Source organism: Crocodylus siamensis, chromosome 1, assembly GCF_052110815.1.
Source record: "Crocodylus siamensis isolate JL-2025a chromosome 1, ASM5211081v1, whole genome shotgun sequence".
NCBI lineage: Eukaryota > Metazoa > Chordata > Crocodylia > Crocodylidae > Crocodylus > Crocodylus siamensis.
The window spans coordinates 424,802,244-425,083,996 of NC_143395.1; the positions used below are offsets into that span (position 1 = coordinate 424,802,244).

General features: G+C 53.6%; 5 protein-coding genes across 21 annotated transcripts; 2 read left to right on the forward strand and 3 right to left on the reverse strand.

Moving 5' to 3' along the window:
* Positions 1-10,764: 10,764 nt before the first annotated feature.
* On the reverse strand, positions 10,765-25,791 carry CCDC25 (coiled-coil domain containing 25). Of its 2 annotated transcripts, XR_016439754.1 has the most exons (10): positions 25,596-25,791; positions 23,643-23,690; positions 22,369-22,408; positions 18,371-18,422; positions 17,749-17,824; positions 17,084-17,187; positions 15,102-15,304; positions 13,846-13,891; positions 11,432-11,702; positions 10,765-11,336 (listed from the first exon to the last, which is right to left on the reverse strand). XR_016439754.1 is itself a non-coding variant. In XM_090031167.1 (9 exons), exons 1-9 carry the CDS (start codon positions 25,618-25,620, stop codon positions 11,673-11,675), a joined length of 624 nt encoding a protein of 207 aa, XP_089887293.1. In that variant the 5' UTR covers positions 25,621-25,791; the 3' UTR covers positions 11,348-11,672. The 2 variants fall into 2 exon arrangements, 1 of the variants encoding a protein (XP_089887293.1); XM_090031167.1 differs by lacking the exon at positions 10,765-11,336 and having other exon boundaries at positions 11,348-11,702.
* Positions 25,792-30,144: 4,353 nt separating this feature from the next.
* ESCO2 (establishment of sister chromatid cohesion N-acetyltransferase 2) lies at positions 30,145-61,206 on the forward strand. The gene is made up of 11 exons (XM_090031140.1): positions 30,145-30,164; positions 37,656-37,724; positions 39,439-40,414; positions 45,063-45,156; positions 47,018-47,066; positions 55,128-55,260; positions 56,125-56,256; positions 56,571-56,660; positions 57,736-57,879; positions 58,085-58,266; positions 59,916-61,206. The coding sequence occupies exons 2-11, from the start codon at positions 37,672-37,674 to the stop codon at positions 60,046-60,048; spliced, it is 1,986 nt and encodes a 661-aa protein (XP_089887266.1). The 5' UTR covers positions 30,145-30,164; positions 37,656-37,671; the 3' UTR covers positions 60,049-61,206.
* A 732-nt stretch (positions 61,207-61,938) lies between these two features.
* On the reverse strand, positions 61,939-76,282 carry PBK (PDZ binding kinase). The gene is made up of 7 exons (XM_090031166.1): positions 76,119-76,282; positions 75,145-75,235; positions 74,569-74,711; positions 72,066-72,235; positions 70,673-70,802; positions 67,184-67,366; positions 61,939-63,009 (listed from the first exon to the last, which is right to left on the reverse strand). The coding sequence occupies exons 1-7, from the start codon at positions 76,177-76,179 to the stop codon at positions 62,804-62,806; spliced, it is 984 nt and encodes a 327-aa protein (XP_089887292.1). The 5' UTR covers positions 76,180-76,282; the 3' UTR covers positions 61,939-62,803.
* A 2,955-nt stretch (positions 76,283-79,237) lies between these two features.
* Positions 79,238-169,219, reverse strand: SCARA5 (scavenger receptor class A member 5). Of its 15 annotated transcripts, none has more exons than XM_090031156.1 (9): positions 168,536-168,553; positions 167,802-167,920; positions 161,319-161,450; positions 144,089-144,763; positions 137,934-138,014; positions 137,243-137,341; positions 123,582-123,629; positions 102,826-103,020; positions 79,238-85,412 (listed from the first exon to the last, which is right to left on the reverse strand). In XM_090031156.1, exons 1-9 carry the CDS (start codon positions 168,541-168,543, stop codon positions 85,384-85,386), a joined length of 1,386 nt encoding a protein of 461 aa, XP_089887282.1. In that variant the 5' UTR covers positions 168,544-168,553; the 3' UTR covers positions 79,238-85,383. The 15 variants fall into 15 exon arrangements, with proteins under 15 accessions (XP_089887282.1, XP_089887283.1, XP_089887269.1 ...); XM_090031143.1 differs by lacking the exon at positions 79,238-85,412 and adding an exon at positions 97,105-98,242 and having other exon boundaries at positions 102,826-103,017; positions 168,536-168,552; XM_090031151.1 differs by lacking the exons at positions 79,238-85,412; positions 168,536-168,553 and adding exons at positions 97,107-98,242; positions 169,198-169,219.
* Positions 169,220-178,033: 8,814 nt separating this feature from the next.
* Positions 178,034-245,152, forward strand: LOC149875736 (nuclear GTPase SLIP-GC-like). Of its 2 annotated transcripts, XM_090031135.1 has the most exons (19): positions 178,034-178,114; positions 187,251-187,403; positions 189,912-190,013; positions 190,753-190,852; positions 191,654-191,876; positions 192,748-192,975; positions 197,208-197,423; positions 198,067-198,242; positions 208,675-208,696; positions 209,215-209,304; positions 210,114-210,219; positions 214,558-214,691; positions 217,593-217,757; positions 222,156-222,313; positions 225,953-226,088; positions 227,895-228,003; positions 233,910-234,046; positions 243,490-243,580; positions 244,880-245,152. In XM_090031135.1, the coding sequence occupies exons 2-19, from the start codon at positions 187,376-187,378 to the stop codon at positions 244,939-244,941; spliced, it is 2,283 nt and encodes a 760-aa protein (XP_089887261.1). In that variant the 5' UTR covers positions 178,034-178,114; positions 187,251-187,375; the 3' UTR covers positions 244,942-245,152. The 2 variants fall into 2 exon arrangements, with proteins under 2 accessions (XP_089887261.1, XP_089887262.1); XM_090031136.1 differs by lacking the exon at positions 209,215-209,304.
* Positions 245,153-281,753: the final 36,601 nt, after the last annotated feature.

A 281,753-nucleotide genomic window follows, 5' to 3' on the forward strand; every position in this document is an offset into this window, starting at 1 on the left:
CCCAGGCCCCCCTTAGTCCTGCGGATGGGGAGTCCAGCCCTCCAGGAGGGTGCTGGACACCTGGCTTTCGGTGCCTCAGTTTCCTCTGGGGTAAATGACCCCTGAGGGATCGGGCACGGGGCTGGGTTTGTGCAAAGCAGCGCCGCCAGCCCCGTGTGCCCCGGGCCTGGCGGAGGGGGCCGAGCGTGCCCCGTTGAGCTGCGCTTGTCCCAGCGGGGGCTGCCAGGGGCCCGGGCCAGGCTGCGTGACGCTGGCAGGGTGCAGCCAGAGCCCTTCCCAAAACACAAGGCAGCAGCAGGAAAACATGTTGTTCTGCGCACGGGGGGGAGCTGGACACCTCCTTTCAGGCTGGACATCCTTGCAGGGAGGAGGAAATCAGCCCGTATCCAGCCCAAGGAGAAACCGGGGGCAAGCCAAGGCCGACATAGGTGACATTGTCCAGCCCTGGGGAGGCATCAGCCTAGACCCCTTCCTCCCCCTGCTCGGGAGTGATAGATGTGGTGCAAGCCCCCCGCTCCTCACAGGGCCGGAGAGCCAGCGGCCTGGGGCTGTTGCTGCGTCTCTCCCAGGAGAAGGAGCCATGTCCCTCCCGCTGTCCCGGTCATCCCCCTGCAAACCCGGGGCCCTTGGGGGTAGGTGCTGGGGTCCACGGGGAACGAACTAGCCTGAAAACCCCTCCCAAAGGCCCTGTCCCCAGCAGGGCTGGACGTCTTCGTGGCTTGTCTTACAAGGGTGCATGGCAGATAAAGGAGCTACTACCGCAGCTGGGGGATGGACCCTGTCTCCGGGGCCAGGCATTTGTGGGGTGCAGCATATGGCTGGGCCAAGGCTCCTGCTGGGACCAAACCCGGAGAGTCCTGGCGAGAGGGTCTTGCCCCTGCACTCAAGGTCAGACCCATGCTGCAATGGGGGAAGAAGGGATTTCCCCCCTGGTCAGACCGGTGCAGACTGGGGTGGGGGGAGGCTGGCAAGGACATCCCTGGGCATCACAGCTGCAGCGCCAGGGCTGTCCTGCCCATATGAGAGCAGGGTTTTGCAGGGCTGGCTGCAACTCAGCGTCCCCAAGCTTTCCGTGCGAGGCAGATGTGGCCGTGCCCTAGATGGGGTGTGGGGAGGCATGCTCTCTTCCCTCCCAGCCCCGCTGCATCCCCCATGCCAGGATCTGTGCTCCACCAGACCCTCTCATCTGCACCTCCCAGCCTCACAACCCTCCTCTTCTGCAGGCCCCTTCCCACCATCCCTGCGCTGGACCCTCCCTGCAGAGCGCTGCAAAGCCCAGCTGCCCCCCACCCTCATGTCACAGCTCCCTGCACCCCCTTGGTTTTGCCCCAGTCAAGCCCCCTCCCCTCCCCCAGCATCAAGCAGTGCCAGCAGGTGTGGGGAGAGCCTGCTGGCTCTGCTGGCTGCCAGGGTCCCATGTGCAAGAGCCCACCTCAGCCCTGCTTGGGATTGCACCCGATTTGGGAGGGGAAGGGGTGCAGGACAGGTTTGCAAAGGCTTGAGGCTGAGGGTGGGGGACACTTGGGCTCTCTGCTTGGCTCTGCCATGAGCATCCCCCTGCCAGGTGCTGGGGCCAGGTGGGGCTGAGGGCAGATACCCACTCCGAGGGCACTGAGCAGCTGTTGCAAGTGCTGAAGTCAGTGGGAGCAGAAGGTGCCCAGCCCCCCACTGAATCGGGCCCCAAGGAAGCAACACAGATACAGACTGCCAGCACCAGAGGCCATTTCCATGCGTCCATGCCTCAGTTTCCCCAGGGAGCAGGGAGGCACCGTCCCTTGTCCCTCAGGGCTGGGCAGGCCTAGTTACGTCAATGCCCTTCCTACCGAAGGCAAGGAAGGCCAAGGTCACTGTCCCTGGTTTGGACCGGGCTGCTCCTGCCTCAGGCAAGGGGTTGGACTAGCCATGACCTCTGGAGCTCCCCGCAAGCCCGGCTCCTCCGGGGTTTCTATGATTTCTATGATCAGGGAAGCTACAGTCATTTCAAATGCCATATGCTGTCACATACAACATGCACGTTGCCCCCCACCCCCCGGCAAAAACGGCTGCTGAAAATTGGAGTGCACATTATATGCAAGAAATGTGGTAAAATCTGTTTCTGCCGCTTAGGGGCAAAACCACGTGCAGCTGGAGAGCAGGCCCCTGCTCCTCAGTTACTGCCGGGGAAGACCTTTTTCTTTTCTTCCTTTTTCTTTTCTTCCTTCTGCCTTTCGAAAAGCGAGGGGCAGATTATATCGCAGGGGCGTGTTGTGAGCCAGACGTTACAGCAGCCTGTCCGGGCGAAGGGGGACCCAAGCCAAGGGAGTGCAGAGACCAGCCCTGGTGTGTTGCCAGGCACAGATGGACAGCAGGAGCGTGCAAGGAGCCCCCACTGCTGTGTCTGCAGGGCAAAAGTCCCCGTCTTCCTAAATCTTCCCTCCTGCTGCCCCCCCAGCGCTAGGGAGAGTCGTGCGGGGCCGGCTGGCTCCCAACACCACCCCCTTGCCCGCTCCCAGACCCAGCATTGCTGATTGCAGACATAGGGAAACTGAGGCTCTGGGGCCTTGCAAACACAGCTCTCGCCCCCTGCTCTCCGCACCCAGCCTTGCCGGGGCATCGCGGGCACGGAGAGCTGCAAGAGGCGCCCCATCGAGCTCCCCAGCCCTCCCCCGGCCTTTAAACAGAGGGTGTTTTCACCGCCAGGGTCGTGCCCGGCTTTGCTGGCAGGCGCATGAAAGCGCTTCCCTGCCAAAACAACCAGCAGGGCCCTTCGCGGAGCCGCCAGCCACATCCCTGTGAACTCCCAGCCCGTGGAAAGTCAGCAAACCTCAGCTGGAACAGGGTCCCGGGACAAACGTACTGACAAGGGAGAGGGGTGGCGGGTAGAAACGGGCTGGAAATGGTCTTTGGAAACGGTCTTCTCATACCATGGGGCAAGCTGCGGGTGGACGGGCCCCTTCCCCAGCCGCAAGAAAAGGCAGGGCCAGGGGTTTGCAGGCTCCCGCGAGCCCCTGGAGCGCCGGAGGCAGCCCCATGCGTGGCCGGGATGGACGCGGGTGATGGATAGTTTCACCCGCGGTAGCAAGAAGAGCACAGCTCCAGCCAGGAGCAGCACGGGACGCGGCTGAAGGACCCGTTCCCAGCCCCGCTGGCGGGCGGGCCAGCTCTGGGCAGGGTGGGCGATGCCCGTGGAGCGGGGAAGGCGCTGAGTCCTGGGCAAACCAGCCCAGGCAACCCCAGTGTCGGACGTCGTCGGAGCGTGGCCTGGCCGCGAGCTGCGTGGGCAGAGGAGCTGCACCCTGACACGCCGGAGGCAGACCCTGGCTCCTCGCAGGGCTGCGGGACCCCCTGGGATAGGCTTTCCCCTTGCGTTTGGGGGCAGAGACCACCAGAGCGGCACAGGGCAGCATCTGAACAGCGTAATAGCAGCAGAAGTGCCGGGTCCGAGCCAGACACAGTATCCTCCACCCCAGACTTTTCAGCCTGGGGCTTCAGGTAGTCCCAAATCCATCGACAGGCATCCTATGTGCAGGCCCAGGCCCGGAGGCTGGGGGTTCGGATCCCCCCCGAGTCTCGCTTGCCCTCAGCCAGCGGCCGCAGGAGCAAGCCAGGGAGGACTCCCCCAGACAGAAACGCTGCGACAACGGGAGTTGCAGGAGAGCGCCTGTCTCCTCCCAAGAGCATCGTGCCCTTGGAAGGGCGAACGCCGGGGCAGCCAGCACGCGGGCCAGGCGCTGGGAACGCACAGCCGACTCGCGCCCCCGCGGCCCCGGGAACTCTGCCTCGGTCCTTGCCGCAGCTCGAGTCCGCGACCCCCCGGGTCGGCAATCACAGATATGCAGTAATTAATAACGTGCATCTATCTTCCGCCTGGCTGGGTCTGCCCTGATGCAAGGGGTTGTAAAGAGCCTCTCCGCTGCTGAATGATGATGACGAAGACTTGATAAGGGCTTGACTCGGGTGGCCTCAGAGGTATTGGCGCAGTGCCCTTCCTTACGGTAACAGGCTTCAGGTGCGCAGTTTGTGTGACCGCAATCGAACACCTCATCCGGGGCTGCCTTCGCATCAGCGAAAACATGGAGCTCGACCTTCAAGCCTGCCTCTTTCCAAGGTCACGCGAAATGACTCCCAGCCGTCACAGGATGGGGGAAGTCTACAAGAGGAGGCACGAATGCCCATCCTCCACCGAAGGAAGAGGGACCGGCTTCGGCTTTTCAGCCGGGTGCTCAGCTCGGACGGCGGCGCAGGGTGCAGGGGGAGGGCAAAAAGCTGCGAGGCTTGGGGGAAGGCCGTGCACGGAGGTGGGAGTTTGCAATGCTGCTGCCTCTCACCCTCGGCCCACACCAGGGAGGGCACAGCCCATGCCCTGCAGCCCTCCAGCCTGCACCCAGGGCAGGGGCGGGGGGGTGCAGCTCGGACATCGCCCCCCCGGGAGGTGAGGTGTGGGGAGCGCAGGGCAAAGAGCAGAAGGGGCCAAGCCCCTTTACGCCTGTGCCTTGCAGAGACGGGACAGACACCGGGGAAGCCAGCATCCCCCGCCTCCCGCAGCCACGACGCCAGGTGAGGGGCAGCAGGCTCCCCCCAGCGCCCTGCCACGAGCCACGCAGAGGGTGCCCGCAACCCGGGGGCAGGGACTGAGACGTTGACCCCGGGGGGTCGGGGCTGGGGTGGCTATGGCGGGGGCTGGAGTGGAGGGGGTGACATGAACCCAGCAGGCCCTGACACGCGGGTGTCCGGCCTCGAGCCAGCACCCATGGGAGGATCGGGGTCCGTCCGCGGCTCCCTCCCTCCGCACAAGGGCCTCAGTCACCCAGCACTGCGGGTAGCGCCTTAGCACTCGTGTCCTGACCGGGTGCGGGAGGCAAGGGGTGCGGCAGCGCTCAGATGCAGCCCCTCGCGGGGGTCCCAGGCCCCGCGGAGGGACCCGAGGGGACAGCAGGGTCTCTCTGCAGCCTCGTGGAGCCTCAGCCCTGCCGCGCTGCTCCCTCCTGGCTGCATCTCCTGATGCCGGAGGCTTGCAGACACTGTGCGGATACAAGAGACACCGTGCAGCTAAGCATCTCCAGGCAGCCGTGCTAACCTGAACCCCGTGGCCGGAAGTGCTGTGTCCTGGGTCCCGTACTGCAACCTGCTGGGGGAGATTCTCCTGGAGTTCCCCTCGGCTGGGATTGGGGGTCAAATGCCCCCCTCCCTGCTGCTGATGTGGTCAGGATTGAGCCACCTCGGATACCATGCCTTGCACGCGAGGCTGTCTGGGTGCTTTGCAAGCGTGCCTTAATCTGCAGCGACCACTCTCTGCAAAAGCAGCCCCCAGCCCAATTTACCAAGGGGGAAACCGAGGCACAGCAGACGGATTCCTTTCCAAAATGAGCCGGGAGAGCAATTGGCTCCCGGCCCGCTCTGCTAACCGCTAGGCAAGGCTCCCAGCCCAGGCCGCTCCAGGGTGCGCGAGGTCCCTGCCTGCTGCTAGCTCAGCAGGAAGGTGAGCGAGTGCCCCTGTGCCGGGGCTTGGGTTTCTCCTGCGCCGGCCCGAGCCAACGTCAACACCTCCCCAGCTGCGGGCCTGGCACCGGGCGGGTCTGATGACCACAGCACTTTGCCGCCGGCCCCTGCACAGCGCAGCACTTCGCATGAAAGGCTCCATTGACGCCGCAGGAAGGATTAGCAGAGCAAAACCTGCCTGGCTCAGCTGGGCCGGGCCGCGGGCACAAACAAGGAGGCAGGTGGCAGGAAGTGGGCAGGGGAGGCCGGGCCCCTGGGGGGAACCACGCCGGTTATGGGGTTATTTTAATCCCAAACCACCCCCACTCCTCCCAGGCCTTTTAATCCAGCGTAAAGAGCAGACACACCCAGCATTTCCAGGCAGGCAGCAGTGAGGGCAACAAGGGACTTTGTGGCTGGTTAAAATCTACCCGATTCCTTCGAAACTCTTTGCTCCAGGGGCGTTAACGAACCTCTCTCCTTTTTAATGGTCTTGATGTCCCACCCGGCAAGGGGGTGTCTCTTTTGCTGTCTGTTGAATGCTGCTCCTGTGTCAGCCCTGCAGATTGTTCCCAGCTCGTTCCAGTGAAATGATATTTATTTTTTTGCTCCCAGGGTGAAGTGAATAATGCAGCCCAAGGCCCCCCAGTGTGTTAGTAGACCTTCCAGTTTCTTTCTTAACTGGAGAAAGATAAAAACTGGTTTATATGGGATGATACAACTCACCCTCTGCTTCCCACTTTTCAAAGCTTAAGTCCACCCATGCAAGCAGCTAATCCGGGAGGGATTTCAGGAAGGCAGCGGACACATGGGCACTGCCCTGGGGTAGCTCCTGTCCACACATGGCTGCTCTGGGGCAGCCCAGGAGTGGCTGCCAGCTGAGCACTGGTCCAAGGGAAGCCCAGAGTGCAGTCACATCGATGGCACAAGCTTGCCATGTGCCTGTGGTCAACACAATCTCCTGAGGTTCAGCAGGGACACGTGCAAAGTCCTGCAGTGAGGATGGAGCGATCCCCCGCACCGGTGCAGGCTGGGGGGACGCGCTGGGCAGCAGCTCTGCAGAAAAGGACCTGGGGGGACAATGAGCTGAACAGGAGCCGGCAGCATGCCCTTGTTGCCAGCAAGGCTCGCGGCATCCTGGGCTGCACTGGTAGCTGTGTTGCCAGCAGATTGAGTCAGGTGTCTGGTTGTGGGCCCCCCACTACAGAAAGGATGTGGACAAGTTGGAGAAAGTGCAGTGAAGAGCAATGAAAATCGTTGTGGGGCTGGGGGACAGGACTGGCGAGGAGAGGCTGAGGGAACTGGGCTGATTTAGTCTGGAGGAGAGAAGACCGAGGGGGGTTGAACAGCAGCCGTCACCTCCCTGCCGGGGGGCTGCAAAGAGGATGGAGCTGGGCTGGTCTCAGTGGGGGCAGGTGGTAGGACAAGGAGCAATGGGCTCAAGCTGCAGCAAGGGAAGCTGAGGTTGGATATTAGGAAAAAAGCTCTCACCAGGAGGGTGGTGAAGCACTGGGACAGGCTTCCCAGAGAGGTGGTGGACTCTGTCCTTGGAGGTTTTGAAGCCCCGGGTAGACAAAGCCTTGGCTGAGATGATGTAGTTGGGGCTGGTCCTGCTTGGAGCGGGGGCTGGCCTAGATGTGACCTCCGAGGTCCCTTCCACCCTCGTTTTCTATGATTCTGTGATTCTCCTGTCCCAGCAGTGGGCAGGGGACCTTGATGCCAGGCCTCTGCTGGCTACTTCCACCCTGGCCTGGGAGCAGGAGGGCCCCTGTCCTGTGGGCAAGGCCAGAGCCTTCACAGCAGGCTGCTGCTCATGGAAGCTGATGCATGTCTGACTGGGTTTGGTTTACAAGATGCACGGTCCTGCTCTCTCCCAGGGGCTTTCTTTGAATCACAGGGTCCCAAGCACCCCTTGCTCACCCCTTGCAGTCCCTTATAGCTCTGTGTCTCCTGGCTGGGCATTGCCCAAGGAGATGGGCCCATAACCCCTGGGCTTTCACTGGGCAGTGGACACCAGTGCCTTGCGTTTCCACTGTTTTGGCTGGGGGGACGTATGAGCTGTGTGTGCAGAAATGCGGCGATTCTCTGCTGCCACCTGAGATACAAAAGGGCAGAAGGAAAGAGAAATGCCTGGGTTATAGCAAAACGCATGTCTGTGCAGTGCGTTTCATGGGTCCAAAGCAGGTGGTAAACTCCATCTAAGGCCAAATACTGGCATGAGACCTCAGGGATGCATCAGCTTTCGTGAGCAGCAGCCTGCTGTGAGAGCCAGGAGACGCACAGCTACTCCACAGATGGCACCTGGCAGTAGTATTGGATGCAGGACTCCACGTGGCATCCCCAGTGCCGAATAGAGGGGAAGAATCACTGCCTCGATCTGCTGGCACCGCTCCTGCCAATGCAGCCCAGGATGCCATTACCCTTCTTGGCAACAAGCACACTGCTGGCTCCTATCCATGGCCTTGTCCCCTGTCCCCCCAGGTCCTTTTCTGCAGAGCTGCTGCCCAGCCTGCACCGGTGCATGGGCTTGTTCCCTCCTAAGTGCAGGACCTTGCACTTGTCCTTGTTGCACATCGCCTGGGCTTTGCCCCACAGCCTGGGACCAACACACACCAGCCTGACGGTGCTGAGCACTGCTGTTGAGGGGTTTGGGGGGGGGTCTGATCCAGGGTCCATCCCAGCTGGAAGCCACCAGCCAGGACAGAAACCAGACGCTGCCCTGGAACCGAACCAGCTGGAGAGACATGCAGCCGGCAGGGTGATGCAGTCCAGGGCACCGGTTTACCACTGATTGATTTTAGTGCTTTATCTCTTTTGAGGACTCATGCTTTTGGGGGTGAGCCAGCACCAGCGCAATGCCCGTGCCCTGCTGCCATCCAGCGGCCGCTGCGTGAAACACGCGGGAGCGGGGCACAGGCTATGGTCTGCAGGCTGTGACCCACGCTTCCAGGGCCTGGGGCTTCAGCAGGGTCAGGAGGGGCAATTAGTTTGCCCCAGGCCCCCCCAGAGAGGACCCCAAGGTCTGGGGCTGCTGGGAGACCCTCAGGCAAACAGTGCGGAGACGCTGGGGAAGGCTGGAGGGGAAACCAAGCTGTGCCTAAGGCAGCAGCTGCAGCACGCCCAGGTCTGGGTTATCCCCCCTCCAGCCACAGTCCGGGGGGGGGTTTAAGGCCAGGAGCCAACGCGCTCCTGCAGTCCCATCGCTGAGGCTTCAGATCCAGTCGTGCTGGCACCAAGCTGCAGGGTGGGGGGGTGGAAAACAGGCCAGCCTTGGCCTGGGGAACCACTAAGCAGCTCCCTGGTGCAGAGACAAGCTGGCTGGCCCCAGGCAGGGCAGAGCCCTTCTCTTCCCAGCTCTGGAGAGCAGCAGGGCATCAGGCAAGTCTGCCCTGCCTCCGTGCCTCAGTTTCCCTGGCTGGGCCCATGAGGCTCCCTTCAGAGAGGGGAAGGGAGAGGTGATGCAGTATCCAGAGACTACAGGAGCTTGCAGGGGCCAGGCTCCATCCACTGTTCAGACATTACAACTGATGGGGGGTGATCTGGGCACAGCAGCACCTGTGCTCTGCTCTGGGGATTTCCAGGCTTCATGCTGGGACCCAACCCCGCAGGGTCCTGGCTGGAGGGTCTTGCCCTCCACTCAGGCTCAGACTGATGCTGCATTTGGGGACAGGAAGTGATACCCTCCGGCTTAGTGTAGACTTGGGGGGGGCTGCCTTCCTCTGCTGCAGGGGCACAGCATCTCAAGTGTATATCAACACCCTTTTACAGCAGCACCGGTTGGCAGCCACGGTCCCCCCGCTTTCCCTGGGGCAGGGCGGGTGTGATGCCTAGTGCTGCGACAGGCTGGCTGCTGTTTAGGTCAGATGGGTTGGTGCAGGCTGGTTTGGACAGGGCTGATCCTGCCTCCATTGGCTGAGCATGGCAGTACCCTGGCTTGGCTGCAGGGGGGGCGGCTGCCTCGCTGCTGCAGTCCTGAAGCCCGGGCCCGTCAGGAGTAGGCTAGTTGCTTCTCTCCCATGTGCAATTTGGGCATCGCTCTGCATGCCAGACACAGCTGCCCTTAGGAAGGGAAGGTGCCCAAGGGCAGCTGCCACCAGGGGACAGAGGATGGCCACTGCTCACGTAGGCTCTTACCAAGCCCACTTCCAAAGCACGATGAACTTTGTCAGTGCAGATGTGCAGACCCCACTGGGAATCCATTACTCCCCTGCACGGCAGGGGCTCAGGGATCTTGCCAGGCCCTAGATGTGCTTGGCCTCTTGCTCCTGGAAGAGGCTGGTACAGAGCAGGACTGCAAGAGGCTTCCTGGGGTAAAAGGGCTCCCTCCTGCCCCGCTTGGTTTCCAGACACAAGGGACAGGACTCAGAGGCTGTCCTGAAGCAGTGAAGTCAGGTTTTGCTACAGTGAATGGTTCTCATCTCCTTCGCACCTGACCACGAGAAAGGACCAGCTGCTGCTTTCAAGAGTGCTCCACACCCATGCCCACACCCCAGCCCCCTCAATCACAGGAGCCTGCATCTGCACAGAATTGGAGCTGCTTCACCTACCAGCTCCTCTGCTGTTGCAAGAGCAGGGCAGTAGAAGCGCCTGTAGCATACGGGGCTGTTTTCATTCCCATAAAAGGTGCTTGTGTCTGTGGTGAGCAACAGGGAGATGTGCTGAGTCGTCTCTGGATGAGCAGCTGCCCACAGACGCAGAGGACTGGACACAATGACCCAGGAGACCCATGAGGTCAGGCAGCCCTGGCCAGGAGGGCTTTTGCTTGCCATCATGTTCACTAAGTGCACCCCAAGCCAAAAGGTTTCTAGGAAACTAGAATTAGGGGCATCTGCTGAAGTTGACAGGTTTAAACTAATGAGAAAAAGGACTATTTTTTTTTTTTTTTACATAATTCATAGTTAACTTATGAAACTCACTGCCGCAGGTGCTGGAGGCAGAGAACATAGTTCAAGCAAGGACTGGATAAATTCATGGCCAATAGATCTATTTATGACTACCGAACAGAAGGGTTGGAAATGTTTCTACTGGCATCTCTAAACCTATCATGGTTAGGATGCCAGCGAGTGTACTGAACAGCTACATATCCCTCTAGAGAACACCACTCTAGATACCCCATTTAGTGCTCTCTCTGTACAGCATCCACTTCTGCCACTACACAGGCTCCTGGGCTAGATGGACCATAGGTGACCCAGTTTGGTGCTGCTTATGTTCTCATGCGTCCTACATGCAGGTTACACTTAGAGCCCTCCGAACAGCTCATGATTTTAAGAATCCTCTTAATGAAGGTAACACATACAACCCCAACGCAGCACATTCAACGGCATGGTAGGATTTTAATTCTAATGTACACACAAGCAGTGCAGACCCCAGGATGGCTCTGAAGGTACCGTTACCCATGTAATTGCTCCGTCAAGCATTCTGAATAGGCCTGTAAGCCTGTCCAGACCCAACTCACCTTGTTCGCCAGCTGAATCCTTTAGAAAAAGGTGTCCCAAGTGCAGCCCTATCCCACTCCCTCCCAACACAATCCAAAACACCATGTGCGACTATCCTCTTCCTAGAGAAGGGCCTTGTGTGCTGGGGCATGCTTTGCTGCAGCTCGGACTGAGTGAGCAGGCGGCCAAGGAAGCCCAGACGCTAGTCCTTATAAGCAGCATCTCTTTGTAGCTGCTTTCCTGTTACTACAATCTGCTACCAGCTAAACTGCGTCTCTAGCTCCAGGCGAATTTGCGACACGGCCACCAGCTGTCACAGCCGAGGCACTTGTGGCTGGCAGGGATAACCTGGCTTCGATAGACAGGTGTGCAGCTCAGCTGTTACTCGGCAAGAAAGAAAGCAGTCTTCAGGTCAGCCAGTCCGGTTCCAGGCGTGAATTTATACTAGGGAGAGAGGGAGGGAGGGAGGGGATAACATTTTATGAAGCAGCCTGCTGCCAAGAAAGCATTCAAGGCAGCTCCGAACTCCTATAGCTCACCCGATTAAAAGCCCCTCCTTCCCCCCACAAAATAAATATCATGGTCCTGGGAGCACTGGAATTGATGTTCGCTTATGGACACACACGTGCAGATCCTCTCCCTTCAAGAAGCGGTCTTTAAAATCCATGGCATGACTCTGGTCACGTTGCCAGCAACGAATTAAGTTTGATTTTTGGCGTTCTTCTCAAAGGTGAAAAATTAAAACATTTGAGGACCTCAGGAAGGAACATGCGTCCCAGCTTACATGAAGTCATCTGAATCATTTCCATCCTGGGGACAGAGAGAGAACAAACAGAATTACTGGACACTGAATTGCAAGCCCTTCTTGGAACTGGTGAGACAAAGCAACCAAAGCCTCCTGTCCCTTTAGGAAAGGGCTGAATTTCTTCTGGTTTCAATACAAAAGCTACAGAACCAGACCAGGCTGGGTCAAAAGGTGCGCAATCCCAGTTCTGAAACAGTCAAGGTTTCAAGCCAAGTGCCTCTGATCCTCCAACTCAGTGGCTTTCAACCTGTGGTCCACGGACCCGTGGGAATCCGCAGACTATGCCTAAAGGGTCCGCGAATGATGACTCTGATCAATCAAAAGTATGCAAATAGCGACACTTACAATTCAAAGGGGTGTGCAAATGAAAGAAGATTGAAAACCACTGCTCTAACTCTTCACAGAGGATTTGCACGCAGGATTCTCACCCAGACCTGAACAGCACTTTGTTTCCCAAAGCTCATCTAACATCTCTCCCGGCTATACAGTTGGTCCAATATCCTCCCCCAGAACCTTGCTTCTTGCATATATCCTGCACCATCACAGCTACTCACTCCAACCCTCCTCCTCATGTGGTCACATCCAACAGTCCCTGGCTGATTCACAAGGCGTACCCCAAGGACAAATCCCCCCTCTGTCACAAAGCCAGGTCCTGTCTGCCAACAGTGTGAAGGCAGAGATAGTGTGAAATCTACAGTGCTTGCTACACGCCTGTAAGCAGGCTCTTTAGCTTCCCAGGACAGCAGCTCATCCATTCCCACTTCCCTATCTGCCTGGAAGTCCTAAAGCTGGACCTTTGCTGGTTGCTCCTCCACACCCACTCCGCTATATGTATCAGGGTGTTTTCAAACCTCCCTCAGAGGCGCTGGCTGCAGCCCAGGCTGGGGATGGGGACTGGGCTGTGCCAATGCTCTGGCTGGGACTCAACCGTGGAGGGTCCTGGCTAGAGGGTCTTGCCCCTCTGCTCAGGGTAACACGGTTCACCATGTTTGGGAAGGAATTTTACCCCGTAGTCAGACTGGCATGGACTGGAAGGTGGGGACAGGGTTGCTTCCTCTGTAGCAAGGGGCATGGCCCTCTTGCTTGGTATCACTCCAGCACATTTTAACAACCTCTGTAGCAGCAGGACATTGGCTGCTGCTGTTCCCCAGCTTTCCCTGTGGCAGGTTCGGGTGTGCTGCCTGTTGTTGTTAGGGCTGACGGTGTAGTTTTGCTAAGAGGTTGGACAATGGGTTTGTCTGGGCTGGTTTGGACAGGGCTGATCCTGCCTCAGGAAAGGGCTGGACTAGTAGACATGACCTCTGCAGCTCCCTTCCAGCCCCACTGCTTTAGGATCCTATGAAAAGCTTCACCGATAGCCTGTCTAATGGTATCTGTTAGGGGTCAGCACATGCCATCTCTGCTTCACGACATGCATAGCCCTCACCTGCATTAGGTCAGGAGCAGAGCTTAGCTACTTGCCAGCAAGCTTGTGTATGACCCTATTACACATGACCTCAACTTGACAACTCCAGCACCAGTCTAGCAACACGTGGCTCAGGCACAGAGCAGAGGAACTCCTCCCAGTATGGGAATTTCCGCTATGCTCCCACATGGGGCACACTTGGCATGTGCTGCTAATCAGATGCAGCTTGCTCAAGCATATCAAGAGGCACTTTCATCTAGCACACTTCACCCCTGTGATTCTCAGCTGGGATCAGCAGGCCAGCCAGGAGGAAGGCAAACGTGCACAAAAGCCATTACAGGAGATGGGTCCGTGCCTGAGAGTCTGGGATGTGACAGGCAAATGGATCTCAAAGTTATTGTTAGGAGAGCCGAGCTGCTTGCCTAAGACACCACCCACGCAATACACCATTTTGGATGAGGCATACATCTCATGTAAAGCAAAGGGGCACCAGAGACCTGACGTGCTGCGGGACAGCAGGTCTGCTGAGCCCACCACTGCAAATACCAGCTTCCAGCACTCCTCAGGAAGCCTGCATCCTCTCTGACCCCTACATTTGTCCCCATCCTCCACTTACTGATCTGTCCCCTTCCCACTCTCAGCTGCAAGCCTTTTGTCAAGCAGGTGCTCACACTTGATAGCCCTCTCCCCTTCAAGTTCTCTTGTTGCTCTCCATGACCTTCACAGAGCACAACTGCACATACCTGGTTGGAGGACATGTTCTCAGCCTTCATTAGGGAGGAGTAGCTCCTGCAAGGGAAATGAAATCAACTGGTAAGATGCATTTTTAACCCTCAACCTGAGCATGGCCCCTGTTGCAGCGATAGGGATCCGTCCCAGGAGACACTGGGAGCAGCAGCAGGGGGGTCACTCTCTGGTGTCACTGCTGCAACCCCCCCTTGGAACTCCTGAGTGCTCCCAAAGGTTCAAGGGAGCAGAGATTGTCCAAAGTCCTGCCTCAGGCCCATGTAAACACAGGCTGCTTCCTATTAACTAGCTATTTGATATATATAAAGAGTAAACTTCTCTGGTCTGATACTAGGCACATCCAAGCTTGACACAGTCAGGGTAGCAGGGTTATCATGTCTATCAATCTCCAGGCAGAGGAATATGGCCACATCCATGAGAGAAAGGCCAACACGTCACACCTCAAGAAGCCCAGCATGGCTGTGCCGCCATGCACTGAGGTATTTCGTATTTTCCCTGTGTATTAGGGAATTCATTCTGCAGCCTTTAGTCACTGTTTGCAATGGGCTCTGAGGCTGAAAAGTGCCCCCCAGTTTCAGCCATCTCCCTCAGAGCCCCACATGTTCTACAAGTGTTCTGCTGCACTGCAAGCAACAGCATCCATTGCAAAGGTTGGCAAGAGTATAAGTACCAGGAACTTCCACCACAATTGCAGAAGACTCAGGTCCCACGTCTAGAAACTGTTCCTATCCCCCAGTTTAGAGTTTGATGCGTTTGCCTACTTCACTTAGAGACAAAAAAAGCAATGGAAGTCACTGAGTAATGAAGGCATTGTTTGTCCAGCAGAGCAGCAGTCTAGATCAGTGATGCTCAACCAGGGTGCTGTGGGGTGCCCTGAGATTCTTTCAGGGGTGTCACAGGGTGCCGGGCAATGTTAGCACTGTTAGGTGTGCAAATGAGATTCACCATAAACCCAGAGATTTCAAATAGAAATCCACAGTGTCAAAAGCATTCTACCTTGCTATGGCCTTTCTAAGTTGCTTGCAACAGAAGACTTGCCCTAGTATTTTGCTGTAGTCAAAAAAACAAACACAAGAGAATGAATGAAAGTTAAGAGCTGGCATTTTTCAAGGAGGGCCTCACACCTAAAAAGGGTTAAAAACCACTGGTTTAGATTAAATAAAAGCCACATTCAACATGCCTAGATGGTGCCTCTTGTGACCAGGGTGGAAAACCCTGATACCTGAAGCCAAACCCACAGGACACTACTCACCTAAGTTCTTCCATCTCTTTCTTCTTCTTCATCTCCTCCTTTTCTTTCCGTTTCATCTCTTGGATCTGAGCTTTCTTTTCGTTCCTCTCCTCTCTGTCCCGGGCTTCCTTCTCAGCAGCCAGGTCTGGGAAACGCTCCGCTTTGGTCTTCTCCAGCCGGTTCAGGATCTCATTCACTTTCTTTTCCACCGTCAGCATTTTCACCTTTGGGATGGAAAGACCTATGATCCTTATAAAAATGTCCCAACTTTGGCCTTTGTTTCAAGACAGAGCATCATCATGAGAAAGATGCAAGACCATTTTTTTCCTTTAGTTACTATATCTACAGTTACATGGGATTCCTAAACCTTTAAACCAATGATTCTCAGCCAGGAAGCCCTGGGGTGCCACCACGACTGCTGTAGCATGTGAAAAGATAAGCAGATAAACCAGGCTCAGGCTTATCCCTGCCTGAATGATCCCCCACCCCCCTGTGTAAGAAGATAAACACTGTAATATATAAATTAGTTTTGGAAATTGGATGCCACTCAATTCACAGAAGTTATGGAAGGTGCCTAAAGTCCAATGAGAAGCACCCTGAGTCCAAAAAGGTTGAGAACTGCTGCTCTAAACAGCTGGAAAGCCCCTGTCATTTGGCAGCCCATGTGTAAGGAGCTGGGAAACCAAATACATTACCAATAGGCAAGCATACCTCAAAGCAGACAACCTATTCACTCCCACACTACCACCAATGATTGCAATTAACGTGTTTTGGTAGCAGTTTCAGCAGAGGCTTCAGCCTGAACAGACTATGGAGACCGATCCTTCCAGCCACCGCTGAATGGTGGCTTGGAGGAAGGGACACCTTCATGTTAGAGGCACGTTGGCAAAGGGAAATTCACACTGCTGGCAAGGGTGCTGCAGATCAAACTCCAATTTTCAGCTTAGCAGTGCAGATTGGTGTTTTACCACTGGGCTTTTGTGGAGCCCAGCCTCCTTCAGAGTATAATCCTCTACCCTTCCCACCTCTGAAGTCTGTAAATCTGAAGCACCAATGGCCAAATTCAAACACAGTCTTTCCATTTCTACAGGTTTGGGGCCAGGTCTGAAGGAATTAAAGTGACTTCCAACATCACAAAATGAACTTGCTAAAGAAAGCTTAGATGAGAGTCCTGTGCTTTAAACCATAACAATTTTTCATGCAAGGACCCACAGGACTCTTAAATTCAGTCTCAATTTCACAGTAGAGCACTTCAGTTTCTTGTGGGGGGGGAATCAGGGAAAGCAGGAGTAAGGAGAAACTCATCTGTGACAAGTACTGGTTTTGAGATGGGAGATTCACATTTTAAGTCTGGAGGTTCTTCTGTATCACTGAAAACACCTACATCTAACAGGCAGAGGAGCTGATTTCAAGTTTTCAAGGCCTCTCATTTCTGAAATGGTCACCAGTTTTATTGATGTGCGTTACATCACAGGGATCTGTGGCACACTTCAGATCAAGAAGGGAACAGAAAGCAGAGCAACAGTTTGGGCAGGGAGCACAGCAACAGATCATGCAAGAGAAGGGGATCAGAATGACATCAGGAAGAGCGAGGGGCTTATTTTGGCCCAGGTTGGCCCCCACTGTGCTACCAGAAGGCAAACTAGCTGTTACAATCTTACTGAAGGCAGTTTAAGTGCAGCTGGAAATTAAAGAAGGCTGTGTATTCTGATGCTTGGCATCACTTTATAGAGCTGCTTATTAATCAGCTATGCAGCCCTGGTGCAATGTGTGCCTTCCCTGCGTCATACTGGCTTTATCATGCTATACTCCGACACCCAAAGAGTTTCATAAACAGAAATTCAGATAAGTTCAGGTCATCTCTCTCTCTCATATGGTAGTGTCATTTTAGAAAACTTATGGGAAGGTGACCTGTTCAACTCTTGACATGGCAGCAGTTCACAATAGGAGGACATTGCTCTTTACTGGCAGGTTATTTTCACCAGCATGTAGCAAACACTTACATCCTTTTGCCTGTGAAACCCTATCTGTCCCACATCCATGTCTGTGGTCTTCTTCAGGTTGGCCCATGGCGTATACACCACATTGACATTGTTCATTTTGCAGCCTGCAGAATGGGAAGAAGAGAGGAGAGAATTTCTGGATCAAAAGGAGAGAGAGCTCTATTCTCTCACCCCCATGACCAATGTCTTCATCCTTGCCTTGAGTGAATGAAAATACCCACAGTGATGGGGTGTTACTGGTGCTACAGTCCTAGTCCGAAAGGAGGAAGACAACTTACTTTGCTTTGGAAGTTCCAGCGTTACAAAAACCTGGCTACATAGCTCTCTGTGGTAATGCAAGTCCTACAGCAGTGTTAATGAACTCCAGATGGAACCTGCCTTTGCCAAAAGGGCGATTACTACAAAAGGGGGCCTTTAGAGGGTGTTGGAGAAAAACTGAAAGGCCCCCTTTGGCTCAGATGCCGATATGGGAGGCACAACCAGGAATTTAAGAGATTTTAAGTTCCTGAATATGAAAATATAACAGGCAACGCCAGCTGTTGCAAGAGACATCTGCTTCCCATAAAATCTGCAAGCGATATAGTGTACTTAAACTTGTCATATATTTGATTTAACTCCCCTCCCCACACACACCAAGTTCCTCCAATTTTCATGGCAAGTCTTACCTTGAATACTGTTGGCTTTCACTAAATGGGCACAGTCTATCAGGACTTCTTTAGGAACATCATCCACCGTCTGGCCCTACAACAGACCAGCGCAACATTAATGGCTTTCTGGGAAATTGTGGCAGAACATAGATAACCACCCCAGTGCCCTTTACACAAACATGAAGTGACCCTCATTACAAACATTTGACACGACTTTACACTTCTACCGCACCCACTGTCCAGGCTTCCAAGCAAAGTGCTTTACAGTTTGCTACTACACTCTTCTGAGGTATTCACCCTGTTTTGCTGAGAGGGAAGGAGGCAGAGAGGCTTAAGTGAACATTCCCAGGTGTCGCAAGCCTATAGCAGAACCCAGACCATCTAACTTCCAGTCTTGTGGCACTTTTGGATTGGGCCTCTCCTCCCTTCTGCCTGTGTTACTTATTTACATGGACACTAGCCCTGTTAGTCTTCGCCATCAGGCAGGTACCTTGGAGAGCCCAGGTGGATTCAGTGGAGCTCTATGTAAGTAGATGCGCCCACACACGTGGATCACCACAGAGAAGAACCTTAGAAAAAGGCTTTGCAAGGCACCAGCAATTAGCATGCATGCTTAAATGCACCAGAGCTTTGTGATTACCTTGTGTAATCGGAGATACACATGTGCAGAGGAGAGCTTATCCACATGAAACCTACAGAACACAAAGGCACGTTTAACACAGGGCAACAGAGAGGCCACTTGATCTGAAATTAATCCTTTAATGCAGATTGCCATAATAGATTTGTCATCTCTTGGGCAACAGCATTAAAAAAAAATATATATTGAAAACATGCATGTTTGACAGCACACCAGGGACCTGTAACACCTTATCCTGATTTCAATCTTTGAGCAAATACTCACCCACCTTAATGAGAAGGAAATTGAAAAAACTAAAGGCCACAGTTACAAAAATCTCATGTTTGCTTTAAAACACAATACACGCAGGAAACATTAACATTTTATGCAAAAAGAACTGCAGTTTGCTCTGTCTAGCAATTCCTATGGAAACAGCAGAAACATAATCCTCTCTCTTCGAACAAGCACTAAGTTAATTAACCAATACTGGGCAAAACATGAGACAAAACCAGGCTGGCCCAATATAACTGTAGCAAAGCATTATCAAATCGAAAGCACTAAAACTCTCTCATCCCTCTTTAAAAACTGGAGGGAAATAAGCTCTTTTATAAGTGATCACTGACAACAAGATGTTCCATGGTTAGAAGATCTCAGTCTTTTATCATCAGTCTACAAAAAAGGCCCAGAACACTAATTAACAGAGAACCCAACATAGAATCATAAAAAGTTAGGGTGGGAGGGGACCTCAGGAGGTCAGATCTAGTCCAACCCCTTGCTCAAAGCAGGACCATCCCCACCCACATCATGCCAGCTAATGCTTTGTCTACCTGGGCTATGAAAACATCCAAGGATGGAGACTCCACCACCACTCTGGGTAACCTGCTCAAGTGCTTCACCACCCTCCTAATGAGAAAATTCTTTCTAATATCCAACCTAAACTTCCCTTGCTGCAACTTCAGATCATTGCTTCTTGTTCTGTAATCTGCCACCACTGGAACAGTCCAGCTCCAGCTTCTTTTGAACCCCACTTCAGGTAGCTGAAGGCTGCTATTAAATCCCCACTCAGTCTCCTCTTGTCCAGCCTAAATCAGACCAGTTCCCTCAGCCTTTCCTCACAAGTCATGTACCCCAGCCCCCCAACCATTTTCGTTGCCCTCTGCTGGACTCTCTCCAATTTGTCCACATCCTTTCTGCAGTGGGGGGCCCAAAACTGGACACAGGGCTCCAGATGCAGCCTCATCAGTACCGAATAGAGGGGAAGAATCATTGGCCTCGATCTGCTGGCAATACCTACCGATGCAGCCCAGGATGCCGTTAGCCTCCCTAGCAACAAGGGCACACTGCTGGCTCCTGTTCAGCTTCTTGCCCACTGACACCCCCAGGTCCTTTTTGGCAGAGCTGCTGCTCAGCCAGTCACCCCAGCCTGCCCCAGCACATGGGACTGCTCCCTCCTAAGTGCAGGACTTTGCACTTGTACTTGCTGAACCTCGAGATTTCTTTTGGGCCAATACTGTGATTTGTCAAGGCACTGAATTCTAGCCCCACCCTCCAGCAGATCTATTACTTTCTCCAGCTTGGTGTTATCTGCAAACTTGCTGAGGGTGCACTCTGCCATCTTCCAGGTGGTTGATGAAGACATTGAACAAAACCGGCCCCAGGACTGACCCTGGGGACATTCCACTTGATGTCTAGTTGGCAGCCGGTATCAAGCCATTGATTACTACTCTCTGAGCCTGACGCTCCAGCCAGTTTTCTATCCACCTCACAGTCCATACTTCCTTAGCTTGCCTGTGAGAATGCTGGAGGAGACCAAATCAATAACTTTGCTAAAAATCAAGGTATACCACATTCACAGACCCTGTCACTTCATCACAGAAGGTAATCAGGTTGGTCAGGCATGACTTGCCTCTGGTGAATCCATGGCAACTGTTCCTAATCACCTTTCTCCTCCAAGTGCTTAGAAATGGATTCCTTGAGGATCCAATTCTTCCAGGGACTGAGGTAAGGCTGACTGCTCTGTACTTCCCTGGATCCTCCTCCTTCCCTTTCCTAAATATGGGCACTATGTTTGCCCTTTTCAAATCACCCGGGACCCATGAGTTTTCAAAGATGATGGCCAATGGCTCTGCAATCACATCAGCCAACCCCCTCAGCACCCTAAGGTGCATCCCATCTGGCACCACGGATTTGTACATGTCCAGCTTTTCTAAGCAGTCCTTAACCTGTTCTTTCCCCACTTAAGGCTGCTCACCTCCTCTCCAAACTGTGCTGCCTGGTGCAGTAGTTTGGGAGCTGCCCTTGCCCATGAAGACTGAGGTGAAAAAGGCATTGAGTACTTCAGCTTTTTCGGCATCCTCTGTCACAAGGTTGCCTCCCCCATTCAGTAAGGGACCCACATTTTCCCTGATCCTCCTCTTGCATCAGCATACTTGTAGAAACCCTTCTTGTTACCCTTCACATGCCTCAGACCAATCTCCAAAAAGGCCTGAGCTAGAGATAAGGAAGTAGAATCAGTATAGCACATTCAATGCCAAGTATTTTGGCTGAAACAGCTATTAAAAGAGCAAGTGTCGATTCTGATAAGTTTTGTATGTTCAGCCCTGCCAGGAGGGCTGACCCTTTCTACAGTCATTTAAAGACTATGAAGAGCCCTAGAACTGTTTGACCTTGACCACCACACCTATATGGAAAATGTCCTTAGCACCAGCAGCAATCAGTGTCATTTTTGTGAGATTGTCATCTGGCATGGCTGAGAACAAAATAAGGAGCAATGGTCTCAGGTTGCAGCAAGGGAGGTTAGATATTAGGGGGAAAAAAAAAAATCTCACTAGGAGGGTGGTGAAGCACTGGAACAGGTTCCCCGAGAGGTGGTGGAGTCTCCATCCTTGGAGCTTTTTGAGCTCTGGCTAGACAAAGCTTTGGCTGGGACGATCTAGCTGGGGCTGGTCTTGCTTTGAGCAAGAGTTTAGACTAGATGTAACCTCCTGAGACCCCTCCCAAACTTAGTTTTCTATGATTCTATGACAGCCATATTAACTTCCCTGTGTGACTGGTGCCAGAACTACATACATTAGAGCACTGCTTCTTCCCATGGCATCTGTTCAGTCAGCTATGCCAAGCTTTGGCCTGTCAGGTTTCTGAGCATTCAGGCTCAACTCACTGAATGGGAATGAAGGAAGCTGCTAAGAGAAGACACAATATTTTCCTCTCCTGCCATGTATGTGAATGCTTACAAAGGGAACAAAGTGGTGTTAAACACTGGGACTGGATGGAGGAGAGCACAGGTTGATCTAGACACAGTGCCAACAGAGAGGTCAGGAGATCAGAGCTCCACTCCCAGCTCCACACTGACATGCTGTGCACCTGTTTTATGTCTGTGCCTCCAGTTCTTTAAATGCCCTTTGCTAGGGCCTAGTTATCATTTAATTAAAATGGTTTTCAAAACAGAACTAAGTTACACTAGGACAAAGTACCCATAAACTAAACTAAAAGCTTCCATACCCAGAGTCCTTGAGCAGTAGCTGAACAACTCCATGTATGAACAAGATCACAGGCTGTGAAGTCAATGGGGCAGGGACAGGCTGTTACTATGTGGGTGTGGTATCCAGTGCAACAGGGGCCCAATGTCTTTGTAGTATAATCCAGACATTAGGACACCACCCCATGAGAACGGGCAGGGTGATGGCCTTAGAACAGGGATGGGCAAAGTGCAGCCCGGGGGCCAGATGTGGCCTGCTAGGCCATTCTATCTGGCCTGCAAGGCCCCTAAAATTTTTGAAAATTAATATTAATCTGCCCTGGGCTGCCTGTCACATGGTCCTTGATGGCTTGCTGAAACTCAGTACGCGGCCCTCTGCCCAAAATAATTGCCTGCCCCTGACTTAGAAGAAGGTACTCATTGCATCTGTAGCATTCAGAAGGAGCACTAGCAGTGCCTCCAATCAAGGCTCATTAGGAAAGTAGTTCACTTTACATGCATACGGGATTGAAACTGCACAGGAAACAGCAATTTCAGCACCTACCAAATATCTTCTGGCCAGCCATATTTTATTAGGTCTTCATCTGCAGGAATAAAGAAGAACAAGCACAGTAAGTTACTTCCCCAACCCCCGCAGAACACAGCAATGCCTTTGGGTAGTTAGAGATTCAGGGCAAAACTCTGTCCACTTTGATATTCTCTTTCTTCCTCTCCTATTTCAAGTCTCTTTTTCAGGTGGAGCACAATTTTTTATGTAAATACTCGAGAGAGGGGGATACTGTTTTCACAGAGAGAGTTCTCAAAAACAAGAAGCACCAACTCTCTTCCATATCGACAGCCCAGGCAGGGCTGTCAAATAAAACAAATCTGCAGCCTCAATCTGTTGAAACAAGATGTGATAACAAGAAGCCTATTTTATTTCAACACTAACTCAAGAAGGGGAAAAACTGAAAAGCAAATACTTTTCCTCTGCTCATTTTTGGGAGTTATTTGTATTTAAAGTAAATAAATTCAGATGTGATTTTTTCCAAGTTCCATGTGTCCTTTAAGAGGCGTGCATCTTAAAGAGATCTCAACATGATCTCCTTTATTAAGAAAGATTTACAGAAGAGCCTATGTGCATGATAACTGAAACTACAATAAAAGTTCTGTTATCTGGCATCTTACAAGCTGGCATGCTCCATTAACTGGCATGCTGACTTGTAAGATCAAGTGAAACGGGAAGTGACTGCTGTGGCACTTCCGGTTTCTCCAAGCCCTCACAGCCTGGGGCAAAGCAGCCTGTGCTGCTGAGCCCCCATAGCCCAGGGGCATAACACGTTGTGTGGGGCTGTGCAGGACCCACCTCCCTGTCCCACAGGGCCCCGCAGGAGGGGTGGCGATGCCATGGGAGGGGCAGAGGGACACCCCAGATGCAGGGTGAGAAGCAGCAGCTGGGGCCACTCAATTAACCAGCGTATTTTGTTATCTGGCATCCTCCATTCCCTGGGGATGCCGGATAACAAAGCTTTTACCATATATTGTTTCTTAAAATAAACAGCCCAATATAATCAAGGGGAAAATAAAAGGGCAAATGGGTTTCAAATAAAGCCCTTAGATGGCTCCTCTGGCACCTCCACCTCACCTCAATATAGGATACAACTGACTACATGAGGTGTTAACTTACAGCACAATTTACAGAACAGTTATAAGAAAACTACTGCTTTCAAACAACGCAGCAAGTTGTTCAACACAGACTTGAAAGAACACATGAAAAAAATAGCAAATGAAAACATCTAAACCAATCCATCACCACCTCAAGCATTTTTGCGTACTTACTTTCATATTTATCTTTCCCCATGTAAATGGTGTAAACAGAAGGAACAACTGAGGGACAGAAAAAAAAAACAAGTCAGAAGGAGCTTAGGCGTTTAGGTCAACCTGATCTACGCCTCAGAAATGAGAAAAATAATTATCTAAACAATTCTCCTCCCCTCCCAGTGGCCAGGGCAATGATTGTTCATAGATGCAGGGTAGGAGGGGACCTGAGTAGATCATCAAGTCTGGCCCCCTGCCTTGGACAGGAATGAATACCGGGCTTATATGACCCCTAGTAAGTTTAAGCTCATATGACCCCACCGTAATTATCAAGCCTCCTTTTAAAGACCCCTAAGGTAGGAACCAGCACCACTTCCTTTGGAGTTAAACACTTTCTCCAGACGTGTGTCCAGTATGTTTTGAAATGATTAGAACAATGGAGTTTCCACACTTCCCTTAAAGCAGGGACGGGCAATTATTTCGAGTGGAGGGCCGCTTACTGAGTTGGCAAGCTATCGGGGGCTGCATGACAGGCAGCTGGGGACAGATAAATATTAATTTTCTAAATTTTTTAGGGGCCCTGTGGGTCGGATGGAATAGCCTGGTGGGCCGCATCTAGTCCACAGGCCGCATTTTGCCCACCCCTGCCTTAAAGACTATTCAGCAGTTTAACAGGTCACAGAAGCAAGCCCCTTCTTGGTGCTCTGCCTGTTCTACTTTTATATAATGAAAGAAAGAAGCCATCTCCTCAGCTAAACTCAGAACAAACACAGCCAGGTTTCATTCACGGCCCTGACACTGCCTCTCTCGGTGGCCTCAAACCCCACCCCCCCCCGCAAAAAAAATTACCTAACGTCTTGCTCTTTTCATAGACATTCGGGCTGGAAGGGACCTTGGAAGACCATCAAGTCCAGCCCCCTACCCCAGGGGCAGGAATGTCACAAGACAAGAATACAAACCTACACCACATGAGCAAGTCTTGCAGATCAGTGCCTGCAAGGCATTTTAAAAAGGTGGAAATGGTATGAAGTTCATGCTTGGCACTGATTATAATCGCTCCTATTGCTACCTTCTTGGAGCACCTTCGATAATTCCATTCTCTCATTACGTTTCCACACCCGTCACCACCCACGGCTACTTCGTACTTTATTTTTCCAGGAAAAACTGGACGCCTCTCCTATAAACACTTCAGCCAAGGGAGGGCACATGGCAGACAGACATGGAACCACCACAATCTGGGAGGTCCCCTGTACCGAAAACAGAGATCGAGGCCTACTTGCCACAGAGGCAGAGCTGGACAGCCCTTTTCATAAGTGCACGGCCTAGTTAAAAGCAGGTTGCTGAAAAAGGGTAATGCGTGGCTTGCCTCCAATACAGACTCTGGAGCCAGTAACAAAACTCTGAAGCTACGGCTTAGCTTGACACAAATCAAAAGCATCTTTGTCTCAGGAAAAAAAAACTCCCCAAAACCATTATTCAGGTGTGCTCCATGCTGTTACTTTGCAGCATGGGGAGATCCCAAAAAGACAAAAAACAAAAAACCACCTCATGCCACCCAAAATTGGAGCGATGCTCCAGCTGCAGGAGCACCGTGGCCGGACCCCAGGTTAGGTGGCTGAGGCCGGCGTCGGACTAACCAGACTGATGCTGACGGAAGTTCAGGCCTCTCTGAGCCAGCTGGTCTCTAAGGTGCCACGCTGACCTGCCTGGTGGCAACTCAGCACAGACGCCTGGTTAGAAGCGCTCAGTTTCAAGATGGAAAGAAAGGTAAAGGCAGGTACAGAAAACATGGGGAGGATGCGCATGTACGATTGTTATTTTCTGCAGCTTCCACAGAACTTGCCAAAATGACTAAACCAAATGCAGCAAGGCCCAGATTTGGTCCTAGTGCCCCCCACCCCGCACCTCTGAGGGAGGCTTAACCCCGACACATGAAGTAGCAATAGCGCGGGAGGGAGAAAAGGTGGCGCTCACCGTTGGAGGTGAAGTAAAACACCATAATGGCGGTAGTCCCAGCGCCTCGGCTCAGCTCGACTCAACTTGGCCCACCCGAGCTCCCGTCGCCAGGCACCGCCACTTCCGGCAGATGAGCGGAAGCGCGCGAAGCGCATGCGCGAGCGGCCGTCGGCGCGTGTGTCCTGTTAGTTCTCAAGTGTGTTCGCACAGGCAAGGTGAACACAGAGACGCGCCTCCAGAGCTTTGCACTCTGCGCATGCGCTTAGGGAAGTCCAGGCAGCTCTTCGCGCGGGCCTTAAAGCAGCTTTGCACTCTGCGCGTGCGCGCACGTTGTATGGCGGCCCGATGGGAGTACTCGCGGTGTGTAGTGCGCATGCGTGAGAGCTTGCTGCCTGTATGGGTAGCTTGCTTGCACATTAGGGTGAATTGGTGCAGATGTCTCTTATGGAGGCTGGGCTTTTTTGCATCTGTTTGGGAAAGCATTTAAAGATCCTGGTAATATAGACCTGTAAAATAATGATAAAGCTTGTTTTATGTCATATTTATAATCCAATAATCTACATCTCATTATAATTACACAGGGATGGCAGGCAGACACCGATGGGGGTTTCTGTTTCATTGTTGCTTTGTGCTTGCTCAGAGCAGAGATTCTCAACCAGGAGAGTCCGAGATCTTACCATTGGTGATGCAGGAGTCACAAATTCAGCCCACAGACTTCAAATAGGAATTCACAGCATTAAATAAGTCCTGAAGATTTGCACCCTATATAGAGTAATTAAGTCACAATAGCATGAGCTTTTGTGAGACTCAGGGCCTATCTCCCTTTCTCAAACACATTCCACCCTGCAGTGGTCTCTCTGAATACTTGGCAATGGACCTCCTGTTTTTCTGTAGTCAGAAACCTGGGAAAACAAGATCTGGCATTCTTGTGGAATAAAACAGTTATTCAGAGGTACATACACGGTGAAGGGCAAGGCTGACTGACCAGATTAAAAAGGACTGGCCCTGGATACATTGCAGTTCATAGATAAGCAACTGCATCAGGGCCTAGTAGAGATGGTATCTTTTATTAAACCAACAAGACTTTTTGCATTTCAGGCATCAGAGAAAAGATTGCAAAAGTTCTACTGGGTAGAAATGAACGTTCATATTTCATAGGATTTCACAGATGAGTCAATAGATGGAAAATTCCTCTGGGCAGTAGCTCATAGCTGGTACGGAGCCTCTTGCACGGTCCTGTGATGAATCTGATGATGCGGGGTCTATAAAGCACAGTTACTAATTAAACCAGTCTAAATAGATGAACCCTATTAAAATTAGACTTTATACCTCCCTAGCTCAGTCCCATACCAGCTTCAGATTGCCTGCCTCTTTCCCTCTCCAAGGCAGTAATTATTTCCTGCCCTATCTGTCTCTGTCTCCCAATTTTGTTTGGGGACACTGGATCTACTTTTCATTTGCAAATGAAGTCCATTCACTTCAGGATGTTGTTAATGGGACCACTGAGAGGCTGTGATTCAATCCCTGGATTTGAGGATAATCTCTACTAGGGTTCACTGATGGGTCTAATAAATACAGCCATCTAGGGGGGGGGGCTTGGCTGCACAAAATATTTCTTATGCCTTGGAGAATTGCTCTTAAACCGGCTAATTTATCTCTGGCAAAGTAGCTCCCCCTGCTTGCAGACTCTCTGACTCTAGTAACTCCTAGTTCACCCAACATTGTTTTCTAAGGTTGAGGGGTTCCTAGGCCTCCTTTCCTCACCAGTTTAGCCTGGGAAAGGGGGAAAACATTGCAGCCTGGGTGAAGCCAGCTAGGTAGTTTCTGCTGGCAACCAATTATTTCTTATCTTTTTCCAAGGCCAAATCAGTTTGAAATTCAATTGGGCAAAGCCCAATAGTCAAGTTCCAAAATTCAACTGACAGAGCTCAATTGTCAAATCTGTGTGGCTTTGCCACGGGGCAAGTATGCTCCCTCCCAGACCCACTGGTCCAGGTCTTTGGATACTCCAAACAGGTATCCTTTGTGCAAACCCCAGACCTGGAGGCCTTGGGGTTCAGATGCCCCCAGTTTTGCTTAATCTTAGCTAAAAGGCCAAAAACTGATGGCTCAGCCAGTGTTATTTTAACTGCTTTAAATGTGGATACTTGAAGCTTTCTTCATTTGTTGTTTTTCCTCTACCTACCCCTTTTACAGCCTGCTTTGACTTTTCTTCTCAGGCTCTGTCTGCATGGCTATCACAGCCAGGTCTAGCCTTTCCAGCTCCACCCCTGCACATTCCTTTAAAGTGCTTGTTTTCCAGCATGAAGCTAGCTGATATACATCACCGCATCCAATACAACGGGCAGCTCTTTAAGCTCTGTCCAAGTCTCTCCTGCTAGAGCTTTCTGAGATGTTGAGCTTTTACCGGGACCTAGAAGCTCATTCCAGCAACATCCATTATCACTGCTGAAGTGGAAGTGCTGCCTGCTGCACAATCCACACCTCATTGCACAGGTGGTTGCAGCTCCTTGGTGTGCTAGAGGTGTCTCCAGAGTCTGAGGTTTCCTGGAATTTGGTCCAAGGGACTGAATGATCCCTGTGGTGCTAGTTTGGTGCATGCAGGTGCCCCAGGAGGTGAGAAACACCTAGTCCCATGCTTCATTTGCTTAACTCAAGCTAGCTACGCATCTTCCACAGCTCATCACTGAGCCTTACCCTGTAAAACCCCTCAGGGTAGGGTTGACCTGGGGGGTACACCACCCAGTTTGGCCCCTGCCAGCCAGCTGATCCACCCATCAGTGAGCCATGGTAGAGACCATCCTTGAATTGAGGGTTTGCCAATGACTATGTCTAAACCATGCCTTGTGAATACCGCTGCACCATCTAAACCTTTGCCTTAACCTGCTGCCCTGATAAACAGATGGGAAGCAGACAGAACCATCTGTGGAGCCCTGCTGGACCAGCCTTTATCCTACCCTGGTTCTGTGGTCTGTCTGGGACATAAGCCAGCTATTCGCTGAGCTCATGAGCTTGTCTCTGTTGTAATTGTGTCTCCCAACACCCAAATAGAATATGACACATAGAATCACAGAAAAAGTAGGGCTGAAAGGGACCTCCAGAAGTCATATCTAGTCCAACCTCCAGCCTGAGGCAGGATCATCCCTAACCAGACAAACCACAATCTAAATTCTGCGTAAGACTACCATCAACCCTGACACAATGCAGACCTAACACACCAGCCTGTCACAGGTAAAGCAAGGGAACCATGGCAGCCAACATCCTGCTTCTATGAAATGTCGTTAATGCTCAAGAGTTATGGGTGGAACCCCCCTCCCACCCACAACAGTACCAATCCCAGGGGGGTAAAATTCCTTCCTGACCCCAAATTGGCATCAGTCTGACCCTGAGAAGAGGGGCAAGACCCTTTAACCAGCTTTGGTCCCAGGAGGAGCATTGGCACAGCCCAGTCCCCCTTCCCGGGCTGCAGACAGCACCCAGCGCCTCTGAGGGAGGTTTAAACCCCCCACCCCTCCCCAATGCATGGAGCAGGCAGGAAGGAAGAAGGTGACCAGCAAAGCCCAGAAGCTGGGGACGTCCCCATAGCAGAGCACAGATATCACTGCACTTCTATCATCCCCACCCAGCGGCTGTTTTCCTGAACAGCTCCAGTGATGGGGCGTCCACACCTCCCTGCTCTGATGGTGCAGATCCAACCAAAACCTATTTAGCTGCAACTTGACGCTGTTGGTCTCTCTGCAGCAGGAGAGAAAAGGGGTCTCTCACTTCTTTCTGGCAGCCCTTCAGGTATTTGCAGGCTGCTCTCACGGCTCTTCTTCAGCGCTTTTTTTCTCCTCCTAGGACTTGTTTTCCAAGCCCTCCTAGGACTTGTTAACCCTAACCCTCTTTGCTGTCTGTCTTTGAGCCCTGGAGGAACTAGAGTGTGCATCTGCCTGGAGGGAGGAAGCTTGCAAGTGTGGGGTGCAGGTCCATTGCCTCCTTTTACCCCTCCCTGGACTGTGTTGTGGGGCTGAGAGGGCTCTCCTCCTGGACCCTGGGATCTTTGCTCCCATGCCCTGTCCTGAGTTGATCCCTGGGCCCTTTCCAATCAACCCCCCACTTGCTTTGGAGGCAGCTCAGCCTGGACCACAGAGGCCAGCAAACCTCCCAAGCCTCCACGCTTCTGTCCCCAATGGACTCCCTTAGAACTACAGCTCCCGGCAAGCTTTGCGGCCGCCCCGATGGCCGGCTCCACCACTCGCAATGCAGGCTGGGAGTGGTAGTCTCCTTGTCCGGCATGGCTCGGATTGGCTGCGAGGTAGGGGGGCGGGGCGCCGCTTTTCGCGCGAAAGGGGCGGGCCTTCAGGGGGCAACTGAGCCAATGGCTGGGGAGGGAGCTGGAGTGACGGCAGGACTGTCCAATGGGGGAGGCGGGGCCCAGGGGAGTGTGAGCGGGCACTGACAGTGCGCGCGGACTCGAAGCGGCGGCAGTTGGCGGCGGCAGCGCGCTGAGGTGATCGTGGCTGGTGGCGGGGGGGCGCTCGCAATTAATAAGGAGAAGAAGTGATTAATTGCTTAATATAAATAATTAACGAACGTGGCAATTAAGTGAGTTAATGAAGGTGATGGGATCGACTCAGTATTTACGGTTTGATTAAGCTATTAATGAAGGTGATTAAGGGAATCGAAAAAGGTGATGATTAATCACCATTTCGATCCCTTAACCGATCCCTTAGTGGATCACTTGATCACCTTAATTAATTCCATTAAGCCATCAGTGGGTGGGATCAATGTCACAATTGATGTGACTAAATTATCAATTAAGTGATGAATTAATGTGATTAAGTGATCTCTGGATCATATGGATCAAGCAATTAATGATTGGTATTGATTGATGAATTAAGCAATTAATGTGGGTAAGTGATTGCTGGATCATAGGGATTAAGTAATTAAGGTCTGCTTTTGATCAATTCGGCAATTAATGTGATTAAGTGATCCCTTGGAGTTAAGCAATTAATGAATGTTATTGATTGATCAATTCAGCAATTAATGTGGTTAAGTGACCCACTGATCATATGGATTAAGTAATTAATAACTGCTATTGATTGATCAATTAAGCAATTAATATGATTAAGTGAACCTTAGGGGTTAAGCAATTAATGAATGTTTCTGACCAGTTAAGCAATTAATGAATGCTATCGATTGATTAATTCAGCAATTAATGTGGTTATGCGATACATCACTGGTATGGATTAAGCAATCACCTGGTGGCATCGATTTAAGCAATGAATTAATGTGATTGATTGATTACTGCTATATTTTATTAGGCCGTGGCTGGGCCTGTGGCCTGCTGGGCACTACGACACCACTGCGCTGTGGAGCAGGAAATCGGCCGGGGTCTTCATCTGCCCCCGGCTCATGCGCGCACACCAGCTTGGGAGACTGACTTAGAGGTGCGCCGCGTGTGGGAGAATATGGTAATGGTGCAGGGAAGGTAAAGGGGTCACAATTGGGGACTGAAAGGAATCCCCTCTTGGTCAGATTGGTATGGACTGGGGAGTTTTTCCTTCCTGTGTAGCAGGGGCACAGCCTCTGCAGTGTATATATTAACGCCCGTTTCTAGGAGCAGGATGCTGGTGGCTGCCCTGCTTTCCCTGCAGCAGGGCTGGGGACGATGCCGGGGTGACGGAATTGTTTTGCTAGGAGTTTGGATGGTGGGTTTGCCTGGGCTGGTCTGAGTCGCCTGCTGCAGAACCTGGGCCCATGAGCCCTAGCGAACCTGGCAGGCTGCAGCAGGAGGCTTGATTTTGGGCTGACGCAGCCCCAGTTGCCCTCTGGCAGCTCTGCCCATTGCTACCCCCAGCTCCTTGGCTGCCACGTGCCCCAGGCCAGAGTCGCCATGTGCTCTACGTGGCAGTGGCAGCGGTCCCAGCACTTGGCATGCAGTGGAAGCCGGAGCTGCCGCATGCACCGGGCAGGAGCCAGAGCTGCTGGTGGCATTGGGCTGGAGCTGGCATTCCTGCCACTGCCAGAGCTGCCTCATCTCCTGGGATGGATCCAGTCCGCAAGAAGCTCCACGGTCCAGATCCAACCCAAGACAGGAAGCGAGTTTATTCATATCTCTGCCTTAATGCATTGCTGCTATTTAATTAACCTGCACATGGTGCCAGTGCTAGTGTGTCTGTCCTGCTTCTGGTTCAGGAGGTAGCACCTGAAGAGCTGGGGCGGGGAAGGCGGCATTGTGCTTTGTTGTCCTGCTTGAAGTCCCCACACTGCTTCTGGTTCTGAAGACAGTTAGGATCTCGCTGCAATTGTCCCTGGGGGCTACAGGATCAAAAACTACTTCTGTAACCTGGTTTGCATTTAGTTCAACATCTTCATTAACGATGTGGACATTGGAGTCAGGAGTGGACTGGCCAAGTTCGCCGATGACACCAAACTTTGGGGCAAAGCATCCACGCAGGAAGATAGGCGGGTGATCCAGGCTGACCTGGACAAGCTCAGCAAATGGGCAGACGAGAACCTCATGGTGTTTAACACCGAAAAATGCCAGGTTCTCCACCTTGGGAGGAAAAACCTGCAGCACCCTTATAGGCTCGGCAGTGCTACGTTGGTTAGCACTACAGAAGAAAAAGACTTGGGGGTCATCATTGACCACAAGATGAACATGAGCCTGCAATGCGATGCTGCGGCTAGTAAAGCGACCAAAATGCTGGCGTGCATCCGTAGATGCTTCTCGAGCAAATCCCGGGATGTCATTCTCCCCTTGTACTCGGCCTTGGTGAGGCTGCAGCTGGAGTCCTGCGTCCAGTTTTGGGCTCCACAATTCAAAAAGGATGTGGAGAAGCTTGAGAGAGTCCAGCGGAGAGCCACGCGCATGATCAGAGGTCAGGAAACAGATCTTATGATGATAGGCTGAGAGCCATGGGACTCTTTAGCCTGGAAAAGCGCAGGCTCAGGGGTGATCTGATGGCCACCTAGAAGTTTATCAGGGCTGACCACCAGGATCTGGGGGAACGTCTGTTCACCAGAGCACCCCGAGGGATGACGAGGTCGAACGGTCACAAACTCCTGCAAGACTGTTTCAGGCTGGACATGAGGAAGAATTTCTTTCCTGTCCGAGCCCCCAAGGTCTGGAGCAGTCTGCCAGCGGAGGTGGTTCAAGCACCTACATTGAACACCTTCAAGAGCAAATTGGATGCTTATTTTGCTGGGATCCTATGACCCCAGCTGACTTCCTGCCCTTTGGGCAGGGGGCTGGACTCGATGATCTCCCGAGGTCCCTTCCAGCCCTAATGTCTATGAAATCTAGTTGATCCTGCCATGGGACAGGGTGATGGCATAAGTGCCCTCTCAGGGTTTCTTCTAAGTCTATTTTCTGTGATCACAAGAGGGATACAATGACATTGCAAAGCAATACATAAAGATTGATCAAAGGAAATACTCATTTCCACAGTGAATATTGAATTTGTGGTTGCAGGACAGCACTGCCACAATGATCTTGGAAAATGCAGCCAAGGCTGACTGTTCACGTGGATACTTCAAATATCTGCCATCCTATTAACTAAGATAACAATAACTTTAATGTAGGTTATAAAATTTTATACTTCAAAGCGTAACCGAACCAATAATCTAGAGAGGTTAGGAAGAAACTCCCCCTTCTGGCAGATTATTCAATACTTAAATAAAGCGTTGCTTTATTTAACTTTTGCTTTGAAACTTCTTGTACTGGCCTTTGGGGGAACACCACAATGGCTGTAATACTGGTTTGATCTGGGAGAGCGGTTTGTTTGTTCAGTGACAGGCATCTTACTATGGAAAGGTCTGTATTGAGGAAGGCGAGTCCAGCTGGAAGAGGTGCACAGGAGGATTACTAGAACAAGCTGGACACTTTTAATATGGAAGAGAATAAAAAAGCTTGGCTTGTTAGGCTTTTTGTAAGGGGATATAGTTGCTACCTGTACATCAGTGATTCTCAGTATGGGGGCTTTGAGATCCTTTCATAGTTTCATAGTTTCTAGGGTCAGAAGGGACCTGAACAGATCATCGAGTCCGACCCCTGCCATGGCAGGAAAGAGGACTGGGGTCAAACGACCCCAGCAAGGTGTTCATCTAACCTCCTCTTAAAAACCCCCAGGGTAGGAGCCTGCACCACTTCTCTTGGAAGTTGGTTCCAGACCCTAGCCGCCCTGACCGTGAAGTCGCGCCTCCTGATGCCTAACCTAAACCTGCCCCCTGCCAGCTTGTGACCGTTATTCCTGGTCACTTCTGGCGGTGCTCAGGGAACAGTGATTCCCCCAATACCTACTGATTCCCCCCTGACTAGTTTATAACAGGCCACAAGATCCCCCCTCAGCCTTCTCTTTTGAAGGCTGAACAGGTTCAGGTCCAGTACCCTCTTCTCATAGGGCCTGCCCTGCTGTCTCCTGATCATGCGAGTGGCCTCCTGTGGACCCTCTCGATGCTGTCCATGTCCCTCCTGAAGTGCGGCACCCAGACCTGGATGCAGTACTCCAACTGCGGCCTGACCAGTGCCGCATAGAGGGGGAGGATCACCTCTTTTGACCTGCTTGAAAGGCATCTATGGATCCATGACAAGGTGCGGTTGGCCTTCTTAACTGCCTCCCCACACTGCTGACCCATGTTCATCTTGGAGTCAATGATGACCCCGAGATCCTTTTCCGCCTCCGTGCTGACAAGAGGGGAGTTCCCTAACCTGTAGGTATGGTGCCGGTTGTTCCTCCCCAGGTGCATCACCTTGCACTTGTCTGTGTTGAAACCCATCCTATTCTCATCTGCCCACCCTTGTAACCTGTCTAGATCTGATTGTAGCCTGTTGCTTACTTCTAGTGTACCCACGTCTCCCCACATCTTAGTGTCATCAACAAATTTGAGCAGGTGATTTTTAACCCTTCGTCCAAATCACTGATGAAGATGTTGAACAGTGCGGGCCCGAGGACCGAGCCCTGAGGAGCCCCACTGCCCACGTCCTTCCAGGTTGAGAAGGACCCATCTACTACCACCCTCTGGGTGTGGCCCTTCAGCCAGTTGGCGACCCATTTGATTGTGTGGGTGTCTACACCACAGCCCCCAGTTTCTTAATGAGAACGGGGTGAGAGACAGTGTCAAAAGCCCTCCGGAAGTCCAGGAAGACGATGTCCACTGCTACCCCTGCATCTAATGATCTGGTGATCTGATCGTAAAAGGCCACCAGGTTGGTCTGACAGGACCTGCCACTGATGAACCCGTGCTGGTTGCCCCTAAGCATGCAGTCCCCTGCTGGCCCCTCCTGGATGTGTGCCAGCATAATTTTCTTGAACAGCTTGCCTAGGATTGAGGTAAGACTAACTGGCCTATAGTTTCCCGGGTCATCCCTCCTCTTTTGAAGATGGGAACCACGTTGGCCCTCTTCCAGTCCTCCGGTACCTCTCCAGAGCACCACGAGAGCTCATAAAGCCGTGCCAGGGGACTTGCAATGACCTCGGCCAGTTCCTTTAGAACTCTAGGGTGGAGATCATCCGAACCGGCTGACTTGAAAACATCCAGCCCCTCCAGAAGCTCCCTAACTAAATCCTCGCTAACCCTTGGCCCAGGTGTGCCTCCCCCGGGGCCCGAGGGGGCCCAGCGGGGAGGTGGCTGTCCTGGTCCCTACTTAGGAAGACGGAGGCAAAGAAATCGTTAAACATGTTAGCTTTGTCGTCTGGTGTGACGACCAAGTTTCCCAACGCGTCCTGCAAGGGCCCCACATTACCCGGGACCTTCTTTTTACCTCCTATGTATTTAAAAAAGGACTTCTTGTTGTCCTTAATCTGGGAAGCTAGTCCCAGTTCCATCTCCGCCTTGGCCTTCCTAACTACCCCCCTACATCCCCGAGCGACTGCAGAATAGTCCTCCCTGGTGATGACCCCTTCTTTCCATTGGGTGTACGCCTCCTTTTTAGCAAGGAGACATTCCCAGATGCTTTTGGTGAGCCATGGAGGCTTGTGTGCTCTCCTGCTCCCTTTGATCCTCATTGGGATTACCTTCCTTTGGGCATGGAGGATCATCTCCTTGAGGAGCGACCACTCTCCTTGGACACCCGGCTCTCCTCCCCTCCGGGACCTCAGCGCTTCTCCAACTATCCTCCTTAGCTCGTTGAAGTCTGCCCTCTTAAAATCTAGGGCCACTGCCTTGCTGCATGCCTTTGCCACCTTGCGCTGGATGGTGAATCGCAGCAGGCGATGATCGCTGTCGCCCAGGGGGTCGAGCACCCTCAGCCCCCGCACCAGGTCATCACCCGTGGCCAGCACTAGGTCCAACAAGGCGTCCCCCCCGGTGGGGCTGTGCACCCCCTGGGTTAGATGGAGGTCCTGCACTCTGGCCAAGAACCTACATGAACGATCTGACCTGGCTGACTGCTCTTCCCAGCAGATGTCTGGGAAGTTCAGGTCCTCCATGACTACCACATCCTGAGCCTTCACTACCTCTGTGAGCTGACCCAAGGATTCCTGGTCGAGCTCTTCTCCCTGGTTGGGAGGTCTGTAATAGACTCCCACCGTTAAGTCTCTTTCCCCTTGACTGCCTTGTACCCTAACCCAAAGCACTTCAGAGTGCCCCTCCCCTGGCTCCTTGCTAATTAACGAGGATGTGTATTCCTCCTTTATATAGAGTGCCACGCCCCCACCTCTCCTTCCTATCCTGTCCCTCCTGTACAGCCTATAGCCTTTGACATTCACCGCCCAGTCATGCGTTTCATCCCACCACGTTTCTGTAATCCCCACTATGTCCAGGCTGGTGTCAGACAGCAGGAGGGTGAGCTCCTCCTGCTTGTTACCCATGCTACGAGTGTTTATGTAGAGGCACAAGCACTCATATGCCTCTTTCAGTGGTGCCATGGGCTGCCATACAATGTGAACACAGTAAGATTTTTATAAACATGCTTCACCAGATAAGTCCAGTGATTTGACATAGAAATCCACACATGTGGTCTTTCTGAGTTCTTTGCTACAGAAAAAAACCCACTCTCTTATTTTTCTATAGGCAAAATAAGAGTGAAAACGAAGAGCTGTTGGGTCTTGAGCCTATCCAGGAGTGCCTCAAGTCTAACAAGACTGAGAAAATTTGGTAAATACATCTGATTTGGTAAATGTCAAGAAGGTGGCGCACAAACTAATGGGCATAGAGTGCTCATATACAAATTTCATCTGGAAATCAAGAGGACATCTAAACATAAGAACAGTGTGATGTTCTGGGACAGCTTCCCACATGGAAGTGTTGGGGAGCAGAAAACTCAGCCAGTTTTAAAATGAGCTTGATCAGGTTATGAAAGAAACTGTCTGATGTGTCTTAAGAATGGTAGAGATTTTTTCCTGTCCTCTGCTGCTGTCATTACGACTCCATGTTACATGGGCTTCTCTCCTGTATGCTGCAAAGATGGCAGCTCCCACATGCGTTATCTGCTTTCCACTCATATTCCTTATCTAATCCTGAGTCCTGTTCTCCACTTACCACAGTCTCATACTGCCAAAATCAATAAATCACCTAAAAGTTTTTAAAATACATGGTTGTAACACATAGGCTTGGTGTGAAATGCCAATTTAGAGCAGCACTGATGCATTTGAGCTTGAAGCATTTGACGCATGAGTTTGAAGCATTAGAAATAGCGTTTAATAATCAAATCCAATTATAATTCCTAATTTGACATGGTAATTCACCTTGAAAAGGGATGGGGGGAGTACATTAATTTTCCTTACGTCCAAAAAAATTCCTTAAATCTTTTTCTACTTGAAGTTTCTTATGTATAGCCTCTACCTAGGAAGACACATTTTCCAGGAATGAACTATGTTATTTGAGAGAGAGGAGTTTCACAAATGAGGGCTTGGGATAGTGATTTTTTTTTCCCTTTCATTTAATTTAAAAAAAAATATTTAAACTTTTTTCAAGAAACTCCCGAATGAATATATCCAGTGGACAATGACTTTCTTTAATATTTTACATAAAGCATGCACATACTTTTAAGATATTTCAAATTTTAAAGCCGATTTAGAGATGGAGCATTATGCATTTTTTATTTTCAATGCAATTATATTTATTTAGTTATTTATTTTTTTTAACTTTTAGGTGCTCTAGCAAGGAGATGGCAGCTGTTACTCCAAGGAAGAGGAATCGTAGTTCTACCACTCCTGATGGGTGCGTTAGCTATTGACAACTCCTTTCCACAGACAAATTTCATCCTTCCTGTTTTTCACAGTAGAAAACTGAATGTTTATTGCTTCACTTGATGTACTTTGGATATAACAAATCTTTTAAATCTCTCCTTAATACTTTTATGATATAGTGGAAAAAAGTAGTAGGGTGTTTATGAGAAGCAATAAATTCAGTATTTTTTCATTCTTCATTAATGTGTAATGCTTTATAGTGTACTGAACAGCTTGACAGCTTTTATTTAAAGTATGAAGAGAACCTCAAGCTTTAAACCCTGCTACATTTGTAATATAATGTAGACCTACAAATTAGGATAGAAAATTAGTCACCCAATGTTCTGTTGATCTAAGTTTATGGGTTAATTACACATTGAAAGAATACTTTATTTTGCTTGGAAGTGGTTTGTGTATAGTGTTAACTTTTTTTACATGGCATTTACAAACATTGAGAGGAGGTTACAGTTCTGAAGAGAGCTAATAACATAAACATTGGTTTTAAGCAAGAGCTTAGACACTTGGGAGAGGGGGAACCCAACAATCGTTTTTTTAAGATCCTGATATCCAGAAGGTTTTTTTGCCTATAATTCTTTTTTCATATAATTATACACAAAGAGCTTTGGGAGGGACGGACCTCAGGAGGTCACATCTAGTCCAACCCCCTGCTCAAAGCAGGACCAGCCCCAACTCCATCATCCCAGCCAAGGCTTGGTCTAGCCAGGGCTTCATCACCTCCAAGGATGAAGATCTTACCACCTCTCTGGGTAGCCTGTTCTAGTGCTTTACTACCCTCCTCGTGAGAGGTTTTCCAGATATTGAATCTAAACTTTTTTTGCTGCAACTTGAGCCCATTGCTCCTTGTCTTGTCACCTGCCCCCACTGAGAACAGTCCAGCTCCATCCTCTTTGCAGCCCCCCTGCAGGGAGTTGAAGGCTGCTATTCAATCCCCCTCAGTCTTTCCTTTCGCAGACTCAGTCAGCCCAGTTCCCTCAGCATCTTCTCATGTCATGTGCTCCAGCCTCCCAGCCATTTTCATTGTCTTTTAATATAAGAGACATTGACCATTGGAAAAATGAGTTTGAAAGTAGCTGGGGGTGGCAAACTTCCTGCATACTTGTAACTCGCTGCTGTGTGGATGTCTTGAGGAAGCAGAGGGAAACTGTGTGTCCAACACTGTCGTACAAAAATATTGGAAGTCTTGTGTTCATGACCAAAGTAAGGAAAATAGCAAACACCTAAAATCAGCAAACGTGTAAATACTTTTTACTCTTGATTGACAAAAGGAAATATTAAGTGTTATTCCTGGAAATCTTTTGACAGGATGCATGGTGATAATGATGAACAAGGATATGCAGTGGCAGTTGCCTTGTGCTCTAGGAAACGTAGGGCGTAAAAGAAAATTATAGTTTGCGTGGAGACAAAAAAAATGTAAGGAGAAAAATGCTAAACTATATTGTCCTTTGTTCATATGGGTAACTCTCAGTACAGTTTATGGGAACTACATCGACAGAAGGCAGTTAGATAGCTCTGTGTGGTTGAGAGGCTTGGAGTGAGATTTAATCAAAGAACCAAAATAGGTTGTATAGGTATTTCCCAATAGAGGAAACTATTTTTGAAAGAATTGAAGAACCATGATTGAGAGAAGAATTCTCCAATAAGTAAGACAGAGAAACACTTAACTTAATTTGATTTATTTTTCATAGTGCACTCTTGGCTCTCATGGCTCCAGTGAAAAAACTGATGAGGGACTTCGGTGAGGGTTTGTCGCCAGCAAAGTCATCTACAGATCATAGTTTTGCTTCTCAGAAAAAAAATCCCCGTACATCCAGGGATGAGGATAAAGAAAACCAGACTTTGCCCCTGAAATCATCATCGTCAAGGGACTTGGAGAATTCCCCGCTTCAGACGGCCAGTGTCCCAAAGGCAGCATGTTGGGAGTTCCCAAGTAAAGTGTCCCCAAAATCTGGTTCCATGTACCAGTCTGTTTTGTCTGCTGCATCCTTCTACAGCAAAGAAAAATGGTACCTCACTCCACTGGAGAGAAAGCTGGTTAAAGAAATTCGGCCTTTCAGTCCAAGAAACAATGATGGAAATCTCCCCACTGCCAGCAAGACGGAGAAACTACAGGTAAATGTGAAGCGGGTTAGGAATACAAGCTCAAAAGCATCCAGGCGCCCCACTGCTGTAGCAAAGACCTCTAAGAAAGCCAAGCTGGATACAGTCCCTGTGAAATCTGAGGTGGAAAAGAAGAGTACTAATGGCCTTGTGGAAAAGAAAACGGAGGATCCTTTCAGAGTGTTAAGCATGAAAGTAAAACCGGTGTTGAAACTCCAGATGGGAGCTGCATTCTTTTCCACTGGGAAAAAATCCCACCCTTGTCCTAAAAAGCTTCCTTCAGCCCCTAGATCTCTTCAGCCTCTCTCCAAATCTGCTGCAGAGGATGATCAGGCTGGGTTGTTGGCAAATTCAAAGGTTTGCTCAACTGATGAAAACAAAATTGATGAGGCCAGCAAGGAATTGAAACATGCATCTGGGTTCCAGAAGGATGATCAGAAAAGAGTGACAAGGAGTATAAGCCAAAAGGACGCTGTCTGTGAAGCAGAAGCACCTCTGCAGAAAATCGACTGGACCCGTGCCAGTCCATCTGATTCCTCAAAGCCCCTAACTCCAGGGGACGTGGTAAGTACACACACAGACGCATCCTAGTGACAAGGATGTTTGCTAGCCTTGTTCGGCAGGGGTGCAGTAATGCATATTTAGGTACAGGGAACCGTGTGGTGCTTCACCAAAGCATATTTGAGAACCTTATTGAAGACAGATCCCTTATAGATCTACTCCTGGCTCCTGGGATTTCAGGGATTAATTGGAGAGATCTTTGTCAGTAAGGTTTTGATGTCGCAGGGCAGGGCAGCATTGAAACAAATCCTTGAAATACAGGTTTGGGGTATGCAGATTTGGGTGAGAAAATGTTCTTTTCTGTTTTGTTCTCTGTCACTACTGCTATATCACAATGAATAATTCAATATAGGTTAGCTGGGAGGAAAACTTGCTAGAAAAGATGCTATGTAAAGCTTGATTTTTACCCTGTTTGGTCGTGGCCATGCAATGTGCGGCACTTCAGACACATCTGCAGCACCACATACCACACATAACGTGGGGTCTCTGCAGGACATGCTAGGAAATCTGGTCGTTGCACCAGACAGCAAAGCTAACCTATTTAACAATTTCTTTGCTTCTCTTTTTCTGAGCAGGGACTGGGTCGCCGCCACCACCTCACCGGGACTCCCATAGGTCCCAGGAGAGGCGTACCCAGGCCTAGGGTCAGTGAGGACCTAGTCAGGGAACTTCTGGAGGGACTGGACATATTGACAGTCTCCACCCCAGAGTGCTGAGGGAATTGACTGCGGTCATTGCGGGACCCTGGCACGGCTTTACGAGCACTTGTGGTGCTCTGGCGTGGTGCCAGAGGACTGGAAAAGGGCCAGTGTGGTTCCCATCTTCAAAAAAGGGAGGAAGGAGGACCCAGGAAACTACAGGCCCATTAGTCTTACTTTGGTCCTGGGGAAGCTCTTTGAGAGAATCATCCTGGTGCATATCACGAGGGGCCAGCAGGGGAGATTATGCTTAGGGGCAACCAGCACGGGTTCGTTAGAGGCAGGTCCTGTCAGACCAACCTGGCAGCCTTCTATGACCAGGTCACAAAATCCCTGAAGGCAGGTGTTGCAGTGGACCTAGTCTTTGTGGACTTCAGGAAGGCCTTCAACACTCTCTCACCCCATTCTCGTTAAAAAGCTAGGGGACTGTGGCATCGACACCTACACAGTCAAATGTATCACTAGTTGGCTGGAGGGCCGCACCCAGAGCATGGTGGTGAACAGGTCTTATTCGACCTGGAGGGATGTGGGCAGTGGAGTCCCCCAGGGACTCGAGCCCATACTGTTCAACATCTTCATCAGCGACTTGGACCGGGGTGTAAAAAGCACCCTGTTCAAATTCGCAGATGACACTAAGATGGGGGGAGAAGTGGGCACACTAGAAGGGAGGGATAGGCTACAATCGGACCTAGACAGGTTACAGGGGTGGGCGGATGAGAATAGGATGGGTTTCAACACTGACAAGCACAGAGTACTGCACCTGGAGAGAGAGAACCAGCAGCAGACCTACAGGCTGGGGAACTCCCTTCTCATCAGTGCAGAGGCAGAAAAGGATCTTGGGAGTCATCGACTCCAAAATGAACATGGGCCGACAGTGTGGGGAGGCAGTCAGGAAGGCCAACCGCACCTTGTCCTGCATCCACAGATGCATCTCGAGCAGGTCCAGGGAGGTGATCCTCCCCCTCTATGTGGCACTGGTCAGGCCGCAGCTGGAGTACTGCATCCAGTTCTGGGTGCCAAACTTCAGGAGGGTTGTGGACAGCATGGAGAGGGTCCAGAGGAGGCCACTCGTATGGTCAGGGGGCAGCAGGGCAGGCTGTATTACCTGCCAGAGGTGCAGCTACTAGCAAAAAGAATTTTGTATTTAAAGGACAAGGGTGTTTCAGAGAGTCATGGCAATTTTGAAACCTTTTTATGTGCAATGAGTGGGAAACTATACAGCAATGGGGAACACTGATGACAGCACTGTCAAATGTGCCCATTGTTTAGGGCTCTGTGGATATGGTCCACTGAATGATCACTGCACTTAAAATGGTTTTATTTTAAAATTGTCATGACTTTCTGAAACACCCTTGTAATGTATTCTTTGTCTGTTTAGCTTGTTTCTGACCTTCACAGCATTTATAATTTCAGCACTTCTCCAGTCCCTGCAGAACTTGTTCCAGTGTTTAGTAAAGCACTGAAACAGGCTCCCCAGAGAGGCAGTGGACTCTCCATCCTTGGAGGTTTTTAAGACCTGGCTAGACAAAGCGTTGGCAGGGATGATGTAGTTGGGGCTGGTCCTGCTTGGAGCAGGGGGTTGGACTAGGTGAGACTTCATGAGCTCCCTTCAACCCTCATTTTTTATAATTCTATGACCCCTGGACAAGTGAAACAACATGTATATTGGGAAGACAAGACAGAAGGAGGTTGCAGTAATTATATGGGTTATTAATCAAATGTAATAAAATATTTTGACCCAACCTTTGAAAAGTGTAGTTAGGGTACCTTACCCTCTGGCTGCATGGCTTGAGCTCCTTGAAAGGGGGTTGCTTTCCAGGAAGGACTGAGCACTTACCAGCTAGGTCACTTTTAAGATGTCTCCAGTTGGGTACTCAACTACCAAGGCATTGAATCGCAAGGTGTTGTGACAGTGTCAGCTTCTAGGTCTAGAAGTGAATGGGTCTGACTTGTTTTGGGCATGCATTGGACCTCATACAATGGAAGTTCAATAGCACTCCAATGATTACATTTAAAAATTGCTCCACAGCTCAGCCCTAAACAATTAAGTCCCTGCCAGGTCTTGCTTTTATTTTTATGGTTTGCTAGAGATTTGTTTAGGTTTGGATATGGGCCCCGGGTTCTTATCCAGCATGTAGATGCCAGAGGTAAGGGTGGCTACACAATGAGTGCAGCAATAAAATGTCAAATTCAAAACAGGTTTTCAAACTATTTCATTACATTTAGTGCCATATTTTGGCTGCCATGTTCTGGCATCTAAAATGTAGGCATGCTGGAATACTTTAATAGCTGTATGGGCCTTTCAGAGGAAACAGTGAACAAGGTGGGTAATAGTTTTCATTGAACTAATGTGTTTTATATTCCTGTGTTGGTTCAGTAAAGAGCTATTTATTGCCTTTTTGTTCACTTGTGCTGTAGTACTATATCCAGCACATTCCTGACTTGATTGCCAGCTTGTTTTTACAATATAGTATTAATAAAATACAAATGTTGGCTTGTGTGACAATCTCACACATGCAGTAAAAAAATGTAACTTCAAAGCAGCTGGCTCCGCCTGAGCATAGGTTTTTATGTTGACAAAGGACATTTCTTGAAAGGTAATTGTAGCATTGGGCATATGAAAATGAATTCTGATTTTTGCAATCGGTAGAGGCCAGCCTTGTGCCTTGATCTAGTTTCAAATTGCTCCTGTTTGAGCTAATTGTTGTAGTTGGTGACTTTCCAGAGAATTAAGGCTTCGGTGATGGGGAAGAAAGGATTAATTTGTTTTCACATACAAGGGAAACGGGGAGTTGGGCAGAAGCTTAAGCAGAAATCGATTTGGCACACCACCCGAGTCTTTGCAGGAAGTTCCCTAAACCTTTGCAATTTCATAATTATAAACAAAGGTTGGAACAGCGTATAAGCAATATGAAAATGAAGAAAAAGCACAAGATACTGTAACAAAAGTCCTGGGATTTGCAAAACATGGAAAATTGGAAAGTGGATCAAGTGTATGTGGCTATCCACTTCATGAACCAGGAAACCACAGTCATGACGTCTTGCTAAAATTATTTATTGTGACATTTTGGAGCTGCTTTTGTGACTGCTGAAGAATTGGACATGTGTGGCCAAGTGAGAGACATATTGACAATTTGTTAAAAGCAATAAGGCCCTTGATAGGGTGCTCCATTTTTTCACAAGTTATAATGCTGAGGTGTTAGAATCATAGAAAATGAGGTTGGAAAGGACCTCACATCTCATTTAATCCCTGCTCAAAACCAGACCAGCCCCAACTACATCATCCCAGACAGGGCATTATCTACCCGAGTCTTAAAAACCTCCAAGGATGGAGACTCCACCACATCTTGGAGAGCCTATTCCAGTGCTTCACCACTCTCCTAGTGAAAGCTTTTCCTAATATCCAACCTCAACTTCCCTTTTTTCCACTTGAGCCCATTGCTCCTTGTCCTGTCATCTGTCCTTACTGAGAACAGCCCAGCTCCATCCTCTTTGCATCCCCCCTGCAGAGAGTTGAAGGCTACTATTAAACACCCTGTCAGTCTTCTCTTTTCTTCAGACTAAATCAGCCCAGTTCCCTCAGCCTCTCCTCACCAGTCATGGGCCCCAGCCCCTGAAACACTTTCATTGTACTCCACTGAACTCTTTCCAATTTGCCCACGTCCCTTTTTTAGTGGGCAGCCCCGAACTGAACACAATGCTCTGGATGTGGCCTCCCCAGTGCTGCCCATGAGACTACGTGTTCTGCATGCAGTGACATTACATGGTGATATTCCATCTTCACTTGAACATAATATTGTAGAATCTGTAGCCTTTACCAGTAGCATGTCTGTACTGGAAAGGAAAGAGGATGACATTGCATTGTCTGTGTCATGTGAGGTTCTTGAGCTTGGTGAGATTCTGTAGCTAGCAAGCTGAAAATGAAGCTTTATGAATCTTTGTCTTGATTACAGGACTCAAATGAAACTGGCTCTTCTATAACCTGTGAGTTAGATGATGATGACGAAATTATTCCTTCAAGTCAGTCTCCAAGTGAGAATAAGAAGGGTAAGTAAAGATGGAGTTGTACTGATTTAAGGTACCTAAGCATGATTTCTGTTTCAGGTTCAATAACTCAGAAATCCAAGAAAGAGAACCACCCCCCACTACAGAAAAAAAGCTTTAAAACCTAACTTGAACTTAAAATTTCAGAACAATAAATAAGGGTGAAATCACATGTTAGACTTAGACCAGGGGTGGGCAAAATACAGCCCATGGGCTGGAATTAACCCACTGGCAGGTGGCCATCAACTGATAGGATCTAGTCCATGGGTGGCCAGCAGCTCCAGCTTCAGGTGCCATGTGGTGGTGGGTGGGACAGCTTCCACCCTGCACTGGCTCAGCAGTGTTAGCTGTGGACCCAGGCAGATTCCACAGTCCCCACCCAGAACCTGCCAGGCATGTCCACAGCTGACGTTGGTGCCCACCCGGGGCTGTTTCTGGCATGCTGGGCAGGTGGTAGCGTAAACTGAGAATGGGGCCAGCAGGTTCCAGGTGGGGACTGGGATTGGGATGTGCTACAGCTCCAGAGAGGGAGAGGAGGATCAGGGCATGCTCCATCTCTGGGGAGGAAGACAGAGAAGATCAGGGCATGCTACAGCTCTGGGGAAGGGTGAGTGGGAGGAAGAGAGAGGGGATGGGAATTGGGATGTGTTACAGCTTCAGGGAGGGAGAGAAAGTAGGACAAGGAAACTGAGCCCTTGAAAGGACATCAAAACTGATTAAGTGGCCCTCGAACCAAAATTATTTTACACTCCTGACTTAGACCATAACTTACCTTAAAACATAAGTGTCCACATGTTCAAGTTTGTTAACTTGTGCTAAGTGCTCTCTGGGCATGTCTACATGTTCATTAACATGCCATAATTACGGCGCACTAAGTTTAGCACCTGTAATGACAAGTACTAACTTAATGCACTGTAATTAGTGCTACTGCATATTGGTGCAAACAAATGGTCTTTTTGTGTCCATTAGTAGATTAAAAGTGCTGTGTATTAGCATATTATAATGGGTTTTGCCCACCACATTAATGCGCAGTAGTCTATTGCACTCAAAGCGTCTTGTGTAGAGCTTCTCAAAGCAATGCCACTTCAGGCAAGGGTTAATTCTGGGCCATGCTACCCAGCTTGTATTCGTATAGTCTACTTCAAGGAAATGACACCAGCAATTTGCAATCCTTCAGCATCCCAGGATGCACCACTCCCAACTCCTCTTCCTCACCTCCCCCCAGAGCAGGGATAGAGCCCAGATGTCCTGGCTCCTAGCCCTGCTCCTATTTGCCAGTCCTTTAGTGGCAAGTCAGAGCTGTGCAGGCAAGAAATGGTATTAACCAGTTAGAACTGGTAACAGCACATTCTCGCTTGACTACCACTTACCTAGTGTGGTCAAAGTGTAACGTGTGATTTTCACCCTTACCCACAGACTGGATTGTATTAACTTGGGTCTCAGTGGGGTCTATCCTGTTATGTGAACTACCTGTGTTCCTTCAGTGAGCTACCCGGTTCATCTCAACTGAGCCAATCAATGCACTTACTACCTCCCTCAGCAATGTTCCCTCCCCTTCTATAGAAAAAAAATTTATTTCCGCCAGTCTGTTCCTAGCATCTGACAAAGTAGGTTGTTGCCTATGAAAGCTCCTGTCTCTCTGAACCAGTTAGTCTAAGAAGCCAACCTGCCCTACCTTCTGCCTTTCATGTTTGTCTTGTTTGAAAGTGTCTGGGTTTCCCAGGAGCTCATTTCTACGTAGTCACTTGTACTTCTTTCAATCTTTAGGGAGTCCCAGGAGCTCATTTCTAGGTAGTCACTTGTACTTCTTTCAATCTTTAGGGAGTCTAATACTAGTAATGTCTCTTTCCATTTTTCTTTCCAGCAGGTTTTATCTACCCCATATTCAGTACATTCTCCAGCAGCAAAAAAAGGTATGTTGACCTTATTCTAATGTTCTCCAAGAATGGGATTCTGGAGAGACTGCTCACTCCTAACTATCTCTAGAAATCCAATTAAGAAAATGTATTAATTCAAAGTTTAGCAAACGGATATTCTCCATCGGAACTGTAAGTGAGGAGGTAGAACCATCAGGAGGTGTGAAAGTATTGGCTCTGGTTTTGAGAGGGAGATCAGAACACTAAGTCTTTCTTTGGACTAAAAGCGAGTATAGTATCCAACTGGAAATTAAAGAAATATGGGTTCAGTTCCTGGTGGTACCACATTGTCCTTGTTTGACCACCATCTGTGTTTCATTAATCCCATCTGTATACTGAAAAAAAGAGGTGACCCTAACCTCTTCTGTCTTAGCAGGTTTAGTGATGAAGCTTGCAGGACAGAGACTAACTCCTAAATGTGTTTGTTGCTCCAGCACAAAGAATCATACAAAATTCAGGTTGGAAGGGACCTCAGGAGGTCACATCTAGTCCAACATCCTGCTCAAAGCAGGACCAGCCCCAGATACATCATCCCAGCCAAGGGGTTGTCTACCCTGGGCTTAAAAACCTCCAAGAACAGAGAGTCCACCACCTCCCTGGGGAGCCTGTTCCTGGGCTTCACCACGCTCCTAGTGAGAAAGTTCTTGCTAATATCTAACCTCAACATCCTTTGCTGCACCTTGAATGTAATCTTGCTCTCGTTTGGGACCTGTGGATGCTACTGTAGTTCAACGAATAAAACCTGCCCGTGTTGAAGGACAGGAAACGCATACTCTGCCTTTACAGACTTGACAGTCTAGTTATATATTTTTTTTCTCTCTCATAATCTCGTATTAATTTTCAGATATTTAAGTAATTTTTTGAAATAAAGTGGTGGTTACTGAGCTCACTTGAGCTGCAGTACCCTGTTTAATTTGCCTGTAAAACTGCGATGGGTGGTGTCGAGGAACAGCGGCCCCGAAGTTACAGTGGGCCGAGGGTTCAGTATGGAACAGGCAGGATTAGCGGCGAGGAGTCTGAGCGGTACGGGACACGTGCGGTTTCAAATAGATGTATTTTATTTACTTGCGCTTCTGGAGCGTAGGCAGAAGCCTTGCTTGTTCAGTTACAGTATTAACAAACGTACAAACGACAAAGGGGTCTGTTGGTCCACGGGGTTCTTGAGCCGAGCCCTTGCTTTCTAGCCTGGAGGCTAGGTGCGGCTGCCCAACTCGATAGTCCCAGGACTGGTCAACGGCTCATAAATTGGGAAAACGAACTGTAACATGAGATAAGATGAACGGAGTCCAATGTGGACGAAAAGAGGTAGTCGGTGGTGATGCCAAGGTCGATGCCGAAAGATGTGACAGTGTCGAAACTGGTGGTCAAGATGCAGGTCGGGTCAGTCGGGATTGTGGTCAAGATCAAGGCCAAAGATCAGTTCGGTAGCCAGAGAATCAGTACGAAGATGAAATCGAATAAGTCGCGGAACCGCAGCCGTGAGGAGACCAGTGGGCCTAAAGCCCCCTGAAGAGCAGTTCCTGTAAAGACAGCCTCTGCTCTCAGGTCGGGCTGATCTTTCCCTGCGAGACAGTCTCTGCCAAGGCGGTCTCTACTCTCAGGTCGCATCTCTCCGGTCTCCCGGCTGGGCAGGGGCTCACAAGTCTTTTAAGACAACCAGGTAGCCAATCAGGTTGCTTTCCTCGTGGAATTTTCTGGACTGATGATATCATTTGGTTGGCAGAACTGAGCATGTGCGTTGTTACAATCTAGATCAGGTTTGATTGACAAGCCCTAAGGTCGCACAGGAGGCACATGCTGGGCACCCTGGTGATTTTCCACTAACTTGGCTTGTCTGCGCATGTTCAAACTTAACCCTGTGTTACCCAGCATACACTCAAAATTTGGTCCGGACAGGTAGATGGTAAATCACCCTCTTCCTGGTTCATCGCTTTTCTTGAGTAGCAGCTTTTTAATAGAATGTATAACTAGAACTACAGATACTCATCCTCACATCTCTCTGCTAATCTGGTATTTTGAGAGGTACAATGCAGAATGTCCAAAAACCTTCTGAGCACCTAAAAAGTGCAGAACTCTACTCTAACTCAACTAGTACTTGAACTTTTGAGTTCCTTTTTAAATCTTTAATTGCTTCAGGAGTTTCACATTTTATCTTAGAGAGAGCTATGGTTGGGAACTGTCAGGTGATCGCTCTTCTTTCCATAATATCCAACATCCCTGCGGTTGCAGACCATTCTTTTTTTGAAAAGGGGGTTGCAGGTTGAAGATACAGTGGATGATGTGAACAGAGTCTTTGCTCTATGTTGTCTTATGCCAAGTCAAACTTCGCCCCGTGCAGTGCATCTTTCCTAGGTGTTTTAGAACCATTAGCGGTTAACCATCTTAAGCAGATCTATGTATTTTACGCCTTGTTCTGTTACAGTACCAACTCTTCGTGCTGTTAAGTAGATGATGACTGCTCAGCAAGCCATCTAACCTGTAGAAAATGATCATGCTAATGTATGACTGTGCTCTTGACAGCTTGATTAACCCACTGTCATAGGTCTGTGTTGCTAATGAAAATGCCATGTTTTCCCACACACAAAATAAGAACCTACTAATCCCTCTGTCTTACTTAATCAGCTTTTTAGTACAGATTGTTAGCAAACGGACATTCTGATCTCAGATTGTTGTGAGCTTAAACACACAATTATTCTACATTTGATAGAGCCAAAACAAACCTAAACTTGTCACACTGTAATAATTCTCTGCTTCTTAGGAGTGTGGAAAGAGCAAGATCTGTTTACAATATTTACTTTGTTTCCTTATGTGGCTTTTCAAATACCTTCCATGGTGCAAATGGAATTCTGGAATATGCTGAATTTCTAATGTTTGTGATTAACTGAAAATTGGCCTTGGACTTGCTGTTACCTCCCACACGATGTTGTCTCTTGGGAAGAGATGAGCACAAACTTTTCCTACTTGGACTAGATTTTAATTTTTTGCTTTGGGAACTCCTCAGCATCTAAATCTAGAAAACCGTTCAGTGCTTGTGGCTGTAAATCAATTCCACGTTAAGAGTAATAGCGCAACAGTCAGGGACCCTCACTGAATTTGCTGAAAGAACCCTAACCACTAAAGGTAATGCTATAAAAACACCATGCATTCGTTCACAGTTTTAACATGTGGTTCTCCACATCTCAGACCACACATAATAAACTTAAATGTTTCACATGAAGACTTCATTTGGATCAACAGCCGTGTGAAAAACCCTTCCCTTGTTTTATCCCATTCCTCTCTTAGCGTTGCCTCGTGCCTGGAACAGCAGCAGTTTTTTTTCTCTGCTGATTTGTAAGAGAGAAAAGAGCTTAGAGTGAAGGGTCTTTAAGTGAAGCTGCTGCCAATCGCTGCATCCAGACTGAGCGCTTTAGCTTGACAGTCTTGGATCTCTACTGCTGGAGCAGAGTCACAAGGGGAGGTGGTTCGAGGTGCTTTGGAGCAGGTGCAGCATGGGCTTGGGGCCAGCTCGCAGTTACTGTTAGCCAGCTGGCAGTGAGAGGCCCCTTTGAGTGTCTCAGATTTTTAGCGCTGAAACAACAGCCTTATGAAACAGTTTCTTAACTTTTACTGAATCTCATCTTTCATGGTTGCCTTCCCTTTCTTAAAGGGGGTGCAGGAGGGACACCACTATGTTTGCATGGGGGGAGAGAGTAAGAATTGCCACCTTTCATGCGTCCTCCGTATAGGAGAGCACTTGGATCACTCCACAACCTTGCAGAGCCACCGTCATCCTAGGTGTACGGGAGGGAGAGGGGTCTTGGCAGTGTGGCTGTTTCTTCCTGTCTTCAGTTCCTATTTCCCTCTCTTCAGTGCTTGATTCTTCACTCAAGGGTGCATTTAGTGCCTGAGATGTTGTCCTTGGGAATGGCTGTAGAGCCACAGGCCTGAGCTCACTGTCTGATACAGCAAGAGGCTCTGAAGCATTCGCTTGATTTTGGTGCCTTTTATCGCTGTAAATAAAATGGGTATGTATTCTCATTGAATGCCTGCTCCCAGGGGTATGTTTCTAGGTACTGACATTCAGGTATGCATGTGAAGCAGCTGAGGACGGAGGTGTCCCGCGTACGTGCTGTGCATCAGAATTTATTCCAGTTCATTAATGTTTTAGTCCAGCTTTGGCAAAGCCCCTGTTCCAAGTCTGATTAGAACTGGAGGAATGCAAGGCAGGACTGATACATCCTGTTCCCAGCTCTGACTTGCTGACAGTTTAGGCAAATTTCTTTGCAAATCTGAGCCTCCGGTCACTTAGGCAATGCAATGCCAAGCGTTTCGGCACCTCCTGCGGCTAAAAAGGAAAGCCTACAAAGGATGGAGGACGGGATTCACCTCCAAGGAGGATTACTCCGCGCTGGTCCGGTCCTGCAGGGAGCAAACCAGGAAAGCCAAGGCTGCAACTGAACTCCAACTAGCTTCAAGCATCAAGGACAACAAAAAGTCCCTTTTCAGATATGTGGGGAGCCGGAGGAAAAGCAAGGGCAATGTTGGACCCCTGCTAAATCAGATGGGGCAACTGACAACTGACGCCCAGGAAAAAGCCAACCTATTAAATAGGTACTTTGCATCAGTCTTTCATCAGTCCCATGGGACGCCCATGCCTGTTATGGGACAGGGAGATCCGGGTGATGGGGATCCCCTACCCTCCATCAATGCTGACCCCGTGAAGGAACACCTTGAGAAGCTGGATACTTTCAAGTCAGCCGGCCCTGACAACCTGCACCCCAGGGTACTCAAGGAGCTGGCGGCGTCATAGCCCAGCCCCTGGCACGGGTCCTTGAGAGCTCCTGGCGCTCTGGTGTAGTGCCCGAAGACTGGAAGAAGGCCAATGCGGTGCCGATCTTCAAGAAAGGGAGGAGAGTGGATCTGGCTAACTACAGGCCCATTAGTCTGACTTCTGTCCTGGGGAAGATCTTAGAAAAGTTTATTAAGGAGGCCATCCTTGAGGGACTGGCCCAGGCTAACATCCTAAGGGACAGCCAGCACAGGTTTGTTGCGGGTAGGTCTTGTTTGACCAATCTCATTTCCTTCTACGACCAGGTGACCTATCACCTGGACAAGGGAGATGAGATTGGTGTCATATTATCTTGACTTCAAAAAAGCCTTCGATCTGGTATCCCACGATCACCTCTTGGCCAAACTGGCCAGTTGTGGCCTTGGCTCCACCACGATCCGCTGGCTGGGAAATTGGCTTCGTGGTCGGACCCAGAGGGTTGTGATTGGCAGTCACTCATCGTGGTGCCCCGTGACCAGTGGGGTCCCTCAAGGCTCTGTCCTGGGACCCATCCTGTTCAACATCTTCATTAACGATGTGGACATTGGAGTCAGGAGTGGACGGGCCAGGTTCGCCGATGACACCAAACTTTGGGGCAAAGCATCCACGCCAGAAGATAGGCAGGTGATTCAGGCTGACCTGGACAAGCTCAGCAAATGGGCAGACGAGAACCTGATGGTGTTTAACACCGAAAAATGCAAGGTTCTCCACCTTGGGAGGAAAAACCTGCAGCTTCCTTACAGGCTTGGCAGTGCTACGTTGGATAGCACTACAGAAGAAGGAGACTTGGGGGTCATCATTGACCACAAGATGAACATGAGCCTGCAATGCGATGCTGCGGCTAGTAAAGCGACCAAAATGCTGGCGTGCATCCGTAGATGCTTGTCGAGCAAATCCCGGGACGTCGTTCTCCCCTTGTACTCGGCCTTGGCGAGGCCGCAGCTGGAGTACTGCATCCAGTTTTGGGCTCCACAATTCAAAAAGGATGTGGAGAAGCTTGAGAGAGTCCAGAGGAGAGCCACGCGCATGATCAGAGGTCAGGAAAACAGACCTTACGACGACAGGCTGAGAGACATGGGACTCTTTAGCCTGGAAAAGCGCAGGCTCAGGGGGGATCTGATGGCCACCTATAAGTTTATCAGGGGTGACCACCAGGATCTGGGGGAACGTCTGTTCACCAGAGCGCCCCGAGGGATGACGAGGTCGAACGGTCACAAACTCCTGCAAGACCATTTCAGGCTGGACATAAGGAAGAATTTCTTTACTGTCCGAGTCCCCAAGGGCTGGAACAGTCTGCCAGCAGAGGTGGTTCAAGCACCTACATTGAACACCTTCAAGAGCAAATTGGATGCTTATCTTGCTGGGATCCTATGACCCCAGCTGACTTCCTGCCCTTTGGGCAGGGGGCTGGACTCGATGATCTCCCGAGGTCCCTTCCAGCCCGAATGTCTATGAAATCTATGAAACCTCGCTGCAAGGGCCAGACGGTGGAGAAGAATCCGCTGCTCGGAGTTCGCCGCTAAGAACCTCCAAATGAGCTGCAAGAGTAGGGAGTCACCCAGGCTTTCCAATAGGAGAACCTGCTGACTGGGATCTGCCTTCAGTCTTACTTCAGCTGGTGCTTAATGCCTAACTGCAGGCTGTGTGGAGGTCCTTATGGTGGGTGGAAATTCCCGTCTCCTGGAGTTAGGTGCCTACATTGTAATATTTGAAACAAGCAGAGCTCAGAGAGATGGTGGGGGGGGTGCCTCCTTTGTAGAACTGCCTAATGGCTAGAGCAGTCACCCAGGGCATGGGGTCTGAGTCCACTGGACTCTTCAGCCTGGTGGGAGGTGCTGTCGAACCCCCTTAGACTGGGCAAGTTCTGTAAACAGACAGATGTACAAAAAGTAGCTCCACCTCCTCATCCTTTAGCAATGCATTTTTGAATGAAAGTGGCCGCTGCTGTGTTGTGCCCAGTCTTTTCTGTTAGGTGCATGTTGAGCATGCTGGGAGTATGCCTATGGGATCAAGCTCTTCAGGGGTGGGGTGGGGGACTGCTTCTTTGTGGACTCCTGTCTTAGGCAGAACCAGGTTCAGATACCTTGAGAATTGAATCGGTGAAAGAATGACTGCCTGCTGGGATTTGAGGGCTAACCTAGGGTGACGGTGGACAGGAAGCTGAACAGGAGCCGGCAGCATGCCCTTGTTGCCAAGAAGGCTAATGGCATCCTGAGCTGCATTGGGAGGAGCGCTGCCAGCAGATCGAGGGCAGTGATTCTTCCCCTGTATTCGGCACTGGGGAGGCCACATCTGGAGCCCTGTGTTCAGTTTCGGGCCCCTCACTACAGAAAGGATGTGGACACACTGGAGAGAGTCCAGCGGAGGGCAGTGAAAATGGTTGTGGGGCTGAGGGACAGGACTGGTGAGGAGACGCTGAGGGAACTGGGCTGATTTAGTCTGGAGAAGATAAGACCGAGAGGGGTTGAACAGCAGCCTTCACCTCCCTGCAGGGGGGCTGCAAAGGGGATGGAGCTGGACTGGTCTCGGGGGGGTGGGGGGGCAGATGATGAACAAGGAGCAATGGGCTCAAGTTACAGCAAGGGAAGTTGAGGTTGGATACTAGGAAGAACTTCCTCAATAGGAGGGTGGTGAAGCCCTGGAACAGGCTACCCAGAGAGGTGGTGGACTCTCCATCCTTGGAGGTTTTGAAGCCCCAGGTAGACAAAGCCTTGGCTGGGATGATATAGCTGGGGCTGGTCCTGCGTGGAGCAGGGGGTTGGACTAGATGTGCCCTCCTGAGGTCTCTTCTCACCCTTGTTTTCTGTGGTTCTGGGCACTCTTGGATGGGGGTGCCCATCAATTTTGGTGGGTCTGGCCTTATTACTCAGCGCCCACTTGTAAGAGCCTTGCTGTCTACCTCGGCTGGGAAGTGTTAGCATTCAAGCTCAAATATTCTGAAGTTGGGCTGTCCAAATGACATCTTACAGATTACGTTGCAGGCCCCAGGCTCCCACTCAGCTGGGATCGCACTGATAGAGTATAGACATGAGTACAGTGTTCATTAAGCTCCTGAGGACACTCCATGTACCATCTCCAGAGCATCTCACCTAGTTTGTGGTCTCTTGGAACAGGAAGCCTCAAGCTGCCTGAGTATTTTGAATTCCTTTTTCTCTTCTTTTTCTGGGGATGTGATTTACTTTGGTGTTTCATCTGATGCGGGGTGTGACAACACTCATTGCAAGGTAACTCTGACATGATTTTTTTTTCAGGCCACGGCCTTACCCAGATGACTTGGCATCTTCCTTGGGACTCAACCCACCTGCAACAATGGCTCACACCATGCAAAAAAACAGCAAGAAAACAAAAGACCTGAGCAGGGACTCTAAAGCCCAGATGATTATTGTGAGTATCCCTCTGGGCGATGCTGATCCTTCAGGGAGCTGAGACTTCTGGTAGTGGTAAAATGAGACTGCACCCAACCCACATGCTGGTTATTGCAGGGGACGATGATTTATTTATTTAGTATAGAAATGGTTCCAAATAATGTGTGAATCTCCATCCAAAACATTAAAAGTTAGGATTATAAACAGTATTTGGGAATCTGTTTTTTTTCCCCAAGGTTTCCCTGGGCTAAAAATTTTCTATATCTTGGAATAAATAGGGAGAGGTTTGTGCAATGACAAAGAAAAATCCATACTGAGGCTGTAGGAGTCAGTTGCTTAACACAAAAATACTCAACTTTCCCACGGCTATGTGGTCTGCTGCCTGGGCAAAGGCTACCGTGCTCCAACCACTGACGATGACTAATGCAATAAGGATTAATACCCAGCAGTAGGGACATTTTCTAAACCATCCTGTATGTGTATCTGGTGGGAGGATGGATGCTCACCTCATGACGCCTCTAGTACATAGTCCAGCTCCTCCAAAATTCTGGTAATACCATGGAATGCTCCCCCCATTCAGGACTGCATTCTCTATTATACTGTTTTTTTATTAATTAAAAAACAAAAAACATAAATGTATTCACATAACTAATATAATGGAACTGCTCCTTCCCTCCTCTCCACCCCATGCCCTGTGAAATCAAACACTTGCAGAGCCACATCATCATTTACTCAGATGAACAGGGCTGTCCCACAGGGGAACAACCACAGGACTCTGGATTATTTTAATCCCAGTCCTGCCAAATCTGAATATATCTGAACAGTCTGTCAGGAACCCTTCAGCTCGACTTCTGACTTGTCTGGGCTTCCCTCCTGATTCCAGGATGCTGGTCAGAAACATTTTGGTGCTGTTGTGTGCAAGTCGTGTGGCATGATCTATACAGCTGCCAGCCCAGAGGATGAAGCCCAGCACATCCAGTATCACCAGCGGTTCCTTGAGGGGCTAAAATATGCGGTAAGGAAATGGCTGACTCTTGCATGGCAGCCAGAGAACTTTACAGGAAGTGGCATTTGTGATTGAGCACAGAGTTAAGATTGCATAGGCCAAAGGTTTTCTGTTGCCCAAGTGACATGTTAAAAGGTATGTTACTTTGCCAATTCCCATAATCGCCTTTTGCCACCAGGTTAATGCATATGACTTGACTTTCCCCTTCCCCTTACCACCTTGAAACCAGAGGGTATTCACATTACAGCTACGATGTCTGCTCTACAAATAAAACCTTCATTCCCTTCCTTGCAGTTAATTAACTTTTTTGTTTTCTCTGGCAGAGCTGGAAGAAAGAACGGGTGGTAGCAGAGTTCTGGGATGGGAAGATTGTGCTGGTCCTTCCAGATGACCCCAAATATGCAGTCAGAAAGGTGCAGCTTTTTCTCTAAATGTGTTTGTACAGTGCCTAGCACAAGGAGGCTGACGCTTCTTGGGGCTACTGCCAAACTGACCCGAGTCCCTGTATCACCAGAGCATCTTGCATATTTTTCCTGTTCAGATAAGCTAAAGTAGCCATTTATAGAATCAGAGAAAATTCAGTTTGGAAGGGACCTCGGGAGGTCGCATCTAGTCCAACCCCCTGCTCCAAGCAGGACCAGCCCCAACTACATAATCTCAGCTAAGGCTGTGTCCACCTGGGGCTTCAAAACCTCCAAGGATAGAGGATCTACCACCTCTCTAGGTAACTTGTTCCAGTGCTGTTCTTATCCCTGCACTAGCTGGAGGCATACCCATATCAGGAATAAGAACAGCAGCTTAGACCAACATCTGGGGAAGGATTAGGGATGTAATCATCCGTGACATCCCAGGATGAAGAGGGGAGCTCCCAGCCCTGAGAGTTTATCCAGTGTGAAGGCAGTTTGAGGTACTAGCTCTCTGCTGATGCAGTTATTACTGGGTCTGTTGAAAAGCCAGAGACGTGCCTGCTGATTTGGAAGCCATTCAAACAGCAGCTGATGAGCTGCTGCTCATCCAGCAGAGCTCCAGTGGGGCAAGCGTGGCTTAGGTCCTTCAAGTCAAGCAGGGAAGAAGGAATGCCATACACTGCATTGTCTGTCAGCCTTGTGTCAGGTTGCTGTTTGAGGCTAGGGGGCCGGACTTTGCAAAGGGGTGAAGTGTATATTGCATAGCTGATAAAGGATGGGGAGAGCCTATTGAGTTAGCTGGTCCATCTTTCTGTCTGCAGGAATGTGCATTCAAATATAAACAGATATAATCTAGACCTTTCAATACCTCAGGGGCATGTCCATAACTCCATAGAAGACTATTCCAATGTAATAGATCTCAGGATAGTGCAGCCCACCTACCAAGCTAGATGCAGATTTAGCAGCTGGATAATGAACTTTTCTGTGGGTGATCAGCTGAGCTACGCTCCTGTGTTTGAAATTGATTGCTTCTCTGACCTGTGCTGGGCTCTAGCCTGTGTCTCCTTTTAACTCCTATCAGGCAGAAGAGGTGCGAGAACTCGTGGATAACGAACTGGGGTTTAAACAAGTTGTGCTGAGCTGCCCAGCCAAGATCAAAACCTACTTGTTTGTGTCTAGCGAGAAGAAGATTGTTGGCTGTCTGGTTGCGGAGCAAATCAGACAGGTAGGCAGTGCTCCCAGCATCTAAACTGTTTGCTTGGACTGATGTGTTACTGGCAACTGGCTTTATCAGGGTGACATTTAAGGAACCAATTTAAAAAGAGTCGCTTGCCTTTCTGCCGGACAGTCTTGGAGGTCAGCTCAGCTTGCCACTCTGTTGCTCTCAGGAGAGACACTGACTTAACTCCTCAATGATTTTTCCCCAATAGGCGTTCCGGGTGCTCTCTGAGCCACATGCCCCACAGTCCCCGAACCAGGGGGTCCTGGAGTACCATCGTGCCTGGCGTTGCTCCACAAAGCCGGAACCTGCCATCTGCGGAATCAGCAGGATCTGGGTGTTCAGCCTGATGCGGAGAAAAAGCATCGCGCACCGGATGGTGGATGTGGTCAGGTGGGGAACAGAGATGATTCTCTCCCAAAATGTAACAGCAAGAGCAGCACAGCAATAGTCTCATGGTGATGTGGAAAAGCTGATTACTTAGGGTAACCCCATGGCGTTGGGACAAGTTGTTGGCTTATGGAAGAGTGTAGATGCATGTCCTTCGCAGGTCTGAGAACCCCTATCACACTGCAGAGTTGGCCTATTGATCAGACAGATGGTAAGGAGCATTTGTTACTAGCCTGTGCTCCGGAGCTAGTGCGGCAGTGCAGCAACATTTGCAGAGAGCTGTACAGATCACGTAGATTGGCTTTTCACATGCCTTTGGCTTTGGTCTGACTTTGGGTGTACTGTAGCTCACTGAGCAAAGCTAAGCCCGTGGGAAAGCTTCACCCTGAATGTCCAAGGTTAGACTTGCTTCACAACTAAGCAGCTAGAATGTGGCCTGCAAATGACTTAAGGGTATATGCGTCATGGGTCTCCTATAAAATATCAATGGTAAGCGTCTTAGCCCACCTCTGCAAATGTATTAGATGTCAGCAGGGTTAAATGGAGTGCTAGGAGTCTGCTGACTGACAACGATGGTTGATGAACTAATTGTAATCCAAACACCACAGTTTATTCCTAGGCTTGTGTTCTGTACTTTGAGCTTTGTAGGGAACATGAAAGGCAGGGACCTACTCTTTAATTACCATCATTACCCCCCTGCTTTCACAGCAGTTGCTGTTAGGAACATGCTTTTCTGCTCACTGATTTGTAGGTGCCTCTGAAGAGTTCCCTTCCAGGATCAGTTCAGTGGAAATACCCAGGGAAAGATTATGCGGAGAGACTTAAAAGCCTGATTGTTACTGAGATAGCAGTCACCTAAATCCAGGAAGCTTCCAACTATAACCAAAATTTTGTTAGTGGCTTTCATCTGTTTCAAATCTACTTCCTCTTGAAAAAAATTCTCTACCCAAGAGTCCTTCTCCGCAGTGTGAAATAAAGTTGTAATAAAAATACCAGTGGACTACAGGTCCAGGAGTGATTCTTCCCCTCTGTTCAGCACTGGGGAGGCCACATCTAGAGTCTTGTGTCCAGTTTTGGGCCCCCCCACAACAGAAAGGATGTGGACACATTGGAGAGAGTCCAGTGGAGGGCAGTGAAAATGGTTGTGGGCTGGGGAACAGGACTGGTGAGGAGAAGCTGAGGGAACTGGGCTGATTCAGTTGGCAGAAGAGAAGACCGAGGGGGTTGAACAGCAGCCTTCACCCCCCTGCAGGAGGGCTGCAAAGAGGATGGAGTCAGGCTGGTCTCAGTGGGGCAGATGACAGGACAAGGGGCAATGGGCTCAAGTTGCAGCAAGGGGAGCTGAGGTTGGGTATTGGGAAGAACTTCCTCATAAGAAGGATGGCAAGGCACTGGAACAGGCTCCCCAGGGTGGTGGACTCCCCATCCTTGGAGGTTTTGAAGACCCGGGAAGACAAAGCCTTGGCTGGGATGATGTAGTTGGGCTGGTCCTGCTTGGAGCAGGGGGTTGGACTAGATGTGACCTCCTGAGGTCTCTTCAACCCTCACGTTCTATGACACACAAGTTATGGAACAACACCCAGCTGCTAGCACGTTATGGCAATAGAGCCAAACTGATACCTTCAACAATGAACTTTGCTTCTCTGTTTCAGGAACACGTTCATGTATGGCTGCTACCTAAGCACTGCTGAAATCGCCTTCTCTGACCCCACGCCCGATGGCAAGCTGTTTGCAACCAAATACTGCCAAACCCCCAATTTCCTGGTCTACAACTTCATTAGTTAAAACCAGTTCCAAACTATCTAAAAGAAGTGTGAGTCATGGCAGTTATTTAGCATGGTAAACTGTTCATAGCAGTTTGGACATGTTGAAAACAACCTTTTTAACCTTGTTCCTGGGCTGTGTTTCTATTTTAGATTCCTATTGAAAGCTATGTCTTGCCTCCCCTGCCTCAGTCAAGTTTAAAGGAGCAGAGGGAAACTCGTCACTTTTTGTACATAGCGGTGTTGTGTGTCTTAACATACTTTGTGGGGAATGTATTTTGGAGCTAAACAAACTCGCATTTGTTTGGGTTTTTTAAATAGATTTAAAGGTTTTTATTTCAAAATCAAGAGCGTCTATTGCTGCAATTTGTAAATTGCTTAAATTATTTTAATATAAAGATGTTTTCTCTCCGCTGATTGGGTTTAGATAGATTTGTGGGTTTTAGGTACTTAACTCAATGTATCCTCTCAAAACTCTTAAGTATAGACTTAAGTGTAGCATTGGTGCAGTGGAGACACGAGTGGTGTTCATTTAAGCTCCTGCGTATACTACAAATACTGATTCTTCACATTCTGGGCAGTTGGGGGACAGGGTAAGGATGCTGCATCTGTCTTGTACCCTCCAGATGAAGACCTCAGGTTTTTTTGCCCTTTCTACAGGCTACAGCCCAGGTTGCTGATCACTGCTACTGCCAAATTACCTGAAACGACCCAGCACAAAATGCTTGCAACTGTAGTTGGGATGCTACAGTCCTTGGGCATCCTTTGTAACCACCTGTCAAGGGTGGGGGCAGTATTGGTAATGGGCATAGGCATTCACTTGAGAGGACATTTTAAGTGTTTAGTTGACCCAGGACAGGTTCTCCATCTGAAACCCAAGCCTTGAAGATATTTTGGGAAAGTCAAGTGTCAGCCTTGCTGAATACAGTGACTGGCACTTTGCTTTGGATGCAGTTCCCTGACTAACCTGTTCAATAAAATGCATTTCCAAGTTAACTCCTGGTCTCATTTCTGCAGGGCCCAAGTAGTGGCATTGGCATGCACCTTGTGTCTGCTATAAAACTTCCAATTTACAGTGGTCTGGTGTACAAATGTTCCTGCTTTAAGCACTGAATGTCATGCCACTCAAGTTCCTCCCCTTTCCCTGGGAAAGTGCAGCAAGTGAGCGGGGCTCAGGTGACCTTTTATCTGCCTGCGCCCACTGGCTGGGCAGGCTCCAGGGATGAGAACACGGGGCAGCTCATGCACCCTCCGGCTGCCCCATGTCCAAGCAATGGCTTGGTAACCCTCACCCCCGCCCCCCCTCCCCTTGCAGCTGGACCCCATGCACGCTCTCCCATGGCAGCGCTCTGGCCACGTTTGAGCAGCCACCGGTTGGGGGCTTCGGGTCAGGCTTGCGCTTGCACCAGCCACCTCCTGTGTCCTGACCCCCTTGCCATGAAGCACATGTACTCCAGCCCCAGGCACCCAGCCAGCGTGTGTCACAGCTGCTCTCCCCGTGGGCGCGTGTGGGTTCAAGCTGCGGCTGCACAGGCTCTGGGCCCTGGGGAGGGGCTCAGCCAGGGTGGGACGAGGGTTTGGCCGGAGCTGCCGCATGGCCAGGTGCTGCCTCCCCCTCACCACCAGCGCTCACTCTGGGGCTGACTACCCAAAATGTATCCAGGCTCTTGGCAGGCTGGATACAACCTGTGGGGCATATTTTACCCACTCCTGGATTAGACAAACACTTGTCGAGGGTGGTTTGGACAGGCGCGACAGTGCCTTGAGCAGCGAGTTGGACCAGATGGGTGCCTGAAGTCCCTCCCAGCCTGATCCTTAGGCATTAACAGGCAATGTAAGCACAGACTGCATGAAGCATGGCCGAGATGTCACACCACACTTAGCTGGAGAGTTATTGCACTTGAGTCATGGCTCCAAAATACGATTTACTGTGTTAGAAGACAAGCTACAGGAAAACAAATGACAGAGTTAAACAAACGAAACCAGCTGGGAGAAGGGGAAATATATAAATACTAAACTATTATCCTACATGGAATGAGGGCCCAAAGTGCCAGTCAGAAGCACTAGCTGGGAGAAGGTTTATAGGGAGCCTGGGACGTGCAAGGTTTTCTTCATGGCTGGAAGACTGCTTGGTTCACAAGCCAGGCATTTACTGATCCTCGTTCCTCCAGGACTAGCATTAGCGATTCCCAGCTGCTCAGCATTTGTTTAAAGCAGTGGCTTTCAGTCTCCAGCTCCGGAAGCCACAGCAATAAACACGGCTGCTGCTCCCCCACTGCCAAACTCCCAGAGGCATGGGCAGCCCCGGGGGCCAGACGACGCAGGGTTAGGCACAGCTGTATCCAGGACGTGGGGTTAGTTGGGCTGACACGGAGGGTTGCTTGCAGCTGGATCTGGCGAGCGGGGCCAGCGCAGTGCTGGCTGCACCCACAGATCAACCCTGCCTGTCCACCTTGCCCACAGGATGCGGCCGTGGCTTGCAGGGCCGGGGAAATGGGTCGCCAGCTGGTTTGAAGCTATGGGATACAGAGACGATTGCTAGAGGAATACCCTAAGGACGTGCACTGCTCTAAACACGAGACGTGGGAAGGAGGAGACTTGCTATGGTGCTTGAAGTAATTAGAAGTTCTAGCAATGCTATTTACCTGGCAAGTCTCCACTATCTCAAGAAACCCTGATAGCAAGGACTTAAGGTACACCAGATCCCTGTGCAGGATACACAGGGACCCCAAAACGAATGTGCAGAAGCCTCTGGGCCGCAGGTGAATTTCGGGCAGTCACGGCTGCTGCGCGCCGGCCTCCAAGATGGTGACGATGTGCGCCGCGGAGGGGCGCTTCGCCGGCTCCTCGCTGGTGCAGACAGAGAACAGCTCGATGGCGTGCTGGTAGGACGGGTCCAGTTCCTCCATGTTGAGGGGTGGCCTGGTCCCCAGGACGGCGTAGTACGCATCCTCATCGAAGTTGTCTTCATCGAAAGACTCGTCTGGCCAAGGAAGCGGAGAACTAATCAGTGGTGGGGACAGGGGGAGTCTTGCATCCCCTCCCCAGCCCTTGGCATGTGCCGTTCCTGGGCGCTTTCAAGGGTAGGGACCAGGGTCAGACCCGCTGACTCCGTTTGAGAAGCTACTTGGATCCAGAGCCTTGGCCTGCATAGATGATTTAGTGACCGTGAGCACACCCAATACCTCCAAGTCCGAGAGCCGTGGGGCTGGCGGGGAGCTGCAGAGGTCACATCTAGTCCAACCCCTGCCTGGGACTGAATCAGCCCTGCCCAAACCATCCTGGACAAACCCAGTGTCCGACCTCTTCGCGAAACAAGTCGCTCAACAGCACCAGACATCACCCCTGCCCCAGGGAAAGCAGGGGAACATGGCAGCTGACATCCTGCTGCTGCAAAGGGTGCTAACGTACGCTGGAGAGATCACAGGCAGAGGCTGCGGCCCCCTGCTAGAGGGTCAGACTGATGCTGCATTTGGGGTCAGGAAAGATTTCCCACCCCCATTTATATCAGTCTGACCAGGGGGGAAATCCTTCCTGACCCCTAATGTAGCATCAATCTGACCCTGAGTGCAAGGGCAAGACCCTCCACCCAGGACCCTCTGGGGTTGAGGACATCTTTGCAGCAGCATTGGCACAGCCCAGGCCCCATCCAGCCTGAGCTGCAGCCAATACTCAATGTCTCTGAAGAAGTTAAATAAAACCCCCAACACAGAAAAAACTCCTCCTGGCCCCAAGCAGCAACCAGCAAAGCCCAGAAGCCGGGGAAACCCCTGCAGTAGCAGAGGCATCGCTGCACCTAGATCACCCCCAACCAGTCTCTGTCCTTCCTCCTTGACACCTCCAGTGATGAAGGGTGCGTGTCTTCCCTGGCGTCTCCCACTGCCTCCCTGTTCCGACAGCGCAGACGCGCTCCCGGAGACGCAGTCGAAGCCTACTTTGCTGCAACTTTGAGCCATCAGTCGGCATCCTGACTACAGCGAGAGAGAAAAGGTGCTTCTCTCCTTGTTACGGCAATGCTTCAGGCACGGCCAGGCCTGTGCTCCCGGGGCTGCCTTGCTCGCCTTTGCATTCGCAATCTACTGCTTGACACTGGAATCGAGCATTTGCTTTCAGGCCCCTGGGGAGAAGCGCCGAGGGCTGCCTGTCTGGGCGCACATACAAAAGCCTCCCTAGATACAAGCCATCGGGCTGTTTCCTGTGGGACTCTCACGAGGACCGTAGCCCCTGGGGTCACACAGCTGCATGGCTTAGGGCTTTAGCGATCCTGACATATTTCCAAGGCTTCTTAAATCCCGATCTGTCGCTTCCGTTTCATTTACATCATGAAGGCGATGGCAACGTAACCCCAGACCTTGCTAGGTCCCGGTTCCAGCTGGAGTTTTCCCTATTAATCAAAGGCCGAATTAAAAATAAACCGCACCTTTTCCCCTCGAGCCGGATTATTCCTTCTGGGACCGCATGCTTCGCTGCTTCTGCTAGCGGGGAAAAGGGACTTCCCACCATACATCTGGCCTCAACCAGCTCTCTTCCAGCCTAGAAACCACACTGGGATGTGGGGATTAGCAGTCGCTGCCTGGCCTGCACCGGTCCTCAAGCTGGGGAACAGCAGTCTGAGACTACCAAGATCCGGCTGGCGGGGGGTCTGGGCCACCCTGCACTGCTGCTCTGTCCAGACTGATATTCTTCAGGGTCTATTGCTATTCCCCATGTGTATGAATACTGATAAAAACTATTAATGCTAAATTATTCAGGCTGAACAGGGACAGAAGGCTTGCGCTCTGACTTATCCAGCCAAGAGAGATCGCTGCCTGCAGCCGTCTGAAGCCAGGCAGAGACCTACCCATTCAGCAAGGCGTGAGCTTTCCTAGCTACAGCCTACTTTGCCCCACACTTTGCCTGGACTTACTAAAGAGAAAGGTATATGGTCACTTATATACGAGGGGCAGAAAGAGCAAGGGGAGGAGGGGACACTGCTGAGACAGGCAATGGGCGGGGGGGGGGAATCCAAGAGATCAAAGAGGATGAGCAAATCGGTTAACCCCCTGAGGGGCACAGGGGTTACAAGGGTGACTCTGGGTAGCAGGATAAGAATCCAGCGTCTCTTTTGAGACTCCGTGGAAACCCGCACGGCCAGAAACCACCCGCAGACCGGCCCGTGTTGAGTCTGGTCTCGGTGGGGACCCCAACCCCTGGTGCCATTCAGGGTCTTCCCTACAATGTCCAGGCTTGCTCTGCTGGACGACTGCTTTCTGGTGGAAGGAGACTATGGATAGTGCCCAGGGGCCAGCATAGGCGTAGGGCAGCCAAAGCTGCGTTGGGGCACGGATCAGGAGAGATCACGTGGCCGTTAAGGATAATGCTAGCACAGGGATGCTCAACCACTGACCCACCAGCCGCATCCGGCCTGTGACACCAAACCATTGAGCCCTTGGGGTTCCCCACGGGTGCAGGCATTTGGTGGCTGGACTGTGGTGGCATTGCTCCCCCACCAAACTTGACCTGGACCCCCTGGGCAGCCCTGGATCAAGGCCTGATCCTGGCGTGCAGGGGATAGGTGGGGGTGGCATCAGGTCCTAGGGCTCAGTCCCAGCACACGGCAGACCAGGAGAGGCAGCACTGGAGGACCAGTCAGGACATGCAGGGATGGAGGAACTGGTGCCAGGGGCCTAGGATCTAATCCATTTGGAGGGGAGAGGGCTGCCAGAAACCAATCAGGGCATGCAGGGCAAAGGGATGAGGGGGAAAGCGGGGGACCTGGCCCCAGTGCCTGGGATCCAATCCTAGCCCATTTGGGCAGGTGGGCGGTACTGGGCTCCGAGTATGCAGGGGCAGAAGGGGATGGCTCCAGGCCCCCAGACCTAATCCCAAGGTACTGGGGTGGGAGGGGGCAGTGCTGGGCCTGAGCCCGTGAGGCTCAATCCAGTCTGCAGACTGGCCCTGGGCCAAAAGGTTGAGCACCCCTCGGAGGGGAGACTGGTGCTGCTCGACAGGGCAGGGCTCAAGACACAGCCGAGATTCGTGCGCCGAGTGCGGGTACCCACTGCATTCACGAGCCTGACTTCCACTCCGGCTGCCGGGTCTGCAAGCCCGGGTGCCTCCGCAGCTGGGGCAATGTGGCGTGCTAAGCCAGAGACGGATGCGGTGGCTTTCTTTGGAGGTCCTACCATCGCACTGAACTCGGCACCCTGGGGTGCTATGAGATCCCTCGAAGGGCACCACAGCACCCAGCCCCCATGCAAGGAGTGACATCCTGCCTCCTCCACACACTGGTCACCTCTGTGTCCCGTGACTGATTAACACCCCTGGTGCACCCTTCCCCATGGACCCTTCTGGGAGCCTGGGAGGGGTGGGGGGACAAGCTGACCTGAAGGCTCCCCTCCCCAATGCTCTCAGGGCGCCCTGCCATGCACCAAGACCCTTTTGAGGGAACACCCCACTCTAAGTGGGGGCTGCTAAATCCTGAAAGATGACAGGGGGCCTCGAGTTGAACAGCTGAGCATCGCTTAGCTAGACAGCATTTAGCTCGCAGCTTCGTCGACCACAACCACAGCCTAAGCGCACTTGCACAGTCCACAGCAAGGCACCGTCACGAGCGTGCTTTGATGCCGTCCCCGCTGCAGGACTGCAACGGTGTTGACGGGAATTTGAGGAAAATGCTCTCCAGCTGTTTGACAAGCGGCTGGGCTGCCTGCGGAGGACGTCAGCCCCTGGGATGATTAATTAGGAGCGTTTATCAGCTCCTCGTTTGGATTTCCAAAGCCAAATAAACTTTGAAGCGGCCCAGCCACCTGCAACAACATGGAGGGCCGCAGCCAGGCACATGTTTTGCAGAAAGCCCCGGGGTTGCTCTGAAGGCTGCAGTGCATTTCAAGGGAAGAAAGGCGGTGCTGAGAAAAGGGACTGGCCTCACCCCACTGTTAAAATCAGTGAGCAGATGAGGTCTGGGCTATTTTCCCCTTGGCGACGAGCTGCATTGGGAGAATGGGAAAAGACTGAAGACAGTCTCACAGTGTTTCTAGCTGTAGGGAAAGCAAGGCCCAAATTGCTCCCCACTTCACTGGTTTTGTATTAATGACCCCCGCAGCTACCTGCAGCACAGCAGAGTGCAAGCCCCTGCAAGAAGGACTGGATAAAGAGGGGAGAGAAAGCCAGCCAACCTTCCTCGTCGTCATCATCCTGCATGAGCAGATTCACGTGTGGCACGGAAAGGGTCATCATCTCCCACAGGGTCAGCCCGAAGGCAAAGATGTCGGCCTTGTCAGTGATCACGCCGTCCTCCTCCAGGGCTTCCTTGGGCTTCCACGGCTCCGTGCCGATGTAGTGTGCCTCTGGGTCGCTCACTGAAAGGAAAGGACGCGAGATTAATGCCGTAGCTGCAAGAGGAATGGTGCAAGGCAGGGATAGGCATGGCAGGGGCTTGCACGTGTGGCTGTCACATGGAGCCAACACATGCCAAACAGCCCCCTCTTGCACTTGTCCACACTTCAGCACATCACGGAGCATGTTAGGTGGTTAAAAATACATCTTCGAGCCCAGGCTGGACAAGGCCTAACAATGACTTGCAGGGCAAAGCACCAAGAGTCCAGCCCGGGGCCCGGCCGTGCCCCAACGCCACAACTTCATTAACATCTCAGCCACGTCCTGCCGAAAACTCCTCGTGTTGCAGCGGTGGGGAGAAGCCCGTGTACCACTGCAGAACATCACGCAGGACTAACCCCAACACTACCTACACTGTAATGGGCTCTACACGAGCTATTATCATGCAGGAAACATCTGGGAGTCACTGTGGACAGTTCCCTAAAAACATCAGGTCTGTGCCCAGCAGCTGCCAAAAAGGAAAGCGTGATGTTAGAGGTTATGAAAATGGGGATTGTGAACTAAACTGAAAGCATCTTTGTGCCCCTTTATTAATCCATGGCACAGCCACAGCTTGAATCCTGCGTCCAGCCGTGGTCCCCGCACCTTCAAAAGGAAAGAGAGGTAGAGAAAGTGCAAAAAGGGCAACAAGGATAAGTGGAGAGACTAGAGAGTCCAGGCCTGGGCAGGATAGAAAAAGATGTTTGAAGGGGCATGAGAAGGCTTTACAAAAGTCTAAATAGCAAAGAAAAAGTCACTGGGGATTTATTAATGGATGTCTCTCCCCAGACAAGAACAAGGAAAGGGCTGAGAGGGGACGTGGTAGCAGTGTATCGCTATATCAGGGGCTTGGCGAACAACTGTTCAGCAGGGCACCCTTGGGGAAAACCAGGAGTAATGGTCACAAACTCCTAGACTACTGTTTCAGGCTCAACATTAGGAAAAACTCAAGCAAGGGTTATCCCTGCTCCGACTGTCCCGAGTTTCAATATCCCTTGAAGCTGGAAGGAGGACAGTGTTATGTCAGATTGTTCACAGGGACTTAAAGCGGGGCAAGGGCTTGTAACATCCCAGGATCAAAGTCTTTGTCCTGGGGACCACCTGTTCTTAGCCATTTAAAGTTCAGTGCCTGGTCTTCTCCAACAACATGCGCCACTCAAGCAACGGAAAACCTGCGTGCTCGAGAGGGGCTGGACGCACGTCCAAGGCGAGGGCTGCTCCTCACCAGGGGCACCCTGCGCCTTTCGGGGATGCAGCACCTGCTCTCTACGGCGCTGGTCATCACCCCAACCCCAGATGCTGTTTGTGCCAGGGGACAAAGCCTGGCACCGTTCACAAGGGCTCCCTGAGAGGGGCCAAGGCAGAGGCAGAAATGCATCAGCAGAGACCTGCTCGCTACAGAAAACATGGTTTTGCCTCCCTTAAAGCAGCAATCCGTTACTCGCCCATGCACATTCGTACCGAAGGCCTTGGAGAGTTCCGGATTCACGGGAGTCCCAAATGACACGTAGCAGACTGCACGAGGGAACGCCGGGTGCTGCCCAAATCCTAGCTCCCTCTCCAGGACAGGCTTGGCCAGCCAGCACCCCCTCCCCATAACATGTGGTGGTGACGGTATGCCTTCCCCCCTGGGCCCAGCGATTTACGGAGCCGTCAGGGGCCTTCCAGCTGCGAGGGGAACGTTTCCCTTGCAGCAGGAAGCTGCTCTTCGAAAGCGCGCATTGCTAACGCGGCGTGACTGCCGAAGCCCCCACGTACGCCGTGGCCTGCTTGACTGCTGCGTGGCTCGGGACCCAGCGTGCCGGAGATCATCTCCATGAGATGCGGTGGCACGAGGCCTCGCTTGCAACCAACGCCTCCATTGCGATACCCTTTAATCTGACCCCTTTGACCACGCATCTCATTGGGGTACCGCCCCGGCCTCGCTGCCTCTTCCTGTAATAAGTTACCAATAAAAAAAAAAAAAAAAAAAAAAAAAAAAAAAGAGAAAATCCTGGAGAGCAGGTTTGTGAAACATCGATCCGCTGTGAGCCCAGGTCCCCGGGAATAGAAGTGGCCTGGAAGAGCGAGCTGGTAATTAACCCAAACACATTCCTGCCTTGGCTGCCGAAGCCAACGGGCTGCTAGACATCTGCTTCTTGTTTAAGTGGAATATGTGCCGCTTGCCTCTGGGGCTAGGGAAAGAAGGTCGATGTCCTGAACTCTCGGGAGGGGAGAGGGGGACCACTGCCACGACACGCTAACACGAGTCTCACGGGACTGCTGCAGATGGTAGCGAGCATAAACGTGCAAGGAGGGCTGTCTGGGGTCACCGCGATGTTGCTTGAGATTATGCAGTGCCGTTCCCTGACCCTGGAGAGGACCCAAGGCACTTCATGATTATAACCATGGCAGGGGGTCGGACTAGATGATCTGCTCAGGTCCCTTCTGACCCTACAAACTATGAAACTATGAAACCCCCGCAAGCTGCCAGCTCTGGGGCAAAGGACAGTATTCAGCTGGTGTAAAAGGTGTCCTTCCATGCTGCAGTAAATCCCTACCGTGAGGGAATTGTTGTGTGGCCTTTGAAGTCCACTCACCAAAGCCAAATGCAGGCTTGCAAGCTCCGAGCCGGATGCAGGCTCTCAATGGAGACTGCAAGCTGCCTGGCTTTGGCCAGTCAAAATCCTCTTCCTTAAGAGCATTAAGGATGGTCTTGTATTGGATCAGACCACAAGTCCATCGTGCCCAGTCTCCCGTGTCACGGAGGCTGGAAGGGGGAGTGAACTGGGTCTGAGCAGGGCTTTTCCCCTGTTCCTTCCTCCAGACCTGCCTGGACTTCCACTGCTGGAGGCCGATGCAGAGGCCGTGCCCGTCACTCCTGTGCTCGATAGCGGCTGGTGCCCCTTTCCTCCAAGAACAAGTCCAAGCCCTTTGGGAAACTGGCTGAACTCTCTCAGCTCCCACCGCATCTGGTGGCCATGAGCTCCACTTTAATGACACGCTGTGTGGGGAAGAACTGCCTGGTGTTAGTTTTAAAAACTTACGACCTGCTCGTATAATTTTGCAAGCCCTAGTTGTCTGGTGAGATTCAGCCAATAATAAATCCCTACCGACTTTCCCTTCACCATTTAGTAAATCTTTCTTACGTTCCCCCCACACGTGTCTCTTTTCCAAACAGAGCAGGCCTGGCCTCTTTAGTCTCTCCCTTGAAGGAGAGGACAGACTGCTCTGTGGTCTCGGACCCCATGCTGGCAGCCACGGTGACTTCTAATCGCTCACACGCCCTCCGAGCCGACAGCCCCACGTACCGGTCATGTTCTCATCCAGGGGCAGGGACACCCCCACATCGCAGATCTTGATAGCCTCGAAGTCGCCTTTGATGACAACGTTTGAAGACTTGATGTCTCCATGAAGCAACTTCTTATCATTATGCAGATACTAGGAGGCACAGAGAGAGGAGCAGTGTTCATTCAAGAATGATGATCAGAGACAATGAGCTGGAAGGGACGTCCGGAGGTCACATCTAGTCCAACCCTCTGCCCGAGAAAGGATCACCCCCCATCCCAGACAAATGCATCATTTCGCCCATTCCTAATTGTACCCAGGCAACCTTGTTGCACAACCGCAGCCTGGCACCCTGGCTGAGAGTTGCCGAGCTAGTACAAAGGATGCATTGCAGCTGCCTGACAAATCCTCTGTGCCAAGTCTTGCGATATCTTGCTGCCGTGGCTAGGGGAGCCGCGCATTCAGTTTTTACTGCTGAAGGCACGGCTCTACGAGAGCATTAGGAGAGGCCGGAGGTCCCGTCAAGGTCTCAGCCAACATATTTTTGTGTACGCTGTTGCGAATCGATGCTTTCCCATCCATGCAGGCCGAATTATGGCCGAGGACAGTGTTTGGATAGGGTCTGCTGTAGCGTGAACTGGCCTGGTGAGAGAGACAGCAACATAGGCACCACCCCAGCCTGAGTTTGGCTGGTTTGTCCTTTCGTTACGGCGATTAAACGTGTTTGCCAACGGCAGGGGACCAGTGGGCTAGGAATAGGCTGGGAGAGTAGTGATGATGCCAGTAGGGCTGCTGGAAGAGGCCGATTTGACTTGAGGATCTGGCCAAGCATCTCATGCTAAACTGAGGGACAGATGAGGAACCGCTGCTCCCATTCTGCCTCAGTTGGAAACCTCCCTTCTCCTCTCTAGTCTTGGCCCACCCATCCTGGAAGGAGCCCCTTTCGTGGCAAGCAAACCCTCCCAGGCTGCTGCTACAGCATGCTTGGCACCAGCTCCTTTGGGCTCCATGGTTTTTTGACCACCCACCCGCTAGCTCCACTGCTGCCAGACCTTGAAGCCAAGGAGAGGACGTTGAAGCCAGGGCACACGTCCCAGGCTAGCAGAGGAGAAAAGCGGGAGGCTCCCAAAGGCCCAGAGATGCAGGGAAGCTGGCTGAACGTCATGACCAAAAGTTAAGTCATGTCGCAATCTAGATGGTGAACTCCCCAGGGCAGGGACCGGGTTGTGTCCTGTGGTTCTGCAGGGCTGTGCAACACAGGGCTTGGTCTATTTGGTTACGACAAAAGACATTTGCTACGTTAAGGAGCACGCAACGGGTCTGCTCGTGGGCAGCCAACACCGGGGCAGGGTCCTTTAGGGTCCTGCCGTGCACACAGCCGTGAAGAGGAATGGCTAACAGGGCTATGAAACTTACCTTCAGCCCCCTGGCCATGTTCAGGGCAACCTGGAGAATGGTAGCGGCAGGGAAAGGGCCAAGGTTCTTGTCGTTTCGCTCTTCAATCAAGTCGTTGAGAGATTTCTCTCCCCCATACTCCATCGCCAGACACATGCTCCCGTCACTGGCCTCAGCAAATGCACGGTAGCCTTGAAACAGTCCAAGAGATTTCATTTGGTCAGGACAGCAAAACAGGCAGCGTTGGTAGGAGCGGCATCTACATGTGCACTGAAAAGCCCGACCCGATAGGAGGCTGTTAATGACAAGGAGCATACGTGAATCTGTAACCACGCATCCACGAACCACAAAACGCATCACTGAGCAAGTACAGCCATTACTGTAATGCTTCTAGCTCTTGCCAGGTGATAGTTATCAAAAGGCAGATCTAGGATTTTGAAGGGGGGAAAGGGGTGCCAATGGTGCAATACATCATCCTATAAACACAACACATTTGTCTCCATTTAAAAATAAATTAGATGCTTTAATAATATGATAGGGGCCTAGGGCTATATTATCCCATTTAAATGTTGAAACAAAAGCAAATATAACTGTACTGGAACGTGCATTCATTTGCTATTATGTATAGACACAATAAACTAGGCAAAAAATAAAAAAATAAAACAAAGGATGTCCATTTCATTAGCCTTGTATTAATTAAAGTTAAATGTGCATCTCTCTTTCCGATTCATAAAACAAAATCTAGCCTGGGTGCACTGCCAAGATGCTCAACAACGCGCCACTGAAAGCTACTTCCACACCTGAGTTAATGTTTTTAGCTAGAGTAAAAAAACAAAACAAGTCGCCAGTCTGCAGGGCTACAAAATAGGAGCTAGATAAGCTAGCCTTTCTTCAGTGACTCTCCTAGTTAATTAGTGGATTGTCAAGGCTAGTAAAAGGGCTGGAAGGCCATTAACACCCCTGGAGCAAAGAGTTGAGGAGGAATTGGGTAGATAATAGCGAGCCATGAAGTCAAGCAACTGCATTTCCCAACTAGGAACGCTGCTGGCACTGCCAGGCAGCTGGTTTTAAACTCTGGGTGGAGCAGGAATCAAAGGGGCCTGCACCACCCCGAGAGTAGGGATCTCAGTTTCATGACAAAAGCCAGCCGTAAGGTGTTACAAGGGGTGGGGGGGATCTCCCTATGTCACCCAACCCAACATGAACCCCAGCTGGAGCTGGGATAACAAGCCAGGCTCCTGGCATGTTTTGAAAACTAACTGTGACCCCTGCCCCCGACACGGAGGGTGGGAAGAGCTGGTGCCAGGCCCCCTGGACCCCAACCCCCGTGCAAGGAGGCAGTGCCAGGCCCCCGGGATGCAATCCTGGCACAGGGGGTGGGAGATGGTTGTGCTGGATCCCCAGGGCCCGATCCTGGCTTGCAATGGGGTGGTGCTGGGCTGCCAGGACCCACTCCCAGCGAATGGGGACCGTGCCACACATCTGGCGCATGGGGTCCAATTAGCTTGTAGGTTGCAGGATGAGGATCGGGACCAGCTGATTAACACGTCGGTGCTACGATTCTGCAGTCCCTGCCTCCAAACCAGAAGAGCAACCGATTCACTCGCAGCCGCCCTGTGACACGGATCCTTCCTCCCCATACGAACGAAGCAGGGCCCTGCCCGAGATGCAGGCGCCCACGCCGCGTGCGGGGATCTCATCACCCGAGCCACTGGGAACCTAGCCCAGCCGGAGGCTCTTCCACGGAGCCGCCTCCACGGGTGCGTTTCACAGGCACCCTCCTCCGACATCTGCCCCGGCTGTGAGCAGAGGAGGATCCTGGCACGCGCCCGCCTGGAGCGCGCCGGGATGCGGCCCTGTCACGGCCTCCTCCAGAACCTGCTGCACGTCTCCCCGCACCTTTCTGTTTATACAGCCGCAGCCCACGGCCCCGCCGATATTGGGACCCCCTGGTCCTAGCTAAGCCAGCTATCCCTCCGACCAGGAAGGTCAGCCCCCGGGGAACGCGGGACCGTTTTCTTGTCCCTTCTCCAGTCCCATCTCCGGGCAGAGCCTCACTAGGCAGCACCCGCAGGTTCTCTGGACACATTCAAGGGCCCGTGGGCGCTGGCTGGTGCGCGCCCTGTTCAGTGTCAGGACCCTCGCTCCTGTCCCTGCTTTTACATTAGTTGCCCCGTGAACTCTGCTGGCCCCCTCGAATAACAGAGCAGGGGAGCGCCCATTTCTGCCCGGGCTCACGTGCTTTGCGCATCAAACAGGCCTGTCGGAAATGCAGGCAGAAGGGGAACGAGGCAGCTGGGTACCGCCCCAGCCGGCTAACTGAAAGGGATCACGGGACGGGCAGGAAACCGGTGCTTTCTTCCTATGGGACGCAGGCATCACAGGACCTGCACGTGCCCTCAACCCGCCAACCGCTGTTCGCATGGGGGGAGCATCAGAGGCGAGAACCCCGGTCTCGATAAGCCTGCCGGCTCCGACAGGCACACGCGGCAATCGAGACTGGCTGGCTGCGCACAAGGCTTACCCACGATGTTCGGGTGCTGCAGGTGTTTCAGGATCTTGGCCTCTTCGTTCAGCCTCTCCTGGTATATGTTTTGCTGCTTGGTGTTACACTTGGGATTTATTTTCTTCACGGCCCAGGGGGAACGGGACAAGCCTTTCGGGGATCTGTGCAAGAGGGGAACGCAGAAAATGCAGCATCCGCTGGATGAAACCTTCACAGTTCACCGGAGGCCCGTCGCAAGCAGTAGTCCGGCGCGGGTTATGAGCGTTCATCACTAACCTGATGCTGGAGGTACAGATTAGCAGCGGGAAGAAAGAGCAAACTGCTGCGAAGATGCAACAGCTACAAAACTGGACTCTTTTGAGCAGCTTAGGTTACTTATTCTGATGTTTAATATACTCGGTTTACACCAGATAGAGAATAGCTCATTGCCACTGGGTGTCTAGTACATCTCTCCTGTAGCTAGACCTCGGTGCCCGAGTCACAAGAGTAAACTTACCAGCAGAGGCAGCTTAAAAGAAGAACTTTCTGGAAAAAAACAAAAGACAAAAACCCACGTGGCCCATGTCCCAGCGCGGGGCCTGCCCGTGCCCGTACCGTCTCATGAGGTACACATTCACGCCGGTTCCATATCCGAGCTTCTGCATAAAGGGGGAGGCCGGGATAACGACCGAAGACGGCCCCGCATCTGAAAACCAGAAGCAAACAGCGTGAACCGAGGGACATCCCAGCGCGCCTGCTGCCCTTCCCTTCGGGGGCTCTTGGTGCCCTCATTGCAACAGCAACTTTTTCCCCCAGTGACAAATGAACATGGAGGCCTGTAGGGAAGAGGGGGCAACGGGCTGCAGGGTTTCCCCCGCCCCCAACAGAGCCACAGAAAATGGGGGTGGAAGGGAGCTCGGAGGTCACGTCTAGTCCAGCCCCCGCTCCACGCAGGACCAGCCCCAGCTGCATCCTCCCAGACACGGCTTTGTCTGCCCGGGGCTTCAACACCTCTGAGGATGCAGACTGCACCGCCTCTCTGGGGGCCTGGTCCAGTGCCTCACCACCCGCCTGGTGAGAAAGGTTTTCCTAATACCCAACCTCAGCTTCCCTTGCTGCAGCTTGAGCCCATTGCTCCTTGTCCTGCCACCTGCCCCCACTGAGACCAGCCCGGCTCTGTCCTCTTTGCAGCCCCCCGGCAGGGAGGTGACGGCTGCTGTTCAACCCCCCTCGGTCTTCTCTCCTCCGGACTCAGGCAGCCCATCTCCCCCAGCCTCTCCTCGCCCGTCCCGTCCTCAGACACTTCCCATCTTCCAGGCAAACACCCCAGGGCTCCAGGGCCCGAGGACAAGGCAGTCCCTCGCGCTTCCGCCATTTGTGGCAAGAAACGCGCTCCTCAACCCTTCGGGGCCCATGGCACAGGGGAGGTTTTTGCAAAAAAAAATTACATCTTCTTTTGCAAAAGAAATGTCCTTGCAAGCTTTCATGGGGGTTTTTTTTTTTTTTTTGCAAAAAAATATTTTTCATGGTTTTCGCAAATATTTTTGCGAAGAAACGTCCCCGCAGCAGCGCGGGGCGCAGGAGCTCACCGGCCTTCCTCCTCTGGCCGCGCCCGTCGGGGGACCGCCGGCTCTCCGCGCCCGTGGCCATCTCCGCGGGCGGGCGTGGGCGTGGGCGTGGGCGGGCGCTGCTCCCGGCGGCGCCGTTGCGGTTTGAACTCGCGCGCGCCCAGCGCTACGGCGGCCGCGGCGGTCCAAGCACCCCGCCCTGCGCATGCGCGCGGGGAAGGGGGCGGGGCCCCGGCGCAGGGGAAGCGGCGCCGCAAACCCCCGCCCAAAACCCGCCGGGCCTCAGTTTACCCAGCTGCGAAATGGGCGCAATAAACCCAAGGGAAAAGAAGAAAGCAGCAGCTGCCCTTTCCCCGTCCCTGGGGTCCCGTGAGGGCAGACCCCGGCTGCCCCGAACACTGGCCCCTTCCTTTCCCTTCATCCCTCCTCTGCAGGGCTCTGGATTTGGCCCTCGGTGGCACGATACACGATCCCACTTCAGGGGACGCCTCGCGCTTTCATAGATTTCATAGACATCAGGGCTGGAAGGGACCTCGGGAGATCATCGAGTCCAGCCCCCCGCCCAAAGGGCAGGAAGTCAGCTGGGGTCATAGGATCCCAGCAAGATAAGCATCCAATTTACTCTTGAAGGTGTTCAATGTCGGTGCTTGAACCACCTCCGCTGGCAGACTGTTCCAGACCTTGGGGGCTCGGACAGGAAAGAAATTCTTCCTTATGTCCAGGCTGAAACGGTCTTGCAGGAGTTTGTGACCGTTCGACCTCGTCATCCCTCGGGGCGCTCTGGTGAACAGACGTCCCCCCAGATCCTGGTGGTCACCCCTGATAAACTTATAGGTGGCCATCAGATCACCCCTCTTTAGCTCTTTCCAGGCTAAAGAGCCCCACGGCTCTCAGCCTGTCATCGTAAGGTCTGTTTTCCTGACCTCTGATCATGCGCGTGGCTCTCCTCTGGACTCTCTCCAGCTTCTCCACATCCTTTTTGAATTGTGGAGCCCAAAACTGGACGCAGGACTCCAGCTGCGGCCTCACCAAGGCCAAGTACAAAGGGAGAATGACGTCCCAGGGTTTGCTCAAGAAGCATCTATGGATGCACGCCAGCATTTTGGTCGCTTTACTAGCCGCAGCATCGCATTGCAGGCTCATGTTCATCTTGTGGTCAATGATGACCCCCAAGTCTCCTTCTTCCGTAGTGCTAACCAACGTAGCACTGCCGAGCCTATAAGGGTGCTGCAGGTTTTTCCTCCCAAGGTGGAGAACCTGGCGTTTTTCGGTGTTAAACACCATGAGGTTCTCGTCTGCCCATTTGCTGAGCTTGTCCAGGTCAGCCTGGATCACCCGCGTATCTTCTGGCGTGGATGCTTTGCCCCAAAGTTTGGTGTCATTGGCGAACTTGGCCAGTCCACTCCTGACTCCAATGTCCACATCGTTAATGAAGATGTTGAACAGTATGGGTCCCAGGACAGAGCCTTGAGGGACCCCACTGGTCACAGGGCACCATGATGAGTGACTGCCATCGATCACAACCCTCTGGGTCCGACCACAGAGCCAGTTTCCCAGCCAGCGGATCATGGTGGAGCCAAGGCCACAACTGGGCAGTTTGGCCAAGAGGTGATTATGGGATACCAGATCAAAGGCTTTTTTGAAGTCAAGATATATGACATCAATCTCTTCTCCCTTGTCCAGCACTTGCTCCCACCGTGCTTGTGCCGTGCCCCAATGACCCGGGGTGCAGAGCCATGGAGAGGGGAGGGGGCGAGATGCTGCCCTCCAGCTCCAGAGCAAGCCCTGCAGCCGCAGTGAATCCCCTCCGGGTCCGGCGCGTCCTCTCCCCGTCAGCAGCACGGCCAGGTCCTGCTGCAAGAAAACCAGGTGAGTGTCTTTAAAGCACTGTCATATTTTCTTGCATATAACGCGCTTCTGTATGTTGGTCACCCTGTGACTCCTTTATCTGGAGCCCTTCATCCAGTGTTGCCCCCACCTCGCAAACTGCAGAAAGCATGTGGACACGTTGGAGAGAGTCCGGCAGAGAGCAGTGAAAATGGCTGTGGGGCTGGGGGACAGGACTGGCGAGGAGAGGCGGAGGGAACTGGGCTGACTGAGTCTGCGGAAGAGAAGACCGAGGGGGATTGAACAGCAGCCGTCACCTTCCTGCCGGGGGGCTGCAAAGAGGATGGAGCTGGGCTGGTCTCAGTGGGGGCAGACGGCAGGACAAGGAGCAATGGGCTCAAGCTGCAGCAAGGGAAGTTGAGGTTGGATATTAGGAAAAACTTTCTCCTGGAGTAAAGCACTGGACCAGGCTCCCCAGGGAGGGGGTGCAATCTCCATCCTTGGAGGTTTTGAAGCCCTGGGTGGACAAAGCCCTGGCTGGGATGGTGTAGCTGGGGCTGGTCCTGCTTGGAGCAGGGGGTTGGACTACATGTGATCCCCTGAGGTCCCTGCAGTCCTCACCATCTAGAAGTCTATAAAAGCTGCCGACAGGATGCAACACAGAATGTGTGGTGATCTCTGCATAAAAGAAGAACTGGAAATCAGGGGACCTTTCTAGCAGCCTGGGGCAGCCTGCGTGGTCTTGTGCCGACCACCTTGTCACCGGTACAAATGCCTTAACCCCTGCTGTGATATACTAGTGAACCCGAAGCGTGTTGGGACGCCGCTTGTGGACAACACACCTGGCCTCACACGAAATTAGTGTTGGGACCTCCTGGCTGTGACCTTGTCGACACCGTCCTGAGAATTCGACGCTAATGACGCATCGGTGATCTGAGGACAACAGCAATGATAGCACATGCGAGGAGGGACTAACGAGGCCAGGCCTTGAAGGGGGACATAACAAGGGTTTACAACATAGTAAATGGTGAGACAGTCACTTGGGGTTTATTCTTGACTGTCTGCCCCAGACAAGGATGAGGGGGCTCGTTGCCACCAGATGCAGTTTTCCTCCATGAATCGCATGTAAAAGCAGCTTATCCAAGCCCATCATGCCCTGGCCCGCTTGTCTCAGCATCTTGCAAAGGGGCTGGCACGAGGAAACAAGGACCCTGCTTCCCCTGGCCAAGCCCCCTTCCTTGTCCACGGCACAACCCTCTCCCCCAGCCCTGCAAGCCTGAGAAAATAACCCGTTGTCCCAGAGAGCAAGCAAACGCCGCGTGCCTCTTTCCCACCTCTCTGCAACCTTTGCTCGGGGAGGAAAATAAATTGTTTTCTTTATTTAGCCTCCTCTCACCCTGGGTGTGCGGAAAGCCTAGAAAACCTGCTGTTGTGGGGCTGGGGGTTCCCAAATCAGATGTCTAATAGGTCTCAGGGCAGCCAGAAGGAACATGCATGTCCAGCCCCAGATAGGGAAATTCAGCCTGGCTGGTGTCGGTGTCACAGAACAACCCCCCCAGCCCCTCCTCTAATTACAAACCGCTGCGTCCACCGCCCCCATCACAAGCCAGAGGCTTGTTAAAACTGAGCAAAGCAGTTGCAAGTTTTGTGCAAGCAGAAACTCTGTCAAGGGGAAAAGATGTTGAGAAAGTGTGCTAGGAGAAGTCTGCCAGCCTGCCTGTGCCTGGGCACAGAGGGTTGAGAAAAATACCCAGCCATGGACACTGACTTGTGCAAATACTGCGATAATGGTAAAAAATAATGAATGTGCAAGTAATGTGAGGACAAAGGGTCATTGGATTGCGAGACTGTTGGGCTACGGACCGTGCCCTTGCCGTCCCAGAGAGACACCAGACTGTCTGATCGACAGGCTAGGGAGCAAGATGTGCATGCAAAGTACCTAGTGCAAACCACTGATGTCAGGGGTTTGAAATTAGGAACATTTGCTGTCTGCTGAACACAACTACAGCAGTGGAAGGGAAACTCCTGCCTCTGGAGCGTCCTTTCTCTCAACCACCCCCTGCTTCCCGATCCAAGGGTTTGGGGTTGGCACGATGGCATTGTCGGAGCCCTACGCTGATGCATGGATGCATCAGCCCGTGGATGCAGCAGGTGATGCGGTGCCCTGCAAGCTGGCTCAGCCCCCCGGGAGCTGCCAGCACCTGTAGTCTAGCAGCCTGCCTGGGCAGATCGGCCTGGGGACGCTGGCACAGCTCGGGCATCGCTGCAGGCCCCGTGCCTGCGGGAGAGGGCAGGGATGCTCTGGGGGCATCGTACTAGAGCTGTGCCAGAGCCAGGGAACGACCGCAACGCCGACCGCAAGGCCCCGACTCCCATCCACACGTGGCACGTGGTCTTTTGCTGGGGCAGTTTCAGTGGCCAGCACGTTGTTTCCCACTCGCAAACCTCGGCTGGCTCCGGCTGCCTGGGGCTGGGATCTCCCACGCCTCTCATGTTCTCGCCTTCCTGGCTGCGCCGCAACCGGCATCTCAGTTGTTCCTTGCCTTGGAGGAGGACGGACGAGCCTGGCCGACAGCCTGGCCGGAGGGTCGGCGCCCTGGGGGCCCCCTGGTTCTCATGCAAGAAGCGCCCTCCACCGTTACTGGGTTTTGGAGGGAAAGGGGCTTGCACGGAGGCTGCAGCTGAGGCTGGGGGGGTTGTCACGGGCACACTCGGATGAACGGCCAGGCCACGTTATAAGTCGGCAGTGTGCTAGCCTAACTGGTTGTAATTATCTTGAAATCGATGAGCCGTTGACCAGGTCTGAGACTAGGGCCTTGGCCAGCCGCACCAAGACCACACGTGGTTTCGAACGCAAGGGGCCTTGGCCTGAACCTCGCGACCCAACAGACACGATTCCCTTGTTTGTAATTGTTTTAATTGTTAGATATGTAAGTCGTTGAGATTAGCATGGGAAGTAGCAGCAGCAAAGCATTTTGTACATTTTGTTAAGTGGAAATAAAAAGTTTGGTATAACTCAAGCCGCGTCCTTGTCGGTGCCCGCTCCACCGGCCCAGCCACACCTGGGCATCTCTAACCTAGTGCGACAGGGGTTTGAGGGTATCTGGGGAGATCAGTGCGTTCACGCTCGGCTGCTCCATAGGATAACCAATAATGCTTTAGTAGCCATCCACAGAAAGTCCTCCAGGGCTGGAAGGTACCACGGGGAGGAGGAATATAGTCATTATGAGGCTGCAATAACTGTTATTGCAATAATTGTTATTGCAATAACTGCAATAATCATTATTATCCAGCTTTCCCCATCAGCAGCACCTGACTTGAGCACCCGTGCCTGGAGACCGCAGCTGTTCCTGGCTGGGTGAATGCAGCCCTGCCATCTTGCTGACACGTGTCCTTCTTCCTGGCCTTGAGTTTCCCCACCATCTCATCCCTCACTCCCTGTCGCAGTCAGCCTGAGGACACAGGCACCTCTCTGATGCCTCCGATTCAGAAAGAGCCATAACTTGCTTTATACCATTACCAAGGTCGTTCCAGGTAGGATGTCCCAAAGCAGTTAGGATGGGATATGAAAGTCAGGACGGAAGGGGCCGGAGAGATTTAGTGCATCGCCGGGCACTGATTGTGCCTCCGGGGCCCTGCTGGGATACTGGTTTAGGGTCTGGACATGTTAACACCAAGGTAACCTGGGTTAGTTTTCGACTCTGTGTGTGTTACGCGGGTAACGGGTGGACGAGGTCTGGGATAGAAGCAGACACAGGATCCCTACACTGGGATAACTTGTGCCAGTGGGGTTTTGCCCCGATCTTTCCAGGGTAGCTCAGATTCGGATTGCAGGAAGTGTCCCCGGCATAAGCCCGCTCGCTGTGTGCCTGCTCCTAGCTCACATCAAAGGAAAGGTCAGCCACGGTAAGTGTGTTGGGTGTCCATGTCAAGGGATGGGACAGCAAGAAGACGTCACCATTCCCCTCCATGCACTGAGGCAGACCGAACCTGCCTAGACGATGAAATCTGATTTTTTTTTTTTTTTTGCACCGGTCCTGGAAACACTGCAATACCAGGTCACTGCATGGAGTGGATGGAGCACGCTCCAGGTCCACCACCCAACACCAGAAAGAATCTGCTCAATATAAACCTCCTGTGGAGGACATATCAGCGGGCCAAAAGCCCCACATGAGTGGAAGGCAGGGAGAGGCTGCAGGGCCTCCAGTCACAGCCCCGGGAGCGCTGGGTGTAACAGGCAGCACTCGCAGAACCCTCCACGGGCTTGTGGTGATGACGGCATTTGTCATCCTCTTCCCAGAAACACCGCGATGTTGGGTAATATCCTTTTTGGCCCCACCAAGTAGCTGGGAGGACATCCTCTCAGGTCAGCATCTTCCCACAACAGTAATCCTGCCCCCGAGACAGCCACAAATGTTGATTTAATGAAGTGACAAAGCACATGAAACCCACGTAGCAGCTGTTCAGCAATGGGACGGTTTGGTAAATCCTCCCACGCAGGCAGGCTGGGGGCTCCCAGCTCTCTCAGGCAGGGAAGAGCCCAGCTGTACCACAAAGCGTGCAGCCAGGTCGGGCTCCCGGAGAGAAGCAGGTCGGACCCCAGCACCCCTGGTTTCTGTAGGAGCAGGAGCTGCCCCAAGCCTGGTGGAGAGGGAGCCGGGCCCATCCCACAGCTCAGAGCCAAATAACCCCCATCCCCTGCCCTCTTGGTGACAAGCACGCCTGAGCCGAACCCTCCAGGTCCCGTCGGTCAAACCTCCCTCCCACGCCCTGGTGAAAAGGATGCACTCCCTCAACCCACAGTGCACGGTCAAAGTCAACACCCCCACAGCCATCCCTGCCCCTTTCTCCCCGCTGTCAGAGCAGGTGAATATGCAGACAGCAAACCAAGGAGCTGAGCACTGTCAGCAACCGCGTGCAGCCCCTCTCCAGGTCCGCAAGGGACACTTGGGCCCAAGAAATGCTTCTTTGATGAAAATGGTTCATAGATAAAGAAAGGATCTCTGCTGGACTGGAAGAGAGGCTTCTTAGAAGGGTCTGTAAACCCCCCTCAGTGTTGACAATACTTGCAGTTTGTTAGAAGGCAGGGTTAGGGTTAGGGTTAGGGATAGAGATAGGGTCGAGTTAGAGTTAGGGATAGGGTCAGGGTTTCATAGTTTCATAGTAGTTTGGGGTCAGAAGGGACCTGAATAGATCATCAAGTCTAACCCCCCGCCACTGGCTGGAGCATGGGCTGGGATCACATGACCCTAGGCAGGTGATCATCCAACCTCTTTTTGAATTCACCCAAAAGTAGGAGCGAGGACCACTTCCCTAGGAAGTTGGATCCAAATCCTAGCCACCCTAACAGTGTCTCGTAATCTCTAACCAGGACCTGTTCTCCAGCAGCTTCTGGCCACTGTGCCTCATCACCCCGGGTGCTGCTGGGGGGAATAGGATGCTTCCTATTCGCTGCTGATCCCCGCAACGAGTTTGTAGCAGCCACCAAATCCCCCCTCAGCCTCCACTTGCTGAGGCTGAACAGGTTCAGGTCCCTCAGCCTCTCCTCATAGGGCCTGCCCTGTTGCCCTCCAACCAAGCCGGTGGCCTCCCCGAACCCTCTCAAGGCAGGCCACGTCCTTCTTAAAGTGCGGCGCCCAGAACTGGATGCAGTACTGCAATTGAGGCCGGACCAGTGCCGCACAGAGGGGGAGGATCACCTCTCTGGACCGGCTTGAGATGCATCTTTGGAGGCACAACAAGGTGCGGTTGGCTCTGCTGGCTGCAGTCTGGCATTGGCGGCTCATGTTCATGTTGGAGTCAGTAGTGACTCCAGGATCCCCTTCCGCCTCTGTGCGCGCACGGGGGGAGCTCCCCAGCCTGTCCGTGTGCTGTGCACTCCTCCTCCCCGGGTGCAGCACCCTGCATTTACCCACATTGAACCCCATCCTGTTCTCAGCCACCCACTTCTGTAGTCTGTCTAAATCTAATTGCAGCCTCTCTCTCCCTCTGAGCGCGCCTACCTCTCCCCACATCTTAGTGTCATCAGCAAACTTGGACAACGTGTTTTCCACCCCCTCGTCCAAGTCACTGATGAAGATGTTGAAGAGTGTAGGCCCCAGGTCCAAGCCCTGGGGGATCCTACTGTTCATGACCCATCCACCACCACTCTCTGGGTGAGCCCCGTCAGCCAATTTCTGACCCATCCAACTGTGCAGGCATCCGTGCCACAGTTGCTCAATTTATTAATGAGGATGGGGTGAGAGACAGAGTCAAAGGCCTTCTTAAAGTCCAGAAAGACTACCTCCACGGCGACACCGTCATCCAGAGATTTAGTTACCTGGTCATAAAAGGCCACCAGGTTGGTCAGGCAGGACCCGCCCTTGATGAACCCATGCTGTTGCCCCTGGGCATGATCTCCCCTGCAGGCCCCTCACAGATGTGATCTTTGATAATTTTTTCAAGTATTTTCCCCAAGACCGACGTGAGGCTTATGGGCCTATAGTTTCCTGGGTCCTCCTTTCTCCATTTCATATAAACGGGGACCACATTAGCTAGTTTCCAATCTCTGGGCACCTGGCCCATGGACCACGACCGTTCATACAGCCGGGCCAAGGGCACAGCAATGACCCCGGCCAGCTCCCTCAGCACCCGTGGGTGGAGGGCATCAGGGCCCACAGATTTAAAAACAGCCAGCCCCTCCAGAAGATCCCTGACTACATCTGCGCAGACCCGAGGCCTGGCAGTGCTACCCCAAGACTGCCCCTACCTGTGGTGGGAGAGCTGTCCTGGTCCTCGTCCAAGAAAACAGAGGCAAAGAACTTGTTAAAAATTTCAGCTTTTTCGTCTGGCGTAGCCACAAGATTACCATTTGAGTCTAGCAGGGGCCCTACATTACCCAGTGCCCTCTTCTTACTCCCAGCGTATTTGAAGAAGGACTTTTTGTTGTCCTTAATCCTGGTCACTAGCCTGGGTCAGGGTCAGGGTCAGGCATCTGAGGACGAACTGCTTCCGAGCGGCAGGAGCTTTCATCGGAGACAGCCTACTTCGTCAGGTGCTGCAAAGCAGGTTGTTGCCTGTGGAAGTGCCTACCTCTTTCAGCCTATTTCTAACACTAAAAAAACAGACCCCTTTCATTGACTCCCATTAAAACAACAGCTCACACATACCACTTCATTGGGAATTACCTTGAATTGGATGAAGGGGGAAGAGTCCTCTCCAGGCACTGTCATACAGGTGAGGTGGAGCTGCCCTCCATGCTCCTGGGAGAACTGTTGCACAGTAGCTGGCTTGTGGATTCATCCGAAATTTTCCTTCTCGGGCTGTTTCCCAAGCGTCCAGCTCTGGATTACTGCAGATTTCTATTCATCCATCTCAGCTCAGCATCCATCAGTGTGAGTGCTGGAGCCTGGAAGTGGGCAAGGGAGCGTGGACAGGGAGAACACCGCAGGTATTCACCCTGGAAAAGTAATCTGCTGTGCTAGAAGGCATCTATGAGGATTTTTATACCTATAAGAGGAAAACAAAAAAACCCTCACGGTTACAGTGCAATATGGAGCTAAGGATATCCAAAACTGAGAAGCCAGCATGAAACACAGTCCTGTCTTTCTTCTGAGCGAAACCTACTGGAAGGTAGTCAAGGAAAGTCACGGACCATCACAGTTTGTGCCCCCACAAGGGGTTTTTATTACATCGATCTTCACATATATGTTTTTATTCTGGTTATGTGGGTGTGTTAATAATAGATCTATTAGATTATTTCCCCCCTAAAATAAATGCTGTATTCCTTTTTTTACCTTCTGCTTTCTGAGTTTACAGGCCACATTTTTAAGCTTTTCTTTTGTTTTTTTTCCTCCTGCAACCACAAGAGCCGGAAACTAGACTTTAGGAGTGGGGAGTGGGAATCCCTTTTTTTTCTCCTAAGGCAAGCTGAGATTCTCACATCATCACAGGAGTCCAGGAGCTGGAGCTTTGCAGAAAACCCTACTAGGAGGCTCACCATGACATTGCACGGAGGCGGTTTGCTGTAGCCTGCAGTCTGGCAGAAGGCAGGACAGGGCAACACCGTTTTAGGCTAAAATCAGGATTTCCTCCCAGACAAAGCCTGCTATTCTGGGATCCTGCAGACCTGGGAGCCTGTTGTCCCACCTTAAGAAGTATCTTTTTCTACTTTCCCTGCTACTCCCAACCATACTTAATTCCAGTCATTGCATTTCTTGTAAGAGCACAGGAGAAGGACTGTACTCCATTTATTAGCCCATTTTACTTTAAAGCTGGTAGTATCTTTTGCTAAAGGAGGTGCTCCTTGTAACAAGAGTATGTCTATATCGTGATCTCTTAGTCAATTTAGCATACTTTTTCTTTTCAAAGGAGCAGTCATACCTTTAAGGCAGCTATTCTCAACCAGGGTGCCTTCAAGGGGCTGCACTGCTGGCCCTGTGAGATGTGCAACCACGAGTGATTCTTCCCCTCTATTTGTTACTGGTGGTGAGGCCACATCTGGAGTCCTGTGTCCAGCTGTGGCCCCCACTACGGAAAGGATGTGGACACACTGGAGAGAGTCCAGTGAAGGGCAGTGAAAATGGCTGTGGGGCTGAGGGACAGGACTGGTGAGGAGAGGCTGAGGGAAATGGGCTGATTGACTCTGCAGAAGAGAAGACCGAGGGGGATTGAACAGCAGCCGTCACCTCCTTGCCGGATGGTGCAAAGAGGATGGAGCTGGGCTGGTCTCAGTGGGGGCAGATGACAGGACAAGGAGCAATGGGCTCAGGCTGCAGCAGGGGAAGTTGAGGTTGGATATTAGGAAAATCTTTCTCACTAGGATGGTGGTGAAGCACTGGACCCGGCTCCCCAGAGAGGTGGTGGAGTCTCCATCCTTGGAGGTGTTGAAGGCCCGGCTAGACCAAGCCTTGGCTGGGATGATGTAGCTGGGGCTTGCCCTGCTTGGGGCAGGGGGTTGGACTAGACGTGACCTCCTGAGGTCTCTCCCTATCCTCATTTTCTATTAAACTGAGTCACAAAAGAAACCCAAAAATTTCAAATAGGAATCCTGAGTCTTAAAAACATGTTAATTCTGCCCTGTTGTGGAGTTGCTGAGCTGAGGTCCTTGCCACAGAAGAATGGCTCAAAAAGAAGTGAAAACTAAGAGCTGGTCTTTTTGGGAGGGGAGGTGATGGGGGGTGGAGGGAGGAGGGGGCTGCATATATCCAGGAGTGCCTCCAGTCTAGAAAGGATGAGAGCCACAGCATTATTGAGAAACTTTTTAGACTAGCCCTGGTTTTCCTTTATTTCAGCCAGTTTTATATCACCACTGTTGCTTTTATACTTCAATATGCCACATCTGCAAGATGTTGTAATGGAGGAATCTCACTCTTTATCTGAGCATTTAAGAAGGATGTCCATCACTGTACAGCCTATTAAAAACTGGTGGTTTCATGGTCCACTAATCAAGCTAGCCTTTCTTCTGCAATTCTGCTGTCTCCTGGTAGTGTAGCACCAGGGCTATTTCACAGCCCTGCAGACTGGTTTTAACTCTAGCTAAAATCATGAACCTGGGTGTGGAGAGGTGTGACGCTTTGGATGCGCTGTCAAGATGCTCAAGAAAGCTTGACTTTATTTTATGAGTCTGAAAAAGATGTACATTGACTGCAGGACTAAAGAAACATCTCTTGATGATTTTTTGCCAAGTTTGTTGTGTTTTTTGTATATAATGGATGATATAATAAATCAATGCACACATTTATGTCTGTTTTTGCTGTGATCTCAACCTGAATAACATAGTCCGAGGCCCCTAACCTATTAGTAAAGCTTCTAGTTTCTTTTTACCTGGGGAAGATTACAGGTTGTGTCAACATGGAGCCGTGGGGCTGGAAGGGAGCTCCAGGGGTCACGTCTAAGTCCAGCCCCTGCCTGAGGCAGGATCAGCCCTGTCCAAACCAGCCCAGCGGCTAACCTCTTTGTAGACGACACTTTAAAGCAGGTTTAAAACAGGTTAAATGCCTTTTGCACCGGTTTAATGGCATTGCCGTTTGCACATGTGGCAGCGTATTGCACGTTCATGCCAGCTGCTGTAGCACTTTCACCTTAAATGACTTTGGGATGCAGCAAATGACTTTGGGGCATTGCAAAGTAAAACACTTCCAAGGAGTTTTAGTTTCTAAACCCTACAGCCATGGAGGGAAGCACCAGGCCCCAGGCAGCTTTAATTTAGGGGGAATTAAACCCCCATGTCATGTACAAACCCCACCGACTGTAAGGCTGGAAGGGACCTCAGAAGACCATCAGGTCCAGCCCCTTGCACTGGGCAGGAAAGACAAGTGGGGTCATTTCTCCCCAGCAAGGTGACCGTCCAATCTCCTCTTGAAGACTTCCAGGGTAGGTGATTGCACCATGTCTGGAAGGAGCTTGTTGCACAGTCTGGACACCTTGACTGTCAAGAAGTTTTTCCCAGTGTTAAGCCTGAATTGGTCTTCCTGGAGTTTGTGACCACTACTCCTAGTTTTCCCTTTGGGTGCCCAGGTGAACAGTTGCTCACCGAGCCCTTGACGTACTCCCCTGATGTAGGGGTAAGCTGCTACCAGGTCCTCTCTTGGCCTTCTCTTTTTCAGGTTGAAGAGTCCCAGGTCCCTCAGCCTTTCCTCGTATGGCTTGGTGTGCAAGTCTCTGATCATACGGGTGGCCCTTCTCTGGCCTCTCTCAAGCTCGCCCACGTCCTTGTGGGAGCGCGGTGCCCAGACTTGGACGCAGTGCTCCCGCTGCGGTCTCACCAGCGCTGAGTACAGAGGGAGAGTCACCTCCTTGGCTTTGCTGGAGATGCATCAACTGATGCACACCACAGTATTATTTGCCTTACTGGATGCGGCATCGCACTGCTGGCTCATGTTCATACTGTGGTGTATTATTACCCCCAGGTCCCTTTCATTCGTGGTGCTGGTCAGTTTGGTGCTGCCGAGCCTGTAGGTGTGTTGGGGGTTGCTCATCCCAAGGTGGAGCACTTTACCCGCAATCCTCCAATTTTCTTGCGAGGACATTGTGGGATGCTAGATCAAAGCCTTTGGGAAGTCTAAGTATACAACGTCAGCCTGCTCTCTAGTGTCCACTTAATAAGAGCACCCTCAACCCTGACACGACACAAGACCTGACACCCGAACCTGCCATGGGGGAAGCGGGGGGACCACAGCTGCCAATGTCTTGCTGCTGTAAAAGGGTCTTAAGATACATGGGAGATATCCCAAAGGTACCTCCGCCCCCAGCCCCCTCCCGCCACACCAATCTGACCAGGGAGAAAATCCCTTCCTGACCCCAATGCAGCATCAGTCTGACCCTGGGCAGAGGGACAAGACCCTCCAGCCAGGACCCTGCGGGGTGGGTGCCAGCGGAGCATTGGCACAGCCCGGTCCCCATCCCCAGCCTGGGCTGCAGCACCCAGCACCTCTGGGGGGGGCTTAAAACCCGCTGGGACCAACCCATAGCAGAGCACAGACATTGCTGTGTCTACATGGTCCCCAGCAGTGTCTGTCCACCCTCTGCCTGGACACCCCAGGGATGGAGAGTCCTCCCCTTCCCTGGCGTCTCTCCTGCTCCTCCTTGCTCTGCCCGTGCAGACGTGTTTCCTGAGATCCAACCTAGACCTACTGGGCTGCCCCTGGGCTGCATCCTCCTCTCTGCAGCGAGAGAGAAAAGGAGCTTCCCCTCTTGCCTGTGGCAGCCCTGCAGATATTTGCAGTCTGCTGTCCTGTGCCCCCTTCAGCATCTTTTCTGCCAGCTAAACATGCTCAGCTCCTTCAGCATCTCCTCGATCATTTCGGTTGTCTCCCTCTGGACCCTCTCTAGTTTCAGGATGCACCCCACCATCTGCACCCCGTTACAAAGCGCAAGGTCTGCCCACGGCGGCAGGGACGTGGCGGCCTGCCCCGGATCTGAGCCGCACGCACGCAGCCGGCCACGGCAAAAGTTTGCCAGCCGCCACGCTGGGCTGCGGGGCCTCAGCCTCGCCCGAAATCTCCTCAACAGACATATCCACTGCTGAGACTTCATCGAGAGGCTCGCTGCGTGCAGCTGGAAAGCTTTTACAGTCCCTCGTTCCTGACATCCAAGCCTCCCCTCCTCTGTCCCTCCCGGGCTCGTCTCCGTGTGGTTTCAGGAGCCGGGCTCCTCGGCGTTGTGCAGCTGGATGCCCGCGGGCATCCTCTACCGTAGCGCTGGACTCGCTGGACCGCTCCTCTGCATCTTGCCTCCAGTAAAGCCCGGGCTGGGGGGAAACGCGCAGGCTCAGCACAGGTAATCAGGGTGCACGAAGCAGGATTTGGAGGACCATAGGGCAGGCGTGCCTGCTGCTGACGTGTGCCTGTGGGCGCCCCTCTAAACCCCCTCAGCTTTTTCAGGCAGTCTTAGGCCTTGGGAAGCAGCGAGCTGGGGAGAAAGGGAGATGCCTCCTGGCTGTCTCCCCCCCAGCTGCACACCTGGTGCCCCTTCGCTGCAGGGATCTGCCATCACGGGGCAAAGCCCAAACCCGCCGGCTCCGCAGGGCTGGCGGCATCCTCTTACTGACGTTTAGCCACTGCACAGACAGCCGGGACACATCTGGGGGGCTGGAGAGAGACTAACTTCTGTCTAGAAAAGAGGTGCTGGAGGTGGGGGCAGGAGAAGGGCTTACTGGAAGGCGAAGAGAAAGTCAACCGGGATTTGTTATTGACCGTCTCTCTCCAGGCACGATCGAGGGGTCGCAACATGAAACGAGCTTCAAACGGACACCAGCAAGTCCTTTTTTTGTCATTAAAGTGGGGGATTGCAGGCATCAGATGCGGCGGGAGCTGAGAGCTCAGCCAGATCCACCGAGGGACTGGACACGGGCCTGGAGGAAAGGGGCATCGGGCGCTATGGAGCAGGGGGCGAGGGGCACGGCCTCTGACTCAGACCTGCTGGACCCCAAATGCTGGAGGCTGCAAGGGAGAGAGGGACGGGGGGAAAACCCTGCTCTCCCCTCCAGCTGCCGCGTGACATGAGACTGGGCAGGATGGACCCCAGCGTAGGCTCCATCCCAGTGGCGTCCAAGTGCTGCTTGTTGAAGCAAACAGGAGAGCAGAGGGGGCCTGCAGGGAAGTGCCCCCAAAGGCAGCCGAGTACCCTCTCAAGCACCCACCTCTCCATCCCCTTGCATCCACGCAGGCAGGGAACATCCCCCTGTGCTAGGAGAAGACGATGCTGGAGACATCTGCCCAACAAAGTCCCCTTCCACCCAAAGTGACTCGCTCCGGACCACACAGAGAGACCGTGGCTAACCACTCAACGCCCCCACGGCTGGCATCACTCACGAAACTTCAGAAAGGCCCCGGGGAAAGACACGCTTGTACTGATCAGAGCCAGGCCTTGTCCTGGGGCTGCAAAGCATCCGTGTCCCATCCCAGGCCCAAGCCCCAGGGTGGGACCGTTTATCAGTCCTGCGCTATGGAAGTTGTTTAAAACTCAAATAAACCAGCACATGGGTGCCTTCTGGGAAGAAACACTTGCTATTACTGACTTAACAAGCAACCAAACATGCTCAACAAAATGTTGTTGCTTTCAGGGAGCGGGGGGTGGGCTGCTGAGGGTCAGAGGTGCTGGGTCTGCAGCCCAGGCTGCGGGTGGGCACGGGGCTGTGCCAGTGCTCCTGCTGGCACCAACCCCGCAGGGGCCTGGCTGGAGGGTCTTGCCCCTCTGCTCCGGGTCAGATTGCTCACCGTATTTGTGGCCCCTTTGGTCGGACTGGTACATACTGGGGGGTTTGCTTTCTTTTGTAGTGGGGGCACGGCCTCTGTCTGGGGTCTCTCGAGTGCATATTGACAATATTTCGTGGAAGCAGGACGTTGGCTGCCGTCTCTGCTGCTTTACCTGCGGCTGGTTCGAGTGTGATGTCTGTGTTGTATCTGGGTTGACCATCGTCTTGTTGCAAAAAATTGCGGTTTGTTTCTTGGAGGCCACTAAAATCACAGACACACACTTATTAGATGGCACAAAAGGTATATTTGCAAATAGGGTCAGAGCAGAGTCAAAAACTCAGATTACTCTGAATCCACCAAGGAATTTTTGCAGGCTGTATTTATCTTTTTCCTCTTGGGCACGTGTGCAGAAACAGGAACTCTTACAGCTCACTTCCATTTCATACAAGCATACATGTGGTTACATCACTACATACATCACATGTACATTATAATTAACTACTTAAGTATGCAGGGCGGAGAGGTAAATATGCATCAGCTAATTGAGCATGCTCAGAGACTACTATAGGTCACCAAGAGTTTAATCCCCACCCCGCTTTCAAGGACACAGTCAGTTGAATTCCAGCTTCTGTAATCTGCATGAGAAAGGCTAGGGAGAAGCTGGGGGAGAGTCTGCGATTTAGTATGAGAAGAGCTGTGGCAAGGCTGGGCAAGGAGAAAAGTCCTTGGCAGTGTTTCTTTCTTATTAGGCACAAGATGCAAGCTGTGCATGTCTAACAATACTCTATTTCTAACAGTCTGATGATTCAGAGGAGGGTTTGCACAGGGCTTATTCTGCCTCAGGCAGGGGCTGGACTGGATGGGACCTCTAGAGCTCTCTTCCAGCCCCACTGCTCTTGGAGGCTATGCTGTATACTGCTCAAATACACTTGCTAAAGCACTGACCAGCAAACCTGACCCATGCATGAAGCCCTAACACAGGCAGAAGCTGCAACGTGCCAACGGGTCAAATGATGGCACAAGATGTGCAATCTTATCATGAGATGGGTGGAAGAGACAGCTGTGTTGGGCACAGGATGGTCCAGTGCCTGCATGATGATAAGATGAGGGCATGAACACTCAGAACAGGATGCCCAGGAAGCAAAGCTGTAGCTGGGATGCAACACAATGCGTTACGATCGCTGTATAAAAGGAGAATTGGAAACTGGGGGAACTTTGTAGTGGCCTGGGGGAGCCTGCGTGGTGATGTGCCAACTACCTTGTCATAGCCTGAACTCCTGGTCTAATATACTTCTTAGTTCAAAAGGTGTTCAGGCTGTGCATGTTGAGAATAAACCTGGTCAAATCTTTGCCATGAACTGAGCTAGCTTTAAGACAAGACTGACGCTGGGATCTCTTGGCAGCAGCTTTTGCTGGCCCCACAATTCCCGAGACTTCAACACGTGCAACACATCAAGAGGACCCGACACAAGGAGAAAGCAATGAAGACATGTCCCAGCAGGAGCATTGGCACAGCCCAGTCCCCATCCCTAGCCTGGGTCGTAGCAACACCCAGCACCTATGGGGAAGGTGAAAAAAAATCCCTGATGTAGCTGCAGGAGGGGAAAAAATTCCCACTCGACCCCATGTGGCAACCAGCAAAGCCCAAAGGCCTGGAAAATCTCCATAGCAGAGCACTGACATGGCCGGTGAGCTTCTTTAACAGGTACACGGGTTAGGATCCAGACCTTTTCTGTGCCAGGCTGAGCTGTGAATCAAACTCCTGTGATTCATAGGTACGTGGGTAAAAAGGCTGGGCTTAGCTTTGCATTGCTAGGCTTGCAAAGCGTACTTGAGATGCCTTTCAGAAGGGCTTTCCTACAGGGTCAGCCCCTGATAGCGTGTGTATGTGTGTGTATTACCCTTTTATATTTTGGCTTATAAGTCCCCCCCGCCCCAATAATGATGGTGCCAGTAATACTAGCCAGTGGATCTGGTGCGTGGCCTGCCTTTAAGACAAGCCATCAAGCCTTAGCTGCTTGTGTTGAGCCGTGGGCCACACATGAAAGGAGCATAAAACAGGCGTGTATAAGCACGCGCAATGCTTGCTCCCTCTCAGTCGCTGCAGCACTGCAAGGAAGGGCTGGCAATGTATATCCTGTGTGTTAATTGGTTTGGGTCCTTACAGTCCTACTCAATACACTAACGAAGCTAGCAGGGCAAATCTTGCAGACTTTTATTCACATCACAAGCAGGGTGGACAAAAGATTAAAAAAAATTTTTTTTTTAGTCTTAACCATGACCCTCTTGGCTGTGCCTGTTGGAGAGTTTTTAAATATAAGTTTCCCCATTTAAACACATAAGCATCATGCTCTGTGTGTCGGCTGGTCGCTCACCCAGCTCCCTCATCCAAGCTCGGAGTTCAGGTTTCCAGCTTATTTTACCTGGGGCAACCCTGTCTCTGCTGCGTACAAAGCAAATAGCAGATGAAGCCAAAAGCTGTGGTCTTTCTTCAGGCCTAAAGAACCCCTCAACATGCCAGCCTCCTCTCTCTGCCTCTGGAGCAATTAACTGTCTCTGTAGCTCCGGTTTCATTTGGTGGCCGGCAGGTCCAGCTGGCCCCAGGTGGACTCTTCACTGCTGACCGCTTGCAGCAAGCCCAGCACCTCCTTACAATGTGCCTCACCCTGGTGCTTAGGAGCTGATCAAATGGGCCTTGTTCTGTTTTCAATCTGGAGAAAGAGTTGCATGACTTTTTTTAACCCTCGGTGAAAACTTCCCTGCATCCGGTGAAGTAGGTGTGTTTAGGATAGCTCGGGCCCATCCGAACCTGCTCGTCTCCGGACCTGCCTTCCACCCGAGCAGTCGCATGATACATCTCTGTGAATGTGCATGCGTGTCTTTCTCTTGCAGACGGACTCTTGATGAAATCATATTCCCTCCTGCCCTGTCTCTGCTAGAAGAGCAATCCTATTTGTGGGCAAAGTATTTTTGGGGGGCCTCTGGAAAGCAAATAAAGACATGCTAAAAGGGTTTGCTCCTCTCTGTGCTACATAGGATCGTCCATTGTCCTCAAGCCAAGAACCTCCCAGCACCTTCACTAGTGAACAAAGTGAAGCAGCTCACCTGTGTCCCGCGAATTGTCCCGCGTTATGGTAAAGGGCAGGCCAAACCGGCACGTGGCCACATCTACGTGTCAGGCCCGGGCCGTTCGTATCGCCGACCAGCCTGGCTGCTAGACCTGGGAGCTGGCTTGGCCTCTCCAACGCTCATTCCCGCCCCTGCCCCTTGGTCACCTCCACCCTGTCTGCAGCATCTCACCCATCAGTCCCACTTGCCCTTGTCTCCTCCAGTCCACGCTGGGCTCGCAGGACCTCGGGATCTCCAGTCCTCGGTACATGCTGTGATTCATTCGTAGGCTCTGCACTTCCCCAGGACTTTCCACCCACGGTTTTCAAATGCTGCCCAGTTTCCAGCTGGGCTTCTGCTGGCACCGGAGCCTCGGGCCGAGTTGCAGCGGCTGGACTCAGAGCCTAGGAAAGTCCCCGTTAGGGTTAGTCCTGAGCTTACATGCTCAGGGCTGAATGGGAGCAGCGAGTGGGAAGGACACCTGCCCCCCCCCGCACTTAGGTGTGCAGGGACCGCGGGGGATTTTGCCTTCCTATCATGGGGTGGGGGCACCCGCAGTGCCACAGGCTGCCTCTGTGGCTGGGGGGAGACGCAGGGATTTGCTATGCTATGGGCTGTCTGCTGTGAATTATGCTTGAATACCAGGGCAGGGCACAAGGGAGAGCTGCAGGCGGGGCTGGAGAAAGGCCGCGCAGCGAGAGACGGAGGGGGGTCAGGCAGGCTCCTCTCAAGGAGCAATCACAGCCTGGAAGACCCTACGTGGGGAGGAAAGCCTGAGGACAGCCGGGCTCCCTCGGAGCAGAAGGGAGATCCCCATAGCAGAGCACAGGCATTGCTGCACCTAGATCACCCCCACCAGTGTCTGACCCCCTCTCCTTGATATCTCCAGTCATGCAGAGCCCCCGCCGTCTCTCCCACCACCTCCCCGCTCTGCTAGGGAAGAAGCTGGGACAGGGGCACCAACGTCATGCCAAAGGACCCCGATATTGAGGTGAGGAGGGAGAAAGTGCTGTGAGGGCTCCTTTTCTGCACCGGGATCTTTGCCATCGCAGGGTCACTGAGCTGCGAGGGGCCATGCAAGCGTTAACCCCCCCCACACACACACTGGGCCATACTGCAGCCCAATGTGGTGCTGAGCATGTTTTGGAGGACTATCTTTTGGGCTCGGCTAACCTGTGGGATGAAGACTCATAAGGAAACTCCCGGTGGCTTCAGAGAGTTCACCCCGAGGCACGCGAGCCTCCTCCTGCACGGCCTCGCACCTCTCTTGCCTCTCTGGGGTTCATCCAGGGGCATGTGTATAATGCCCCAGCCCCGCACCCCCTCCCATATCCCGTGGGCCCAGGCTGGAGAGGACCCCCAGAGCCAGCGGCCTCTCACAGTCATCCCAGGGCTCCCCTGAGCGCGGCTCGGGGCTGCGTTTCTGTCCTGTACGTCTCCAGAAGCAGGGGCACTTAAGGAACTAGGGACCCCCCAGCCCACAATATGGAGATCTGCAGAAGAAAATAGGCAGCATGAGGCCTCACCAAAATCTGGGAGCTCCTGAAACCACAGGCCCCGGGTCAGGCATGGCACGATGTGATCCCAAGCCAGGGCTCTGGGAAGGAAGGCACTTGTTCAAGGTGCGCTAGACTACGCTACACCCACTGACAGTATGTGGGTGTCTGAAGCGGCTTTCGGTGTCCTCACCTGGAACAACCTCAGCATTGGCAATAGCCCCAGATTGAGCTCCAGCTCAGGCAGGAGGAGCCCTTGCTGGCTCTTGCCCTGGCGCCTTTATGTGGGGAGCCGTGAATCCTAAAGTCAAAGAGCAAGAACAGCTGTGGCTGGGCTGAATGAACCGCACAGCTCTGTGCTCAGAGACACAAAGTCATAGACCTCGGGAGGGTTGAAGGGACCTCGGGAGGTCGCGTCTAGTCCAACCCCCTGCTCCAAGCAGGACCAGCCCCAACTACATCCTCCCAGCCAGGGCTTTGTCCACCCGGGTCTTCAACACCTCCAAGGATGGGGACCCCACCACCTCTCTGCAGAGCCTGTGCCAGGGCCTCACCACCCTCCTAGTGGGAAAGTTTTTCTCAACATCCAACCTCAACTTCCCTTGCTGCAGCTTGAGCCCACTGCTCCTTGTCCTGCCATCTGCCCCCACTGAGACCAGCCCAGCTCCAGCCTCTTTGCAGCCCCCTGGCAGGGAGGTGACGGCTGCTGTTCAACCCCCCTCGGTCTTCTCTTCTGCAGACTCAATCAGCCCATTTCCCCCAGCCTCTCCCCACCAGTCCTGTCCCCCAGCCCCCAGCCATTTTCATTGCCCTCCGCTGGACTCTCTCCAATGTGTCCACATCCTTTCTGTAGTGGGGGCCCAAAATTGGACACAGGACTCCAGATGTGGCCTCCCCAGGGCTGAATAGAGGGGAAGGATCACTGCCCTCGATCTGCTGGAACAGCTCCTCCCAATGCAAGGTGGAGCTGTATTTCTTCCTGGCCCCAAGGGCACACTGCTGGCTCCTGTACAGCTTCTCGTCCCCTGTCCCCCCAGGGCCTTTTCTGCAGAGCTGCTGCCCAGCCCATCCCCCCAGCCTGCACCAGGCAGGGGATCGCTCCCTCCTACGTGCAGGACTTTGCACTTGTCCTTGTTGATGCTCATGAGATTTCTTTTGGCCCAATCCTCCAATCTGTCTAGGTCATGAATCCTAGCTTGACCCTCCAGCATAGGTAGTGGTGGAAAGGACAAGCCCTACCAGCCTCTCTAACAGCTCTTGGCCTGTCTTCCACAACCAGTGCCCAGCAGCTCCCAACCCCACTCACCCCAACCACTGCCAGGTACTGCCACGCTGGTAACTACAGAGTAAAAAAGAGACATTTATTTCTCTAATAAAAGTGGCGGTGGAAGCGCAGGCTGCGGCTGGCTAAGCGAAACGGTAGCAGAGACGTCCATCTGGGGCCAGCTGAACGATAACTGGTCTTTGCCGGATGCAAAGTCTGCGAGCCGCGGCGCCGGTTTGCAAGCCAAGTCCTGCGAGCTTGGGGTGAGACATGCGCCAGCTCCCTGCTGAGATGCCCACACACATTACAGGCCTGTAGGCAAGGGAAAGGGGTGCATGGCGATACATGGCTGTGCATCCTTAACTTTGGCCTAGAAGCTCGCGAGAACAGCAACGCGAGGCGGGCCCCGCGTGGTGGAAGGTCGCCCGCCCCGCGCCCCTCGCTGCAGAGCACTCGAAGGGGACGGGGAAGGAAACGGAGTCTCCGGCGAGCCCCGCAAGGAAGGCTGGCGGTGCAGTCCTAGAGCAGGCGGCTGGGGGAGCGACGAAGGCGCCCCCCCAGCCGCGTCCCTTCCTCGCGGCACCGTCCCCTCCCGGCCGGAAGCTCTGGTCGCACGACGGCCACGCGCTCCGCCCCGTCACGGCGTGAGGCACCGCACGCCAGCGTCCTCGGCGTGGCCGCAGTTCGTCTTCCCCCAGCTGGAGAAGCTGCAGTGGAAGAGGCTGTCCTCGGTGCCCTTGCAGGCGACGTCGTCCATCCAGATCCTCCCCGAGCCTGCGGACACGTGGGGACAGGGGCGTGAGCGGCGAGACCGGGGGGGCTCTTCCAAAACGGAGCAAGACATTTGCGCGTGGCGTCGGCCCGGCAGCAGCACCCTGCCCCGCTTCCCAGCCCCCCACACCTTGCACGACAGTGCCAGAAGAGGGGGGAAGCGTGGGTTGCTGTGAGCATCGCTCTCACCCCGCAGACACGGGCCCCTTCTCGTAGTCTCCTGCCCCCGGGCCGTAGCAAGAGTCTAGTCCTCCCAGCTGGGCTAAAGACCGTATTTCCTCGCCGCAACACACCCCAAAATATCATCCACACCTTGGTTCGGCAAGGCAGAAAGAAGAGTACAGGTGAGGACCTGCATTACAGCGGCCGGCGCGTTGTTCTGCTGCCTGTGGCTCCCTGCAGAGTTTACGTCTGGTTTCACCTGGGAAGTGCTTGAGCCTGGCTTGACTGTATGTCTCACATCTAATACACACTCCAGTTTTCAGGAGCTTTCAGGCGTGTGCTTATATGGGAAAAGAGGGTGCTTTTCCACACCTCGGCAACCCCATGCCTACTCCTTTTGGTTCGGGCAGCAGGGGTCAGCTGGTACCCCTGGCCCTAAAAGTGGGGGATGAGCTAGTGCCAAGGCATGGACAGACGGTGCAGAGCAGAGTGATCTAAGCACCTGGAGACCAGTGTGGTCCCATGCAGCCTCACCCCTGTTCAGGGCAGACCAAGCCCCCTGCGCTAGGTGCTGCACATGCGCATGGGCAGAAATAGCCCCGTCCTGGCATGCGTAGCAGCTAAGCAACTGGGGCAAAGGGACTTGACCGCGGTCCCCACTTAGGTCAGTGGCGTAGTCCCAGTGCAGCGCATTAGCCATTAGTCCACCTTACCTCCCCACTCCCGCCCCGTCTGCTTGTATCCCGTCTCTCTGGTGTCTGCTGCCACCCGCATGCTCCATGTAACCCCAAGACTACCCACCAACCGCCCGTGCCTCCTGGGCTGTGTCCCCACTGCAGAGGAAGGTAAAACCCCCTGGTCTGGACCAATTCGACCAGGCGGTGGAAATCCTTCCTGGTCATTCTGACTCTAAGTGGAGGGGCAAGACCCCGCGTGGCCTGTCCTCCAAGCCCTCCGTCGTTCTGCGCACGCGTGGCTGTGCGGGTGCCGGGCCGTGCAAGGGAGACGTGGGGCTGTGTTGGGGGTCGGGGCCACTGTCGGGGTCGGAGCGATTGTGCACGTGCTGTTGTGTTCGTGTGTGTCAGGGATGTTTGAGTGAGCGAGGGGCTGTGGGGTGGAGGCTGGGCTCTGGGGAAAGAAGGGGCAGGAAATGCTTAGAGCCAAGGCCTTGAAGGGCCCGGCTTCAGGTCCCTGCTGTGGCACTGATTTCCCAGGGGGCACGTGCATGTGTAAATGGGACCAGGTCTCTCATTCCTGTCCTTCCGTCCCCCACCTGGGTGGCAGGACAGAGGCCCCCTCTCAGCATCTCCCTGGGGCATGTCGGCTTTCGCTCCACCCCACAAAACACAGCAAAGAGCTGGCCTGGTGACGCTCCTCTGGTCTGCTCCTTGTGCTGAACTGCGGGAGAAGCTGGGGCCTGCCTAAACCACCCCCGGGTGCTACCTGCCTTGGTCTGGAGCATGGCTTGAGGCGGAGCTGCCAACGCATCTCTGTCCTGGCTTGTGCTCCAGGCACGTGCATAGGTTTTATGTCCTGGAGGATGATGCTGGGCCCTCTTGGAAGGGGAAGGTGCCCCTGAACAGGGGGCCCTACGCAGCCAGGCAGGAGATGGCTGAGATTTCACAGTGGCCAAGGGAATGGGGCACACGACTTGCATTGGGAATCAGGCACCCAACAGCACCATGACGCCCCTTGTAAATGGCTCTCAGGAGCCCTGGCATCAGAGGGGGCCGCTAGCCCCACCAGCCTGCACTGCAAGACCCAAGTGACCTGGCTCCAAATCCAGGGCTCCCAAAGGAAACCCTGCGCAGGACGCAGACGCCCCGGGAGTCCGACAGAACCAGCGGCCGTGGACAGCTGGAGACGGACTCGCCTTTCCAGAGGGTTTGTCTGGGTGGGATCAAGGCCTGAGCAGGCTCCACTGGCTCGTGCTGCTGCTTCAGGTCAGTGATTCCCAACCAGGGTGCCACACACACAGGGGATGCTTTCATGGGTCCCTGTAATGTAAGCACCGTTCTGTGGGCTAATATGATTCGCAAGACAAGGCCCCCCCCCAAATTGAAGGACATTTTGAAACGCAAAGTCTTTGCCAATCGAAATCCCCGCGGGGCTTCATCTCAGAGCAGCCGGCACCTTCCAGTGCCAAAGAATCGGCTCCTGCCTCCGAACCAGAAAGTTTTGAGAAACCTTTTTTCCAACACGGAAGGAAAAGGCACATTCTGGGAGCTCAATAAAAGCAGGGGGGCATAGCGGGTAACCCGCTTTGTGCTATGGAGAGGTCGGGGGGGAGAAAGGTGAAGCAAGCTCCATATAGCGATGGAGAAACACGAAGGCTTAATAAATATTGCCCAAGGAAATAAAGGAACGGTGGGAGACGGAAAGGAAGAGGAGACCGCAGTGACCCGGGGAAGGCAGCGCTGCCAAGGGAAGGCGGGGGTCTGGTTCGACATGCGTGGGGGCTTGGCTGCATGTGTCCGTGTTCGACAGGGGACGCAAGGAGCTGGATTCAAGAATAAATTAAGTTAAAATGAAGCAGTCCAACTTGGTCGAGCTCTTCCCCCTCCCTTTGCTGGGGCTGCAAACGCCCCCCTGACGCACAGAGGCGGGGGCCAAACAGCCCATGGGCCCCAAAGATACATTTGTTGGTGGAGGGAACTTGCACCCCGAAAATGCTGCTGCGAGGATCGGTGCCTGCCTGCCGGAGCTCGGACCGTCCCCGGTGCCGGGACCCACGGGGGCTTCTCCAGCACGGAGCCTTTCGAGGGGTGGGGGTACGCACGGATGTGTGTGCGTGCATGTGAGGGTGTGTGTTTGTATGTGTGCGGTCTGTGTGTGTCTGTGAGGGGGTGTGTGTGTGTAAGTGTGCATGAGGACTGTGTGTCTGTGAGGGTGTGTATATGTGAGGATGTGTGTTTGTGTGAAGGCATGTAAGGGTGTGTGTGTGTGTGTGTGTGTGAGAGAGAGAGAGAGTGGGTGTATGAAGGTCTGTGTGTGTGTTAGGGTGTGTGTATATGTGTGAGGGTATATGTGTGTGTGTATGTGAATGTGTCAGGGGCTGTGTTTGTGTGCATGTGAGGGGGGTGTTTCTGTGTGTGTGGGTGCATGAAGGTGTGTGTTTCTGCATCTGTCTGTGTGTGCATGTGTGAGGGGGGGTGTGTGTGAGGGTCTGTGTTTGTGTGAGGAGGTGTGTCTGTCTGTGTGTGTATACACAGTGCGTGAGTAAGGGATGCAGTGGAGCAAAGCAAGAAGCCGGGGCTGGACAGGGCAGGGCTGAGAGGGGCCAGGGATCTGCTCGCACACGATCCTGCAGGCACATGTCACGATATTTGCCGACACCCACGCCGGAGGGTGACGAGAGCCAGCCCCGAATCGCAGCCCTTCGAGCATCCTTCGCCCTCTCCCCCGGGAGGCTCCGTGGCCCTGGGTGGAGACGAGGCAGATCTATTTCCCGCCCTCCCCAGCTGCAGGTCCGGAGGGCAGGTCGCTGGTGGGGAGGCAAAGGCAACCAGCCTGGGGGGTGAATGGCCCCCACGGGGGAAGGAGCCACGGAGCATGCGGAGCGCTGCAGCTCAGCAGGGCGGGATCACAGAAACCCAGAGCCGCGGGGCTGGGAGGGAGCTGCTGAGGCCACATCTATCCAAGCCCGGCCTGAGGCAGGATTGGCCCTGTGCAAACCAGCCCGGACGGACCCAGTGTCCAATCTCTGAGCAAAACTACCGGCCCAGCACCAGACATTGCACCCAGCCCTGCCCCGGGGGAAGCAGGGGGACCACAGTGCCCAATGCAAAGGGGGTTAATATATGCTCAAGAAACCCCCGGCAGAGGCTGCAGAGGGAGGCAATCCCCCCCAGTCCGTGCCAGTCTGACCACAAGGGAAAAATTCCTTCCTGACCCCAGATGCAGCATTGGTCTGAACCTGAGCCCGGGGCAGGACCCTGCGGGGTTGGTCCCAGCAGGAGCACTGGCACAGCCCGGTCCCCATCCCCAGCCCGGGCTGCAGACGGCACCCAGCGCCTTGAAGGGAGGCTTAAGATATGGAGGGGAGGGGGCAACCATAAAAGCCCAGAAGCCTGCGAAATCCCCACAGTAGCAGCCAGACATCGCTATGCCTAAATCATCCCCCACCAGCGTCTGTCCACCCTCTCCAGTGATGCAGTTGCCCCTTCCCTGGCGTCTCTCCCACCACCTCCCTGCTCTGCTAGTGCAGACATGTTTCCTGAGATCCAACCTGACCCTGCTTTGCTGAAACTTCGAGCCATCGGTCCCCGTCCTGCTCTCTGCAGCAGGAGGGAACTGGTGGGAGGGAGAGAAAGGGAGGCACCAGGACACTGAGTTTGCCCTGACAAGGCCCCAAGAGATGGGGGTGAGGGCAGTGGGACACAGCCAAGCCTTGGGGGCAGGGGGCTATCAATGCACTCACTCACCTTGGCCAAAGCGGGCCATGCGGTGGACTTCCTCTGCGCCCCGGAAACCCAGCATCCGGCACACCACGTCACCATCCTTCTTGTCCCAGCCGTCGTCACACACCGTGCCCCAGCGCCGGTCGTAGAGCACCTCCACCCGCCCCTCGTGGGGGCCGGAGCCATTCACCAGCCGGACCGGTGGCTCCTCTGCAGCTGCTTCAGGGCAGGGAGAGAGAAAAAGAGGGGCAGTGTGGGCACCTGCTCCAGGGCACCCTCCGCCATCACCCAGTCCTTTCCCCCCCAAACCTGGTGCTTCACCATCCTTCTGGCTAAGGGCAGGGCTGCCACATCTCTCTGCCGCTCAGAGAGCCACAGGATCCAGTGGGGCCTGTGACCCACGCGCCGGTGGGCAACAAGAGCTTGCCCTGTATGAGTGAGCCTGTTTCCGTTCAAGTCAATAATATAGGGCACATCTACATTTGATGCTTTAATGTGCATTAGCCTAAGTTAATGCACATTAAGGATGCACGTCTACACATGTGCATTCTTAATGCACATTAAAATGGCAAATTTAGGTTATTTGCACCTAAATTTGATACCTGCAAATGCAGGTATCATATTCAGGCATGATTACTTAAAGTGCATTAATGCATATGTAGACGCGTTAAAGTGCATTTAGTCCCATTAATGCCATTTAATGCCTGTATGTGTAGACACCTGCCTAAACCCGCTTAATGTGCATTAAATTTAGGCACACTTAAGTGTACATGCCCATAAAGTCCTAGAGTCCTAGAGACGCTGGGCTAGAAGGGACCTGCAAATGTCATGTCTAGTCCAACCCCTGCCTGTGGCAGAATCAGCCCTGTACAAACTTGCCCAGACAAATTCATAACCCCAGAAATCATTGAAAAGCTGAAGGAATGGGGCTAGCAGGGAGCTCCAGGCCGTCACATCTAGTCCAACCCCTGCCCGAGGCAGAATCAGCCCTGTCCAAACCAGCCCAGACCAAAAACAGTCTCCAACCACTTCGTAAACACAACCTTGATGCAACACAAGACATCACACCTGAACTTGCTGGGAAAGCAGGGGGACCGCAGCAGCCAACGTCCTGTTACGGCAAGGGTTATTAATATACACTTGACTGATCCCAGGTAGATGGCCACAATATTGTGGGACCATGGGAGGATCTAGGATTTGGAGAAATGAGGTGGAGATAGTGGGGTGCATCATTCCATACAACACAACACATTTTTCTCCAGGAAAAATTAAAATGAAAGCTTTACTAATATGGTAGGGGCCTGGGGCTGTATTATTCAGGTCACAGTGGAAGCAAAAACAAATATAACTTTATTGGAAAGTGCATTAATTCGCCGTACCATCTATCACATATAAAAACACAATCAACTAGGCAAAACTAATCAACAGATGTTGTTTTAGGCCTGTGGTCATTCGAATTAGAATGGACACCTCTTACTGATTCATGAAACAGTCAAGCCTTCTCGCACATCTTGACAGCGCACCCAATGCTTCCCTAAAAGTTATTTCCACAACTGAGCCAACAATCACCGGAGTTAATCTTTTGGCCCCTGAATTATTTTTTAGAGTTAAAGACAACCTGCAGGGCTGTGAAACAGGAGCTGAAGTGAGAGGGGCAGTGAACAGACAGCAGAATGGCAGGAGAAAGGGTAGCTTGATTAGTGGAACATGGAGACTGTCACGAAGCGGGGTCCTAGGAGTGGCCATGACCTCTCCGGACACCCCCTACCGTGCCAAGTCCGAGATAAAGCACCCTTGTTCTTGCCTGCCACGTCTTTGATGTTAGGTATTTTATAAGGGAGGCTGCCTTTTTGTCACGGTGCTCTGGTTTATCCTGGCCCCTGTTCTGCATTGACTGACTTGGTGCACCCCAGCCTTATGGGCTATGCGTGGCTCCTACCAGCCCTGTACCACGCCCCAAGCCTCGCAGATGTACCGGACATTGTAAGGTCAATCTCTTGCCATGCCCTTATGCGCACCCCCTCACTTGTCTTGCAATTGCCCGTGCCCTCATGGGCGCCCCCTGCTCACCTTGTAGCTGGCGCCCCACGGACGCTCCCTGGCCTCTCTTTTCTTGCAGTTGCCCGTGCTCCCTGCGGACACTCCCTGGCCTCTCTCACGGTTGCCCGTGCCCTCACAGATGTGAACTGGGGCCTCCCCTCGCAATTGGGGCTCAGGCGGCCGTAGCTGTGCCTGGCCCCGAGTCTCCTCCTTGAATCTTAAAGCGAGCGCACCGTGTGGGATTTACTGGGATTTACCCACCAGAGGTAGCCCCCTCACATTAGCCAACCTTGGTAAGTTGCACCCTTCGCCGGCTAAGCTCCTGCCCACTTTCCGAGGCTTCTTTTCCCTCTCTTCTCTAGCCCACCTATGTTCCCTTCCTGCCCACCTGGGTCTTTTCCTCCAGGTACATTGTACGGTTTCTGGTCTCTCTCCATCTTCCTGAAGGTCTTGGAGCCTTCCCCAGATCTCCCACTGAAGACTTAATGCTCTCTGGGCATCCTCTTCTCTCCAAAACTCCACTTTTCCCTGGCCAGTGGACCTTCCTCCAGGCCCCTTATAGATTTTTATGTAGGCCACTCCTCCAACCTTTTCTTCAATGATCTTTCTTAGTGTCCTCCACCTGGTCTGTCTGGGTATGCTGCTCACATAGAGCTGTGGTCTTTTCTCAGGCTCTGGTCCCCGTTTGATTGATTGTTCCCTCCTCTTTGTCTCGCATGCCTGGGCTCCATCTTCCTGTCTGGGCTGAATTGCTCCCCTGCTCATGGAGCCTGTCTTTGAGTTGTGTCACCCTGGGCCCGGGACTGTCTGTGCACAGTCCTTGTAAATTGGGCAGGAGGTCTCACTCCTAGAGGAAGTACATTTGTCCTTCCTTACTGCTCCTACCTCTGTTACGTTGGCCACCTCTGGCTGCCCTGGACTAGGCACGGCCCTTCCTCCCTTGCCCTGCAATAGGGATAGTTCCCTCAGTTGGTATCTCAGCTGGCTCATTTCTTGTGTGTGGCGAACCTGCCACTGGTCCCATCTCAGGTCCCAGTATTTTAGGATGGCTGACTGGGCCTCCTTTTGTAAGGCCTCCAATTTCTCTTCTATGGGACTCTCCTCCCTGATGCTGCCCCCCAGCTGTCCTGGCCCAGCTTCCTCTCTAGGACCTTCTGGACTCTTGACACTGGGAAGTTCCTCTAACTCTAGGCATTACATAAGTCTAGGCCGGGTGGTCTCAACTTGTGCCTCTGCTTGCTTCAAGGACTCTGTGAGTACCTCCCTCTCGTGGAATTCAGACTTAGTGGCTCTCATGTACCCCGCTAATTGAGTTTCAAGAGCCTCCAGCCTTTCCCTTAGTTTGTCCGTGTTCTTTATGGTCTGCAGTTCTTGCCCTGCTGTTCCCATCCCCTCTGACCTCTCAACCTCCTTGAGCTCTCGGATTTTCATGGCCATCTGGTTATTTGCTTCTTGTAGCCTCTTACTGTCAGCCTCCAACCTCCGAATCTCTTTCCTCACAGTTTGCATTTCCAACCGTAGCTGTCCTTTTTCGGCATCTATCCTTGCTTCTGTAGCCTGGCTATCTTTTAGGAGGGTTTTAAGTGACTGTGCCTGTTCTCCAAAGTGGTCTTTTTCTGCCTCCAGGCTCTGTACCTGAACCCTTAACCCATCATTCTCTTTCTTCCTGTTCTCTAGCTCCCTTTCAAGGGACAGGTATTGATCGCGCAGCGCCTCATAGTCCCTTATACAAGCTTTAACCTTTTCCATGTCTCGCGTGATCACCTTGCTATTTTCTTCAGCATGGGTATGGCTTGCGCTCAGATTTTCTTGCAGCTGTTCAACCGAATGTTTGGCCTCCAAACACCTCTCCTGCCATCTCTCCAGGTCCTCATGCAGCCTTTCTATTTTCATAGTTTCATAGTTTCTAGGGTCGGAAGAGACCTGAGTAGATCATCTAGTCCGACCCCCTGCCATGGCAGAAAAGAGTACTGGGGTCAAACAACCCCAGCAAGGTGTTCATCTAGCCTCCTCTTAAAGCCCCCCAGAGTAGGAGCCAGCACCACTTCTCTTGGAAGTTGGTCCCAGACCCTAGCCGCCTTGACTGTGAAGTCGCGCCTCCTGATATTTAACCTAAATCTACCCTCTGCCAGCTTCTGACCATTATTCCTGGTCACTCCTGGCAGTGCTCGGGGGAACAGTGACTCCCCCAATGCCTGCTGCTCCCCTCTGACTAGTTTATAACAGGCCACAAGATCAGCCCTCAGCCTTCTCTTTTGGAGGCTGAACAGGTTCAGGTCCCATCGCCTCTCCTCATAGGGCCTGCCCTGCTGTCCCCTGATCATACGAGTGGCCTCCTCTGGGCCCTCTCCATGCTGTCCACATCCCTCCTGAAGCGCGGTGCCCAGACCTGGATGCAGTCCTCCAGCTGCGGCCTGACCAGTGCCGCATAGAGGGAGAGGATCACCTCCCTGGACCTGCTCGAGATGCATCTGTGGATGCAGGACAAGGTGCGGTTGGCCTTCCTGACTGCCTCCCCACACTGCCGGCGCGTGTTCATCTTGGAGTCAATGATGACTTCAAGATCCTTTTCTGCCTCTGTGCTGACAAGAGGGGAGTTCCCCAGCCTGTAGGTATGGTGCCAGTTGTTCCTCCCCAGGTGCAGCACCTTGCACTTGTCTGTGTTGAATCCCATCCTATTCACATCCGCCCACCCCTGTAACCTGGCTAGAGACAATTGTAGTCTGTTGCTTCCTTTTAGCATGCCCACATCCCCCCACATCTTAGTGTCATCAGCAGATTTGAACAGGTGCTTTTTACTCCCTCGTCCAAGTCACCGATGAAGATGTTGAACAGTGCGGGCCCAAGGACCGAGCCTGGGGGACCCCACTGCCCACATCCCTGCAGGTTGAGAAGGACCCATCCACCACCACCCTCTGGGTGCGGCCCTCCAGCCAGTTGGCGACCCATTTGACTGTGTGGGTGTCTACGCCACAGCCCCCCAGTTTCTTAATGAGAACAGGGTGAGAGACAGTGTTGAAAGCCTTCTGGAAGTCCAGGAAGACGATGTCCACTGCTACCCCTGCATCTAATGATCTGGTGATCTGATCGTAAAAGGCCATGAGGTTGGTCTGACAGGACCTGCCACTGATGAACCCGTGCTGGTTGCCCCTGAGCATGCAGTCCCCAGCTGGCCCCTCCTGGATGTGTGCCAGCATAATTTTCTCAAACAGCTTGCCTAGGATTGAGGTAAGACTAACTGGCCACTAATTTCCCAGGTCCTCCTTCTTCCCCTTTTTGAAGACGGGAACCACGTTGGCCCTCTTCCAGTCCTCTGGCATCACACCAGAGCACCACGAGTGCTTGTAAAGCCGTGCCAGGGGTCCTTAAATGATTTCATAGATTTTCATAGACATTAGGGCTGGAAGGGACCTCGGGAGATCATCGAGTGAAGCCCCCTGCCCAAAGGGCAGGAAGTCAGCTGGGGTCATAGGATCCCAGCAAGATAAGCATCCAATTTACTCTTGAAGGTGTTCAATGTAGGTGCTTGAACCACCTCCGCTGGCAGACTGTTCCAGACCTCGGGGGATCGGACAGGAAAGAAATTCTTCCTTATGTCCAGCCTGAAACGGTCTTGCAGGAGTTTGTGACCGTTCGACCTCGTCATCCCTCGGGGCGCTCTGGTGAACAGACGTTCCCCCAGATCCTGGTGGTCAGCCCTGATAAACTTATAGGTGGCCATCAGATCACCCCTGAGCCTGCGCTTTTCCAGGCTAAAGAGTCCCATGGCTCTCAGCCTGTCATCGTAAGATCTGTTTTCCTGACCTCTGATCATGCGCGTGGCTCTCCTCTGGACTCTCTCCAGCTTCTCCACATCCTTTTTGAATTGTGGAGCCCAAAACTGGACGCAGTACTCCAGCTGCGGCCTCACCAAGGCCGAGTACAGGGGGAGAATGACGTCCCGGGATTTGCTCGAGAAGCATCTATGGATGCACGCCAGCATTTTGGTCGCTTTACTAGCCGCAGCATCGCATTGCAGGCTCATGTTCATCTTGTGGTCAATGATGACCCCCAAGTCTCTTTCTTCTGTAGTGCTATCCAACGTAGCACTGCCGAGCCTATAAGGGTGCTGCAGGTTTTTCCTCCCAAGGTGGAGAACCTTGCATTTATCGGTGTTAAACACCATCAGGTTCTCGTCTGCCCATTTGCTGAGCTTGTCCAGGTCAGCCTGGATCACCCGCCTATCTTCTGGCGTGGATGCTTTGCCCCAAAGTTTGGTGTCATCGGCGAACTTGGCCAGTCCACTCCTGACTCCAACGTCCACATCGTTAATGAAGATGTTGAACAGGATGGGTCCCAGGACAGAGCCTTGAGGGACCCCACTGGTCACAGGGCACCACGATGAGTGACTGCCATCAATCACAACCCTCTGGGTCCGACCACCGAGCCAGTTTCCCAGCCAGCGGATCGTGGTGGAGCCAAGGCCACAACTGGGCAGTTTGGCCAAGAGGTGATCGTGGGATACCAGAGCAAAAGCTTTTTTGAAGTCAAGATATATGACATCAATCTCTTCTCCCTTGTCCAGGTGATAGGTCACCTGGTCATAGAAGGAAATGAGATTGGTCAAACAAGACCTACCCGCAAGAAACCCGTGCTGGCTATCCCTTAGGATGTTAGCCTGGGCCAGTCCCTCAAGGATGGCCTCCGAAATGAAATTTTCCAGGATCTTCCCCAGGATAGAAGTCAGGCTGATGGGCCTGTAGTTAGCTGGATCCACTCTCCTCCCTTTCTTGAAGATCGGCACCACATTGGCCTTCTTCCAGTCTTCGGGCACTACACCAGAGCGCCAGGAGTTTTCAAAGACCCGTGCCAGGGGCTGGGCTATGACGCTCGCCAGCTCCTTGAGTACCCTGGGGTGCAGGTTGTCAGGGCCGGCTGACTTGAAGGTATCCAGCTTCTCAAGGTGTTCCTTCACGAGGTCAGCATTGATGGAGGGCAGGGGATCCCCATCACCCGGATCACCCTGTCCCATAGCAGGCATGGGCGTCCCATGGGACTGATGAAAGACTGACGCAAAGTACCTATTTAATAGGTTGGCTTTTCCCTGGGCGTCAGTTGTCAGTTGCCCCATCTGGTTTAGCAGGGGTCCAACATTGCCCTTGCTTTTCCTCCGGCTCCCCACATATCTGAAAAAGGACTTTTTGTTGTCCTTGATGCCTGAAGCTAGTTGGAGTTCAGTTGCAGCCTTGGCTTTCCTGGTTTGGTCCCTGCAGGACCGGACCAGCGCGGAGTAATCCTCCTTGGAGGTGAATCCCGTCCTCCATCCTTTGTAGGCTTTCCTTTTTAGCTGTAGGAGGTCCGCTAGGTCTCTGGAGAGCCAGGGGGACCGCTGTGCCTTCTTGCTGCCTTTCCTCTGTGTTGGGATAGATTTAGCTTGTGCACTGAGGATCGCTTCCTTGAGAAGCAACCACTCTTCCTGAACTCCCATCTCCCTGGGGTCATGGTCCCTGAGGGCCTGACCGACTAGCCTCTTGAGCTTGTCAAAGTCGGCTTTTCTGAAGTCAAGGACTTCTGTGTTGCTGACTGACTTGCCAGGTTTACGGCAGATGGTGAAGGTGATCAGCTCGTGGTCGCTGTCACCCAGCTTCCCATCCATCACTAGGTCGCTGATTAGGTCATCCCCGTAGCCAGTACCAGGTCAAGCAGCGCTTTGCCCCTCGTTGGCCCATAGACTTCTTGGGTCAGGTAGAGGTCATCCACGCACGAGAGGAAGCTTTGCGCCCGCTCAGATTTAGCTGAGTGATCTTCCCACGAGATGTCTGGGTAATTGAAGTCCCCCATGACAACAAGGTCCTGGAGCAAGCGGCCTCAGTCAGTTCCCGGGCAAACTCCTGGTCATGACCTCGGCCAGTTCCTTTAGAACTCTAGGCTGTGGACTTGGCTGTGTCCACTTGGCTGCGGACTTCCTTTTGTAGGACTCCTATTAGGCCTCTTACCACTTTGAGCCTTTGCTGCATGTCCTACTGTTCCCCTGCCCGAGTTGTGCAGGCCTCAGGAGGCCGTGCCATCCAGGCCGTCATCTCCCTCTGCATCTTCTGCATCCTCTCTTCCCTCTCCTGCTTCTGAGCCTCTTGGGAAATCAGCTGTTCCATTATTCAAGTTTTCTCTGCCTCTGCCACCACTAGGCACTTTATTTCTTTCGCTCCTCCTTCTTTCTTACCCAGCGATACTTGTTGCTCTAATGCCGCCGACTTTGCCTCGGCTCTCTCTTTCGGGACCTTTGCTAGTCCTAGCTCCCACTCCAATCAGGCCATCTTTTCCTTCATCCCTTCCTTCCTCAGTTGCCAGGCAAAGTTTTCCTGTCCCTGGCCTCCCGTAATTCCTTCCTGAGCCATGACTACCCTAACCTTGTCTTCCTGGGTTGGGGCCTCAGTGTTGCCCTCAATGTTTTGGACAATGGGTATCCTTCCTCAGCTCCACCTAGTGAGCTGTGGTAAGACTATCTTTCTTCAAAACCGTCCATCTCTCTATTCTTGCCCCTGGGTTCATTTCCCTTTTCAGGGACACGGGTTCCTCCCCCGTGCACGGCCAGTTCCCGGCCAATGCACCACTTGTCACGGAGTGGGGTCCTAGGAGCGGCCGTGATCTCTCCGGTCACCCCCTACCGTGCCAAGCCCGAGATAAAGCACCCTCATTCTCGCCTGCCATGTCTTTGATGTTAGGTATTTTATAAGGGAGGCTGCCTTTTTGTCCCCTTGGACATGGTGCTCTGGTTTATCCTGGCCCCTGTTCTGTAGTGACTGACTTGGCCTTATGGGCTGTGCATGGCTCCTACCACCCCTGTACCACGCCCCAACCCTCGCTGATGTACCAGACATTGTATGGTCAATCCCTTGCTGTGCCGTTACAGCTTGTCTTGCAATTGCCTGCGCCCTCATGGGTGCCCCCTGCTCACCTTGTAGCCAGTGCCCCACGGACGCTCCCTGGCCTCTCTCTTCTTGCAGTTGCCCATGCTCCTCGCGACCGTGCCTGCCCTCGGGCCTCCCCTCATGATTGGGGCTCAGGCGGCTGTAGTCGTGCCTGGCCCCGAATCCCCTCCTTGACTCTTAAAGCAAGCGCCCTCTGAGGCTTCTCACAATTGGGGCTCATGTGGCCGTAACCGTGCCTGGCCCCCCCAGTTCCCCTCCTCGGGTCTACAAGTTCCTGAGGGGCTCAGGCAGCCTCGGCCTTACCTGTCCCCAATCCTCTGCGCCACTTCTCAGGGCTGGGGTCAGTGCACCCCTGAAGGATGTGTCCCCACACTACTGTGGAGCCCCTATGAGGCCTCCTCCACTCCTAATAGCCTCACCCGGTCCTCCGGTTTTATAAAACTACGAACAGAAAACTCAAGCTCCTGGGCTATAATGAAAACTTTAAGCCATCTGGCGAACCATCATTCAGATCCCTACCAGGGCTTCTTCCATCCGGTATCCTCGTACAAAAGCTGCTCAGGCCATCAGGCTTCTCTACTCAGCCTACTCCAGCAGAGCTCCTTTCTCCTCAGCTGCTAGCCAGGAACTGCCTCTCTGGCCTCAGCCTGGATTATGTTTATATAGGCCAGGCCCTGCCCCCTTCTGGTCAGCTGACCAACCACGGTTACCCCGGCAACCGGCACCTGTACCTCTTTATAGGAGGTATATAGACAGAGACTATTAAAAAAGGACAGAGAGTCATTAACACCTGAGGAGTGAAGAGTTTAGAAGGAATCAGGGAGACGATAATGAGCCATGAAGTCAAGTGACTGCCTCGCCGCTGCTTATCTGTAACTGCTGCTGCCATGGCCAGGCAGTTGATTGTAAATGTTGGGTGGAGCAGGAATCAAAGCGGGGTGCAACTACACCACTGCACCCCTTGGATTCGCCCCGATGTGGGGCACAAAGTGCACAGCCTCCTATTGAGGTTGCCCGATAGTTGCTCTCCCAAGTCACTGTTTTCAGATGCCTAACATCTAACTGGTGGGAAGAAATGTCCCAGGTGAGGTGTGTGTCTTAGACAGAGGACTGTTTTGGGGGTGTTTTTCTGCATAATAATCAATTTAATGAAATTCTGGAGACAGTAATGAAACAGCCACCTCCAGGCAAGAGGGGGAAGCAAACACAACCCTTAATGGGCTGGCAGAGGTAGGAGAGCATTAATGCCATGGTACAAGATGCTGGTGAGGTCCCAGGCATATGGCTCTGGTTACCCATGATCGAGAAAGATGAACCCATGCTGGAAGGGGTGCCAAGAAGGCCTGGAGGGAGTTCAAGGGAAGGAAGAGCTTCTTCGATGAGAGGATGCTAAATGACCAGGGCTTGCTTAGCGGAAAGAAATGTGGGGAGACACAGCACTGGGGAAGCAGAAGAGCTAGTGAAGCCGAGGACAATGTTAGCACCAGGATGAAGTGGGTAAAACTGGCTGGGAATGAATTCAAGCTGGAAATGAGTGCAAAGCTCCCCCCAAATCCTCTGTCCCTTGTGGAGGGTCTGGGGAGTTAACACCCCATTGAGAGGCATGTTGCAGCTCCTCCCTCTGGGATCAAGCATCCTTATGACTTTACTGGGGTCTGGGTTTCACCTCTGCAGGTCTTTCCCCATCTCTGTCCCCCCTGTTCCTCCCCCTCCTCTCTTCCCCTCTCCCTCCCTGGGGTGTGGGGGGTGGTACACAATCTTCCTTCTTGCATGGAGCAATTGTGATTTATGTGGCAGGGGAAGGAGTGAAGAAGGCAAGCAGAAAAATCAGACCATGGAGAAGATTCTTCTTCCACTGCACCAGCCAAGGCCTCCGTCTGTGCCAAGGAAACAAGTTGAAACGAATGTCCCACAAATCCCATTATCTGGGATTATAAATGCATTGGCTTCCAGGGCAGATGGCAGTTTCTATCCAGCTGGGCTCACTCTGTGACTCACCCGCTGCTGAAGTCAGCTCTCAGGATGCACGCTGGGCTCCCCCAGAAGAAGAAAAAAGGAGATTTTTATCAGACCTAGCTGGAGTTTTTCATTCAAAACTGGGGGGTGGGGGAAGGGTTGATGAAAAAACAGCTTTTTTCATAGATCTTTTCATGAGGAACATGTAGACATGGCAACATGGGGGGGAATCAGTGACATGACACAAACGTCGCTGTTTTTTGGAATTCACAAAGGGATTTCTGATGGTCAGATGAAAAGGGTTAGTACCATCAAAGAGTCTGGCCTGGGGGGCTGATGCACTTTGGGTGGCAAAAAGAAAAGAAAAATAAATTGAACAATGCCAGTTCTCCTGGGGGGAAAAACAACCCTTCAGGGTTGGAAATTTGATGATGGCCCCCACCAAAAACGTTGCAGAAGACATGAGATGAAATTCGGGGGGGGGGTTGTTGACAACAGTCAAGTACTGGTGGCATTTCCATACTCACGCACTCTACAGCCACTCGGCGCCTTGTCCGATGCCCACCGGACCACAGAGAAGTTAATGATTTTGCTATTGGCTTTGTACCAACAGAGGCTCGTCCAGCTCAGGTGTAAGCAGCTTGGCCTTTACATCCAGGTTTGATCCCCAGAACAGCTGTATTTATTCAGGGTCTTGCATTAAAACTACATGAGCTGAAATATGCCCATTAAACATGAAAGGGAATAGCCAACCGGCTGGTGCCCCCCATCTTAAGTGACTGTTTTAAAAGTAACCCCGATGTTTCCGGTGCAAATCGTTCATCATCATCAGTAACGATTTGGATGATGGGATTGAGTGCACGGTTAGCAAATTCGTGGACAACAGCAAGTTGGGTGGAGGTGCAGGGGCGTGGGGCTAAGATGCAGAATGACCGGGATTGACTGGAGAAGTGCTCTGCAGTCAGACGAGATTCACCAAGGACAAGTGCAAAGCCCTGCACTCGGGATGGAATAATTAATTGCAGGCACAGATACAGCCCGGGGAATGACTGGCTGGGCTGCAGGACGGCAGGGAAGGACCTGGGGTTATGGTGGACCAGGAGCTGAACAGGATCCAGTAAAGTGCTCTTGCTGCAAAAAAGCCAATGGCCTCCTGGGCTGTATGAGCAGGAGGGTCGCTTGTAAATCACGGGCAGTGATCCTTATGCTCTGTTCAGCACCGGGGAGGCCTCCCCTCAAGTCCTGTGTCCAGTTCTGGGCCCTGCACTTCAAGAAGGGTGTGGACGCATTCGGAAAGAGTCCGCACAAATGCCGAGAGGCTTGGGAGACAAGAGCGAGGAGGAAAGGGTGGTGAGGAGGAGCTAGGGGTGGTGAGTCTGGAGCCGAGAAGGCTGGGGGGGGACGTGACGACAGTCTGCAAATACCCACAGGGCAATTGCAGAGAGGATGGAGACGGGCTTTTCTCTGTGGCTGGGGGAGAAAGGGCGCGGAGTAAGGACCTCGAGCTGCAGCAGGGGAAATGCAGGTTGGAGATGAGGAGCGACTTTGTGACTCCGAGGATGGTCAAGCAAGGGAGCAGGCTGCCCAGGGAAGTTGAGGGATCTCCACCCTTGGAAACTTTCGAGAGCCGGCTGAACAGACACTTGGCTGGGATGGTTCAGCCAGAGACAATCCTGCCGTGAGCGGGGAGCCGGGCTTGACGAACCGTGAGGTCTCTTCCAGCCTGACTTTCCCCTGATCCTATGAAATTTGCTTGTCATGTAGCTAAAGACCCATTTGACTGAAGTCTCCAGCTTTGTGCTGGGCCTTGGAGCGGATGCTGCGCTGTTAGCACCCCTGCAAGGGGCCAAAATGGAGGAACCTGGTGAGGAGGTAGCACGAAGGCAAGGTCTCTGAGCCCAGGACGTAGGAGGCCAGCTGGGGCGCATACGGACACGTGCAGTCTTTCTGATGTCCCCCCATGAACTCACCGAACCCCCCAAGACTGGCTTTGCTTCACTGCAAGCACCCCGATGGCCTCCAAAGCCTGCTCGAAGCCTGACGCAGAGCAGCTCCGAAACACGGAGAACTGGTGGAAGGATCTGGGCTGAGCTCCAGGTTGGCAACGAGCCTCGGGCCTGGACGTGCCTCAGCTCAGGCCTGGCTCCATCTCAAGCCGGGACATGCCGGAGGACTCCGGCTTCGACCGCTCGCCGTCGGGGCAGGTCCCCGAGCAGCCCGGCTTGGAACGGAGATGCCGCGAGGGAATAACAGACCCTGGTCCCATCCACCGCAGGCCGGTCGCGCCCTTTCGCAAGTCCGGGCGCGCTTCTCCCTCCCTTCCTGCTGTACAGCTGCGCTGAGCCGGCAAGCAGCTGGTGCCTCTCCGCCCTGGGACAGCGGCCCGTCGGCGCTGGGTGAAGCAGTTTCCGCCGCGGGCCGAGGCAAGCGCGTTCCCGATCCCACGCTGCTGTCCCCTGCTAGCGACGCGCGCCAGCCCCCTGGTCCAGGCGGCCTCGCCTTCTCAGCTCGCACCCGCGGTCCCCGCCAGAGAGCCTGGAGAGCTGCATGTTTTCTTAACACTTCTCTTTGGCCAGAGCCTCCGCGGTTCAGGTTGGACTCCAGAAAGCCACGTGCTAAGAACTCCCTGATGCCGGGGGGAGAGTCTCGTGTCCCCGGTCCCGGCAGGCCGGGCTCGGCGAAGGCTGGGCGTGCTGCAGAACAGCACTGGGGGCTGTGACATCTTGGCGGCGGTCTCATTTCTGCACGGCCGCGCCAGCGGCTCCGGGCTGGGAGAAACCCTTGCGTCCTGGTCCTCGAGAAGCAGCCCGTGGCCAGGAACGGCATCTTTCACCTGGAGCTGCTGTTGCTGTTGAAGACCGATAGCAAAGCAGGCCCACGCTTTACCTCCTTCTCCCAGCGACCCGCCATCGACATTTCCAGCCCTCCAGGTTGCAAAGAGCTGAGAAGGCAATACCTGTAACCAAAGCAAGGTCTTCGGAAAGCCTGAAGGAGCAGCTCTGAGAGGATGCAACTCAGTGGGGCATCGACTTCCACGCTCCGCTGCTAGGGACCCACTTCTGTTATCTCCATCCATAGGAGAGGCTCTCCCTTCCCCTCGATCCCCTTTGCAACCCTCTGCCCCGATCTGAGTGCAGCTTTGTGGGACACGCGCAGAGCTGCAGACAAAGCCTCACCGGTGCCACGGACAACAGCACTGACCATGGCCAGCTCCAGGGCTCCTGCAGCCCCAGTCACAGGAGGGCTTTGCATCTGAAAGGAGAAGAGGACTGTGCCCCACTGCCGCCAGCAGACCCGCTCCGGATGCCAGGTGCAGATGTGCCACCCTGGCTCTCTGCAAGGTGCAGGGACGGGGTTTTGCTGCTGCTGCAGGGGGGAAGCCAGCTACTAATCCAGGATCTCACGCCATAGCCTTTCTGACAGCACTGCCCCTCCCGGGGGGTAGGATGGAGCCACGCGGCCCCATGTCACGGCACGTCTGGGGTCCAGAGCACGGGTTGTCCGGTGCCCCAGATGCACGCCAGCGCACCAGGGCAGCTCCAGCTGCTTCACGGGCGATCTCAGCTCAGCACCGTAGGGCCGCCCTCGGCGTCCATCGGGCCGATCGATGAGAGAGGACTGGAGCTGGAGGCCAGGCAAGGTGGGAGGCCGGTGCTGCGCTCTGCTTCCCTTGCCGGCCCCGCCGGCTGCAGACGAGGACGGCAATGCCGGGACAGGCACTGGCACGCACGGCTGATTCGGAGGCCTGGCAAGAGCGGCTCCCCTCTGCGTCATCCCCAGCGTGCGGAAGTTACCCCGGTGTCTGGTGCAGACAGACGGACGAGTCGCCCTTCCCAGGTGGCTGCTGTGACACAGCCGTAGCAACGCCCGTGCTCTGCTATGGGGAACCCTCTGCCACTGTCAGGGGCACACACGTGTCTGGGGCACACATTTTTAAAGCCTCCCCCAGGGTCGCTGGGTGCTGCAGCCCAGGATGGGGATGGGGATGGGGCTGTGCCAGTGCTCCCGCTGGCACCAACCCCCCAGGGTCCTGGCTGGAGGGTCTTGCCCCTGCGCTCAGGGTCTGACTGATGCTGCAATTGGGGTAAGGAAGGGATTTTCCTACCGTGTCAAATCAGTACGGCCTGGGGGGTTTTGCCTTCCTCTGCAGCAGAGACATGAGCTCTACCTGGGATGTCTTGAGTGTATATTAACACCCTTTGCAGCAGCAGGACGTTTGCTGTTGTGACCCCCATGCTTGCCCTGGGGCAGAGTTGGGGGTGATGCTCGGTGCCGCGTCAGGGCTGATTGTGTTGTTTTGCTCCGAGGTTGGACAGTGGGTTTGTCCGGGCTGGTTTGCACAGGGCGGATCCTGCCTCAGGCAGGGGTTGGACTGGATGGGACCTGTGCAGCTCCCCGCCAGCCCCGCGACTCCGGGATTTCTATGATGCTACGAGGTGGCTATTGCAACCCCTCATCGCCAGATGGCAGGGAGTAGGCACGGGCCTTAAGCAAATGGACGTGCACGGATGATATGCGCGCTTACCCCAGTGTAGTCCCACCCCTGGTCTCCCAGGGATAATTTTACACCAGCAGGTGTGCGGTTACCCCAACACCCGGGGCTACGTCCTCAGTCCACTCCTCCTCTACTCTAGCCTTCTGCCTGTCCAGCCCCGGTGGGAGATGCCAAGCTGGGCGACCGGCTTTTGTTTCCCAAGGGGGGTTCCTCCCTGCTCCGTGCTGTGCACAGGTGAGTGGCAAGGACCCCGCGTCTGCCCCAGGGCCAGAGACCATCATGGCTGGGGAAAATGCTCGTGCTAAGCAGACCCCCAACCCTCATCCTCCTGGTAGCAAGATCCAAGCACAGCCCCACAGGGCCAGGAAAGCCCAGCCCAAAGTCCCCTTTGTGTCCTTCACCAGCGACCAAGACCTGCCACACTGTCCTATCACCTCCAAGCAGTATGTGCAGCCCAGCTACTCTGTAAAACCAGCCCGCGCATGCCCCAGACCTCCGGTCTGCCTGTGCCTTCCCTGCCACGGCTGCTTGCAAAGCGCTAGGGGCTGTACAAACGACTGGGGAAGCATGGACCCCATGCAGAAGAGGTGGCAAACTTGCCAGCTGCTCCAAAACCTCTGCCCTTGTCTCCCCGGGGCTCCCCTGGCATTGAGTGCCCGGGAAGGGGAAGCGTGGAGAAGCCGCCATCCAACCGGCAGCTGTTGGCGGGCGCTGGAGAATCAGCTCCTAGCACGGCCAGTCATTTCAGTCCTCTGCCCCTCACTTCCCCAGCTCAAAGGGCCTCCCTTTATCTTCCCCAGAGGCTCAGGACAGGAACGGACTCTCCTCCTGAGTTTGTGCAGCGCCTGGCACGCTGATCTCAGCTGGGGCCTCTGCGGGCTACTGTAAGCCATGGGCGACGTGACCCGTAGCTCTGCTCACCGCTCCCCCGCACGGCTTGGCGCAACGCCTGAGCACAGGGGGTGCCACCTCCTCCCCTTCGCATCACCCCGACAAGACCCCAAGAGATCCAGTTCTTTGCCGTGTTCGCTTTTACGGTGCCAGGACCCCGGCTGCCCTCCGGCCCCCGAACGAAGAGCAAGACAAGAGAGGAACGGCTCCAGCGCGCAAAGACACCCGAGTGGCTGGGAAAACAAGGGCCTGGTTCTCTGCAGCTGCAGCTTGCTAGCATCGCCGCCCCGCTAATGGAGACCATCTGCCTGCGAGGAAGTGAAGCGCCGGCTTGGGGGACCAGCGGCGCCCTCCCCCCTTCCCTCCCCGCCCCAGCTATCCTCATGGAGGAAGGCTTTGCAGGACCGTGCGTCAGTCTCCCCTGGTTCTTGCTCCCCGGGCACCGGTCGCTCTTCGGGCCGCAGCTCTTCAGCTGCACCTTAACGGTGCCGGATGGCGGCGACGGGACAGGATTCCCCTGCTCGCAGTTACTTCAGTGGCCGTTGCTGTATCGGGCTGCCGAATACCTGGATGAGAGGCTCAGCTGGCAGCCAAGAGTCAGTGGTTAGCGCTCTTGCTGTGCCAGCCTTTGCAGGAGATGCTTGGCTGGCTCCTTCCCTGGGAGAAGCAATGTTAGTCCCTCTCCCAGCCGTGCATATGGCCAGCTCCGAGCCTGGACTCCCCCAGGAAAGACCCCCTGGAAACGAAGTCTCCACGGGGTCTGAAGGCAACAGCGGAGGCAACCCCCACGGTTCAGGCAGAGCCGACAGCCCAGGAGGAGGGTTCGCTCACCCCAGACACCGCCGGCACTGCAAAGTGCCTGCAAGATAAAGCCCTTGGTACATGACCTCCCTGTAAGCAGATGAAAGGCCTCCGCGTTTTAATTTATGGGAGGCTTTTCTCCTCCTTGCAGTAGCTGCCCAGCTTCTCTGCTCTAACCAGGCCAAAGGAGACTAGGAAGAAAGAGAGAAATCAATGAATGGATGCTGACCCCCCAGCACTGGGGGATTCATTTCTGACATAGGCAGAGGCAGCTGCTACTGAAGTCATTTGTGGGGAGGGGGGGTTGAAGCTGCTGAACTCAAGGGATGGATTTATTCCTCATGTCTCCTGCCTGCGGTCATCTCCTCCCAGCTGCATCAGATCCAGATGCAAGGTGCCACTAATCTATGCCAACGCATGGCCGGTATCATGCTATGGCTCGCTACCATGTCCGGACAGGGGCTGCAATGCAAGGACTTCAGCTCCAAACACCCACGTGAGACAAGGAACATCTCTCCTGGGTGCCAGGAGGAAAAGGTCTCTCAGTCCTGGGACAGGGCAGGCCCTAAAAGGTGGCATACACAGGGGCACGGGGTCAGGGGTCTTTCATTTAGACACAAGGAGCTCTTGAGAGAGCCCTGTGAAGGGGACCAGAGGCAGTGGCCCCTTCTCTCCCTAGTCCAGCCATCAGCCGTCCACCCCTTGCTGCCCGCTTTCATCACGGGGCAAGACCCTGGCACAGGTTGATTTCATAGACATTAGGGCTGGAAGGGACCTCGGGAGATCATCGAGTCCAGCCCCCCGCCCAAAGGGCAGGAAGTCAGCTGGGGTCATAAGATAAGATAAGCAAAGGGCGATAGCTTGTTCTACCCACAAGCCTCACATACTGTGTCCGGACAGAAAGGATGTGGACAAGCTGGAGAGGGTGCAGTGGAGGGCAATGGAAATGGTTTGGGGGGATGTGACTGGTGAGGAGAGGCTGGGGGAAATGGGCTGATTGAGTCTGCAGAAGGGAAGACCGAGGGGGTTGAACAGCAGCCGTCACCTCCCTGCCGGGGGCTGCAAAGAGGATGGAGCCGGGCTGGTCTCAGTGGTGGATGACAGGACAAGGAGCAGTGGGCTCAAGTTGCAACAAGGGAAGTGGAGGTTGGATACTAGGAAAATTACTGAACATGCTGATGTTATCCTAATTTTCAAGAGTAAGTTGAATCTCCACCCATACTTCTCGGTGACCTACCATTCACAGACCTCAGCCTGAATCACGAGATGCTGCCTCGGCCTTTTGCAGAAGCCCCCCGGCTGCACTGTCTGGACCCCGTCTGAGCCCACACGCCAGCCAGATCCACGTGGAAACCACGCGTCCCCGGGACTCAACACAAATCTCTCCAGCCAGGCCTCCGAGCTGACAGGCCGCAGCGTTTGAGGACCGAGCCCCATCGACACATGGGTGACACACGGCCTGGGTGGTTCCTGGTAGTCTGCCACGAGGATCTGGGGACAGGAAAGCCCCAACAGTCAACTCCCCCTCTCCTGGGGTGTTGCCGAAAGAGGGCACATGCCAGGCAGATTTCAGACCCAGCTTCTCTTGCTGCATCCCGTCATGCCGAATAACCAACTTCCAAACTTCCCTCTGTTCAAGTAACACCTATCGGCGCCGATGCGTCGGGCGCTGCCTGTACACACTGCAAGAGACAGGGACTGCATCCAAGGGGCAGACGTGAGGCAGTGCTATTATCCCCACTGTACAGATGAGGAACTGAGGCCGCACAGGCACAGAAGTAGAGAAGGGCCACAAGGATGCTGAGTGATGCGGAGGGGCTTCCATAGGAAGAGAGACTAACAAGGCCAGGTCTGTTCAGTTTAGACGAGAGAGGCTCGAGGGGGGATAGGGGAACGGTTTACAAATTACTAAATGGCAAAGAGAAATAGGGATTTATTATCAAGTGTCTCTCGCCAAACAAGAACGAGGGGGCAGTCAGTTTAAAGCGAACCCAAGGAAGCTGCAGTCCACGCAGCATGGCATGAAAGTGTGGGATGCGGTGGGAGCTGAGAGCTCATCCAGATCCATCGAGGGCCTGGACGCAGGCCTGGAGGAAAGGGGCACCGGTCGCTATCAAGCACGGGGGGGAGCAAGGGGCACGGCCTCTGCCTCAGACCTGCCTGGACCCTAAATGCTGGAGGCTGCAAGGGAGAGAGAAACGGGGGGAAAACCCTGCTCGGACCCCGTGCGCTCTCCCCTCCAGCCAGCGTGTGACAGGAGACTGGGCGCAACAGACCGAGGGTCCGATCCAGTTTGCGGCAGTGCCTACGAGTGGCACAGCTCCCCCCACACGCAGCTCCACGGGCTGGATCGGGCCTCGGGCACCGCTGCCTTAGGAGCAACGTCCGAAAGCCCCAGGCGTGCGGGACCGTCCCAGAGGCGCTGGGTAAGCCTGCCGTCCTAGTGAAGCAAAGCCCAAACAGGGCTGTCTGGAGATCATTACCAGCAAGCACAAGCTGTTTTGCAGGAAGGAACAAGATCATCACGCTGGAGCCGTCCAGCCCGTTTGGAGGCGACCGGCTTTATTTGCCAGCAGAAGAAGGAAAGAGCTTGTAAGGCTGAGTGAGCTCCGCTTTGAATCGGATCCCGTTCGTTTCCAGGCAGAGAGGAGGAGGCAGAGAGAGACGGTGTCAGCTGCAGGTATTGGCTTCGTGATGCTGATTAGTGCTGATGGAGCCGGCCGCCTCCTGCCAAAAGGCCTTGCAGCCGCTCGCGCTCGGCCCCGGTCTCGCTGTCTCGGTGCTGGCGTCAGAGTCACGGTGATGCTTCGCGGGGGTGTGAGGCTGACCCGGGACCGCAGGACGCTGGTAGCTACCGGGTCCAGCCCAGACCGCTGCTCAGCGGCTGGGAGATGCAGCCATCGCATTATCCCCGGGAGGTTTCCCAGCACTGGACACCCACGGTGCTGCCGCTACACGTGGCTTCACAACGCCCTTCTCTGCTGACCTGATCCCGACATTGTGTCTCCCACAAAATGCCTCTGTCTTTATCCTGATCATTATCAAGCACCTGCCCTAGTGCAAAGCTGGTGCACTCTCCATCCTTGGAGGTTTTGAAGCCCCGGGGAGACAAAGCCTTGGCTGGGATGATGGAGTTGGGGCTGGTCCTGCTTGGAGCAGGGGGGTGGGCTAGAGGTGCCTTCAACCCTCGTTTTCTATGACTCTGTCTCATGGGGCCTTACGTTGGACAAACTGAGGCCCAGCACAGTAAAGGGCTTGACAAACATCATCCAGTACGTCGGTGGCGGAGCTTAGAAGAGACCTCGGACTTCTGAGTGCCCAGGCCCGGGGCTGCGCAGAGCAGGATGGTGCGGGGACTGCAAGAGCACAGCCTTTGCCCATGAACGTGAGCATTTGCTCTGCTCAATTTGCAGCCCAGAGAGGGGCCCCATCGCACTGCAGCTGTGCTACAGCGACGCGCATGTCCGTGACGGCTGCAGGCCCGACCCAGCGAAGACAGGGAAGGGGCAATCCCATCTGAGGCTTCGACTCGTGCCTGTTGAGTCCGGGTATGAGTCAAGAAGCCAATTCTCCCACCCCAGCACCTGCAGCAGCACCAAGCCGCCCACCCCACTGATGACGGGCAAGCCCCAGGGAAATCCCCCACGCCGCAGGGGAGAGCCCTGAGCGCAACGAGGAGCAGCACTTACCCGTCTCACCGCCTCTGTCTCCCTTCTCTCCTTTCTGGCCTCGCTCGCCTGGCAAGAAAACGAAAGGGAAGGTTAGAGGCTGATGGGCTAAGCTCACCAGCATGCGGCAGGGCCGATGCGCTTGCAGGTCTCCGACGCAGAGACTCGCTGGCGATAAAGCCAGAAAGCTGCGGGGTGGGGGGAAATGTCTGGGACCTCATAACTCCGCCAGCTATTTCCTGTGCAGCAATCTAGGCCAAGGGGGTCAAATCAGGGGCCTTATTTATAGCATTACACACACACGCAAACATGCATGCACACACGTGCCCAAATGCACATACGTTCACACACATGCACACACAAAAAAACGTGCGGCGCTCACTGCTGCAGGATATAGTGGAAGCCGGTGCGTCACAGAGTCAAAGGGGCCTGGCGAGTGCTGTAAAGGACAGCACAGAAGAAAGAGGACAGCAGAAAATATCACCCAGGCCAAACCCAGCTGGGAGGGAGAAGCTATTTCTCCCCAGGACAGTGCAAATGGGGGCCAAATAAGTGTAGGCATGCCAAAAATTGGCCCGTTCTTCCCTGAGTGCCTCTCCGACCCCTTCCCCCTGCCTGATCGATCGCTCTGGTTTCTGCTCCCTCCCCGATCAGCTGCTCTGCTTTCTGCTCCCTGCCTGATCAAGCCCTCAGGCCCATTCGCCATGGGTGACCCTGCCTGGAGAGTGAGACTGCAGCAGATCTGAGGATCTCTGGGAAGTGAAAGCCTCTGCACCGCTACAAGGTCTGGATCCATGGAGAGGCCACGCACCAGTGGCCCTCGAACCCGTGCCCGAGGGAGCGTTTCACAGCAGCTTCTGCCGCCCAGGGCAGAGGTGAATCTTTCAGCCTTGGCAGCGCTTGCATTCCCGCTGCCTCGCACTGATCTCCCAGCAGCCTGACCCTACATCAAGATACGCGCTCCCCGCTTCAACACAACCCTCCATAGAGAGCTCATGCGCAGAGCAGTGCGACGCGCGGCTTTGTGCCTGCAAACATTTCCACGGGACTGAGGTCTTTCATTGCAGCACCTGGCCAGGAGCAGCCCAGCCAAGCAGCCTGGCCCACAGCGGAGCACGGGAACCGAAGGTCCCCAGCCCACACCTCCCCGGAGACGCAGCAACGCCCTGCTGAATCCAGAGAGATTTGTCCTGGGGGCGTCTGCTTTTTTGAAGCTGCTTTGTATGGGAGAAGACATTCAACCAGCCCTTGCCATGACCAGGGTGACTCGAGACCACGTCGGCCCCGTCATTCGTAGCCATGGCTGTGAGTCCACAGACACCGCGGAGGCCGCGTGGTTTGCAGCCCGGGTCGCCAGGAGGGTGCTGTCGCTGCCGGCGGCTGTAGAGACCCAGCTCAGACACGCATGGGCCGAGCGGGTGCGTGCATCAGCACAGTTAAGAGCGGGACGCCACGTGTGTGTGTGTGGGGGGGTGTCTCTGAAGCAACAGGTCTTAGCTCCTGGCAGGGGCCTGAGAGTGACTGGACAGGAGTGACCTGCACGGGCAGGGGACAGTAACTCTCGGGTGGTGCTGAGCCGATGCCGCGGCCCCTGGGGTGCATCTCACAGAGCGGAGCCCGGGCACGGATGTCAGCTGTGCCCCTCTCTGGTGCAAGGCATGTGCACGGACCGGATTGCAGCATCCGCGACGAGGACCCGGCCTGCCTCACCCCGGCGCTCCCTCCAGGTCACCGGTGGGGAGTCAGAAGAGGGACAAGAGATCCCCACGCTCCAGCTGCAAACCCTGGGCCCAGCAACCTGGTTGCAACAACCCCCGATTTTCCCTCTATGTGCAATAACAACAACCCCCCCCCCCCGCATGCACACACTCACGCACGCACATGCACACACAGAGGCATGCATGCAGCGCTAATGAAAAAACCGGGCAGGAAATTCTTGCCCTTGCACTTGGAGGCTCTGGGAAGAAGATTGCTCCCGGGGGTCGCCTCAGCTGTGTCAGATGGAGCCGGCGCTGCTGATGAGAAACAGCTGATTGCGGAGCAGGCGGGGGTGCCGCAACACACGCCGGGATGCGTGTTCGCGGGACGTGGGACCCTCTCTACGGGCTCCCGGCACGGCCTCCATCAGGGTGGCGGGCTGGGCTGCACCACGCAGACCATTCCCGGCTCCTCTTCCTGCCTGGCCCGGGCTGCCCTCCTCCACCGCCCGCTGATTCCCAAAAATGACCTCACCTTGCTGCGGCACCTTCCCCCCTCCATGAGCTCATGGAGCTTCATGCAATATTTGCCGAGAGCAAACGCTCGCTAGCCTGTCCCCCACCCCCCCACCGGACCCTTTCCTCTTTCAAAAAAGTCACATTTTGTTCAAACCCCAGTGGGTTCATTGGAAATTTCCCCCACTCAAAACATCTTCATTTTTTCTCCCCGTAATGGAGATTTAAAAAAAAAAGACAGTGCAACGGTTTCTTTTGACTTCTCTTCCCTTCTGCTGGCCATCATCCCGCAAGGTGTGAGGCCCCCGAGGAAAGACCCCAGCAGCTGCTAAACACCCCATAAAAACGCAGCGCAACACTGATTAGCATCCGGCTGCTAATCATCGAATCCTAGAGAAATGGGGCTGGCAGGGAGCTGCAGAGGTCACATCGAGTCCAAACCCCTGCCTGAGGCAGGGTCGGCCCTGTCCAAACTAGCCCGGGTATCATCGACGCTCTATACAAGTCTACCATCGACCCTGACACAACTGCAGACCTAACACTCGAGGTCTCAACCGACTTTAAAAATCTGGGGAACAATTCTGCCCGCTACAGCTGCCAGGCACAACAGCCTAAAACACCCAGGACACCTGCCCTGCCCCTGGCACAGCCGGGGACCAGGGCTGGCAAGTGTCCTGCCACGGCAGCCGTGGTTCAATACCCTCGAGAGCGCCACGGCTGAGGGCTCTGCACCTGCGACAGAGGAAGGCAAATGATAACTAGGAGAAGGTTGCTAGCGAGAGGGCAGCGGTCAGTCATCCTCTGCACCCAGCAGACGCATGACCAGAAGCAATGCCACTGGGATTCTGGGGAAGCCTTTTTTTTGGCTGGGGATGGTTTAATTCAGGACCTGGGTGGATCTAGGATTGTGAAAAGGGTGCACTTGCTGCGGTGCCTTATTCCATCTAACACCTATTTTACTCCCATTACAAAGAAACTAGCTAGGGGCCTGGGGCTGTATCATTCACTTTTAGATTATGAGGGGCGTGCATTCATTTACTCTATCACCAATTATGCACAAAAAAGTGATAAAGATGATGCATTAAGAAAAACCAAACAAAAAAACCCACATTAGCTCTGCAGGCTTTAGAATTAAAGGTAAATCTCTTTTTTCCCCCGTCCAGATTTTGTGAGCCTCCTGACACTGCACCCAATGCTTCGCTGAGTTAGTTATTCACACACCTGAGTGACTCAACGTTCACCTGAATTAAAGTTTCCACACCGGAGTGAATGTTTTTTAGTTAGAGTTCAAAGCAGGCTGCAGGGCTGTGAAACAGGAGCTTCGTTACCAGGAGGACTGCGGCTGGCTTGATTAGTAGAACGTCAAGGCCATTAAAAAGGACAGCAGGTCGTTAACACCTATGGAGGGTTTAGAAGGAAAGGCTGAGCCAGATGCCTATCTACGCTGGCACAGAGCAGGGGAACAGACTCGGTAACCCCTGCAGGGCCTGGCCTGCCCCATCTCCCCCATTGCTTTGGTTTACTAGGGCGCCTGGAAGAGGAAGCAATGGGGGGACAGCCCCAGCAGTATCCCTTCTGCAGAGGGAAGACCCGTGACAAGGAAAGGGACTGAAACCAGAGCAGACATAGCCCTGGTGAAGAGACCACGGGGCAAGGCTGCTCTGGGGGTGTGGAGGATGCAGGCAGCACCCTTTTGGCCCTTGCTAACCATGCAGCCCTTACCGATCACTTCAACCAGTTACCATGGCCCCACAGGACCAGCCCAGAGACATCCAGCTTCAAAGGGTGGTTCGAACGCTGGCTGATTAACCTTGGCATTGCCCTGATGTGGCGCACAGAGGCTCTGGGACCTCCTTCTCCCCTGAAGATTTGATTCAGTTTGATATTTTTGATGCCCTGCCCAAAACAGCCAGGGAAGGGCTCTTGGGCACTGTTAGCAGCTGCCGTGTTCCACCCCAGAGGCAGCTGCATTTCAGCACGGAGAGAAGACTCGTGCTGTTTTGCGTGGTGAAACAGTGGGCAGAGCTAGTGCACTGCAGGCAAGTGATGCTCCTGCCCATCGGGCTTGCAAGCACGTCGGCACCTTGGATCTCAAGGTGCTTCAGGGGCTTCAGTTAGGGCCTCTCAGCTTGGGGCTGCACTGGCTACGGCAGATCAAGCACAGCTGCCGTCCCTGCACTGCCGGTGCCCGGCACAGCCTGGGAGAGACGCAGGCTGTTTCTCTCTCCCCACCACTCCCACCCCAGCCCCGCTTTGCCCAACGCAGCAGTCTCGTGTCCTGCTGCCCAGAGGCCGGTGGGTCCAAGGTTAGCTCCATGCTACGGTGCGGCACGACCGGGGTCCGGCTCCAGGAGCTCCCTGCAGGCACAGTCTGGGGGCTACCCGGATGACTCCTCTCCATGGCCTGCTTTCCTGTCCAGGGCTTTCCAGGGAGGTATAATTCACCTTCCTGCTCCCAGTGCCGGCACCAGAGGGTCTGGGGTCCCCGGGGGAGCCCTGCCCTGTTGCAGAGAGGGGCAGGGAGATGCAGGGCAGGTGTGTTTGATGCAAAATCTGCACCCGCCAGGGACCTGCCCGCGGCTTCCTCCCCCCACTGAAAAGGAGGCCTCTTGTTGCTCTAGCCCCTTGCTCTGGGATGGGAACGCGCCCTGCGGCTTCCCACATCAGAAGAGCCCCGTCCACACTGCCCCAGCACCCCGGCCAGAGACCAGAGCGCCCCGCAGGCCCTCCACCCCCGCACCCCGCTTGGGGAGTGCAGCCCTGTCTGGCAGCTGCAGGGGCGCTTGGCTGGGCTTATTTATTTTAGGATTTATCTTGGCCGTCCCCCGCTGCCCCTCACTGTTTGCCTTGGCATTTCCCACGCAGCCTGCGGGGCCCTCGCATTTCCTCCGCTTCCTGTCAGCTTGATCTCCCCTCCTGCAGAAGAGAGAGCGCAGATCCCCTCCATCAGATCCTACCCCCCATCTAACTCCTTCCCCCGGTCTCTGTTCGCTCATGGACCTGATCAAGGGCATGGGTTTCCCAGTGAAACACGAAGGCCACTCCACCACCTTCAAGCCCAGGCCAGGATGGAGAGGTGACAGGCAGTCCCAAGTCCCAGCAGGCGCATTGGCACAGCCCAGTCCCCACCGCCTGCCCTGAAGGAGCTGCAGCGTGTTGCAAGGAGCATGTTCACGCTGAGGACTTAGCCCACATAAAAATCTGGGGGAATAATATATCCTGGCCCCTTCGGTAGCACGGCAGCAGATGTCAAAGCCTCGTAGGTCAGTTCCCCAGTGGAAGAGAAATCGCTGCATCAGGGTCAGGGTGCATTTGGAGTGCAACTTGACTGCCACAATCTCCTTGAGCAGAGGCGGTCGCAAACAGCACGCAAGGCATGACCCTCGTCTTGCAGGAGTCTCCACTTGCACCACTGCCCCGATCCCCCGGCGCAACCTCGACCCCTCAACTCCACCCTTGTTACAGGGACGAAGGCAAGGAGCAAGCCTGGCCCCTGCTTGCAACAGCTCCAGCCCCAGAAGCTGCATCGCAACCCACTGCTCTTCAGAGATGCCACGCTCCTTGCAAACCAAGAAAACAGCTCCTAAGCCGCAGTGTTACCATGCACCAGGCGGTTTCTGCTACAACACGACTGCCTTCCTCTGTGATGAAATTCCTAAGTTAATAAATCCACGTTAGCTCCAGGAACAGCTGCCAAACCCCTGAGTTGGTTAGAGTCCTCTGTGCCGCCCCGCAGTGCTCGCCAGGTAGATAAGCTGATTTCTGGGCAATCTTTGAAGTGTTTTATATGCATGAAACCTTACAGCCAAGGCCGCGCCTGTTGTGAACAATCATGAACGGTCCTGTCATGCCGCGACTGGCAGCGGCAATGTGCCGTAGCTAAAAATCCTCCTGCCTAAAAGCAGCTATGCAGCATCTGGAGCAGAGCACGGCATGCACCATGCGTTTCAGCCCATGCATCGGGCCAGCTCTGCACACGTCGGTCTGAGACCCGTGAGCCGGATGCTACAGCTCCACGGGCCAGACCTAGCCCGCGGGCCGTATCTTTGACACCCCTGATCTGGAACTTGCGTTGCTGGCTGTGCTTCACCCCAGAAGTGGCTGTCCGCCGGCAGAGACCGTGCTCCCGTAGAGCAAAAAGTCTGACCCAGCGTGGGATCAGCGCTGCCCAGGCAGATCTCCGCTGCAGACGTGCCTGGGCTATTGCTCCCCGCGTCTGTTTTCTATAAGTTGCAGAAATTCCTATAAATCACAGCAACGTGGCAGCTGCTGCCAGAAGAGATTGCTTTTTGGCAACGGGCTTGAACCAAGCCCCTGGCTCTGAACACTCCTCAGCTCGGGGGTTTCAGGGTCAGAGCTAAGTTTGGAGGCTGGGGCATGCCTGATACACTTCTGCCCCGGAACAATCCTGCCACGGTGATGCCCCTGGTGATGCCCCTGCAGTGTTTTTAACACGGCAAAATTTCCTCAGAGTCTGTTTCAGGGGTCAGCCCGGGGCGGCACTCTTGAGAAGCAACAGGTCCAGCCTGACCGCGACGTCTGGGAAACCGGGTCCTCAGACACTGCCACGACGGTCCTACAAGATCCTGGATGGATGGGCGCTAACGGACAGCGGAAGCAGTGCAGGACTTGTGCAAAAACAGCTACAGACGCAGCGGACAATGGGACCCTCCCGGCCCCCGCCCCAGCCTGCTCGTGGGCCCGCAAAGCCAACACGAGTGATCCCCCACTTCAGCTGGGGTCCTCGGCTTTGCTTTAGGGGCCGGCTGTGCCTCGACGGTGCTTGGGGGCTGCAGCTCAGGGCATGAACGACAACCCCGTGACCACCGGCTACAGCTGGGCGCAAAAGGACCCGACGGCGCTGGTTTCCGGGCGGTGACTGCAGCTCCTTCGGGTCGACAAGCGCTGGAGGAGGCTGGAGGCTAGTGGTAGGAGCCCCTTGGCCATCTCCCCGAGTGCTGGGAAAGCTCTTTCAGCCCCGAGGAGAGACAAATCTGCCTGGCTTGGCGCCGTTCCCAGACCCCAGGCTGCAGTTCCCAGCCTCCTATTTCCTGACAGGCCCTCGCTGCTGTCATTAAGTCGTACACAGGAGAGTTTGATGCATTTATTGTATAGGCGCCGGGCCTAGCGGTGACTCTCTCAGCATCCTCCATCCCGAGCTGGCTGCCTTGTCGCAGGATGAGCTTAGAATCATAGAAAAATAGAAAATGAGGGTTGGGATGGACCTCAGGAGGTCGCATCGAGTCCAACCCCTGCTCCAAGCAGGACCAGCCCTGACTAAACCAGCCCAGATAAGCCCAGGTCTTGAAAAACTCCAAGGACAGAGACTCCATCACGTCTCTGGGTAACCCGCTACGTGTTTTATTGCCCTGCTAGTGAAAAAGTTCTACCTAATATTTAACCTAAATGTCCCTTGCTGCAATGTGAGCCCGTTTCTCCTTGTTCATCATCTGCCCCCACTGAGACCAGTCCAGCTCCGTCCTCTTTGCAGCCCCCTGCAGGGGGTGGAGGCTGCTATTCAATCCCCCTCGGTCTTCTCTTCTGCAGACTCAGTCAGCCCATTTCCCTCAGCCTCTCCTCACCAGTCCTGTCCCCCAGCCCCACAGCCATTTCCACTGCCCTCCAGTGAACTCTCTCCAATCTGCCCATGTGCCTTCTGCAGTGGGGGGCCCACATCTGGACACAGGACTCCAGATGTGGCCTCCCCAGTGCTGAATAGAGGGGAAGAATCACTTCCTTTCATCTGCTGGCACCGCTCCTCCCGATGCAGCCCCGGATGCCGGTCGCCTTCCTGGCACCAAGGGCACACTGCCAGCTCCTGTCCAGCTTCTTGTCCCCTGTCCCCCCAAGCCCTTTTCTGCAGAGCTGCTGCCCAGCCCGTCCCCCCCAGCCTGTTGGAGAGCAAAGCAGCTCCTTCATGTAGCCTGGCAAAGGGGATTGCACACAGGACCCGACGACATCCAGGTCTAATCAGGGTGGACAAACACCCCCAAGGCTGAGCTCTCCCATACTCCCTGATACAGGCCGGCAGGAAAAAAATGTGTTTAATAACATACCTCCGGGCTGGGGGTTGGGGGTGCTTGGCAGGGACAGGAGTAGAGCATAATCTGACCTCTCATCTCCATGCAATTTGCTCATCAAACTATTGTTTGGCACCAGCCCAGACGAAAAACCGACCTTCCCCGTCCTCTGAGAAAGGGAAGGAAACCACAGACCATAGCAAAGCTGCGGCTCTGGTTGGCGAATATCAAAACACACCCGGCGTCTGATTGCCTTCCAGGAACATCAGAACCGCGGGCTATTCTCCGTGTCACCATCTCTTTGCATCATCCAGGCTCCTTCCCACCCCCAAGAGTCATTATCGCTCTTGCAAAAGATGCGGGACTGCTCTGATTATCGCGCCCCGTCATCCCAGGCCGGGGGATGTTATCCGGTGGCTGGAGTAACGTCCGAGCCCAGTCTGCAGCTGGAAAGCCCACACAAGACTTGGCATGGCTGGTGCTCTCCAGGACGATGCTGATCTCCAAACAAATGACTGCTGGCTCTTAACCAAGGGGGAACAAGCAGGGCACCCCGAGAGCATGACTGCTCCCCTCCCGCCTCCCCGTGTCTTTGCAAAGTGGCTTTCCGCTGCACTGCATCCACCCCAGGGCCGTGCCCGTGCTCAGCTGTCTGCATCGAGCCCCTGCTCGCTGGGAAGGGAGTCGGATGGGGCCAATCTGTTCGAAGCCCGGAGCTGGCTCGGGGCCTGGCTCCGCGCTGATCCGCCAGGGTTTATGGAGGCTTTGTCTTCTGGGAAGAGAAGGAGCCATGCACCAAGAACTCGGCATCAAGTGCTTTCCAAGGGCTGAGCAACTGTACAAATATTATCTAATCCCCCCAGGAGAGCCGGAAAGCCGGCGCAGCCCTAAGCAAACACATGGCCTTTGGAGGCAGGGCAGTGCTGGGGGCTAATGCGATGGAGAGGTCCTGCCTCGTAGGGAGCCCCAGAAATCTCTTCCGTCCCGGCTTGCAGCTGCAACCTAATAGGTTGAGCTTGGGTCTCAGGAAAGTCTTCTCCCGTCAGAGCAGGGAGGCAGTGGGAGAGGTGCCGGGGAAGCGGGGGACTCCCCATCCCTGGAGGTGTCAAGATGAGGGGGGACAGACGCTGGTGGGGGATGATCGAGGTGACGTGGCTTTCAACTTTTTCATTTGCAGATCCCTTTGGGGATTTCGAACGGCGATGTGGATCCTTCTGGACTGTAAGTGTGGGTATTCACATACTTTTCAGTGATCACAGTCATCTTTCTCAGACATAGTTTGAAGGGTCCATGGACCACAGGTTAAAAACCACTGATCTAGGCGCAGCGATGCCTGTGCTCTGCTGTGGGGATCCCCCCGGCTTCTGGGCTTTGCTGGTTGCCTCCTCCCCTCCTTCCTGCTCCCTGTCTCAGGGGGTTTTAAGCCTCCCCCAGAGGTGCCGGCTGCAGCCCAGGCGGGATGGGCACAGGGCTGTGCCAATGCTCCCGCTGGCACCAACCCCGGAGGGTCCTGGCTGGAGGGTCTTGCCCCTCTGCTCAGGGTTAGACCGACGCTGCATTTGGGGCCAGGAAGGGATTTTCCTCCCTGGTCAGACTGGTACAGACTGGGAGATTTTGCCTTCCTCTGTAGCAGGGGCACGGCCTCTGCCTGGCATCTCTGCAGCGCATATTAACACCATTTACAGAAGTAATGCATTGGCTGCTGTGGTCCCCCTGGCAGGGTCAGGGGTGATAGTAGTTTTGCTAAGAGGTCAGACATGGGGTTGCATCTAGGATGGTTTGGGCAGGGTCAGGCAGGGCTTGGACTAGATGTGACCCCCAGAGCTCCCTCCCGCTACGACTCAAAGATTATCACAACAGCAGGGATGCAGGCTTGTCCCCCATCCCATTTCTGATGGGACCATCTGGGAGATTAATGAGGGGGACATGGGTGGGCCTGTGGTAATGCCGCTGGGCTGGAACAATGCGAGGTGACACTGCCCTAACCCGAGCGATTGGGGTTGCCTGCAAGGCTGGGGAAGCAGAAGGCCATGCTTTTGCCCCGTGGCGGCATGGTGTCAGCTGCTGAGGGCACTGCATCCTCTGACTGGCCTTACCTGGGGGTTTCACCCGAAAGCTGCTCTCGCCTACAGCGATACCGCATCTGCTTGCATACAACATGCACCTTCCCTCCCCAAAATCAGCCCCTCCACAAACGGCGGGGCATGCGTTTAAGCAGGGAATCCGTTTTTTCTGCTGGAAAAGGAGCATGCCTGGAGACACTGTGCTTGCGCCTGCTCAGCAAACTGAAGGGGCAGCATCCTGTGTTGACCCTCTCGCAGCCGTAGCTATCGGCTGAGCGCTGTAACCAGGGCCTGCAGCAGCAAGTGAGCTGCTGGTAGCATCTGGACGAGGCTTGTGATGTGGAAACAGGAATTTATGTCAAGAGCTACTGACAGGAAGGAACTAGCACTCTTGCTATTGCCCTTGCCAGGGCCCGGGGCCTCACCTTGTGTGCCAGAGAGTAAGTCCTCCTGGAAACACAGAGTGACCACGAAGGGTGGCATCGCAAGAGACACCAAGGAGTTCCTGATGCCATCCTTCCCAGACACTCCTGTTGCTCTCTGTCACCCAGCTGGCCCTGACTCTGTAGAAATCGGGTTTTTTCTACAGTCTGCTTTCCAGAAACGAGGTGTGTTTTATCAGAGGGCATGTTATATGCCAGACTATACGGTACCGGTGCTTATTATATCCTCTCTGGGCCAGTTGGGTGCCACCAGTTTCTCACTATTAACCCTTGACTGGCTGCTGATCATTAAAGCTGGCTTATAAAGCAGCAACACCTTTACCGAGATGCCCTGAGCAATGGAAAATCATTGTGACGGTGCTGGTGGCTGGTCCTGACTCGCTCCAAATACCCGGGGCTGCACAGTGCCCCAAGGAAATGGCACTCGCCACCCATCCCCTGCTTGTGCTTTCATTGCTCAGGAGCTCTTACACCACAGGGCCGCTTCCAAGACACCTGTGTGTTTGTAGGGATGGACCCAAAGCCGTGCCCTTCCCTGCTCTCTAGCTGCACAACAACCAGTCCTGGACCGGTTCCTCGCTCCTCTTTGGAGAGCCATGGAGAAGCGAGGAGGGCCTGTGCCTATGTGGGGCTGTCTGCAGATTGCATTGCCCAGACCTGAATACGCAGGACCCCTGCGTGGCCTGGGCTGCTGCATCAAGACCTTTGTTTCGCTGCCTCCGTGCTTTGCCAGTTCACCAAGAAATCTCTACTCCCCGTTAGGCCTAGAGCTTGCAGGGTCTGCGCTATGAGCCTAAGGGAGGGCTGGACCTGGAGGAAGAGCTCTGTTTGCAGTGGCAGCATGAGACGAAGGGCAGGAGGAGAAAGTGATCCTTTCGGTGAGGCCGGGAGTATTTTCTACGATAGCAGGTGCTGGGCAGACCAATGGAGAAAACAAGGAACATAAGGATGGTAGGGTCGGACCCCAGATCCAACCCATCCTCCTGTCTCCAAAGGTGGCTAACAAGAAAAGCAAGGGAGTCATATTCTCCAGGACATCTCATCTCCTGGCATCAGGAGGGTGCTTGCATGGGTGAGTGGCGTACTGAAAGGAGACACTTTCTTCTTGCTTTCATGAGCAATTAACCTGCAGAACTCATCGCCGCAGGATATCACCACGGCCAAGTGCTCAGGAGCACGCAGGAAAGCTTAGACACGTGCACGGATATTGGCTGCAGTCCTGGGGGCGTAAGGGAGAACACCCCTCGCGCTTCGTGGTACGGGACCTGGTGTTGTGAAGACACCTCCCCTAAGGGTGGGCTTTTCCACCCACATCTAGCAGGGGCCCTTATACCACCCCTGCTCCCTGAGCTCCAGTACGCGTGACTACCTGGGCCTGCATGGAAGTTATAGGGTCACAGAGCAGTGGGGTGGAAGGCACCTGTAATGGGCACACGTGATGCAGGATCATGCCTACCCAAACCATCCTCTGTTTCTACGGGTGTGACCCACTAGACCACTGGCTCTCAACCTTTTCAGAGACTCAAGGCCCCCTTGGAAAATGTCGGCTCTGAGCTTTCACTCCCTTTCTGACTCCGGAAAAATGCTAGATCCAGTCTTCCCGATGCAAAGAACTCAGCCAGCCCCCAGCAGCCTCGGACACGGCGTATTCCTGTTGGAAATCCCTGGGTGTCTGGTGTGAATCACAGGATAGTTTTGCACACTTAACTGTGCTAATAGGGTTGTAGCACCCTTCCAGGGTCTCACAGCACCCTGGTTGAGAATCACGGCACTAACGAGGTGTGCTTTGCACGCCTGTAACCTTATGTGATCCCCTGCCCACGCTCAGGAACCCCTGGGCGGCTCTTATGAAATCCGGAAATAGGTTTTCTGTGGTCTCCATAGCCCAAAACTACTTCCCTGCTACACTCCTAAGCCGTGTGCTGGCAGGAGACAGCGCCCGTGTTGGTTTGGGGTCCCCGCAGCCTGCGGCAAAGGCATCGCGTGCACGGCTCTCTCCGAAGGGAGACGTGCTCTTTTACACGAGTACTGAATGACCGCACAGTAATGTCTCGCCTCGTGGAGATGCACCAACCATTTCCCATGTTAGAATAACAGGCATTTGAGGCAGAAACAGCATGTTTGGAAGACACGGCGGTTTCCAGCTGGGTTTTGCAGCTGACGGCGGGCGACTTGGTGTTTTTCAAGTCTCCGTCCTCGTTTGTTCTGCTAAAATAGATGCATGTGCTCTGGAGCTACCCTGTCATCCAAGCACCGGCTCCCACCCCGTGAGACTGCACCTGCTTCTAACCTGGGACGCAGCGAGCCCCCAAACCACAAGAAACCGAAAGGAAGTGACAGGAATAAATAAACGGCAGGCTAAACACGGAGCTGGTGGGTGTTATGACTCGCCTCTCATCCTGAGCTATGCATTGAAACTCCAGCGCCCTTGCAGCTGGGCGTCCGGCTCCAACACCCTTGCAGCCGGGCGTCCGGCTCCCACCAGAGAAAACAATCGGTGCGTGCCCAGCAGTGCCTCTGGCTGCTGCGAAAAGCCTGGCTGATGTAGCAGGGGAAGGACTGCGAGCGAGCGATCAGAGTTCGGGGGAGAATGACAAGTGCCACTGCCGAACGGGCACAGCCTGGCACCAGGATCCTGCCCCTTTCACCGGGTGGCAATTTGCAGCACACCTAGATGGATCCAAGCCCGAGCTTCAGACAGGCACGGAGCCTGCCCCGCTGTCCACCCCGCTCTCCTGACCTCAGGCAGGGTACGAACCTGCCCAGAGCCTGCTCGTGGCCAGCTGCACCCTCCGACCTCCCCTGCCCACAGACCCGGAGGCAGCACGGCCCAGAGCGGGTCCTGGCATCTGCAGGGGGGCAGCGATGGGGAGGGGGGAATGCAGCTGTGCTGGGGGGGGGGGGGGGGGCACATCCTGGGCCCAGGGCCGAGCGCACCCGTACCTTTGAGTCCCCGCATCCCCGTGAGGCCGGCCGGGCCGAGGTCGCCTTGGTCGCCTTTGAGGCCACGTGGTCCTGACGGCCCTCTCTCCCCTGGCATCCCTGGAAGGGGAAGGAATGGCAGGCGCTGAGTCCGTGCAGCATGGACCGGGGCTGCCCCGATCTTTCCTCCCCAAGCTGAGCCGTTTGGTGGCTGCGGCTCTCATCCAGCCAAGGACTGGGAGAGAGGGGCTGTGCGGTGCCCATCTGGGTAGACACCCACACTCCCTTGGCTGCTACGTGTGGGGCAGGAGGCGGGGGGGCTGAGACACGCTGGGGTAGGATGAGTGGACGAAGCCACGGGCCTGTAGGGGCCAGGACAAAGACCCCAGCCGCTTGACCTCCGAGCCTGGGGACTAGGCTCCGTGGCCTCTCAACACAACGTGGCTCCAGCCAAGCCATGCACGCTTGACTTACGGGCCAGCCGAAGGGAAGGAGCAGAGGCTTCGCTGCTGGAGTAGCGTAACCCTAGCTCAGACGTGCACTGGGGAGGCAGCAAGGGAAGGGCCCCCCCATCCCCCCCGCCTTGCTCCGGTTCCCAAAGCTTTGCAGATGCCAGCAGTGGGCTCCTGGCCTGAGCCACTGCCCAGGGGAGTCTTTCTCTTGGTTGCACCAGGCTCATGTACGGCGCCGCACCTCGCACGCGGCCCCTTACCTCTCAGTCCAGGCAAGCCAGGGACACCGGGCTCACCCTCCATCCCTTCATTGCCTTGGTCTCCTTTTGGTCCTGGAGGCCCTGGAAGAAAAGAGGGGGCACGAAGGGGTTTAGTGGCCCCCTTCCTTCAGAGCGCTGCCAACCGCCATGGCGGGAGCATCAAAAATTAGCCCCGCGCTCTCCCGAAGTGCCACTGTGGTCCCCTTCCCCAGCCCAATCGGCTGTTCTGCTTTCCGCTCCCTGCCTGCGCTCCCTTGTCGCTCTGCTGCTCTGCTTTCTGCTCCCAGCCCTTCCTGCTGTTGCACTGCCTGTCCCCTCCCTAGTCGGCCGTGTGCCGCACATAGAAGCGGCCTGTGCCGTTTGTAGCACGCGTGCCATGGGTTGGCCACCCCCGGCGGGCAAACTCCTCAGCATCCCAGGCTACAAAAATCTCACTGTGCCCGTGGCCCGGAAACCCACAAGCATCAGACAGCAGATCCCGTCCGGAGGGAAACGTCAATGTCTCAACATTTCTTGTTGGCCCACGTCTGAGTAGCAACCCAAGGTTTTGAAAGGTTGTTATGGAAACCTCCCAGTGACCTCCCAATAAAGTCCAAACCAGCCATATCCACTTGGCCCTTCAGAAGGTCCAATTTCACAACACTGCGAGCAACTATGAGCTCAACCGGTTGGCAGAAAGCATCAAACTGGATGACGAGGAATGATAATAGAGAGCTGTTTAAAAACATTGTACCAGAAGTCTCAAAATCCACAGCTTCACAATTAAGAGCAAGGCTACGCTGTGTACACACCCGCCTGGCCTGAAGGTGAAGTGGTATCAGATGAGGATGATGATTCTCCATCCTTGGAGGTTTTTAAGACCCGGGTAGACAAAGCCTTGGCTGGGATGATGTACTTGGGGCTGGTCCTGCTCTGAGCTGTTACGAATTACACTCTTAAAGTCACGTGCAGTTTGCTCTAGGCTGGGGCAACGATCACGCAGGGCAAGTATCCAAAGTCAGATACAGAATCTTTATTCGCTCGAGCGAGGTGCCTCTACAGAGAGGGACCCCGCCTACTAGTTATAATACTTTTTTATTTTCTAAGTGCATAAGCGTTAGTTCATGATTAGCTCGTGCTCATAAAAATACCCAATCATCTATTAACTAAATCACTATTCTGTCCAATCAAGCAGCACTGTGGGCGTGAACACAGAAGTTCAACTCTCCTGAATTACATGCTCCCTATATTTTGTCTCAAGATGTTTCTTTATCTAAGAAAAACAAATCATGCCCGACTTTCAAGGTTCTCCTGTTGACGAGACTCCCCTGTTGACTGGATTCAGCTAGTTTCCTATCTTATCAGTAACCTCACACAGTACTCCTTTTCCGTCCACGCCGTCTCGTAAGTGCTGTGTCCGCTTGTATGAAATGGAGGCGAAAGGACAAAGAAATGGCCTCACTTTTAGCATTACAAAGCCTTGCTTTAACCCGACAAGATTCATATACAACAGAGCAGGGGGTTGGACTAGATGTGACCTCCTGAGGTCCCTTCCCACCCTAATTTTTTAAGAGAAAAGCATTGGAAGAAAGGAGAACTTACTAGTAATTCATATAAACTGGACGCAGGGAACTGTAGAAAACTGATTCGGGAAGCAAAAGAACACAAGGAAACTCTATGGCCAGAACAGGTAAGAGCACTGAGAAGTTTTAGAAACTATAGCTGGGCAAAAATGCAGGTATTTGTTATTACTAGACTAAAATGAGCAGTAATCATGCAGAAAAGCAGTATGTATCCAATAGCTATTTCTCTTCTCTAGCTGGGAAAAAAGCCAGATGATGTGTTTCTGGACGATGCCGATAAAACAGAATACTTTCCATTCTTGCACTGACAGCGCAGGGCGTTATACAATTGCTACTAAAGCTGGACCTTTCCAATCAGCTGCTCTGCATAATTTTCATCCAAGAGTTGATGCTAGTTTTCAATCAGTCTGGAAATGCTGGCGAAGGTCCAGAAGCTTGGAAGAAAATCAAAGTGGCGCCAACCTTTATGAATGGTAACGAGCTGACCTGAGTCCTCAGAGGCTGTCGTCCTGACAGCCAAAACCAGAGACCAGCCGATGGAGGACCCCAGACGAAAAAGAGGGTGATCTCATGTCAGTCAGCCTGGGTTTGGGGAAGATGGACCTGGGCAAACTAACTGTGCTTTTTAAAGAGATCCCAACTCGGTTGGTAAAAGCGCAGAATTGATGACCCCTGCATTCGACTTGGGGGTCACTTGTCAGCCCCCTGCTTTTCCCACCCAGCACCCCCCTGCCCAGCCTTGTCTCGGAGGGACCCTGTTGCTTTGGCAGGAGGTCAGCGTTGCAGGTGGTGCGCTCCGTCTCACACTTACTCCGCGTGTCCCTGTCCTGCAAAGTCTCTTCCCCTTGCGGGGTCCCAGAGGAAGGGATTTGGAGTGGGGAGATGTGCAGAGAGCCTGCCCCGAACCTCCCCACGGCCACAGGGCTCCTGCACGGAGTCAGGTCCAGCATGGCTGGGACTTGCGCAGCAGCTGTGCCCTAAAGCTCTATATGGCCCATGTTACAGGCGAGCTGGGAAATAGCCTGGTTGCTCTTGCCCTATGGGGCTGGGCGGGAGTCCTGACTGACCCCTGCATCTTTTTTGCACCATGCACCGGGGGGTTTTAAGCCTCTCGCAGAGGTGCTGGGTGGTGCTGCAGCCCAGGCTGGGGATGGGCACTGGGCTGTGCCAGTGCTCCTGCTAGCACCAACCCCGTGGGGTCCTGGCTCGAGGGTCTTGCCCCTGCGCTCAGGGTCAGACCGACACTGCATTTGGGGTCAGGAAGGGATGTTGCTCCCTGGTCATACTGGTAGACTTTGGGGGGGGGCGGCAAATCGACTCCTACAGATGCCAGCCCAAAGGGGTTACACCAGGGCAGGAATAGTGGCGAGGGAGGTTGTGGGCTGGGTCTGGGGGCCCCAGGCAGGGAGGTGCATGGGGGTCCCGGGCAGAACTGTGTTGGGTCTGGGACCAGCACAGCAGAGGGACCCTGTGGAAAGAGCAGGCTTGAGCTAACCTAGGAACCCCCCAGGCCAGCTTCACCCCGGACCAATGCATCGCCTCTGAGGGATCATAGGGTCGTATAATCATAGAAGTCGGGTCGAAGGGACCTTGTAGATTTTCAAGTCCGACCCCCCGCCTGGGCGGGAGAAAAGACTGGACTCAAACGATCCCAGCCAGGTAGGCATCCAGCCTCTTCTTAAAGCCCCCAGGGCAGGAGCCAGCACCCCTTCCCTTGGGAGTTGGGTCCAGCTCCTAGCCGCCCTGACCGTGAAGTCGTTCCTGCGGATATCTAATTTAAATCTACTCTCTAATAATTTGTGTCCAAATGGGCCTGACCTTCCTGTCAAGCGTGGCAGCAGCCAGCATCCGTGACCCGCTGCGCTAGGCGCTGTACAAAGAAAACCACAGCGAGGACCTGAGTGCTGAAGCCCACAGATGCAGCCAGCTGGGATGGAGCAAGCCTGACCCCCAGCCCAGCCCCGGGATTTCCACCCCGCGAGCCCCGGGCCTCTGCCCTAGCCAGAGCAGATCAGCTGCGAGCCGGTGGCCGATGCTGAGCGCTCTCATTCATCACTCCGTTATTATTTAAGGCCAGTTAATTAACCTCCTGCTCCACTGCCAGCTGGCTGGGGGCGGACCTGCTCTGTGCAAGGTGCTTGGGATTAGCTGGAGCATCCTCCTTCCGGCTCCCCCCATCCAGAGGGCCATGCTGGCCTCCCTCTCCTCCTTGCTGCCCTGATGCCCTGTGGCCCTGGATGTCTGAGCAGCAAAAGCCCCTCTCAAAGCAGCTAGAAGCCCGCCGGGGATGGCCGGGCATGCACAGAGCAGGACGAAGCCCGCAGGGGCACGGGGCTCATAAATCATTTGGCTTGCGGCCGGCCCTGCCAACAGGGCGTGGGGATGGGGAGAGACGGGGATGGAGCCTGCCAAGAGCACGTCCACACTGCAGCTATCCATCGGCATGAGGCCTCTCCGGGGAGGGCCAGCTGTGCTTTCCAGCTGTTCTCACCAGAGCAATGGGGCACATGTGGGCAGGATCTGCACCCTGCCCGAGATGCGCTTGCAGCCGTCTCCAGGGCCAGGGTGAGGGCTCGGCCCAAGGAGGCCTGCAGGGTTGCCCCTGGTGTAGAGGGGGCCGTGCAACAATATTTAGTACGGGACTTTGAAGCAGGGCTTCTAGCTCTACTTTGCTTCTCAGCTGAGACATGGCAAACGGACCGCCCCTGGTTTTGCTGGAGAGCTCGATGGAGGAAGTGTGCCCCCGGCACCTCTGTGATTGGGGCGCTGTGCACAGCTCATGCCTTGGGGTGGGCTGGACAGGCCCCTTGGGGCTCTGCAGCCTCAGCTTTGTTCTCATCAGCGGAGGGAAGAAAAAGCCCGAACACGAGACACGGGGGAAGTGGAGCGGGCAACTCACACCGATGGGAGCCCTAGTGTAGACAGCGCTCTGCCCCATTCCTGCCTCTTGCCATTCCCACCTTCTTTGGCCCGGAGGTGCCGGGGGATTCAGCGCTCCCACCCCGCCCTGCGAAGCTCCGGCTGGGAGGACTTGGCTCTGGACACGCTCCTCGCCAATGCTCCCAGGCTGTTTCGTGTCCCCCGCCATCCTGCCATCAACCAAGGATGAGGCAGAGGCGCTGAGTCCTGACTGCTGCACGTCCTGCATTACGGATAACCCAGCCCGTGCCCCTCTCGTATGGGGGCAGCCCTGTCCCGAGGGTGACGGTCTCGGGGACTGCAAGGCCTGGAGACCCCAGAAGAGCCTCAGGAGCTGGCTCTGCTTTTCCCAGCAGCACACCCTTCATACGGAGGCAGTTGTGGGCCACAGTGGGCAAATCTGGGCTGCACGGCCCGTAGAGGCAGCGGGGCGTCCGGGTAGGTGAACAGGACATGGCCAGAGCTTCCCATCGTGCAGCTCCTTTCGCTGCAGCTTTGACCGCTCGAGCCAGACGCTGTCCCCTAGCTCCCCTGTTCAACACCTCCTGATGGCCCTCGGTCCAATCCCCACTGGGACGCGGGTAAGCTACCAGCCACCACCACGTCCTGTGGCAGGGAGTGCCACGGGTGAATGACGTGCTGGGTGATACAGAACAGCCTCCGGGGAGCTTTACACCTGCTCCCTTGTAGTTTCGGCTCTCCACCCCTGCCTTGCGGTAACGTGAGGTGGAGAACAGCACTAATTTTCAGTCAGTCCCAGCTTCCCAGAGTGCAGAGGTCCCATCTCCTCCATCGCCTGCCTGGGGCAGGGTCAGCCCTGTGCAAACCAGCCCAGACAATTCCCGTGTCTGACTTCTGAGCAAAACTATACAGCACCAGGCATCGAACCCAAACCTGCCCCGGGGGAAGCAGGGGGACCGCGGCACCTACGTCCTGCTGCTGCAGTGGTTGTTAACAGATGCGCGCGAGATCCCAGGCTGTGCCCCTGCTACAGAGCAATGCAAAACCCCACCATGCCCGCAGTCTGACCAGGGAGGGAAATCCCCTCCTGGCCCCAAAAGCAGCCAGGCCCCTGCGGGGGTGGTGCCAGCAGGAGCATTGGCACTGGCACAGCCCGGTCCCCATCCCCAGCCCGGGCTGCAGCCAACGCCTAGGAGGGAGGCTTCAAATACGTGAGAGGTGATGACAGAGAGGATGGAGCTGGGCTTTCCTTTGCAGCTGAAGCGGACAGGACTTGGAGCAATGGGCTCAAGCTGCAGCGGGGGAAACTGAGGGTGGAGATGAGGAGGGATTTTGTGGCTCTGACATGGGAACAGGCTGCCCAGAGACACAGTGGACACTGAATGTTTCCAAGACCACTTTGGGCAGACACGTGGCTGGCATGGTTTAGTCGGGGCCGATCCTGCCTGAGGCAAGGAGCCGACTAGGTGACCTCATGAGGTCCCTTCCAGCCTGCCTTTCCTGCGACCCGGCACTCTTCAGTATTTTGGACACCTCCATCGCCTTCTCCCACCAAGCAGGTCTTTTCTAAGCTGAAAAGTCCTGGCTGGTCCAGCCCCCGGAGGGTATCCCCACACCAGGCCTAGCTTCTCGCCACCGGCTCGAGCTGCCGGCCTCGAGGATGCGCTGTATCCCCCAGCCTCCCCCGCGGGCCCCGCTACCACACGCCCTTACCCCGAAGGACGGAGACGTTCCTGAGGGCGAGGGAGTGCTCCCAGTCCTTGAGCCGCAGGTCCTCGGTGACGTTGTTGAGGATGGCCAGCTCGTGCTTCAGCTGCTGCTCCATGGCGATGTGCACGAGGCGCATGTGCCGGGCGTCCTCGGTGGCGTTGCTGATCAGCACCTGCAGGTCCTGGATGCGGGTGTGGTGGATGCCCACGTCGTAGGAGAAGGTGCGGTTGAGGGTGCCCACCTCCTGGGCCACCTCGCTCAGCTGCCCGCTCAGGCTCTCCACCCGCGCGGCCAGGTGCGCCAGGAGCCCGCCGTGGTGCTGCAGCAGCAACCGGCTGCTGTTGCCTTCCACCGACAGCTTGTACATCTCCAGCTGGGCCGCGTCGCTCTGCTGGTTCAGGCCGTCCCAGAGGCCGGACACGGCCCGGTCCGTCTGGCTGGCCTGGCTCTGCAAGCCCCACAGCAGCCCCTCCAGCTTCTGCAAGGAGCCCGTCATCAGGAACAGGGAGTCCGAGTGGTTCTGCAGCACGTCCTGCAGCCGCCAGATGTGGTCCAGCAGGTCGCCCTTGAGCGGCATCTGGAGCAGTTTGAGCTGCAGGTCCCGGAAGCTCTCGTTCAGGCGGTTCACGTTGCCCAGCAGTGCCTTCAGGTCCTCGGGGGAGCTCTGGGGCCGGGACACTGCGGGGAGACAGAGGAGTCAGACCGTGCAGGAGCACCCCCAGCTTCCCTCCCTGCTGGGCCCCCGCGCCGGGGCCTGAGCTTCCCGAACGTCAGCAGTGTCACGCGAGCAATGGTCTGTGTCGCCCCGCAGCCTGTCTTGTGCCGCCGGTAGGAAGGGATGCTCTAGACTGGGACAGCCTGGCACCGGCCACCTCGATAGCGATCTATCCCCCGTTCATAGATTTCACAGATTTCACAGAAAGTCAACACCCTCTCTGGCACCTGCTGCGCTTGGCTTAGCGACGCCAGGGGAAACGCCTCCGGCCGTTTTGTTCGGCAGCCGTTAATAGGAAGTAGAGAAATCCCAGAGCAGCGGGGCTGGAAGGGTCTGACGGGGTCACGCCTAGTCCCGAGGCAGGATCAGCCCTGTCCAAATCAGCCCAGACAAACCCAGTGCCCAACCTTTTAGTAAAATTAGTGTCATCCCTGATGCCACGCCAGACATCACACCCAACCCTGCCCTGGGGAAAGCAGGGGGACCACGGTGGGCAATGTCCTGCTGTTAGAAAAGTGGTTAATAGATGCTCAAGAGACCCCAGGCAGAGGCCGTGGCCCTGCTGCAGAGGAAGATAAAACCTCCCTGGTCTGTACCAATCTGAGCAGGGATGAAAATCCCTTTCTGACCCCAAATATGGGGTCGGTTTAACCCCTATCCCATTCCCCATGACCTTCGCTTTTCTAAATGGACGAGCCCTTTTTGTCTCTCCTGGTCTGACCGTGGCTCCAGGCCCCTGATCTTTTTGCCGGCCCTCCTATGCAAGTGCTAGCACCTTCTGCCGCACCCACGCGTGGCTCTCGCACATCTGTACACTCCAGACTCGGGACCCTTGAGTCTAGCCCAGCGGATCTCAACTTTCTCAGGTGAAAGGCACTCCTTCCTCATCGTTTCTGAATTTCATGGCTCCCCAGGTGAGAACCACTGGCCTAATTAACCAGCGCATGGTGTGTTTAGGACTTCGGCCATTTGCTGCTACCGATGCAGAGGTGACGGAAGGAGGGAGAAGCTAAAAGCTACTGGCAGGGCTGATGCCACATCCCAGGAAGCCTCCCTAATCCTGACCCACGGGGGAACGCAGCACCCCAGAGATGCAGCCACTTCTCCCGTGGGCAGGGAAGCGGGAAGGGGTGAGGCAGTGGGAAGCAGAAGTGGTGGGGGGAGCTGGGCAGGGACTTACCCGCAGCAGGTGTGAGCTCCCTTGCAGAGGATGAAGGCTCTCGCTCTCCCTCATCCTCGACTGGGTTACCCCTCTCAGAGCTGCCACAGCCCCCCCCACCCAGCGCCTGTTTCCCAGTGGGGTTGGACCGGGAAGGGCCGCCACCACAGCCTGCACTCCAGGTGCAGCTAGATCCCCATCCACCTTCATGGGTGCACAGGGCATTTCAACCTAGCACCCACGTTGCAGCACCCCGGTTGAGGGTCACCGGTCTACATTCATGGGTCTTTGGCACAGCCTGCTTTCTGCAGGCCCTTCAGGGGCTGGGATGAGCACAGGGCTGGGAGGGCAGCAGGGGGTCCTCACCAGCCTGGCGGGCCTTGCCAGAGGAAGGTAGCGGCATGCAGCTCTGCTGGGGGGGGGTCCAGATCCCTCCAGGCCTTGGCTGGGAGCGTTTGGTTGCTTGCAAAGCCGCAATGCACGGCACTGTCCTTGGATGTGGATGGATTTTTTCCCTCTAGCACGCGGGACTAAGAGCAAGGAGAGACAGGCCATGTCCTAGCTGGACGCCCGCTTGGGTGCTGGCTGCTGGCGGGTTTAACCGGCTGTAGGGTGCTGCTGGGGACTGGGTGTCACTGGGGGTGAGGTGAGCTGTAGGGTCTGAGCAGATGTGTGTGAACACCTGGCCAGGGACCGCCCCACCCTATGGCTGCAACCCAGTGCCCAGCCGCTGGGTGCCACCTCTGCGGGCGCCTTCCCCACCGTGGCCGAGGGCACGAGCCAGGTTGCGGTGTGCCCGAGGCAACCCTGGCATGGAGACAGCCGAACAAGCAGAGCAGCTGCAGCGCCAAGAGCCGAGGTCCCAACATACATACACATGCAGACACATGCTCACATCCACGCACACTCACGCACTCATGTCCACATACACATGAACACACAATCCCATGTATGCACACACACATCCCTGAACACACTCCCATATATGCACACATAGTCCCCATCCACACGTGCATACAAGCACCCCCTGCATACACACCCCTGCATGTGCATACACACACATCCCTGAACACACTCCCATATATGCACACATAGTCCCCATCCATATGTGCATACAAGCACCCCCCTGCACAGCCCCCATGTATGTGCATACACACACATCCCTGAACACACTTCCATGTATGCACATACAACCCCCCATACACTCCCGTGTATGCACACACCCCTGAAGACACTCCCATATACACACACACACACCTCTCTGCATACTCTCCCATGTACACATACTCCCATGTATGTGCACACATACACGCACACCCCTGCACACACTCCTATGTATGTGCACACCCCCCTGTACATAGAGTCCCATGTACTCACACATCCATGCACACACACTCCCATGTACACACACACCCTGCACATATACTCCCATATATGTGCGCATACATGCACACCCCTGCACACACTCCCATGTACGCACGCACCCTTCCGTGCACACACATGGCTATGCACACACACACACACACACTTTCTGTCTCTCCCGCACCCCCGAATGCTCAGACACACGTGGGCAGCACTTGCACGAGGACGTGGGCAGCAAAGCTTTGCTCTGCATCCAGGCCCCGAGCTCTCCTCTCTGCCTGGGGCTGCATCTCCAGCCCCTTTCCCGAGCAGCCTGGGGCCAGGACGGGGCAGAGCCAAACCCAAGCACGGAGCGGCTCAGCCTCACGCGGCCTGGCTTTGTCAGGCCTGCCCTGGCCGGAAGCGCCTGTTCAGACGGCTGCGAAGCGCAGCGAGGCCGCTTGGCTCCAACGAGGCGTGGGGACCACGCAGAAGGACCCGGCAGGATGACCTGCCGTGGAGCGGAGGGAGGCCTCGGGGATGCTAGCACCCCTGCGTTTACAGCTCAGCCCAGGGAGCTTGTTGCCACAGCAGACAGGAGTCACGTATCTTGCTGGGCTGCGGCAGGACCGCTTCAATCATCCTCCCCGTGCCGCCTGGGGTGGCCCCGCTTCTCATCGGGGGCTGCCAGGATGCTGCCGGCTTCTCCCTCTCCGCGGGGTGCCAGACCGCAGCCTGTTCCCCCTGCACTTCCCTTGCGGGGAAGGAAGGCACAAGCCTTGCTGAGATCAGGCCGTGTTGTGCACAGCCTCTCCCCCTCCTCCTCGCTGCAGCCCCCCAGAGCCAGCAGGCAGAGCACGTCCCACCCCCCGGACCTGGTGCAGACAGACCCAGTGACGCGCCGAAGGCTCCCCAGGGAACGTAGGAAGGGTCAATAGCTGCACCGTGCGTCTGAGCCAACTCAGCTCCTCCAAGAGCCCCAGGATCCAGCCTCACGGTGGGTTTATTACCCCCAGCTCAGTCCGGGGAACAACACGACGCTAACCTCGTGGTGGAAGGAGCAGCCAGGAAAGGCCGGCTCCTTCCCCGCGGGACGGTGGTTTGGGCTGGGGCGGAGCGGCCAGCTGCGGTGCCCCAAGGGCCGTCTCTGCCTCCATCCATCAGCATTCCCAGCTCTGTGCCGGCTCATCCATCATCCCTCCAGCTCCGTCGCAGCATCGCCTCGGCCCCAAAGCCAGGGCCGGGAAGGACCAGGGGGCTCCGAGCCAGGCGCTCCCGGAGCCAGGCTGGGCCGAGAGACAGGAGGGAGCTGCCGAGAAACCAGAACACGTTGGGGTTTGGGGGGTTTTTTCCCCCCTTCCTCACAACAACGCTCCTACCTCCAGAACGCCTCGTCCCATCTGCCTCAGACTTTCCGCAAATCGCAGCCCCTGGCAGGGGACCACGCTGGAGAAACCACAGATGGCTTGATTTAGGGCTGGCTGGGGTGGAGGCTAGGCAGAAGGAGTGAGATAACTTGCTGGGCCGGCCCGTGAACGGATAACAGCTTACGACTGCCAGATGACGGGGCCACTCTGTTAGCAGTCGCCCGGGAGGTCTGTGCTGCGGGGCAGGAGAGCTTTGCTGATGGGGTAGCGTGGAGGATCATCACGTGGGGCTAAACATGCAGCACGTTGACACCGGAGTCACTGATCCTGGGACACAGGATGGACAGATGACCAGCTCCCCTGCCTGTTCCCACCAGACCACGGGCACCTGCTGCCCTTGCTCCCCACGTGGCTTCACTCCCGATTTGATCCGGTGCCTCTCGTGGGCTGCTGGAGACCGGCTGCGCAGGGGACCCCTGCTCCGTGTTCACAGGGGCGTGCAGGTGGGAGCTGCTCTCTGTTCCCGAGCTCACGTGCCATCAGCACTACACTGGCCCAGAAGCTGATTGAGCCCTTGGTGCCCAGGAAGCGCTGAAGCCCTGGGGAGCAGTTTGATGCAATGGGATCCATGCACCCTAGGGATACAGCTGTCCCAGAGGGTGGGAAACACCTTGTGCATTGCTCAGGCTGAGACCTTCAGCCAAGAGGGGCACAAGCCCCCCCAGGCCGGAGCTCTGATAACAAGCCTTGGTCCACACCCTTCATGATTTTAGGAAGGGGCTGCTCTGTTTGCTCCTCCCTGCATGAAATACAGCAGCACAGGAAGGGCAGGGCTTACCCAGGGGCTTTGCTACAGTCCCAGGAAGCCCCTGAACCATTCACACTCCTCTGCCTGGACACACGCGTGTGTGCTTGTACTGATGGCCACATGCTCAGTCACGCACAGCCACGCTCTCAGGCATGTGCTTTCTTACCCCTGTGCTGGACATACAGCCCTGCAAACCCCCAGAGCCACGTGCATGTACAATCAGGGGCAGAGGTGCTCACACACACGCACGCACTATTGCATGCACCCCCGCCCCCCCACGTGCACACCATTGGGCACAAATGCATGTCCAAACATCCCTCCCGTGTGTGTGCATGAGGCATGGACACACTGCGAAGTGGGTGCACCTGCAAACACACACCAGGTGTGCAGCCTGGGGCTCCAGCTTTGCAGGCAGTTCTGCTGCTCCCCACCGCCACAAGCCACCCTCTCCCTCTGGGTCCAAAGGGCCTGAGGAGCGTGAGGGAGCCCAAGGGCCATAGGAAGCTTTCTGGGAAGCAACCTGGGGCCACATGAAACAATAACACCACAAGGCATCACACACGGCCTCCTGCTCCGGTCAGGGTTGCTACAGCATGTGCCAGTGGGAGAGCGTCCAGAGGAGCCAGCCGCCTCCGTCGCTTGTCCTGGAGACGCCCCAAGCGGAGCCGGCGACTGCCAGCAGAAGACACGGGGCAGCCGCTCTTCATTAAAGGCTCTACAGGACGGCTTCCCTTGGGATATCGTGTTGCCAAATTTTGTTGGACCTGAGCAGGCACATCACTTAATTGGCCACCCTGTTAATCAGGCACATGCCAATTTTTGCCATCATGAGCCCATTACGTTAACCAATGGGAAAACATTTAACATGACGTGCCCGTTTCTGATCTGCATCATCACCTGTGGACTCAAGGCAAAATGTTGCTAAACTCACCAAAAAACCCTTCCTTTGTATTAGCAGCAATGTGCATGAAACAACACCCGGCCACACAGCCGACGGGCATATGGAGATGCTCAGTGCCAAGTCTTACATAAAGGTTGTTTTTAAGGCTTTCCTCATGGGTCATGCTTGGTTAGGGAAGGGTTTTTCTTCCATCGGGCACAGCCGAGCGGTGCGTCCTGGTGGCAGATTTCTGTTTCACACAGCTGGCAGCTGGGGTGATTCGTGACTCTGGTGTTTTTATGCTTCTGCTTGGAAGAGGAGGGACAGCTGAAAACTACAGCACTAGAAGCTGCAAACAAATGAGGTAGAAATACAGCAGCGAGACTACATGCTGAGCTTGCTACCTATCAAGGGCTGCGGTGCGCTGACGACTATGAATGCAGCCTGTATGTCAGGGTGGACACAGCCCGTGGGCCGCATACGGCCCACTGAGGCCCATTATCCACTACCATTGGGTCCATAGTTGGCCCGCACAACACCGGCCCCAGCCAGTCCAGGACCCACACTGCCCCACACCACTCATCCAGCCTGTGGGACCAGATAAGTTTGACACCCTTGCTTTTTGTCGCCGATGGCTGTGGTCCTAATCAATTAATGTATTGGACCTAATTGGTTCTTCTAGGGGTTTGTTCATATTAGAAACAGGCAGCAGGCAACCACATGGCATGAGCTCCCTGGGGCTGGGCTTCTCTGTGCCACGTGGAGGTACCTCTAGTACCACAGGTGTGAGCCAGATGTGCTCTTGCAATTCTATATATTCTTGTGCAACTGAGTGTCTCGGTCTTGGGGCAGAAGCAGTTCCTGGCTCAGTATTGATTCTTTCCTCTCCTTAGTCTGTGGTTTTGTAGGTGTTAATCCTTGCTCAATAACTTGTTATTCTTGCTAGCTACTGTGTATTGAGCTGGTCCCTGAGGGAATCGTGACTGATTGGTAATACAGCAGCTAGCTAGCACAAGCACCCATGGCACGAGTTTTGCCTGTCAGCACCTAGGGGTGCAGGGTCCCAGAACCCAGAACCCCCTGCACTGATTTCCTTGACAGCTGGCAGGCATCATGGGAGCAGCAGGGGCCACCATCCCTGCAGCTGTCACCCCGCTGCACCTTAACACACGCAGTGTCACGCAGGGCACCAGTTTTGCTTGTCTGCAGCTTGAGGTGCAGCTTCCCCCCAACCCCTGCACCGATCTCCTTGAAACTTGGTAGGCTTTGTGGTCTCTGCAGGGGCTAGCATGAAGGCAGTTTTCACCCCGCTGTGGCTTAACGCATACATGTGACATGAGTTTTGCTTTCAAAATTTTGGGGTGCAGTTTCCTGGAACTCCCTACACCTATCTCCTTGAAACTTGGCAAGCATCACACCCCTAGAAAGGACTACCATTTCTGCAAAGTGCATCCAAATCAAGCCAGAAATGACAAACTTATAGGCTATTTTGTCCTTCCCCATTATATCCTATGGGCAAAACGTCAAAACAGAGATCTCATATATATCTCTATAATGGACATATGTAGAGACATACGTATACATATATAGAGACCTGCTGAGAATAACTATCTCTCTCTCTCTCTCTCTCTATATATATATATATATATAACTATATCTATATATCTCTATAATATAACTATATATATATAACTATATATATAACTATATAACTATATATGTATATATATATATATATAGTTTTTCTCGGCAGGTTTCTCTTCTGACAGGTGTAGGCCAGAAAGAGCTTGTCAGAGCTCATAAACCACAACTCCCTTTAAATAGGGATTGTTTGGGATTTGATAGGAGGCTTCAGTGTTTCAGTGCTGCCTATTTTGAGATTGCACGTTTTCCTAAGCTTGGTCTTTAATCAAGAAGAATGACCCAGGCTTAGCTAGAGCTGCTCTGCGGAGGAGAAAACCAAATCTCGTGGTCAATCCAAAGTATATTCAGGGGATCGGTGGCAACAGGTTTGAAAGGAGCGGCAAGACCCCTGAACCCTGATGCCGCCCTCCCACGACAAGCTCCGTGATGCACAATTCCCATCAGTCCCCGACTCTGCTCTGAGGTTAGCCAAGCCCAAAAGGCACGTGGCATCCCAAGAGTCACGGCTGGCACCCATGTCTGCACAGACGCCGGGGCGGTTTGTTTTTCCACCCCTAAACACGATCCCATGGGGCAGGCCGGCGGACAGGGAAGAGAGACTAAAGGCATGCCCGGGCCTCGTGCTGTCTGTGCCCACAGCTTTGGGGCTGCAATTAGTGGTGAAACTCAAATGCAGCTGCTGCCCACAGAATCCTCTAGCTGCCGTCCCTGGCAAGAGTGGGGCAGGGACTCCAGTTTGGGGTTGAGGATGGTAACAGAAAAAGCCTTACGGCCAAACCAGAGGATAAAACATCTGGTGAAACTTTTGCAAACTAAGCACCGGTTTCATGTCAGGGCTTTTTTCAGGGGGAGGAGAGGTTAAGCCTGTCCCAGAGGTGCTGCTGCAGCCCAGGCTGGGGATGGGCATGGGGCTGTGCCAATGCTCCTGCTGGCATCAGCCCTGGAGGGTCCTGGCTAGCGGGTTTTGCCCCTGCACTAAGGGTCAGATGGACACTGCATTTGGGGTCAGGAAGGGATTTTGCCTCCTGGTCAGATTGGTATGGACCGGAGGGGTTTGCCTTCCTCTGCAGCGGGGGCACGGCCTCTGCCTGGGGTCTCTCAAGTGTCTGTTAACCCCCCTTGCAGCAGCAGGCCATTGGTGCTGTGGTCCCCCAGCTGGGTCAGGGTCGGGTGTGATGCCTGGGGCCGTCGGGGTGACCGTGTCGTGTTGCTCAGAGGCTGCACACTGGGTTTGTCCGGGCTGGTTTGGGCAGGGCTGATCCTGCCTCAGGCAGAGGTGGGACTAGATGGGACTCCTGGAGCTCCCTGCCAGCCCGACTCTTCTATAATTCTACAAAATCCTTCAAAAACACCAGAAGCCACACGTGCTCTGTGGCCCGAAACACTCCTTTTCTTCAATTGTTGATTCGTCAACAATTTACATTAGCAAAATTATTTGGGGAGAGCTGGAAACAAATATTCCCCCCCACCCTCCACCTCAATGTCTCAGGACTGCTAGAGGGCTGGGGGAAAAAATCCTCCACTTCTTTGCGTGAAGTCTAGAGCTTTACAGGTAGTGCCCTGCAGGAAACAGGAATAAGCTGCATCAGGACAAGGCTCCTTTCCCCCCAGGATCGTTCCACCCAGGGCTCGGGCACACAAGCCTGCTAGCCCAAAGCCAAGAAGGACGAGGTCTGAATGAGCATCAGCTGCTCCTTGCTAAGTGCTTGCGTGTCTGCACTTACACCCGCGGTAAGTGAAAGTTACCCTCAGTGACTGAGCCCTCAAGGGAAGGACTAAGCTATCGCGGGGTGAGAGTGTGCACCTAGACGAACCCCCAGCTACGCTGCTGACGGGGATCAGCGCGGACACCCGTTCATGCTGACATCCACGCCGTTACACTGGCTCGGGCAGGCGGACCTCCAGTCTCACGGAGGCAGGTTGGTGCCCACGCATGTACAAATGCACGCATGCATGCACACGCGGGCAGCTGGTGTCCACAAGGGACAAACAGCAGTCACGGAGCTGCGAACACCAGCCACCCTATGAAACTAAGACCCTGGGTCTGGAGGAGAAGAACGGAGCCCAGCTGCCTCCCGTCCAGCTGTGCTTGCTGTATCCCCACAGCCCAGGGCCTCAAGGCCCTCTGCTCTGTAACAGCAGAGTGAAGACCAAATGGGTCCCAGGTCCCCTTCCTGAAGCTGCTTCACCCACGCCAGGGTCAGCTTGGACCAGGACTGGGGGGAGACCAACCTGGGAGGGGCTCAGACCCCTTCCCGCCACTCCCCATGGCTGTGGCAGCCCATCACCCAGGACTAGTCCGACCCCTGCCTGAGGCAGGATCAGCCCTGCCCGACACAGCCATAATCACAGAAATAATTGATATCCGAAAGAAGCGGGGGCTGGCAGGGAGCTGCAGAGGTCACATCTTTTCCAACCCCTGCCTGAGGCAGGACTGGCCCTGTCCACACCATCCTATACCATCCATATTCTCAGACTTTTGTAAAACTACTGTCAACCCCGGCACAGCCCTAGACATCACACCTGACCCTGCCGCGGGGAAGGCAGGGGGACCGCCGCAGCCAGCGTCCTGCTGCTGCAAAGGAAGTTCATCTACGCCACGCAGAGTCCGTGCCCCCCCACAGAGGAACAAACCGCCCCCGCAGTCTGCACCAGTCTGACCGGGGTTGGAAATCCTTCCTGACCCTAAAGCGGAGGGGCCAGGCCCTCCAGGGAGCATTGGCATGTCCCTGTCCCCAGCCTGGGCTGCAGCAGCACCCAGCACCTCGGGGGGAGGCTAAAACAACCCCAAACCCCTGACCCATCACATCCCACAAGCCAGGAGGAGGGGCAGACAGGATGCCAGAGGGCTCTTCCATCAGGCAAAACAAGCCCCAGCAGCTGGAAGTGGGAAGCTGGGAGGAGTGGGACTGGGAAGGGCGTGTCGGGTGCTAGCAGGGAGCATGTTAGCACCACAGCCGCTCAGACCGTGAGGCTCTCGTGCAACCACAGGTTGTGGCAGGGCACCGTGTGCTGTAGGATATGAGATGGGACCTTAGCCATCGCTTCCGGCCTGAAAACAGCGGCTCTTGCTCTACCGCTCAAGCCATCTCCTTCTCCGCTTGACAGGACGACGCTTCCCTTCCCTTCCAGATCAATCCGGGTTGCATCAGACAACCGCTGTCCTCCGAAGGGTGTCGACATGCATTGGCCAAAGGCACCGGACCCACCTCCCGGGCCTTGCAAAAGAGCAGATTAAAAGCAGGCGAGATTTCAACCACCATCCATCTCCGGCCTGAAACATCCTGTTTGTGCAGAGCTCCAAGGTAATTCAAGATATTTTTAGTGGTTTGCTCATTTCTCCGCCGCCAGCCACAGAGCGTCACGAGACACCCGCTGAAGCCAAGCGAGGCAGGCGGCTCTCGTGAGGAAGACACCCTGCCCACGGGAGACCTGCGGCCTCCTTGGGAAAGCCAGATCTGACACCCAGCCACCCGGTACGCTCCCCTGGCTCCCCGTCCTGGGCACCAGTGCTTCGGTTATGGACAGCTCTTGCTGGGGAAATCGTTCCTGGCCGGCAGCTCGGCAGGACTGAGGCTTTATGCCCCCACTGGCCTTGAGGCCTTGGCTGGGATTTTCCAAGGGAGGAGACCTGGGCCAAGTCAGCACCAGCTTTTGCCTTGGATGTCAACACGGCCCTGGACAGAGATGACTCCTGGTCTGGGCGAAACCGGTGCCGGGAAGCCAGAGAGCGAGCCAGGGAGTCTGGGAGCTGGTCTGGGACCCCCCTCCATGCTCTCTGCCAGGGTGTGTTGGGGACTGTGGTGGAAAGGAGGGTGCCAGCGGCCTCCTGGGCGCAAGTGAGACCCCACGGGGTAATTCAAAGCAGCCCCAAGGAAGCACCGGGGTGTGGAGCCACAGCCACATCCCCCTGCACAGCATGAGCCCCTCTCGTAGATGGGGTGGCCCCTCGTCTTCGGGAGCTCCCAGCCTCGCGGAGCTCAGGCCTGCTTTCCTCCAGTGCAAGCTGGGTGCATCCCCTGGCGCAGGGACCTGCAGCAATCTCCGCATGGAGGTAGGCGAGCTGTTCCCACAGCCAATGCAGTGCCCCATGGGGGTCCCAGTGGGGCGCACCGCGTGGGGGTGGCACTTCCCGCAGGTGTCCCTGGTGACCGGCCGGGGACGGATGGGCCCGTCTGGTCCTGGCATGATGAGCTCCGCACGTCAAACGCTGCATAGGGGAAGCCCTCGGGTGCACAAAGACCTGCAGGCTTGTGGACAGAGACCACAGTGCCTCGTCCCGGGATGCCTGCTTCGATCTGGGCACGCTCCGGCCTCTTGCCCATCTCCAAAATTGCAACAGCCGTCATGGGATTGCTGTGTTATCCAGCCACGTTTCAGCCTCGCTGGTAAACGAGTGAGACGAAGCAGGAGCTGAAGCTGTGTGGGAGCCTGCATGCCTCTGTAGCTTATAGGTGCTGAATAAATGCTTCCTGCTGAAGGCGGTGTATAATTGCATGCAGCATAGCCACAACTTAGATGATTTCCCTAAACTGGTATTTTAAAATCTATATAAAACAAATCGTTCTGGGTGTTTTAGCCTCGCTTCCCTCTGCTTCCGTTCTCTCCTCCTGCCGGTCACACCCTCCCCTCAGCTTTCCTCGTATCCTTTAAATACCTGAATATGCTTCCTTTGATTTTGGCTGCTTTTTATATTCATTCCAGGTGCAATTCACCTCAAGGCAGATGGAAGCACAGGGCTCAAGCACTGGACTAGCCCCAGCATGGATTTAGCATCCAGTTCAAGACACTGTGTCGGGGGCCCTGTACCCACGCACTCAGCACCTTTCTAATATGAGTCTATGAAACTGGCTGGTTGTGGCCTTGGCTCCACCACGATCCTCTGGCTGGGAAATTGGCTCCGTGGTCGGACCCAGAGGGTTGTAATCGATGGCAGTCACTCATCGTGGTGCCCTGTGACCAGTGGGGTCCCTCAAGGCTCTGTCCTGGGACCCATCCTGTTCAACATCTTCATTAACGATGTGGACATTGGAGTCAGGAGTGGATGGGCCAAGTTTGCCGATGACACCAAACTTTGGGGCAAAGCATCCACGCCAGAAGATAGGCGGGTGATCCAGGCTGACCTGGACAAGCTCAGCAAATGGGCGGACGAGAACCTCATGGTGTTTAACACCAAAAAATGCAAGGTCCTCCACCTTGGGAGGAAAAACCTGCAGCACCCTTATAGGCTCGGCAGTGCTACGTTGGTTAGCACTATGGAAGAAAGAGACTTGGGGGTCATCACTGACCACAAGATGAACATGAGCCTCCAATGCGATGCTGCAGCTAGTAAAGCGACCAAAATGCTGGTGTGCATCCATAGATGCTTCTCGAGCAAATCCCGGGACGTCATTCTCCCCTTGTACTCGGCCTTGGTGAGGCCGCAGCTGGAGTCCTGCGTCCAGTTTTGGGCTCCACAATTCAAAAAGGATGCGGAGAAGCTTGAGAGAGTCCAGAGGAGAGCCACGCGCATGATCAGAGGTCAGGAAACAGATCTTACGATGACAGGCTGAGAGCCACGGGACTCTTTAGCCTGGAAAAGCGCAGGCTCAGGGGTGATCTGATGGCCACCTATAAGTTTATCAGGGGTGACCACCGGGATCTCGGGGAACGTCTGTTCACCAGAGCGCCCCAAGGGATGACGAGGTCGAACGGTCACAAACTCCTGCAAGACCGTTTCAGGCTGGACATAAGGAAGAATTTCTTTCCTGTCCGAGCCCCCAAGGTCTGGAGCAGCCTGCCAGCGGAGGTGGTTCAAGCACCTACATTGAACACCTTCAAGAGTAAATTGGATGCTTATCTTGCTGGGATCCTGTGACCCCAGCTGACTTCCTGCCTTTTGGGCAGGGGGCTGGACTCGATCTCCCGAGGTCCCTTCCAGCACTAATGTCTATGAAATCTATGAAACACAGTCCAGAGCTGCAACCACGGCCACAGGAAACCAGGCCTCCCGCCTCCAGTTTCTGTCTCTGCTGGTCAGCTCCTGTTTCGTGGAGGGCTGGAGACCGTCCTAGGAGAGGGTGAACGTATCACAGCTTGCCAAGACTCGCACACGCCAGGTCCCGATCGATGGCTTTGCCCTGGAGAGCGCAGACACAGCGTGGCCACTTCCGAGCCCACCGGCTCCTAACACTCGCATGCTCAGCTCAGAAACAGCGGGATGCTTGATGCTAAACCATCCGTGCGGGGCTTTCTGCCGGTCCCCGCGGAAGGCAGATCACACGCTCGTGTGCTCTGCAAGCAGAAGGGCTGGAAATTCAATCAGCATTTGCAATTCAGACACAATCCCTTGACTCCAGGAGATGAGGCCTTAAAGAGAAACAAGAGCTGGCCCAACGCAGGGGATGTAACCGTGAGAGCCAGGTCCGACCAGCTGTCTGCTGTTGTAACGGGGCGGCTCCTCGCCGGCCAAGAGCACCCCGCCAGCTCGGTGTCCTTGGGGCACCCAGACCTCTCCCTCACAACACAAGGCAAAGCAATACTCTCTCTCAGTGCAAGACCTAGGGGGCACGACGTGAAACGAGCAGGTGGCTGGTTTAAAATGCACACAAAGAAGTCCTTTTCCACCTAGCGTGGCATTAACATTTGTGGCTTGTCACCATCAGATCTGATGGGAGCCGGGAGCTCAGCCAGATCCATCAAGGGACTGGACACGGGCTTGGAGGAAAGGGGCGCTGGTCTCTATTGAGCCGGGGAGTGAGGGCCACGGCCTCTGCATCAGACCTGCCTGGACCTCCAGTGCTGGAGGCTGCAAGTGGGAGAGGAAGAGGGCAGGGAAGAAACCACCTGGTGAGACCCAGGTCACCCCCTCCAGCCTCCGCTCCCTGCTTTTGCATGAGACCAGACAAGGCAGACCCCGTCTGACCCGGTACACGGCCATTCGTACGTGAACACCGAAAACAACCCGGCAGCCTGAAGGACCGCGGCTGCCATCTGTGCCGCTGGGTCAAGGCGCATGAGGCCTGCCGATGGCACAGCGCCTCGGTGCCTCGTGAGCCACGGGGTCCACGGAGGAGGTGGCCAAAAGTGCTATGGCAGGCAGTGCCACGAGCCGGATCCTGCTCCACGAGCCTCCCCCAGCATCCGATAACATGGCCAGACCCCAGGAGACGATTCCTGCAGCTTGGGGTACGGCAGGGAAGACGGGTCCCTGATGACGGCAGAGGCCTGGGCTCGGGCCCCGGGGCTCCAACCGTGGGAGGACGATCCGATGCTCGGTCCCTGCCCTGCCTGGGTGGGGTGCGGGCTGGGGGGCTTCCTCTGAGCCCCGGAGGCAGGTCTGCGCGTGCATTGCAGGGGCTGGGGCTCTCAACCCGCCCATCACACAGAGGCTTAAACCGAGATAAAGTCAACAAGCAGCTGGCACCAGGCAGCCCCCAGAGCCCCAGACATCCCCCCGGCGAGAGAAATCAGGCGAGGGACCAAGCCCGATCTAAGCCCTGCTGCTCTCTGGGCCAGGCAAGCCAGAGGGAAGCAACGCCAAAGCGGAGGGGTCTTTGCAAACCCGCCGGGGAGCGCGCACCGGTTTCCACCGGCCGTCTCCAGCCCAGGCGGGGGGAAGCCTGTGTCCTGCCTGACCCCGGAGACCGGGAAAGGGCACTGCTCTCCCTGCTTTCTCTTCTGGGGGGGTTGGGGGCTGGTGCATGGTGAGAGGCCTCTCAAAACGAAGCCCAACAGGTGAGCTGCGTCTTCCCACCCAGCCGTACCCCCGGCCCGGCAGCGTCCGGCTGCTTGGCACGGGGGTGCAGTGGGGGCCAGGACGGGGCTTGCAAACAAACAGGCTGCGGTCGCAGGCATCCGGCTCCGTCCCAGGGCCAGCGCAGGAGGCTGGGGTGGTGCCAGGGGCCTCGTTAATCCTCCACTTGTTTTCTGCCTTGGATGGCTTTGCAGGGATGCTCCCAGGCCAAGCATGACTCACGCCGCGCCTGCTTTATCCTGGCGAGGTTACACCCAAGATCCTAAGAGGCGTCGTAAACACTGTCCCGGGGAAGGGGGGCGGCAGCGAGCCAGGCTGAGGGCGAGACCCCGCGGCGCTGGGTTTCTGGGACCGTTGCTGCAGGGCTCTCCGCAGAGAGGGCTTCTAGATGGGTCCCTCCGTTGCACTGGGCCCTGCACCTTGAAAGCCCTTCAGTACAGCAGCAGCAGCCCGGGGGGGCAATCCTGCCAGCCCCTCCCTGTGCAAAGGTATGGGGAGATCTGCTGTGTCAGGGACTTGCTGGAGGTGATGCGGGAAGTCAGTGGTGGGGGGCAGGAACGGCCGCAGACCCCAAAAGGGCACGGGACAGGAAGGGACCCCGATCCCCTGAGGTACTCACTAGGACCCCCCTAAACCCCGTCTGACCCTCCCATGCAGATACGAGGCACAGATCTGGCGACCCCCAAGGCACCCTGTGATGCGCTGGGGGTAGGAGCTGGGGGCCGGGGGCACTGCTGCAGCAAGGCCGGGGAAGGAGCTGGTTCACAGGCGCTCAGAGGATTCAAGGAAGAGGACCCTGTCCCAGGCAACAGAGGAAGGCAACTTCCCCCCATTCCCACGCAGTCCAGGCCGGTCTGACCCAAAGAGTTCAGATGGTGGATGTGGGTGTGTCCGGGCTGGTGTGGACAGGGCTGATCCTGCCTCTGGCAGGGGTTGAAATAGATGTGACCTCTGCAGCTCCCTGCCAGCCCCGTGGCACGGGGATCGTCTATCATTTTGGAGAAACTTTCCTTCCTGACCCCCAATGCAGCCTCGGTCTGACCCTGAGCACCCTCTAGGCAGGTCCCTCCAGGGTTGGTGCCAGCAGCAGGATTGGCACACCCCGCCCCTTCCCCAGCCTGGGCCGCAACCAACATCCCGGAGGAAAGCAACGCACCAGAAGCCAAACCACGAGGGCATACAATCCCTTCCCAGCTTAGCAGGTGACCAGCCAAAGCCCTGGTATCCGACCGCTGGACACTTTCCACAATGCACGAGCCGGGGGCACAGATCCACCATCCCACACACGCCTCAGTCATCGAGCCACCCATCCCCGCTCTCCCACCGTCCCGCCCACGAACCAAACCATCTTCACCCCATTCTGGGTCTGAGCGCAGCTCAGCCTGGCAACCTCTCACACCTTCACTCCTCCCAGCCTTGCAAGTCTTCCTCTGATTGCTCCCGTTGTCACCCCAGGACCTTGCAAAAGTATTTATTTCTATATATAAATAAGAAACACACACACACACGCATATATATATATATATGCGCGCCCGAGCAGGACGGGCGCGGGAGCGCGGAGAGGGAGGGTGGACGCGCCGTTACCTGCCAGGATGAAGACGCCGACGAGGATCAGGAACACCAGCAGGTACAGCACGACCACGGCGTACTTCAGTGCTGCCAGGGAGCCCAGCCACCCGCAGCGCCGGGCCGCTCTCATCCTGCCACCGGCACCTGCTGGGCACGAAGGGGGCGTCAGGCTGGCACCGGACAGGCACCCGCCACAGTGCCAGGTCAGGCCCCCCGCTCCTCCTCCCCTTGCCCTGGTCACCGATACCGAGCTGCATCTTCGAGCCAGCCCCTCGTCTGGCTGCCACGGGTTGACGGTGACACGGCCCCCAGCCCTGCAGCCAGCCTGCTCCCGGCTCCCGCCCCTTAAGGAGGGATATACGGGGCTGCAGCATCTGGTGGGGGCACCTGAGGGGAGTGCACCCCATCCCACAGCCTGGACCCCTGCACGGGGGAGGCCATCAGCCTCTCCTCCCAGCCGCCCTGCTGAGCTGCAGGGGACAGCAGCATAAGGCAATGCAAGGTCCTGTGGTGACTCATCGTGGTGCCCTGTGACCAGCGGGGTCCCTCAAGGCTCTGTCCTGGGACCCATCCTGTTCAACATCTTCATTAACGATGTGGACATTGGAGTCAGGAGTGGACTGGCCAAGTTCGCAGATGACACCAAACTTTGGGGCAAAGCATCCACGCCAGAGGACAGACGGGTGATCCAGGCTGACCTGGACAAGCTCAGCAAATGGGCAGACGAGAACCTCATGGTGTTTAACACTGATAAATGCCAGGTTCTCCACCTTGGGAGGAAAAACCTGCAGCACCTTTATAGGCTCGGCAGTGCTACGTTGGTTAGCACTACGGAAGAAAGAGACTTGGGGGTCATCATTGACCACAAGATGAACATGAGCCTCCAATGCGATGCTGCGGCTAGTAAAGCGACCAAAACACTGTCTTGCATCCATAGATGCTTCTCGAGCAAATCCCGGGACGTCATTCTCCCCTTGTACTCGGCCTTGGTGAGGCCGCAGCTGGAGTCCTGCGTCCAGTTTTGGGCTCCACAATTCAAAAAGGATGCGGAGAAGCTTGAGAGAGTCCAGAGGAGAGCCACGCGCATGATCAGAGGTCAGGAAAACGGATCTTACAATGACAGGCTGAGAGCCATGGGGCTCTTTAGCCTGGAAAAGCGCAGGCTCAGGGGGGATCTGATGGCCACCTACAAGTTTATCAGGGGTGACCCCCAGGATCTGGGGGAACGTCTGTTCACCAGAGCGCCCCAAGGGATGACGAGGTCGAACGGTCACAAACTCCTGCAAGACCGTTTCAGGCCGGACATGAGGAAGAATTTCTTTCCTGTCCAAGCCCCCGAGGTCTGGAACAGCCTGCCAGCGGAGGTGGTTCAAGCACCTACATTGAGCACCTTCAAGAGTAAATTGGATGCTTATCTTGCTGGGATCCTGTGACCCCAGCTGACTTCCTGCCTTTTGGGCAGGGGGCTGGACTCGATGATCTCCCGAGGTCCCTTCCAGCCCTGATGTCTATGAAATCTATGTAATCTATGAACGGGGCGGGGGGTCTGCCTGTCTCTCCCCCTCTCCCAGGGCAGCCCCAGCCCCATGCACTGATCCAGGTTACTGTGACTTCATTCCCAGCCCCCTGCCAGTGCCCATCGGGCTCCAGCACAGAGGTGCTGTGTGCCAGGGCTGGCTGGGAGGCTTGGGAGCATGGCAGCAGGCGCGGCTGGTGCAGAGACCAGCACCCCGGGGGCTGGGCCTCGCAGTGCCTGGGGCTTAGCGCTTCCCCCAGCCCGGCCGTGACCTTGAGGGTGCGACTAGCGTCCCCCTTCCCTAGCAGACGGCGGCTCTTCTTCCGTGCGAGGAAAGTAGCAGGCTGGGATCCAGGAGACCCGTGCGCTCGGGGGAAACTGAGGCAGCGACGACCAAGATGCGTGTTGCCCGCAGGCAGCCTCTGGCCGCAGACTCTTTTCTCTGAGAAGCTTTGGCCCCATTCAAGCGAGCACCAGAGCTCCGGCCCCCAGGGCAAGGCGGGTAAGCCCAGCCCAAGTCAAAGGCTGTGGGCAGGCATCTGATCTGTGCCTCAGTTTCCCCATCTCTCCTGTGAGCCGAGGGGCTGGTGCAGTGTCAGGCAGCCGGCGTGCGACCTTGAGCTTGAGGATAGCTGACTCCTGCTCAAAAGCCTCCTGCCTTCCAAGGGCTACGCTGGGCGCTGACCTAAGAGCGGAGGTTTTGGGACAAGAGGCCGCAGCCAGCCTGGGGGATGCTGAGGGGCCAGGGTCACCAGCATGGGCTCTCCCAGCTGCCCCGACCCCCCACCAGGAAGCCCCCGGGGCGGCGGTGCTGGAGACGTGACATGGCCACTGTGCCCCCGACCCCCATGCACCTCGCTGCCAGCCCACGGGTCTCAGCTGCCAGCGCTGGCCAGACAGACAGGGCTGGCAGGTGCGTCCCGAGAAGGGCTGCCACGTTTCTGCAAGGCTCGAACTTGGGTCAGCCCCGTGGGGGGGCAGGTTCTGGGAGCAAAAGTCTCCCTGGTGTGTCCCCAGCGCCAGCGAGGCTTGGGCTGGTGGCGTCGGTGGGATCTGCCGATTTGCGCCAGGGCTCTGTCTACACCAGTACCAGGGCTGCAATGGCTTTCACGGCCCCGCAGCTGCCTGCTACCCACGTGACGACCCCGATACTCAGCCCCGATGGCGGGGCCGGCCTGACCCCAGCAGCCCCAAGGTCGGCCAGCAGGAACCCCACAATTCCCTCTTTTGAGCTCCCAGCCCTTCCACCACCCATTTCCCATCTCTACTGCCCTAAGTAGGGCCAAGCCCAGCAGGAGACACAAGCAGGGGTCACACCAGTTCCTACAAGGGCTCTGCAGCGCGGGGGGGACATGCAGCATGCGGCGTAGCTACAGGCAGGGCGGGTGGGCTGAGATGGACGCTGCCCTGGGCGATTTTCATAGATTCATAGATGCTAGGGTCGGAAGGGACCTCAATAGATCATCGAGTCCGACCCCCTGCATAAGCAGGAAAGAGTGCTGGGCCTACATTACCCCAGCTAGATACACATCCAACCTTCTCTTGAATACCCCCAGGGTAGGGGAGAGCACCACCTCCCTTGGGAGCCCGTTCCAGACCTTGGCCACTCGAACTGTGAAGAAGTTCCTCCTAATATCTAATCTAAATCTGCTCTCCTCCAGCTTGTGGCCATTATTTCTTGTAACCCCCGGGGGCGCCTTGGTGAATAAATACTCACCAATTCCCTTCTGTGCCCCCCTGACGAACTTATAGGCAGCCACCAGGTCGCCTCTCAACCTTCTCTTGCGGAGGCTGAAAAGCTCCAGTTTCTCTAGTCTCTCCTCGTAGGGCTTGGCCTGCAGGCCCTTAACCATACGAGTTAATTTATGCCCACCCAGCACGGTGCCATGCAGCCAGGGGTACGCTGCCCCCCAGGAAAACCCCACGCGCTAGCTCATGTTAACACTTTTGCAATAAATCTGCTCCCACATCTGGGGAAGGCGCAGCAAGAAGCAGAGGAGCCCAGTGGTTAGAGCAAGAGGCCGGGAGCCAGGACTCCTCTTCCTAGCCGTGTCATTGACTCACGTTGTGACTTCAGGCCGGGCACGGCCGCCAAGCAGCTCGGTTTAGCGGAGCTGCTGGCATAGCCCTGCGGGGCTGGGTACCCTGACCGCCAGCCAAAGCTGATCTCCAGCAGGGCACGAGCCCCACAGCCCTGCTCGTCAGGCAGCCCCCCCCCCCCCCCGCCTTTTAACCCACCCGTGTGCTGGGCTGTCAGGCACTTGGAGCAGGGACTTGCCTTCGTGCCCACTTGGCAGCCTGCACATGTGCCGGCGTCCCTGTGAGCAGATGGACGGAGCTGCCCGACCGCACCTGCCCCCATCTAATTTTGGCAGCTAAGCAGGCGCGGCCTGGCTTGTCCCAGGATGGTACGAGGAGGTGGGACTAGGAGCAATGACCTCAAGCTGCAGCAGGGGAACTGAGGCTGGAAATGAGGAGCGACTTGCTGGCTCTGAGGAGGATCGGGGGTCTCCATCCCCGGAAATTTCCAAGAGCAGGTGGGACAGACATGAGGCTGGGCTGATTTAGTCAGGGCCGAACCTGCCTTGAGCAGGGGGCTGGGTTGGATGACCTGAGGCCCCTTCCAGCCTGACTTTCCTATGATGCTGTGGGAGTGATGCTTGACCCGTTTAGGGTCAGCCCGCACGGGTGGGGGAACGCTTCAACGTCCCCCCACGCGCGTCGCCTGGAGAAAGCGAGGTCAAAAAGCACAGGGTCCTCTTCCTCCTGCATCCTCAGACTGTGGGAAGCGAAGGAAACCGAGGCTGGGGCACGCCTGCCTTGGCGGAGAGGAGAGTCCGGGCTTGAGGTGGAGGAGCTGGCTGCAGTTCAGCTCCCCCATCCCCTCCACCGCACCGCCCGGGGTCTCTGCTCCCAGCCCGGCAGCAGGCAGCAGGAGGGGGAAGTACTTCTCCTGCCCGGGGACTTATTCCTGGGGGATCTCTGGAGAACCCGTCATCATGGAAAGAAGGGCCAGCGTCAGACCCGCGGGGAGACGGCCTTGTCCGGCGGGCAGCGCCAGGGCCCTGCTAGCTGCGGCGGCAGGTGGGCTCCAAGGGCTGCGGCAAACAGCTCCAAGCTGGCTCCAATCTCGGGGCCTGGCTGGGGCCGCCGGCGGCTGCACCCCCGGGCGAGGTGGGTGGACAGGGCCTCGCACGCAGCCTGGCCCCACCGCACGCACCAGCCAGGGGGCCCTCCCCCCGCCCTGCTGGCGGTGCTCCCCTCCAGCCTCTCCTGCTCCACCCTCTCCCAGCAGCGGGCCCTTGCCCGGCTGGGCTCGCATGTCCCCGGCTGGCCCTGGGGATGGAGGGTGCTCCAGAGCTGCCCCCGCCCGTGCCTACACCCCTGCCCTGGCTGGGCTCACATGTCCCCGGCTGGCCCTGGGGATGGAGGGTGCTCCAGAGCTGCCCCCGCCCATGCCTACACCCCTGCCCCGGCTGGGCTCGCATGTCCCCGGCTGGCCCTGGGGATGGAGGGTGCTCCAGAGCTGCCCCGCCCCGTGCCTGCACCCCTGCCCCGGCTGGGCTCACATGTCCCCGGCCGGCCCTGGGGATGGAGGGTGCTCCAGAGCTGCCCCCCCTGTGCCTGCACCCCTGCCCCGGCTGGGCTCGCATGTCCCCGGCTGGCCCTGGGGATGGAGGGTGCTCCAGAGCTGCCCCCCCCCGTGCCTGCACCCCTGCCCCGGCTGGGCTCGCATGTCCCCGGCTGGCCCTGGGGATGGAGGGTGCTCCAGAGCTGCCCCACCCCCTGCCTGCACCCCTGCCCCGGCTGGGCTCGCATGTCCCCGGCTGGCCCTGGGGATGGAGGGTGCTCCAGAGCTGCCCCGCCCCGTGCCTGCACCCCCTGCCCCGGCTGGGCTCACATGTCCCCGGCCGGCCCTGGGGATGGAGGGTGCTCCAGAGCTGCCCCCCCTGTGCCTGCACCCCTGCCCCGGCTGGGCTCGCATGTCCCCGGCTGGCCCTGGGGATGGAGGGTGCTCCAGAGCTGCCCCCCCCCCGTGCCTGCACCCCTGCCCCGGCTGGGCTCGCATGTCCCCCGGCTGGCCCTGGGGATGGAGGGTGCTCCAGAGCTGCCCCACCCCCTGCCTGCACCCCTGCCCCGGCTGGGCTCGCATGTCCCCGGCTGGCCCTGGGGATGGAGGGTGCTCCAGAGCTGCCCCGCCCCGTGCCTGCACCCCTGCCCCGGCTGGGCTCACATGTCCCCGGCCGGCCCTGGGGATGGAGGGTGCTCCAGAGCTGCCCCCCCTGTGCCTGCACCCCTGCCCCGGCTGGGCTCGCATGTCCCCGGCTGGCCCTGGGGATGGAGGGTGCTCCAGAGCTGCCCCCCGCCCCGTGCCTGCACCCCTGCCCCGGCTGGGCTCGCATGTCCCCGGCTGGCCCTGGGGGTAGAGGGTGCTCCAGAGCTGCCCCCCCCGTGCCTGCACCCCTGCCCCGGCTGGGCTCGCATGTCCCCGGCTGGCCCTGGGGATGGAGGGTGCTCCAGAGCTGCCCCCCCCCGTGCCTGCACCCCTGCCCCGGCTGGGCTCGCATGTCCCCGGCCGGCCCTGGGGATGGAGGGTGCTCCAGAGCTGCCCTGCCCCGTGCCTACACCCCTGCCCCGGCTGGGCTCGCATGTCCCCGGCCGGCCCTGGGGATGGGGGGTGCTCCAGAGCTGCCCCTGCCCCGTGCCTGCACCCCTGCCCCGGCTGGGCTCGCATGTCCCCGGCCGGCCCTGGGGATGGAGGGTGCTCCAGAGCTGCCCCCCCCCGTGCCTGCACCCCTGCCCCGGCTGGGGCACCCGGCCCGACCCCGAGCCCCTCCGGGCTGCGGGAAGCGCCGGCCGGCCGCGAGCTCAGCGTGGGCTGCGTGCAGAGCAGGTGGGAGAGGCGGGCAGAGAGCCGGCGCCGTCCCCCGCGGGGCAGGAGGAGCCCCGGGGCCGGGCCGGGCCGGGGGTCCTGGACTCACCGTCCTCACAGAGGTTGAGCTTGGACAGGCTGCGGCCCTCGAAGGTCTCCTCGAAGACGGAGCCGTTCTCCCGCTCCCCGAAGGTGTGCAGGTACACGGCCTTGGCCTCCATGCTCGGGCTGCGGGACAGGGCGGGCCGGTCAGGGAGGCTGGGGCAGAGGTCACGAGCTGCCCCCGTCGTGCAGGGCGCCCCCCCCCCCCCGCCCGGGCCCCCCTGCCGTCCCGCGGCCCACGCCCCACGCAGCCCCGGCGCGCGCGGGAGCCGACACGGCCGGCGGGTTCAAGCCCGCGCTCGGCCCCGGCCCGGCCCGCTTCGGCTCCCGGCTGCGGCCCCCTCGCCCGCCCCTGCGGCCCCCGGGCCGTGCCTCTGGCGGGGCCTCCGGCCGGCTGCCGCTCCCCCGAGCGCCGTCCCGCCGGCCCCAGTTACACACCCGGTCACCCTGGCTCCAGCTGCTCCCGCCTTGGGTGTCCCCTTCACCGGGTCACACTGGTCCCCGGTGCCCCCCCCCCCCCCCCGCACTCGCTGGACCCGGTTTTACCCTGCTTCACTGCTCCCAGTTACCTGGTCATACTGGTCCCCGTGCCCCCCCCCCCCCACCACTGCACTCGCTGGACCCGGTTTTACCCTGCTTCACTGCTCCCACTTACCTGGTCATACTGGTCCCAGTGTCCCCCCCCCCCCCCCCCCGCACTCGCTGGACCCGGTTTTACCCTGCTTCACTGCTCCCACTTACCTGGTCATGCTCGTCCCCATTCGCCCCTGCCTTACTGGTCCCAGTTTGCTCTGTCATACTGGTCCCCGTCCCTCCCCCTTCCTAGTCCCAGTCCCCCCACCTTACTGAACCCATTTACCTGGTCATACCGGTCCCAGTTCCCCCCACTTACTGGTCCCAGTCCCCTGCAGTACTGTTCCCATTCACCGGGTCATACTGGTCCCAGTTCCCCCCACTCACTGGTCCCAGTCCCCTGCAGTACTGTTCCCATTCACCGGGTCATACCGGTCGCGGTTCCCCCTATACTGGTCCCATTTACCTGACCATCCTAGTGCCAGTTGCCTCCCCAGACTGGTCCCGTTTACCCAGTCATACTGCCCCCCCCCGCCATTGACCCACCTTCATACTTGTCTCAGTAACTCCCACACCGCCCCCGCCCCCGCCCGGCCCCACTTCCCCGCCCGTACCGGCCCCGGCCCCGGCCCCGGCCCCATTTACCCCGTCCTAGCGGTGCCGGCGCGCGCCGCCCGCACTGGTCCCGCTCATGCCGCTGCCCCGGTGCCGGCCGCCCCGCCCCGCCCCGCCCCGCCCCGCCCCATTTACCCCCATCCCAGGCGCCTGCCCACACCGGTCCTGCTCGTCCCGCTGCCCCAGCGACCCCGGCGGCGGCGCGCCCCACTCACGGCGGCTCCGCGGCGGCGCGGGCGCGGGCGGTGCGGGGCGGCGCGGGCGGGGCCGGGCTTGGTGCGGGCGCGGGGCTGCGGGCGCCCCCGCGCGGCCGCGGGCCGGGCCGGGCCGGGCGGGGAAACTGAGGCAGGGCCTCGGCAGGGGCTGCCAGAGGTGGGCCCAGGCCGGGCCCCGCCGCCGCCGGGCCGGGTGTGATCGCGGCCAGCTCTGGCCAGGACTCGGGCGGCCGCCGGCCCCGCCGGGGGGAGAAGCGGTGCCGGCCTCAGGCGGGGTCCGCGCCGGGCCCCGCGTCGGCGCGTGGCGGGAGGCGGGCAGCAGCCGAGCCGCGGTGCCTCGCTCCTCGCCGCTTCAGACGCCCGCAGCCTTTGCACGTCCCCTTTGCCCTGATGCCCGCTGGTCAGACAAGACCCCCTGCACCCCCCGGCCCTCGTCCTGGCTGAGGAACCGCAGCGGCGCGGGGCCGGGACCGCCGAGCTGCGCCGCGTTTGCACAGGGCCCTGCACGCTGCCTCCTGCCTCGGGATCGGGGCCTCCGCGGGCACCACAGCGCTCAGGCGCGGCCGCCCGGCAACCCCAAGGCATCCCCGCGGCTGGCAAGGGCCGGGCGCACAGAGCGCTGCCCTGTAACCAAGCTGGGCAAAGGGCGATGCCAGGATTCAGACCCAGGACCGTGGCTTGTTGCTCCAGCCCGAGGAGCCCGAGGGGGCCGCGATCCGCCAGCGAACCGCACGCTCCGTGCCAGTGCCTTGGCCCCTTTCCTCGCGGACGGTAGCGGCTCAGAGGCCCACGGCCCGTGCCCCGTGGGCAGGCCAGGTCCCGCCGCAGCTGCCCTGGCTAGAAGTCCTCCCGGGGGGTCTCAGATGCTGGCCCTGGTGGGCCGTGTGCGGTGGTGGGGGTGCTCCAGCAACACCGCCCACATTTCCACCAGCATGGCTGGCCGCTGCCGAGCTCGGGGGCAAATCCCTGCACCCTGCCCAGGCGCGGGGGTAGGGGTCTGCCGTCCCCGCGGAGCAGGGCATGAGCTGGGTTTCCCCCTCCTGCATCTGGGGCCACGAGGGACCGGGGCATCACGGCGAACTGGCGTTGCAGCGTGGAGCACTACGCTGTGCCCCGGGTGCACCCCTCTCCTCCATCCTCAGGTCTGGCGCCTTGGCACGGCCCCTCTGCACAGTGGCTGGGCTTCCCTTTTCCCGGCCGGACCCAGTGCTGTCCCCCTACGTGAGGACCTCTTCCAGTGCCAGGGCATTTGGGCATGAGCGGGTGGGCCCAGACCCCAGGTAACGCCTTCCTGAGGGTCCAGCCCACGGCCGGCAGACTGAGCATGTGCTCTCCCAGACCCTTGTCCTGCAGACTCCTGCAGAGCATGGAGCAGGCGCACGGCCCGATTCCCGGAGTCTGGGCTGCCTGCTCCTCACAGACCTGCTTGCTCGAAGCTGGAGGCTGCAGCTGCAGCGAGCACAGCTGTGTTTAGCTCAGCCGGGTGGTGCCGCGGCTGGGCCCTGCGCCCTTCCCAGGGGACCGGAGAGAGAGGCCTGCCTGTTTATTTTAGTTCCCTCCTTGTCCCAAGAGCCCGTGAGGATAGTTGCAATCATATGAAGGATAACAGCAAGGCAATGTGGGAAAGTACAAGACACCCCCGGATCTCTAGGGCCCGTACCTGCCCTCCGAGCGAGGCTGGAACAGGAGGCTTGGATGGCAGACTGCTGCCCGCCTGCGCCCTAGCCCCGTGCAGCTAGCGACGGCTCAAGCTACAGCTCCCAGCTGCAGTTAAAGCAGCCTCAGGGCTGCTCCGATTTACATGCTGTTGTCCCTGGCTTGCGCTAACTTCCATGCAACTTAGAGCAAGACAAGGCATGGGATTGGGAGCAGCGAGCCCACCCGAGAACACTCCCAGCTCCTCCCCGTCCCCAGTCCTTGGCCTTCCCAAATGCATCCCGCTCCGTCATGTACAAGGGACCCCACAGACACAGCGCCCTGGGAACCGAGCTGTCCTGGGCGATCCTGCAGAGGTAGCCCAGCCCAGGCTGGGGTGCATATCCCGTTCCAGCCGCAGCACCCTGGGCCAACGTGGGGGAAGGGGAGGGGCAGCGAAAATGTGGCCAGAAGCCCGCCTATCCGTACTCCACATCAGCTGCACAAGGCATCACCCCCCAGCCTGCAGGCAACAGGGGGGCCCAGAGGAGTCCCAGATGTGGTGCTCAGTCACTGGAGTTGCCTGGCACTGGGGGCTGCAGAAAGCAGTGCACAGCTGTATGTGTCGGACTGGGGAACGCCAGGCCTCAGGAGCTGCCTTATCGCTCCGGACTATGGGAAAAGTTTCCAAGGGACTCCACAAGCAGGTAGCAGCAGGAGGTTGTTATCCACCATAGGCAGGCACAGGAGGGCACAACATGCCAACGCTCATGTGTTAGACCCGTGGAAATTTTCTTAGGAGGGTGATGGGAAAGTCTCCAAATCACCGTACTCCAAACCTGCTTAGGGTCACAGACACCAGGGTCCTGAAGGGCTATGCCCCAGGGGCTCTGATCCCTGCTATTTGCCCTCTACCTGCCCCCCACCTTGACTCCCAAAGGTGCTGCTATTTGGCCTGGAGGGGCGGCTTGGGGCTGTCGAGCCTGGTCCCTGCTCACACAGCCATCCGCATCTAACATCCCCTTCTATAGCCAACCCTGTGGTAAACCCAGTCCAGGTTTCTTGACAATAACTGCTTTCAAGGGGCTGCTCCAGAAAAAACTCCCGGCTGTTAGAAACCCCCGCCTTTTTTCCAGCCCAGTGCGGCTGTGCAGCCTGGAACGAGCCCCTGGAGACACTGGAAGGGCATGCTCACAGCCCGGTCCCAGCCACAGAAGGAAACTCGGGGACTAGGACTGGAGGCCAGCTTCCCTCCACCTGCCCCCAGGAGAAGGGAAAGTCTGCAAGGCATTTCTCACCTGGTCTCTAGCTGAACCCGCTCCAGAGCAGCCACCACTGGGACTCTCGCCTCCTCCCCCTCTGAACCAGGGATGTCTCATGGCAGCAGGACAGAGCAACATTTCCATCAGGAGGATGCCAATGAGGGCCAGCTGGCCCCCGCCTCTGATCACATGTACCATCAGACCTAAATCAAACGTAACATGGGGGGCTCCCCCAGAGCCTTTGCTTTGCATCTGTCCGGGGGTATTTATACAGCTACTTCTGTCCAGTCAAGATGGGCATCAAATACCCAGTCCCACAGTCCCTGCCCCAAAGTACATGTCCCCACTAGAGAAAATGCCGTACTGGATCTGGTGTTAGCCTCTGGGGACGACCTGGTGGGGGAGGTGCTAGCACAAGGGAGGCTGGGGACAGTGATCATGAAATGATCCAGTTTGCTATTCAGAGGGAGGTGGGGAGGGGAACTAGCACAGCGCAAATGCTTGACTTTAGGAAAGCCAACTTTGCTGTGCGCAGGGCAGTCATCAGGGAGGCACTCGGAGCCCGGGGGGTCGCTAGTACGGGGGTCCAGGAAAGGTGGTCCTTCCTCAAGGAGGCGATCCTTGGGGCGCAGCAGGACACAATTCCTCTGCGCAGGAAGGTGGGAAAAGGGTGCAAGAAACCTTCATGGCTGAGCGCGGATACCCAGGCTGGCCTGAGGGCAAAGAAAAAAGCGTACTGGCGGTGGAAGCAGGGGCAGGGACCAAGGAGGAGCACACCTCCCTGACCCGAGCTTGTGTGGATTTGGTAAGGGAGGCTAAAGCAGTGCTGGAGCTTAGATGAGCTCCTGGGATTAAGGATAACAAAAAGTCCTTCTTCAAGTACATAGGGAGCAAGAAGTCTTGGGGTAACACTGGACTCCTACGAGGCAGGGCAGGGCAGGGCAGGGCAGGGGAGGCAGGTGGTGATGGAGGCGCGAGAGAAGGCCGAACCCTTCAACACGTTCTTTGCCTCCGTGTTCCTGTCTGCTGACAACGGGGCGCTCTTGGGTGACAGCGCAGAGAGGCCCAGGAAGGATGCGAGTCCCCCGACTGTTAGTTCAGACCTAGTTAAGGATTACCTCGAGGGCTTAGATGTGTCCAAGTTGGTGAGCCTGGATGACCTTCATCCGCGGGTGCTGAGGGAATTGGCTGGTGTCGTTGCAGAGCCATTGGCACGGCTGTTCGAGGACTCCTGGTGCTCGGGCCAAGTCCCTGAGGACTGGAAAAGGGCCAGCGTGGTCCCTGTTTTCAAGAAGGGGAGGAAGGAAGAGACTGTCAGCTACAGGCCAGTCAGCCTCGCTTCTATCCTGGGGAAGGTCTTTGAAAAAATGATCAAGGGCCACATTTGTGAGAGCCCTGCAGGGGAAGTGGTGTTGAGGGGTCACCAGCACGGGTTCGTGCCAGGCCGATCCTGCCTGACCAGCCTGGCCTCTTTCTATGACCAGGTAACAAAGAGCTTAGATGGGAAGGAAGTCGATGTCGTCTTCTTGGACTTCCCGAAGGCCTTCGACACGGTGTCCCCCCGCAATGCTGGTGGGCAAGGTGAGGACCTGCGGCATGGAGGAATGCACGGTCACATGGGTGGCAGACTGGTTCCAGGGGCGCACCCAGAGGTGGTGGTGGACAGGTCGATGTCGACCTGGGAGGGTGCAGGCAGTGGAGTCCCCCAGGGCTTGGTCCTGGGGCCGGTGCTGTTCAACATCTTCATTAGCGACCTGGACAAGGGTGTGGCGAGCACCCTGTTCAAGTTCACTGATGACACCAAGCTGGGGGGGAAAGTGAATACACCGGCAGGCAGGGACCGCATCCAGGCAGACCTGTATAGGTTGGCGAAGTGGGCTGATCTGAACAGGATGCGGTTCGCGGTTCAACAAGGACAAGTGCAGGGTGCTGCACCTGGGGAGAGGGAACCAGCATTGTGGTTATAGGTTAGGGGCTGCTCCTCTCAGCACAGGGGCAGAGAGGGATCTTGGAGTCAGGATTGACTCCAGGATGAACATGAGTCGCCAGTGTGACAAAGCAATAGGCAGAGCCAACCGCACCCTGTCCTGCATCAACAGGGGCATCACTGACAGGTCCAGAGAGGTCTTGCTCCCCCCCATGCGGCGCTGGTCAGGCCGCGGCTGGAGTCCTGTGTCCAGTCCTGGGCGCCGCACTTCAAGAGGGACGTGGGGAACCTGGAGAGGGTCCAGAGGAGGCCACTCGTGTGGTTGGAGGCCTCCGTGGCCAGCCCTACGAGGAGAGGCTGAGGGACTCGAATCTCTTCAGTCTCTGCAAGAGGAGACCAAGGGGGGATCTTGTGGCTGCTACAACCTTATCGGGGCCAGCAGCAGGGACTCGAGGAGAATCTGTTCCCCAGGGCCCCCCTTGGGGTCACCAGGAACAATGGCCACAAGCTGCGGGAGGAGAGGTTTAGGTTGGATATTAGGAAGAACTACTTCATGGTAAGGGTGGCCAGAGCCTGGAATAGGCTTCCCAGAGAGGTGGTGCTCTCACCTTCCCTTCGGATCTTCAAGAGGAGACTGGATGGGCACCTGGCTGGGGTTGTATGACCCCTGCCACCCCCAGTGCTCCTCCTGCCCATGGCGGGGGGTCGGACTCGATGATCTGTCTAGGTCCCTTTGACTCAGTGATTTGATGACTCTATGATTCTATGAAGTATTTCGGTAACAAAGGGGCAGGCTGACTCGGGGTACCCCATAGAGGGGGTGCAGTGTTCACAGTAACCCCCAGGGAAGGGGGGTGAATGTACTGCATTGGCTGAGCTGGCTGGGTGTGTGGGGCTGGCTCTTTCATGTCCCCAGAGCAGCTCTGGGCCCCCTGGTGATTTGCAGACTGATGAGACAAGGCTGGGAGCTGGTACCTGCAGCTGCAGGGAAGCTCACGGCAGGTTCAGTAGGGCTCCAGCAGGCACCTCTCCTGAGCAGAGCCGGGCCTCAGCATTGGCAGCACTGAAAATACGAAACCCTTCCTCAGCTCGGATCCAGCTACCTCCAGCTGCCAAGGGAACCGGCCCAAGGGGAGCTGGCTCCCCTGCCTGCTGCAGGGCTGGCGGTGCTCTCCAGGCTGGTCACCATCACTCCCCTCAGGCCATGAACAAGCTCACAGCACCCAAGACAAGGGGGGGCTACTCTGCCCATTTTCAAAGCTGGGAGAGCGAGGTGGCAAGACTGGGCACATTTTCAGTGCCCAGGTAATCCAGGTGCCTGACGTGGACCAATTATACATTTCCATGGCAAACCACATCCACGCTATTGTATCTGTACGACTGCTGTGCGACGCTCTGTCTGCACTAGTCTTTGGTGCCCCCACGTGGCACGAGAGAGGGCTGGACTGAGACTGAAAATTAAATAGCAGATTATTATGTGGCTTCTGAGGGTGCCTGTAAGCTTTTCCAAGAGGTCCTCCAGGCACGAAGCCCCTCCAAACCCAGCTGAGGTTCTTGTCTGTGTGTAACACCCACACACGCTTGGGGCTGTGCATGGTAAAGCGTGTTCTGGTTTCATGTTTCCGTGTATCTTGTTTGTGCTGTACATTGTGCCTTTTCTGGGACTAGAAGAGGATCACCTCCCCTCCCCCTCGTTGTGTCCAGACCATTGTCTTAGGCTAGGGGCAGATATTCAAAAAGCCAGAGCCGGAATTGATTCAACCCATGCAGGTTAGTCTAACTTGCTTAGGTTGAACCAGTTTGTACCAGTTCAGACATTCCCTCTGGATTAAGGAAATGTGGGCACCTGCGTCTGCCCTGTGCTAGATCTCCAGCTGCAGCTCCCAGACACCTTGGAAGATGGAAGGCGGCCAGGTGGAGGGTGTCTAGGGACTGCAGCCGGGGCTCCACACACAGGGCAGAAGCCACTGGGCTGAAGCTCCCCTCCCTGCCAGAGGGACTCAGGAGTGGCAGGAATAGGAGGGGGAGAAATCACTGGAAGCAAGGGGAAGCTGGCTTGGCCCAGCAGGGCTGTTTTTCTCCCCTTGCATCCAGCTGCAGCTCCTGCCATACCGCGCAGCCCTGCTCAGGTTAGGGAAACTTCCTTCAGCCCAACGAATTGGTTGAGATTGGTTGTCCATAGTTGTCTGGACATAAAGTCCTACCACCCCATAGGAAGGGCAGTTACTAACAGAAAATGAACTTTGCACCTGAAAGGAGCAGGGCTCTAATTACAGGAACCCCATTAGGGAGCATCTCCACCACACTGAAGGTGTGGGTCTAATGAGGGGTTAGCTTAGGAAGCTTTCCACGGCAGGAACCCATATAAAGAGCAGCTGCAGCTTGCAAACCTTTGGGAGAGCTGGTCTGAGGGACCTGGTGAGATACCTGCCAGCACCAAAACCAGGCTTCAAACACCCTTGAACCAAAACTATGGTGTCAAACACCAATGGCTGAGGTCACCCTTCAGGAGATAGGGCAGGTTCAAAGGGCATCCCCAGTGATAACCACAAGCTCTCTGAACCCCTCCTGGCTGTGCTTGCCATCCCTGCGGGACCCTGTCCATCCCCCGCTCTGCCTGCCCCTCTGGGTCCATTGCTGTGGTGCTTGCTCAACCTTCAGGGGAGACCTGGTGACCATCTACAGACTCACTTGGGGGACCAGAAGGGTTTGGGAGAGACCTTGTTTTCCCTCGCGCCCCCCAGCATAACAAGGAATAACGGCCACAAGTTGTTGGGGAGGGGGTTTAGATTAGACATCCGCAAGAACTACTTCACGGTCAGGGTGGCTAGGGTCTGGAACCAACTCCCAAGGGAAATGGTGCTGGCTCCACTTAAACCCTGGGGGGCTTTAAGAAGAGGCTGGATACCTACCTGGCTGGAGTCACCTGAGCCCAGTTTTTCTCCTGCCCAGGCAGGGGGTCAGACTTGAAGATCTACAAGGTCCCTCCAACCCGACTTCTAAGATTCATAGATTCAGGGAGGCGTCACCAGTGTTTTCCCAGGCACTTTCCCATTCGGCCTGGGACAAAGCGTATGTCCAGGCCCGTCTGTGTAGTGGTGAGGAGGCACTGGGGGATTTTTCCAGCTATTTCACCACGTAAACAAAACCACCCTAAGACTGATGGAGGCTGGAGACATCGCTCAGCAAACAGACTTGCATCCAGCTGTGTTGTGAACCTCTGCCCCTGGCAGACAGGCTGGGTCTGTTTGGAGTGTGGCATGGTGCTGGTGCCTAATGAGATGATGATGAGCTATGTGAGGAGCAAAACCTCTTCTAGGGATAAGATTTGCTCATGGGTCTTCCAACTTGGGGGGGCTACTGGTATATTTGTCTGTTGAGCACAAGGCTCAAGCTCTGTTCTTTATGAAGAAGAAGGACCTGCTGTGAAGACTGTGGAGGACAAGCTCCCTGCGAAACAGCAGTGCCCCTGTCATGGGCATTGCAAAGGATTGAACCAGGACCTCCAGAGTGAAGAAAATCCATCTCTGAGCTTGGCTGGAAGTGCTGAGACTTAATTATATCAGATCCAGACATCACACAATAGTGGATAACAGCTACGTCCAGGGCTTTGCTTGGATATGCCTCTAATCCCTAGTCCTTTTAGGAGCAAGTACATCTAGAGTATTTAGGCACTCTGCCTTATGGGTCAAATCCAGCACCAGTGCTTAACCAATTAAGCTGATTTTGCTAACTCTTGTGATTTTTCCACAGGCCTCACGATCTTTTGTATTGCTCCTGAAATCCAAGCTCCTCCAGTTATATGCAGTATGAACATCTTATTAATGACATACGAGAGCTGCCTGCAATCTCACTACTTTTTGTTTTGTTTCAAAAAAGAGCAAGCAAATAGCCAAAGCTCAAACTCTCGTTTTCAAAACCAGCCCCATGACCTTTCAAACGTTTGAGTTGCCAGGGCTTGCAGGAAGTGAGGAGGAGCCTGGCATGCAGTCAATTATTGAAGTACATTTAGTTTCATTTCTGCAGCTCAGAAAAAGGAGGAAGCAGCCATTGTCCAGAGGCTGCTCATTTCAGAGACAGTGGAATAATTTAGGTATGAGTCTATTGTTATTTTGGAGGAATAGGCTGTAAGTTACCCTCTTCTTGCTTGGTATAAGGGGTCTGGGGCTAAGCAAAGCGCCTTTTCTCACTAGGAGGGTGGTGAATCACTGGAACAGGATTTTTAAGGCCTTGCTCAGCAAAGCCCTGGCTGGAATGATCTAGAGGGTTGTGATTGATGGCAGTCACTCATCGTGGTGCCCTGTGACCAGTGGGGTCCCCCAAGGCTCTGTCCTGGGACTCATCCTGTTCAACATCTTCATTAATGATGTGGACATTGGAGTGAGGAGCGGATTGGCCAAGTTCGCTGATGACACCAAACTTTGGGGCAAAGCATCCACGCCAGAAGATAGGCGGGTGATCCAGGCTGACCTGGACAAGCTCAGCAAATGGGCAGACGAGAACCTCATGGTGTTTAACACCGAAAAATGCAAGGTTCTCCACCTTGGGAGGAAAAACCTGCAGCACCCTTATAGGCTCGGCAGTGCTACGTTGGTTAGCACTACAGAAGAAAAAGACTTGGGGGTCATCACTGACCACAAGATGAACATGAGCCTCCAGTGCGATCCTGCAGCTAGTAAAGCGACCAAAATGCTGGCGTGCATCTATAGATGCTTCTCGAGCAAATCCCGGGACGTCATTCTCCCCTTGTACTCGGCCTTGGTGAGGCCGCAGCTGGAGTCCTGCATCCAGTTTTGGGCTCCACAATTCAAAAAGGATGTGGAGAAGCTTGAGAGAGTCCAGAGGAGAGCCACGCGCATGATCAGAGGTCAGGAAAACAGATCTTACGACGACAGGCTGAGAGCCACGGGACTCTTTAGCCTGGAAAAGCGCAGGCTCAGGGCTGATCTGATGGCCACCTATAAGTTTATCAGGGGTGACCACCAGGATCTGGGGGAACGTCTGTTCACCAGAGCGCCCCAAGGGATGACGAGGTCGAACGGTCACAAACTCCTGCAAGACCGTTTCAGGCTGGACATAAGGAAGAATTTCTTTACTGTCCGAGCCCCCAAGGTCTGGGACAGTCTGCCAGCGGAGGTGGTTCAAGCACCTACATTGAACACCTTCAAGAGCAAATTGGATGCTTATCTTGCTGGGACCCTATGACCCCAGCTGACTTCCTGCCCTTTGGGCAGGGGGCTGGACTCGATCTCCCGAGGTCCCTTCCAGCCCTGATGTCTATGAAATCTATGAAATCTATTTAGTCCTGCTTTGAGCAGGGAGTTGGACTAGATGTAACCTCTGGAGATCTTCTCCAACCATCATTTTCTATGATTTGTCTATGATTTCTAAGAAATAGAGGGGATTTCTTGCTGGAATATGTGTAGGGTCTGGAATGATTTAAGGAGGAAGTCGCTGAGAGAAACTGCTTATTATCTAACCTAATTGTTCTCAAACTTTAGGCACGGGACAGACATTACTCATGTTTATGTGGTTTAAGTGATCAGAAACTGGTTTAAACCTGTAACAAAACAGACATTCCGTGTATATAAACCAGTTTCAAAATGGCGAAAACCAGTTTGAGATAAACCTGGTTGAATGTAGTATCAGACTTAAACCAGAGTCCTCCAGCATCCCAAATCAGTTAAGTTAAACCAGGAAGGGGCCTGGGACCAGCCATGACATAAACAGGTTTGAGCCAAATCAGCTTTGGCCATTTTGAAACTGGTTATGTGCACTGAATATCTGTTTTGTTATGGGTTTAAAACAATTTCTAATCACGTAAACTGGTTTATGTGTAATGTCTGTCCCGAGCCTAAAGGTTCCCTTCAGGGGACCTGTGGAACCAGTTTGGTGACTCTGGCCACTTGACCAGGAGTGGTGACCACCTTTAAATTTGTTGGTCTGCGTTAGGAGTGTTCAGATGCTGCTGCTTCTGGTTGGGACCAGGTGATGATGTCAGAAAAGTGATTTAAGGTGTGTTGAGGAGTCCGTGACCCCTTGCGGAGCCATACCAGGTGGGTGGCAAATGCTTAAATGCAACTTTTTTACAAAGCTAATAATGCTCTACATGTACAGGTCCATTGCCTTGCCATCTGCGAGAGGATGGGTATAAAGTTATTGTTATATTACAAGCACCTGCTGTGGTATTTCTTACAAACACAGCAAAACTACTAAGACATGGCTTGTAATAGCACGCAGAATCTTTAGGGAGGATTACTTTGTTAAGGAACCAGTATTTATAGTACCATTTACTGTTGTTATGGGTGCTTTTGCTAATAGAGGAATTATTAAATGAACCAAGGCCAAGACTAATGAGAGGAATACTCACACTGGGATGCTTGGGTAGTCGAGTACACACTCAGAAGTTTGAGAAGTTTAGGTTACTTGCGTAGGAATTGGTTATTTTTACAAGAATGTTATGAGGCCATTTTACATTTTGGTGAGGATTGATAGCTAGTAATTTAGGGGATGTCACTCGCCAAACCGAGGTCCCAATTCCACTTTTGGAATAGAATGATTGTTCCCCAGGGTTAGTACTTTTACTTTGGATGTAAGCTTGACTTGTCTTTGTGGTGGGGTCTGCACACTAAATTTCAAAGCTATTAGTGTAATACAGCTTATAGTGACTTGGGGGAGCACTGGACTTGTATATACATATTGTCCATTGACTGCTGCATTTCCGCAGCCGAAGGGGAGGTCCATGATGAGGTTTTGTTGGGATCAATACAGCAGGTTTCACGTGTGAGTGATGGATTTACGAATTCCTTTTGGTGATCTTGATTGCGGAGTGGGTGGTTAGTAGGACTTGGTATGGTCCTTTTCACGTTGGCTTTAGGCAACTTTTCCGTCGTGGAACACGGACCCACACGTAGTCGCTGGGACTAAAGGGGTGTATTTTGCAATCAGAGGGTACAGGTTGCTGAACGGCAGCATGACGCTGTGAAGTAGTAAGCTGCTTTTGCAAAGAAATCACATAATGGGTTAAATTTTCATCCTCCACTAGCAATTTTGTAGCTGGCGGAAGGAAACCACAGATAATGGGGGGTGGATGACCAAACAAAAACTTATAGGGAGATATTTTAACATTGGCTTTAGGCGCATTTTGCATAGCAAACAGGGCAAGGGGCAATGCCTTGGGCCACTTAAGCTGATTTTCCTAACACACTTTGCCTAGAAGGGTTTTTCGAGTTTGATTTGCTCTTTCTACTCCTCTAGATGATTGAGGGTTATAAGGGGTGTGAAGCTGCCTAGTGATTTCTAATCGTAAATTGTTTGTAAGACTTGGGAGGTGAAGGGACCTCCTTGATCTGAGTCGATGACTTGAGGTATGCCAAACCGCAGAATAATGTCCTTTAGAAGTGCATGAGCGACTTGCTGATGAGAGGCATGGGTGGCAGGAAACGCTTCCACCCAATGGGTGAGCTGATTCTGCACTATTAAGGCATATCTGTATCTTTGCACCAGGGAAGTTTGATGAAGTCTATTTGCAGTCTCTCAAATGGTTGATATGCCCAAGGTCGGCCCCCAGCTGGGGCTTTTCTCTCTGGGTCAGAGTTGAACGCTGGGCAAGTGGGGCAGACGCTGGTCACTTGTTTAGCCACTGCATGGATCCCAGGGGCAAACCAAACTTGGAGAATGGTTTTTGCTATGGCAGTTGCCCCATAATGACCTTGCCCATGGACTATTTGGCACGGGGGCTGCTGCAGTGTTTTAGGCAAGATGGGGCGGTTATTGCTAAAGTACCACAGTTCATCTTTTGAATAAGTCTCATAGAGATGTTTCCAGTCTTTTTCTTCTCCTTTGCATGCTTGCTCATATCTTTCTAAGGCTCTGGGTTTCTCCCACACAGGAGCGAGGGCGCTGAGACTTATGGGTCGCTGAGCGGCGGTTTTGGCAGCAGCATCTGCCCGCTCATTTCCTCTAGCTTCAGGTGTGCTCCTGCCAGTGTGTGTGGCAACATGTATTACGGCTATTTGTCTGGGTTTCTGAACGGCTTTCAGGAGCTCAGAAACCTGAGAGGAGTTTGCTATTTTTGATTTGGAGGAAGTAATGAAGCCTCGCTGTTTTTATAATTGCCTGGTGGAGTGGCAAATCCCAAATGCATACCGACAGTCAGTGCATACATTTAAAGTCATCCCGGATGCTAGTTCACATGCATGAGTTAAAGCAATCAGTTCAGCTGCTTGTGCACTTAGTTGGGGAGATAAGGGCTTTGCTTCAACGATGATGAAGTCAGTGACAACCGCATACCCAGTTCGACGAACTCCAACTTTTATATAGGAGGACCCATCTACATAGAAGACTAAGTCAGGATTGTTTAGGGGCACATCAGTGAGGTCGTCTCGGGGCTTCTTTATCATGTGAATGGCGGTGCAGCAGTCGTGATGTCGCTCTTTATTCCCGGGATGAGGCAAAAGCGAGGCCGGGTTGAGGCTAGTACAGCGTGAGATGCGCACGTTCTTGGCAGGTAACAGAGTTACTTTGTACCGGGCTAAACGCTGGTGAGAGAAGGCTTGAGTCTTTTTTTTTAGTCATTAGGGCTTTGACTTTGTGAGGAACCCTGACTTCGAACGGGCACCCCATGACTAGCTCTTTCGATCGCTCAACAAGCAGTGGTGCCGCTGCAATGGCACGCAGACCGCTGACTGCCCCTCTTGCCGCTGGATTTAAGGCGGCAGAGTAATAAGCGATCGGGCGTAGCTGAGGTCCCAGTTTCTGGGTCAGGACTCCTGAAGCTACGCCCCATCTCTCGTGGACAAACAACACAAACGGCTTCTCGTAGCTGGGGAGTCCTAGAGCAGGGGCTTGCGATAGCTGGTGTTTAACTTGGAGAAAAGCGTGGTCTAGCTCCGGGGCCAGTGACCCACTTCCGGTTCCCCCTTCCGAGTGGTCTCTGCCGGAGGCTTAACCATCTCTCCATAAGCAGGGATCCACGGCCAGCAAAATTCGGCCGTTCCTAAAAAGGCTCGCATATGTCTTTTGGTGGTAGGCTTTGCAAGTCTTTTATAGCCTTTACCCTTCCATCAGACGATTCCCGCAGTCCCTCTGAGATCACAGGCCCCAGGTATGTAGCCTTCTTTTGGCAATATTGTAACTTTTCTGGGGATACTTTACGTCCTCTTTCAGCTAATCCTTTTAATAGTTTTAAAGTCCGTCCGCAGTTTACTTGAGTCCGTGATGCTAGTAGTAGGTCATCTACATACTGTACGAGCACCGTATCTGAGGTAAGTACGATACCTTGTAGGTCTCTCGTCAGGATTTGGCTGAAAATAGTAGGACTTTTGGTGTATCCTTGGGGAAGTTGCGTCCAGGTTAAATGTTGTTTTTCTTCTAAGTGAAGGCAAAAAGGTATTGAGACTGGGCTGTAACTGGGATTGAAAAGAAGGCAGCACACAAATTAATTACTGTGAATTGGGTGGCCCACCATGGGATGAAGGTAACAGTAGTGGCAGGGTTAGGAACTACGGCAGCTCTGGGAATCACATAATCATTTATAGCACGTAGGTTTTGCACAAAACAATAAACAGGCTTGCCATCCTTTCCTAGTTTAGGTTTCCTGACTGGTAACATGGGGGTATTGCAAGGACACTGACACTCCACTAAGATCCTTTTTCTGATGTATTCATTTATCAGGGGTTGCAAACTCTTTTCTACTTTTTTATTCAGCGGGTACTGGGGCACACAAGGCGGGACTCCCCCCTTGGTTTGAATAACAGCCGGAGTGGCAGACTTCAGCGGTCCTGCATCGGTGGCCTCCCAGCCCCACAGTGTGGCTGGCAATCGTTGTAGTTCCACCGGGAAATTTCTCTTTCCCCCCCCCAAGGCCAATGGCCCGGCGAAACAAGGCAGTTTGTCGATTGGTAATTCTAAAGTTATTCCCTCCGGACTACAGCATAGAGTGGCCCTCAGCTTACACACTGGTCCCGTCCTAACAAATTCACAGGAGCCCGGGCAGACAACAAAAAGGAGTGTTCACACGACAAGGGTCCCACTTGGACTCGAGCAGGGGCGCTCCTGCTAGTTTTGAACAATTCTCCCCCCACTCCCATCACATTCTTGGTTCCTTCTTCAATTAGACCTGCACGCTCAGGAGTTGTAGATAACATAGACATAGTAGCGCCGGTGTCAATTAAACAATCATATCCCTCATGGCGGACCCCACTTACCCGACGCCCAGACCAAGCCCTCCAAATGGTGACAAACTCACCTATTCCGGCTGGGAAGGTTGGTCCGAACGACGAGCAGCCGGGTCAGCACACAAGGGGTCCCACCCGGGTCGCCAAATTGTTGAGGAGTCCGTGACCCCTTCGGAGCTGTTCCCAAGGACGCAGAGTCGCTGTCTGTCTCAAATTTTATTCAGCATGCTGGGCACCCTGAGCAAGCGCAGAGGCCCCGAATAAAACTGTTAGAGGCAATTTATAGTTTATAGTTAAGATGTGTGCGCAGGTGGGAATTTTCCACTGAGCTAGAAAACAAGGTATCAGGTCAGTTTGAGAAACCCGTAGTTGGTTAAAACCGGTTTGTTTGTTTTTTGGCTACAGGCTTGTTTTTGGAACGCTAGCTAATAGGGAGGGGGCTACATCCTTGATTGCTTCACACTTCAAGGCAACTAGGATTTAGTCATTCCGGAGTCTTATCAGGCTGTGTCCTTAAAGTGCTGAGTCTGCTTTGTAGTTAATTTCTACACTATTATCTATGGTCTTGCTAATTAATTTCTACAGGTGCAGGCCAGCCGGGCAGGGTCTTTTTTCTGTTCCTGGGGCTGTTGAAACCTCCTTTTTTCTGCTCCTGGTGGTCACCCCTGATAAACTTATAGGTGGCCATCAGATCACCCCGAGCCTGCACTTTTCCAGGCTAAAGAGTCCCACGGCTCTCAGCCTGTCATTGTAAGATCTGTTTTCCTGAGCTCTGATCATGCGCATGGCTCTCCTCTGTACTCAGTTACTACCAGTTTGACTATAAAAGTTACTTACTGCTAAGTATATGAAATATATAATGGCTGGTGGGAGTCCGTTCCAGGCCTTGGGGGCTCAGGCAGTAAAGAAGTTTTTCCTTATGTCCAACCTAAAACGGTCTTGGAGGAATTTGTGACCATTGGACCTTGTCATCCCTTGGGGCGCTCTAGTGAACAGGCATTCCCCCAGATCCTGATGCACACCCCTGATGTAAGTGTAAGCTCAGCACTGGATGAGCTAAGTTTAAATCAGGCAGCTATGAACCCTTTTTAACCTCCCCAAATGTCTGTACTTAGTACTTGGCCTCTGGCTTCGCATCATTTTTAAAGTAGAGCCAGAAGAAGCATAGACCAGGGTGTGCCAAGTCTTTAAAGGCATTATTGCTGATTAACTCATAGATTTCATAGACATTAGGGCTGGAAGGGACCTCGGGAGATCATCGAGTCCAGCCCCCTGCCCAAAGGGCAGGAAGTCAGCTGGGGTCATAGGATCCCAGCAAGATAAGCATCCAGTGAGAAGGGAAAGGTTTAGCACTTGAGGGCTTGAACTAAATACATTTTGCTTTTTGAGCATTAGGCTGGCTTGTTTCTGGAGAGAGCCTCTTAGGCCTGTACTACAAGTTTTTCCCCCATACCTGTGCTGGCAGGGGCCTAAGGATGCCAGCTCTGTCCACAAGAGACACCAGAGCAGACCCAGTTAGGCCTGCATTGAATGGCGTTGCTCATTGCTCTCACAGCGGCTGCAATGTGCTGCGTTGGGGAAGAGCATGGTTTTGCCTGGATAGGCTGCCTCTGTGCTAGCTTTGCTGTTTCCTTCCCAGGATAGTGATCCTGGCAAAGTGCTCCTTGTCCAGACCTGACTTCCCTTTTCTGCCTCTGCTTGGTTAGTTCATTGGTTGCTGCAGCAAAGATTGTACCTGGCTTCCTTCCCCTTTCTTTTCCACCCCTGTGCAAGCCTCCCTGCTTCCTGGGAGATGCTACCCCTCAAAGACATCAGGATTCTGCCATGGGGCATTGAGGGAGAACGTCCTGGCAGGTCTATGAAGGCTTGTACTCAGGGATTCAGCGTGGCTTTTTCCTTCTCGCACAAGCTGTTGAAGCAGCTGGAGAACCTGTGGTCTCCTTGGGACTGACCTCCTGTGTTACCCAGGCTGTAGAACTGCACACAGTGATCCCTGCTCTGGCAGTCCCACATGCTTGCCATTAACTCACACAAACAGTCCTGCTGGCTGGGCAGTCCAGACCCCTATTCCACAGCTTCTTGGTGTGAAGCTACAGGGCACTACAGGCCTGCATTCGTGGCCAGCCATCCGGCCAGCTTTTGCCAGCGAGGGGCCTACATGAATTCCCTAAGGCCAGGGGTCCCTTGACAGCTTCTCCTTAGCTGAGAGATCTCTTAATTACTGTATCTTTCTATTCAAATCTCAGGGAGCATGTGTAGTGTGCAAATGACTTCCTTCCTCAGTGCTGTAGCAAGTGGGGGAAAACGGGGTGACTGTCCCGGGCGCTGAAGAGAAGGGGGCGCCAACAGGTGCTGCCCAGCTGGGTTAGGGTGCTGGACAGAGCTGTCAGTGGCTCATTGGGGCTGGGGGAGGGAAGGGTGGCTCCGCTCCTCTGTGTACTCCTGGCAAGCATCGGGGCTGGGGGGGGCATATGCCCCCTGTACGAGAGCGGGCTGCTGCTGTGAGTTTTGGTGCCAAACTTTGGTGCTTTTAAACTGTTCCTCCTGATATGGAGCTGCCTATTAGGTCACGTCTCCTTCTTGATTCCATGGGGGGGAACCCCTTCCTGTTTGGATTTGGGGAGTATGATCTTCCACAAGGTATTGACCATGTCATAGCCTTCAGAGTTTGGGTGGTGCTGGGCTTGTTCTGATTCAGCTGCCAGGGGAGCCACCACAGGAGACATCTTTGGTGTGAACAGGATAAATTGTCCTGAGCTGTGGCCTTTGCCAGTGCAGGTCACCTGGGGTCCAAACAGGGGAGCAACGCCACAAGTACAAGGAACAGCTTTCTCTGCATGTATGAAAGGGCTTGCACTGATGCAGCCATGCTGTAGCCTGGAGTGGTGAAGTCCCCCATGCAGATGGGACCATAGTGTGGTCAGGCTCCAAGCATCCCATGTAACAAGGGAAGTGCTGAGCTGAGTGAGAACAGCACCAGCCAGGGCCTGCTGGCTTAAACACAAAACAGACAGGCTGAAGAAGGCAATGGCAACCTGTTCTTTCCCTCAGAAACCCTGATATCCTGCTGGGTCACTCTCACCACGTTCCAGTCTGAATACTTCCTGGCCTCAAAGGGCAGGAACAGCCCAGCGTGAACCAGCACCCCCTGATCACTTTGGAGATCATCTGGTAGGATGGCAAGCAATGCACCTGAATTCCCAGGTAAGAATGTGCCCTTTATGGTGGTCAAGGTAGCACACGGAGGGAGAGAGCTGCCCAGCTGTCTGCATTGATTTATGTGGGCTAAAGTTTGCATCCAGTTCCATTGCTAACCCTTCCCTCTCTCTTGCTCATCATAACATTCAGTAATGGGAAACTGTGCACGCTTGGTCTGAGACCAGAGGAAAGGGTTGGAGGTACAAGAACAAGTCATTTTGCCCGGGGTGGCCAACCTGCAGCTCAGATGCCACGAGTGACAGGAGCAGCCTCTGTGTGTGGCATGTGGTAGCTCAGCAGGGTGCAGGCAGCACAGCAGCAGACAGGGCAGAAAGCCAAGATGCAGAATGGGCAGAGAGCACAGGGGGAGAAGCAGAACAGATGGGGAGCACAGAGCTGGGAGCAGAAAGCAGAGCAGCAGATCAGAGAGTGGTAGGCACTTGAGAAGGGTGTGGGACTAGTTAGGCCCCACTGGTTTATTCCCTCTCAGCCATCTTGGCCTGAATCCCTTGGTGCTTTGGCCCACACTGTACAAAAGAGCAGAGGACATGTTCTGTGCCCTGCTCTTTGCCCGTCTCATCCTTGCAGGGTGCAAGTTCTTAGCACCCGTGAGTATAGCATGTAGTACGGGGCCTCGATCTTGGCCTACAAGTGCTGGTGTGTGCAAGAAACCACTATGGGCTTGGGCACAGAAACAGACTGGTGTCCCCTGATGCCCTCTGTAATGAGCAGGCATCCTGGTTTTTGCTGATAAACCCCCACCCCCCCATATTCTCTGATCAAAAAAACAAACAAACCCCAAATCCACACTTTTCCATGATTAGTGGTGTCTCACTTTAATCACAGAAAAAATGTGGATTTGGGGTTATTTTTTAAATCAGAATATGGGATTTTGTCTTCTTAAATCAGAGAAAACTAGGTTCCCTGGTGAAAAGCTGCCAAGTATCTTACTCAGCCTTGTTGCTCAAGCCATCTGTAGGCAAGTCATGCTAACACAGGGATGGGCAAAATACCACCTGCCAAGCACTTTCATCTGGCCTGCAGGGCCCCCCAACAAATTGTGCCCTGCTCAGCCCATGTGCCCACGTGTACACACAGCTCCAAAAACATACCCTATCGTCTGGCTCCTACCCTCATGGGTGGTAGGGCCTGGCCATCCAGCATGCAGCTTCTGTGGTGGGCTGCTGCTGCCACTGCTGTAGCCCGCAGGGACCTGCTCCACTTCCCTGGTCTCCTGCTTGCTCCAGGCAGCAGGTGGGGAAGCAGCAGGGGTGGGGCTGCAGCTAGGTGGGAGTGAGGAGCCCATGCCCAAGTGGACAGGGGGAGGTGGCAGCGTGGAGCTGGGGTGAGCAGTGTGTGGGAGTGCAGACCCCTCTGTGCAGTGTTGTCAGGCAGTGGCAGCAGCAGCAGAAGCTGCAGGTGGGGCACTCAGGGCACAGGCACCTGGTATCGTGTGGCTCTGGCCAGTGCTGCACATTGCAGCCAGGGGCGCAGCCTCCGAGTGAGCTGCCTGCATCGCTGGCACTCCCTGCCACTCACATTCATCCCCTGCACTCGCACAGCACAGGAGGGAAGCCCCACGTGCTGGAGCCAGCTGCTTTCCATGCCGGGGCTGCACTGCAGGGAAGGGAAGCCCCAGGTGCCTTCCCCTGTGGGGCAGGGAAAGCAGTCAGCTCCAGTGTCTGCGGCTTCTCTCTGGTGCCGTGCAGCCCTGGCAGGGAAGGCAGCCGGCTCTAACACATGGGGCTTTCCTCCCTGCTGTGCGAGTGCAGGGGCTGCGCACGAGTGGCAGGGAGTGCCAGCAATATCGGTGGTCTGGAGGAAGCTGTGCCCCTTGCTGCGATAAACAGCACTGGCTGGAGCAAATCCCCGCCAGACACTAGTGACCTGAACACCCTGAGCGCCCTGCCTGCTGCTGCTGTGCCACGGGGAGAGCGGGGGGGGGCACAGCCCCCCATTCTCCCTCACATCCACACCCTGCCCCCACAACCCTCCACATATCCTGCCACACACACATACCTCCCACACCCCACCGTACATACCCACACATACCATGCACATACATATCACGTACACACATACCCACACTCTACTATACACCCCCCCACAATATACAAAACTAAGAATTTGGTTTTAAATTATTATGAAAAAACCTCTATATACACTGTGCAAGCAGAAATAATGGCAAAAGTATTTTCTGTAATAAAATTAAACTATGTTATGGTCGGTGTTTGACTTTTAGCGTATCATTTGGATTTTTTTCTGGTTCTAAGATGGCAGCCCCCCATGGACTACTCCCGGGGGCAAGGAGAAGGGCTTCTGGTGGCAAAGTTTGGGAATTAGGGGGTAGGACTTCCGATCCCAAGATGACAACAAGGGGGCGGGGCAACTTTCAAGGGGCGGAGCTACCCATGAGGCCCTTGACAGCTCACCAAAACTCATGAAGCTGCCCTCTGCTGGAAATAACTGTCCACCCCTGCACTAACAGGGCACTTTTGCTCTTTACCTGCCAAGGTGCCCACCAGGGAGATGCAGGAGAAACACCCACAAAGAAAAAGAGAAGGACCCTCAAGTACCAAAGCTTTTTGGTGGAGGAGAAAGAGCGCCTGATGCAGTGTGAGTATGGAAATCTGCCAGGCCCTGCGAACCTTAGGGGACTGTGCCAGGGTCACACCTGAAAGACACAGGGGTGGCGGAGGACAAATCTGGACCTCCTCTCCATGAGGTGGAAAGGACAGAGGCCACTCTTCTTCCAGGGGGTTGTGGTGTAGGGCTGCACTCGCTCACCTCCATGTGGCTGCGCTGCTCTGTGCCACGGACAGGGTCATCTCAGAGCCCCAGAACAGACTGGCGCTGCCCACGCATAGGTGCCCCATCCAAGGGACCCTCCACGAAGGCTTGTCTAGGGAAGGCAGCACCTCTCCCTTGAGCTTGTCCCACTGCTTGGCATCCAGCAGAAGCACCAATTGGAGTTTGGCCACAGCTAACACAGGACCTTGCTTTTAAATGTACTCTGAATGAGGCTGCATTGGCACAGCCACCCTTGGGAGCATACTGGGGCTTGGAGGGAGGCAAGAGCTTCTGCTGATTGGCACCAAGTATTTGCTTACGCTTCTCTTAAAAGTTTGACAGATTCTGCAGACTCTCTCCAGACTGTTTCAATGGTGATGTACTGCAGCACTTAGTGAGCTCCTCCTAAATCAGCCTAAATCACCCTTTGTTTTACTTTAGTCCATGCTGAATTGGGAAGTCTCCCATCCTCGCACTGAGCTGTTGAACTGGTGTGATCCAGCCACATCCCAGATGGATGGGGGCAGCTGTAGGTCTGACAACGGGATGATATTCTCTTTTGCAGATGAAAAGTTGGAATCCAGGACAAGGAAAATCCTGAAGGACTCAACTATGGCCAAATTCTTTTCAAATTTGCGTTGCATGCCAGAGGCCTCTTATATCCTGTGAGTCTGCAGCCCAGTGTCTTCCCCATAGCTTGAGGGATTTGGAGACTAGTCGGTAGTCACGCAGGTCTCACTGCCCTGCCCTGGGGGAAGATCCATGTCATAGCAGGCAGATCTACCTCTGAACTCCTGCTGTGGACTTGAACTCTCACTCCGTGTCTGGTTCCTGACACCTGCCAGCATCAGCTGCCCTTTTAGAGGAAGTGCAAGACCCTGTGGTTAGGCCATCCCTGTTGCAGAGAGGCTACATTCCTCTGCCTGCTGGCCCTGCGCATCTGCTAGAAGAGGGGATGCAGCCCCACAATGTGCCACCTTCTCACCATCATGCTTCCCCGAGGTCCAGGAGGTGACTGAAGCCTGCAGCCGGGGGTGAGCAAAGGGTGGGCAATGCATGATTGCAACAGGGCATGATCGCCTGCAGTTGTGGTCTTACTTAACTCCCTGGTGAGACTCCCAGACAGGAATCAGGCTCCACATCCTTTTCCAAATTCAGTGAACAGTCTTGTCTTCCCCACTGTATCCCATTAGAGAGCCAAACCTTACCCTGAACTTCAAGGGCAGCAGGTCTGATCCAGTGTCAATGGGAAAGGGTCAATCACTGACTCCAGGGGGAGGGGTTTGCATCAGGCCCAGAGCAGACTGGGCCTCTGCCATTCTCCACTTAATGGGTCCTTTTGAGTGTATTATCAATGGGAGCATTTCTGTTGATGAAGGGGAAAGCTGCCTACTGCCTGGCTCTTCCCATGTATGTGGAGCTGCTTCAGTCATCCAACCTCTTTTCTGTTTCCTCTGTCCCCCCAGGGACCGCTTTGTCAAGCTGATGGAAAAGACCTCCTTGGACCCCATTTACATTGGGCTCTTTGGCAGCACTGGGGCCGGGAAGACCTCGCTGCTCAACACCATCTTGGAGAAGCAGTTGTTCTTGCCGGTGTCAGGGAGCACTGTGTGCACCTCATGTGTAGTGGAAATCCACACCAGCCGGGCTGAGTCCTATGAGGCAAAAATTCACCTCCTCTCAGACGAGGTAAACCATGGGGTGATTCTTAGCCACCCCCCTGAAAGGAAGGTCTGCCTTCTTCAAGGGAATCATGGGATTGGGGGTGCCTGGCAAGGCAGGTTTCTGCATGGTGGCTTCCTTTCCCAAAACAGAGAGATAAGAACACTATCTGAGCCCCTTGTCTCCTTCTCCCTTGTGTCCAGAGCCTGGCTGTCATTTTTGATGTGCTCAGGGTTGCTCCTGACATGATTATTGCCCACATAGATGAGTAGGGGTTGTAGCCAGAGGGACAAATGATCTTGGGCAGTATTTCCATAATATATTGAATTCAGGTTTCTGGCAGGGAGTAGAGCTCCTGAGAACAGAGCTCTGGTTGGCACAGGAATCACCCACCACTGCCACCACCCCACTTTGCTTTCTCTTGCTGGCTGTAGCCTTGATCCTCTCAGTCTTTGGAGTGCATGGCTTCACCCAGTCTCCTAGTGGATGAGGCTCCTTCTCCTCTGATGCCCAGGGTTTGTACCTGTTTTTCTCTTTAAATACTGGGGCCTCAGAAGTGCATCACTGGCTGGCTCATTCCAGAGGTGACCAGCTGCCAGCTTCCGTTCTCCTGAGCATCCAGTTTCTGTTCATCCCCTGATGCTTCCTCTGACTGATATCACCCCTCTGCTCAGCACAACAGTAGTTCTTTAACGATTTTGATTTGAACCCCATTAATGTATTAGATATCAATGCCTCCCACTCAAACCCTAGACACCCCTAAGCTAAACTTGCTGCCACCATCCATATAACCCTAATCAAACCCAGTTGTGATGGCTGAATGATTGTGTGACAATCATATCTAGGTCTAGATACTCAAGGGGAATAATAGTCTGTTCACCCTGATCTGCTCTGGCAGGAATGGAGGGTGGAAATGGAGAAGCTGGTGAAGCTTGCAGAGGAATACGGGGATGATGCCAATGACGACGACGACGATGACGATGATGATTCCGATGATGAGGGAAAGGAAGCCATTCAAAAGCTTCGGGCCATATATGGTGATAATGCTGAAACCAAAAGTTATGAAGAATTGCTCAAGGCAAAGCCAGTGACAGATAAAAAATGCATTGTTCACCAAGGAAATGAGGTGAGTGTGTTCCCAGACTCAAAGGCCAGGAGGGAGGGGTTTTTTTCAGTTAGCATGACATATGAAACCCAGACTGGAGAACCTCACCCAGAGACCCCTGCTTTGAGTCCGACAATTTGCAGATATCTTTGGTGCTTATATGTCTCTGTTAGAAGGATGGCTGGCCTCAGACATCTGTTAGAAAAACATCTACTTCAACCCTTGGAAATTGGTATATTTCCAATGCGATGCTGTGGCTAGTAAAACGACCAAAACGCTGGCGTGCATCCATAGATGCTTCTCGAGCAAATCCCGGGACGTCATTCTCCCCTTGTACTCGGCCTTGGGGAGGCCGCAGCTGGAGTCCTGCGTCCAGTTTTGGGCTCCACAATTCAAAAAGGATGTGGAGAAGCTTGAGAGAGTCCAGAGCAGAGCCACACGCATGATCAGAGGTCAGGAGAACAGATCTTACGATGACAGGCTGAGAGCCATGGGACTCTTTAGCCTGGAAAAGCGCAGGCTCAGGGGTGATCTGATGGCCACCTATAAGTTTATCGGAGTGACCACCAGGATCTGGGGGAACGTCTGTTCACCAGAGCGCCCCAAGGGATGACGAGGTTGAACGGTCACAAACTCCTGCAAGACCGTTTCAGGCTGGACATAAGGAAGAATTTCTTTACTGCCCGAGCCTCCAAGGTCTGGAACAGTCTGCCAGCAGAGGTGGTTCAAGCACCTACATTGAACACCTTCAAGAGTAAATTTGATGCTTATCTTGCTGGGATCCTATGACCCCAGCTGACTTCCTGCCGTTTGGGCAGGGGGCTGGACTCGATGATCTCCCGAGGTCCCTTCCAGCCCTAATGTCTATGAAATCTATGAAATCTATGAAATATTCCCCTTTCCGCATATCCATCTATTTGTTTGCTCTTTTTTTCAAGGGTAAATTCAATAGGTGCTGATTTCAGCTTTCACTGAAATAGTCTGGCTTCTCTCAGTGTGGATGTGATAGGTTTTCCCAGAGAACCTGGGATAGGCCAAACACAGGGCAAAGTGGTTCCTTTCTTTGTGAATCCATTGTGGAATCCCTGTGGCAATTAGTTCAATCTGTCCCATTAAGGGACGGAGATTTTCTTGTCTCCTTCATCCCTAGCAGAAGAGCAGCCTCAGCTATACCATCCAACCCAAGTATTTTCCCTCTAGAAAATATGACTTAATTGAAAAGAAAAGATATTGCAGGCAAAAGTCAGTTTGGGATAATTGTTTTGATTTTTTGGGGGGTTGGAAAATGCAAACAAATGCACTTCACTTTGTGACCCCTTTTTTAAATGACCATTTTTATTTAATTTTAATTTTAAATGTGTTCTCATTCTTAGATTTTTCAGGGGTTCATTCCCTCCCTTCTGTCCCCAAACTGCAAAGTGACCTGTCTTGTCAAACTGATGGCTGAAGTGTTTCTTTTCTGATAAGGGGTATTGCTGTCTGTGCAGAGACTCATGTAAACCTCTCTCCCAGAAAAGCCTAACAGGCTGTTCCCCTGTTCCTTAACAAAGAGCTTGTGGAGGGCTAGTAGGGGGTGCTCTGGCACTGAGTCACCCAACTCACTGTGCCTGACTAAAACCAAATTTTGGATGGCTCCCCATGTGTGCCAACTTCTGGCCAACCCCCTTCCTGGAGCACACTCGCCAGCCTGGGGTAACTGTTGCCACCACCCAGGGTCTGGTCTTTGTTCAAGCCCTGTGCTCCCTGGGGTACATAGATTCATAGATTCATAGATTCATAGATGCTAGGGTCGGAAGGGACCTCAATAGATCATCGAGTCCGACCCCCTGCATAAGCAGGAAAGAGTGCTGGGCCTACATTACCCCAGCCAGATACACATCCAACCTTCTCTTGAATACCCCCAGGGTAGGGGAGAGCACCACCTCCCTTGGGAGCCCGTTCCAGAGCTTGGCCACTCGAACTGTGAAGAAGTTCCTCCTAATATCTAATCTAAATCTGCTCTCCTCCAGCTTGTGGCCATTATTTCTTGTAACCCCCGGGGGCGCCTTGGTGAATAAATACTCACCAATTCCCTTCTGTGCCCCCCTGACGAACTTATAGGCAGCCACCAGGTCGCCTCTCAACCTTCTCTTGCGGAGGCTGAAAAGGTCCAGTTTCTCTAATCTCTCCTCATAGGGCTTGGCCTGCAGGCCCTTAACCATACGAGTGGCCCTTCTCTGGACCCTCTCCAGGTTATCCGCATCTTTCTTGAAGTGCGGCGCCCAGAATTGCACGCAGTACTCCAGCTGCGGTCTGACCAGCGCCCGATAGAGGGGAAGTATCACCTCCTTGGACTTATTTGTCATGCATCTGCTGATGCACGATAAAGTGCCATTGGCTTTTCTGATGGTTTCATCACACTGCCGACTCATGTTCATCTTGGAGTCTACTAGGACTCCAAGATCCCTTTCCACTTCTGTGCCACCCAGCAGGTCATTTCCTAGGCTGTAGGTGTGCTGGACATTTTTCCTCCCTAGATGCAGCACTTTGCATTTCTCCTTGTTGAACTGCATTCTGTTGTTTTCTGCCCACTTGTCTAACCTGTCCAGGTCTGCTTGCAGCTGTTCCCTGCCCTCCGGCGTGTCCACTTCGCCCCATAGCTTAGTGTCATCTGCAAACTTGGACAGAGTACATTTCACCCCCTCGTCCAAGTCGCTGATGAAGACATTAAAGAGTATCGGTCCAAGCACCGAGCCCTGCGGGACCCCACTGCCCACACTCTTCCAGGTCGAAACCGACCCATCCACCACGACTCTCTGGGTGCGACCCTCCAGCCAATTCTCCACCCACCGGACTGTGCAGTCATCCAAGTCACAGCCCCTTAACTTGTTCACCAGTATGGGGTGGGATACCGTGTCAAAGGCCTTCCTGAAGTCCAAGTATACGACATCCACCCCTCCTCCTGCGTCGAGGCGTTTTGTGACCTGGTCATAAAAAGAGACTAGATTGGTCAGGCACGATCTACCTGCCACGAACCCGTGCTGGTTTCCCCTCAGCATAATTTGTCCTGCCAGGCTCTCACAAATGTGAGCCTTGATGATTTTCTCAAAGATTTTGCCAAGGATGGAGGTGAGACTGACTGGCCTATAGTTACCCGGGTCCTCCTTCCTCCCCTTCTTGAAAATGGGAACCACATTGGCCCTTTTCCAGTCCTCCGGGACTTGACCCGTGCGCCACGAGCGTTCAAATATTCCCGCCAGTGGCTCTGCAATGATGTCGGTCAGTGCCTTCAGTACCCTCGGATGGAGCTTGTAGATCTTAAGGGCGCTTAACCCACTATGAGATTTTGATGCGTCTCCTTTAGTCTGAAGCATAAAAGGTAGCCTCCCTTAGTCAGCCGTGCAAAGGGAGCAAAAAGTCTTGCACAATCCCTCTCAAACATGTACAATAAGGCTTGCTATAAGGCTTTAATGCTTGGAGAGGGATGGCTTAGAGAAGGAATAGAAACCAAAAGATACTTTGAAAGAAAACAGTGTTGCGCAAAACAGTATACCAGGCTTGTGGGCCCTTTGAGTACGAGTCTGGAAGACTTAGGTCTAAGCTACTCGCTACAGGTCAGATAAATTACTCACACTTCCATCCAGAGGCTGACTGAGCCTGCTGTAGAGGCAGTATGGCTTCCTGGCTGTGTTCCCAAAACATGTCTCCTGCTACTTCCTCCTTGAGGGGCTGTTTTATACCACAGTTGTGACCTCATCACTAAGTTCTCACCAGAAGCAGCTCCATTGGCTGCTGACTGGGACTTCCAAATTACATCACCTTCCCAGGTGGGGGGACTAGTCATATGACCTATAATTCAGCAGCCAGAGTTTGTACCCAGAGGGGGAGGGTTTGGGTTGCTGCATTACAGCAGAGAGACAGGCTGAGGGGGTGATGTCTCCATAGAGCTTCTAAGGGGGATCTTTACAAAGTGAATCCACCTGGGGCCACATAAGCTTTTTGTCACACTCTTCAGTACTAGCAGGATGGCTCACATACTATTCTGCCCTGTTTACTCCAGCTGATGTAGCTGCATAGAGAAGGCGCACAGGTTTACTGTGTTCTAGTCATAGTTCTGGTGATAACTCAGTGTGACCTTGGGCAAGTCCTTCTCCCTGAGAGAATGATGCTTCCACTTTCTCAGTCTCTTTGGGAGGAAGAACATGCACCTGATTACTGTTTGCAGGGTATTGTCACCACAGATGGCAGAGACTGATTGTATGATTGTCTCCCAGAAACAAATTTCTGATATACTGGGTCGATACATCCGGTGTCAGAGGAACAAGGATAAGAGGGAACCAAACCAGGATGGAGATGCACGTCTCTGGCCCCTCATCAAGAAAGTGGAAGTGACAATCCCAAGACCGGATGTGATACCAGAAGGCGTCGTGTTTGTAGATATTCCAGGGACTGGAGACTTCAATGATAAAAGGGACCAGATGTGGAAAGAGGTGACTTGTCAGCTGGGATGTGTGGAGAAACCGCTGAGCAGATGTTTGGCTGGGGAATGTTTATTATTCATATTTTATTATGAAACATTATTAAACATTTATTATTCATATTCAAATCCCAGTAGGACAACTAGAGGGAAGGTATAGAGGGCAGCACCACATTGTAGCTTAGGGAAGGAGCTAGCACAATGACTGGGAGCTGTGTCCGTAATGGATGCTGAGGGTGTTCCCTGTGCTGCTCCATCTGGATCCATTGCTGCTCCTGTGCTCCCAAACAGGTGCAAAGGCCCATGGTGCCCTTCTCTGCCTGCGGAGAGAGTGAGGCCTGGCCTCTTAAGTGCAGACCCTGCAGTGATCACATGCACCTCTATACCCTCCAGGTGATACACTGCTGCAGTGCACTTTTATGAAGCTCTCCCACACATCTGGTCCAGATGTCCAGCCCAGCCTTGGAGGACTTACATGCCTAAAAGTTCTGCTCCGTTTACTGGAACTGGACATGTCTGGCTCACTGCGTCAAAGACAGGGAGTTCTTCACTCCTGCTGATGGGGTTGGGATGGAAGAGGCTCAGCATTTCTAACAGGGTTGGGTCTTGTCTTTTTCTTTGCTTCTAAATGTAATTAACTTACTCCTTCTTTAAAGAGCATCAACGCATGTTCCGTCATTTGGATTATCAGCAGTATGGTCCGAGCCCAGGGGGAGAAAGTCCAGGAGACGCTGCTGGCAGAGAGCATCAAGGCTTACCAAGCTGGGAAGTGCAGAGACATTACCCTGGTGGTCACAAAGTCTGATGATGTGAAACTTGAGGAGTACAAGAGGTAACAGAATTTTTCCCTCTGCACCCCTGTCTGGGTTGGGGTTCAGAGGGAAAAATTCCTTTCCTTTTAAGATTTATAATCTTAATTGACTTTAAAAATCTCTTCAGTCTCTGCAAGAGGAGACTGAGGGGGGATCTTGTCGCTGCCTACAACCTTATCAGGGGCCAGCAGCAGGGACGCGGGGAAAGTCTGTTCCCCAGGGCCCCCCTTGGGGTCACCAGGAACAGTGGCCACAAGCTGAGGGAGGAGAGGTTTGGGTTAGATATTAGGAAGAACTACTTCACGGTAAGGGTGGCCAGAGCCTGGAACAGGCTCCCAGAGAGGTGGTGCTCTCACCTTCCCTGGGGATCTTCAAGAGGAGCCTGGACAGGCACCTGGCTGGGGTCTTATGACCCCTGCCACCCCAGTGCTCCTTCCTGCCCATGGCGGGGGGTCGGACTCGATGATCTGTCTAGGTCCCTCCCGACTCACTGATTCTATGATTCTATGAAAAAGGCCTTTGATCTGGTATCCCACAATCACCTCTTGGCTAAACTGGCTAACTGTGGCCTTGATGTCACCATGATCCACTGGCTGGGGAACTGGCTCTGTGGTAGGACCCAGAGGGTGGTGGTCAACAGGAGCCAATTGTCTTGGTGCACTGTGACCAGTGGGGTCCCACAAGGCTCTGTCCTAGGGCCTATACTATTTAACATCTTCATTATTGGTGTGGACATTGGTGTCAGAAGTGGACTGGCCAAGTTCGCCGAGAACACCAAACTCTGGGGTAAAGCATCTACACCTGAGGACAGGAGGGTGATCCAGGCAGATCTGGACAGACTCATAAAATGGGCAGATGAGACCCTGATGGTGTTCAACACTGAAAAATGCCAGGTTCTCCACCTTGGGAGGAAAAACGTGCACTATGCTTATAGGCTCAGTAGTGCTATGCTGGTTAGCACTACAGATGAAAGGGACTTGGGGGTCATGGTTGACCACAAGATGAACATAAGCCTTCAGTGTAATGCTGCAGCTAGTAAAGCAAGCAAAATGCTGGCTTGCATCCACAGGTGGTTCTCAAGCAAATCCCAGGACATCATTCCTCCATTGTACTCGGCCTTGGTGAGGCCGCAGCTGGAGTACTGCGTCCAGTTTTGGGCCCCACAATTCAAAAAGGATGTGGAGAAGCTTGAGAGAGTCCAGAGGAGAGCCACGCGCATGATCAGAGGTCAGGAAAACAGACCTTACGATGACAGGCTGAGAGCCATGGGACTCTTTAGCCTGGAAAAGCGCAGGCTCAGGGGTGATCTGATGGCCACCTGTAAGTTTATCAGTGGTGACCACCAGGATCTGGGGGAGCGCCTGTTCACCAGAGCTCCCTAAAGGATGATGAGGTCAAATGGTCACAAACTGCATGGTGACTAATTCAGGCTGGACATAAGAAAGAACTTCTTCACTGTCTGAGCCCCCAAGGTTTGGGACAGACTGCCGCTGGAGGCCGTTCAAGCATCCACTTTGAACGCCTTCAGGACAAATTTGGATGCTTATCTTGCTGGGATCCTATGACCCCAGCTGACTTCCTGCCGCTGGGGCAGGGGGCTGCACTCGATGATCCTCCGGGGCCCCTTCCAGCTCAAATGTCTATGAAATCTATGAAATGCTTCTACTGCTTGCTAAGGAATGTTTCCAGGACAGCTCAAGAATGTGTGACACAGACCCGGCGGATGGTGAAGGTGATCAGCTCGTGGTCACTGACACCCATCTTCCCATCAATCACTAGGTCGCTGATTAGGTCATCCTCTTTAGCCAGTACCAGGTTGAGCAGTGCTTTGCCTCTTGTTGGCCCATAGACTTCTTGAGTCAGGTAGAGGTCATCCATGCATGACAGGAAGCTTTGCAACCGCTCGGATTTTGCCGAGTGATCCTCCCACGAGATGTCCAGGTAATTGAAGTCACCCATGACCTCCATGGTCCTGGAACATGAGGCCTCAGCCAGCTCCCGGGTGAACTTCTGGTCAAGCTCAGGACTTTGAGTGGGAGGTCTGTAGTAGACTTCCACCGTTGTGTCCCCTGTGCCATGTTCCCCATGGATTTTAACCCAGAGGGTCTCTAGCTGTCCATGCCGGTCACCAACATCAGCTTGCAGAGACATGTAGCTTTCCTTCACATAGAGAGCTACACCCCCGCCCCTTTTGTCAATACGATCCCTCCTGTACAGGCTATAGCCCTCTGTACCCGTGGTCCAGTCATGGGTGGAGTCCCACCAGGTCTCCGTTATCCCAATGACGTCATAATTCTTTGCACTGAGCAGGAGGACGAGCTCGTCCTGCTTGTTGCCCAGGCTCCTGGCATTAGTGTACAGGCAGGCGAGTGTCTCCTTGGGGGCTCTTGCCTTGCCCACAGATTGGGCCAGGGCTGGGGCAGGGGTGGGCTCCCTTAAGTGCCTTTGCCCGCTGGCTTTGCAAGGGTCGCTCAGCGGGCCAGCCGTGGCAGTAGTCCCCCCATCCCCCAGCAGGCTTAGTTTAAAGCCCGGTGGAGCAGGTCAGCCAGCCTGGCTGAGAAGAGCCTCCTCCCCAGGGGAGACAGGTGGAGGCCATCTCTTCCCACCAGCTCGCTGCCTCTCTCCCCAAAGAGCGGGCTGTGGTCATGGAAGCCAAAGCCTTCCCGATGACACCAGCGCCGCAGTCTTTAGTTGACTCTGTGGATCCTCCTCTCCCTCCTCAGCCCATAGCCTGAGACTGGGAGGATCAACGAAAACACCACCTGAGCTCCCAAACCCCTAAGCCCCGCTCCCACCCCCCTGTAGCGCCTCATGACCTGGCTGGGGGTGCTCCGAGCCGTGTCATTGGTGCCCACGTGAATAAGGAGCATGGGATAGTGGTCTGTGGGCCGGAGGAGCTTAGGGATCTTCTCTGCAATGTCCCAGATGCAGGCCCCCGGGAAGCAGCAGACTTCCCGGGCTAAGGGGTCGGGGCGGCAGATTGCCCCCTCAGTGCCCGCAGGATGGAGTCTCCCACAACAAACACCTTTCACTTTGTCCTGGGGAGAGCGGGGCCAGTAGCTGCGGTCGAGCCTGGGCTGCCTGCGGGAGCCGGCAACTGAGCAGGCTCTGCTGGAGCAGCAAGAGGTGCGAACCTGTTGCTAAGCTCCGGCGGGGCAGGGGCCTTGGTGCGGCGGGCCCTGGGGCCCTTGACCACCTTGGTCCATGCTCCTGACTGGACAGAGCGGGAGGTCCCGGAGTCCTCCTTTGTCCTGGGGGGAAACGGTGGTCGACCCTGCGGCTCCCGGGGGAGAAGGGCCTGGCAGTAGGAGTCAGTCTCCTGCTCGCAGTCCCTGATGGCACGCAGTCTCTGGACTGTGGCCTGGAGCTCCTCCTGCTGGCGTGCCAGAGACCCCAGTAGGGAGCAGACCCCACAAGGGGAGGTGGCCATGCTCCCAGGCCCCAGAGCCTGAAAAAAGGACAGGCAGCCCCTGCAGCCAAGAGCCAGGGGCTCCATCTGCGTGGAGCCCGGGACCGTGGGCTCCGTCTGGGTGGCCGTCTCTGAGGTGCCCAGTGGAGGGGTCGCAGGGCCTGAGGGGACCCTCGGCGTGCGGCGCGTGCCCATCCGTGTCATGCCTCTGGTAGGCTGGCTACGGCTGGGACTGACTCCCCTGGTGGGTTCGCAGGCAGGGCCCTCCTGTGCACCCTCCTGCACAAACTCCGCAGTAGCTCACACGCCAGCAGACAAGCACCTGTTTGCGCAGCCTGTTCGCGCGGTTCCAGTCGCATGGCTCCCTGGGTGGCTGGGTGAAGTAGGGGCCTGGGCAGTGGCTTGACCCAGCCTGGCTCCATGCTGCCACCTCCTCCCAGTCAGAGAGGGGTTAACCCCTTCCTACCACAAGCCCCACTTGCCTCTGGCTGTGCTGGGGGTCAGCAGGGGGCTCTGTGGCTGCTGGGGGGGTGTCTGAGGTGTCTGGGGGGTTTTGGGGAGCGGGGGTGTGGTGGGCTTTCACCCATGCATCTCTCACCACTCCGGAGCCTAACTGGGTGTTTTTGCTGTTTGGCGGGCCCTTTTAAACTGTGCGCATGCGCAGTGGGCCTGCCATCGGGGAAAGTTGTTCTCAGGCAAGGGGGGGGGCCCTGCCTGGGATTTGGGGGGCCCTGCACTACTGGAGGGGGACTGGTGAGTACCCCCTCCTACTTTTCTCTCTCCCAAGGGGGCTGGGCCAAGTTGGGGCCTGGGTGGGGGCTTGACCCGGCCCGGCTCCACACAGCTGCCTCCTCCCACTCAGAGAGAGTTGCTCCATCGCTATAATGAGCAGCTAGTGACAGTCCCAGGTCCAGATCATATTCTCCATTGGTCATACATCATGGAGGAAGGTGGGCCTCAGAAGAGGACTGCAAAGAAGAGGACTTGGGACTAGAACATGCAGCAAAAAGATAATCAGAGGATTTGATTGTACATCTGCCATCTTCCCTTCTGCCCTGCCTGCATGCCTGAGAGAGAGAGCGTGAAAAAGGTAGCATGAGGAAGAGGCAGCAAAGAAAGTGTTGAAAGGCAGAACTGAATCAGAAGGACAGTTTTCAGACCCCCTGGGAACCGAGAATGATCCCATGGTATAGAATCATAGAAAATGAGAGTTGATGAGACCTCAGGAGGTCACATCTAGTCCAATCCCCTGCTCAAAGCAGGACCAGCCTCAATTATATCATCCCAGCCAAGGCTTTGTCTACCTGGGTCTTCAACACCTCCGAGGATGGGGACCCCACCACCTCTCTGGGGAGCCTCTTCCAGTGCTTCACCACCCTCCTGGTCAGAACATTCTTCCTAATATCTAACCTCAACTTCTCTTGCTGTAATTTGAGCCCATTGCTCCTTGTTCTGTTATCTGCTACCACTGAGAACAGTCCGGCTTCATCGTCTTTTGAACCCCCGCTTCATGTAGTTGAAGGCTGCAACTAAATCCATTCCTCTCTGAGGCCCAGTTCTCTCAGGCTCTCCTCAAAAGTCATGTGCCCCAGTCCCCCAACCACTGTTGTTGCCCTCCTCTGGACTCTGTCCAATTTGTCCACCTCCTTTCTGTAGTGGGGGCCCCCAAAACTGGACACAGGACTCCAGATGCAGCCTCATCAATACCAAATAGAAGAAGAATCATATCCCTTGATCTGCTGGCAAAGCTCTTACCAATCCAGCCCAGGATGCCGTTAGCCTTCTTGGTAACACAGGCACACTGCTGACTCCTGTTCATCTTCTTACCCACTGTCACCTGCAGGTGCTTTTCTGCAGAGCTGCTGCCCAGCCAGTCACCCCAGCCTGTCCCAGTGCATCGGACTGTTCCCTCCTAAGTTCAGGACTTTGCACTTGTCCTTGTTGAACCTCATGAGATTTCTTTTGGGCCAAGGCTCTAATTTGTCAAGGTTTGAGTTTTCAAAGATGATGGCCAATGGCTCTGCAATCACATCAGCCAACTCCCTCAGCACCCTTGGGTGCATCGCATCTGACCGCATGGACTTGTACACATCCAGCTTTTCTAAGTTGTCCCTAACCTGGTCTTTTACCACTGAGGGATGCTCACATCCTCCTCAAACTCTGCTGCCCAGTGCAGTAGTTTGGGAGCTGACCTTGCTTGTGAAGACTGAGGTGAAAAAGGCATTGAGCACTTCAGCCTTTTCTTCATCCTCTGTCACAAGGTTGCCTCCTCCATTCAGTAAGGGACCCACACTTTCCCAGATCCTCCTCTTGCTACCGACATACTTGCAGAAAACCTTCTTGCTATCTTTCACATCCCTTGCTAGCTGCAACTCCAGTTGCACGTTGGCCTTCCTGATTTCATCCCTGCATGCCTGAGCAATGCTTTTATACTCCTCTCTAGTTATTTGTCCAAGTTTCCAGTTCTTATAAGCTTCATTTTTTAATTTAATTTACTGAAGAGTTCCCTGCTAAGCCAAGGTGGTCTTCTGCCATACTTACTAGTTTTCCTGCATATCAGGATGGTTTGTTCCTGCACTCTCAGTAAGGCACCTTTCAAGTACAGGCAGTCCTCAACTTACAATGTTTTGAGTTACAACTGCACCCGTCTGGTTTGGTATAGGTGCTCTCTGGCAGTCTTAGAACACACGCCCAGTTCAGACCACGGGGCGTGTCCCTTGGACTTGGGTGCTGAGCTGTGTTCACCCCCAAGGGAGGCCCTGACACTCGCTTGCCATGACTTGGTCTTCCTTTCAGTAGTGGTACTCTCCCTCGTGGGATCCCGCAGACTGGGTGCTGACCGCTCCAGACGTTCTTGGGGCTCCACCTCCCCTACACCCCAGCCATACACCAGCCCTCAAGATGACTAGGTGATGGATCGTTGGCCCATCTCTTCGATGTTCACTTCTGTTCTTGTCCCCTCTTGTCCATCCCTTGGTGTCTTTCTTTGCCCTGGGTGGGGACTGTTTTTTTCTCAACATCTGCTCTTGATCTTATCTTCAGGACATCATGCTCCATGGAGTTGCCTCCACTTCTCTTTTTGACCCTTTTTGGATTGGGGATGCCCTCCCCCTTTCAGACTTTAGGTGCCCTTCAAGGTGACTACATGAAACAGAAAAAAAAAAGGAAAAGGAAAAGAACAATAGGGGTTCAGGCCTCAGCCCACCCCACTCAAGGATCCAGCATCTGCAGTCATCAGGATTCCTTGATGCTGTCCTCCTTAGCTCAGCTGTCCTGACTTGCTGGGTGTGTAGCCTTTTAAGAGAGCTGGGACCCTTCCTGAGAGTCCTTGTCTGGCCCCGTTCTGGATCTGATGCTCCTCTCGAGTGGCCCAGGGAGCAGCCTTGCCTCCAGCCTCCAGCTTAGCTACTGCTTGCCCTGCTTCCCTGCCAACGACTTTTACATCTTCCAGGTGGCAGTTTCTGATGATGTTATCCACTGGCATCACTCCCAGCCACAAATAAAAGTGGCCGATGAACTGTGCCAGCTGCTTTTCTAGGAACAGCACAGCTTTTCCTATGGAAGGTAAGTGAGCCCCCTCCTTAGGTTTTTTGTTTCTTCTTTCCAGCAGCTCACCCCCACCTCAGGTCCCACTGTGGGAGGATGTTCTGGGACCTCCGTTTGTGTCCCCCGGAGACAACGATGTTTTGCACTTACAATGTTTATAAATTGACACCCTGCTTCAACTTTATGACATCAGTTTTGACTTTACAATGTTGATCTGATGCAATGCCACACCAGCGAACAAGTTTGCTGTGTAGCTCATCTCCCTGGAGAACATCTGTCCAAACTTCCTTGGATGCTTTCTTTAAGAAAGAAGTCGAGACTCCAGAAAAACCTGCAGCCAAGATGCCTGAGAAGACTCCAGCCAAGAGCCTTTCAAAAAGTCCAGCGAAGAGCCTTTCAAAAAGTCCAGTAAAATCACCTCAAAGAAGTCCTTCCAAATCAGTAGGATTGCTATTTACAATATAAATACATTAATGTGTAGTTCTCATCTATAATTGATCAAGTATAAAATTCTGGGGTATTTTTGGTGAAAATATGGTATCGAGCCTTGGTTCAGGAACCAATCCCCCATTTATAATGTTGTTTTTTATGAGAAAATTGGTTCTGAGTTACAATGTTTCAACTTAAGATGCGTTTTCAGGAACCAATTGTGTCATAAGTCTGAGGACTGCCTATACAGCCAGCTCTCCTGGACTCATCTCCCCCCTCAGACTGGCCTCCCAGGGGATCCTGCCCATCAGTTCTCTGAGTGAGTCGAAGTCTGCTTTTCTGAAGTCTGGGGTCCTTAGTATGCTGCTCTCCATCCTTCCTTTCCTCAGGATCCTGAACTCAATCATCTTGTGGTTGCTGCTGACCAAGTTGCCATCCACTACTACCTTTCCCACCAATTCTTCCCTGTCTGTGAGCAGCAGGTCAAGAAGAGCATGGCCCCTAAGTTGGATGCTTCAGTACTTGCACCAGGAAGTTGTCCGTGATGCTCTCCAAAAACATCCAGGATTGCCTGCACACTGCTGTATTGCCCTCCCAGCAGATGTCAGGGGGTTGAAGTCCCCCATGAAAACCAGGACCTGTGATCAGGAAACTCCCACTACCTGTTTGAAGAAATCCTCATCCACCACTTCCTCCTGGTCTAGTGGTCTATAGTAGACCTCCACCATGACATCACCCTTGTTGCTCTCCTCTTGGATCCAAACCCAGAGACTCTCAACAGGCCTATCTCCAGCTTCGTACTGGAGCTCTGAGCAATCATATGGCTCTTTTACATAAAGTGTAAATCCTCCTCCTCCTCTTCTTCCCTGCCTGTCCTTCCTGAACAGTTTGTACCCATCCATGGCTGTGTTCCAGCCATGCGAGCTCCCACCAAGCCTCTGTTATTCCAATCACACCATAGCTCCACAACTGTGTGAGGACTTCCAGTTCCTCCTGCTTGTTTCCCAGGCTCCTTGCATTGATGTACAGGCACTTAAGGTAACTAATTGATTGCCCTGATTTGTCAGGAAGTACCAAAACACCTCCCCTCTTGCCCTGTCCTGCTTACTCTTCCTCCAGGTCTCCTGCTTCCTCACTTACCTCAGGGCTTTGGTCTCCATCCCCCAGCAAACCTAGTCTAAAGCCCTCCTCACCAGGTTAGTGAGCCTGTCTGTGAAGATGATTTTCCTTCTCTTTATCAGGTAGATCCCATCTCTTCCCAACAATTCATCCCATGGTGGAAAAAGCCAAATCCTTGCTGGGGACACCAGCTATGCAGCCAGGTGTTGATCTGCAGGATACATCTGCTCCTGCCTGGGCCCGTTCCCTTGACCAGAAGGATTGATGAGAACACAACCTGAGCCCCAGACTGCCTCACCCTTGCACCCATCACCCTGTAGTCATTTTTTATATGTTCAGGGTCTCCACTGGAAGTATCATTGGTGTCCATGTGGATGAGCAGCATGGGGTAGTAGTCAGAGGGTTGGATGAGTATCCCTCCATGACATCTCAGATTCGGGCTAAGGGCAAGCAGCGGACTTCCTGAGACAAGAGGTCAGGTTGGAAGATGGTTCCCTCCATCCTCTGCAGAAGGGAGTCTCCAACTACCACCACCTACCACTTTTTCTTGGTGGCAGTCATCTCCATCCTTCCTACCTTGGTGAGGCCTGGTTGTCTTCCTGCACCAGTGCTCTCTGCAGCTAGGGCTGCATAGGGCTGCATATCTGTACTCCAAATGAACTACTGCAGGTGGAGGTGAAGATTTCTGCTTGCTGCCAGAAGACACAAGCCTCCAGCTTCCATGCTTTTGGTTGTTCATGTCCTGTACTTTCTCTAGAGCTGTGTCTGGCATTTCTTCCTCCACCATCCTGGAGGTCTCCTTCAGCATTGAATCGATGAACACTGCATGGCAGAGGATACTTCAGAGCCACGCCACCTCCTCCTGTAGTTCTCTTGCCTGTTCCCTGAGAGACACCCCCACACAGCACTGCTCCCAAACAGCAGGCACTCCCCAGCCTGGCCATCAGTGGAAGGAACCTGGAAGCCGCAGTCCCCACAGCACCAAACCTGGACTTAGGTGGTAGCATGGATGGTGAGTGGCACTGCCTGGACAGAAGCCTCACAGGTGCAAGCAGAGGCAGTGGCAGTGGCTCTAGCATTGCAACATCCTCCAGCCATTTCCCTGGGTCTCTTAATCTGCCTTCTCTCTCTTACTGCTCTTCTTCCAAGCACGACTTCTCTAGTGAACTTGCCTAGAAGCTGGCTGGTTATTGCTCCGTGGCCCCTTTTTTCATGCTTCCTCATGCCAAGCTGAAAGACTTGTCCCTCAAAAAGTGGGGGGAGGACCCACAAACTGACCTGTGAACTGCCTGCAAACTGTTTGCAACCTTTAGTCACTGGCTCCCTGGTTACCTGCTGAATCTCCTTTTTATACCCTGCAAGGTCTGGACTGGTTCTGCCCTCTTGTTGGGGCTTCTGTCAGGCCCAGACAGCAGTCACTCAGCAGTCAGTAACCGCTCCCAGCTTCTCAGAGCACATGCACCAAACACACACAGCTCACCAAACACTCAGCAATCCGAAGCATAAATATATCAGCAGAGGGCCTGTTATTTAAAGGCCCATCTGCATCTGGTCATCTGGGCAGCTGTTTGGGCTGTCTACTGCCATCCATGGGGGTATTTGCACTTTTGGTCTCTGTTCTGTGGCTTGGAGAAAACTGTATCTCTGTGAACAACTGTTATTGTCTGCAGGGCATGAGCTACCTTTGCCTGCAAGGAAGAAGCAGGCAATTCTGTGTCTGTTCTCTTGGTGTCCCCCTCTCCCTTCCTCTGAAGCAGGCAGAACTCAGGCCTAGGCAGGCTATGACTCTCATGGATTGCCCTGTTTCTTTGGACAGGTGAGCCATTTGCCACCTCCAAACTGAGCGTTGTCATTCTTCACATAACACCCTGCTCTCAATTAAGTTGAAGGACTTGACTTTTGATATACGATGAACCTACCTAACTGTCATTTTTATTTTGTCTCTTTAGGGAAAGAAGAAAAGTGACAAATGTGAGTATGTGCAGACTTCTTTTTTAAAATATGCAAGAGCATTAAAAATGAAAGACTTCTGGCAACCAAACTGGGAGGTGATGGGTGGGGGTTCAAGATGGGCAAGTTCCAGCATAAATGAAAGGTCCATTGGAACATGGTTTTATATTTCACGGAGACTGTCTTTTCACCAAAGAGCACTGTTTTGATTCTAGCAGTTGCCTGTTGAAATATGTGTATAATGATTCAGCCAGAGACATCAGATAGGACCTAAGGGGCAGATGTATGGGGCCAGAGTTAGGAAATCAGGTGCTGGTTAGGAGAGGTTGTGTTTTGGGTAGATTTTGGACTGGGGAAAGACTCCTGGAGTGTGGGTAGTTCTTGCTCACACATTTTAATCTAAACTTATATCTTTGGTCTGTGTTAAGCAGGAAGCTAGACCAGATGATCCTCTCCAGCCTTAGAATGGATGAATTTGTAAACATGGTTTGGCAGTTTGGGGGAATGTGTATAACAACTTTCATGCTTCTCCAACATAGACATCTTTAGACAGTGTACATGATGCCATCTTGGAGAATAATGAAAGTATGAAACAGAAGAGGGAAAAAAAAATCATGAGGCAGCTGAAGGTAAGTACACGCTGATGCCCTGGGGAGTGGCAGAAACTCCTCCCCTTTGTAGCTCTTTATGAATTTGAATATCATTAGTACTGACACTTAGTGGTGCTGTGGTCCCCTTGTTTTGCCTGTGGCACTTTCAGGTGAGATGTCTTGTGTTTTGTCAGGTTGGTGGTCATGTTACAAAGAGTTTAGATGATGGATTTGTCTGGACTGGTTTGCACAGGGCTGAACCAGCCTCAGGCAGGGCTTGGACCAGATGTACCTGGAGGACCCTTCCCGCCCTGCTTCTCTAGGATTTCTATGATTATTGCTTTAAAGTAGAACTGTCCAACTGGTGACCTTCAGATGGCTTCACCTAGGATAATCCAACTTTGGGTGCCCTCTTTTTCCCTCAGCTTTTTTTTCCTGCTCCCTCTCCAGAGGGCAGGGCAATGCAGCCCATAGCCCTGAGGGAGCCTGCAGCTTAGTTCAATGAGGAAGCTGAAGTGTGCGCTGCCTGCATGAGACATCCCACCACAGCTGATCTGCTTCTGTTTGGCAATCTCTATTTTTACCCTTTAATCAACAAAGCTGCAAAATGATGGAACGGGTCCAGCTAGATGGGCAGCAGAAGGGGAGAGCACACAAAAACTAGCAGCAGTTTGGCACTGGGCCATTAGCAGGGATGGCTAAGGATGCACGACTGAGTCCACTTATGCCTGTTGCAGTGCACAGTACATGAACTGCTGTGGGACTATGCAATGGCAATAGGATTTTTCTGAAAGTCCTTCAAATGTTCCACTTCATCAATGCTCACTGTGTGTGTGTTTGTCCTTTAGAACAAGCTGCCGAGTGACTCAGAGATTCTGGACAAGAAGGATCTAGTTTACACAGTCAGCGCCCAAGAATACTGGGAAGGGAAAATGCTCACTAAGGAAGAGACAGGTAACGTCCAGTCTTTCCCCATGAGCAGAGTGGTGAAACTGTGAGTGTTTCTTTGGCCAGGGCACCGCGCTACTTGCTGTGCAGATTTTAATACTGACAGAAAAACTTTAAAGGGATGGAAGTTTGGTTCAGAGGAGCATCTCAAATGCATAAATGTCAAAAGTTTATATTTGATGTCAATGCTTGTATTAGCAATGTAATGACTGGAAGGCCACAACCAAAATTAGAGCTGTGTTGTGTTGGACTATGTACATGGTAATAGTAAAGCCAGCAGACATTCTACACTGAAGATATGATTAACCACTTAATCACATCTTTAGTAACTGGGCAGCATGTTCCTTCAAATAATGGTGTGATAAAATAGGGGCTAAGCCAGGGGCAGGCAAAATACAACTCGCGGGCCAGATCCAGCCCACCAATTGCTTTCATCTGGCCCATGGGGCCCCCCAACATGTCATACCCCACCCACCCCTTCCATCCATGAAGGTGGGAGTGAGGCACCCATATGTATACACAGCCACAAAAATGTACCCTCTTGTCTGGCTTCCACCCTTGTGGGCGGAAGGGCCCAGCCAGCCAGTGTGCAGGTTACATTCAGGGTGTCGCTGCCACTGCTGCAGCCCCCAGGGACCTGCTCCCAGGGACTTCCCTGTGTCCTGCTGGCTCCAGGCAGCAGGTAGGGAGGCAGTGGGGGTGGGGCTGCAGCTGAAAGGGAATGTGGAGCATGGGGCTGGGGCTGGTGGGAGTGCAGAGCCCACGCCCAGGGTGACAGGGTGGCAGCAGCATGGAGCTGGGGTGGGCAGTGTGTGGGTGTAAGGGAGAGTGGGTCATGTGCGGACTCCTCCATAGTTCCCCACACCCTGGCATGCAGCCCCAGCAGGCAGTGGTAGGAGCAGCAGGTGGGGCCCTCAGGGCACAGGTGCCTGGAGCACTGCAGCTCCGGCCAGTGCTGCACATCACAGTGAGGGACACAGCCTCTGCACAGCTACGTGTATTGCTGTGGCTCCCCGCCATTCACACAGAGCCCCTGCATTCACACAGCACAGGAGGGAAGCCCCAGGTGCTGGAGCTGGCTGCCTTCTTTGCTGGGGCTGTGTCACAGGGGAAGGAAGCCCCAGATGCTTTTACCTCTGGGGTGGGGAAGGCATCCAGCTCCAGTGCCTGGGCCTTCTGTCTGGTGCTGTGCAGCCCTGGCAGGGAAGGCAACGAGTTCCTGCATATGGGGCTTCCCTCCCTATTGTGGATATTAGGATATTATGTGGACTGTTAGGATATTAGAGCAGATCACACCAGACTGTGGCAGGACACTTGGTGTCCCTGCCACTTGAAGAGGGAAGGAAGCCTGCAGAGCCACTGGCAGGTGGGGTCTGGCTTAATTAGAAATTCAGCAGATCCAGGGGCTGGCAGGTGAGGCTAGGCCTGATCAAGGAAGTGACCTGACTAACAGAGAGACACCTGACTGGGGGAGGGCTAGGTATAAGAGATGGGCTGGCAGTAACATCTGAGGACCTGGTGCAGGACCTGGCCCAACAGAAAGGCTGCAGCTCCTGAATGCCATGATAGAGAATAACATCTGTAGGTCTGAGTAGGAACCAAGTGGATGGAGGAGGTTCCTGGGGATCCAGTGTGCTGTCCAGAGCCCTGCGAAAGGGGCTTAGTGCCTGGGGCCTACTGGGAGGCTGGATGAGCCATGGGGAAGGTGCTGTGTGTACAAGGGCCTAGAGAGAGGTCAGGCCAGACCTGGAAGAGGGGCTGAGAACTGTGGGCTTGTTGAGGTTCTAGGCAAGCCCTGAGAAGGGACAGATGTTTGAGAGATCTAGGGAAGAGTCTGGGTGAACCCGAGAGTGTGGCAGAGCACAGGGGTCAATTGAGAGGTCCTGAGCAGGAAAGTGGGTTGAGGTGAGAAAAATATATTGGGAGCTCTGGGTGAGCTCAGAGAGAGAGGAAATAATTTATGGAGGGGTACAAGAGGATGGACCTATATAGAAGAGAGGGCCAGCTGCTTGAGGACTGACCCTGGGGACCTCAACTGGTCCAAGCTGGGGCCAGGGCCCAGGAAGGGCTGACGGATGAAAGCTCAGCATAAGAGAGTGCCAGAACCAGGAGCCTGGAGTCTCAACTGGCCTAAGAGAGGCCAAAGGTCCCTGTTGGGGCCACAGCTGAGAGGGAGGGGTCAAGCAGTGGGCAACCCAGGATGACGATAGCTGGTGCTAGGTCATCTGAAGAGGAAGACTCAAGGGCAGGGGTCTGAGAGTCAGATGGGGTCCAGAGATGGAGGATTCAGAGTGGAAATGGAACCCGGGCCAGGGGCCTGGTGGTTAGCAGCCCAGGAGGGTTGTAGGACATCTAGGGGAAGTCCAGAGAGGGACATGTAAGATCAGGTAGGCCTGAAGACCAGTCCTGGGTAAGACCTGAAACTACACCCTACTGGAGTTGGTTGGTGTGGTGGGGCTGCCTGTGCACGGTAGTCTCCATGAGATGCCTTGCCTGGGCAACTCCAGGTAAAGGCAAGGATGGTATGCCAGAAAGCCTCAGCTCCCACTGCCTTGTGGAGGGGGAAGGCTAGGAGAGAACACCCCAACAAAAAAGCACTCACCAGGCAAAACCAGGACCATGTGCCTCCAGAGGCCCAGTGAGAGGGGCCTGAGCTGTCTAGTGAGGCCCAGTGAGTATAGTGGGAGCAGAAGGGACCAGGGGTCCAGCGAAGGACTGGGAATGGAGTGCCAGACCAGAGGGGTCCATGGGCTTGGACAGTGAGGACAACAAGAAGCAGCCTGAGGGTCTGGAGAATGTTCAGAAAAGTGGGGAATAAGATGGGTCCAGGATAACGGACCAGAAGGGGCTGGCAGCCCAGAGAGAGAGAGAGACTGAGGGGCCTGGTAGCTTAGGAAGTGGTTGCATAAGACTGAGGGGTCTGAGGGGCCAAAGAGGGGCCAGAGGAGAGACTGAGAGGTCTGTCAACCTGTGTGGGGCTGATGGAGAGACTAAGGGGTCTGAAGGCCCAGAGTGGGACTGAGAGAGGCCAAGAGGTTGGAAGGCCTAGTGAGGATCTATATTAGCAATAGCTGAACATTGGTATGGATACCATCTGCAAGGCATGGGATATGGTGTAGGGACGGTACGGAGCCATGTGATTGGACCAAGTCAGCTGGTCATTATAATAAGATCAGGGCACCCTCCTGCAATATATAGCTCTATTAACATCAAGGCATGGCAGGCAAGAGCGAGGCAGACTGCCCTTAGAGCAGAGTAATTTAAAAAAATTGGGATACCCCATGACACACAGCTTTCATTGAACATCTGTCAGAGGCCTAAGAGACGGTCATGGCCCTGAACATTTTGTGATCTCATTTTGTGATCTAAATAGATAAGACAGAAAAAGGAGCAGGGTTAATGCACCTTCTGGAACTTAAGGCCAGAAAAAACCTTAAATTCAGCTCGTCCAGCTCATTTGTATTTCAAGCCTTTTGGCATCATCCAGAGTCTATATAGCAAAATCAAGCAGTCTAGTTGCACAGAATTACCGCAATTCTCAAACTAAATGCCTTGGTTAAAGAACCAGACAAACCAAGACTACACCTTCAATGGCAGGGAATTTGTTAGGTGAATGATGATCTGACAGTACAGAGCAAGGCAAAACCCCTTGTCCATCAGACCAGAGAGAAAATTCTTCTCCAAACCTGGAGACTAAACTGAACTTGAGCATTTGAGCAGCACACTCCAGTCTGTGTACCAATTCAGAAAATTGTCCTACTATCCCATCTGCTATCCCATCTGCTATCCCATCTCCAGCCATCAATCTCTGATGCTTCAGAGGAAAGAGCAAGAAGATGAAAGAACTGAAATAATGCATCATCAAAGTAATTGTTTCCTGCCCCATACAGGTGATTGGTTAGAGCCCTAAGGTCTAGGATTTCATTCTAATTTATATTTCCATGTGGAGCTGTGAGTAGTAGGAGTCTGTTCAGGACCCAGAAAGTATCAGGGGGACTCAATCTAGTGATTCTAAGGTGAGAGAGGACTTCCCACAAACAGGACCCTGTACTACACACTCAGGCTGACTAATTTCTTCATGAGCTAGAACAAAGCATGTCTTGTAAATGGATAGCCAATCTTACCTCTAAGACTTGAAACAGTGATGAATTCACCAGATGTTTTACAACTGGTAGTTGTTATTTTGTGGCATGTTGTAAATGGAAGCTGAGATGATGATGTGAACAGCTCCAAAAGTGTCTATACAAGTTGTACCATAATCCAATCCTGTGTTCATTTACAGCACATTCTACAGGAGGAATGTCTCTGTCATGTTTCTAAGTTCACCTGTCTCTGCTATTTCAGAGATCCCCAAGCTGAGAGACAGCATCAGGCAGCTCTACCTGAAGGAGAGGGAGAAGCTGCTAAAGAATTATGTGATGGAGGTGTATGTAATTTTCGCACTGGCCCAAAACCTAAGCTCCACAAAAGACCCGGAGGTACAACCCAACCTACTTTAGATACTGTGACTGCTCTCCCAGCTAGGATCATGAATAATCCTGCACCTTCTTACTATAGCAGTCTGTTGGCAAACTACCTTCTTACCCTTCTTTCCTTGCTTCTTGGATACAGCCATAGGCGGGAAGTCAGCTGGGATCATGTGACCCCAGCAAGAAATATATCCACCTGTTTTTTTTAAAAAGTTCAGAATAGGTGCTTGCACCACCTTTGGGGGGAGTTTGTTTCAGACCCTGGACACATGCACTGTAAAGCCTTTTTTCTTATGTCTAGTCTAAATCGGCCTTCCTGGAGTTTATGGCCATTAGACCATAAGGCTGTTGGACCCTGAACTCCTTCCTGGAGTTTATGGTCCACAATCTCATTGATTGTGGACCATTTCTCCAAATTGTCCATAGTTTCATAGTTTGTAGGGTCGGAAGGGACCGAGCAGAGCATTGAGTCCGACCCCCTGCCATGGCAGGAAAGAGTATTTGGGTCAAACAACCCCAGCAAGGTGTACATCCAGCCTCCTCTTAAAGACCCCCAGGGTAGGAGCCAGCACCACTTCTCTTGGAAGCTGGTTCCAGATCCTAGCCGCCCTGACCGCAAAGTAACGCCTCCTGATGTCTAGCTTGAATCTCCCCTCTGCCAGCTTGTGACTGTTATTCCTGGTCACTCCTGGCTGTGCTTGGGGGAACAGCGACTCCCCCAGTGCCTGCTGGTCCCCTCTGACTAGTTTGTAACAGGCCACTAGATCCCCTCTCAGCCTTCTCTTGTGGAGGCTGAACAGGTTTAGGTCCCGTCGCCTCTCCTTGTAGGGCCTGCCCTGCTGCCCCTGACCATGCGAGTGGCCTCCTCTGGACCCTCTCCATGCTGTCCACATCCCTCCTGAAGTGCGGCGCCCAGAACTGGACGCAGTACTCCAGCTGCGGCCTGACCAGTGCCGCACAGAGGGGGAGGATCACCTCCCTGGACCTGCTCGAGATGCATCTGTGGATGCAGGACAAGGTGCGGTTGGCCTTCCTGACTGCATCCCCACACTGCCGGCCCATGTTCATCTTGGCATCAATGATGATTCCAAGATCCTTTTCTGCCTCTGCCCTGACGAGAAGGGAGTTCCCCAGCTTGTAGGTACGGTACCGGTTGTTCCTTCCCAGGTGCAGCACCTTGCACTTGTCTGTGTTGAATCCCATCCTATTCTCATCCGCCCACCCCTGTAACCTGTCTAGGTCTGATTGTAGCCTGTTGCTTCCTTCTAGTCTGCCCACATCCCCCCACATCTTAGTGGCATCAGCAGATTTGAACAGGTGCCTTTAACCACCTCGTCCAAGTCACTGATGAAGATGTTGAACAGTGCGGGCCCGAGGACTGAGCCCTGGGGGACCCCACTGCCCACATCCCTCCAAGTCAAAAATGACCCATCCACCACTGCTCTCTGGGTGTGGCCCTCCAGCCAGTTGGCGACCCAATTGACTGTGTGGGTGAGAGACAGTGTCGAAGGCCTTCCGAAAGTCCAGGAAGAATATATCCACTGCTACCCCTGCATCTAAGGATTTGGTGATCTGGTCATAGAAGGCCACCAGGTGAGGACTACGTCTTGAGTCCAGGTCATTCTGGATTCTAGACCTGTCTTCAAGGGTCTGTGCATTCCATCAAACTTGGTGCAGTCTGCAAATTTGCTAAGCATTCACTTGATCCCGTCATCCAAATTATTCATTGAAATGTTGAACAGTACTGGACCCAGGAGGAGACCCCTTGATACCTCCTCCCAACTTGACATTGAGCCATCGAGGATTACTTCTTGAGTATGATGATCCATCCGGTTAAGTACTCAGCTTACAGTGCTTTAATTTAGCCTGTCACCTTATCATAGAAGGAAATCAGTTTGGTCAGACATGAGTGGGTTGTCTAAATTCCCCAGGCTGTTCCTGATCATGTAGTTCTCCTCTGGGGCAGTCATTTTCAGCCTGTGATTCACAGACCCCTGAGGGTCCACCTGTTATGCTAGGGGGTCCACTAAAGATGAGACTATGATCAATCAGAAGTATGTGAATGTCATGCTTACAATTCAAAGGGATCCACACCTGCTTTTGCAATTTTTTAGGGCTCTGCAAATGAAAGGTTGAAAACCACTGGTCCAGGGGCTTCATTATGGATTCCTTGAGGACCTGCTCCATGATCTTTCTGGGTATAGAGGTCAGGCTGACTGGTCTGAAGTTTCCTGGATCCTTCTTCGTCCCTTTCTTAAAGATGAGCACTATATTTGAATTCAGCTCAGAGGGAAAGCTGCTGTAGGCTGGTTGTCATCTTCCATATATCTGCTACCAATTGCACTCATCTTGTGGTAGCTTCCCCTATTTGTGAAGACAGTAGAAAAGTCCAATGCGATTGTTCTTTAGCTTGAATTTATGCAAGGGAGCCTGTGTTTTTAATACTGAAAGACCAGAGTTGAATTCCCCCAGAATCCACCAGAACAAGCCTGGTGAATGGTAGAAATCCCTAAAACCTTTCTGCACCGTTGCTTGATCTGTGGACAGTCCCTGTGAAGTAGCATTGGTGTAAGTGCATTATTTCCTCTAGGACAGATGCACCTACATTTTTCCAAGACCATGATTTGATTGGTCATTTCCACCCTGTCTGGTGACATCACACCCAGACACTAACTCCCAGTGGAGCACTGATGGAAGTTCATCACTGGGGGAGAAAAGGAGGATGGGTACCACCTAACGAGTGGGTTTAAACCCCTCTTTCAGCAACCTGGTGTTTTTTAGAGGCTTCCATGAGGGAACTGAATCAACCTGAGCCTGGATCACACTCCTAGAGGAAAGAAATCCTGGAAACTGTTTGTTGCCACCAGCACTAGTTGCTGAGTGATGTCTTGTGCTTCTCTGCCATTCCAGAACTGGAAACTTCAGCAGAACAGCCTGGAGACCTTTGTGATGAAGGAGATTAATGAATTGGAAAAGGAGGTTGAGAAATGTTTTGCTCAGATAGAGCAACCTCTTAAAAATGGCATACAGATGGCAAAAAAATCATACCAGAACATTATTCATGGGATCCTAAATGTGAGTAGCATACTTTTGATTTTCCTCAGCATCCTCTGCCCAGCAATTCCCACCAGCTTCTATACCCTATACGTCATTAAAATTGATAATTAAACAAAAAGCTTGGAAATCTGTGGGGAAACTTTAGATAAAAACCTAGGATATGGACATGCAAACTCATAGACTGATATAGAGGAGAAGCAATTTGTGCAACGTTGTAAAGTTTTACTGTGGAAACAGCTAACAAGCGCACAGGCAGGATCCAGTTACATTGGGCTGGCACGTTCACACACGGCAGTGATTGTACTGTGTCACTTCCAGGCAGTGGGGAGACCACTTTCCCTTGGGTTCAGTGGAAGGGAGACAGCTGGGAAGTCTGTAAGTCTTGGGCATTCACTTCTACTGATCACAAGCCAGCAGGAGGTTGAAGCCAAGGGTGCAAGTGCTCCTAGGAGGACCTAGGCTTTTGAAAAGGGGTACAGATTGTGTGGTGTATCATCACATATAACACAACACATGTTTTCTCCGGGTAAAAAAAGTTCTAGAAGCTTAACCAATATGCTAGGGGCCTAATGCTATATTATTCATTTTGGGTGAAGCAAAACAAATATAACTTTATTGGAATCTGCATTCATTTGCTATATCATCTATTATGCATTAAAAACTCAGCAAACCTGGCAAAAATATTCAAAAGATGCTGTTTATTCAATGCTGCGGTCATTAGAATTAATTATTCACCCGTTCAGATTGATGAAACAAAATCAATCCTTCCTGAGTTTGACGGTGCATCCAGTGCTTTACTGAAAGTGATTTCCAGCTCAGTGTTTCTAGGTCCAGGAGAGAAAGCATGGGCTGTTAGAAGAAGGGAGTGGTGCAAATGGGAAATTTCAGCAGTGGGATGATAAAGGCCCCAATTCATGAGACCTGGGAAGTGTTGGAGGCATGCCACCAAAACATGAGTGTCACTACGGGCAAGAAGCAAGTGACAATAAGAACTGGTTGGCCACAACTACTGGGCGGATGTGTGGCTGAGGGGAAGAAATGGTACCTAACTCTTTCCTGCCTGATTATAATGTGGCACAGCACTTCTGCTTCCTGGGACTCCATGTGGACCTGTTGGCCGCACTGCTAATTTGCAGCATGGTGGGGTTTTTTACCCTGGGAGATCCCAGTGGTGCAGAGGAGCATTGTGCAGCTGAGCAGCCATCTCACGTAGGGTAGGATGGGGATGAAAGCATAGAGAGAGTCCAAGTGGAGGGTAATGAAAATGGTTGTGGGGCTGGTGGCATGACTTGTGAGGGGAGGATGAGGGAACTGGGCTGATTTAGTCTGGAGAAGAGGAGACCGAGGGGGATTGAATAGCAGCCTCCACCTCCCTGCAGGGGGGCTGCAAAGAGGATAGAGCTGGACTGTTCTCAGTGGGGGCAGATGAACAAGGAGCAATGGGCTCAATCTGCAGCAAGGGAAGTTGAAGTTAGATATTAGGAAAAACTTTCTAACTAGGAGGGTGGTGAAGCACTGGAACAGGCTCCCCAGGGAGGTGGTGGAGTCTCCCTCCTTGGAGGTGTTTAAGTCCTGGCTAGACAAAGCCTTGGCTGGGTTGATGTAGTTGGGGCTGGTAATTCAACTCCAGTGTAAATTTGCCACATTGGGTGGGGTTACATTCAATTAAGGCAGTGCATTATCTGGCAAGGGCTATTTTCAGCTCGATTCTAATATAACACAGGCATACCTCGTTTTATTGCGCTTTGCTGTATTGCGCTTTGCAGATATTACGTTTTTTACAAATTGAAGGTTTGTGGCAACCCTGCGTCGAGCAAGTCTATCGGCGCCATTTTTCCATCGGCGCCATTTTAGCTAAGATAATTGATGAAGGTGGCTACACTAAACAACAGATTTTCAATGTAGACAAAACAGCCTTATATTGGAAGAAGATGCCATCTAGGACTTTCATAGCTAGAGATGAGAAGTCAGTGCCTGGCTTCAAAGCTTCAAAGGACAGGCTGACTCTCTTGTTAGGGGCTAATGCAGCTGGTGACTTTAAGTTGAAGCCAATGCTCATTTACCATTCTGAAAATCCTAGGGCCCTTAAGAATTATGCTAAATCTACTCTGCCTGTGCTCTATAAATGGAACAACAAAGCCTGGATGACAGCACATCTGTTTACAACATGGTTTACTGAATATTTTAAGCCCACTGTTGAGACCTACTGCTCAGAAAAAAAGATTCCTTTCAAAATATTACTGCTCATTGACAATGCACCTGGTCACCCAAGAGCTCTGATGGAGATGTACAACAAGATTAATGTTGTTTTCATGCCTGCTAACACAACATCCATTCTACAGCCCATGGATCAAGGCGTAATTTCGACTTTCAAGTCTTATTATTTAAGAAATACATTTTGTAGGGCTATAGCTGCCATAGATAGTGATTCCTCTGATGGATCTGGGCAAAATAAATTGAAAACCTTCTGGAAAGGATTCACCATTCTAGATGCCATTAAGAACATGCATGATTCATGGGAGGAGGTCAAAATATCAACATTAACAGGAGTTTGGAAGAAGCTGATTCCAACCCTCATGGATGACTTTGAGGGGTTCAAGACTTCAGTGGAGGAAGTAACTGCAGATGTGGTGGAAAGAGCAAGAGAACTAGAATTAGAAGTGGAGCCTGAAGATGTGACTGAATTGCTGCAATCTCATGATAAAACTTTAACGGATGAGGAGTTGCTTCTTATGGATGAGCAAAGAAAGTGGTTTCTTGAGATGGCATCTACTCCTGATGAAGATGCTGTGAACATTGTTGAAATGACAACAAAGGATTTAGAATATTACATAAACTCAGTTGATGAAGCAGCGGCAGGGTTTGAGAGGATTGACTCCAATTTTGAAAGAAGTTCTGTGGGTAAAATGCTATCAAACAGCATCACATGCTACAGAGAAATCTTTCATGAAAGGAAGAGTCAATCGATGTGGCAAACTTCATTGTTGTCTTATTTTAAGAAATTGCCACAGCCACCCCAACCTTCAGCAACCACCACCCTGATCAGTCAGCAGCCATCAACATCCACCAGCAAAAAGATTACAACTTGCTGAAGGCTCAGATGATGGTTAGCATTTTTTAGCAATAAAGTATTTTTTAATTAAGGTATGTACATTTTTTTTTAGACATAATGCTATTGCACACTTAATAGACTACAGTATAGTGTAAACATAACTTTTATATGCACTGGGAAACCAAAAAATTCGTGTGACTCGCTTTATTACAATATTCGCTTTATTGCGGTGGTCTGGAACCGAACCTGCAATATCTCCGAGGCATGCCTGTAAAAGTCTTAGTCTGTCTGTCCATAACTGTTTATTCACACTCTGATTGGTTGTCTCAGCAGCCAATCACAAAGCTGACTGAAACAACCAATCACAGTGCTCTGCAAAGACAGACACACAAAGCAGAGTGCTGCCATGGCTGCGGGGCTGGACCAGGGTGGGGGCCCTGCCTCCCCCCCCCGCCGGCCCTGCTCCTTGGAGGCAGTGGCGGTGTGGGGTGCTGGCAGTGCAGTGCTGGCCTCGCCCCCAGCCTTGCCTCCATATCCAAAGGGTGGCCAAACCCTCAGCCATCCCTCCAGCCCCCTGGGGCATGGGTCAATCTTCTAGTTGTGGGCAAAGGGAGAGTTAATGAGTAAGGTTGCTGAATACAGACCCACCTCACTCCTTTACTTCCATCAGTAAAGGGCCACATTCTGCTTTTATGCTTTCAGTGGGTAGAACCAGACTTCCTGAGCAAGCGGGACAAAGATTTGTAGAGCCCAGGACAAGGAGGTGGGATAATGGTCTCCCCAGTCAGGCCTTTTTCACAGTACAAGTAAAGAAGCAATATGCATTGAAGCTGCTGTTTTCCTTCCAGAACACAGCAGCTGGGGAAGGAGCCACTGCCTGCCTTCTCCTTGCACATTGCTCAGGGGTTGGAGGGGAGACTTGGGTGTAGTCCCCTCTTCTGGCTGAAGGTCTTCAAACTCGCATCTCCCACCTCCCAGAAGAGTGCAGTATACTCTTGTGGAGCAGGATGGGTTGAGGGAGCACATCCTTTCTGTGCTTTTAAAGCTGTTCTACATTGCATAAAATAATGAAAGATTTATTGGGACAGAGAGTTGGGAATGGGGGGATGGGAGAAGGAACAAAAGTGATCATGACTCTGCAGCTAAAAGGGTTTCCATTCAAAGCGCTGTTTATGCATTTTGTATGAAGCAGTTATTGGAGAAAGCCTTTGGGCAATAGTCAGAAACTCAGGCACAGTGCAGCTTTGACCTTGATGGGAGTTTTGGGGTGCTACACAGTGCAATCATTCTCTCTTCCTCTTCCTCCTCCTCTTTATAATCCCCATCACACTCACTTCATCACGGCTGTGTTTCCAATGATGCAGCGAACCGGTGGAAAACGAGGTTATCACAGGACCCTGAAAGCCTTGTGCCAGAAGAATGGCATGTACGTGTCCCGCACCTTTGCTCGTTTAGACATCAACAATGACCTCGCTCAACCCATCTATAAAAAAATCAACCCAATATTTGGAACCATCTTCAGGTGAGAGAGACCCTGCTCTGCCCTGATGGCAGAGAGACTGACTTGCCATTCAGGCTGTGCTCATTAGCCCTCAGCTTCCTGACTTACAGGGGTAGGTCAGTCCTGTGGGATCCCTGTCATCTCACCAAGCCCATTACAATGCTACAAGCATTATGACTGTACAGAATAGTTTCTACTCTGATTCACCTGTTTATGTTGGTTCTCCAGCATTTGTCAGGATTAAAAATGTGGGGGAGAAAGGGGCCAAAATTTTCCTTGGCTAAAGAGGGAAATTCAGGGAGGCCTAAGGGCAAAAATGGAGGCATATAGGCAGTGGAAGCAGGGGGAAGCTACCAAGGAGGAGTATACCTACTTGGCCCACACTTGCAGGGAGGCAGTTAGAAAGGCTAAAGCAACTACAGAGCTAAGGCTGGCAACACAAATTAAAGACAACAAAAAGGTTTTTTTTAGGTATGTAGGGAGTTAAAGGAAGGCACAGGGCAGAATAGGGCCCCTACTGAACAAAGAGGAGCATTTAGTGACAGACCGGGGGGACAAGGCTGAGATATTCAATGAATTTTTAGCCTCAGTGTTCCTGACCAGGGCTCAAGATAAGTCTCCTAATGGGTTCTTAGATGGGCATCAGAGGCACACCAGCTCTCCAACTTGTTGATGTTGACTTGGTGCAGAGTCACTTGGATGGACTGGATATGTTCAAGTCGACAGGTCTGGATGAGCTGCATCCAAGGGTACTGGAGGAATTGGCCGGTGTCATAGCACAACTGCTGGCACGGCTGTTTGAGCGCTCCTGGCGCTTGGGTCAGGTCCTGGAGGACTGGAAAAGGGCCAGTGTGGTCTCTGGTTTCAACAAGGGAGGTAGGAGGATCTGAGTAATTATAGGCCAGTCAGTCTCACCTCCTGTGGCAGGCCAGTAGGGGGCGCTCCTGCGTTGAGCCGCCCACCTCCCTGTGCCCGACCACCTTCCAGGCTCCGAATGCCTCCCTGGGGCGCCTTATGCTTGTCCGACCCCTCTCCCGGAGCACACTCGCTAGTCTGGGGGTAACGTCGCCCCCACCACCCCGAGAAGGGACTGTCTCGGCCCTGTGTCCTCAGGGAAACACAGGCCTAATAGTCCGACGGGTACTTGACCCGGTACAGGCACTTGGGGCACTTCCCCAAGTCAGGGGGCAAAAAGTAAAGTCTCCCTTAGTCCGCAGACCTAAGGGGTTTCTTAGGCATAATTTAGACCCACCGCTCAATAAGTCTCCCACACCGGTCACAAAGGAGAACTTTATTGATTACAAGGGGTAGGGGGAAACTAGGGTACAGGATTGAGCAATATCTTAGGAATCCTAAAGAGCAAACAGTGTGGCTGAGGCAGCCTTTTGATCACGCATCTGTGTTACTGCCAGCTAGATATCTAACCAGATTGAGTAGCTTACTCACAAGCTTCTTCCAGAGTTCTCCAGTTTCCCCTCGGGAGTCTGGGGGTGAGAGAGAGAGCTAGGTCCCGATGGTAAGGCTTCTCTGTCTCCCCTGCTTTGCTGCTGCTTCACCTCATGGCTGAAGAGACCGCCTCCTTCCCTGTCCTAACTTATATAGGCCCTATGACCTCATTCACCTGGGTCAGTGGAGGTCAGCCCCAGTTGGCTGTCAGCCAACCAGTTTGAAATGCATCACTGGTTACCGGGCAGATTCCAGCTCCCCAGGTAGAAACCCCTCACCCAGGTAACTCACCCAGGATACCAGTCATGTAGAGAGAGGGAGCAGGTTTTCCCCCTCCCTCAGGACTGCAGCCAGCTCAGGTTACCTAAAGAGGGAGGGTAAGAGTGTGTGTCTCCTGTGCTGGACCCATCCTAATCAAATGGTCACAGCACAGAGTTTGAATCACATTGTCACAGGGCAGAGATTTTGGGGAGAAACCTAGGTGGCTTCCTGCCACAGAGCCACCCACCTCTCTGTGCCCGACCACCTTCCAGACTCCGAGTGCCTCCCTAGGGGCGCCTCACGTCCGGCTGACCCCCTTCCTGGAGCACACTCGCTAGCCTGGGGGTACCATAAGCTGCCACCACCCCAAGAAGCGACTCTCTTGGCCCTGTGTCCTCGGGGAAACACAGGCCTAATAGTCCTACAGGTACTCGACCCAGTACAGGCACTTGGGACACTTCTCCAAGTTGGAGGCCAAAAAGGAACATCTTGCTTAGTCCGCAGACCTAAGGGGTCTCTTAGGCATAATTTAGACCCACCCCTCAAGAAGTCTCCCACACCGGTCACAAAGGAGGACTTTATTGATTACAGGGGTAGGGTGAAAGTAGGGTACAAGATTGAGCAATATCATAGAAATCCCATACAGCAAAACAGTCTGGCTGAGGTAGCCTTTTGATCATGCATCTGAGTTACTGCCAGCTAGATATCTAATCAAATCTCGAGTAGCTTACTCACAAGCATCATCCAGAGGCTCTTGGAGATCCCCTCTGGAAGCAGGCCATTCCTAGTTCGTGAGCTATGGGGGAGAGAGCCAGTTTCAGATGGTCAAGCTCCTCTCTAAGTCTGAGTCCCCCACATGGCTGCTGCCCCCTCCTCCTGGGCAGTCTTAACTTGTATAGCCCCTGTGACCTCATTCACCTGGTCCAGTGGAGGCCAGCTCCGGTTGGCTGTTGGCCAACCAATTTGAAATACATCACCAGTTGCCGGGCAGACTCTAGCCCACCAGGTAGATGCCCCTCACCCAGGTAGGTGTTACCAGTCACATAGGCAGAGGGAGCAGGTCCCCCCTCCCTCAGGAATGTCTCCATCTCAGGTTACCTAAAGAGCTAGGGTAAGGGTGTGTCTCCTTTGCTGGGCCCATCCTAATCACATTGTCACAGCACAGAGATTTTGGGGAGATACAAAGGTGGCTTCCTGCCACAGGTCTTACCCAGAGAGGGCATGGTCTGTGTGTAAGAGGATGGGGTAGGTTGACAAAACAGACTCATTGAGAAGTATAGGGAGATGACTAGCAAAATGGACGGGGTTTAGCAAAAAAGCAGGAGTTCCCAGCTTGCCTGTTGCCTACCCGCTCCCAGAGTGGAACAATATATAAGGATCACGAAGGGATTTGACAGCGAAGGTGGTTACAGCTCAACAACTTTCATTGCACCTTAGATGTCTGCACTGTGCACCCAACTGCATGTGTGTGGAGGATTTGGAGCATTGTGTTGCCTCTCTTTAATTTCTGTGTAACTAAGTCGCTTCAGGAGTGAGGAAATGGTGACCAGCCCAAAAGCCAGTGCCCACTTGGGTTTGCAATGGCTTCAGACATGAAAGGGAAACCTTTAAAACTGTGGCGCACATCCTGGGCCCTTCAAGGTGCCTTTCCTGCTGATGAGCTTTCCTCTCCACTTCCCTGTAGTTTCTAGTGGCTTACTTGAGCTGGCTGTTTGTGTGTTTCCAGAGAACACAGGTGGCAAGACCATCTCCTCTGCCCAAGCTAGATAAGGGCACAGACAAATTAAATTATCATTTTTGAGGGGAATGTCCCAGGTCTGCCAGTTGTCTCCTGCTCCCTGCTGCCCCAGGGCTGGGCCCTTCCCTTCTGCCTCCCCATCAGCTGTGCAAAGTCTGGTAGTGGGGGAGAAGCCAAATGTCCTTTTCATGATTGGTGTTTTATTATCCCAACAGGGACCTAACAGGCACCCGAGCCACACTGAAAGGTTGCTTTGAGACATTCAGGTGCATCGTGCAGAAGAAATTCAAGGAGGGTGAGAAGAAGATAATAAAGGCTAATAGCAGTCGGCTTGACTTCCTCGTGCAAGAAGTAAGTGCATGTTCAGAGGGAGAAGACCAGGCCAGTGGCCCAGTGGGGAGCACTTTCTACTGCCAGCTGCAGCCCAGGCTGTCTTGCTTCCCTCCTGGGCAGGGGCTGGAGAGACTGCAGGGCAGATCTAAGTAGGGAACAACAAGGGGAGGGGAATTTCAAGGAGAATGTGGTTAAAGTTATGAAGAATCTACCATGAAGGCTCCTGCTGTCTGTGATGAACACCTGGGATGACCTCAGACAGGAGGGGATGTGAAGAATTCTACCTGGTTCCCAGTACACACAGTATGTAGCAGTTATTACCGAGGAGAGGGAAACAAAATTGCAGACAATGAGGGTGTGAAGGGCCTCAGGAGGTCACATCTAGTCCAGCCCCCTGCTCAAAGCAGGACCAGCCCCAGCTAAATCATCCCAGCCAAGGCTTTGTCTAGCTGGTCTTCAAAACCTCCAAGGATGGAGAGTCCACAACCTCCCTGGATAACCTGTTCCAATGCTTCACCAGTCTTCTACTAGTGAGAAAGTTTTTCCTAATATCCAACCTCGACTTCCTCTGTTGCAATTTAAGCCCGTTGATCCTTGTCCTGCCATCGGTGCCCACTGAGAACAGTGCAGTTCTATCCCCTTTGCAGCCCCCCCTGCTGGGAGGTGAAGGCTGCTGTTAAATGCCCTCAATTTTCTCTTCTCCAGACCAAATAAGTCCAGTTCCCTCCACCTCTCCTCACAAGTCATGTCCCCCAGCCCCACAACCATTTTCACTGCTCTTTGCTAGACTCCCTCCAGTTTGTCCACATCCTTTCTGTAGTGGGTGCCCAAAAACTGGACACGAGACTCTAGATGTGGCCTCCCCAGTGGAGAATAGAGGGGAAGAATCACTTCCAGTGGGGTCATCCAGCCAGCCACGGACTGCCAAGCCCAAGACAAAGGGCCGGGGCCTTGGGGTGTTTGCATTCAGTTAAACTGCCTTTATGCTGCTGAGAGGTTCTCATATAGCAGGAGTGTTGCCAGCTGCCTTGCACTGCCTGAGCTTGAAGATAATCCGGCATCAAATCTCTGGCTATGGCAAAGAAACTAAGTCTGGCTGGAATAATAGTGGGGATTAAAAATGACGCAGGCCAAGGTTTAAGATAATGCACATCTTTTGCATCGAATCCATGCCACTATATTGCTGGAGCAGTGTCCTCAGGGCTGATCCCAAGTGAACTATCAGGGGTACAATTCAAATACCTGATACAAGTCAAAAGTAACTGGGACCTCAGGCTGGCTGAGGACATCATGCACTTGAGTCCAACAACCTCTTGCTTACCTAACAATGGTAAATACCCTTTAACAGATCTGGGGAACATAGCTCTGGACACTTGGGTCATGTGATGGACACCCCGGATTGGACAAGAAGGGGAACTGGGGGCAGAAGTGAAAAATCCATCAGCAATTCAAGGTTTTCTCCCCCAGTGAGAGATATCACACAGGAACCCAGGGCCATGAGGCCAAAGAGCCAGGAACTCAGAATTTGGTTAGGAGGACTTATGTATTGTGCAAACTTTAGACTGGGGAAAGGCTTGTGGAATGCATGGGTGGTTGCTGCTCACACATTTTTATCTGATCTGTGATGTTAAAACACCCTAATCCACCATTTTCCATCTTAACGGAGGGTGGAGCCAAGAAGCTCCTTGCCCTGTCTGCACGCCTCACTGGCTTTCCTCCTCCAAAGTCTTTACTGAAACCCGTTTGCCTTGACAGTGAGGTGGTAATGGCAAATACTGATAATTGATGTGAGAAATGGCACATATTTTACATTGATTTTTGCAGACAAATGTCATCCTGAATTCTCTTGATGAAGAAATCCTGAAAAGCAAGGCAGTAGTCTACCAGTCCCTTCCACTCTCCATCCAGAATGATCTCCAACCATATTATGAAGGTAGGAGTGAGCCACTCAGTTGTTCTGAAGTTTGCATTGTTAGGTTTGTCCTCTGACCCCTTGAGATGATTCTCCAGACTGATGGAACAACTTGTTTGAGTGTTTTGTTGCCTTCTGGAATCAGTAACATGAAACATCTAGGCTGCCTCTTGTATCTGTAGCATCAGTAAAGCAAGGGGGCAAATATATAAAAGGGCATCTTTGGTGTCCTAGGTGTGGTCAGGTTGGTCCAGGTTGCAGGGGAGAGATGGCAGCATCCCAAAGGCAACAGACAAAACCAGTCCCGTTACTGACTCCTTGTTCCATCTGCTTTGAGCTGGTTCCGACCCCCCGATACTTAAACTGGAGATTCCATGGAAACTGGGAAATAGATGCATGCTAGCCATTCTGGAGATGGGGGTGGTCTGTGGGTGTAATTAAGGATTCAGAATCATACAGACATCAGGCTGGAAGGGAAGTTGAGATGTCATTGGAGGCCCTATAGACATGGTTATTCATATTCTAATTAGAACACTTCACAGCACTCTGTTTAAGTAGAACACTCCTGCAACGCCTCACGATCATGTCTGTTAAGTCCTTGCACATTTCAACTGGCCATGGGGGTGCTTTAGCTAAGCCTCATCAAATAAGCTTTAGATAAAGCATCCCGCAGCCACTTGGAAATGCTGTGGGGCTTAATACACATGACAGTGAGCCGTTTTAATTAAAGTGGCTGTCCAAATACTGCTCTAATTCAAGTGGACCTTCTCCCCCCTGAGCACATGTATAGACAGCCATTTAGTCCAACCCCCTGCCTGTTGCCTGTCCATACCATCCCAGACAAATCCATTGTCCAACTTCTTAGCAAAACTACTCAGTCACCCTTGACACAGCACAAGACAACACACCCCGACTCTGCAAGGGGACAACAGCTGCTAATATCTTGCTGATAGATAGAAGAGATTGATGTCATATATCTTGACTTCAAAAAAGCTTTTAATCTGGTATCCCATGATCACCTCTTGGTCAAACTGGCCAGTTGTGGCCTTGGCTCCACCACGATCCGCTGGCTGGGAAATTGGCTCTGTGGTCGGACCCAGAGGTTTGTGATTGATGGCAGTCACTCATCGTGGTGCCCTGTGACCAGTGGGGTCCCTCAAGGCTCTGTCCTGGGACCCATCCTGTTCAACATCTTCATTAACGATGTGGACATTGGAGTCAGGAGTGGACTGGCCAAGTTCGCCGATGACACCAAACTTTGGGGCAAAGCATCCACGCCAGAAGATAGGGGGTGATCCAGGCTGACCTGGACAAGCTCAGCAAATGGGCAGATGAGAACCTGATGGTGTTTAACACCGAAAAATGCAAGGTTCTCCACCTTGGGAGGAAAAACGTGCAGCACCCTTATAGGCTCGGCAGTGCTACGTTGGTTAGCACTACGGAAGAAAGAGACTTGGGGGTCATCACTGACCACAAGATGAACATGAGCCTGCAATGCGATGCTGCGGCTAGTAAAGCGACCAAAATGCTGGCGTGCATCCATAGATGCTTGTCGAGCAAATCCCGGGACGTCATTCTCCCCTTGTACTCGGCCTTGGTGAGGCCGCAGCTGGAGTACTGCGTCCAGTTTTGGGCTCCACAATTCAAAAAGGATGTGGAGAAGCTTGAGAGAGTCCAGAGGAGAGCCACGCGCATGATCAGAGGTCAGGAAAACAGATCTTACGATGACAGGCTGAGAGCCACGGGACTCTTTAGCCTGGAAAAGCGCAGGCTCAGGGGGGATCTGATGGCCACCTACAAGTTTATCAGGGGTGACCACCAGGATCTGGGGGAACGTCTGTTCACCAGAGCGCCCCAAGGGATGACGAGGTCAAACGGTCACAAACTCCTGCAAGACCGTTTCAGGCTGGACATAAGGAAGAATTTCTTTAGTGTCCGAGCCCCCAAGGTCTGGAACAGTCTGCCAGCAGAGGTGGTTCAAGCACCTACATTGAACACCTTCAAGAGTAAATTGGATGCTTATCTTGCTGGTATCCTATGACCCCAGCTGACTTCCTGCCCTCTGGGCAGGGGGCTGGACTCAATGATCTCCCGAGGTCCCTTCCAGCCCTAATGTCTATGAAATCTATGAAATCTATGATGCAAGTTATTAAAATGTGTTTGTGTGATCCCAGAAAGAGGGCCATGTCCTCAATACAGAGGAAGGCAAAAGCCTTCTAATCTGATGAGGGAGTAAAATTCCTTCTTGACGCCAAATGTAACATTGATCTGACCCTGTGCGCAGGGCCAAGACACTCTAGCCAGGACCCTTCAGGGTTGGTGCCAGCAGGAGCATTGGCACAGCCCAGTCTCCAGACAGTGCCCAGTGCTTTTAAGGGAAGGTTTTTTTTTAAAAAAAAGCAGAGGTGTATATGATGACTTGATAAGGGTCAGCATGGGCCTGACTAGAAGTTAGGTAGCTGGATGTCAGTTTATGTTCTTTGTTGACATGTAGAGGCATTTTGGGAGGTTCTGTTGGATGGAATACAACAGGTAACTAGGAATTTATGCAAATAAGCCCACCAGCTGATTAGTAATTTGGTGAGCAAGGGCTAACAAGTGTAGTCCAAGCTCCAGCATCTATCATATGGATGCTCGGACTACTCTGTAAGGAAATCAGATACAATTAGATAACAAACTTCTCAAAACATGAATTTAAACTGAAATGAACAATTACGGTGTAACAGGGGGCCTGCTTGGGGTTGATCAAACCATGGCCCGCCCACCTGTTTCTGGTCCAACCACTCGCGTTCTCACCCACCACACCTTGATGTTAATTGGTTAATAGATGTTAATCAAGTGGGAGGCTGCCTATTTTCTGCCCCAATGCCAGGGGGCGCTATCTGTGGCTCCTTTCCTCCCCTACACCACAGCCCAAGCCTCGCAGATGGCATCACTATGTTCTCACTATCACCGGCCCCTACCATGGGCCCCAGAATCCTCCTGATTGAACCCCAACCTGTAATCCTCTCATCAGGCAGTCTCATCTGTCTTCCTATTGGACAGCATAGCTCCCTGACCCGCTTGGTATGGTCTCCCCACCAAGATCTTTGGCTCTCTAGCCCTGGCCCACCTCCAGGCCAGTTGGAACCTGAGGCCCTCAGCTCTTGGGCATTCCTCGCAGTGGGACCCCAGCCCTTCAACCCTTCTGGTCCTTGGCCTAGCATGGGCCAATCAGAGGAAGTTCAGGCAGGCATTGAGTCTTTGTCCCTTTCCTCTCTCTGAGGGTCCACTCTCTGGGTCCTCCAAAACAAGGGGTAACCTACCTGGTTGTGGGGGCTAGGGGTTAAGGCACCTTGACTTGCCTTTCACCAGGGTGGTACCTGGCCTGGCATTTCCTGGGGGCTCCCACACTACTGAGAACCCATCAGGCCACCCACTCCCAGCAGGGTGCAGTTTTAGGTCATACCCAGGATCAGGAGCCACCTGACCATCCCTTACATCTCCTCCCTTACCTCCAGATGACACCAGCAGCCCTCCATCCAGGCAATGTTGTTGCCTGGCCCCCAGCAGCAGAACTGTCTTGTTTATATGGGCAGCCCTGAATCTAAAATGGCCACCCTCATCAGGCACCTGGAGGCTGCCAGCTCCAGGCCCTTAAAGTGGCAGGCACACACAGTGCCCTGCCACAGATGGTTTATTAACTGTAACAACAACTGGAAAACTATGAAATCTATTACACAATTTGAACAACTTACTATACTAAACACAGTGCTCTAATTCCTATTATTTACACTATTATCTACTAAAGGTATAGTTTCATAGTTTCTAGGGTTGGAAGGGACCTGAGCAGATCATCTAGTCTGACCCCCTGCCATGGCAGGAAAGAGTACTGGGGTCAAACGACCCCAGCAAGATGTTCATCCAACCTCCTCTTAAAGACCCCCAGGGTAGGAGCCTGCACCACTTCTCTTGGAAGTTGGTTCCAGATCCTAGCCACCCTGGCCGCAAAATAACACTTCCTGATATCTAACCTAAACCTACCCTCTGCCAGCTTGTGACCGTTATTCCTGGTCACTCCTGGCAGTGCTCAGGGGACAGTGACTCCCCCAGTGCCTGATGATCCCCCCTGACTAGTTTATAACAGGCCACAAGATCCCCCTCAGCCTTCTCTTGTGGAGGCTGAACAGGTTCAGGTCCTGTAGCCTCTCCTCGTAGGGCCTGCCCTGTTGTCCCCTGATCATGTGAGTGGCCTCCTCTGGACCCTCTCCATGTTGTCCACATCCCTCCTGAAGTGCGGTGCCCAGAACTGGACGCAGTACTCCAGCTGCGGCCTGACCAGTGCTGCATAGAGGGGGAGGATCACCTCCTTGGACCTGCTCAAGATGCATCTGTGGATGCAAGACAAGGTGCGGTTGGCCTTCCTGACCGCGTCCCCACACTGCCGGCCCATGTTCATCTTGGAGTCAATGATGACCCCCAGATCCTTTTCCGCCTCCGTGCTGACAAGAGGGGATTTCCCTAACCTGGTATGGTGCCAGTTGTTCCTCCCCAGGTGCATCACCTTGCACTTGTCTGTGTTGAAACCCATCCTATTCTCGTCCACCCACCCTTGTAACCTGTCGACGTCTGATTGTAGCCTGTTGCATCCTTCCAGTGTGCCCACATCCCCCCACATCTTAGTGTCATCAGCAAATTTGAACAGGGTACTTTTTACCCCTCATCCAAACCACTGACGAAGATGTTGAACAGTGCGGGCCCGAGGACCAAGCCCTGGGGGACCCCACTGCCCAAGTCCTTCCAGGTTGAGAAGGACCCATCCACTACCACCCTCTGGGTGCAGCCTTCCAGCCAGTTGGTGACCCATTTGACTGTGGGTATGTATAAGACTCACAAACAGATAACAGTAAAAGGAAGGATGGGCTATATTTACCTTCGGAGACTGTGAACTAGTGCTACTGGGGAGAAGATAGGACAATTCCAGAAGTAAGCTCAAGCAGTCTCATAGTACAGTGTGTCAAAGATGTGGTCTTCTAGGATGCAGTAAGGTCAAACAAATTCCTAAAAGCATCAGATAACTTCAGGCATACAACAAGCTACCTTTCATTAGCCCTTGCTCACTGAATTTCCTGTGTATGTGCATGACGTTTGGAGCCCAGGGAGGGCGGTGTTCCCACACACCCTGGCAGGATGTGGGGTACTGTCAGTCATGAGTGAGGGGCAGCAGCAGGGCTGGGGGGGCTGTGGCTTGGGAGTGAGGGGCAGACAGAAAGATACATGCACACAGACAGACAGCTGCCCATTCCCCCTACCCTTTCCCCTCTACAGACTTACCAGCTTGGCACTCTTTACATGTGCCAGAAGAAAAAATCCCGAGATTTGATTTCTCTATCAGGAGATCATGAATCAGAGGTAATTTGACTTGGAAATTAGGAGTCTTGTGATTTTTTTTTATGAGAGTCAGCATTCCTGTAATTATCCATTGTCGCCAGGCCACAGAGTCACCAAAAGGTCAACACAGTCATAGGTCTACAGTTTTGGCCTGCTAGGAGGAGGGCCAGCGTCATTGAACTTTGGCAGGCTGGAAATAGGACGAGCCTTGTAATGAGGAGACTTCAGGTCAACTCCTGCTCGGCACTACATTGTTAGTGGGGAGCAGGTGCATTGCCCCGGGGCAGAGCAGAGCCCTCATGGTGAGGACTATGGCAAGGGTAGGCACAGGGAAATCACTGATTTTGAGGAATTGGAGATACCCACTTCTCCAGGGCAGCAGCATGGCTCCTTTCTCTGGGAGGCAGTACAGGGTTGCGGGAAGGTCCATCTGGCTCTCTCAGAATGGGTCCACCACTACAGTTGACTGCAGTTATTTTCCACCCTTGATCCCCAGTCCCACTCCAAATCCATCTCAGTCTCATGTAGTGTTGTGACTGTTTCTACCTTTGCAACAGAGGCTGGAAATGTAAAAGGGACAAATGCCTGTCAGACAATGCAGAATATCATCAAGAAGAGCATTGACAAGAAAGTGAACAATGGGATGTTTGAAGAGGCAGAGAAGAGGATGAATGACGAGTTTCAGAAGCTGAAGGTGAGCAGTGTTTCTTCCTTCTCCTCTGGGCCCCCATGTATGGGGTAGGTGGCACTTCCAAGAGTAGTACAGTATTCAGACAGAGCAGTTCCAAGTGCAACTCCGCTTTGTATACTCTGTGGTTTTCTGTACCCTTATGTGGCCAGGGCAGAATTGCAACAGTTCAAGTACCACAGTCTTCAGTCATGTGGCTGTATTCACTTCATTTTGTTGTGCAAGGTGAAGTAGGATTTCGCCCTTCATGCTTTGCCCTATTTTCCTTCCAAAAAATAGACAAGAGGTGAAATCCCCCTTATTACTATCTTCAGTGTGTCAGGTGTTTTTGCTGCCTATGTAAAGAATGTCTCATCTCCCTCCTCTCCCTAATGTGGTGGTCTGTCATGTCCCCTCCCCCAGCCCCCAACTGTAAGATCCACTCCTGTTTCTTTCTGTCTTCTCTACCTCTTTGTTTACTCTTCTTCTCTTTCTTGATTCCCCTCAGGGCTGTCTAAGTTCCCCTGGAAACAGTGGACTAAGGCTGTTTTATGCTGGTCAAGGATCTGACATGCCAAGTCCATCAGTGACTTGGATGAGGGCGTGGAAAGCACTCTGTCCAAATTTGCACATGATAACAAATTATGGGGTAAAGTTAACATACCATAGGGTAGAGAATGAATCCAGACGGATCTGGACAGATTGTAAAAGTGGGCAGAACAGAATAGGATGTAGTTCAATAAGGAGAAATGCAAGGTGTTGCACCTAGGAAGAAGGAATCATCAACACAGTTACAGGGTAGGTGATGCCCTACTCAGCAGCAGCAAGGGATTTTGGAGTTACTGTTGACACCAAGAGGAACATCAGTCATCACTGTGATGAAGTGATCGTAAAACTAACCACACTTTATCATGCATTAGCAGGTGCATGACAAACCAGTCCAGGGAGGTGTTACTTCCTCTTTATGCAGCATTAGTCAGACCACAGCTGGAGTACTGTGTCCAGTTTTGGGTGCTGCACTTCAAGAGGGATGTAGACAACCTCGAGAGGTCCAGAGGAGGCCACTCATGATTAGAGGCCTGCAGGCAAAACCCTACAAGGAGAGGTTGAGGTCCCTGGATCTCTTCAGCCTCCACAAGAGAAGGCCGAGAGGTGATCTTGTGGCTACCTACAAATTCATCGGGGGGAACAGCAAGGAATAGGAGATACTTTGTTTACCAGGTCACCCCTTGGAGAAACTAGGAGCGATGGCCACAAACTGACAGAGAGCAGATTGGGGTTAGACATTAGAAGGAACTTCTTTATGGTAAGGGTTACTAGAATCTGAAATGGACTTTTGAGGGAGGTGGTGCTTTCCCCTACCTTGGGGGTCTTCAAAAGGAGACCCCAGCACTCTTTCTAGCCCAGGGCAGGGGGTCAGACTGGATGACCTACTGAGGCCCCTTACGACCCTAACATCTATGAATCTATGAAACTTAGGCTAAATCTGACAAAATAAAATGCATTCAGGATAATTGAGATCAGTAACTAAAGCTCCCATCCCTCTCTCCTAAGGTCCAAGACAAGGGTTTTTTGGTTTTCCATTAAGCTTCTTAAATAAGTAAAATGATAAATGCTGCTATTGTTGCTGCCAAGACACTCTGCCCCCTTGGCAGACAGCAGGCTTAAAAATAATTATTTGGACAGAAAGATGTATGGGCTCTTGTACATGTTACACATTGTCTAGGTACACATCATGAAGTGGGGGCAAGAATTGCCATTTTGCTAGCCTAGTTGCATCTGAAAATTCATGGTGATCTGTTTTTATCATGGCAGATTTTGAATTATTGTGGTAAATTAAACCACCTCCAACATGGGGAATAAACAGAAGGAACTTGTCCTCCTGTTTAACACAAATCATTATGATGTCATAGGGATAACAGAAACCTGGTGGGACTCCACCCATGAAGCTACACGTCCCTGCAAGCCAATATTGGTACCCAGGGTGGACAACTGGAGACCCTCTGGGTTAAAATCCATGGGGAACATGGCACAGGGGACATGATGGTGGGAGTCTACTACAGACCTCCCACCCAAAGTCAAGAGCTAGACCAGGATTTTACGAGGGAATTGGCTGAGGCCACATGCTCCCTGTCCATGGTTGTCATGGGAGAATTCAACTACCCGGACATCTCATGGGAAGAGCACTCAGCTAAATCTGAGCGGTCGCAAAGCTTCTTCTCATGTATGGATGACCTCTATCCACACATGAGAAGTCTATGGGCCAATGAGAAGGCAAAGCGCTGCTCAACCTGGTACTGGCAACCCGGTACGACCTATCAGCGACCTAATGATCAAAGGGAAACTGGGTGATAGTGACCACGAGCTAATCACTATCACCATCTGCCATAAAGCTGGCAAGTCAGTCAGCAATACAGAAGTCCTTGACTTCAGGAAAGCCAACTTTGACAAGCTCAGGAGGCTTGTCGGTGAGGCCCTAAGGGACCATGACCCCAAGGGAAGGGGAGTTCAGGAAGAGTAGTTGCTCCTCAAGGGACCAATCCTTGATGTAAAAGCAATGTCTGTCCTGTCTCAAAGTAAAGGCTGCAAAAGGGCACAGCAGCCCCCTTGGCTCAGCAAGGAACTAGTGGAACTCCTGCATCTAAAAAGAAAGACCTACAAAGGATGGAGGATGGACTCCACCTCCAAGGAGGAATACTCTACACTGGTCTGGACCTGCAGGGAGCGAACCAGGAAAGCCAAGGCTGCGACTGAACTCCAACTAGCTACAAGTATCAAGGACAATGAAAAGTCCTTTTTCAGATATGTGGGGAGCTGGTGGAAAAGCAAGGGAAACATTGGACCCCTGCTAAACCAGATGGGGCAACTGACAACCGACACCCAGGAAAAAGCCAACCTATTACATGGGTAATATGCGTCGGTCTTTCACCAGTCCTATGGGACACCTCTGCCCATTATGGGACAGGGAGGCCAAGGTGAGGGAGATTCCTTGCCCTCCATCAATGCCCACCTTGCGAAGGAACAGCTTGGGAGTCTGGACACCTTCAAGTCAGCTGGCTCTGATAGTCTACACCCCAGGGTACTCAAGGAGCTGGCTAGCATCATAGCCCAGCCCCTGGCACAGATCTTCAAAAACTCCTGGTGCTCTGGTGTAGTGCCCAAAGATTGGAAGAAGGCCAATGTGGTGCCGATCTTCAAGAAAGGGAGGAGAGTGGATCCGGCTAACTATAGGACCATCAGCCTGACTTCTATCCTGGGGAAGATCTTAGAAAAGTTTATTAAAGAGGCCATTCTTAATGGCCTGGCCAATGGCAGCATCCTGAGGGATACTCAGCACGGGTTTGTTGCAGATAAGTCTTGGTTGACCAATCTCATTTCCTTTTAAGACCAGATGACCTATCACCTGGACAAGGGAGAAGAGATTGATGTCATATATCTTGACTTCAAAAAAGCCTTTGATTTGGTATCTCATGATCACCTCTTGGCAAAATTCACCAATTGCAGCCTTGGGCCCATCATGATCCACTGGCTGGGAAATTGGCCAGAGGTTGGTGGTTGATGGAAGTCAATTGTCTTGGTGCCCTGTGACCAGTGGGGTCCCCCAAGGCTCTGTCCTTGGACCTGTATTGTTCAACATCTTCATCAATGATGTGGACATTGGAGTCAGAAGCAGACTGGCCAAGTTCACCGATGATACCAAACTCTGGGGTAAAGCATCCATACCTGAGGACAGGAGGTTGGTCTGGGCTTACCTTGACAAGCTCTGGAAATGGGTAGATGAGAACCTGATGGTGTTTAACACTGAAAAATGCAAGGTTCTCCACCTTGGGAGGAAAAATGCAGCTTCCCTATACGCTCAGCAGTGCTACACTGGCTAGCACTATGAATGAATGGGACTTGGGGGTCATCATTGACCACAGGATGAATATGAGCCTTCAATTTGATGCTGTGACTAGTAAAGGGAGCAAAACACTGGCTTGCATCCATAGATGCTTCTCGAGCAAATCCCGGGATGTCATTCTCCCCTTGTACTGGGCCTTGGTGAGGCCGCAGCTGGAGTAGTGCGTCCAGTTTTGGGCTCCACAATTCAAAAAGGATGTGGAGAAGCTTGGGAGAGTCCAGAGGAGAGCCATGTGCATGATCAGGTGTCAGGAAAACAGACCTTACTAGGACAGGCTGAGAGCCGTGGGGCAATTCAGCCTGGAAAAGCGCAGGCTCAGGGGTGATCTGGTGGCCACCTATAAGTTTATCAGGGGTGACTACCAGGATCTGGTGGAACGTCTCTTCACCAGAGCACCCCAAGGGATGACGAGGTCAAACGGTCACAAACTCCTGCAAGACTGTTTCAGGCTGGACATAAGAAAGAATTTCTTTACTGTCCAAGTCCCCAAGGTCTGGAATAGCCTGCAATTGGAGGAGGTTCAAGCACCTACTTTGAACACCTTCAAGAGAAATTTGGATGTTTTCCTTGCTGTGAACCTATGACCCCAGCTGACTTCCTGCCTCTGGGGAGGGGGACTGGACTTGATGATCTTCCGAGGTCCCTTCCTGCCCGAATGTCTATGAAATCTATGAAATCTATTAAATATTTTATTTTTAGCATAGCAAATCATGCCAACAGGATTATTTTTATCATGCTAGTTTTGAAATATGCATTCCTAGACACAGGCAAAAACAGAATTTTTCCTGTTCTGCCATGATTTGTCCACCAGGTGCTGCTTAGGTTCACTCAGAAATCTGTGTGATTTCTGTTGCAATGTGTCCACTACACACCAGGTGGAATGGTGTGCAAATTTTTACAGATCAGGCAGTTCAAGATTCAGATTAATTAAAAATACTTTTTTTTGGACTGAACCACCACAGTTCCAGCAGGAGAAAGGTCCCCCCCCCCATCTCCCCACTCTTTGCTCACAGCTTACCACTTCAGCACATGGTTGGTACAAGCCCATACCACTGGGGCACTGGCAGAACTTTGTGGCATGTCCAGAAATCCACCAAGGACACAGCAGAAGACAAGACCCTCAACCCCCCACCACAGGTTCAGGGCACTATTGGGGCAAGCAAAAGCACATGTCACTGGGGCACTGGTGAGACTTTGGGGGGTCCCAGTAGGAGACAAGACCCTCCCTCAACCCCGCTTATAGGCACGTGTTAATGTAGGGTATCCTGCCCTGCCTTTATCCTGGTTTTCTTTGATAAAAGATTGCAAGTTCTCTGATAACCCCCCCAATTCATGATTAAAATTAAAGCCCCCCCACAGCCCTCCTGGCCCTGATGGTACCCCTCACTCCCCCCCACAGCCTCCCCAGACCTGCTGGTGCCCCTCACTTCCCCCACAATAGCTCTTCAGGCACACACACATACAGGCACACACACCCCAACAGGGTACCACACACACCACAGCCACCACTCCACTACTGCCGCCACACCCCATGCTGCCTTCTCATGGCTGGCCACATGACTCTGTGGGCACAGCTCCACAGCCGCATCACTCTGCAGGTAAGCAGTGCAGGGCATGACAATTGTGGGTGGAGTGATGGCAGCTACTCCAGGCCCGCTCCAGTTTCATGTGCTGCAAGCTGGGTGGCTTCAAGGAGATAGGGAGTGCCCAGCTGCATGTGGACCACAAGTGGCGCTATCAGCTCTTCAGGGAAACCGCACGTGGAGGCGCTGAGCCTGGTTGCACTGATAGCGCTGCTCATGGTCCACATGCATGTGGCTGGGCACCCCAGGACTTTCCCCAATACCTCCCTGCTCCCTCAGCCCCCAGCCCCCAGCCAGCTCTCTGCAGCCACCTTCCTCCCCAGCCAGGTGAACCCCCAGCCCTCTGCAAGCCCCACTTACCTCCTTACAAGCTCCAGAAGGACAGTGAGCCTGAGCTGACCCTTGGGACTGACTAAATACCTTGGACCCCACCCTTCCCCCTCTCCGTCTCCTCCCCCCCCCTCCCCCTCTGGATAGGGCTGGGGGTTTCTCACCCTTTTTGAAATCATCTGCAGACTGAAACTCAGCCTACCTGCAGAGGTCTTTGCAAAACTGAGGAATCCATGGTTTTCTGTGCTAAAAGGTAAAAGCTGTGTTTTCTCTGATAAAAATGGGACATCTGCAGTTTTCTCTGTTTTTCTGTGGGAAACAGAAAACCCAGAACTCTGGTGATCAGTGACCATTCATTAAAGTCCTCTGAGGTGATAAATGCTCTGAGCCAAAGGTACAACCCTCAATAACACACATAGTTCTCCCCAAATCCCTGCACCTATCTCCTTGAAACTTGGCAGACTTTGTGGCCTCAGTAAGAGCCACCACCCCTGCAGTTTTGACCCCCCTGTGGTGTAACACACAGCTGTGACATGAGTTTGGCTTTCATGAATTTGGGGTACAGTTTCTCCCAAACTCCTGCACTGATCTTCTTGAAAACTTGGCAAGTTTCGTGCACTCAGCAGATGCTACCATCCTTGCAAATTTCATCCAAATCAGACAAAAAACAATAACATTATAGATATTTCATTGATTCCCCATTATATCCTATGGCCAGATCTCTGGGGTGGCTCCAGAGCTTTGGAGTCATTTTGGCCGGATCGAGGTGGAAACCCAGTCTGGAGCTCCAGATCAGATCACAGCCATCTGAAGTGGCCAGATCCAAACCTGGATCAGATCGCTGCTGACTTGCACAGGCCTAATGATCAGTGGCTAGAGACATTAAGAATAAGTAGGGACGCCTTCTTCCACATAAGTTGGCAGGCCTGGATGAGCTTCATCCAAGGGTACTGAAGGCACTAGCTGATGTCATTGCACAGCCACTGGCAAGAATATTTGAGCACTCGTAGCGCATGGGCCAGGTGCCGGAGGACTGGAAAAGGGCCAGCGTGGTCCCTATTTTCAAGAAGGGGAGGAAGGAGGATCCAAGCAACTACAGGTCAGTCAGTCTCAGTCAGCTGAGGGGAAACCAGCATGGGTTCTTAGCAGGTAAATCCTTCCTGACTAATCTAGTCTCTTTTTATGACCAGGTTACAAAACACCTGGATGCAGGAGTAGGGGTAGATATTGTTTTTTTAGACTTCAGGAAGGCCTTCAATATGGTATCCCAGCCCATACTGATGAACAAATTAAGAGGCGGTGACTTGGATGATTACACAGTCTGGTGGGGGGCAAATTGGCTAGAGGGTTGTACCCAGAGAGTGGTGGTGGATGGGTCAGTGTCGACCTGGAAGGATGTGAGCAGTGGGGTCCCGCAGAGCGTGGTCCTTGGACTGATACTCTTCAATGTCTTCATCAGTGACTTGGACGAGGGAGTGAAGTGTGTTCTGTCTAAGTTTGTGGATGATACAAAACTGTGGGGAGAAGTGGACACACTGGAAGGCAGGGAACAACTACAGGCAGACTTGGACAGGTTGGACAAATGGGCAGAAAACAATAGAATGTGATTTAACAGGGAGAAATGCAAAGTGCTGCACCTGGGGAGGAAAAATATGCAGCACACCTACTGCCTAGGAAATGACCTGCTTGGTAGCACAGAAGCAGAGTCCTGGTGGACTCCAAGATGGACATGAGTCATCAGTGTGACAAAAGCTAACGGCACAATTGATCGTGCATCAGCAGATGCATGACAAACAGAACCAAGGAGGTGATACTTCCCCTCTGTCGGGCGCTGGTCAGACCTCAGTTGGAGTACTGCGTCCAGTTTTGGGCCCCGCATTTCAAGAGGGATGTGGAAAACCTGGAGAGGGTCCAGAGGAGGCCACTTGTATGGTTAAGGGCTTGCAGGCTAAGCCCTACGAGGAGAGACTAGGGCACCTGGACCTCTTCAGCCTCTGCAAGAGAAGGTTGAGAGGCTGCCTACAAATTCATCATGGGGGTGCAGAAGGGAATGGGTGAGACTCTACTCACCAAGGTGCCCCTGGGGGTCACAAGAAATAATGGCCATAAGCTAGCAGAGATCAGATTTAGACCCAAACAGGGAGGAGTGTATAAGAAAGCACCTGAAAAAATAAACCAATCACCTAAACTGCCCCCTGCTGTAATTTAGTACTAGGGGGTCAGGAGGGTAAAATTGTTATGAGGTGCCCCCTAGCGTCTTTTACTAGTAATAGCACATTAACTCATTATGAGTCATTTGTTGCAGTACTTGTGAGAGTGAAATAAACCTAGGGAAAATCTTTAGCTAGAAAAACCAGATAATGTGTATAAATGTCCTATTATGGTAGATGCTTCCACACAGCCTGGAGGTAGGGACTTGGCTCCTAGTAAGGTCAACACCTATCTAGCTCATTAGTAAGACAGTATAGGTATTGTGGCGGGCCAGTAGGGGGCGCTCCTGCATTGAGCCACCCACCTCCCTGCGCCCGACCACCTGCCAGATTCCGAATGCCTCCCTAGGGGTGCCTTATGCTTGGCTGACCCCTCTCCCGGAGCACACTCGCTAGTCTGGGGGTAACGTCACCGCCACCACCCCGAGAAGGGACTGTCTCAGTCCTGTGTCCTCGGGGAAACACAGGCCTAATAGTCCGACAGATACTCGACCCAGTACAGGCACTTGGGGCACTTCCCCAAGTCAGGGGGCAAAAAGTAAAGTCTCCCTTAGTCCACAGACCTAAGGGGTCTCTTAGGCATAATTTAGACCCACCCTTCAATAAGTCTCCCACACCAGTCAAAAAGGAGAACTTTATTGATTACAGGGGGTAGGGGAAACTAGGGTACAGGATTGAGCAATATCTTAGAAATCCTAAAGAGCAAACAGTGTGGCTGAGGTAGCCTTTTGATCCCGCATCTGAGTTACTGCCAGCTAGATATCTAATCAGATCTCGAGTAGCTTACTCACAAGCATCCTCCAAAGGCAGGTGAAGTTTCCCTTTGGAGGCAGGTAGTTCCTTGCTCATGAGTTTTGGGGTGAGAGAGAGCTAGTTTCAGATGGTAAGGCTTCTCTGTGTCCCCCACATGGCTGCTGCTTCACCTCATGGCCGAAGAGACCGCCTCCTCGCCCATCCTAACTTATATAGCCCCCGTGAACTCATTCACCTGGTCCAGTGGAGGTCAGCCCCAGTTGGCTATCAGCCAACCAATTTGAAATGCATCTCCTGTTACCGGGCAGATTCCAGCCCACCAGGTAGATGCCCCTCACCCAGGTGGCTGATGCCAGTCCCATAGGCAGAGGGACCAGGTTTCCCCCCCCCCAGGACTGCAGCCAGCTCAGGTTACCTAAAGAGACAGGCTGAAGTGTGACTCCTTGGTGCTGGGCCTATTTTAATCTCATTGTCACAGGGCAGAGAACTTGGGGAGAAACCAAAGTGGCTTTCTGCCACAGGTATAACTGAGTGACCCTTTGATTACAGCTTCATGATTTAGTGGAAGATACACTAGAAGGAGGAGCCCATGTCTCCACTTTCCCTAGCTGGGCTGGCTCTGTGTAGCTAACAAGAGGGAAAGCCTCTGAGATCTGTTCCATGCTCATGTGCTGTGCACTGTGCTTGCTGCAGGACAAGATTACAAGAACACTGAAAAAGAACTTTTCCAACATGCTGAAACTTGCCTTGTCTCAGAGGGAAGAGCTTGCTGAGAAACTTCCAGGTAAAAATCTGAGACCTTGCAGGATGAAATCTTGAAGTCTTCCTCTCTATTCATCACTGGTGAGGCCACATCTGGAGTCCAGTTTTGGCCTCCCACTACAGAAAGGAAGTGGACACATTGGAAGAGTCCAGCAGAGGGCAATGAAAATGATTCATGGGCTGGGGTACAGGACTTGTGAGGAGAGGCTGGGGGAAATGGGCTGATTTAGTCTGCAGAAGAGAAGACCGAGGGGGATTGAATAGCAGCCTACACCTCTCTGCAGGGGGGTTGTGAAGAGGATGGAGCTGGACTGTTCTCTGTGGTGGTAGATGGCAGAACAAGGAGCAATGGGCTCAAGTTCCAGCATGGGAAGTTACGGTTAAATATTAGTGTGGGATGGATGATGTACTGCTGAGTGGCACCTGAAGTGGTGTTTGAGTGTAAATTGGCTTTTAAGTGCAAGAAATTGAGCCCAGTCCTTGGTAATAATACACTTATTGTGCTTAGTGTGGGGGACAAACATGGTACCCCTTCCACCTGCAGCACAGGGCTGGGTGGCTCAAGGGGCCTGATAGGGGAAGAGCTTTAGATCGTGGCTGTTTCTATGCACGTGCCCTCCCAAGAAGGGGTCTTGCAGAACAGCAGACTGGAGACCACCTGTAGAGATTCTGTGGCCCAAGTGCCTTTCCCTTGCTTCCGTCATGGAGCAGCTGCAGACAGATGTGCAGGAAAGGTGTCTGGCAACACTGCAGCATGAGTTGTGTAAGGCCCCTGCTTAAATCCTCCCCAGGGGGAAACTCAGCCTGGACCTCAGTGTGTGTCAGATTGGGCTTCTTAAGGATGTGGATTGGCCAAAGGTCAGACAAGGAATCAGTGGCAGAGCTGGGGACTGAACCAAGATTTCCTCAGTCTAAGCCTAGTGCTTGAACCACAGAGCTGTCTGGGATATTGCTTGCGCTGACACAGACCATTGGCATGTCCCTTCACCCCCTCTGTGCCTCAGCTTCCTCAACCATAACATGGGAATAGTGATACTTTACCCACATTAAGATCTGACCTGGGAAAGCACTTAAAAACCTGCTTAACATTTAAACACAATTAAGTGTTAGACTGGGGTCCAAAGGTGCAGTTGTAGCTTAATAACATTTTCAGTTTTTAAGTTTGCCTACTGTTTTAAATAGCGTCACTGGTTCCCATTCATTTAGCGGTACATGGAGAATAACGTAATGGTTTTTGCTTCATAATGAAGCTTAAAGTAAATTTTTCTTTAAAAAATAAAGCTGATTATTTATGCGTTAATTTGCTGTTCTTTTTTTCCAGACTTACAGAATGAATACAAGGAAATCAAGGACATATACAACAAACTACATGAAAAAGCCTAAAAATAGCTGCAGAAGTAATTATTTTTCTTTTCTAAGATTAAACTGTTGAAGGCTTTAACTGGCTAGGATGATAACCACCTTATATTAATTTCTAAAGAATTTGTAAGGGGAAAATTCCAAACACATGCTATATCTGCTGCTCTGCTTAATCAATACTACAGTCTTTCCTATCATACCTCTGCTCTAAAGTGAGTAAAAGTAAAGATGTCAATGTATTAAGTGGATTTGTACGACCATTTAATTGTAGTTTGGAGAGTAATAACTAGAGGTGCACCAATATATCGGTCCATATCAGATGGCACCAATGAACGGAAAATTGATATTATTGGCAATTGACTTTTTTTGGCCAGTGTAGCTGATAAGGTCACTGATAAATGCCACATGTATATGTACAGTTGCAGCATGCACATTGCCAAAAGACACCACATGACAGCATGGAGAACAATGTTCAGCTGGTAAGTCTGTGAGGGGGAAGGAGCATGGGGGAGGAAAAGGGCATAGCAGGGTCAGATTGAGGCTCCCGTAGTGAGGGAGGGAATAGGGCTGAGGCAGGGGCAGGTGTTACCCAGCTGGGGCAGGTTCCAGGATAGAGTCGTGGGTGGCTTGTCAGGGGGGCATAGAGGGTGGCATGGGGGGGCACATGCCCCCCATATTTGTATGCAGGGCAAGGGTGGGCTGCCCTCTGTGGCCTCTGGGTCAGGGGCTGTGCCTGCCTCCTCCCAGGGATTGGGGGTTGGGCTGGGGCTGTGCTCAGGACAGGTGGGGGCAGTGCCAGCAGGAGTGGCTATGGGGAATTTTGGGATACTATAGCCCACCCTGTAGCCCCCACCAGTGTTGCCACTATCCAACCCACCCTCCCTGAGTACAGCCCCATCCCATTCCCCCTGCTGGGAAGAGGCTGGCATAGCCCCAGCCCTGAGCACACAGTGGGCAGCCTACGCTCACCCCAGGCAGAAATCCAGGGGGGTACATGACCCCCATGTCCCCCCTGGGGGTGCATGCAGCAGCAGGGAGCCACCTGCCCCCCTCCACACCCCTGATGAGCCACCTGTGGCTCCATCCCTTGCCCCACCCTGGCTGGCCAGCACCTTCCCCTACCCCTGCCTCAGCCCCATTCCCTCCCTCACCATGGGGGCCTCGATCTGCCCCCCCATGCCCCTTCCCTCACCACAGACTTAATGGCTGGATGCTGATCTCCACACTGCCAGGCTGCATATAGGCTATCAGATCAGTATCCATTGATATGTCTGGTTAATAATTAGCCATCAATAGGTATTGGCCAAAAAAAATCTTTATTGGTGCACCTCTGGTAATAACAATAGTTTTGGACTCATTTTGTTAAGCAAAGATTTTGTTTCTGGACTATAGATGTCTCTAAAAGAGCACTTTGTTGTGAAGTCAGTGCTTTTCTCAAATGCAAATGTAACCTTGGGTGTGACACTATATGCGCCGTCACCTGAATAGTGGGATCCTGGGGTACCCGGTAGCCAGTAGCCCTGCCCAGCCCCCCTGGGAAGCTGCTGCAGTGCCCCCAAGTGCAGAGCCTCCCCTTACAATCAAGCACCCTTGCAGACAATTCTCAAAATATTTACAAGATTTAATTATTGACAACATAACAAATAACCATTAAATAAACACATTGATATACCAGCTAATAAATCCTCAAGAACTAATTTACACAGTCTCTCACTTGCACACGGTGTACTGGGGATCCTGTTTGCCCTACCCCTAGTGGGGTGTCTCAGGGAGCGGGACTGTCTGTGTCCCCGCACGTGGTCAGTCGACACTCCCTGGTGCTGGTGTCCATCTCCGTGCTCCTGGGGTCTCCAGGCAGCAAGGGTCTCTGGGCAGCAGGCAGTGGCTCCTCCTCTGCAGTCCCTGCAGAACAGTCTTCCCCCGCCTTTGACCCCCTTCCCTGGCTCAGCAGGGAGCAGTGTCTGAGCTGCAGGCTGTAGCAATTCTCCTGGCCCGCACAGTCTCACAGCCCCGGCAAATGCAGCCCCTCCCTGGGCTTTGTCTGTCCCTGGAGCCCCTCACCCTTCAGGGAAAACAGGGCAGACTCTGGCAGTCCCCTCGGCTTTGCTGTGCTCACCGAGCCACACTGGGCTGCAGGCGGGTTGTCCCGGGCTTGGAGTCTCCACTCAAGCAACCCCTCTCTGATCCTGCCACCCTAGGCTCCCAGGCTAGAGAGAGGAACCGGATGCTGTATCACTCCCATTGCAGTCTTTGCTGCTGCTCTGCAGGGTGCTCCCAGGGGCTCTCCGAGGGACCACTGTGTTGAGACTCTGTCTCCGGTCTCCAGCCTGTCCCTCAGCCCTCTCTCTTGTTCTCTCCCCACAGGAAAACTGCTCCCCCCTTTTTTCCAAGCCTCTAAGCCAATCCCAGCCCAGGGCCCTTCCTGGGCTTTTGCCAATGGCTGTATTTCAAAATTTTGTTGGATTACATCACCCCTGCCACTACCAACAGGGCTGCCTCCAAAACAACTTCACTTGTCCTCAGAGCCTACAGGGTTCCTACTGGGACAAACGCTGTCTCTCTGCCAGGTAGCCTTTCCCATTCTTTCAGGTGGATCCATTTTTTAAATGCTGCTACACAAACTTTAATACAGATAAAGTAACAGAAGTAACTGCTTGGGAAATCTCTAAAAAAGAATACTTTAAAAAAAACAAACAGGTTTTCATTAAAAAAAATTGCCAAAAGACCAAAATATTTTCAGTCTGAAGGTTCCTGGTAGGGCTGTGTGAAACCATTTTGCTGTTTCAAAGGTACAGTGTTTTGTTTTGTCATTTCATTTAATTTTGAAGCACGGTTCTGTTTCATTTCATCGAAACTGTTTAGCTGTTTCGACGTGTTTCAATGTTTTGCCCATAGGCTATAATGGGGAATCATGCAAATGCCTATAACGTTGTCATTTTGTTCCTGATTAGGATGCAAATTGCAGGAATGGTATCCCCTTCTGGGGGCATTAAGTCTGCCAAATTTCAAGGAGACAGGTAGAGGAGTTTCTGGGAAACGGCACCTCAAACTGTTCAAAGCAAAACTTGTATTATTTGCTGGCAGCAGCAACCTGCCGTCATCCCACATGCAGATCTAGGGGCCCGCTCCCCCCAGGAGGAGTCTGGCACAGCCCATGATCATTCTTCCAACTCCCAGTTTGATTCCCCGGTTCTCAGTTCAATTCTCCAGCTCTATGATCACTTCCCCCAGCTCTCTGATCGTTTCCCCAGCTCTTCCTGGGGGGTGCGGGTACAAGGATCTGTGTGCTGGGTTTTAGCAGGCTGACACTGCAGTTTCAGCAGCAGCCTACTGAAAGCCTATGCACAGATCAGGGGCCAGCACCCCCCAGGGGGAGCTGGGGAAATGATCAGAGGGCTGGGGAATCCAACAGGGAGCTACATGCCAATATCAGAGCAGTCTTTCCCCCCTTTCCCTCTCCCTCTCCCTTTCATAGTTTCACATTTTCATATTTTCTAGGGTCAGAAGGGACCTGAGCAGATTATCGAGTCTGACCCCCTGCCACGGCAGGAAAGAGTACTGGGGTCAAACAACCCCAGCAAGGTGTACACCTAGCCTGCTCTTAAAGACCCCCAGGGTAGGAGCCTGCACCACTTCTCTTGGAATCATAGAATCATAGAAGTCGGGTCGAAGGGACCTTGTAGGTCTTCAAGTCTGACCCCCTGCCTGGGCAGGAGAAAAAACTGGGCTCAAATGATCCCAGCTAGGTAGGCATCAAGCCTCTTCTTAAAACCCCCCAGGGTAGGAGCCAGCACCACTTGGTTCCAGATCCTAGCCACCCTGACCATGAAGTAGTTCTTATGGATGTCTAATCTAAACCTCCTCTTCAACAACTTGTGGCCGTTGTTCCTTGTCATGCCAGCGGGTGCTAGGGGAAACAAGGTTTCTATCAAACCTTTCTGGTCCCCCCTAGTGAGTTTATAGACGGTCACCAGGTCCCCCCTCAGCTTTCTCTTGTGAAGGCTGAATAGGTTCAGGTCCTGCAGTCTCTCGTTGTAGGGCCTGCCCTGTAGTCCCCGGATCATGAGGGTGGCCCTCCTCTGGACCCTCTTCATGTTGTCCACATCCCTCCTGAAGTGCGGCGCCCAGAACTGGACGCAGTCCTCCAGCTGCGGCCTGACCAGTGCCACATAGAGGGGGAGGATCACCTCCTTGGCCCTACTCAAGATGCACCTGTGAATGCACGACAAGGTGGGGTTAGCCCTGCCAACCGTGACCTCGCATTGTCAGCCCATGTTCATCTTGGAGTCAATAATGACCCCAAGATCCCTTTCTGCCTCCGTGCTCTCAAGAAGGGAGTTGCCCATCTTATAAGTGTGCTGCTGGTTACTACTGCCCAAGTGCAGCACCCTGCACTTGTCAGTATTGAAGCGCATCCTGTTTTTGCTAGCCCACCCCTGTAAACTATCCAGGTCTTGCTGCAGTCTTTCCCTCTCTACTAGCATGCTCACCTCACCCCAAATTTTGGTATCATCAGCGAATTTAAACAGGTTGCTTTTCACCCCATCGTCCAAATTGCTGATAAAGAAATTGAACAGTATGGGCCCAAGGACCGAGCTCTGGGGAACTCCGCTGCCCACTTGCCCCAGGTCAAAAATGACCCGTCCACCACCACCCTCTGAGTACAACCCTTCAGCCAACCTGCAATCCATCTGACAGTGTAGGCATCAATGCCACAGTCACCCAATTTTTTAATGAGGATGGGGTGGGAGACAGAGTCAAAGGCCTTGCTGAAGTCCGGAAAGACTACATCCACGGTGACACCTGCATCCAGTGCTTTTGTGACCTGATCATAAAAGGCAATCAGGTTGGTCTGACATGAACTGCCCCTAATGAAACCATGCTGGTTGCCCTTGAGCATCATCTCTGAGGCCAGCCCATAACAGACGTGCTCCATAATGATCTTCTCAAAAAGTTTCCCTAGGATTGAGGTAAGACTGACGGGTCTATAGTTGCCCGGATCCTCCCTCCTCCCTTTTTTGAAGATGGGGACCACGTTGGCTATCTTCCAGTCATCTGGCACCTGGCCCAAGCACCACGAGCGCTCATAAAGCCATGCCAAGGGCCCTGCAATAACCCCTGCTAGCTCCCTCAACACCCTGGGGTGGAGAGCATCTGGACCCGCTGCCTTGAACACATCCAGCCCCTCCAGAAGCTCTCTAACCCGGTTCTCCCCAACCTGAGGTCTGGAGGCGTTCCCCTCGAGTCCGTCTTGCATTGCGGTGGGGAAGTCCCGGTCCCTGCACAAGAAAACAGAGGTGAAGAATTGGTTGAAGAGGTCTGCTTTCTCCTCTGGCGCGACCACCAGATTGCCCAGAGGATCTTGCAGGGGCCCCACATTTCCCGGTGCTTTCTTCATCCTCCCTATATATTTGAAAAAGGACTTTTTATTATCTTTGATTTTGGACACAAGTCCTAGCTCTCTGTCCACCTTAGCTTTCCTGACAGCCCCCCTACAGGCCTGAGCAGAGGAGGTATACTCCTATTTGGAGATAGCACCCCCTTTCCACTGGGTGTACACCGCCTTTTTGGTAAGCAGGCATTCCCAGACACCCTTGGTGAGCCAGGGGGGCTTTCGGGCACTCTTGCCCCCATTGCTTCTTGTTGGGATGGTCACCTCTTGGGCCCTGAGTATCGTTTCCTTAAGGAATGACCACTTGTACTGGACACTGAGTTCCCCTGCTGTCAAGGACCCCAGCGCCTCTCCCACTGGTCTCAACTTGTTGAAGTTGGCCATCCTAAAGTCTAGGGCTATCACCTTGTTGGGAGTCCGGCAAGCTGCTCCCCTCCCCATGTGCTGCATGCCGCAGTGCAGGGGCTGCAGCCTCAGCTGCCCCCCAGGGCTGCCCGCTCCCACAGGCAGAGCCCAAACTCCTTCAGAGATTTCTGTGGCTCCGTGCAATGACCACGTGGCTGAGGCCGGAGCTGGAGCTGGGCTCTCGAGTATAAGCTCCCATCCCAGGCATCTTGCCCCTTGGCTCGGGGTCAGATGGGTCACCACGTTTGAGGCCAGGAAGGGATTTTTGTTCAGAGTGGGGTTTTTTGCCTTCCTCTGCAGCGGGGACAGAACTGTGGCCTGGGGCTCTCGAATACCAGTTAACCCCCTTTACCCCAGCAGGATGGTGGCAGCAGCCCCCTGCTTTCCCAGGGGCAGGGGTGATATTACAGTGAGGGGGAGCTGGCAGGGACCTCCCTGGGTCACATCCAGTCCAACCCGTGCCTGAAGCAGGATCAGCCTCTTCCAAACCAGCCCAGACACACCCCATGTCTGAGCTGAGAGCCACATGACACAGGCCTCAGGCATCACCCCTGCCCCTGGGATACAGGACCACGGCGGCCACAGTCTTGCCACTGCGAGGGGGCCCATGGGTGCTGCAGAAAAGCAGGCTTGGACTTGCTCGGGGAACTGATGGGCAGGATCCCTTGACAGCCTCACTTCTATCCTGGGGAAGGTCTTTGAAAAAATGATCAAGGGCCACATTTGTGAGAGCCCTGCAGGGGAAGTGATGTTGAGGGGTAACCAGCATGGGTTCGTGCGAGGCCGATCCTGCCTGACTAACCTGGTCTCTTCCTTTGACCACGTAACAAAGAGCTTAGATGGGAAGGAGGAAGTTGATGTCATCTTCTTGGACTTCCAGAAGGCCTTCAACACATTGTCTCACCCAATTCTGTTGGGCAAGCAGAGGGGCTGCGGCATGGATGAATGCAGCATCACATGGGTGGCAAACTGGCTCCAAGGGTGCACCTAGAGGGTGGGGGTGGACGGGTCAATGTCAACATGGGGGGGTGTGGGCAGCGGAGTCCCCCAGGACTCGGTCCTTGGGCCGGTGCTGTTCAACATCTTCATTAGCAACGTGGACGAGGGTGTGGAGAGCACCCTGTTCAAGTGTGCTGATGACACCAAGCTGGGGGGTAAAGTGAATACGCTGGCAGGCAGGGACCGCATCCAGGCAGACCTGGATAGGTTGGAGAAGTGGGCGGATCTGAACAGGATGCGGTTCAACAAGGACAAGTGCAGGGTGCTGCACCTGGGGAGAGGGAACCAGCATTATGGTTATAGGTTAGGGGCTGCCCCTCTCGGCAGCACAGAGGCAGAGAGGGATCTTGGAGTCAGGATTGACTCCAGGATGAATATGAGTCGCCAATGCGATGAAGCAATAGGCAGAGCCAACCGCACCCTGTCCTGCATCAACAGGGGCATCACTGACAGGTCCTGAGAGGTCTTGCTCCCCATCTATGTGGCGCTGGTCAGGCCGCAGCTGGAGTCCTGTGTCCAGTCCTGGGTGCTGCGCTTCAAGAGGGACTTGGGGAACCTGGAAAGGGTCCAGAGGAGGCCACTCATATGGTTGAGGGCCTCCCTGGCCAGCCCTATGAGGAGAGGCTGAGGAACCCGAATCTCTTCAGTCTCCGCAAGAGGAGACTGAGGGGGGATCTTGTGGCTGCCTACAACCTTATCAGGGGCCAGCAGCAGGGACTCGGGGAAAGTCCGTTCCCCAGGGCCCCCCTTGGAGTCACCAGGAACAGTGGCCACAAGCTGCGGGAGGATAGATTTAGGTTGGATATTAGGAAGAACTACTTCACTGTAAGGGTGGCCAGAGCCTGGGATAGGCTTCTCAGAGAGGTGGTGCTCTCACCTTCCCTGGAGATCTTCAAGAGGAGACTGGAATTGGACTCAATGATCTGTCTAGGTCCCTTCCCACTCAGTGATTCTGTGATTCTCTGAATATTTATCTGCCCCTGGCTGCCTGTCATGCAGTCCTCGATGGCTTGCCAAAACTTAGTAAAGCGGTGCTCCACCTGGAATAATTGCCTACCCCTGCCTTACGGTGACATAGCAATGCGCTACATCACCATACATTGTACTACAGGGGCTTAGCGATCATGTCGATCTACACAAGATTGGAAGCTATGTCGCCATAGCGGCACGCTCTCCTGATGTCGTGGCAAAATCTAACGGTGCACCAGGTCAATCACATTTCACCTCAAGAGAAGTGGAAATGAGCCTGGATCAGGAACCATCCCTGATCCAGCGCAAACCGGTGGGGCAGAAACCTCATCCCAAGTGCGGGGAAGCAGAACGTGGTGGAGGAGGTGCTACGCGTCTCTAAAACCGAGTCATTGTCTGAGCTGGGTAAGTTATATGATGTCCCTTGGGGTGACTTGTGTGCCGTGCCAGCAGCATGCACCGTCTATGCAAGATATACCAGGTAACATGACTGCTCGCCATGCAGCCCTCAGGCTAATAGAAACGTTCTTTTGAATTCAATTCATAAGCAAAGCCACCGGAGGCAGACGCTCTCCTCAAACAACAAGGGTGTTTCCGACCTTCTGGCACATCATTGCCCTTCTTTGCTCCTCCATCCATCCGGTGTTACACTGACAAGCTAATCTCAATAGTACTCTGCTTTGCCATGTGTAGACCAAACAGATCCCAGCCAGCGGCGTGGCACGGCATGTACATCTAAAATCGGTAAGCATTATAACAAAGATCTTTTGTGAAAAAAACAGACACAAGGAATAGGCAGAACATTTTATTACATATCATTGACAAATGTACAATGGTGCCCTTATCTGAGGGTTCACGGCAGCCACGAGGAGGTGGAAGGTAGGACTGAAGCAAGGACCAGAGGGGCACAGGACTTAGTTTAGATTCAGAGCTCAGAAAAGGCCTTAGAAATGATGTTTGCACAGTTTTTGTTACAATGTGCACATTGGGGTTTTTATGGGAGAACATTTCCTTGATATGAAAACCCATCTCTCCACTGCAGCAATTAATATTGAGATGAATTACAGCAGTCTGCGTGTTTCTGACATTAATATATATCAGCTGGTGTTTTTTCTTTAAAGATGTTTCTCTAGTGTTTTTCTTAAGCGTGTTTTTCTTTAAACAAAGCATTTTTTTTCTGGAAAATGAACTATAATTGCACATCCATAGAATATAATGTGCCTTCCTTCTATATTTTCAGGTTGAACGCTGAAGGCTGTCTTACAGGAGCTCTTGTAGGAGCGCTCCTCAGAGAGGTTTGTTTGCCCATTGTGCTGCTAATGAGACTGATGGGCCCTACAAGCTCCTAAAGGATCTAGGGCAAGGGGGCATGCAGGTCTGAGGGAGAAGCTTGCCTCCTTAAAGAGGTAGAGTGTGACCTCCAGTGTTATTGATGTTGTTATGTTATAGCCCAGGGGCTGGTATTTAAGTTGCTAGTTGAAACTGGTAGGCTGGACTGAGGCTACTGGGGAGAAGGAAGCCTCATAGGGGCACAACACTGCATAGAGCCCCAGCACCGCAGAGAGCACGCAGACAGGGCTGGAGACAGCCCAGCACCAGAAAGGGTGCGCAGACAGGGCCAGAGAGAGTCCAGCACCAGAGAAAGTGTGCAGACAGGGCCGGAGAGGGCCCAGGGCCTAAGAAGGCGCACAGAGAGATACAAAAAGTGTTCACAGACAAGGCCGGAGAGTGTCCAGCACCGGAGTGGGCACACAGATGGGGCTGGGAAGGGTGCGCAGATAGGGACAGAGAGAGCCCAGACCCAGAGAGGCAACGTAGACAGTGCCAGAGACAGCCCAGGCCCAGAGAGGGCGCACAGGCGGGACTGGAAAGGGTGTGAAAACACGCTTCAAGGCCCAGTAATGGCAGGAGGCCAAGTTTGACTAAGACCTCAGGAGGAATAGTTTGAATACCACCTTTGAGGCATTGGGCATCGTAAAGGGCCAGTTTTGGAGCCACACATCTAGCCCATAAAGCTCAGGGTGTCTCAAGAGGAAAGCACTTTGAGTAAGCCCCAGCAAGGGATCCATGGGCAGCAGGTTCTACTGGCGGGGAGCAGAAACATAACCACATAAACTCTTGGGCAGACAACCATCTTATTACTGCAACAAACACGATGTGGCAGATGAGACTGGAAGGTGCCCGCAGGGCGAAGCTGGGCCAGTCACGGAGCCCTAGGGGAACCACAGCCATCCCTGTGGACCCCACATCGTTCCAATGAGAAAGACACCAGTACATTACGGCTGAGCAAAATTTCCTCGGCGGTTTCATTTTGACACTATTTTGATGAATTCCAGGGTTGAAACAGCAAAATTGAAATGAAAGGACTTCAAAACAGCCTAGAAGCAAAACAAAGCTAGCCAAAATGTTTCGACGATAGTGCTGGGGATGGGAAGACAGTCCAGCTGGGCGGACTTCCCATCCCTAGTGCTAGATATGGCTGGGGACAGGGAGTCAGCCCAGGTGGGCTGATTCCCCGCCCCCCGCCTGCTGTACTGCTGACTACCCACCCCCAGCCCGATCTAGTGTCAGGGATGGGGAGTCAGCCCACTTGGGCTGACTCCCAGCCCCACGTCCTACCTAGTGTGGGGATTTGGAATCAGCCCGACTGGGCTGACTCCCTCCCCGCCCCTGCACTAGCACTGACTCCCCTCCCAACGCCCACTCTAGTGTCAGGGATGGGAAGTCAGCCCAGCTGGGCTGACTCCACACCACATGCCCTACCTGCTGATGGGATGGAGAGTCAGCTCTGTTGGCTGAGCTCCACCACCCCCCGCACTAGCACTGCCTCCCCGTCCCCCGCCCCCTCTAGTGCTGGGGATGGGGAGTCAGCCCAACTGGGCTGACTTCCCTGCCCCCAGGCTGCTCTAGTGCCGGGAGTGGGGAGTCAGCCCGACTGGCCTGCCTCCCTGCCCCCGGCCAGATCTAGCACCAGGGATGGGAAGTCAGCCCAGCTGGACTGACTTCCCACCCCCAGCAGTATGGTCCAAACTTTTCTCCTTTCAAAATGTTTCAACTAGTCCTTTTGTTTGGAAGCTGTTTTGAAGCCCTTTGTTTCATTTTGATTTTGCTGTTTTCACCTCAAAATCAGTAGAAACAGAGTTGAAATGAAATGTCCCATGAAATTTCACAGAGCCCTAGTGTTTATTGTGTGCAGAGGGGATCTAACGCTTTAATGGAGGAAACGTTCCAAGGGCCTGCAGGCAGAGACCTTGAGCTGCGAAGCTGCTTGTACCATGTCTCCATGAAGATTAAAACAGGCATCAAATCTTTCCCAGGACAGAATTTCATTGGAGGCATCAACATTCAAAGTTCAAAAACTGTAGTACCTGAGACTTTGTATGAGTTTCTTCGACTGCTATGCTCTGGACATGACTGATATGAAGACTGCAAGAGTGATTAGCATCGCACACGAGCACTGTCTGTTGCCCAGGACACTGTGTTCTTGGCTACAAATGGACGAAAAGATACTCCCAAGTATCTGGGACTTGGATTGACAATCTTTCAAGCACCGAGGTCTAAACAGCTTGTGCAGCTTTTGCATGTAGCAGGCCACTCTGTGAGCTATGACAGTCATCCATGCCAGTACTATGTTAGCACACGGTGTACTGGCAAGGTATACAGCAAAGAGAAACACAATCGTGTCAATGAATTTCAGACATGATCAGATTGCAGGCTACATCAGATATGCTAATGATAACGTAGACATTTTTGAGGAGACATTTGATGGGAAGGGGACCTTCCATGCATTTCAAACAGCTGCTTTCTGCAGAAGTGTTGTCGGTGAAGAAATACTGGATCTGAATGTGGAATATCAACTGTCCTATGTCTTGATATTCCTTGTGACTTCCAATTCATTTTGAAGCAAACATTATCAAGAATAAGACAGAAGCATCATTTCAAGAACCCATCCAAATTGAATGGTATAAGGGAACACTTTCCGCAGTGCTGTCATAGGCAAAGGCTGTGAACATTAGGGCTATGCGAAATTTCATCAGCCGTTTCTTTTTTACACTGTTTTGCCTAAATTTTCTGATCAAAACAGCAAAATTGAAATGAAACAAAGGGCTTTGAAACAGCCTCGGAAGAAAATGAGGCTAGTCAAAATGTTTCAACCATAGCTCTGGAGATGGGAAGGCAGTCCAGCTGGACTGCCTTCCCATCCCTGGTGCAAGATTGGGCCAGGATGGGGAGTCAGCCCACCTGGGCTGACTTCCCAGCCCCAGAGCTAGATCTGGCCTGGGATGGGGAATCAGCCCTGCTAGGCTGACTTCCCATCCATGGCACTAGATCTTTCCAGGGACTTGGAGTTAGCCCAACTGGGCTGACTCCAGCCCCCTCCACCCACTGTAGTGACGACTGCTCACCCCACACCCGACATAGCATCAGGGATGGGGAGTTAGCTCATCTGGGCTGACTCCCCACCCCACAGCCTGATCTAGCATCGGGTTTGGGGAGTCAGCCGAGCTGGGCTGACTCCCCACCCCATGCCTACTCTAGCACTGATTCCCCGCTCCCACCTGATCTAGTGTCAGGGATAGGAAGTCAGCCCATCTGGGCTGATCTTCCCCACCCGATCTAGTGCTGGGTTTGGGTTGTCAGCTGAAATTAACTGACTCCCCACCCCCCGCCTGCTCTAGCACTGACTCCCCACTCCCTGCCTGATCTAGTGTTGGTGATGGAAAGTCAACCTAGCTGTGCTGATTCCCTGCCTGGGCCTCTCTAGCACCAGGGGTGGGGTGTTAGTGTAGCTGGGCTGACTTCCTGACCCCAGCCTGCTCTAGTACCAGGGATGAGAAGTCAGCCCAACTGGGCTGACATCCTTTCCCTGGCCAGATCTAGCACTGGGGATGGGAAGCCAGCTCAGCTGGGCTGACTTCCCATCCCGGCCCAATATCGTGCCAGGGATATGAAGTCAGCCCAACTGGGCTGACTCCCTGTCCCTGGCCGACTCATGTACCAGAGATGGGAAGTCAGCCCAGCTGAACTGAGTTCTGATCCCCAGCGCTATGGTCGCAACATTTTGACTTTCAAAATGTCATGACTAACCTTGTTTTGTTTTGAGGCTGTTTCAAAGCCCTTTGTTTCATTTGAATTTTGCTGTTTCAACCTTTGAAATGAGTCAAAATAGTGTCAAAACAAAATGGCCAGTGAAATTTCACACAGCCCTAGTGTTTATGGTGAGAACACTGCAGAAAACATTGTCAAGGGCAAGCATTGGAGTCAAGTGATCCATGCTCACAGACTCATAACTGAGGCACTATGGACAATCCTAGGCTCTACCATGCTACAATGGGCTGATGAAGCCCACATGGAACTAGGTGCTTCAGCTGTGCATGCGGCTTGAGAACTTGGCAAGGCATTCAATGCTGCAGATGACCAGGCTTTGGAAACAGCAATGCACAATCTGCTCCCAAAATTAAACAGTTGAAGTACTGTTGGATGCTTTTGACAAAGCCCGGGAGGCAATACATGAATCTCATTTCCATTCTGCTGCAGTTTACAAGCGATATCACAGAGGGAAATTGGGACTTGTATCTGGAATCATTTGCCAAAACATTGCCTTGGTTTGCCGCTTTTGACCATGTGCGTTATCTGAGATGGGGATGTGTTTTCTTGGCGGACATGAAGCAACTGAAGAACACAGCAGCTGAAGTGTATGCTGGCTTCTAGTCCAGTGACTTCATTCTCCAAGAAACAAACCAGAGGTTCAGCCAAATTCCAGATGACCAAGGACTTGACTATGTAAACAACATTTGCAAAATTGCTGGGGGACTATTTGGAATCACTCAATCAGAGTCAGCCGTCAGTCAATGGGGTTTGACATATGTAGAGTGAACAAGGCTTGCCAATGACTCCAGAAAAATGCTTGGAGTAATAAGAGGAAGAGGGATCAAGCTGGGCTGACTTCCCATCCCAGCCCAATATTGCAGGGCCAGCGAGGGCCAAATCCAGTTCCGTGCGGTGGGTGATGCAGCGCGGGCAGGAGCAGCAGCTCCATCACGGGGCCCACACACGCACAAGCCCCATGCTGCCCCACATCGTGTGCACACGCTGCCCCACATCCAGCATGGTGTGCATGCACTGCCCCCCACATGGAGCATCCCATGACCATGTGCCCCCGACTCGAGGCACCAGTCACCCACGATCACGTGCTCAGGACCACCCCCCGTCGCAGGGCGGTGGGGGCCGGCAGCTCCTGCGGCAGCGTCCATGGTGGGACGAGCGGTGTCCGCTGCGTTTCTCCGTGTTATAAACTCCGTGTGGTGTGAACCGGGCAGGAACAGGCAGGGGCAAGGAACCCCGAGGAGGGGAGGGGAGGGGCCAGCGGCAGCCCCGCCCTCCACTGCCCAGCCCACGCCACAGGCGGGCCCGGAGCTGTGGGCAGCGAGTGTGGACAGGTCGCGCCGGGCCTCTGCGCCCCCCCATCTTCTCCCAGCCCCCCGCTCCCCCCCAGCCTCTTCCTCTTCAACCCACCAGTGCCCCCCCCGCAGGCGTCGGAGAAGCCCGGCATCCGGCCCCCCGCCCACCCTGCTCTCCCTCCGCCCCCTTCTGCACCGGGGGGCGGGGCCGGGCTCAGCGTGGGCGGAGCGGGGTCCCGCAGGACAGGCTGGCTGTCTGTGGAGCGGGGGGGTGTTGCCCTGTGATCCTGCCCAGGGGCAGCTCCTCCCCTTCCGGGGCCGCAGACACCTGGGGTCACACCCCGCCCCCCCCCACAGGCCCAGGCCTGAGCGACCCGCCCGGCAGAAGGACCCGGGGGCATGAGGCTGGGGAGGGGGCCGACAGGATGGGGCGGGGCCAAACCGCTCAGGGCGGGGTAGGGTGAGGCAACGCACAGGCCTGGCCGGGGGCGGGGCACACCGTGTCCCCCTGCACCATGCCAGGCTCGGCCCCGCACCCCCCCCCGCACCGCGGACAGGGCGGGCACAGCATGGCACGGGGCGCACTGGGGGGGTGGGCAGCACATAGGGGTGTCCTGGCAGTAACACAGGATCCTACAAGAGTGCTGGGATGTGCCAAGGGACAGCAGGAGGCGCTGGGGGGCAGCACTGGGGGACTGGGAGATCCTGGGGGGTGTTGGGGCATACTGGGAAGCACTGGGGGGGGCAGTGAGGTAACATGAAATCCTGGGAGCCTGCTGGGTGGCATTGGAAGATACTGGGAGGCACTGGGCACAACGGGGAATCCTGTGCATGTACTGGGAGGCAGTGGGGGGGAGCACAGTGTAATGCAGGATCCTCGGGGGTGCAGGGAAATACCGAGGGATCCTGGGAAGCACTGGCAGGGGGCACTGGTGATAATGGGAGATCTTGGGGTGGTCCTGGGACATACTGGGGAAGACTAACATCTTTTGGGGCATACTGGGAGGCACCAGGGATGGGCACTGGGGTATTTGGGAAGCACTGGGGTGTACTAGACTGTACTGGGAGTGGCACTGGGGGCAATGGGAGATCCCAGGAGGCTACTAGGCAATATTGGCTGGTACTGGAGGATACTGGGAGGCACTGTCATAATGGGCTGATCCTGGGAACATACTGGGAGGTTGTGGGGATACTTTGAGGCACTGGGGTGCACTGTAAGTAAGGGGGGACCAGGGAGGGTACTGAGATATACTGGGGGGTCATGGGGGCCCTGGGATGTTACCAGGAGGCATTGGGGAGGACACTAAGGGTAACGGGGGATCCTGGGGGCACCGGGGTAATGGGAGATCGCAGAAGGGTACTAGGCCATAGTGGGGAAAACTGGGAGCTCCTGGGGGATACTAAGAGGCATTGGGGTAATGGGGGATCTTGGGGGGTACTGGAAGTACTGGGGGAGGCACTTGGGTAATACAGGATCCTATGAGGGTACTGGGATGTACTGAGGGCTAGTGGGAGGTACTGTGAGGTGTGGAGCACTGTGGGTAATGGGAGATCCTAGGAAAGTATTGGGAGATTTGGGGGAATACTGGGAGGTAATGGGGGATACTTGGACGTACTGGGAGGACACTGGGGGTAAAGGGGTATCCTGGGGGGATATTGGAAGGCACTTGGGTGGGGGGGATGACATTGGGGATAATAGGAGATCCTGGGCGACTACAGGCAGATACTGAGGAATACTTGGAGTTACTGGAGGACACTGGGAGGCACAATGTGGCAATGGGGAATCCTGGGAGCATACTGGAAAGCAGTGAGGGATATTGGGAGACGCTGGGGGCATACTGGGGGTAATAAGGGATGCTGGGATGTTAGTGGGAGGCACTGGGGGTAATGGGAAGTCCTAGATGTGTAGTGGGAGACACTGGAGAATGCTGGGAAGTGCTGAGGGGAATGCTGAGGGTTGGGGGACTCCTGGGAGGGTAGTGGGAGGCACTGTGGGCAGCACTGGGGGTAATGGGAGATCCTGGGAGGGTACTGGGGTGTACTGGGAAGCACCGGGGGTGTGCTCCTTTTCTACAGGAGGGCTGGGGCTGTGGGCCCGGGGCGGGGGACCAGGTGCCTGCTCCCCCGAGTTCTGCTGTCCCTGGCACGGCCTTGCGCACACTCCCGGGTGGGGGGGGGGGGGCGGCTGCGAAGCGAACTTGCATCTGACACCCGTGTGGAGCTGGCGCTGGCATGGGCCCCGCACTCCCCGAGCAGCCGCTGTCGCTTTCCCCACATTTTGCTGTTTCTCCATGATTTCCAGGCACGAGCTGAGCTGGTCTCCTGCCCCCACCCCAGGGCGGCCCCTCACAGCCTGCCGCGGCCAGCCCTGCCACTGGGGTGGTGGTGGGTCTTGGGAGAGCCACAGCCAGCAGCGCCCGGGGGCCCAGCTCTGTCCCCCAGGTGTCCCACAGGAATCATAGAATCAATGAGTGGGAAGGGACCTGGACAGATCATCGAGTCCGACCCGCTGCCATGGGCAGGAAGGAGCACTGGGGGTGGGCAGGGTCATAAGACCCCAGCCAGGTGCCTGTCCAGGCTCCTCTTGAAGATCTCCAGGGAGGGTGAGAGCACCACCTCTCTGGGAAGCCTATTCCAGGCTCTGGCCACCCTTACTGTGAAGTCGTTCTTCCTAATATCCAACCTAAACCTCTCCTCCCTCAGCTTGTGGCCATTGTTCCTGGTGACTCCAAGGGGGGCCCTGGGGAACAGACTTTCCCCGAGTCCCTGCTGCCGGCCCCTGAAAAGGTTGTAGCAGCCACAAGATCCCCCCCCCTCGGTCTCGCCTGGTGGAGACTGAATAGATTCGGGTCCCTCAGCCTCTCCTCACAGGGCTGGCCATGGAGGCCCCCAACCATGTGAGTGGCCTCCTCTGGACCCTCTCCAGGTTCCCCATGTCCCTCTTGAAGTGCGGGACCCAGGACTGGACACAGGACTCCAGCTGCGGCCTGACCAGCACCGTATGGAGGGGGAGCAAGACCTCTCGGGACCTGTTAGTGATGCCCCTGTTGATGCAGGACAGGGTACGGTCGGCTCTTCCTATTGCTTCATCGCATTGGCAACTCATATTCATCCTGGAGTCAATCCTGACTCCAAGATCCCTCGCTGCCTCTGTGCTGCCGAGAGGAGCAGCCCCTAACCTATAACCATAATGCTGGTTCCCTCTCCCCAGGTGCAGCACCCTGCACTTGTCCTTGTTGAACCGCATCTTGTTCAGATCCGCCCACTTCTCCAACCTATCCAGGTCTGCCTGGATGCGGTCCCTGCCTGCTGGTGTATTCACTTTCCCCCCCAGCTTGGTGTCATCAGCGAACTTGGACAGGGTGCTCTCCAAACCCTTGTCCAGGTCGCTAATGAAGATATTGAACAGCACTGGCCCAAGGAGCAAGATAAAGGTACCCCAGAAAAGGGTGAAAGATGGTACAACCTGAGAGAGGAAAACAGATTGGAATGTGAAAAACAGCACGTAATTGGTAACAGAATCCAAAATGAACATATGCAAAAAGGTGAATGGTGATTGATGAAGAAGTCTCCAGAAGCTTCCAGGTTTTGGTCAAAGTCCGCTTGTTGACCGAAGAGCAGGAGTCAAGATCTTAGACATGCGCTTATAGAAAAAAGACATGTAAATGAATGAAATGCTTAGGCAATTCCATGCTAATGAAGCAAACAGTAAACAGAGGTGGAGCTTGAGATGGGAGGAAAAAGGCAGAACTAGAGGTGGAACAAGGCAGGGTAAATGTTAGTAAGTATAAACCAGAGTGTATAAATACGGGGAAAAACTATTGCTCATGGCAGCTCTCTGTATTCCATCACTGCAGGAGCTTGCCCAAAGCTGTCTCCATTCTGAATAAAGCTTTTGCGAGCAATGTATTCTGGTGTTTGCTCCGTTCTTTGCTCTGGCTAATGAGTAAGCAGATCCATTGGTAATTGCACCATTGTCTCCCTAGTCATTGGGCGCTGCATGGAGTCGGGGTCTAGCAGAAGTCATTGAAGAACCCCTGGTAAAACTTTTCTACAACTCATGGCACTCTGGAGAAGTCTCTGAGGACTAGAAGAGGGCCAATGTTGTGCCCATCCACAAGAAGGGCAGGAGGGAGCACCAGGTTAACTATAGGCCAATCAGCCTAACTTCCACCCTAGGGAAAATCGTAGAAAAGATCATCAAAGTGTCTATCTGTGATAAGCTTGCAGAAGGTAGGATTCTGAATGACAGCCAGCATGGCTTCATCATGGGCAGGTCTTGCCTTACCAACATTATCTACTTTTATGACCATGTAACTTACCATCTTGACACGAGAGAACAGGCTGACATCGTATACGTTGACTTCCAAAAGGCCTTTGACCTAGTATCCCATGATGTCCTCAGGAGAAAATTGGAGGATTATCAGCTTAACTCTCAGACACTCAGGTGGGTGAGACACTGGCTGCAGGATAGGACCCAGAGAGTCATAGTGAATGGATCTGTGTTGTCCTGGTGAGAAGTGGGCAGCGGTGTCCTGCAGGGGTGGTGCTTGGTCCAGTACTTTTCAACATCTTAATTAATGATTTGGATGTGGGGGTGAAGAGCTCACTGGCCAAGTTCACGGACAACACCAAGTTATGGGGAAGCGTGGTCATGCTTAAAGATGGGCCACAGATACAAGTGGACCTAGACAACCTATCAAGTTGGGCAGATTAGAACTTGATGAAGTTCAATGTCAAGAAATGTAAAGTGCTCTGGGCCCACCCAGAAGTGGGTGAAGCAACACCAACCACACTCCCTGGCAGAAGACTTAAGGACAGCGAAGGACCTTGCAAGTGCTGAGTTCGTACATGAACCAGTTGCACTTAGGCCTTCCTGACTTCATCCCTGTATACCCAAGCAATGTTCTTATTTTCTTCCCTAGTTATTTGTCTAAGTTTACATTTCTAATAAGCTTCATTTTTGTGATTTAGCTTACTAAAGAGTTCCCTGCTAAGCCAAGCCCGTCTTCTGTCTTTCTGCACATTGGGATGGTTTGCTTCCGCACTCACAGTAAGGCTTCTTTAACGTCCAGCCAAATCTCCTGAACTCCTCCCCCACTCAGACGGCTTTTCAGGGTATCCTGCCCATGAGTTCCCTGAGTCAAAGTCTACTTTTCTGAAGTCCAAGATCCTTATTCTCCTGCTGTCCTTCCTTCGTTTCCTCAGGATCCTGAACTCAATCATACTCGTGTCACTTCTTCCCAAGTTGCCATCCACTACTACATTCCCCACCAATTCTTCCCTGTTTGTGAGCAGTAGGTCAAGAAGAGCATGCCCCCTAGTTAGTCGCTCCAGCACTTGCACCAGGATATTGTCCCCAGTACTCTTGAAAAAATTCCTCAATTGCCTGTGCCCTGCTGTATTCCCCTCCCAGAAGAAGGCAGGGGGTTGAAGACTCCCATCACAATGAGGGCCTGTGATCAGGAAACTTTTTTTCATTGATTCATAGACTTTAGGGCTGGAAGGGACCTCGGAAGATTTTTCGAAGATTTCACAGATTTCAAAGACATTAGGACTGGAAGGGACCTAGGGAGATCATCGAGTCCAGCCCCCTGCCCAAAAGGCAGGAAGTCAGCTGGGGTCATAGGATCCCAGCAAGATAAGCATCCAATTTGCTCTTGAAGGTCTTCAATGCACGTGCTTGAACCACCTCCGATGGCAGACTGTTCCAGACCTTGGGGGCTCAGAAAGTAAAGATATTCTTACTTATGTCCAGCCTGAAACAGTCTCGCAGTAGTTCATGACCATTTGACGTCATCATCCCTTGGGGCGCTATGGTGAACAGACGTTCCCCAGATCCTGGTGGTCACCCCTGACAAACTTATAGGTGGCCATCAGATCACCCCTGAGCCTGCGCTTTTCCAGGCTAAAGAGTCCCATGGCTCTCAGCCTGTCATCGTAAGATCTGTTTTCCTGACCTCTGATCATAGGCATGACTCTTCTCTGGAACCTCTCAAGCTTCTCCACATCCTTTTTCAATTGTGAAGCCCAAAACTGGATTGTGAAGCTACAATACTCCAGCTGCGGCCTCACCAAGGCCAAGTACAGGGGGAGAAGGACATCTTGGGATTTTCTTGAGAAGAGTCTATGGATGCAAGCCACCGTTTTGGTCCCTTTACTAGCTGCAGCATCACATTGCAGGCTCATGTTCATCTTGTGGTCAATGATGACCCCAAGTCTCTTTCTTCTGTAGTGCTAGCCAGCATAACACTGCCGAGCCTATAAGGGTGCTGCAGGTTTTTCCACCCAAGGTGGAGAACCTTGCATTTTTCGGTGTTAAACACCATGAGGTTCTCATCCGCCCATTTGCTGAGCTTGTCCAGGTCAGCCTGGATCGCCATCCTGTCTTCTGGTGTGGATGCTTTGCCCCAAAGTTTGGTGTCATCAGCAAACTGGGCCAGTCCACTCCTGACTCCAATGTCCACATCATTAATGAAGTTGTTGAACAATATGGGTCCAAGAACAGAGCCTTGAGGGACCCCACTGGTCACAGAACACCATGATGAGTGACTGCCATCGATTACTACCTGCTGGGTCTGACCACAGAGCCAATTTCCCAGCCAGCTGATCGTGGTGGACCCAAGGCCACAATTGGCCAGTTTTGCCAAGAGGTTTCATAGATTTCATAGACTTCATAGACATTAGGGCTGGAAGGGACCTCGGGAGATCATCGAGCCCAGCCCCCTGCCCAAAGGGCAGGAAGTCAGCTGGGGTCATAGGATCCCAGCAAGATAAGCATCCAATTTACTCTTGAAGGTGTTCAGTGTAGGTGCTTGAACCACCTCCGCTGGCAGACTGTTCCAGACCTTGGGGGCTCGGACAGGAAAGAAATTCTTCCTTATGTCTTGCAGGAGTTTGTGACCGTTCAACCTCGTCATCCCTTGGGGCGCTCTGGTGAACAGATGTTCCCCCAGATCGTGGTGGTCACCCCTGATAAACTTATAGGTGGCCATCAGATCACCCCTGAGCCTGCGCTTTTCCAGGCTAAAGAGTCCCATGGCTCTCAGCCTGTCATCGTAAGATCTGTTTTACTGACCTCTGATCATGCGTGTGGCTCTCCTCTGGACTCTCTCAAGCTTCTCCACATCCTTTTTGAATTGTGGAGCCCAAAACCAGACGCAGGACTCCAGCTGCGGCCTCACCAAGGCCGAGTACAAGGGGAGAATGATGTCCCGGGATATGCTTGAGAAGCATCTATGGATGCAAGCCAGCGTTTTGGTCGCTTTATTAGCCACAGCATCGCACTGGAGGCTCATGTTCATCTTGTGGTCAATGATGACCCCCAAGTCTCTTTCTTCTGTAGTGCTAACCAGCGTAGCACTGCCGAGCCTATAAGGGTGCTGCAGGTTTTTCCTCCCAAGGTGGAGAACCTTGCATTTTTCGGTGTTAAACACCATCAGGTTCTCATCTGCCCATTTGCTGAGCTTGTCCAGGTCAGCCTGGATCACGAGCCTAACTTCTGGTGTGGATACTTGGCCCCAAAGTTTGGTGTCATCCGCGAACTTGGCCAGTCCACTCCTGACTTCAATGTCCACATCGTTAATGAAGATGTTGAACAGGATGAGTCCCAGGACAGAGCCTTGAGGGACCCCACTGGTTACAGGGCACCATGATGAGTGACTGCCATCAATCACAACCCTCTGCGTCTGACCACGGAACCAGTTTCCCAGCCAGCAGATCGTGGTTGAGCCAAGGCCACAACTGGGCAGTTTGGCCAAGAGGTGATCATGGGATACCAGATCAAAAGCTTTTTTGAAGTCATGATATATGACATCAATCTCTTCTCCCTGGTCCAGATGATACGTCACCTGGTCATAGAAGGAAATGAGATTGGTCAAACAAGACCTACCCGCAACAAACCCATGCTGGCTGTCCCTTAGGATGTTAGCCTGGGCCAGCCCCTCAAGGATGGCCTCCTCAATAAACTTTTCTAAGATCTTCCCCAGGATAGAAGTCAGGCTAATGGGCCACTAATGGGCCAGATCCACTCTCCTCCCTTTCTTGAAGATCGGCACCACATTGGCCTTCTTCCAGTCTTCGGGCACTACACCAGAGCACCAGGAGTTTTCAAAGACCCGTGCCAGGGCCAGCTGACTTGAAGGTATCCAGCTTCTCAAGGTGTTCCTTCACGAGGTCAGCATTGATGGAGGGTAGGGGATCCCCATCACCCGGATCTCCCTGTCCCAGAGCAGGCATGGGCGTCCCATGGGACTGATGAAACACTGATGCAAAGTACCTATTTAATAGGTTGGCTTTTTCCTGGGCGTCAGTTGTCAGTTGCCCCATCTGGTTTAGCAGGGGTTCAGCGTTGCCCTTGCTTTTCCTCCGGCTCCCCACATCTCTGAAAAAGGACTTTTTGTTGTCCTTGATGCCTGAAACTAGTTGGAATTCAGTTGCAGCCTTGGCTTTCCTGGTTTTCTCCCTGCAGGACCGGACCAGCGTGGAGTATTCCTCCTTGGAGGTGAATCCTGTCCTCCATCCTTTGTAGGCTTTCCTTTTTAGCCACAGTAGGTCCGCTAGGTCCCTGGAGAGCCAGGGGGGCTGCTGTGCCTTCTTGCTGCCTTTCCTCCGTGTTGGAATAGTTTTAGCTTGTGCACTGAGGATCGCTTCCTTGAGGAGCAACCACTCTTCTTGAACTCCCATCTCCCTGGGGTCATGGTCCCTGAGGGCCTGACTGACTCGCCTCTTGAGCTTGTCAAAGTCAGCTTTTCTGAAGTCAAGGACTTCTGTGTTGCTGACTGACTTGCCAGCTTTACGGCGGATGGTGAAGATGATCAGCTTGTGGTCGCTGTCACCCAGCTTCCCATCGATCACTAGGTCGCCGATTAGGTCGACCCCCGTAGCCAGTACCAGGTCGAGCAGCGCTTTGCCTCTCGTTGGCCCATAGACTTCTTCAAGTCAGCTGGCCCTGACAACCTGCACCCCAGGGTACTCAAGGAGCTGGCAAGCGTCATAGCCCATCCCCTGGCACGGGTCTTTGAAAACTCCTGGTGCTCTGGTGTAGTGCCCGAAGACTGGAAGAGGCCAATGTGGTGCCGATCTTCAAGAAAGGGAGGAGAGTGGATCTGGCTAACTACAGGCCCATTAGCCTGACTTCTATCCTGGGGAAGATCTTAGAAAAGTTTATTGAGGAGGCCATCCTTGAGGGACTGGCCCAGGCTAACATCCTAAGGGACAGCCAGCATGGGTTTGTTGCGGGTAGGTCTTGTTTGACCAATCTCATTTCCTTCTATGACCAGGTGACCTATCACCTGGACAAGGGAGAAGAGATTGATGTCATATATCTTGACTTCAGAAAAGCTTTTGATCTGGTATCCCATGATCACCTCTTGGCCAAACTGCCCAGTTGTGGCCTTGGCTCCGCCACGATCCGCTGGCTGGGAAATTGGCTCCGTGGTCAGACCCAGAGGGTTGTGATTGATGGCAGTCAATCATCATGGTGCCCTGTAACCAGTGGGGTCCCTCAAGGCTCTGTCCTGGGACCCATCCTGTTCAACATCTTCATTAACGATGTGGACATTGGAGTTAGGAGTGGACTGGCCAAGTTCGCGGATGACACCAAACTTTGGGGCAAAGCATCCACGCCAGAAGATAGGCGGGTGATCCAGGCTGACCTGGACAAGCTCAGCAAATGGGCAGACGAGAACCTCATGGTGTATAACACCAAAAAATGCAAGGTTCTCCACCTTGGGTGGAAAAACCTGCAGCACCCTTATAGGCTCGGCAGTGCTACACTGGCTAGCACTATGGAAGAAAGAGACTTGGGGGCCATCATTGACCACAAGATGAACATGAGCCTGCAATGCGATGCTGCGGCTAATAAAGCGACCAAAACGCTGGCTTGCATCCAGAGATGTTTCTCGAGCAAATCCCGGGACGTCATTCTTCCCTTGTACTTGGCCTTGGTGAGGCCGCAGCTGGAGTAGTGCGTCCAGTTTTGGGCTCCAAAATTCAAAAAGGATGTGGAGAAGCTTGAGAGAGTCCAGAGGAGAGCCACGCGCATGATCAGAGGTCAGGAAACAGATCTTACGATGACAGGCTGAGAGCCATGGGACTCTTTAGCCTGGAAAAGCGCAGGCTCAGGGGTGATCTGATGGCCACCTGTAAGTTTATCAAGGGTGACCACCAGGATCTGGGGGAACGTGTGTTCACCAGAGCACCCCAAGGGATGACGAGGTCAAACGGTGACAAACTCCTGCAAGACCATTTCAGACTGGCCATAAGGAAGAATTTCTTTCCTGTCCGAGCCCCCAAGGTCTGGAACAGTCTGCCAGCGGAGGTGGTTCAAGCACCTACATTGAACACCTTCAAGAGTAAATTGGATGCTTATCTTGCTGGGATCCTATGACCCCAGCTGACTTCCTGCCCTTTGGGCAGGGGGCTGGGCTCGATGATCTCCCGAGGTCCCTTCCAGCCCTAATGTCTATGAAATCTATGAAATGTCCGGGTAATTGAAGTCACCCATGACAACCAAGGTTCTGGAGCAAGCGGCCTCAGTCAGTTCCCAGGCGAACTCCTGGTCAAGCTCAGGACTTTGAGTGATCATGGGATACCAGATCGAAGGCTTTTTTGAAGTCAAGATATATGACATCAATCTCTTCTCCCTTGTCCAGATGATAGGTCACCTGGTCATAGAAAGAAATGAGATTGGTCAAGCAAGACCTACCCGCAACAAACCCATGCTGGCTATCCCTTAGTTTATTGGCCTCGGCCAGTCCATTAAGGATGCCCTCTTTAATAATCTTTTTGAAGTCAGGCTGATGGACCTATAGTTAGCCAGATCCACTTTCCTCCATTTCTTGAAGATTGGCACCACATTGGCCTTCTTCCAGTCTTCGGGCACTTCACCAGAGCGCCAGGAGCTCTCAAAGACCCGTGCCAGGGGCTGGGCTATGACGCTCGCCAGCTCCTTGAGTACCCTGGGGTGCAGATTGTCAGATCTGGCTGACTTGAAGGTATCCAGCTTCTCAAGGTGTTCCTTCACGAGGTCAGCATTGATGGAGGGCAGGGGATCTCCCTCACCCTGACCTCCATGTCCTATAGCGGGCACACGTGTCCCATGGGACTGATGAAAGACTGACACAAAGTACCCATTTAATAGGTTGGCTTTTTCCTGGGCATCAGTTGTCAGTTGCCCCATCTGGCTCAGCAGGGGTCCAATGTTGCCCTTGCTTTTCCTCCGGCTCCCCACATATCTGAAAAAGGACTTTTTGTTGTCCTTGATGCCTGAAGCTAGTTGGAGATCTGTTGCAGGCTTGGCTTTCCCGGTTTGCGCCCTGAAGGACTGGACCAGAAGCAGAATAATCCTCCTTGGAGGTGAATCCCGTCCTCCATCCTTTGTAGGCCTTTCTTTTTATCCTCAGGAGGTCTGCTTGGTCCCTGGAGAGCCACGGGGGCTGCTGTGCCCTGTCGCTGCCTTTCCTTCGAGATGGAATAGACTTAACTTGTGCATTGAGGATCGATCCCTTGAGGACCAACCACTCTTCTTGAACTCCCCTCTCCCTGGGGTCATGGTCTGTTAGGGCCTGACTGACAAGCCTCCTGAGCTTGTCAAAGTTGGCTTTCCTGAAGTCAAGGACTTCTGTGTTGCTGATTGACTTGCCAGCTTTACGGTGGATGGTGAAGATGATCAGCTCGTGGTCACTGTCACCCAGCTTCCCGTTGATCACTAGGTCGCCGATTAGGTCGTCCCCCGTAGCCAGTACCAGGTCGAGCAGCGCTTTGCCTCTCGTTGGCCCATAGACTTCTTGAGTCAGGTAGAGGTCATCCATGCATGACAGGAAGCTTTGTGACAGCTCGGATTTTGCTGAGTGATCCTCCCACGAGATGTCCAGGTAACTGAAGTCACCCATGACCACCATGGTCCTGGAGAATGCGGCCTCAGCCAGTTCCTGGACGAACTCCTGGTTAAGCTCAGGACTTTGGGTGGGAGGTCTGTAGTAGACTCCCACCGTTGTGTCCCCTGTGCCCTGTTCCCCACAAATTTTAACCCAGAGAGTCTCCAGTCATCCACCCTGGTCACCAACATCAGCTTACAGGGATACATAGCTTTGCTTAACAGAGAGCTACACCCCCGCCCTTTTTGTCTACATGATCCCTCCTGTACAGGGTATAGCCATCTATAACCGAGGTCCAGTCATTGGTGGAGTCCCACCAGGTCTCCGTTGTCCCTATGACATCATAATTATTTGCATTGAGCAGGAGGACGAGCTCCTCCTGCTTGTTCCCCAATCTCCTGGCATTAGTGTACAGGCAGGCAAGTGTGCCCTTGGGGGCTCTTGCCTTGCCCACAGATTGTACTAGGGCTGTGGCAGGGGTGGGCTCCCTGAAGTGCCTTGGCCCACTGGCTTTGCAAGGGCCGTTCAGCGGGCCAGCAGTGGCGGTAGTCCCCGTGTCCCCCAGCGAGCTTAGTTTAAAGCCCGGTGGAGCAGGTCAGTCAGTCTGACTGAGAAGAGCCTCCTCCCCAGGGGGGAGAGGTGGAGGCCATCTCTTCCCAGCAGCTCGCTGCCTCTCTCACCAAAGAGCGGGCTGTGGTCATGGAAGCCAAAGCCTTCCCGATGGCACCAGCTCCGCAGTCTTTGGTTCACTGCGTGGATCCTCCTCTCCCTCCTCAGCCCATAGCCTGAGACTGGGAGGATCGAAGAGAACACCGCCTGCGCCCCCAGACCATTTAGCCCTGCTCCCAAATCCCTGTAGCCCCTCATGACCTGGCTGGGAGCGCCCCGACCATGTCATTGGTGCCCACATGAATAAGGAGCATGGGGTAGTGGTCTGTGGGCTGGAGGAGCTTAGGGATCTTCTCTGCAATGTCCCAGATGCAGGCCCCTGGGAAGCAGAAGATTTCCTGGGCTAAGGGGTTGGAGCATCAGACTGCCCCCTCAGTCCCCCTCAGGATGGAGTCTCCAACAACAAACACTTATATGTTGTCTTGGGGAAAGTGGAGGCGGTAGCTGCAGGTAAGCCTGTGTTGCCTGTGGGAGCTGGCAACTCAGCAGGCTCTGCTGGAGCAGCAAGAGGTGTGTCCCTGTTGCTAAGCTCTTGTGGGGCAGGGGTGTTGGTGGGGTGGGCCTTAGGGCCCTTGACCACCTTGGTCCATGCCCCTGACTGGACAGAGTGGTAGGTCCCAGAGTCTTCCTTTATCCTGTAGGGAGATGGTAGTCTATGCTCCGGCTTACGGGGGAGAAGGGCCTGGCATTAGGAGTCAATCTCCTGCTCATAGTCCCTGATGGCACGCAGTCTCTGGACTGTGGCCTGGAGCTGCTCCAGCTGGCGCGCCAGAGGCCCCAAAAGGGAGCAGACCCCACATGGGGAGGTAGTTTCATAGTTTCGTAGTTTCTAGGGTTGGAAGGAACCTGAGCAGATCATCTAGTCCGACCCCCCGCCATGGCAGGAAAGAGTACTGGGGTCAAACGACCCCAGCAAGGTGTTCATCTAACCTCCTCTTAAACACCCCCAGGGTAGGAGCCAGCACCACTTCTCTTGGAAGCTGGTTCCAGACCCTAGCCGCCCTGACCGTGAAGTCGCGCCTCCTGATGTCTAGTCTGAATCTCCCCTCTGCCAGCTTGTGACCATTATTCCTGGTCACTCCTGGCGGTGCTCGGGGGAACAGTGACTCCCCCAATGCCTGCTGATCCCCCTGACTAGTTTGTAACAGGCCACGAGATCCCCCCTCAGCCTTCTCTTGCAGAGGCTGAACAGGTTCAGGTCCCGTAGCCTCTCCCCATCGGGCCTGCCCTGTTGTCCCCTGATCATGCGAGTGGCCTCCTCTGGACCCTCTCCATGCTGTCCACATCCCTCCTGAAGTGCGGCGCCCAGAACTGGATGCAGTACTCCAGCTGCGGCCTGACCAGTGCCGCATAGAGAGGGAGGATCACCTCCTTGGCCCTGCTCGAGATGCATCTGTGGATGCACGACAAGGTGCGGTTGGCCTTCCTGACCGCGTCCCCACACTGCTGGCCCATGTTCATCTTGGAGTCAATGATGACCCCCAGATCTGTTTCTGCCTCTGTACTGATGAGAAGGGAGTTCTCCACCCTGTAGGTAGCCATGCTCCCCGCCGCCAGAGGCTGAAAAAGGGATAGGTAGCCCGCACAGCCAAGAGCCAGGGGCTCCATGTGCGTGGAGCCCAGAACCATGGGCTCCGTCTGGGTGGTGGTCGCTGAGGAGCCGAGCGGGGGGGGGTGGGCCGCAGAGCATGAGGGGACCCTCGGGGTGCAACATGTACCCATCTGTGTCATGCCTCTGGTAGGCTGGCTATGGCTGGGACTGTCTACCCTGGCGGGTTCGCAGGCAGGGTCTTGGGCCTTCCTCTCCTAACTCTGTACTAACTCACGTGCCAGCAGGCAAGCGCACCTGTTTGCACAGCCTGTTCACGTGGCTCCAGTTGCACGGCTCCCTGGGGGTCTGGGTGAAGTAGGGGCCTGGGCGGGGCTTGACCCGGCCCGGCTCCACTAAGCCACCTCCTCCCACTCAGTGAGTGGTTAACCCTCTCCCCCCATGGGCCCCGCTTACCTCTGGCTGTGCTGGGGGTCGGCAGGGGGCTCCGTGGCTGCTGGGGGGGTGTCTGAGTGTCTTCAGGGGAGCAGGGGCATGGCGGGATTTCATCCACACATCTCTCGCCACTCTGGAGCCTAAATGGGGCTTTTTTTGCTTTAAGATCATGGAGTCCAGCTCCATGCCCAAAGGGCAGGAAGTCAGCAGGGGTCATAGGATCCCAGCAAGATAGACATCCAAATTCTCTTGAAGATGTTCAAAGGGCCCCTCTGGAGCCTTCTTGGCTTGCCTGACAGGGAACTGTGCTCCCAAGCCATGCGCGGGCAGGCACACTGCGGGGAGGGGGAGGGATATAGCGGTGGCCTTTTCCACAAGTGGGGGAGCAGCTCTGGGGGCCTTTCCCCCAAGTGGGAGGTCTTTTCCCCGAAGCGGGAGGGCAGCTCCAACTAGTCCCTTGGGGTGGTATTCCCTTCCACCCCGGGATCCCAGCGGGAGGGGGCAGGGCTGCCAGCACGTACTTCCAGCCTAGCCAGAAGGCCTGATTGGCTGAGGGGTCAACTGCAGGAATTTGAAACCACAGGCTTTAAGACGCCGCGGTTTGAAATTCCCCTGGCAGTTGGGGAGCAGGAGCAGAGGGACCAGGGTGCACGTGTGCCATACGTGTACCCACTTACCTCGGCGAAGGCAGCAGCTGTGGAGGAGACAGTGGCGGGGGGAGCAAAAGCTGATTTCCCCCTAAGTTAAGTGGGGCAGAGGGTACGGCGCAGCTGAGGCGGATCCAGGGGGGAAGCCCTCCAGAGCCCTCTTAGCTCGCCTGACACGGAGCCGTGCTTCTGAGCCGTGTGAGCGAACAGTGCACGCAAACAGGAGCGCTCTGTAAGGGCGCACCAGTGTTTGCGCTGGTGTTCACGTAAGGCGGGTGTGAAGTAGCTGCCCAGAGCGGCACGTCCAGTGAGCACAAGCAGCAGGTGCAACTCTGCAGACATGGTGCAGACGTGGAGCGCGGCTGCGAGGGGCCCCGCCTGGGCGCTGCTGCCTGCCATGGGCTCTTCTGAGGCCTCCATCCAGATGGAGCTCATGGCAGGGTCAGTCGCTCCTTGCCCCCCGTCTGTGGGGGGGGGCCCGTTGGGGTCTCGGGGGAGGGTGGGCCTGGTGGTCCCCTTGCCTGTCCCTCCTGTGCATGACTTAGGGCCCTGAAGGAGCAGGTGAGGGAGCTCCAGGCTGAGGTAAGCAGTCTGAGGGGGATCAGGTGTGCAGGCGGTGAAATCAATGCCTATTTCTATTCTCTGCAGGCCTGGTTGCCCACTGTACAGCCCCCACAGGAGATGCATCCAATGCAGGAGTGGCAGAAGGTGTCCAAATCCAGAGCTGCTAGGCCTAGAGTAGTGGAAGCTCCCCAGGTTCACCTGGGGAACAGGTTCGACACCCTGGCAGATGTGGTGGGGGGATGTGGACAACATTGAGAGGGTCCAGAGGAGGCTACCCGCATGATCTGGGCACAACAGGGCAGACCCTACAATGAGAGACTGCGGGACCTGAACCTGTTCAGCCTTCACAAGAGAAGGCTGAGGGGGGACCTGGTGACAGTCTATAAACTCACTGGGGGGGACCAGAAGGGTTTAGGGGAGACACTGTTTCCCCTCCCGCCCCCCCACATAACAAGGAATAACGGCCACAAGTTGCTGGAGAGGAGGTTTAGATAAGACAGCTGTAAGAACGACTTCACGGTCAGGGCGGCTAGGAGCTGGAACCAACTTCCAAGCGAAGTGGTGCTGGCTCCTACCCTGGGGGGTTTTAAGAAGAGGCTTGATGCCTACCTGGCTGGAGTCATTTGAGCCCAGTTTTTCTCCTGCCCAGGCGGGGGGTCGGACTTGAAGATCTACAAGGTCCCTCCAACCCGACTTCTGTGATTCTATGAAAGTAAGTGCTTGAACCACCTCTGATGGCAGGCTATTCCAGACCTTGGGGGCTCAGACAGTAAAGAAGTTCTTTCTTACATCCAGTCTGAAATGGTCCTGGAGGAGTTGGTAACCATTGGACCTTGTCACGTCCTCAGGTGCTCTGGTGAACAGAAGTTCCCCCAGATACTGATGAGCACCCCGATAAACTTATAGATGGCCATCGGATCACCCCTAAGCCTGCGCTTTTCCAGGCTAAAGAGTCCCGTGGCTCTCAGCCTGTCATCGTAAGATCGGTTTTCCTGACCTCTGATCATGCGCGTGGCTCTCCTCTGGACTCTCTCAAGCTTCTCCACATCCTTTTTGAATTGTGGAGCCCAAAACTGGACGCAGGACTCCAGCTGCGGCCTCACCAAGGCCGAGTACAAGGGGAGAATGACGTCCCGGGGTTTGCTCGAGAAGCATCTATGGATGCACGCCAGCATTTTGGTCGCTTTACTAGCCGCAGCATCGCATTGGAGGCTCATGTTCATCTTGTGGTCAATGATGACCCCCAAGTCTCTTGACTTCCATCAATTACCACCCTCTGGGTGTGACCATGGAGTCTGTGGTGGGCCAGTAGGAGGCGGTCCTGTGTTGAGCTACGCACCTCACTGCTCCCAACCACCTTTCTTACCTGTTTCAAAAAAGCCTCATCCGCTTCCTTCTGGTTTGGTGGTCTATAGCAGACCCCGACCATGACATCACCCTTGTTCCTCTCCCCTCAAGAACCAAACCCAGAGACTCTCAACAGGCCTATCTCCAGCTTCATACTGGAGCTCTAAGCAATCACATGGGTCTTTAATATAAAGTACTTCTCCTCCTCCTCTTCCTTGACTGAACAGTTTGTACCCAAAGTACCATAAAGATGCATGATTCAGGAAAAAATCAATCTAAGCAATAATAATTTCTATCCATACAGGCCTGACCTGCTTCCAGGCAGGAGCAGGGCCAACAACTAGCAATCAAAGAATTGTTACAAGGATCCTGGCTATTATTTGCCAGCCCTCCCAAGTCTGGGAACGCCTCCTGGACTCAGAGTGGTTTCTGTTGTGCTGGACGGCCATGAATCTGTCCCTAGGCAGATAGATCTGTCTCACCACCTCATGCAGACCATGCTCATAGTCCCCGAGGGTGTTCACGATCTTGTCTGTGTGCGCATTGGCCACAGCCTGACTTGGTAGCCTATGTGTCATTGGTGGTGGCATTGCAAGCAGAACTGAAAATCAAGAAATGCAGGACATAGGGTGAATTAAGGACATAGTGATCTAAAAAGACATGCTCAGTGTGTTGCAGAGTGATTGGTCAAAGAGGCTGGTCACCTAGTGGGAGGGGCTTGAACAACACAAGAGGTCTTCAGCCCACTCTGGTAGAATGTCCGATGAGGGCTGGCTACGGACGTAACTCACTTGCAGGTGGGGAGTCACAAGAGATGGAGATGGAGTAGCATGCACAGCTGCTGCCCCATTTGAAGAGTACATGCTCCCTGCACGTTGGCGTGCGCGCAGGGGATGATGACATAAAGCCACACCAGGAGCAGCAGAGTGAGAGAGAAGAAGGGCTGGATGGAGGCAATCTCAAGAGCCCCACAGCTGTACAGGTCCAGCAGTTCTGATGCAGGAAGGAGGCATGTCTGACGCTTCAGGCTGAGGAGAGGCTACACCTGGTCCCACGCACATTGACCTGGAGTGAAAAGGTGTACATGAATCAGATGTCGCAGTGACCCAGAGCCACGGGCACTGGGATAGCACTCTCAGTTTCTCTACACCTTTGGAAGGTCTGAGATAGGTGATTATGATGTTAAGTCCATTAATTAATTAAGTAGTATATATATTGATTTTCAAGCCCGGCATTTAAAAAGTGGCTGTGACTTTGATTTATTTATGTATGAATTAATTGAAGACATAAAACTATTTTGAAGACCTGTGAATTAATTGAGGGTCCTGATTTGATTGCAACACCCATTAATTGATTACAGTCTGTATTAATTGAGAGAATGTCCGAACTGACTGGTGTCCAAGTGTTGATGAGGAATCCGGATGTTGTAACCCATGAATTAATTACTGACATCTTGATTTGCACATTTGACCAAGTAGTTTGGTTATTCAAGATGCTTGAAACCTCCCTTTCTCTTTCACCGAGATGAAAACATGGCAGGAAAGCAGGAGGAGACCTCCTGAGGGGAGAACCGTGTACTAGGGTGTCAGTACAGAAGGGTGTGAGCCTGGGTGGTAGTCCCGAGCCGTGCACCGTCTGCTGTTCATCAGCTGGTACACAATGAATCTTGCAAGCAGGTAACAAGCAGTCAACTTAAAATGATTGAGAAGGGGTGCCTGGCTTCAGCTGATAGCAGACCCTTAGTGCCTGCAAACAAGTGCCCATCCACTTTGACCATGATGCACTTCCCTGCTGTGCATTACCCTCTACCTCCCTGCACTGCCCAATAACTCCTGGGGTCTTCAAAGCACTTTTCTATGCTTCCCCCCTCCCCTCTTCACCTCACAGCTCAGCCTAATCACAACTGTCAGTTCAGATGAAAGGTGATTTAAAGGATCCTCAAGGCTCCAGGGCTCAGGGGTTCACACACTGGGTGTGGAGGTTGATCTCCATGGCCTATCCCCCTCGATAGAAGCAGCAGGTAATATGACAATTACCCTGCCACTGTCTTCTCTGTGGATTTTTGCTGGGCACACATGTCTGTGACTGTTGAAATTTATGGTGCCAGTCATCGGCATTCACCAGCCCCTTCCCCCCCCGCACTTCCTGGACTGCCAAGGGCATCCTAAAACATTCATTACACACAAATACCTGCAAACTGTAGTGACACTTGGTGGACAAGGGGGCTCATTATGCAAAAATTGTAGCCACACCCAGTGGACAAAGTGGTTCACCACACAGGGAGAGGAGCTTGACCAGGATTTCTTGGGTCAGCTCACAGAGGCAGTGAAGGCTAAGGATGTGGTGGTCACGGGGGACCTGAACTTCCCAGACATCTGCTGGGAAGAGCAGTCAGCCAGGTCTGACCGCTCATGCAGGGTCTTGGCCAGAGCGCAGGACTTCTATCTAGCCCGGGGGGGGCACAGCCCCACCAGGGGGGACGCCTTGTTGGACCTGGTGCTGGCCACGGGCGACGACCTGGTGCGGGGGCTGAGAGTGCTCGACCCCCTGGGCGACAGCGATCATCGCCTGCTGGGATTCACCATCCAGCGCAAGGTGGCAAAGGCCTGCAGTAAGGCAGCGGCCCTAGATTTTAGGAGGGCAGACTTCAATGAGCTAAGGAGGATAGGTGGAGAAGCGCTGAGGTCCCGGGGGGGAGGGGAGCCGGGTGTCCAAGGAGAGTGGTCGCTCCTTAAGGAGACGATCCTCCAAGCCCAAAGGAAGGTAATCCCAATGAGGATCAAAGGGAGCAGGAGAGCACACAAGCCTCCGTGGCTCACCAAAAGCATCTGGGAATGTCTCCTTGCTAAAAAGGAGGCTTACACCCAATGGAAGAAAGGGGTCATCACCAGGGAGAGCTATTCTGTAGTTGCTCGGGGATGTAGGAGGGCAGTCAGGAAGGCCAAGGCAGAGATGGAACTGGGGCTAGCTTCCCAGGTTAAGAACACCAAGAAGTCCTTTTTTAAATATATAGGGGGTAAAAAGAAGGTCCCGGGTAATGTGGGGCCCTTGCAGGACGCCATGGGTAACTTGGTCGTCACACCGGACAGCAAAGCTAACATGTTTAACGAATTCTTTGCCTCCGTCTTCCTAAGTAGGGACCAGAACAGCCACCTCCCTGCTGGGCCCCCTCGGGCCCCGGGGGAGGCACACCTGGGCCAGGGGTTAGCGAGGATTTAATTAGGGAGCTTCTGGAGGGGTTGGACGTATTCAGGTCAGCCGGCCCGGACGATCTCCACCCTAGAGTTCTAAAGGAACTGGCCGAGGTCACTGCAAGTCCCTGGCACGGCTTTATGAACACTCGTGGTGCTCTGATAAGGTACTGGAGGACTGGAAGAGGGCCAACGTGGTCCCCATCTTCCAAAAAGGCAGGAAGGAGGACCCGGGAAACTATAGGCTGGTTAGTCTCACCTCGATCCTAGGCAAGCTGTTTGAGAAAATTATGCTGGCACATATCCAGGGGGGCCAGCAGGGGACTGCATGCTTAGGGGCAACCAACACGGGTTCATCAGTGGCAGGTCCTGTCAGACCAACCTGGTGGCCTGTTATGATCAGATCACCAGATCATTAGACGCAGGGGTAGCAGTGGGCATCGTCTTCCTGGACTTCCGGAGGGCTTTTGACACTGTCTCTCACCCCATTCTCATTAAGAAACTGGGGGGCTGTGGTGTAGACACCCACACAGTCAAATGGGTCGCCGACTGGCGGGAGGGCCGCACCCAGAGGGTGGTGGTGGATGGGTCCTTCTCAACCTGGAAGGACGTGGGCAGTGGGGTCCCGCAGGGCTCGGTCCTCGGGCCCGCACTGTTCAACATCCTCATCAGTGATTTGGACGAGGGGGTAAAAAGCACCTGTTCAAATTTGCTGATGACACTAAGATGTGGGGGGACGTGGGCACACTGGAAGGATGCAACAGACTACAATCAGACCTAGACAGGTTACAAGGGTGGGCGGACGAGATTAGGATGGGCTTCAACACAGACAAGTGCAAGGTGCTGCACCTCGGGAGGAACAACCAGCACCATACCTACAGGTTGGGGAACTCCCCTCTTGTCAGCACGGAGGCAGAAAAGGGTCTGGGGGTCATCATTGACTCCAAGATGAACATGGGCCGGCAGTGTGGGGACGCGGTCAGGAAGGCCAACCGCACCTTGTCGTGCATCCACAGATGCATCTCGAGCAGGGCCAGGGAGGTGATCCTCCCCCTCTATGCGGCACTGGTCAGGCCGCAGCTGGAGTACTGCGTCCAGTTCTGGGCGCCACACTTCAAGAGGGATGTCGACAGCATGGAGAGGGTCCAGAGGAGGCCACTCGTATGATCAGGGGGCAGCAGGACAGGCCCTACAAGGAGAGGCGACGGGACCTGAACCTGTTCAGCCTCCACAAGAGAAGGCTGAGGGGGGATCTCGTGGCCTGTTACAAACTAGTCGGGGGGACCAGCAGGCACTGGGGGAGTCCCTGTTCCCCCGAGCACCGCCAGGAGTGACCAGGAATAACGGTCACAAGCTGGCAGAGGGTAGGTTTAGGTTAGATATCAGGAGGTGCGACTTCACGGTCAGGGCGGCTAGGAGCTGGAACCAGCTTCCAAGAGAAGTGGTGCTGGCTCCTACCCTGGGGGTGTTTAAGAGGAGGTTAGATGAACATCTTGCTGGGGTCATTTGACCCCAGTACTCTTTCCTGCCATGGCAGGGGGTCGGACTAGATGACCATGTATATGTGACAGATTAATGGCTGCACCATTCCAAGTTGCGTCATCACTGTAACAGGGAGACACTGCCCGGTTATGGGAACGTTCAGGAAAAGCACCCAATTTTCTGAGAATTTTGTCTGACCTGTGGAATTGGGTGAGATATTGACTGTTCGCCCATCCAGGAGGCTGGATACCCACTATGGACTTTGGTGAAGTGTCCTTTACTTGCTGACAGCGACGAGGTGCAGGGAAGCAGGGAAGCTCACAGCAGGTTCAATAAGGCACCTCTCCTGAGCATATCTGGGGCTCAGCACTGGCTTTGCTGCAAATACTAAGCCCTTCCTCAGCTTAGATCCAGCTACCAAGGGAACCACCCCAAGGACAGTGGATCCCCTGCTTGCTGCAGGGCTCCTAGTGCCTGTGGCTGCTCACAGGCTCTTGGGGTTGGGGCTGGTCACCATCACCCCCCACTTGCCTCAGGCCATGAACAAGCTCACAGCCCCCAAGACAAGGGAAGGCTACTATGCCCATTTTCACAGCTGGGAGAGTGAGGTGGCAAGACTGGGTACATCTTCAGTGCTCAGGTAATCCATGTGTCTGATACAGGCCAGTTATGTATTTCAATAGCAAACCACATCCATGCCGTTATATCTGTTATATCTGTACTACTGCTCTGCGATGCTCTGTCTGCACTAGTCTTTGCTGTCCCAACAGGGCGCTGCAGAGGGCTGTACTGAGACTGAAACTTAAGTAGTAGATTATGTGGCTTTGGAGGGTGCCTGTAAGCTCTTCCAAGAGGTCCTCCAGGCATGAATCCTCTCTGAAACCCAGCTGAGATTCTTGTCTGAGTG

Excerpts from the sequence above, each read along its gene's own strand:
- CCDC25 (XM_090031167.1), bottom strand. The coding sequence starts at position 25,620 with ATGGTGTTTTACTTCACCTCCAACG. Across the intron at positions 22,409-23,642 it reads GGGGAAAGATAAATATGAAA|ATGAAGACCTAATAAAATAT; the intron begins GTAAGTACGCAA and ends TTATTCCTGCAG. Across the intron at positions 18,423-22,368 it reads GGCTGGCCAGAAGATATTTG|GTTTCATGTGGATAAGCTCT; the intron begins GTAGGTGCTGAA and ends TGTGTTCTGTAG.
- ESCO2 (XM_090031140.1), top strand. The coding sequence starts at position 37,672 with ATGGCAGCTGTTACTCCAAGGAAGAGGAATCGTAGTTCTACCACTCCT. Across the intron at positions 37,725-39,438 it reads AGTTCTACCACTCCTGATGG|TGCACTCTTGGCTCTCATGG; the intron begins GTGCGTTAGCTA and ends TATTTTTCATAG. Across the intron at positions 56,661-57,735 it reads CCAAATATGCAGTCAGAAAG|GCAGAAGAGGTGCGAGAACT; the intron begins GTGCAGCTTTTT and ends AACTCCTATCAG.
- PBK (XM_090031166.1), bottom strand. The coding sequence starts at position 76,179 with ATGGCCACGGGCGCGGAGAGCCGGCGGTCCCCCGACGGGCGCGGCCAG. Across the intron at positions 72,236-74,568 it reads GCAGCACCCGAACATCGTGG|GCTACCGTGCATTTGCTGAG; the intron begins GTAAGCCTTGTG and ends GACTGTTTCAAG. Across the intron at positions 63,010-67,183 it reads GGATGATGACGACGAGGAAG|ACGAGTCTTTCGATGAAGAC; the intron begins GTTGGCTGGCTT and ends TTCCTTGGCCAG.
- SCARA5 (XM_090031144.1), bottom strand. The coding sequence starts at position 168,555 with ATGGGGACGAGCATGACCAG. Across the intron at positions 167,921-168,535 it reads ATGGGGACGAGCATGACCAG|CCCGAGCATGGAGGCCAAGG; the intron begins GTAAGTGGGAGC and ends CCTGTCCCGCAG. Across the intron at positions 161,448-167,801 it reads GCTCAACCTCTGTGAGGACG|GTGCCGGTGGCAGGATGAGA; the intron begins GTGAGTCCAGGA and ends CGTGCCCAGCAG.
- LOC149875736 (XM_090031135.1), top strand. The coding sequence starts at position 187,376 with ATGGCAAGCAATGCACCTGAATTCCCAG. Across the intron at positions 192,976-197,207 it reads TTGTTCACCAAGGAAATGAG|AAACAAATTTCTGATATACT; the intron begins GTGAGTGTGTTC and ends ATTGTCTCCCAG. Across the intron at positions 208,697-209,214 it reads AAAGAAGAAAAGTGACAAAT|ACATCTTTAGACAGTGTACA; the intron begins GTGAGTATGTGC and ends TCTCCAACATAG.